Genomic DNA, 239,384 nt, shown 5'->3' on the forward strand with positions numbered 1-239,384 from the left:
ACCGAGCGTCATCTCAGCTGCCACCTGCAGATGGAGCCAGGCGGCACTTTTACAAAGCTCAGAACTTGCTTCCTCTGCTCCCGGATCGCCTTCCAAAGACAACAGCAATAACAAATTTACTGTTGCAATAATATATGTAGCCTGTAGAATTCCCCTCATAGCCTCATGGGGCAGTTTTACTCCCAGAATCAGCTTTCTACCCTGATCCCAGCATCGTCACAATTGCCAGTGTCACACTATACGTGTCTCCATACCATCTCACTGTCTTGAACTCATACAATCCTCTCTGAGAGCAAAACAAACAAACAAACAAACATAAACCCCACCATTTGGAGAGAACAGGATTTTTTTCCCAACACAAACATGAGGCAGAAAGAAAAAGCTCCCAGAAGGACAGTAGGACCACTCTAATCACCAGAGTTTCAAAGCTTTTGTTTGAGCTTAGCCCACTGGATGCCCAAGAAGCAGTTCCATTGAAGAGCTGGCATCCATGACTTGCTCCATCTCTCTACAGCCCTGGCAATATTATGTTTATTTTCCGCATGCCTAGAGATTCATGCTGCTGCCCCAACTCCATGTTTTCCCTGTGTGCACCCTACCTGCAGGGCAAGGCAGTGAATGACCCCTCCTAGAGCAGGATGCCAGTGCTTCTCTGGCTGTGAGTCACTGCGGACTGGAAGTGGCTTCACACTGGCCATTTGCATCTAGCTTGGGGCGCAGGAGCATCCTGGCCTTGTTGGGGAGAAGGCCAGAATCCTCCAGTTTTCTTTGGTATAAGACTGCACCAGAGCATGTGACATGAGACAGTCACCAGTTACCTAGTCCAACCATCCACCTACCATCAATACTGCCCACTAATCACATCCCTCAGCTCCGCATCTCCACAATTCTTGAACATCTCAAGGGACGGTGACTCCACCATGTCCCTGGGCAGCCTGTGCCAGGGTTCAACCACTATTTCTGAGAAGTCGTTTTTCCTTATACCTAGTCTGATCCTTCTTATAGTCTGCATTCTCAGCGCAGCATGACAGATGACCTTCCCTCTCTACAACTACCTGAAAGGAGGGCTGACAGCCGGACCCAATTATCTCAGTGGTCTTTTCCAACCGTAATGATTCTGTGATTCTAATATTTACAGTACTTTGAGGCTAACAAAAGCACTGGGGTGTCCTAGTACTTAATTACCAGAGCTTGTCTTTGTAGAGCTCTTAAACTGCATGGGAACAATGCAGCACAACCTGGCTAACACAGCAGCCTTATCACCTGGTTTGTATGCTCCCAGTAATAAGATGAGTGTGCTCCAGGTTGATTACTTTTATTACTCCATTAGCACAAAGTGGACTGTGCTCCCTGTCAAAGGCAACCTATTACTTTCACATTTCCATTACAGATGTACTTACAGAAAGTGATAGAGATTCCTGCCATCTGTGGGAGCATCATGGCTGGTATTCAGTCATGTGAAGCTGCAGTCCCATGAGCAAAGCACAGTGTGTCCCAGCTTTGCTTCCAGCATGTTCAAGAAACACGGAGATGTGGCACTGAGGGTTAGAAGGCATGGTGGGGATGGACTGACAATTGGACTACATGGACTTCATGGTCTTTTCCAACCTTAATGATTCTATGATTGTATGATACATTTTATTTTACAGCTGCGTAGTAAACCCCACAGCTGAGGAACACACGATCTTAGGGATGTATTACTAACCCCATTCTAGAGCTGGGGAAACTGAGGTAGTGACTAAGCAAGTGACTTAGATCGAGAGCAAGGAGTCATAGCCCCGCTCCACCTGCTGCACAGCGGCTGCACTCTCCACGTGGGAGTGGTGAGATCTTTATCTGCTCAACATGCGTGACCACTCAGGGTTCCTGAAAGCAGCCACCAAGAACACACAGTGCTGTCGCTACATACCAGGCTCACGCAGGCGTGTACGGGCAGAAGAGTGGGGCAGCAGATCAGACACACCTTTTCTTGGCATGTCCTTAGTTCCGCGAATAGCCCTTGTCCCCAGGCACCCCATGGGCTGTTGGTGCCCTGCGGCTTCCCCACACCGTCATACCCATCTGAGCACACATCTCCCAGCATAAGCCTGAATTTTCTTGCATGCTGATGCAAAGGTTTGTGCTGCCAATTGCAGTCATGTTGGAAGGGTACGGGGAGCAGGGTGCAGGTCTGGCTCTTTCCACAGCTTCAGGGAAAAGCAAAGGAAGAGAAGTCACGCGAAGGAAGCTGTTTGTACTTCTCAATAAGCCGGCTCCCTTTTGGTGAGGACGTGTCCCAGTGAGCCAGGTTGTGTCCCTGACCCTGCCATTGTCCCCTGCAGCCCGGTGACTCACCGCACAAGAAGCATCCACTCTGGGATGCCTTGCCTCTCACTCCCATTCAGCTGACTTTCTTATCAGAGTGTGACTAAAGACCCTCCAGGGGTCTCAGCAAGGGGGGATGAAAGGGGCTGCTGAGAAATGCTTAGCGTGGCAGCAAGGTGTTTAATCTGATGTGGAAGGGAGAGTTGAGGTTCAGAGAAAGCCGAGGGCTGACGCACAGTTCACAAGCATGAGGCAGCTTTTGGGGCTGGCTGGGTGATGTGGGTCAGTGCCTGCCCACCTGCCTGGGCACAGTTCCTCACTGCTATCTCCATGTTGGACACATAGATCTGCCCAGAGCAGATGTGGGATTGACCCAGGTCTTCTGTACTCCCTGCATCCTACCTGAAACCAAGATAAATGAGGAGGGGTTCTCACTTTTCTTTCCTAACAGAGGCGAGACAAACTGCCCATTCACTGAGCATCACTCCCATCTTTCCTCCTTCCTCCCAGTGTTGGAGTTCCTCTCACTTATGCATCAACCCTGTCCCTCACCTACACAGGTTCCACTGTGTCTCACACTGTTCCCACCTCGTTTCTTCTCCCACCGCAAGCAGCCACCCAGCCACAATGACAGTCAGTCCTGCAGCCCAGCAGGTTCCCGCTTTCACTGAGTACAAGCAGTTTCTCCATCTGCTTCTACTCATGCTTTGTTGGTGCTTTCATAGGGGTGTGGGCCTGCCAGAGCACTCCCTAGTCACCAAACCTTTTGTGTGCACGGGCTCTGGGAAGGTTTTTCATGACAGAGAGACAAAGCTGTGAGAAAAGCACGTAGAGCCCCTGGCCTGTAGCCAGGTAACTGGGGCTTTCATCTCCCTGAGGCACTGAAATATGACCCTGTGTTGCCAGCGTGCTCTCCCAGCCCTAAAAAAGGAGACAAGGACAACCACGACAACCATGCGTCAGAAAGTCGGGGTGGGGGTGAAGCTCTATCCCTTCTCCTCTGTATTGCACACCTGTGCACACACACACGTACACTGCTTCTCACGCAGGTGAGTATTGCATTTAGAAAAGGATTTTCGATAGTTTCATTTCCAAGTTGACACAATACAATACAATAACTGGCTGCATTTAAAGATTTCTGCAGGTTTGACCCTGCTCCCCACTGGAAAATCCAGCCATGTGTGCCTAAGGAGCAGCTACGGAAATACCTGACTCTGGTTTCAGTGTCTTAAAGGGGACAGAAGCACAATGAATATCAGTTCCTACAATTCCCATCCTAATGCTCTATTCAGTTATGCAGAAATAACTATTTATTATAGGTTGTACAAGCTCAACATAACTATGAGCAATTGTTCATGATTTCCAGCATCTCGTAAGACTTTCTACAGCATAGTAATCTGTGTTCTTTAAATGGTTCCAGTATCCAAGTACATCCCAAATAGAATCATAGAGTCATAAGGTTGGGAAAGACCTCTAAAGTCATCAAGTCCAACCCCAACCCATCCCCACCACACCCACTGACCACATCCCTCAGTGCTACATCTCCAGTGATGGTGACTCCCCCACCTCCCTGGGCAGCCTGTGACAATGCAACATCACTCTTTCTGAGAATAATTTTTTTTCTAATACCCAACCTGAACCTCCCCTGGCACAACTAAAATCCATTCCCTGTCATCCTAACACTGTTACCTGGGGGAAGAAACCTATCCCCACCTCGCCAAATAGGTTCCATGGACCCATCAGACCCACATTTCCCAACAATTTGTGCTATTAGCTGAGTTCAGAACCCCAAATGACCTGAAAACTCGTGTTCCAGGTTCTGCACTGCACGTGAACAGCTAAAACAGCCCTATCTACAACTCCTGCAGCAGTTTATGGCAAAGTCTTTCTAGGAAAGACCATGGATTGCTTTATCTTCTTGGCATCAGTTGTTTGACTTATCATAAGGGCTGAGGAAATGGATAGAGGTTGTGGTTTGGGAACAAAGTGATGAGGCACAGACATACATTGGGATGGGAATCTTTGATCAGTCTCTAAAAGGCTGACTACAGCATGGGCTCTTCCTTGACATGAAGGCTGCCCCAAAACGAGACTCACAGGTACTCTACTAGGTAAGCAGCATGAATGGTGGTAATTCTGGCTTCATGGTGATGACTTTGTCTCTAGTCTCAGCTTAACAGCAGTTCCTGAAGAGGGATTCAGATCTAGTCATTAGCTACCTCCTCCACCACACGTGTCCCACCATCTGACATCAGGATTAGAGTTATACACATTTGCTGATAATATGACATAGAGCTACCTTCTACCAACAGCATACAGAAGCCAGTTTAATAACTCCATGCTTTTCCCACTCTCACCTCTATAGTACTGCAAAGCTCATCACTTCCATGAATTGACTAACTTTTGTTTTCTATCTGACCTCCGGTACAGAATATCCATCCAGAGAACAATCCTAAAACAGAAAAATCCAAAGCAAAACAAATCCTATTCTATGGGTCAGATCTCTTGGCCTCCGTAGGATGGGTTTCTTGCCATAGAGTCTTTATCAGAGCTTCTAGGATTGCTTTGGGAATGAACTCATGAGTGTTGCTGCAAGTAACGACAGACACGATGCAGGTTTATACACACCAGAACCACTTGTTTACAGATGGGAATGATTTCAGTGTTTTGGGGCTTTCTGAGGAATGTTTTCAGTCCTTGTGGTCATTTGTGGGCTGCTGATTCAGAGAGTGGAGAAAAACAGTGGCAACAGGTGAACACCAAGAAGCCAAGAGACAGGATCCCAACCAGAGCCCTCATTGGTTAGTTTGGAGAAGAAGCCAGCCAGCCTTCAGCCCCTGCAACCTCCATATGTTACATATGAGCACATTTTAATTGGAGCCAGAAGAAATCAATAATGTGAAGAGCAGAGTGAAACTACTCCCAGAACTGCACCTTTGTTACAGCCAGTGAGGAAACGTCAATGTTTGAATGGCTGCAAGAAGAGGGTTGATTATTAGCTTGGTTTATCTCCAACAGATTAGGAATTCCAGGTCATGTCTATTGACCAAACACTGAGCGGTTTAAGGTGTTTCTGACACTCGGAATTTGAGAAGGAACAATTCACACAGCCCACTTCGAATCCAGTTTTCACAGTGTATTCCCAGTGGGTAGTCAATATAAAACAAATCCCTCAGAGTGGCTCTTCCTTCATGAACTGCAAAGTTCAGTCCCAGTGAGGAAATCTGAACTTTCCTTCTGGAAATGTAAAAATTCAATCTGGGTGTGCAGGGAAAATCTCCAATTGTTTGTGCTGGTTGCTATCCTATTTTGGGTGGTCCTGTGTGGAGCCAGGAGCTGGACTCAGTGATTCTTCTGAGTCCCAACTGGGGATACTCTAGTTAATAGCCGGGTGCAGGATATTCTATCTTCTTCTTGACTTCTAGCCAATAAGCAACATTTGGAGCTGGTCTTCTCCATGAAGACTTGGTGTTGAATTCACAGTCCTGCAGTGGTGAGCTGCTGATGAAGGGTTAAGCTTTTGTGCTGCCGAGTTCTACAGTCCTGCAGGTTGTGATCTTTGGCTGTTTCAGCTGCTCCCATGGTCAAACACACTGCAGATGGGGAGGATGCATTCTCACACAATCTGACTAATCCCAGGGAATATCTGCAGCAGTCTCTCCTGACATAGGCACAAACAGTACCTGCTCTAGGACACATTCAGCCCACCAGGGTGGGCTGCAGCACGACTTGGAGATGGGTCATTGTGTGTTGTGTATTTGCCCCACCACTGACTGCTACCATAGATCGTGGGATGGGCTGACAGTGTCTGGTCAATCCCATTTTCTGATCCAGATGTGAAGCTCATGTCTTTGCTCTGAAACCTGGTCCACGTGGCTGTGCCTGCTCTGCACACCTGTAAGACATTTGCCAATAAATGTCCTGAATTAAAAAGAAACCAGGCTGCTTGCCTACAAGTCCTGGCAAGTGTTAAAGCTTGTTTTTGCCAGAAAAGGAAACAGGTATCATTAACTACCCACAGATCACAAACCTCTGCTGAGCATAAATGTGAGGCTTCTCCTTTGCCTGACACCGCCCAAGGGAGCAAAACAAACACAGCGTTAAGCATTTGCTCTGCACAGAGCAACAAAGCAACGATACAACAGGAGGGAAATCTTGATGAATAATTAGCATCATGTCTGCTTGCAGACTAAAACTTCACACTTTGATCCCACCGATTATCTACATACATACATTTTAGTATCTTCTTCTCACTTGACCCTGCATTTGTAAAGGATGTAAAAGACTCACACATTTATCTAAGAACAGGCAGTCATGAAAGACTGTCAGTGCAGGAGTACCTCTACCCTAGAGAATGCAGAGGAGATTGCAACATCTTGGACAAAACCAGGTCTTTCAGTTGAGATTAAGGATGTAAAGGAAAGGTATTTCCTCATAAGGCAGGTAGAAAAAGATTTGGCGCTGGTATGTGAGAACTGTTAGGGACTTTCAGTGAAAAAAGAATCCTAGGCAGAGTAGGAAGGACAGTGACTACTGTGTAAGAGAGTGTTTATTTTGCCTGCTGAACCAGTGCAGAAAACCATTTGAAGAGAATAAAGATACCTAATATGCAAAGAAAGGAATAAGCCTAGAAGACCTGATGGTTTTAGCAATGTTGTAAATATCTCAGCAAATTCCAGAGTACTGAGAGCACCGATGAGTGATGAAGGGGAAATGCAGAGTTTCAGTGTTTTATCTTGATCTGTAAATCTTGTGATGTCCACAGGAAGAGGTGCTGGGTTTTGAAATCTTTCATGAAACATGACTAGGAAGTATCAACTTCAAGCTGACCGTGAACAGCAAAATATGAACTGGGGGGGTTGTGAGGCTGGGACTCTGGGCGAGGTGTTTATACTCACTGTTAAGGGTGTTCAATGCTCAAAGAGAAAAGGAAGACACGGGCAAACAAAGACGTGAGCATAGAGCTTTTGCTGTGAAAGTATGAAAGCACAGGGGATGAGCCTGTATTGCAGCCCAGCACATGGATATATTTCAGCATGGCCTTACATCAGCTTTATTTGAACCAACTCTGCCATATATTTATGCAGTAATACTGCTCAGGGCAGTACTCATTGGGGATGGCAGGCAGTGGGACTGCTGCACAGCTCCAAAGGAGCATAGCAGCCATCTCCAGGCTCTAATCCCACACTATCCCCTGCAGAATAAGGCTGTCTTCAATGTAAGCTCTGTGGCCTTCTGGAAGGGGTAGAAACTGAGGATACACGATGTCCTACAGTGTGTCCAAGCAGCCAGACTCACACCCCGGACAGCTTTGGCACAAACTGGTCCAAAGTTGTCATCAAGAGACACTAAGCCCAGCTCTTCCCATGTATGGGGTGAGTGTGGACTGCATCAACTCCCATCACTGACTCCCATCAAGGAGCCAGCAGCATGGTCAGTGCCCCATGACAGTTGGACTAAATGATTTTAAAGATCTTTTCCAACCTTAATGATTCTGTGATCCTATGATTCAATGACTGTGACAGAGTGTGTGCTTCATGCACACTGAATGCATCTCCTCAAGCTCACTCCTGATATCCCTCCTATTGCATCCAGAAGGTTGCCACCCAGGAATCCTCCCCCTGTTCTCCTAGAAGTTCCAATGGAGGGTCTGAGACCTTCCCATGCAGCACTGTCTGTTGCTCCTCCTGGCCACTTAGAGCCTGTAGGCAAAGGTTCTAAACCCTCTGAAAGCATTTCTGGAACTTGCACCCCTGCCCAAAGCTGTTCAGCAAGGAGCTGCCCGCTGTGCCTGGGAGGTGTGGGATGGTCAGGAAAGGGTGAGTCGGTTCAGTGCTCTGAAGCACCCAGGAACTCTGTGCACTCCATTGCAGGTGGACATTATCAGACTGATAGCACTACCCAGACATCAATGTCTAGACACTCCTAGCCCTGCTCTCCCCGGGTGAGTGTGGGTTTCTGCTGTGTCTCTTCATCAGGGACTGCTTCTCCCAGGGATCAGCTGAAGGGCAGCACCACCCTGTTCTCTCTGCTCCCTGTAAGAGAACCTTTGATGAACGCGCAGTGTGATGAATCTACTTTATTATCTCTGCATTGCCAAAGAAAACTTTTCTGCTTTCCTCTTCTTCCCTCCCAAACCTATAAAACTGGACTCCACGAAGACCCAGAAAAACACCATTCCTTCAGCTGCAGATTCATAGCTACCTAATTGCTTTCCCAGCGAAAAACGCCACGACTGGATAGGTTTGCTGCCGAGTGAGGATAGATTTCATCACACCGGTGAGCTGGGCAGCTGCGAGAGCTCGGAGCGAGGCAGCACAGCTTTATCCCTGCCCTCTGTGGTCGGGTTGCAGTTGCTTTTCTCCCCTTTGCCCCCCCTTCCCTTCCCCCCTCTCCCGGCGTTGCGCAGTACCGGTCAGGTAATCACGAGCTTGCTTGTTTGTCTGTGTGCAACCTCAGGAAGCAGCTCCAGCAAAATCCCCTCAGTCATCAGAACGCACTAAAACCACTGTGTCAAAACAATACAGCTCCATCCCCACCTCCAGCAAAGCCTTTATCGGTAGTTATCACCTATTTATCCCAGAGCTGGAATTACGGCAGGCCCAAGCAGACCGTCGGGCAGCACCACCCAGCCCCACCATGCTTCCCCCCCCCCCTCCTCCCGGCCCTGGGAGGGACACAGTGTTCCCTCATTGAGACCGGAACCGTCAATACCCAAACGTTCATGCAGGAGAAAGGGAAACTATAGTCAATAGACAAATACACGCTTGAGAAAGAAGGCACTCCTTCCTGGTCTGTAATCCACTTGCTCAATAAACCTTTTAAAATCACTGCGCTCACTGAAGCGTTCAGAAAGGTACATTTCTCATTTAACAAAGAGGTACAGCGCACGGTCCTTCTTGAAACGGTGGAATCGAAACTTTGGTTGAGCATCCCGGCAGCATTTGAAAGCTCTTTAAAACCAGAAAGAAAATAATAGTTTCTATTGCTTCTCTACTGTTTTTTCCCACAGCCGTGTGCCCGGTGGGAGATGCCCTGTGCCCTCGCCCCGCAGCGGTGGTGCTGGGGGAGCTTGGGGAAGATGTTTCACATGAGTGCAAGCATTGAAACCCCCCACAAATCCCACCCGATGGGCACAGGCGGAGCACCCCCAGAGGTGCGAAGTATCACCCACCGGGTGGGAGCAGCGGAGAAACCCCCGCTGGGCGGGGCGGTGGGGGGGGGGGAGGTGCGGCCGCTAGGAGGCGCACTTTGAGCGGCTTTAAAAGTTACGCGCAGCGCTGCGCAGGTGCCAGTGCGCTGTACGGTGCTGGTTGCATTTGCGCGTTTTTCATCGTAGCCAACCTCCGCAGGTGCGGAGCAGCCCCGCGCAGCCATGGCCAGCGGTGGCTTGCAGCTCCTGGGTTTCGTACTGGCCTTCCTTGGCTGGATGGGCATCATCATCAGCACCGCTATGCCCCAGTGGAAGATGGCATCGTACGCGGGGGACAACATCGTGACGGCCCAGGCACTCTACGAGGGGCTGTGGATGTCGTGCGCCATGCAGAGCACGGGGCAGATCCAGTGCAAGGTGTACGACTCGCTGCTCAAGCTGGAGAGTAAGTCGGGGTGGTTCTGGGGGGCGGCGGGGGGGGGGGAGCATATGGGAGCTGAGGGTGCCTGTCCCATCGAGTCTTTCCCACTGTATGCTGGTCGGTTTTGTTGGAGCTCAGAAGAAGGGCTGGGAGCGGGTGTGCCGCTGTCGTCGGGCGCTCTCTGCATCGCTGATGGGGTGTCGACGATGTAATGAGTTGGGGCTGCTGCCCTATGGATTGTTAGGGTTCAATCTTGCTGAAGTTTTCCGCCTTACTACTGGTCCTTTACGAGGTTACGGTGTAGGGCTCAGGGTGACCCGTCCTGCTGGGTCCCCTTTGCTTCGTTGTTCGTCCCGTCGGGGCTTAGGTGCGTGTCCTCAGCGCGGCAGGAGCCGGCAGGGGGTAGGGACCCGCAGCCCTTCGCCTGTCCCTATAGCAGCACTCGGGGACCGAATATCGGGGTCCCTCTCGTGCGTCCGGAGACGCGCCACGACTACGAGAGAACTGGAAGTGGTTGGAATGGGCAGGGACTGCTTTTGTTGGGCTATGCCTCAGCGGCAAAGTTGTGGAAAACACTGCAGAATTTGGCTTTTCAGGCACTGATACTTTTGTGTTTGACTGTTCTGTTCTTCTTGTTGCACTTCGACGGGATAACTTTGTTCTCTGGGAAATGTTACCTAGGAAAATCACCGCTCCTCCTGCGGGGGTTTTAGGCGGAGAGCTGGCAGGTGAGCTGGCTCCCAGCCCAGGCAGCGCTACTTGAGGCTTCTAGGCAAAGTAGTCCGCTCAGGTAACGCCAGATCCTTTGTCCCATCCTGAGCTGGCTGCGCAGGAACACAGCGCACCCCTTTCGATGGTGGTTGTTACGTTGAGCTGTCCCTGTCTCGGCTGTTTCTGGAGGACTGAGTATTGAGGCAGTTGGTTGGACCTGACTTTACGCTAATATCTAAGGGGGCTTTAAAAAATACTCCTTTTCTTCTAACTCTTCCCCTCACCCCATAGCCGGGACCAGTGAGATCGATTTGTCCTTGGAACATCTTCATCCTTCTCCCTCCCTAATTAATGAAACACTTAACTACCACCTTGGTCGCCTTCTCTTTCCCAAAGAAACAAACACGTCGTTTCATGTAACATCACAGAAAGTCCATTCGGAGTGACCCTGAGTTCGCGTACTGCCTCCCCCATGCCATGCTGTAGTGCTGCCCACCCCGGGCCCCACCTTCACTGCTACCAAACACCAACAGTTCCCTCGGTTCTGTGGGCCCCACAAGTGCAAATTACGCCCTTCGGGAACGCGGTGGATCTGTTCAGCCCCATTGAGGTGCAGGTTAATCAGGGCTGGGTGGGCTAAGCAGGCGATGCAGACTGGGTGCAGTGATAACTCAGATGTAAGTTCAGCTTGAAGCCTTTTATCTCACTTCTCGGGGCGGGGGGGCGGAGATGCCGGTGGGGCTGAACAGTCTCCGGCTGCCCCCTGAATCGGTTGCAAAAGGTAAAACTTGCCTGGGGGGCTTTGGCTGCAGCCCATTTTGCTGTAAATGAGGCTGCCTGCAGAATCAGCCCCGAGCCCTGCCTGCCTCCTGCAAACCTGCCCTGTTAAGCGCTGAGCGCTCAATAGCGGCTGCTCCCTTCACCTTTGTTCTGCGGACAATAGAGGCTCTTCCGAGGCTTCGGGGGAGAGTGAGGTGCCAGAGGCTGAGCCTGAGTAGTTAAGAGTCCTTTATCCCCTTACTGAGCTCCTGGCTCTACAGGGACCTGAAGATTCCCAGAAGGATAAGAAATATGGGAATACCGGGGCATGCGCTCTTGCTTGGCGAGATCAACATAGGCTTTAAATGTCCTTTGCTTTTGGCACCCCAGCTTTCTCAGGTTGTGCCCCTCTCACTTGAAAAGGACATTGTGCCTTTTTCTGCTTTCCTGTCTGTTCTCCCGTCGAGGTCTTTGGGCAGTGACTTGTGCTGTTTTGGCTGGAGATGTGATTGCCAGCTCTTACCCGATTTGGCGACTTCACCCTGGGACAGGTGCAGCTGTGCAGCAGGGCTCTTTTCCCGTGTTCATTTATGTTGTGATACAGCAATGTGGGCTGCAGAATTTCTCCTGGCTCTTGTTTTCCTGCCAGGGCATCGTGCATGTGCCCTGAACCAGGTGTCTCAGCCTCGTGCGCTGATGGGAGAGGCTCTGATCCTGCAATTACTTTGCCCACATAGAAAGGATTGACTCTCATCACCTGCCATAATTCATTCTTGTGGGAGTGGTGAGAAGTTTTGTTAGCAAGTTTGTGGCTACTTGGGAGCTCTTCCCGTTTCTCTACGTATACCTATGGTTGCTTGGGTTGGGTGTCATATGGGGTTGGCAGAACCTTGCCAGGTTCTGTTAGCCAACTGAGGGGCCTTCAGCTTCCCATGTGGTTATGCTGCTGAAGTGCACCATGCTGGCACTCCTCCCACACTGCATTCAGCTGAGGGCTTATGTCAGGCTGGGACATGCTCCCATTCAGGCAATAGAGAAAGGCTGTGTTTTGCTGGCTGAGGTGAAAAGCGTGGCCACATGCAGACATAGAGGCAGAAAAAGCCACCCTTGCAACCAGGCTTTGTTGCACATTGTTCTTGTAGCCCTCCAGCATCGTCCATAGAGCTAGCTCAGCTTTGGGCTCCTCCAGGTCTCAGGGGAATGGGAGCAGGCAGGAGGCTGAGGGATGCCTGGGCTTTGGCTCTGGAACCTGTCAGACCAACAAACTGATCTTGTATTCACAGCAGAGGTCGTTCTGGGTTGTGCTTAGGTTGTTCCAGCTGGAGATACACCATCAACCAAATGATGAGTTGCTTGGAGATGTTCTGTGCTTGAGACAAGCTGAGACTCATCCACAACTTCATCACCAAACCTAGTACATCTGCAATGAGCCTTTGTGCTGTAGCCTGGAAAATAAACAAGGGTTTGGATGCCCTCTGGGTCAAACAGCACGATGGCAACGTGAAATCTTCCCTCCCACATTACCACCCTGGCTGAGTATGTTCCAGGGGCTGGGGAAGGGGAAAATGATGGTGGGGGGAGGAGAAAGGTTCGTCCCCAGGTTTCTGCAGCTCTTGTTAGTGGGGAAGGGAGCTGGCAGACTGGTCTACCAGTTAGCAGGAGGGACAAGGATGTCCTAATCCTTTGTCACCTCTTCATCTGGAGTAAGCAGGTAGAACCTGCAAGTGTGTGCTTTCATGTGGGTTAAGGGTTAATTTGCTCCCGTGTTTCTCAATCCATGTTCCTGCCTCATGAAAAATCGTGATGGAGCGATAAAGTAGCCTCATTTGTGCTGTGCTTTGACAAGGTAGAAGGTTACTTGGAATGCCACCGAGGCTGTTCTTGTTCGGTGCTGTGTTGTGTCTGTAGAGGGGATGGGAGTCTGTTGCAACACAGTGGCTTTATTGCTCCACAAGCAGCTTCTGCTAAGCAGCTTTAGTAGTTAGTGTTAGTCTGCTACTAAATCTGCGGGTATGGGAATTTCCAGGTTTATGGGAAAACAGGCTGCCTGGGTCTCCTGATCAAGGATCGGGAAATGGTGGGACTGGGGTGCTTTGAGTCAGCTTTCCCCTGCTGTTTGAGTGACAGTATGAGAACGTTGAACCTTATTTGCTTTGGGGTAGGCAGAGTACAAGGCCACCGTTGCTTGTTCTTTCCCAGTATTCCCATTCAGCAGGAAGCCTGGCTCTGTTTGAGTCTGCATCCTGCCTGGGTTCCTCTGTGTGGTCTTTCAGACTTGTGAGATCAGATGGGGGAACATCTCATGGCAACGATGAGCATGCTGAGTTTTCAGTGGATTTGAAAGCCTTCAAGCCATCAGCACACTTCTTGGGTCCACCAGCATGGCTACAGCCTAACAGGTCTTTGCTGGCTGCCTCTGAAGCTCTCACTGCTTGCTCAGATCTTCACCCTGCTGCCTGCCTTTGGGGACTGGTGTCTTTATGGGGGTGAGGCAGCTGCAGGACTTCAACCCATCTCCTTTGGTGAGGTGCGTTCTGCTTCAATGAAACCCCAGTAGAAAGGCTCTGAATGCTGCTGGCTTGTTTTTGAGGTGGATGGTATAACACGCTGCTTGCAGTACAGGGCTGTGTGCAAGTCTTCAGGAACTTCTCTTGCAGAGATTAGAAGAGCTGCACAGCATTGCTTCACCTGTTCTGCCGTCACTTTAAACGGATAACATTGGGAAGTGAAGAAGTCCATACAAAGTATGCAAACGGGGCACTCAATGAGCATCCTGTCAGAAAGCAATTTGCACACAGAGCCATAGCAGCAGTTTTGCATTACAAAAAAAAAAATAATCAGATGCCTCTTTCCCAATAGCTTTGTAGTACAGATGATATAAACAGAATAAAGAAGTGTGATGATTGGAAAATAACCCCGATTCAATCTGTTGAAGTTCTCTTTTGTAACCAGGAGATTAGCAGCAATTATTTGTGATAGTAGCAAGAAGGGGAAAATATGAGTTAGGCATCAGGTAAAACTGTATCAAGTAGTTTGTCCAAATGCTACTGTAAGTCAAATCTGTTGGACAGCACATAAATAACGTTGGTTTCAGTGTGTGGGTGGAACAAGTAAGAGCTGTATGGTATCTTAGCATGGCCTGTGGGATTTGTATTGAACATTTCTCAGTAGCTTTAAGACTCTTGACAGTACTTAATGCTTTCTTGCCATGGGCATTTTCAGGCCAGGTCTCAGTTGCTAACCAGCAATAAAAAGGCTTCGCTCTTGAGTTAACAGTAGTTCATACTGATGAAACATGGCCATCTTACAGGTGTTGGTAGTTTCCTGCCAGCCTGGACTGGGGCTGCTCTGTCTCAAGGGCTCCTGGTCTGTGGTGTGGGAGTGCTGGGTGCTGCAGCACTCTGAGGCATCTCGATCACAGGGAAAATCCAGCTTCTCTCCACTATAATACAGCTGGAGTTAAGTTGCTGTAGAGTGCTGCTGTTAACCTGTCCTGTTCAGCAGCTTAAGATAATGCTGCTTAATTATCATTTTTAAAGCACCTGGAAAGGCTCATGCAAACAGCAGAGCTAATACTAAACTAGTGCTCTCATCCGCTGGATGTGCAGCTTTCATTAACTCAGTTGCAAGTGAGTACATAATAACTAATTGCTTGCTTTATCATTAACCACAGTGATGTACTGCACACGCTGCAGAAGTGGTGGGAAGGTAAAAGTGCTGCAAGTGCCAGCCTAGAATCACTCTGTTTTGTTCTTTGATTCCCCAAGTTTCCTAAATGCATTCGCTTCCTGGGTGGATAAAGCCAGGGGTGTGTGTGCTGGGGGTGAGGAGCACCTGGACTGCTGCTGAAAGCAGGCAGCCCCCAGAAGAACTCTTGCAGTCTGTTCCCTTACCTTGAGGAACATGTGGATTTCTTGTGTTCAGCTACTTTCTCAAAGCTGGCATGGCATGCACCCAGGTAACATTCCATAGGGTTTTTTTTAGCTTCACAAAAACTGTACAAGTTTGAAAGAGTTGGATTTGGGGTTGATTTTTCTTTTTGTCTCAGTAAGACCTAAGTCCAGCTTACTGCAAACCTGTGGGAATGATTTAATGTTGCTGTGGAAGTGTCCTTTCCCATGGTCAAGTATGAATGAATGTCTCCATCCAGCTTCTCAACTGAGCCGCAGCTGTTGTGTAATGTTTTGCCCTAAACGTATGGCAGCTGAATTGGTTTTCCACTTGGTAACCTATAAACAGAAAGCTTTATAGTGGCATCGTAGTAAGCAAGAAGCTACTTTTAAATGTACATTGGATTGGAGATTGGATTCTTCAAGAATGTTTTTAGATACCGTTGTTGTGATTTTTATGCTGAAGTGATAAATGGTTTGCAAATTGGCTTCTGCAATCAAAGCAGCAGATGGGTTTTGCCTCGTGCCTGGGCGGTGCAGAGGTGTATCACCTCCCCCTTTGGAGGAGGTGAGATGTCACTTTGCCAAGCTGATGGTGGGATGTTTCCTAAGAAAGCTGTTTCTTAGGAAAGTGTGTCACTTCCTATTGCTCTGTGTATTACCTCACTGTATTGTTTTTAACAGGTTTTATAATCTACTCTGAGAACAGTAAGGTTGCATCGTGTGTGTGGAGGCTGGTCAGCATTTGTTTTAAACTAGAACTAGAGGTCAGCTGCTTATTGGTGTGGGTCAAAAGAATTCTCTTGCAAAGCACAGTGAATAAAGCAGCACCGGGGATTAAGTGTGTGGTTCTGCAGCCCTCTTGGACTGCACTCCTAGCTGCGCAAACTACTTCAGGTTGAACTCAGAGACCTTTGTTGTGTACCAGCTGTGATGGATGCATGGTAGTGGTGCTGTAGGTTTGTGCTGTGCTGACTGATGGATTTTCAGGTGCTCTGTTGTACCACGTAGGCTTAAATCATGCCCTGCAAGTGCTCACAGACCTACAGAATGCATTGGTGTGGGCTGCACACCCGGGGAATTGGTTATAGTGCTAAAAGAGTACATGTCACATATTGCTGCTAAGTAACCTATGTCAGGGACAGCTCTGCCTTAGTCACAGCGTGCTCCTGGGAGCTTGCTCCTGTGATTACCCAGCCCTGTTTGCTCCCAGGTTTGTATATGAAATGGCATGCTGTTCAAACAAGCCCAGTTTGCCAGGCAGTAAAGGCTCTGGCTAATTTTACTGTTGCTTGCTCTTCATTGTTCAGTCACCTCAAAGTCATTAGCAATGACTTAGTTTCTAAAATTGGTTTTATTTCGTTATTTGTAAAATCAGAGTTCTGTAGCAAATACATACATGATTACTGTGCCATCAGATGAGTTAATATGAAGCCAAATCCTAGGTAAGGAAATAAATCTGTCTGCTGAGAGCCCAGGCCAGGATGATCTTTGCCAGTGGGAGGCATCACCCTCTGCTCCAACTCCTCAAAACCAAAAGGGGTTCCTAAAACCTTCTGTATTGAGTCTTAAATAGTTAAGGCCAAAAAGTTGTTCACTTTTCCGGGGAAAATCCTCTTTCTGTGGCAGTAGTGATTTTATTTTAATCTTCTGGGACTCTCTTCCATTTAGAGTCTAAATCAGCATGGAGGTATTTGTACAAAAGACAGGTTTTGAAGGTGTTGAGCAATAAAGGGCCCCCTGCAGCCTGTTGTGGCACTATTTATATGTATGGTACTATTCATATTAAAACACGGCTAAATGCTTTGTCAAGGGAAGGCCCAAATCTGAATACTTCTTTTGATAAACAGATATGTCCTTCCCATTGAGATTCAAATGTTCAGGGAACAAAAGATGTCTGAGGGTAATTCCCAGGTCATTTCCTGCATACCCTGTTAACCCGTGCATGTTAGAGGAGACTGAGAGAGTCCTTTGACTTTCATGCATAACAGTCCTAGAGCTTAAAACTAGAATCTCTCTTCTTTGTTGTGTCCCGGTATACCACAACAAAGTGAATTATAGAATCAGTAGGCTTGGAGAAGACCACTAAGATTATCAGTTCATCTCCCCCATGTCACCATACTACTAAATCATGGCACTCATGACTACCTCTACCCTTTTCTTGAAAACCGCTAGGGATGATGACTCTACCAGCTCCACGATGATTACTGAACCCTAGGAATCTGAGTTTCTGTACTCTTGCTTTGTATCTTGAGTTGTCTTTGTGGTAACAGAAACCCTGATGTCTTGCAGGCAGTCTGCAGGCCACACGAGCCTTGATGGTGGCCTCCATACTCCTGGGCCTGGTTGGTATTTTTGTTGCTGTGATTGGCATGAAATGCATGAAATGCATGGAGGATGACCCAACGAGGAAGATGAGGATGGCGGTCTTTGGTGGGGTGATCTTCATCATTGCAGGTCAGTAACATTACAGTTATTAAATAACAGATTGTTGTTACTCCAAGTGCTAATTCTGCTGCATACTTCTATTGTGACTTTTTTGTTGACTGTTTTGTTCTTAATAGTAAACATGGCATTTTGTTCCTTCCGTGTGCAGGTCTGGCAGCACTGGTGGCCACGTCATGGTATGGCAACAGAGTGGCTCGGGCCTTCTATGACCCTTTCACTCCTGTTAACACCAGGTACTAACCCATTTGATATCACATTATAATGCAGCTTCGCAAATGTTCATTGGGTATAGTTTTGGGTGGTGGCACAGAACACAGAAGGGATTAACAGCTCTTGCTCTTCCTTGTTTCTCCCCAGATTTGAATTTGGATCAGCCCTCTTCATTGGCTGGGCAGCTGCTTCTCTGGCTTTGCTTGGGGGGATCTTCCTCTGCTGCTCCTGCCCACCGAGTGAAACCTCCTACCCACCCAGCCGAGGTTACCCCAAAAATTCCCCCTCCACAGGGAAGGATTACGTATAATGAAATGACGAAGAGGAGCCACCAGCAGTGGTAGTAAAAGCATTTGAAGAGGACACTACAATGCCGCTGTCCTGAGCTGAGTTCAGACTCTTAGGTTTTGCCTTCCTCTTCTCCCAGAAATGTGTATATTTTTATAATCCTCTTTGCTACTGGACGTAACTTCTCCTTTCTCTCCCAGCCCGTGGAGGAAGGCTAGCCTAAGCTTGTAGGTATTGCCACTGGAAAGATTGAAGCCTCCAAGCTTGGGTTAAGTTTAGTATTTGGGAGTTAAAAGGGAAAATGTTTTTAGATGGATGTTGGTGCTTTTTTTTTTTAGTTTTTTTATTAAAAATAGATGGTAACAATTCAGTCCCCATATCCCATTAAGTTAGAGCTCAGCGTGGTGTGTGTAGAAATCAAAGAAACACTATATACAAAAAGAAGACCAATAGCTTAAGGGGAAAACATAATCTGGGGGAAGTGACTTTACAGGTAGGAATGTTTGAAGAGATCTAAACTGTTTTTATACTGTTACTGGTGTCATCTTCAGCACCTTTCTGTGCAAAGGGTCAGATAAAATTAAATTGCTGTGACTTAAACTAAATTCTGTTACTATATGCATGTGCTGTTGGCCAACAGAAGATGTAGTGTAAGACAGCCCAGCTTAACTGTTCCATCTTTTCACAAGATCAGTTAAGATGATTGTGTATTGGCCAAGGGCTGTAACATTACAGCTACAACTGCTAGCAAACTCCCAAGCAACTGCAGGTCTCCCTGGTGCCAGGGAAGAGATAGACAGAAACAATCCCCTGTTCTCACTGTTGTCTCTGGGGCTATTGTGTTGTTCCTTAGATGCTGTTGCTGGTGGTTATTTCTTGATATTCTTAGCCTGACTGAGCTCAAAGCTATATCCCCTTGTCTGTTACAGGTCACCTTTTAACAAGTGTTGCCCTCTTTCCTTGAGTCATTCCAGTTTGGACTTAGTTATAAATTACTGATTTGTTTGCCTTATGTGGCTAAAAAATGTTAAACCAAACAATGCACTGCCACTCCCTGATGTTTCCCCATGGATACCTCTTGTACTGTCATTTGACCCTATCTTTACTCTTGCAAATACTTTCAGTCACGATATGAAGGCAAATTCCAAGGAAACTGACCCAGAGGTTATAGCATTTTCTTTCAATCCAAGCTCACCAAAGAGGGAAGAAACCCAGCATTGTAAAGATAAAGCCATCACTGCATATTAAGTCCTATATGAAAACGCAGCTCATGGGTTTCCCTGAAACCAGTCTGTCACCAGTGTCTGACCAGCACTGGTGAGGCTGGCTGGAGATTAGTCTGGTGTTCCTAAGAGGGTGATACCAGCTTCCCAAGGCACCGCTTTGATTTAACTAAGGATGGAAGTTGGTTGCTTCCAACCAGGCTTTATAATGGTGAATGTGTTCAGAGGCAATCAGGTATCTGGGTTTCTTTTGTAGACAGGGAGAGCTGTGTACAGTCACAGCCTTCGTGCTTTGTATAAGCCTTGTAACTCTGTTTGACCTGACTCTGCAACATAAATCAAAGCTACTAAAGAAACCAACCAAAGCATTTGGCTTCAGGCTTGATCTGATGTTGACCTGTACTTGAGCTGGGTCACATGGCTCTTACTTCTGGATGGGGAGTTGCCCTGTGCACAGTGGGACCTTGCAAGGCCTCGTACCTTGTCTTAAGGGGTGGCAGTTCAGGTCACACTAAAGAGCTGCTGAGGTCTGTGCTTTTATATTTGCATTAACCCTATGCCAGGGAGCAGATGCTTGTATTGGGAACTTGTATAAAGTGTTTAAACAATTTCAATAAATGGATTTTTGTAAGGAACGGCAATCTGCATTGTTTCATTTTTCTTGTATTTTAAACAGTGCTTGGACAGAGTGCTCGGAAGACAGGAGTGGCACTTGTGTTTTTGGGAGCCTGCCTGCAGAGATGGAGCACATAGGTGGGGACAGGTCTTCTGCAATGAGTCAGGCAGTTGTGGCCTCTGGCGCAAACTCACCCAATAATCTGCTACAATTGCAGCCTAGGAACCAGAAGGTCTGCTCCTCGGCAAGGCAGACTGCACCCTGGGTGGAGCAGGAAGGGGCAGGGAGAAGGCAGATAGCTCCCTGTAGGGGAGTGGGAGCTGCAGGAATGGGGAAGGGACAGGGTGTGGAGCCAGTGGTGCTCCCACGAGGGATATTCTGTGTTTCAGCAGTGTGTTTTCTGTGTTTATCTGGGGAAGGAGCTGTGCAGATGTGTCTTCTGTGCAAGATGTTCTTTCCTCCTTGTTTCTGCTTGGTTTGGAAACATTTCCATTTTTCTTGTTGCTCTTGCATTCATCCTTGCCATCATTTCAAGTGCATATGATGAGAGGCAAACTTCATTTAAAGCCTGTTTCTGTACTCGGTCAAGAAGCTGCCTACTGTGTTCCCTCTCCCTCCAGGGGCTATTTGCTTTTGTGATACAAACAAAAGGAATAGAGCTAATTAGGCCTTCTAAAGCTGGCAGAGCAAAACAGACAAGCATGTGGCTGAGTGAGCTTGCAGTGCCTGGAGCAGACTGGTTGCCTGGCATAGTTTGGGATCTATGGTCATTCTTATTCCAACCTGTCAATTAGTCAAGGATTTCCATTGAGATTATTTTTTTCCCATGTTTTTATGCTCTTTTAAGGACTTTACAGGTTCTGTGCTGAGGGTTTCCTTTACAGGAGTAAGGGCCTGGGCAGAACAATTGTGGAAAGCCAGTTATGTCAGCTATGGATGGACAGTGGGATGTCTTGGCTGTTGGCACAGATAGGGCACTGCAGGAGACTCACACCTGTGGAAGATCAGCATAAGATGGTCAGAGGCCAGCTTGTTTGTTAATATACTCAGTTCTATGTGGCTCATGGGTAAACTGTCATTGGGAGGTAGGGTTTGTGGGTGCCATCTAGCAGATTGGAAAGCCAAGGTGAAGTTTGAGGGGAACCATAGCAATGTATGGCTCACAATCCCAGTTGAGGGATGGTGACAAGAGCCATTATCTTTTATCCAAGGATGGAGATGAGCTGAAGGCTGAAGTCCCAAGAGCTGTCCGTGGCCCAAGTGGGATGACACTTGTGTATTTATTGCATATAAGAAGGAGCTTCACACCTTTCTTCCTATGTCATACATTGTGCAGATCTGCTTGGTTGCCTTTCCAGAAGTCTTTCAGTCATGTACATTATTCACAGGGAGCGATGTGTTGGGAGAATTTCCCATTGGGTCTCAGTCTTTGCATGTGGTTCTGACATCCTGCTGCTACAGCCATCTTGTACTGAAACGATGGTGTTTGTAGAGACAATGGGAACTTTACAGAGTGGAAGATACCAAACAACACTTGTTACTCAAACAGTGCTGTAGCTGTGTGTACTGTTCTGGGAGGAGCTGCTGTCAGTGGGGATTATGTGCTCATTTCTACTGATAGAGTATTTCAAAGAACTGCTCAGGAAGTTTTTGGAATAGCATCAGCCTCTTGGTTTTCTTGGCTTCTGCAACTCAACCATTTTAAGAAACCATCTGTCCTAATGGCTTTATCAGGTTCAGCTTCCCAGGTGCCATACTACCATATTCAAGTAGACTTCCTTTCCTCAGCCACTCTGCTAATGGCTGGTGCCAGGGGAATACAACTGCCCTTCACAGAGCTGGGCCAGGGCTGCTCATTTTTCCGTGGACTGTGGTTAAGTGCTCACAACAGCCATGTATCCAATTGGGTGACTGACCTGGATTTTTTTTTAAACTCCCCTTTGACTGCAATGCCAACAGTTTTGCAAGGATTTCCTCATTCTTATTACCTCCTGGGCTGCTCAGCTTACCTGGTTGCTATTTCCTTGCTTACAGTAACCCAGCCTGAGATTGAGAGCTGCAGCACATTGCTTTCCGCCCTGCCTGCAATCCCCACAGAAGCCTTGCACACTTGGCATCAGCATCGCTGAACAGAAAGTGGAAAACACTCCTTTGTTAAGCCTCATGTGCTTGATTGGAATACATCCCAACTCCTACAGCTTTTTCAGAAAAGCCCTGCCTGGATTCCTAGCATGCTGCATCAGGGACTTGGTGTGTTTAGGGCTGATGGTTCCTAAAGAGACTTGCTGGGGATAGCAGGAGCCCCTGGCCATGGGAACCTGTAGGTACTTCTGTGGGGCTGGGTACCAGGCAGCCTGTTGGCTTTGTTTTGAGTAGAACTGCCCTCTGCTCCTGCCTGGTTCATCAGTTAGGCCCAGTTTTGTGTCAGGGACTGGAATTTTGATGTAGCTTCCCGTATAAAGGCTTTTTAAATTTTTTTTTTTTAATTTTTTTTTTTTTCCAGTTTAATTTTGCTTTGCTCCAAACCAGAATCATTCCATTAAAAAAGAATGATTTTCTCTCTCTTTTACTTTTTCATCTGACTAAAAAATTGGGCTCTGTCCTTCAGCCCCTCCATAGCTGTCCATATACCCCTCCCTGGGGAAGGACTATTCCAAAGCCCTCACAACTGATTACAGCTCCTGCCCAGAGCTGCCAGACTGGGCTGTGTCAACTGTGGCATGTTGTGGGGCATTGCACAAGTCATGTTCTTACCCTGATATTTCTGCGCTAACGCCTCAACTATGGGAGGTGCATCATGGGCTTTTGTCCAGGAATCACAGAATTGTTTGAGTTGGAAAGGATCTTTAAAGGCCATCTGTTCTAACTTCCCACAATGAACAGGGACACCTGCAGCTCTATCAGGTGCCCAAAGCCATACTCCCCTGACCTTGGGTGTCTGCAGGATGGGACACCCACCACCCCTGGGCATCATGTTTTAGGAAGTTGGAGGATGTCTCTGCTCTGACAAAGGAGAGCACCTTCACATCAGGCTGAGAGCAAACAGTCTCTTCGCAACTTAGGACCTGCACTAGCAGTCCTAGTAGGGTCTCTCAGGACTGCAGGGCACTTTGGTGCCAGCCTTTGTGTCCTACAGTTTACAGGCAACTTTCCATGGCAAAAGTGCTGAGACCACAGTGCAGGAGGCAGAGAGAGGAGTACAGCTTTTGCTAAGCTTTCTGACTTCCTTGCCTCCTAGGAGAGAAAAGCTGCTGTTATTTTTAATTTGTAAGTGGCACAGAAGGTCCAGCAGGTGGGAGGGTGGGATGCTGCACTCCCAGCCCTGCACTCCTGCCTGCCCTGTATCAGTTCCCCAGCAGCACAGCAGCAGGGAGGCCGTGAAAACAACTTCAGCCAAGAGGAAAAAAAAGCAAGAAATAGCATTCTTATTACAAGGTAAACAGTATTAAGTTAGTCTTGGGGGATTAAAAACAGCACAGCCCTGATAGGTTTCTCTGCCCACAGCCCTAGACAGTCGTTGGAACGTGCTCCACCCTCTGCTTGTGTAACGCTTCCTATGCCATAGCTGTAAATAATCATTTACCTGTGTGTGCTGCTTTCTGGGGGACTTTTCTTAACTTTGGTTGCACAGAGCTGTGTGTGCAGGACTGTGCCTTGGGGCAGTGTGGGAGCCTATGGGTGCGGGTTGTTCCTGTGAGCACACTGCCAGCAAGGGGGATGGGAGAGCGTGGGCTGCTTGGGTTGTTTTTTCCAGAGAAAAGCGCTCAACGGTTCGTTTTAATTATTCTTTTGTTTTTGTTCTTTCCTCCTCCCCTCCATACCTGTGATTGTGTTTCTTCACACTTCAGAGTTCTGTGGAAAAGGCCTAGTAAAATCACATCCACCAAAACAAGTCTGCCAGGCTGCCTGCTTGCTTGTTTACCTGCTTTGGGACTTTCAGCAGGTGCTGTGGGGAATTGTCTGATTGCTTCCTCATTTCATGCTCTCAAAAACTGGGGGATGGTGTGTGGGGATACACATCCTTCACGCATTTAGTTGTGGGCACAAACTAATATGACAAAGGGCAGCTTTCAATGTATGCATGGGATGGAGGAGTTGTCTTCCCCACAGAAACACACCTGTGCTCAAATATTTCCCTACACAAATGCCTGGAGATACACATCCTGTGCCCTGCAGAGCTCCCTGGGTGCTCTCAACACACTGTGATGGGACCAGGACTATGCCTGAGCACATGGCCCCATGCAAGGAGCAGAGGAGCTGCCTTTCTTTAGGGAGGGATGTGCTCCTGGTCTGGCAAGAAGAGCCTGCACAAGAGGGAGTCTAATTTACAGTGCCCTGTAATTTGCTGATGCCATAATATGTTTAGCTTGGGGAAAAGGCTCTGTTGATACTAAACGTGTTTGCTCACATCGGAGCTGCGGTATGTTCTATCAGCATGAAAAACAACAACAGGCTGGGCTGGGTTGGGTCAGACTTGCAAAAATAACGGGGCAGGAGCTGGGCTGGGAGTGAGCCTACCAGGGCTGCCTTAAAGGGGAACACCCTCTGAGCCCCCTAGCTGGGCGCTGTGTGCCTCCCTGGCATCTGCTGCAGGAACACTGGCTCTTCTGTGAGAGCTATTGGCCAGACAGACAGACAGCAAATAGTTACTGTGTTGCAAGTTGGTCCTGTTTTGGGATACAGTATTGTCCTCTCCATTTGCCTACCAGGTTAATAAATCAATTATTACATACACCTATGCTGCACTTGAGCTCACGGGACTGCAGCTCTTGCTGTCTGCTTCTCTTGTCAGGGTAAGCCTGCAGGATTGAGCCCTACAGACTGAGAAAATGCCAACTCTGGAGTAAGTTTACCAAATCATAGCATGGCTTGGGTTGGAAGAGACTTTAAATACCACCCAGCCCAACCCCCTGCCAGGGGCTGACTGCCCCACCAGCTCAGGATGCCCAGGGCCCACCCAACCTGGCCTTGAGCACCTCCAGGGCTGGAGCACCCACAGCTCTCTAGACAGCAGCACCAGGGGCCTCGCTGCACTCTGAGTAAATAATTTCTGCCTAACATGTAACCTGAATTTCCCTTTTAGTTTAAACGTCACCTGTGCTGGTGCTCTAACCTTCAGCTCAGAGGCATAGGAGAAAAATGCTTGTGACGGGTGAGCAGTGCAGGTCAGTGAAAATTCCATGTTTTCTGCTGAATTTCTCATAATCTGGAACAAAACAATAACTGGTGTTTTAGGGGAGAGAAGGGCCAAGGCTGCAGAGAAATGACAAGCCTTTCCTTGTACACACCTAATTCTGCTGAAGGCATGAATTATTCCTGACACAGAGCAGCTCTTATCACCACGCCACCATGCTTTAATAGGAATTTCCTTACAATCTTTCCCAAGAACTAGTTCTGAAATGTGATGACATCATGACCCAAGTTGGGAGCAGACAAAAATTGCTGCGATAGAATCACATTTTGTGTGAACCCTTCCCAAAGAAGATAGGCAAGGTGTATCAGATCAAGTAAAAAACATTAATTACAGCAATAACAGCAATTCACAATGTGGCAGGCCTCTCAGGACTTGTTGGTTACCATAGATCACAGTGTCAATATTGCAAAAGTGTCTTTTGTTTCCATCATAATCAAGCTGTCTAGCACTGAATAATGGACTAGTGGAGGCTGCCTCTTTTTATCTTGGCATGCAGAAAGCTTAGCAGTGTGTGTCAACACAGAGAACACTTGAAAGATTGCATTGCTTTGTCTGCCTGGGCCCAAAAACACAAGGTTTGGAGGGGATTCAAGCTGATTCCTAAAGTACCTGGTCCAAGCCAGCTCACCCCCTCCCAACACTGGCAAGCTTGCTTATCTGTGTTCTGGCTTCCAGAGGTTAGCCCTCCCTTTCCTCCTATTATCCACCTGGATAATGAAATCTGTGCCATGTGAACTGGAAGCGCTTTCCATCAGTGTCCTGCTTACCCTGATTCCTCCAGTACCATACGAACAGCAGTATTGCCCAACCCATTGATCTGTTGCTTTAGTTTAGCTTTTTCAGGAGCTGTGTAAACAACTCAGAGCTGGAAAAATAAGTAATGTATCAAGGGTGGGACAAACCAAATGTCTGCTCTTCAATTAGTTTTCTCATGCATGACTGGAAGCCAGTAACAGCGCTGGTGATGTTTAGTAACCCTGATCACACACCATGAACCTGGACTCCCCTTCAGGAGGCAACTTGGCTGTTCCTACTGATGATAAAGAAATGGTATCTATAGGGATATGAGAGCAAATAAAGCGCAGAGGGGTGAATGGGGTGAGAAGGTGCCTGTGTGCCAGGTATTCAATAATGTCTCAGATGCAAGAAGTTTACTGGTGAAAAGGTAAACGGGCAGAATGGAAGATCAGACCTTTGAGGTTTACTGAAAACACAGTTCAGAGCAGGCTTGGGCAGCGTGGGGGCTGGGGGGTGTCATTTCTCTGGCCATGGTGTGGTCACTCCTGAAGCCCAGCCGGGGGCTATATGACCCCCGATCCCTATCTGCAAACCTTTTGTGGCTCCCAGGAATGTGTCCTGACCGCAGCCCATCCCCAGTTCAGTCGGTGCAGCATTCCTTACAAAATAGCTGCTGATCCCACACGAAGAGCAGGGCATGCACTGATCCCTTCCTGCTAGGGGGGAGATATACAAACAGAGCAGTACTAGTGGTTCCATGAAGACAGTTACAGAAAGGCCTCTACGTTTCTTTCTCCCCTTTGAATGGGCAGTTTTGATTCAAATCTGGACAAATAGGAGCTGGAAGTGGTGATTACAGCATCGATGCCTTCCCATGGGAGATTATTCCAGAACTTCTCACTTTCCACTGTTTTTCAGAAGAAATGCAGATGAAAGCAAAACAATCACTCTTCCTCCCCCCTTGGAATTCATCTGCAAAACAACTTAACAATGCAGCAAACCGAAACCAGAAAGTCTCCTCTTGGGGCAGTGCCTTTTCTACTTGAGAACAGTTGAGGTGAGCCTTCCTATGAAAGGCTGTTTCTTCTCTGCAACTCTGATATGATTTCCTTCTCAGAATGACTGACCGCACACATCTGTAGATGCATCTGCTGATGGATGTGCTTAAGGTGCAGTGGGGAAACTGGGAACAGCATCCCCCTTGGCTCTTCTCCCAGTGTTCCCATCCTTCCCATATCCTTTGGTGCTATGGTCTCCTCAGTATCAGTCATTTATTTTTTCCTGGTGGATGCTTACAGGTGAATTTAGTTCTGGCCAAAAGCAGTGAGCTTGGTGCTGCAGTGGCTGCCACATGCACACTGACCAAAGAATGGGGTGGGGGTAATGCCAGCTGCCCACGCACTTGCTGACCAAGGCAGGTGGAAAGGGAGGCTCTGAGCTCCATCCAGCCACAAACCTGTGAGGTGGTGAAGGGTGGTTACTACAATGACGGTATCTCTTCCAGAGAAGACAGGAAGAATGTGGTAGGTGCAATCTGGGACATGTTCCCACACCCATCTGCGTATACTTGCACTCATTCAGCTCGAAAGTACAACGAAGCTTGATGGTAGCAATTAAAAACAGCACCAGTATCTGCTCTTACTCATCTGTGAAAACCAGTTATTCTGTTACAATCAGTAAAACTTTAAGCTAGACTTTCAGGACAACTCTCTTTTGGAAGAGTGGTGTCTGTGTGTACGGGCAGCCTTCCAGCAGGGTGAGGTGGAGCAATTTGCAGTGGGGAACAGGTTCCTGTTCCAAGCGGGACCTGCAGGGCTACAAATGTATTGGTGCCAGCATGCACATATATGGGGACATAACGCTGGGCTCACTGTGCAAGAGCGGATGCCAGAAGGTTGGAGAGAGTCAGAGCATCTGCCCCAAAAGGGCTTCTAAAAGCACCATAAGGGTATGGAAACTTGGGAGTGCTGCCATTTGTGGGGTGATTTCTGTTATTGTTATGTGGTGTTCTCACTGGGGAAAAGACTAAATCCACTTGTTTGTTATAACAGCACAGGAAGGGAAGAGGCTTTCCTTTTATCCTGCTATTACAGCTACCTTTGTCATCGTATCCCTTTCCTCAACTGCTTGAGGTTTGTATTCAGACAAGCAGTCCTTGTCCGTAGTTACCATCCAGTAAACAGTTATAGGCTACAGCTGCGTTTATCTAGATTGAATTAAGCAAAGCAGCAGATCAAAAACATAGCACATTTACCTTTCCCACATCAGTACAGGAAGGGGTGCATTGGTCCCTCTCAGAAAAGAGTCCCTTTCTTGGTTCTGGCCATAGAACTGGACCAAATGTAGCTGAGGAGCTTCTGGCAGTATTTGTGGTGAGCCCCTGCTCTGTTTGGTGCTCTCATCAGTCCACATCCAGAAAAGATACCGATCTTTCCTGACTGTTACTGTTGGAAACTGCCATCATATTTCCAGATCTGAAGGTGCCCCAGGGCAGTCCATGACTACAGACTCTCACCATCCACCAAAACTTTCAAGTGAGCCCTATCTCTGCTGGATAACCAAGACACCTGATCTCCATCGTGCGTAGCAGTCACTCCCGAAAATGAAAGCAAGCTCATTTACTGATGTCAGCTGCCCATTTCTCAATGCACTCTTTGGAACTGTTGAATCATCCAGGACGGCGCTCCTGTTTTCTGTTAAGGTCAGGATCAGTTTCAGTGGGAGCAGGCAAGGTGCCCATCTGAGCTGGCACAGGGGCTGGAGGAAAGCTGCCCACATCCTCCTCAGCCATATCCCCTCTGCAGTGCTCACACTGGTTATGAGCTCAGTTACATGGCAGCAAGGCAGGGACAACTCCCCTGAACAGCTAAAGGAGCTCAGGTGAACCAGGTGAGCAGCATCTGCCTGAACCTTCTTTTTAACGATGTCTTTCTGATGCAAATAACTCATTTTGGTAAAGGTAGGTGCTGCCCCAGGACTTGTTCTAATTTGGGTCACAAATAAGGGATGGCTGCAAGGCTGGGAGCTTCACCTAACTTTAGAAACAGTTTCATATCTCTCTTCCAGCTAAAACAATGAGGACTTTTCTTTGTGCTCCTGTTCTCAGACAAACTCCCTTTGTTCTGGTGCAGTTTCTCCTCCTCTGGAATTTGCTGTCCCAAGTGCCTCGCTGGGTCATGCTTAGGCTTGCTGCAATGCCAGCATCTCAGAAATCTGATGAAACCTCCACGAGCCCCCACTCCCCTTGTGTGTTTGTACCTAAATAGAAAGTTAGGGAGCCAATTTTGTGCAGTAGAAGTATCAGTTCATGAGCACAGGGCAAGGAGCTGGGAGTGGCGATGGAGAAATCCCACCTGCTGGAGCCAAGCCAGGTGGAGCAGAATGGGGGTGACGTGGTCCAGGTGATGAAGGGGTTTTATACAAACAGGCACACCTGGAGCAGGGGACTCACAGAACTGCCACCAGCCCAAGGTGAGGGCACTCCCTCAGGAACCCATCTGCAGCTTCTGAGCCAGCTGGAGGAGGAACACAGATCTTCCACCTCTCACGTGGACACCAGCCCCTGCACGTGCTCCTCTGTTCAACCCGGTCCTATTTTTGGCTTCAGGCACACCTGTGGGAGAGGCTGGGATTGAGTCTCTGAGACCCTGGGCTGTGCCATAGCTCAATGTGGTGACAGCTCAGGGTACTGCTGGGTGCAGGGACACCCGTACCCACCCACTGCAACCAGTCCTGATGGCTGACTCAGCTCCACTCTGCCATTCACCTGCACCAAGAAGCTCCTTGTACATCATAGTGCTGCTTTCAACCCAGCTGAATCAGTGGATGGAGGCATCACTCTAGGATTTATAGATTTGGGTGCAAGAGTCATGCTGCCCTGTCTGGGGACACTGAAGGGCAATACTCACTGCAGCGTGTAGGGCCAGAAAGAACTGCCCCAGGCTGCCCAGAGAGGTAGTGGGTGTCCTGGAGATGCTCAGGGTCAAGGGGCTGGGCTCTGAGCACCTGATGGAACTGTATGTGTCCTTGTCTCTGCAGGTGGTTGGACTGGGTGGCCTTTAAAGGTCCTTTCCAACTCAAACAGTTCTATGATTCTCTGTTTACTGCAAGAACCCTCTTCAGTGTCATTGTCACATATGGAGACATACAGAATCAGGGCACCTGAAAGGGCACCATTATTGGATGGAATAAAGCTTCACTGCAAGAGGCTGCTTCTATCTATACCTGGAGGCAGAAGGGGGTAGGTAGGTTCAGGGATCCTGCCTTGAACCCACTCTTTTGCTCTTGTCTGGTCTGCCCTCGCTCTCAGGCTTTGTGGGAGCAGAACCGAAGTTTCAGGAAGCATCTCATTAAATTTTCCGTGTTTTGTAACAGCGTGACTCACCCTCACAGCCACTGCTTGCCATCACTGTGTGCCAAATGGAGCACACATCCCTGCTGGCCCCAGAGTCCCAGAGTAGGGGGCAGCACCAAACCCTCAACAACTTCCTCCCTGCCCCCACCCCAAAAATGTCCCTTTGCAGCTTTTGGGCACAAACATGAATGCACATGAAAGGGCAGTGGGTGGATGTGCAGAATAATAAGCAGGTCTGGTAGCAGCGGCCAAACGAGTCGGGCAGGTCTGGGGAGGCAATAGGAGGCGAGCAAGCCAAAACACTCAGTAAGGTGAGATGTAATTACAATCTCTCTGCACTGGGACACTCGGCAGCACCGCAGCAGTGTCACACGATGAGTTAGGCCCCAAGAGTCAACATGTTTACAGCCCTACATCTGTGCTCGATGAGCCAGGAGATGGGCAAGAGGGACATGCGGAGAAGTTTCCTTTCTTTTGTCCAAATCTAAACGTATTTTGGATTTTCCTCATTTTCTATTGTGCATCAGGTGCATCTGTGCTAAAGCAACTGTGAAGCAAAGGTGAAATGAAGGTCCTGAGCACAAGAAAAGCTCTTCTGGCCAGCTGTTGGAGAGCAAAGATGCCAAAGCATCCCTTGGTTTTCACCATTCAATAGCCTTTGGAAGCACCCTGATCACTGACTCAGCCCTTGCTCATTTTCTTTCTTTAGCTCTATGAGGTTTGCAATCTTGGCTGCACGGCCACACAACAGCAAAAGAGATGGATGGAGGGATGGCCATCATGCACTCAGGCAAAGCTAGAAGGAAACCCTATGTTGTCAGAGATGTAGCTTAACCTAACTAGGCATTGCCCCTGGAGTCGAAGAGCAAAAGCAGTTTCATATTGCTTAGCTTCTGCAGGTGAAAATGAAATCAAAGGGAAAAAACAACCAGGGAAATGCTGAAAGCTTGTAGGCTTTGTACATTCATCACAAGCAGATAAAGGAGGGGCACATCTGCCCTTTTATACGCTCTGTTTAAGAGCTGGATCCTTCTTCTTTCTAAGCCAAGGAAAGTTTTGCTTTTGCTTTTAAAAAAAGAAAAAAACGAAACAAAAACCAAACATGATCAGAGCCATGATTTTTAAAAAGCTGAAATCCCAGGCTTGTTTTAGAAACAGATCAAAAAGCATGTGCTTGCTGCAATTATCTACACCGGCACTGTTTTGGGACATGTGGACTTCGGGAAAACAATAGCAAGCCCTGTTATCAGCACAAAGGAGGATCAGTTTGGAATTACCATACCTGTAATGTGGGCAGCTCCGAGGGCTCCCATTTGCTCTGTTATTCAGCCCTGAATTTACTTACAACATTCCTGGGGGAGAAAAAAAAAGGGGGGTGGGAGGTGGGGGGTAGGTGCATTCCAGACTGAAGCGTGAGCAGCTAAACAGTAATCTTAACGCTGCTTTTGCCTCAAACCCAGTGACTGTTCTGCCAGAGGAAATTGATGGCTTCAAAAGTAGGAAAAAACAACAGATGGTGAGGGGTATCTGAGCTCCGGGAACAGTAAAGGGAGCTGCAGCTTGAATGCAAATACTGCATAAGGTGGAGAGATGGTGGATGTGGCCCCGGTGTGATGTTTCCCTGGAAAGGAGCTGAGGCCTCTTCAGAGAATCACAGAATGGTCTGAGTTGGAAGGGACCCTTAAATGCCATCTGGTCTGACTCCCTGCGATCAACAGGGTCACCTACAGCTCCATCAGCTGCTCAGAGCCCCATCCAGCCTGACCGTGGATGTCTCCAGTGATGGGGCATCCGCCATCTCTCTGGGCAACCTGTGCCAGTGTTTCCTTGTCCTTCTTGTAAAAAACTTATTTATATCCACATTTAAAGCATAGGAACACCTCTCTATATGACAAGCTGTGCCAGGCACGTAGCAACATTGCTCAACCAAATTGCCAAAAGTCTTTGAAAACAGTCTCAGGGCCCTTGGGTCCTTAAACCAAGGGCTGTGAACTCATGGTGGCCTGAGCCTGTGTGGTGTGTAACCACAGGGTGACAGGCAAACTGGTGATCCTGTGGCAGATCAGAGCCCGCCACAAATAGCTGAGAGCTCAGCTGCCAGCACAGTAGCACAGGTGTAGGTATCTGTAGCAGCCATCGAGGCTCCTGTCATTATCAATGGGAAGAAATCAGCAGCAAGGTGTGATTCACCCAACCCATCCGATATAGCATCTCCTATTCTGTCCCCTCAACAAACCTTGTCACCTGCATGGGTGATCCCTTGGCATCACTTGGAAGCATCAATGAGCTTGTGTCATCTTATCTGCACTATCTCAGCTGTGCCTGTCCTTTCTCCATCTGGCAGAGGAGGAGCTGGGAGCTGCAGCAGGTGTGGTACATGGGCTCTGCAGCTTGTTGTTCCATTACAGTGGGTAAGCCCCGTGGTGGCTATTAGCAATCACTTATATAAAACACCAGGTCTAAAGGATGTTTAGCAGCTAAGGCAGTTTGTGAGGAGGGTGTTTGTGTGTTCCTCAGTCCTTGGGGATTGCTAGGTTCACCCACTGGGATCTTCCTGTTCAGAGCTTTACTTAAGATGGATGACAGCAAGCTAAGGTAATGTGCCTTGCTGAAGGGCTTTCTCCTTTGTGGGGTGTAGGTTCCTGTGCCTCCTTGGCAGCCTTATCTTGAGAGATTACCAAGATAGCAAGAAAGGAATTGTGATAGAGATAGGGTGTGGGGAGGAGGGTAATCTGGGAAGGGAGATGATGGGCTTTGCTGAAGGTGGAGGGGCAGAGTCTGGTGGTTTGGCTGAAGGGGGTGAGGATGATGAAGGTGTAAGGTGAGAAGGTTAAAGCAGAGTGTGGGGCTGTTGCAGGAACCACCTCTGATGTATTTCCTTCTGTGGTTGGTGGAAGCAAGCTTTTGCATGTGTAGAAGAAAGGGTGCATTCTAGTTAATAGAAACTAGGTAAGGAATAATCCAGTAGGGTCCATGCTGAACTTGGTGAGGTTTGAGAGTGGGACATAGGTGTGCTGCTCCTGTGGGGCTGGACAAAGCCAGGCAGTCAGCTTGTGCCCCAGTCTGTGTTGCTTAAAGTCATCTGTGTTCCTAGCCAAACGAACCCAACTGATAAAATACAGACAGCTGTGTATTTACCTTCCAACCTTGGCCAGTGCAGACATGCTTTACACAGCCAGATCCTGCTCCAGCAAGAGGGGGAGTGCCTGAGAATGCCGTGGTGAGGGCATGGGAGGATTTATAAGTGTTTGTGATAGTGGCTGCCTGGTCATCTGAACTCAAGAGATCTCCCAGGTCCTTTTTCTACCTTGTGAGCGTGGGATGCTGCAGAACAGCCGAGCCCCTGGAGTTAACTGCTGGAGATGCATGAGCCCGCTGTTCCCAGCTGCTGCCGCGATGCTGGGCTCCCGCTGCTCCCAAAGCAGAGCGGACACTGCAGCCATCCGGGCGGCCGCGGAACTGCGTCCAGCGGGAGAGGAGCGGCTGCACCGAGCGGGGCCGGGCTGAATGCTCCGTGCTGCCTGCAGAGGAGCTTGGGAGTTCGTAGGGCTTTTTCTTGTATTTCTTCGCAAAACGTAGTGATTGTTTTTTGTTTCCTCTCACCCTCCCTTTCCTCAAAGCTCACAGAGATTCGTGACAGCAGAAGGGAGTTTTTTTTCTCTCCTTTAAGGGGAAAAAAAATAAGGTTCAGGAAGGGAAGGTTTTCCTGGAAGAGATGGAAATCTGAGGAGAGGGTCTCACCTAGCAGTATCTGTGGTCAGGGTCAGCCTCTCTGGGTTAGTGGGACTGAATATTTAAGCTGGTTGCAAAGCCTGGTGAGGAGAAGCTGCCTCTACAGCTCCGTGCCGTGGCAGCATTGCTCTCTGCTTTAAACTGTGCAGAATGTGTTTTTCCTGAGGTAGTGTGCTAACACGTTTTGTAGCTGTTGTGCTTTTAGCAGGTCACTTTTCCAACTATTTATTGGGCTTTCTTTTCCACATCATTTATAAGATCAGCTACAAAGCATCATCTTAGTTCTCCAAAGGAAACAGTCTCTGCACAGCTGAGCCAAAAGATGTTGGCCAAAATCTGTGGCCAAGGATCACCTCTCCTGCGCCCTGGTGATCCCTAACCCAGTTCCCCCTCCAGGCCTGTGGGTATTGTGGGTGCTCTCTGCATCCGCTGCTCTGCTCATGTAGCTCCATCTGCTGGTGCTGAGCCTGCACAGAGGCAGCACTGGCTCCCCAGTGCGTGGGTTTCTAGCTGGGCTGTTACTCAGCTCAGGGCTTGCACACTCTGTCTGGACGATTCTTCTGGGTCCTTGCCCTTACTGCAATACAGAGGTGCTGTTTCTGACTGTCCCACCATCCCACATAGGGATGCAGGAAGGCAGTCCAAGGAGCATGCAGGAATTCCTATTCCCATCTTGTATTTGGGAGCTGCTGGTTCTGATGTTTAGTCTTGGAGAAATATCACCACCTGTGAGATTTAAGTGGGGAATATTTCTGCTTAAGCATCATCTGCTTGAATCTTTTGTGGAGGTTGACTAGTTAATCCCTGCCAAGTGCTGTAAACATCTGAAACAGAATGATAACTTTACTGTATCCTGTGCAGGCAAATGATATTCACTTTACTTGATAACTTAAAGAAGACATCTCCTATGAGGACTCCAGAAGAGGTTTTGTGCCCTTCTGTGTATGTGATTTGTTGGGGCTGATGGGACCCTGTCTGTTTTCTAGCAGTCAAACATGGCTCTTCCATCAGCTCATGTACCTGACCTAGATCCCTTTGTATAGATTTCTGGCTCCTGGAGTGAGCCTGCTTCTGTTCCTTGGTACACTGAGCTGCTTATAGCTTCATTGTGTGTTCTCTGTTTGGGGCAGGACGATGAGAAGTGCACAAACAGCAGCAATCCACTGATGCTTCACACACAGTGAATCCAAGTGGAGTGATCTGAAGTAGAGCTTTGATTGCTTCAGAACAAAAAGAATGCAGGAATGTGGTTACAAAGGTGTTGTGTTGTGAGAAGGTGAGCCCAAGCCAGCAGGATAAGGAGATGCCTATACAGTGTGGGGATGGGGAGCTGCTCAGAGTCTTGGGCAGAGCTCTAGAAGAAGCTGGGGGGCAGCAGAGGAGCGGGGTTGGAGCCAGGTTGCTGCCACTGCCTACCCTTGTGATCACAAGGCAAGCAGCAGTGATTGCCTAGGTTACATTGGCACAGCCTGTGGCATGTGAGACCCTGCGCTGCCGGAAGCCTGGTGATGTCCTAAATAACCCTGGGCATGCCACTAGCAGCAACTTTTCCTCCCTACTTAATGCTCAGCCTGTAGCCAAGGGGAGATGGAAGGAATTTGTGTAGAGCCTATTGGCTTTGACCTTTCCTCACATTGCTTCTTTCTTCCCCTCTGTCCTTGCATTCTCCTCTTGAATGCAGGGGTGGCTACCTACCCGACTTACAGGGAATGGAAGGCTGATGAGTGAACCAGAAGGGAGCCATTATGCCCTTCTAATCCCTTTAAGCCTACACTTGTCAATAAAAGGCATGACTTTGCTCTCTCTAAAAGTGTATTTTCTGCCTCCTCGGTGCAGCCAGGCTGCTTTGTCCCATATAATGCTGACTGGCTTTTCCAAGGGCTGCCAGCTGGAACTGTGGGCTTTGATGTGGGGCATTCTTGCACAGAGGCCCTTCATCCTGGGTTTTGTCTGCCTTGCACAGCGTTGAGCCTTGTTACATAAGAATGATGCGAACATAATCCCTGTAGTTCCACCAAGTCCATTTTCCTTTCTGCATTTCCCTGTTACAGTGAGATGCTTCAAGAGGGAACAGAGAGGTGAAGGGCTGAGGTATTTTTCCCTACTGTCTCACTGCTTTGGCAGGATGGATCAATGCTTGGTGGGATGTGTGGATGGGGAAAACCAGGGATAAGGTTTTGGCCTTGTGTTGTAGAGCTTTGAACTGCCCCGGGAGCAGAGCCAAGTGTGTACACCTGGGTGTGGGAGGTCTCCCCCATGGCCTGCACCTGCCTGTGATACTCTGGGGTTTTGGTGTCCCCTCAGGTCTGGGGATCTGCCTGCCCCCAGTGAGATCCTCACGCTTTTTTTCTTGGCCCTTCCCTGCTCTGACATTTGTTTTAAGCAATTCTCTCTTACTTCCTCTTTTCCTATGAAATCAGCCCCAGAAGAGGAGCTGGTAGGAAGGCAGTATCATGGGCAGACACAGCTGCAGCAAAAGTTGGGGAAGATAAAGACCAAGGGGCCATTATATCATTTAAATGGTATTCTCTCGCTATCCCCCTACAATCACTGCTATGCAGTGCATCTCAAATTCTTCCTGCAGTACAAACCTTTTTCTTGCTTGCTACCCTGGTCTGTCTCTAGCAGCTCCCCACATACCCTCTATATGCCTCTTGCCCTAGGATCTGTTTGAAGGAAGGGAGGGAAGGCATTGCTGCTTCCTGTGGGATAGGGATACCTGCTGGAGGCGATGGAGGCTGCAGTTCTGTGTGAGGCACCTGTCTCTCCATTCGGAAGGTGCTCTTCATATATGGACCATGCAAAACCAGCATCACCCAAAGGGCCTGATCCAGGAATCTTGTGCTGTGCCTGTAGGGGGAAAAAATCAACACAAAACACTCAGTTCAGCTACAAGCTGGAGCTGAGACTCCCAGGAGAGCCAGGAAAAACAGGCAGAAGTAATGAGACTAATTCATTTATCTTCTTGCACTGGGAACCATCCATATGGCAGTAAACCAGCTAAGAGCTTTTCCTCTTTTTGCTCCAGTGCATGCTGCTCCTCCAGCTCCGCGGCTGCCACTGTTTGTAGCATCAAGCTATACATGTGTAAGATGCTCATAAATTACAAACAAATACTCTGAAGGTGCACTTTGAAGCTGTGTTTGCAAAGTGCCATGACTTTTTTCTCCCTGCACCCATTGTAGCCACAAGGCTGAGGACAAGGTGAGTGGGAAGCATTCAAACTCTGAGCAGTTGTAGAAACTGGAGCACTGAATAATACACTCCTATTTGACCCGAGCTGAGGGTTGCTCATGTGCATGCAGCAAACAAAAGTTAGCCTTAGCTTTCATCACACTTGAGGCCAAACCCTGATTTACTTATGGCAGTTCTCCAATCAACTGGGGAAGACCAGGAATAACACACAATCTCACTAATGTTTCACATAGCCGTACTTCTTATTGCAACACGATGATCTTATTAGCAGTTGGAAGGCCTCAGAAACACGCAGAACACATGCAGGTAATTTGGGGTTTCCAGTCTTGGGAATGTTTGTGCCCATTGATGTCAGTGGGATAGCTACCACTGCTTCCAGCGGGTGCAGGAATGCTTCTGCATCATTTGGCTGATCAAATCCAACTGTCTTAAGTAGTGGAAGGAGGCTTAGGTTTTCTGTGGGTCCCCTTAGAGTGGTGATTTGTTGGGAATCAGGGTGCTGCTTAACTCCAGCCTGGGTCAGACAAGCTGGTACTTCTCTTCTGAGCCAAGGCTTGGAATCATAGAGTTGATAAGGTTGGAAAGGACCTCTAAGATCATCAAATCCAACCATCAACCCACCACAGTGTTCCTAATTATTCAGCAAATGAGTCAAAATCTCCATTCTCCTCTGGGAGAGAGGTGACTTTTTGTTTGCAGTGTCAGCTTCTCAGTCCCAGCTTAGTGAAGTAAATACAATTTTGAGAAGTTTCCTTTCTTCCCTTTTTTTTTAACCCAGGAAAGTTGCTCTTGCAAGGTGTGATGCTGATTTGCTGCCTCCCGTGACACTGAGAGGTGACAAAGAACCATTTCCACTATCAAATCTTTATAACTGCTCCCAGTTATTGTTTTCCCTATAGTGTGTTTTCCTTTCTTTTATTGTGTTATTTCATCACTTTAATATCCTTGCTTGTATTTCTTCAGCTCATAGCTATAGAAAGTAACTTCAGCTGTAGCTGTCCCGCAGCCAAACTGATGTGCTCCATGAAGGAGGCAGTATCCTGTGGGTGACCTTACAGTGACTTCACTTGATGCCTCACAGTAACCTAGAGGTACTGATGCTGTAAAAAAAAAAAAGGTTTAGTGAGAGGTGTAAATACAAATGCCATGAGATCACATATTCCAAACTATAACCGGCTGCAGACACTTGGAAGAAAATCTACTCAAAGTCCTCTTGGAAAAAACTGTCAAGCACTTAATAAATTTTTCCACAACCCCAAATGTGCCATGCATCAAATGGGCTTCTTTTAGAAAGTGGTGCTGTGACCCCATGAAGTCTGGATGTTAGATTGCTTGTAATCCTTCCAGGATGGAGAATGGGAAGGGCTAAATTGAGGCCTCAGGTCTCATGGTGTTCTGAGATGCCTGTCCTCAGGATCCATCAGGTGCCATCAGTTGGTCCGGGGATTCGTATGCGTATCTACCCACTAGTTTAATCTTGCTTTCTTTCCCCTATAGAGACATAGACTCATCAAGGTTGGAAAAGACTTCTGTAGCAGGAATTCTAAGTCATGGCTTGAAACAGTGATTGAGTACCTGGTGGAAGGCAGGGCCAACCTGGGGGAGCTCAGGTGCATCCAATGTACCTGAATGACTGGAAGGGGTGAAGACAGGATCCACCCCTTCCCAGACCTCATTTAAGTGTTGGCAGTGGAAGAAAAGGTATGTCATTTAGAAATCCCTGCCTGCATGAAGCCTTCCAAAGGTAAGCAGATTTTCTTCCTTCATTTCTGGATCCCCAGCTGCTGCATTTGGGCTTGTCTTCATTTGCTGCAGCCAAAGACTTTGCTGCTTTGCTGTTATTGCTGTTATTTCCATCACGTTATAGTGTTACAACCTCTAAGATCATTAGATCCAATCATAAACCCATCATCGCTATGCTCACTAAATAATTGTTGCATCCACTATACCGTCATCCTTTGGATGGAGCCTAAACTGGAGATGCTTGGCCGTTAGGGTGGCATCAGTGCTGTCCCATGTTCTTCTAGCTGAGCCCTTTTATTAGAAGCAATCAAACCAGAGTGAGGACAGTTGAAGCTGGACTCCCAACTGTTGCACACCTCATTCCCCTTGTTCTGGAGTTACCATCCTTCAGTGGAGATAAACCACCCTGGCAGATGCACCTGCTTGCATTCAGAATAGCCAGCATCTTCTGCACAAATGCTTTAGTGTAAGTTAACCTGGCTGTGAAAGGTACACAGCAATGACAATAGCAGGTGTCCATAGGAGTGTTAATGCACTTTACAGCCTATCTCACCACCCCTCCCCCAGGATCTCTTAGGGTTTTGTTAATGTCTGGTGATGATGCAGGCAATCAAAGAGAATTATGAATTTAATTGGAAACCACTGTAACCATTTAACTGAGTGTAACAATGCTATCCAACCTGGAATTTGCACGGCATTTAAATACTCACTGTTTCAAATGAGAAGAATGGTTGGGTGTTTATATTTCAGGGGAAAGCAGCATGTCCAGTTCTTCTCCTTCCAGTATGAAGGACAGGCATCTCCTGCATATATGGGCAGCACCTCCCAGCAGAAGACCTTCCTCTGTATCTCCGTTGAGCACTTTGAGCTAAGGGTTTCCATGTGGGCTGTCTGCCTCAGGCATTTCTGCATTTTTAGGAAGGTTTCAGCTGTAATCACCCTATTTTCTGTGGCTAAGATTTGGGATAGATATGTGGTTTTGAGCATTCTTCTCTCTGATTTGTTGAGAAAACAAAATGTTGCCCAAGCCTGGAGGTTTGGCAGGATGTTCACACCTTCAGGGTGAAATTTGCTGCTTTCACCAACTTTGGCTGAGTTACAGATGCTTGATAACCTTCCAATAGCACTTAAGGAGGGTGGCATTGCCTGTGGGTGCTGAGGGCTCACTGATGCAGCTGGTATTAATAGAACTTATCCTAGATCTGTTAAGTTCACTACATACAGAAGGAAAATGTACCTATATATGTTCTTTTATTTAGCAGCCATCCATACACCATCTTGTTTCAGTCTCGACTGAGAGGCCAGAATGGGGCTCTCCAACTCAGCAACCACCTTTGCATAACATTTAAGCTTATTTTCAAAATATGAGGCTTCTCAGGCATGACTCACAAATTCCTGGTGACAAATGTGCTGAGGTTTGTCTGAGATGAGGTCAGATTTTATGAAGGACAAATGCTGCAGGGGGGAGGGGGGTTAGCTGTTGACTTGGTTTCTGTCCCTTGTGTGCAGGAAGAGGCACAAGTACCAGGTCCAGCACAGGCATGGTGCCCTCTTCAAGGGTTGAGCAATCTGCCATCTTCTCCTTTCACCACCTATCCCTACTGAGTTTATATCTGCAAGCAAAACTATCAGCAGTTCCATGGGATTTGGTCAGTGTTGACAACCAACACTGTGGCACACTAATAGGAAAGGAAGCAGACAGAAAAACAGGGAAAGGCTGCAGGCAGCACTGATGTCAGACTTGCTTTTATTTTAGCTTTCAAGGTGGTTTTCAAATTTTGTTATGTTCAGTAGTTAAAAACCGCATTCATTTCTTCATTACAGCGTATTGGAAGTCCCTGTTCTTGTTTTGATTTCTAGGCATTTGTGAGTTTAATAAGATTTTGTGTTTGTTTAGGCAATTATTGCCCACCCAATTGAAAGATAATGGGATGCTGTAGCCTTGCCAAGAGTTTTTATACTTGAATAAAGTAACGAGCAATTTACACAAGGCAATAAAACAGTACCCTGCATCCCTGGTGAAGAAACACAAAGCAGCATTTGAAATGTCTAGCTAGGAAAATAAATCCACCCTAACTCAATGCACTCCATAAAATTAACTGGGCACAAAATCCCCCTTGCGCTTCCCTTTTCCCAGAAGTTTGGAAAATTAGCACAAGATGCTCTTGAAAGTCCCGTAACACATTGCTGTCTACAGAACAGCAGACTGACTGCTTGTTCAGGCTGCCAAAGGAGCATAGATATGGTCACACACTGTGTTATCACCGATTTCTTCTCTCTTTGGGTCTTCTTATTTTTGGAGAAGTACTCTCCAGGTCTGCTGGTGGTGCCCTTTTTGAACACTATCAATCACAATACACAGGCATGTGTTATTTCAAAAGCCTGGAGTACTTTGTAACAGCACTAGCTATGTTCGCACCCAAAGATCAGCATCCAGCTGTGGTATGGGGCTTTATCTCCTCCCAGATGTTAACTCTTAGAGAATTCCACACACTCTGCTTGGAACTGCTGTGCTGACCTTTCCTTTGGAGCACCCTCTGGACTTGAGCAGCTGCAGCTCAGTTATCCTTCTGGCTGGTCACAACTGTGGCTGTTTAAAGAAATAAATACACAATTCAGCCAGCTGCAGAGCTGGGTTCACAGCCATCTTTCCTGACAAAGGATAAGGTCAGAACCTCCTTAAACAGAAACACACCCTGGCACAAGGATTAAAGCTTTCACATATCTCTTTTGCTGTTAAAACCCCACTTCTCATGAGAAACCTCCCTCCTCCTTCCATAAAGCATCCAGCTCTCTTGAGCCACCCGGTTGTCAGTGGATGATGGATTAGCACAGCAAAAGCTGCTGATGCTTTTTAGCTCTCCTTCTCTGGGCATCTACTTCAAACAGCCTGGCACACTGAGGAAATTTCACTCCTAATCCTGGGGGCTTTGCAGGGGGGATGCCTGTGAGACTAGATCACTGCTCTCTACAGAAATTAGAGGGGTCAAAGAAGTAACCACACTCTAATTTCTGACAGCTGAGATCTTTGATTTGGGGAGCTGATACAAAAGCAGTACTGTCTATAGCTTACTTTTCCTTCACTACATTACAGAAACTGGAAAATGAAGGAAAACAGAGCTCTCGCTACTGTATTCAGAGATCTTCTACCCCCAGCTACCCTCCTCAATCTCTTTTTGGACAAGTCCCAGAAGTAATGCAGTCTAGGAGAGCAGGAGAAAATACACTCTGAGCTCTATTTTTAGTGGTTGCATAAGCCTGAGATGTGCTCCACCCTTGCCACCCATCCATCTCAGCCAAAAAAAAAGCCCTGAAAGAACTCCTGAAGTTGTAGTGAATACCCTGTGCCAGGCAGCCTGGGATGCTGGTGTGCTCTCCTTTGGTGTCTGGCTTGTAAGGGTTTTGCCTTGTGAGGTCCCAGGGAAGAGAGGCAGGACAGCTAGTCCTGCTGTACAATACCCTCAGTGTTGGGAATCTGTTCCCTTGGAGAAATAGTCATTAATCCAGTGACACTGCAGCTGGGAACAGAAGCAATTTCTTTTCCTGTTCTTCAGCACTGTTTCTCTTCTGTAATTTCTGTGATTATAGGAAACCTTTCAGTGAGACAGAATATTTGCTCCTCTCTGCTTCATTATCACCATCTGGATTTGCTGCTCATTCCATATGCTCCCCAGCTGATGTTAACCATCCAATGCAGTGTCACTACCAGTGTGACATTCCTGGCACTGCCAAGGGAAGGAGAGGGTGGCATGGGGAAGGTAAAGGCAGGTTCTGATCTCTCAGATCAGAAGCAAACTGGTGTCATTCTACATCCTTACACCACTGCTCCATCATTCATCAGTCCCACGTTTCAGTACCCAGATTTTCTCTAATTGTCCCCAGACCACATAGTTGGCTTTGGTACCTCATCTCCAGAATTACACTCATGTGAGACCAGGACCCTGGGAGGTCTGTGGCTTACGCCAAATGTTAGCAATTCAACTTCTGCTTCCTTTCCCAGGGATAATTTCCTTTAAGACAGGGTTTTTCTGGGATGTCTTGGGTTGGTTATTCCCTCCTCACATCTGGGTGGGAAGCAGTGGGCCAGCAACCTGCCTGCTGAGCAGCTGCAACGAAGTGAGTTTATGTCTATAACATTAGGAGAGTATTTTAGGATTCCCTAGGATGAAAACTACTGCCATATAAATCTAGCACCTTGCAGTAAAAATGATTCTGTCAAACACACTATGCATTTTATTTAGTTTTAACCAGACCTGGGCCTATTCCTCTCCTTAGTCTGGAGAAGCGGCAGCTCAATGGAGACCTTATCATTCTTTACAGCTCCCTGAAAGGAGGTTGTGGTGAAGTGGGGTGTCAGCCTCTTCTCTCAGATAACTGTAATTGGATGAGAGGTAATGGCTTTAAGTTGTGCCAGGGGAGGTTCAGGTTGGATATTAGGAAACATTTCTTTTCAGAAAGAGTGGTAGTGCACTGGCACAGGCTGCCCAGGGAGATGGTAGAGTCAACCATCCTTGGAAGTGTTCAAGGACTATGCAGATGTTGCACTGAGGGATGTGGTTAGTGGGGATGGATTAATGGTTGGACTAGAAGATCTCGAACAAGTAGTAATTTTCAACCCTGTATATCAGTGATCTGCCCCAAATCACCCTCATTTAGATTTTTCTATTCCTTTTTGAAGAGATCAGGGAGCAGGTACAGAGCTACCCAGGCTTGTACATAAGCACATGCCATTTCTTCCAGCTTATCCTGAGTTGTGGAGAATTGGCCAGCAGATGTTGAGTTATGCCTCTTGCTTGGGTTAGTCAGAGCTGCATCAGTGCACAGGAAAGATGGACTGTAAAAGGGAAGCCACAGGAAACTCGATCCTAGTGAAATAAATGAGCTCAATGTTGTTTATAGCCTCTCACAACATCCTCACATCCCGTTGCCTTCTCACAGAATCATAAAGATGAAAATGAGGAAGGCCTGGCCGCACATGGGCCTCCTGCCCTGCCTGTGCCAAGGGCCACTTGCTGAGCCTGGCAGCGCTCCTGGATGGGCTTCTTCCAGCAAGCTCCTCTGCAGCACCCGCTGACACAGCCAAATTCAGGCTTAATTTCATCCACGGACTTTCACTACTTCTTTGGCTTCCCTCATAGCTCTCTTCCTTCCTCTGATGTTGTGTCTAAGATGTTGGGTTCCTGCTGTTACACTTCTCCGCTCCCTTCTGTAGAGATGCCATCCTCAGATGCCTCTTCTTCAAGCCTGGCATTTCATTCATTCTTCTCACACTATATTGGGCTCTGAATTTTGTGGAAAAGGAAATATTTACCCCTGGCGACCCCCACAGCTGGGCAGCTCAGGGGAAAATCCTGTGGATGAAAACCTGGTGTCAGCAGTTGCAGCTTGGAGTGGGTTGTAGCATCTGCCCAAGCTGGCTTGGCAGCCCCGAGGTGCACTTGTTGGATGGAAATGCAACCTGTGGCTCTGTCTCTCCCAGATGAAATCTTCACACCTTCCTCAAACAGGCCAATAGTCAGTCCCACCTGCATAGTCTGCATGCATGGGACCTCCTAAAGCTATGACTGGGCACCATCTGTGTGTACACGTGTTGTACTTAACCGGTCCTTTAGCAATGCCACTGACATCAGCCCAATTACACCAGCAGTGAATTGGACACTGTTTACACTCTGAAACTGCCATAGCTTACAGCCAAAGTTCAGACTGTTACACAATGAAACCATTCACACGTCTCATTAACTCTGCACTATGCATTGAAAATAACCATGCCCACATGAGTCTGTGATTTTCTCAGTTTATATCATTTATAAGTGCTTTTTCCTCTTCATTACAGCAACTCTCAATACTGGAAGCGTTTTACGCTGTCAGTGTAGCAAAAAATGCTACTTAGAGCAGAAAATAGTAACTTCTTGGTGTTGTACTAATTGTCTTCATCTTAAATAATACAGTCCATGAAGGTATTTTAAACCCAAGCTCAAAGACATAGGCATGTGGCCAAGTTCTCTGAGACACCAGTGCGCCTGTGGTTTTGTATTTTATACTTTTTGAACTTTATTTTTATTGGTTTTTAATTTATAATGGCAGTAAAGTACAGCCCAAGTTTCTGAGTAAGCAAAGCGTACAAGAACTTGGAATTTAACAAGGTTATACTGTTGCCTACACATGGGAAGACACAAGAGTCTTCTGCTCATATGATTTATATTACTGTATTTCTCTGCTGAGTGCCAGCAACAAGCCTTGTGTTGTACATGACTGTGCTCTTGTATAAAGGTTTGTATAACAGATCCAGCACATGAATATCTGGAAATCACAAAGCACTTGCAAAGTAAAGCACATGTTCTTCCCAGCCTTGAGAGGCACAATAGAGGGATTGCTGCAGAGATGGCTCTGGGGGTTTGGTTTTGGTTTGTGCTGCAGGAAAGAAGAAATGGTGGATTCTAGAGCTCAAAACCTATCCCAAAAGAGGCAGAGATATGAAAGGTCCCATGAAACAAAGCAGAGAGATGAGCTGGGCCAGGACAAAGAGACAAACGAGCTGCCAAGACTGGTATTAACAATGGAGTGTAGCACAGAGAGATGTGGACAAGCAAACCTTTCACTGGGTGCTGAAAGGGAGGATAGGAGATGGCCATGAGTGTGTGTGAGGAAGGATACACAAGTGGATGATGCATTTAGAGCAGTGTCAGTGTAAGCAAAGCTTTGTTTGCAATCATTTCATCCATCTGCAAAAGTAATGTGGGAAGTCATAAAAAAGACTGTTGGCAGCTCAGTATGAGAAGACATACATTGAAGTAATGTCAGGTCAGAGGCATGTCAGGGCAGAGTATGTCTCAAGTGCTTGTGATTGATTGTTGGTCATAGAAGAAGAACATATGTTTGATCACAGGTTAGGTATGTTTGGGAGAAAAAAAAACAAAACAGAGAGAGCTGTTCACAGATCCTGAGCCTGGATGAAATGAAAATATTGCTAGAAGTAGGTAAAAGGAGACTGTTTCATATTGCTAGAAGGAAGTAAAAGTGTAAAGGGTTTTAGAGGAAAAATTAAAGACCTCCTGTTCACCTGTGCTGAACTCAAGTCACCGGTGACCCATCCTGAACAATGTGTCAGAGACAGATGGAAAGAAAAAATGGCACAAGAGGCAGGTGGGGAAGCAGATCTGTAAGCTGTCATCAGTGAAACAAGAGGTACAACTCGGAGGAGATGGGGTGGCCATGCACCTTCTATTTTCTCCATCCTTATATTGCTCTGTTGCAATGGGCATTCATTTTGCTATGAATAAGAATAGTAACTTAAAGAGGAAGTCATTCCTTTCATTGCTCATCATTTCATCCCTCCTGAAGATAAACTGTGTTCATTTCCTATCATCCCGTGACATCTACAATCACTCCCACTCCTTGAATAAAGAAAGGAGATGGGCAGGTGGAGATATTCTACATAATTCAGGTCTGTTTTCAGATCTAAATCATGAAGTATTTCAGTAATGGTTTTGATACATTCACTAAAACCTGGACCCATATATATCATGCAAGGATCAAAGCCCTTCAATGAGGCTATGTTGTACTTTTCCATCTGTTTCAAAACTCCCTCACTAAGGTACATGGATGAAGAGGTCACCTGTGTTTGATTTGGGAATTATAAAGTTTGTTCATGAATTAACCAGGAAGGCAAGCCTACAAATGAAACAGAGAGGGCTTGAAACATAGGTCTGCTTGTAAAACGCATGTTGAAAAGCCATTTTGAAAGACATCCTAAAATCTGCTCTTATCTTGTTGCCAAGACATCAGTGGTTTGACCCACATATCAGAACTTTCCTTAAAAAATAATAATTAAAAAAAAAAAAAAAAAAAAAGCTTCAGATGAATCTATTTACGCACGAAAAAGTCTTTCAAAACAACTGCACAGGGGCCAGGATCAACATCTGAACACGGGCTGAGTTGTTACATATTTAGAATTATTCCTTTCATTAGAAGCATGAGGGCTATCTCAGGCATCCTGGGGACTGATTTGGAGTTGAAATGTCCTAAAGCAGTGACTGCCTTGCTGGGTCAAATCCTGCCTTTGTACATGCGAAGCTTCTAATTCCAACTCATCTCCACACTGTTGCTGCCACTGAGGACTCTATGAAGGTGAACCCACCGTTTCCATTGCCACTCTAGTGTGGCTGTAGCAGCTGAATTGGTGTGATTCAGATCTTCTGCAAGGAGGTGAAACCCACTTGGAGGACCACCAAACTGTTTTCCATCTGATGTTTGACTTTCCAGTTATGCAGTGAGTAGACACATGGAAAAAAACAGTGATTGCTCCAATGACTGCATTTGAGTTGCCTGGGGTTGGGTGCCTTGTGTGTGCCAACTCTTGCTGAGCTCTGAGCAATTAGGTAGCAATGAAGCATCAAGGTGAGGAAAAGCACAAACTATTGTGCACAAAGAAAACATGACCTTAAGCAGAAGGATTGCAGAGCAAAGGCAATGGAGACTGGTCCAGAGTGAATGGGAGTCTGCGGAGAAACACTTTGAGAGCGTGCAGTGGAATTGCACTGCAGGATGTCAGAACTAAGAATGTTTCTTTACTGTTTCAAAAAGGATATTTATTTTAATGACAGAAACATCTGGATCAGAAAATGTAGCAGGCTGAAATAAAGCACTTTATTTCATTTTGTTCTCTCTCCACTCATTTATGCACTTTCAGCATTCCTTCCTATGCAAGGCCTCAGTATTATCACTGCATGCACAGAGACGCTGCTGATGTGGAAACAACATGGAATTACATGCAGCACTTCTGCACATAGATCATTTCAGCTGCATCCTTCACATAACACAGCCAAAGAGACATGTGTTTTATCACTGTGTTTAGGGAGACAGATGACCCCAATCTAAACTTGCATGCTCACCAGTGGTTCATCTGTCTTGTATCTAGGCAGCAACTCCTCACGGAGACCCTTGAGAAGGTTGAAATAGTCTTCACCATGAACTCAAGTAAATTTTCAGCCATGCGGGAAGAAAACTTCCCTGATATGAAGCTATTGTGAACAAGGCTCCATAATGTAATGCACTGCCCAAAATAAGAATGCCAAGCTCTGCTTCTGATTCTGGACATAGCAGCATAGAATGGGAACAATGTGATCAAAGCCACAAGAACAGCAGGAAGAAGCTCAGCAGGACCGTCAGGATCACCTGGTACTATGCACTAATGAAATCTGTCCCAGATGGGTTTGAGATATCTCCCATTTGCTGCTATTTCACTCTATGAAGGGATAGCCAGCTGCTATAGAGATCTTCCTGAAATGTCTGCAGTGACTACAGCCACAGTCCCTGGTGAGAGACCCTATGGAGCACAGTGCTGTTTGCACACGTTTCGGAGCATTCAAGCACAGAACAGCTTACACTAAAGCGTCTAATGAGATCAAGGATTTGCCCATTCGCTCTCACTTAGGAAAAGCTGATTTCAGCCCAATTAACCGTGTTAATATTAAAGACATCTTGCTGACAGGTGCTCAACACTGAGCTCATTGGAAATGCCAAGTGAGATGTGTGTGTGTGTGTGTGTGTGTGTGTGACAGGGCCATGTTGCCAAACGTCTCATCGCAAGAATGCCTTAAAATTCATGCAAACATGAGTAACATTTTGGCAGGGCAGGGCTTTCCAGCACTGGGAGAGAGAAACCCTGGAGGAAGCAAGACGTACACGCAGCTGGGAGCTGAAAGAGCTGCAGCAGCCACTCGCTGTGACCATCCCCGATGATATATCTGCAGAATTCCCAGCGGCAGGAGGCTGTCGGGGCAAGAGGGCACGGGGTGGAGACTCCAGCGAGAAACGGCTCCAAGCAGAAGCCTTACAGAAGGGAATCCTGCAAGCAGTGATGCTGGGATGTAGGAGAGGGAGCAAGAATGGTAAAGAGGGGGGAAGAAGTGCTGCACTGTGGGGGGTGGGAGAGGGGACTTATCAATTGAATGAAGAAGGAAAGGACAAAGGAAAGGATAAAAGAAAGGAAAAAAGGAAAGGACAAAGGGAAGGAAAAAAGTAAGAAGGAGAAAGGAAAGGAAAAGAAAGGAGAAAGGAAAGGGGAAAGGAAAGGGGAAAAGAAAGGAAAACATCACGGTGATTCGCAGAGCGCGTTGTAGGGATGCTCTGCGCCGCGGTTGCTCCCTCCTTCGCTGCAGGGGGGGCCGGGGCGGGGCGGACCGGCCGCGCGGGACCCTTTAAGAGGTGCGGGCCGGGGGAGGGCGTGCAGGGAGTTGGGTTGGGATATTGCTGTGGTGTTCTTACCGTCATTGAGCCGGTGCTCGCACTGCGGGCATGGCGCCGGGGAGCCGGTCCTGGGGGGCCGTGCTGTTGCTCGCGGCGGTGCTGCCTGCGGCGTGCGGGAGCTGCGGAGCGGAGGGCGGCCCGCTGGAGCCCTTCGACGAGCTGTACGCCAGCGGTGTGGAAGCGTACTACGGCGGAGACTTCGCTGGCGCTGCGCGGTGCCTGGAACAAGCGCTGCGCAGCCGGAGGGAGCTGCGGGCGGAGCGGCTGCGGTGCCGGCGGCGCTGCCGGGGGCAGGTGCGGCTGGCGGCGCTGGGTGCGGGGCCCGCCGGGGAGCTGCCCTTCTTCTGGGCTCTGCTGCGGCGAGCCGGCTGCCTGCGGAGCTGCGAGGAACCGCGTCTGGGAGCCACATCCCGGCACCGCGCTACCGAGGAGGTGCGCTCTGATTTCCAGCGCAGGGTGCCCTACAGCTACTTGCAGCGCGCCTACATCCAGGTAGGCACCCCCTGCCCGCCCCGAAGGATGACCTCGACTCTGTTCTCCTGTGTCTCGCGTGCGGTTCGCACTCTCAGCTCCACCGAGCCCACGTGTTGTGCCTGTCCCTTCTCGTTTCTGTGTTCAGCTGGGGCTCGCAGCTCAGGCTCAGTCCAGCTTTGCTTTGCGGGTGCTTCTCTTGATTGATTTGTGCTTCATTTATCCATTGGAGGCTGCTTTTGTTTGTATTGTGCATTATAGTTCTGAAAAGGCTGCCTGAGGCTTCCCTCCGCCAAGCAGCCCTCCAGAACTCCACCCCAGCAGCCCGATGCCCCGTGCAGGGGACCTTTCCCTTTGATGTGAAGTGAGTTGATTCCATGCTTGCTTCGGGAATGAGGAGTGTGTGTGGCTGGGTGGTACGCAGGTTCTGCTATCCAATGGTCTTCATCCCACAGTGTGATACAGAATCGTTTGTGTGATGCTGTGCAGTCAGTATTTAGCTGCCTCTGTCATCTTAAGTAGCCTTCCCTAATGCTAGTCGCTCCTGCCGTACTGATGTTACCTTCTGTCATGAAAATGACATTCTTGTCACATTTTTTTTCTTCTGATAAAGAAGAAACATAACTGCTGGGTAATTAAAGGGATTTTTCTTCTAGTTCATAATCTATGCTCCATAAGGCGAGTACCTGCAGTAAGTCTTCCTGTCCACGTGGGAATTTTATTTCATGCCAAGCTGAATGTATAAAACATCTCTGGAACATTTTCTCTTAGATTTCTGCTTTATTTAGGCACATTTGTAACCTTTTTGTTGCTAGAGGCGACTTGAGAGGTGAAAACCTGCACAACTGAGCAGGGCAACAGGGTTCTGCTGAAATCTGCTTCCAGTTGGGGAAGGAAACCTCTGTCTTAAGCAGTGCTAGTGCTGGTGGTGCTGTGACTGACAGCAGTAGAACGAGGAGGTGAATCACCTCCTGCTCTTTAAAACCTTCTGAAATACAGTAACTATGTTGCTTTAGCTGTAGTTCCTTTTCTGTCATTGCCTTGATGTCATTTTTGCAAGTCAGAGGATGGAAATGCCTTGGCTTTAACTCTGGTGTGCGTGTGCAGAGCTCCTGAAAGAAATCCTGGGAGAGAACTGAGACTGTAATTTGGCATGTGCTGAGGCTGGTGAAGCTAGTGGAATTTTCCTGAGGTCCTTACCCTGAGAGATACTCTGGCTGTGCAGTGTCACTGTGTGTGGGATGTGACACTAAATTTGTCATGACAAAAATGATTTATTTTTATGAACTCAAAGCCTTTCCCAGAGTCGCAGAGGTTGGCTCATGCTAAGCTCATCAAACAACTTTCTTTTGATCTAGGCAATGAGATTAGTTAAATGGAAAACAAAATAAGCTAAAGTTGGTATACATAATTCCACATGATTTTGAGTCATGATCTGTCTTCTGGGTCTGAGGTTTTTGTTTTCTCATTTAAAAATGTTTTGTAAACTTATCAAAACAATGTGTTGAGAACAGACTTTTTTTTCCCTTGTGTATAAGTCATCTTAATTTGCTTCTTCAGTGTCTGGAGATGTTATGTTAATTTTAATGCTTTGACCTTCCCCTTCTCTGATGGAGGGTTGTTGTTGCTACCTGTATGGATGCCCAGTTGTAGGGCAGGTACTGTTTGAATAGAGCTGTTCTATTTTAGTACCTCTTCCTTAACCCTTCCTGTACATTAACTGCTCCTGGGGTCCAGGCTGGCTTTGTGAGCAGTGATGGGACCAGCCCTGTCCTGTTGAGGAAGCCATAATGGTTTGTCACACATCATCTGGCTGCTCTTTCTATCTGCCTCAACAGCTCTGTGTGCAGGAGAAAGTGTCCCACAGTGGGTTTGTCTGCACTTGCACATACATGAGGTCTCACGCCCAGCACCTGCACATGCTCCGATGCAAACCATACTCCTGTGCCAAGGCTGAGTGAACACTTCAGCATGTTCCCTGAGGGTTGGGAAGCACCCACAGGGAGACGTTGCTGCAGCATCCACTTGACTTTCTGGCTGTAAGGGCGAGCTGTGACACGGGGCTTGCACAGAGTATGGCTGCTGGTGGTGCCTCTCCCTGGCTTTGGACCCCTATTGTGCTCCTTGAAAACAAAAAGAAAATGAGAGAAGGTTGAATGTCCTTCTCTATGTCCTGTTTAGTCCCATTAGGTTGTATGAGAAGCCCTGGCTGCTGGGCATGGACATGAGGTCTGACTGGTTGAATGGAGGTGATGATATCAATGGGTTTGAGGGGGAGGAGCAGCCTGCAGCATATTTTCCATCTCTCACTGCCCATGACTCTGCATTTGTTTGGTTCTCAGGAGGAGAGAAATGTGTCCCTTTGGGACAGAATGACACAACAAGGAATAGACTTAAAAGTAAAAAAAGTGAAAAATAAATGGGGAGGGGGGGGGAAAAAAAGGTTTGGCACTCATGCAGTGCTTTGAAAAATGCTGCTGAATAAACATGAGCTAATCCTTGTAGCACTCCTGTAGGGTATGAAAAGCAAAGGCTTTGATTCCTGCTGGTCAGTTGCACTGGCCAAGGGCTGGCCTGCAATGTGTGAGCCTGAATGCTTTGGGGCAGTGGAACCGTAGTTATGCTCATGAGTGAATTGGTGGATGACTGATGTTAGGATTTTAGATTTGGGGCTTTGCTGTATCGAGGACCAGTGGCAGCCCCAAGCTGTGCTGCTGAGCAGTACTAGAGGTGCTGCTGCATGGAACACTGTGGAGAAGCAGGGGATGGTGTGGTTAGATCAAATGCTGATAATCTTATTCCTAGGGACATGGGCCATCAGTCACTAAATCTGTGCCGTCCTATCACTTCTCTAAGTTATTTCCTGCAGTGGGCTTCTGTCATGTCCAAAAGGCAAAAGGACAGTTTGCCTGATGCTGGTGATAGTACTCAATGAAGTACCCTCTAGACTTGGCAGATGGGTGTGAGGGAATCTCTCTGCTCTCTGAAATATTTTTATTAATCACATCCTCTTCACTTTGTTGCCTGAGTCATCTTGTTTCTGTTAAAACCAAGCCTGCAGGCTGTGATGTTTCTAGCCATCCCCTTTCTAGGGGTTTTTTAGCTCTGAGAGCAAGCAGAAGAGGAAGCCACACATACCATGAGTGGGGCTGCTGACTCAGCAGCCTGTTGCTCTTCTCTGAGTGATTCCAGGTCACTGGTGGAGCAAAAGGTGCAAGTATCTGACCCTGTCTTGCTTATTCTTTGTGCTGAGTTCCTCTTTGCCATGTCTGACTTGTACTTCAGTTCCTAGACAGTGTTATCATCCGGATTTCACACATTACAAACATAAAAAAAAATATATAACTGATATTGTTTAATGTTGGAGAAGAGACTATTTATTTGTTCTTTAAGCTGCTTGTTTTTTCTGAAAACCTTTCACTGTTCATATGGATTTCATACAAGCAGCTTAATCTTTCCAGTAGCTGTGGGAGTACTGCAAAGTCTTCTCTGCTGGGCTTCCAGTTGTGCAGTTCAGCAATGCTGAAGGCTCTGCCAGGAGTGCGTCCTTGGGCTGTATTATGTTTTCTTGCCTGCTTGTACTGCTGTAAGACTTCCAAAATGCAACACAGACACAGTAATGAAGTAACAGAGAGGGGCAAGGTGAAAAAAGGGAAGGAAGGAGCAGAGCGGCAGACTGAACTCCTGGAAAGCTTTGCAGTACAGGTTATAGCCCTTCTCCAGCTCTGCCTTTGAAAACTCCCTATTTGGGGGCATTTAAACTCAAGGCAATGATCTGTACATGTAAAATTAGGCCTCTAACCACTCCACACTGACCCCTCCGTCTTTTGCCAGTGCTTATGTGAGATTTGCTGTCAGACACACTTGGGCGTCTGTGCACTTTCAGTGAGCCTTTGGTCTCTTTTCAAGACATCTCTTCCTAAATTCTTTCCATCTCAAGTAGCTCCTTGTTGCCTGTCTCTACAGTGCTGTGCTGGGCCAAAGTCTTTTGTCTTGTTGACAGAAATCTGGAGTATTGGCCTAGAAATTGTGGAGTAACTCTGGATTGGCACCAGTGCAGTTACTTTGCTAATTTGGTGTGTTCCACTCAAGCATCGATACTCTCCATGAAATTCTGTTCAGTTTTTCTGTGTGCTGCAATTCCACATGGTATTCAAAGGTCCCGTCTTAGGATGCTCTGCAGCCTTTGGGAGAAGGATGGTGATCTCACTTCTGGCATCTCATGGATAGTGATGTGAAATAAGGTACAAAATCCCACTACGTGCAGGTCTCTGCAGGAGTCTCCTGAAGCTGTTTCTCATCCCAGCCACCACCTGTGTGCAATGCCCCCATTTGGTCAGCCTTGTTGTCATTGGATTTACATGGCACATCTCAGACAAAGACCTATCACAGAGCTCTCAGATAATCATTATTATTAGGATTATTACTGTTGAAGGTATTTATTTATCTTTAATCTTGAACGTTGGTATTACTCAGATAGTGGATAAATAAGAGATCCCAGGAGTAATCTCTCAGAACTTCCTTTTATTTAGTTTCTCTAGTTTCTCTGAAGGAACATTCCTGGTTCTCACTAGAGGGTAAATGTTAGTGCTCAGGCATTTAAGGTTATATGGACAAAAATAAACTCAGTTTATGGGATGGAAAACTCTTAATGGTGGGGTCAGTGCTCTGGGCTCAGGGCATGACTGAATATGCTTGTTCTTGCTGACCTACATCAACCTGCTGTAAAGGGAGCTGCTGACTCCAGTGGGGTTGCCTGTGGTGTGACATACCACATTGCTTTGAATTTGTGGGAGCTGTAAATAAATTCCCTCTTAACTATGGGTTTCACAGTGAAACTAATAAACCTGAGATGCTCTGAAGCAGATTTCTTCACTTTGATGAAATGGTGGGGCCAGCTGGGAATTACGTGGAGCTGCCTCATTGTCTTCACAGGAAAGACACTCTTTCAGATTATTTCTGCTCTAGCTCCAACAAAAACTAATAGCAGCCAGCCTCCAGGTTGGTGCTGTAGTAGAAGCTAGATGAGGTGATTGTGATGGTTTGCTGCTGGTGGTGGAAGGACGCAACCAGTTAGTGCAGCTGGTTTTAGCCCATGAAGCTCACTTTATACAGCCTGGTAATGAGCCATTTGATGGCTGGAGCCACTTTCTTGTCTTGCCAAGTTCCTCTTTCTCACCTCATTGCTATGCAGCAATGCCAGGACTCCAAAACAACTGCTGGCGGGGCCCAGCCTGCAAAACTTATCTGTCTTTTGGAGAGGAAAAAAGGTAAATCTGGATTCCTTCTTATTTCTTGGCGTTCTCGAATGCTGGGCCTTGGATGATGGTGAATACAATGCTGTGACTTGCACAGTTTCACTGGATTGCTTGGAGCCTTGTCCTGAGAGCATCCCAGCACAAGAGCTGGGCTGCCATTCCACCTCAGACAAAGCAGTGCACCAATAGCACTTAAGAACCCTTTGCCTTTAGAGACCAAACTCCTGCTGCTGTGTGAGGCTGTATGTTGTCATCTGCCCTCCCCCTGTTGTTCTGTCTTCATGCTCCCCCAGGTTTCCCATCCCTTGTTCTTCATGTATTTCCTGGGAGCCTCTTGGCAGTGCTTGGCTGCTGTGCTGCCCTGTGCACCCTGGAGCTCATTAAATGCCTTTTTGCACTGCCTGTTAATTCTCATCTGTATGTCCTAGCTAGCTGTGCTCTGGCTTCTGCTGAGCCCTCTTGTTGTCCTTGGCCACAGGAATAACTAATGGCAGCTGATAATGAACTGCATGTGAATGAGCAATGCTATTTAGCCCTGCTAAGCAAATTTGTGCCCAGCACTTACTAGCTGTGCCTGAAGTTTCAACAAGGATTATTCTTGTTTCCTCACATGAGTGGTGATTTCATCATGGATGGCGTGGGCAGTAATGAGAAGCCATCATGTCAGTAACTCAGCTGCCTGCTGCCAATGTGCTGAGCACTGCGGGAGCCCTGCTAGCAGGACCTGGGGCTGTAAGCAGTGCTTGACATCTGGAGCAAGGGATTTGGGACTCATTTATATTTGTTTGATTGTGTTAATTATTTTTTTCTTTGAGGTGATTTCAATTGGTCATGGTGTTTGGGTTTTTCCCCATGGAGTAGAGACCCTTGTGCTTTGCACAAGGCATATTTTTCTGCACATAGTCCAGACCTGAGGTCAGGTAGAGTTTGGTTTCATCGACGTGAACCTGCAGTGACCCAGCTTGTGCCTATGGAGTTTATCTCCATCTACACAGTGGAAACTGAGGTCAGAATTTGGCTCGTTCTTATTAGCAGTAACTGATGGCAGGAATGAGAGTGCAAGGTTCTTTGGATGCTTTCATTTCCAGCCAATGTATTGGCAGTAAGATATTGACATTTTTACTTCTTGGCCACAGAAGGTGATAGCTGATGACGGCAGGGGGTTTGCCTGTGTGTGGGTTCAGGCAGCAAGGAGCTGTTCCTCATCAGCCTGTACCTCTGAGCCAGCCCTCCTCCTTCCCCTGACAACTGGACGGTTAAACAGACCCTCCAGAGCTGACGTCAAGGGTCAGGGATTTGGCCACTGAATAATTACAGCAACAAAAATAGCGTCCCCTCTCCACCCCTTCCTTCCCACACGCTCCTGCTGAATCCCTGTTCATAAATGTCCTTTTTTTTCCCTCCTGCTCTTGGAAGGGAAGCAAAACCCACATGTATTAGCTGGAACATATGGCAGAGTTTGGCTGCAGCCCATCAGTTGCGAAGGCCAAATACTTGCATGTAGCTTCGTGTTCATTAAAAAGGAGAGGAAAAAAAAAAAAAAAAAAGGCAAAAAGCTGAGGAGTGGGAGAAAGAGAGAAAAACACGTTCTTTCAAGATTGGGTGAAAGGCTGAGTCTGTGCTTGTGCTGAGATGGGAAACAGATATGGTGTGGAACAGTATGTTGCCCCTGCTGCCCTGCCAAGGAGCACGTCCACTGCAGCACAGAAGGGACTGGCTTCCCATTGAGGTCAGCTCTGTACTGGCAGCTGCCACTGCCCCACATGGATGCTGGCTCTCTGGTCATGCCTTGTAAAATGTCTGTCTTCAGTGTTCGATTGCATGTTTTGGAGATGTTGGCTGCAGGGACCAGTGCAAGGTGCTGTACTGCTTTGTTCAAAACCATTCTGCATGTGTCTGAGCTTACTTTAGTGTTGTGAGCAGAATTACCACAACGTATTACTGGTATAACTGGGCTTGGGCACAGTATGGCCATGAGGAAGAGTTGCTGCTGTTCCAAGTGGCTCTGCTTCTTCTTTTTCATGGAGTTGCATGCTCCTCTTTGGTGCAAAACCACCTTGGGACTTGCATATCCTTATCACCTGTTCAGATCAGGGAGATCTTGTGATGGAGTAAGGAAAAGATCAGGGAAGTAACAACAAAAACACCAATGTGCTGCTTTTCATCCTGGTTTTCTCAGATCAGTTCTGGTTGTGGCTATGATCTCATACTGTGTCCCCACAGAAACAGGAGCCTGTTAAGATTAGGCAGGGCACTGCTTAAACTCGCAGCACTTTGAGGTTGGGATTGGGCTCTAATGGGAGCAATGAGGACATGTATTGAAGTACATTGCCCAGACCTGCAGCAGGATGGGGTATGCAGTGTCCTTTGAAGATGTAGCCAACCATGTCCCTTCCCAGGAAAGATTAGCGTGGTACAGAGAGAAAGAGGTTGGAAAATATGCTTGAAAATATTTGCTGAAGGTGTTGCTGTGACTGCACAGGGACTAGACTGGAGTCTGTTGATTCCCCTTGCTTAGAAAGCTATGTTTTTAAAGTGGTTTTTGCCAAGGCACTGCCTGTTCTGAGGCATATATATATATTCTGGGGCATCTGTGTCCTGAGTTAATCTGTGACTTTGGAAGCAGATAGGAATCTGTGAAGTTTCAGTGAAAGTCTGAGAGGAAGAGCACTGACTGGCCCTGCATTGCCCTGCAGTGCTGCTGGAGACCAGCCCTGTGCAGGGCTGTTGGTATCATCCAGGGTCTGCAATAAAGCAAATGCTGGATAGATGGGCAGGAAAGAGTCTGCTGTGTTATCTCTGCTTTTTTTCCCCTTATAGAACTGTATAATAAGTGTTTTTTAGTTTTGTTTTTTTTTTCTCCAAATGCTCTGGTGTTCCTGAAATGCCTTAATAAATAGAACATTTCAATTTGTTCTCAGAAGTCTCTCTTGGGACAACAAATGGTGAAAGTACTTTCGGAGTTGTGTAAGTGTGATTAAGGATTGCTTAGAGGAGAATCATGTAGCTTTTGGGAAAGGCTTTTGCTTCTTGGTGGTGTTCCCAAGCCTGTGATCCCTTGTGAGGGCACAGGGCTGGAGCAGGGCTTGCTGCAGCCTGTGCAAGTGATGCTGGGGCATCTCATGCTGTGCCTTGCTGTTAGCCATAAAGCCACCTATATACAAACCATGACCATATCCTGCTTTGGCTGATGTGTTCATGCAGGGTGGGTGTAGGGGTGAGGACTGAGGTGGTTGGGTGTACTCAAGCAGCCCTCTCCTCCCACTGCATGCCCAGGCTTCCAGTGCAGCCAGCACGGAGTTGAATCGCTCTCATGCTTGGCCACTTCTGTTCCCTTCGCTTTAAATACCAACGTCTCTTGGAAGCTGTTTGTTTCCCTTTTTCCTTGGTTGGCAGCCTCACTCAATTTCCTTTAACACAAGCATTGCATCCTGGTGTCTGGATTGTGGTGGCTCTGCTGCTTCTCCAGAGCTGCCATTGTGAGGTCAGCCTGCTTGAGTGTGTCTTTTCCTCCAGCCACCTTGGCTTGCATTGTTCCTATTAATAAAAGCTTTATCTCAGTCTGCATCCTCTTATGAGGAAGGCAAACAGCAAATAAAAGAGCAGCGTGTGGCTGTAGGAAGCAGCATTTGTCAACTGTGCATCCTTTCTGCTTAGTGCCGGCTGTGCTGTGAGCTGCTGGGTGCTTGCTGCTGCGTGCTCGGCGGGTGTCCAGCTGGAAGTGCTCCCTGCAGCTTCTATTTCTGTGCTGGGCTTTTACAGTCGTGCTTCCCACTGCTTGGATTTACAGCCTGCCACTGTGTTTTAATGCTAGACTAGAACCTCATTCCAGTGGCCTGGGTGCAACTAGGACAAAACATGTGGCATCAGCATCCACCTGAGACCGGTGGTTGCTCAGTTGTTCCCCAGTGCTACCCAGTCGAGTCATGGCAATGGTGTGCACTTTGAGTTGCAGAACTGTGGCAGCTCTGGGGGTGGGATGTGCCTGGCTCAGGTTTGAGGGTAGCCCAAGGGAATTCCCCATCATGGGGTCTTGCTCCAGCCTGGCTGCTGTTTAGATCGTTTTCATTCATATCCAAGACCTCTGGAAAATGACTTTTGCACTGCAGTAGAAAGCTTCCCACAAGGGTGTTTGTAGCTCTGCATCACTGTTATTTTAATTAGCATGTTTCTGTTTTATAGATGTATTTTTGGATACCAGCATTGAAATCTTGGTAGGTGATAGAACCACGGATATACCATTTTTAGACTTCAGTGTTTTCTGAATCAAAAGAAACCAGGTAGAGAGACCTGAATAACCAACCTCTTGCCTGGATTTTGTTCTTAGAAAGTTACTGTGCTTAAAGCTGTCACGGCTCTGCCAGCAGTCAGGGATCTTCCAAAGCGCAGCATAGAAACCATCCTGCCCTTCATGTTTCTTTTGAGAAGTATCAGATAGGAAAGGTTTGCATACTTGGGGCATATTGTTTACATTCCTGTTGCTTTGCTGTTACAAATGTTACAGTTCAGTTCCATAGTGGAACAGTCAGCAGTCAGATGATTGTGCTGTCTTTGGTGTTGCAGCCAGCCTGTGCTGAACAGCAAAGTCCCGCAAAGTGGGGTGGACAGTTTTGGATGTGCATCTGTGCGCTCTTTCCATGTGCTCAGACATGCATGGAGCTGGGGTGATGTGCTTTGTAATGGCACAGATACATCTATTCTTTAATCTCAAGGCAATGTGTTGGTAGTTTAAATGGAAGGGAATGTGACTTAGCTTATGAACAAAGATCTAGCTGGTGACCCTTGCAAAAGAGAGTTGGACTGACTACAAAATGAAGGATGCTGAGCTGCTGGTTGCAAGATAAGGGAGGTATGAGTGGCTGATTTCCTTTTAGATGTTGGGTGTGATGTGGTAGCTGAAGAAAGAATAAATGCAGATCAGTCTACAGTGTTTACTCTGTTATATGTGGGAGAAGGTGGCCTAGAGAGCTGCTGCTGTGACCAGGATGGAAATGGCTGGGACTGATTCCATCCAGCTCAGGTTAGTCAGGTGAGAGGCAGTGCTCCATCCCTCACTTACCCATCAAGTGAAATGATGTGCAGGAAATTGTGCGCCATGCTCTTGGCACCGGGAGACATAACCAATGTCACATGTTTGGAGAGCATTGGTTGCACTGCATGATGTCTGTGTGCGCTGTGACTGAGTTCCAAGAGGAACAGTGTGCATAAACAGGAGCAGATGAATTATAAATGTCCTGCCCTTACAGAAACAAGTCTGATTATGGAAGCAGTTTGCTCCAAGTCAGAAGTTCTTCCTGGTTTATTAGGGAAGTGTGACCTGTCCGTTCTGGTAGAAACAGGTGACCATTCACACCTTGCAAAGCAGGAGACCTACATGAACCACAGGCCAGTTTTGGCCACAACCCATTTTGTGGACACCTTACCAAGGAGGTGAACACCTTACAGCCTCTGTGTTTTGGCAGCATATGGCAAACACTAGTTGTTAGGCAGTCCTGATTACCTTTACAGAGAGATCTTTTGGACACTGGCACTTTTATTTTATTCCAAACATTTTGATCTGAGCTGCTGCTGCTCAAAACCTGATGACATTGCTGGGATGGGGGGAAATTGAATATCTCGGATGAGTGGGAACCCTGAGTTACAGCCAGGCTGCATAACAGCGCTGCTTGCTTTGGGTGTTTAAAACCTGATAGGATCACTATAGGCAATGTGGCCCAAGGGGATTTCTTGGTGCAGTTTCTGAGTTACAGATGCTTTCTGGTGGGACCTGGATTGAATCTGGAAAGCCAGGTGGCTTCTCTAGGAGCAGCAGCATTCACAGAGCAGAATGCATCTAGCCTGGGGTGAAAGGTGCAGTGGTGCCTTCAGTGTCCTTAGCCCAACCCTGCTCCCTGCACCATGCCATAAATCCCAACCCACCATCACCCCACTAATTGCCCCAGGAATCTGCTCTGCACGCCTTTGTATTTCTTTTTTGCTGAACCTCATCTACAAAATCCATGCAGTTGGCACAACCTGCTACCAACGGGCAGAGCCATACTCTGATGCAGATTGTCCCATCTGCTTCTGTGCTGTGTGAGCATGGGCACTACAAGGGACTCTCCTTTTGCAGTGAAATGTATCTTATTTTTTCATAAGGAGAAAAGGGGAGGAAAAAAAAAAATCTGCTGGAGAAATACTTATTTCAACATCCAGTGAGAGTTTTTTTGGAAAGTAGATATTCTGCTTCATTTCACATGTGTGGAATAAACTGTAATTTCAGCTGTGGAGCACGTCTCAGTTTGTCTTCCTCCCATGGGAGAGCAAAAAGAGAAATGTGAGAAAAGTGGAGGAGGGTACAAAAACCACAGAGAAATCCATGGGGAGAGGAGCTGCAGAACTGAAAGGAACATATTCCTGAGCCAAACCCAAAAAGGAGATGATGCCTCCCATGGAGGGGCACTCACCTGTAGTGAGGGTTCTGGGGGAAAGTGGTGATGAATGCAGTTTGCTCTGGAAGGAGAAATGTGCTGAAAGGCTGGGTTTGAACATGGTGTAGAGAAACTGTTGTATAAATACCCTTCCTGCTACAAAAGAGGGTTTACATGGGCTTCTGGCCTTTTCTAACCTTTGTGACTCCATATCCCTTTAACTCAAGCAAAGACTGATAAGATCATCTAGTCCAGCCCCAACATATCACCGCCATGCCTGCTAACCCATGACCCTTAGTGCCACATCTACCCTTTTCTTGAATGCCTGCAGGGACAGGGTCTCTTATCACCTCCCTGGGCACTATGTTCTAATAAATGTGACTTAGTGCCCTCACATTGCTTAGCCTGAGGCATACATCTTCCTAGCCAGTTAGAGATCTGTCAGTATAGCAATCTGCTCTGTAAGGGATTTTGCAGAGCTGGGCTGGGAGTCATGTAGATTTGGGAGATCTTGGAGCTTGTTCATATATAGAAATTTACATGCACTCATGGGTAAAGAACTTTAGGAAAGAAAATAACAGTTCTATTCCTTGAATCCTTCGAAGTTCCCCACTGGAGGAAAACTTGGCAAAAAATATGGCAACCTGAATTTGTAAATGTTTGCTTCTTTGTTTGCCTTTGCTTGTATCCCTGGAGGAATGAAGTCATTTATTTGATTTGCCCTGCTGCCTTGCGCTCCTACTCATGAATGGTAGGGAACAAGGCTGTATGAATAGTCTGGCCATGTGTGGTTTTGAAAGACGTGTTCACTTGCACATTACTGTCCGGATAGTGTGGCTGGCTCTGAAATCCCATCAGTAAGGCTTTTGAGTAACTTAAAACCTTTCTAGTAGATGCTTGACATTTCTTCCATTCTGACATTGTGTAAGCCCCTGTTGAAGTCTCATTACCTCAGTAACCACAGAAAAGCAGGCTGCCTTTTTGCTCAGACCTTTACCACAAAGGTCTGGATTCATATTCTTTATTTTTTTTTTCTCTCTTTTTTTTCCTAGAAGGCAGAACACAGCTTATTGTAGTCTAAATACAGGGTAGAAGGCCAAGATCACATATGGATCTGGGTGGAGGACATTCTGAAGACGGAGTATGAATGTGTCTTTTCCTCTGGTTATATCTGGACAAAGCTTGTATAATTTTCAACATAAATAGGATATTCAGTGCTTTTTTTGGGGTGGTTTGTAAGAGCCAGTCCTGAACAGCTGCCGTTTCATGGGTATTTTCCATGCTTTAAATAACTCCAGAGCTTCATCCTGTGCTCCAATGGGAGATTTTCCCCATCTTCTCTCAGATAGTTCTTGCGGACGTTCAGAGAGTCAAGTGTTGCTTTAGGGATTTGTCACGAGGTCTGTGTGGGACTGTGGGTTGAGCAGTCACACAATTTCAATATTGCTCCTTCAGATTTCATGGAATCGTTAAGGTTGGAAAAGACCACTAAAGAACATCTCGTCCTGCTGTCAACCCATCACTACCATGCCCTTCAAACCACGTTTCCCTGCAGAGAGACTTCAGCCCTACCCAGAGCAGCAGTGTCTTTCCTCTTCTTTCTCCACCAAGCCCCAGCCATGTTGTTTCCAACATGATTTATCCTGCTACTGCTACATAGACCAGAAAAGCTACCCAGGAGAAACTCAGCCTTTTGCTTTTGACCATTTCATCCCAGGAGATGACGACAGCGTGTGGCACTGTTACACAGAGAGAATGAAATCTCTTTCTGAAAAGAAACCTCTGGCAGCAGCCAATACACTGAGCTGTTGGGAACCTTTCAGTTGGATACTGAATATATATGTATTTAGTATACATACATATTGGATGCCTTCTAGACAACAGAAATCAGTGGCAAAATGATCAAGTGAAAAGGTTTACACTGAAGCCCTTGAACTCTCACTTTAAATGTAGTCAAGTTCTACTTGCCTATGCTGCAGAGAGGCAAAGAAAAAGCCCTTGTTAGACACCAGACAATGCACTGCATGATATGTGTCTCTGCAGACACTCTCATTTTAGTTGTTTTTTTCTTTTCTTTTTTGATTCAGACACCTATAAAATTAAGGGATTATTATTTTTGGCCCAAAATCATTCCTATTTTCAGAAGCATCCAGAGCTGCCTCCAGCACTGCAGTTACTGCTGCTGGGGGAATCAGTGCCAGGCAGCTGCTCTCTATTTTTAGGGAATTTAAGAAAATCTCACAGTGCTTAGCTGGTGCTTTATGTTTATGAAAGCCTCTGTTTTCTCCCTCGGAGACTCATTAATCACATTATTTGTGGCTTAAGCAGCAAGGTAGCAATCAGATGGAAATGACTGATGTTATTTGATCATGTCTGATAGAAAGTTACTGAAGTGTGAAAAGGAGAGAAGACTGAGAAGGCAAAGGTGCTGCTGCTGTATGTGCTGTAGGGAATACAAGGCTGGAAACTTACCTAAACTGAGCAAACAAGCACGCAAAGCTCATCTAACGGCTTTCCATTTCATGCTGGTGATGGGTATTTTTGGCATGGATTATTATTTTTCCCCCAGCTAATGATTTTTTCATGAGTCACTTGTGCAGAGCCAGTAATGGGCTTACAGAGCTCTGGAGTTGGACTCAGCAGCGCTTGCACAGCTGTAGCAGATAAACTACTGAGAGGTGAAACGAGGAATGGGTCTCACTTTGTGACTGTGTGCACAGCCTGCCTGGCATCAGCCGCTCACCACTCAGTAAAGTGAAAAGGTCTGAAGAAGTTGGAAGTTTGGTCATGTGCTTTGCTATCTATCACACCATGCTTGTTAGAATTATCCCGTTCAGAATAAAAGGCCCTAGGAAACTGCCTTCCATAAAGTATGCAAAGTAGAAATGAGACATAGCAGAGTAGCAATGACAAATGGACCCACGGGGCTGCTCCGTACCCTGATCCAGGCAGAATGGCTCTCTCCAAGGACCTGCAGTTCATCTTTCTTTTTCCACATTTAAACTGATTTCAGTCCTCTTGGTAAAGCTGTTCCAGCTCCTGTGCAGGTGGGAGGTTTTGCGTGATACATTTTCAGTGCAGATAACTGTGTAAAGAAGAAGGCTTTACTGAACCCTGGGGATCAGGCTGCACCATGTGCCGGCACAGTCAGGCAAGAATTATCTCTGAATTAGTTGACTGAGTGTTTGATTTAAACTCATTGTGGGGCAGCAGGTGTGAATTGCCACCAGCGATTTGTGTTCCTTCTGGCTCACCTTCCCACGCTGGCCACTCTTGGGTTAATAATGATTCTGTGATTCTAACAAGTGCAGCCACCTGTTTCCAGCTAGTGCTTCTGGTGTGACTGAACCAAATCCAAATAGGATATAAGAGGGACACAACTCTGGGTCTCTCCTTAATATCTCCAAGGTGGAGGTTTGCCACTTCTTTCAGTGGCACCAGACACAGGAGCTGCTTCCTGTAGGTCAGCTGACATTTCATATTCCCTATGGAGAAAATCTTGCTGTAAGCTACTAGATAGGGAAGGTATTTTCCTTCGCCTTTCTTTTACCTCCTGCTACACTGCTTGTTAAGAATCTGGTTATGCCACAACTGCACATTTTTCTGAGGGGAGGAGGAGGCTCTTGGTGGCCACAGATGTTGTCATAGTCCCTTGATGCTTGCAGAGTCAAACAGATGCAGCCCAGAGATGATGGAGGTTGCATTTCAGACTTGCAGACCTCCCAGTTGGTCATTGTGGTTTCAGCCAGAAATAGCATTTAAGGGCCTTGATTCATCCCCAGGTATTTCCCTTAGGGAAATTGCAGAGGAGGATCATGGATTTTTGTGTATTTTCTACGCAGGAGGCATGCAAAGTGGAGGATCAACAGGGGATTGATCCTGTTACTTAAGAAGCTCATCACTTGAAGCTCTGGCAGGAAGCCCTGTGATGTATGGGTTCTGGGAACTGCTCCCAGCTCTTAGCCCTGTACTGGGTTATGGGCCTTTTTCTTACTGGCACTGTGTCAAGGAGGCAATGCTGAATAATAGGTCAGAGTAGAAATACCAACTTGGCTTTCTCTGGAAATCTGCAGAATGGACCGTACCTTCGCTGAGGGCTATTTTTTCATGTTTTGAAGCCAGAAGCCTGAAGTTTGGCATCTCATCCCATGGGACAGCAACTAGGTATGTTTTCAGAAGCTATGAGCTTTCCATGAACCTTCCATTGGTTTTCCACAGGCAAATACTGGTGATGGTCTCTGCCTTCAGCCTTGGGAAGTAAGGACACTTTCTGGCTGTGATGTTTCTGTCTGTGACACTGGGAAACCTGTCTGACCTGGAACCTACTGCAGTGCTGGAATGGAAGGGTAGATGGGGATCATGGTAGAAGATGCCTATATTGTTTCTGTTGTCCAAAAGAGATTGTTTTCAGGAAAAGAGGAGCTATACTTACACAGCTTCGCTTATAGGGAACCAAACTGGAGTGGAGCCTGGAAAATATAGTCACTGGCTTTTTTGTTTTAGGTTATGTACTACCTCTTCATCTGCTCGTTGGTCCCTTGAGAAAGAGCAGAGCTCTGGTTTATTTTCCATCTCCCAGCCAGGGCAATGGAAACTGGATCCTTACAGAAGAAAAATGTAGAAGGTTGTTTCTTTGCCATTTACTTTGCTGGAGAAGAGGATCCGAAGGGCTGGAAGTGAGGTATATCATCCCTGGATTAATGTGCATTGTCTAGTGTTCTTTGGGATGAATCCCAGATTCTTTTGGCTATTTTTATCCTGAAAGGTGTGAAGTGCTAATCTGAATTTCATCAGGTAACTTGTTGATGCTGCTCAACAATAGACACTACTGTGGATATGTCCCAGCATGATGTGGTGAGGGAACAGATGGGCCCCACAGTAGTTCTGGGGAGTGCAGTGAGTTAGGCTGAAGCTGCAGGTACAAACTGAAGAAGGCTCTTGCAGGCAGCAATGCCTGTGCTGTTGGTTTCAACAAGGTGAGGGACCCAGACTCATAGTTTATAGGTGACCATGTAGAAGTGATGAACCCAGCATGCAGAGATGCTGCTGCACTGGCACTGATCTTGCATTACAGATCAATGTGCTTCTCACTCAGAGATACCCATGGCATCAATTACACAACAACTGTTATTCATCAGCCTCTTTCCCACGCCCATTGCAGTGGCTTCATAAGGTGCACTGCACAGCATAAAATCAGGTCACACACTGCTCAGCCACCTCAGGGCTCCTTTGCCTTCTGGTTTCAGGAGTCAGAGTTGGGAAAGAATCATTTTCCCACCTGGACTTTCCAGTTTGGATGGTGTGAAGCTTCTTAGAGATTCCGATCTTAATTGGGATTTTTCTGTTTCAATTAAAAGCTCTTTCAGATAAACTTGAGCCGCATTCCAGATGTGTTATAAACTCCTCCCCGCTATCCTGCTCCTTTGAAGCTCTTTGCAATAGCAGACTATTACCATGCAATGCAGAAACCACATTTGGATTTTCTGGTGAGAAAACCTTTTTGTCCCAGGACTTTTGTTATTGCTGCTGTTACTCTTAGTAACATTGTGTGCACTAGAAAACAGATGATTAACAGAAGCATGGAGGGGTGGGGGGAGAAGCTTGTTTTTGTTGTCTTGTTTTTAGGCAACTGACAGAGCAGCTGTATCCAGTTAGAGTAAAGGTCCCTATGAGTGTCTGGCAGTAGGCATTCAAGGGACAGGAACTGTGAGATTGCGTGGCTGCTGTTGAACTTCCATAAAGGTTTTGCACTCGTGCCTCCTTTGGGGAGGAATTCCATGTGGGATAATGCTCTGCATGAAGATGTGCCATTGTACTTTTGAAACTGTCACCTCTTCCTGTGTGGTAGTGACTGTAAGTTGTACCAGTGGGGCTGCTGGTACCCCAAGATGCACTGTCTGCTTGAGCAGCCCACGTGGTTAACATTCTTCTTGTGTTTACATTTCTGCAGGAAACAGGTTATTTGTTTGCAGGCGTATTAGCTGTGACTTAAGCTTAAAAACAGGTAGGGCTAAGGAAGAAACATTTCCTGGTGAAGAACGCTTGCGGGAAGGGCTCTTCCTACTGAGAGACCTGCTGCAGATGCAGACCAAGGGCTGATGCTGCCTACTCGTGAGTGCTGACAGTATGTGAATGCACAGATGTTTTGGAGGCCAGAGGACAAAGGCAGCACTTCCTGCTGGAGATACTGATTTGCTGAGGAAGTTGTATCCAGAGCCAAAAAAGCAAGACTCCCGCGGGTGCTTTATTGTGGGCTTTTTTTTGTGTTTTGTTTTCTAGAGATGATGCTGATTTAATGCTTCCTATTGTTCAGTGGTACAGCGGGAATTTCCCATTCCCCTGGTGAGAAAGTTGGTGGTGTTCAGCCACTGTTTAATGGTGCAGTGTTCAATGACCGCTCTGCCAATGGGCACAGGATGTGATGCTGATGCCTGCTCCATCAGGTTGGAAAACAGCAGAATGTTTTCATCAGGTTGGAAAAAAAGCAGAATCCTGCCTTGTTTAGGCCTGGTCTGTGGAGTAGGATGGCAGCACTGAGTGCTGGGCAGAGGGCTGCACAGCACAGATGAGTGCCTTGCTAGTTTGGTGAGTTGACTGTGGTCACCCTGACAAGCAAATTCCCCTCTGCTGGGTAATGAATTATCAGATCCAGACAGAGGAAGTCTCTCATCATTCTCCTCCTCTGAGGTAACTCAGTTACTTTATAAATTAGCTTGTTTTACAAACAAAGAGCACGGCATACAAGAACGGTTGTTAAAAATGTGCTCCAAATAGCACTCAAGTGGATGGAAACTTAATATAGGTCGGATCGCTGTGCCAAATTCCAACTGTCCAGATTGGATAGTTGGCTTTATGCTTTCCTAAATCCCTTCTCAGATGTAAGCATCATTAAGCTGCATCTCTATTTTAATAATCTCTATGGAAAAAGCCACACCGAGTACTTGCTTCTTTAGTTTGAAGCTCTTAGATGAGCTCTCCTTAAAAACAGATGTGTTTTCCACCCTCACTCTGTTATCTGTGACTGCAAGGGGAGCTGATAAACTGTCCTTTCCTTTCTCTCTTTTCTTCTTTTTCCTCTCCTCTCCTTGGCATGATGGGGGAGTTAAAGTTCATTTGTTTATGGCTGAGCACATTTTGTCAGCCTTCCAGGCAGCAAGTAGTGCTTGGCAGGGTGATGCTGAGCCTGCGTAAGCCAAAAATTATAAATGCTTTGAAATTAAGGTTGTATGCTCCCAATTTCAGTTTTTATAGGAGGAAAAAAATGATTGCTTCATATTACAGAAGGAAAGTGGAAGAAGTGGAGAAAATCCAGTGTTTCAAGCAAGGCTTGATCCAAGAAAGGTTTCTAAACGAGTGCTGTCAGCTTGTGGGCTCTGCAGATGGGGTGATCCCATGGGAGGATGTGAGCTCTGCAGCATGCTTTTCTGGCCAGGCTTCAGCTCTGCTGCTGGCATGATAACCTGACTGTGCCATGTCCAAAAGGGGGAAGCCCCCTAATGAAGTCGTGAAGGGCTCTTCACACTGCTTAGACAAAGACTCTGGGAGGAGATGGACGAAAATGGTGTTTTCCATAGATGTCCCCCAGGAGCTGTGACAAGGAGGGTGCTGGAGGTCTAACTAGAAGGTGTTTTTCCTCTAAATTCTGAGTTGCAGTGAAACCTAGGTGTGAAGAGGGCATTTGTGCATGTCACATTTAGCCTGGTGAGTTTTAGGATGCTTAAAGGCCATCTGGTCCAGCCCTTTGCACTGAACAGGGACACCTACAGCTCCATCAGGTGCTCAGAGCCCCATCCGGCCTGACTGTGGGTGTCAGATAAAAACCTGCCTAAAGCTCTGGTTAATAACTGTTCGAAATAAATTGCTGTAAGGGTTGAAGGTTGATTTAGGGGTGAGGTGATAGGGTTTATGGAAGAGCTGACTTTGATACGCTTTGTGAATTGAAAAAAGATCCTGGGAGTGAAAAAATGCCAACACAGTAACTTCCTTTCAGGATCTGGCCACCAACATTCAAATACCAGCTATGGTTTTTACCCTATGGTGTGACACAGCAACCCCATTTAACAGTATGTTGCAATTAAGGTGCCAGTTCCCTCCTCTGAAACAGAGAGATCAAAGATTTTGAGCAAATGCTTCCTTCCCACATGGAGGGCCATTCCTAGTGTTATTTTTGGAACTGGGGTTACCATAAGTTTTCCAGGAAGAAAACTGCAAATCTCAGTGCTCCATAGGCCATCTGCTTCATTTCTTCCCCCTTTCTTTTTTTTCTTCCTTTTTTTCTCTTTTTCTTTTAATTTTTGAGACATTTTGGAGCCTGTGTGTAATCAGACAGTAGTGTTAACTGATTCTGGCATGTTGCAGGACAAACACCTTGTAGCCTGGACCAGATGTGGGGCAGCTAATGAGGTGTCTGCAAGCAGAGTATGAAAACCTGAAGCTGCGGCAAAGGTTTGGAATTTGATACCTCTTGAGGTCATGGAAATTAGTACTTTAGGCAGAAGAGAATGTGCAGATTTGGGGAAAAGTGCTATTAAAGGCAGTACGTGGATTAGAAATGAGAGGTTGCTTTGAAATATTTTATTTGGTTGTTGGTAGGAAGCAAGGCTGTCATTGTGCTGGTGCAAACTGAGAATTGTGAGCTGTGTTGCAGCTGTGACCAAAGTCCCTACCGTGGAACACTGCTGCCAGCAGCCACAGGAGGAAGGCTGACGAGCAAGAGAGTGAGGTCCCCATAGAAGCTCTTATTGTGCTTCTTCACCTTTCTGGTAGCATTGTCCCAGAATAGCGTGCAATGTTTCACTTCCTTTTTGAAGTACCTTAGGATACCTCAGGAGTTGGATTCAATGATCCTTATGGATCCCTTCCAACTGGGGATGCTCTATGATAAGTGGATTTTCCTATATCTTGCTAGCTCGAGGTGTTGAAGTGTTGCCGTAATCTAGACAGATAGATAAACTATTTTAAGTGAACTTTCTCAGTTTAGGGCTTTTGCATTTCTTTGGGACAGTGCCCTTCATCCATCTTCCTTGGGGAAACTCTGTTTGTTTTCCTCTTGCCTGTTTGGCATGTTGAGGCAAAATGATGTGGTTGACCTCCAGGGTTACAGATGAAGCCTATTTTCCGGCCCCAATTAATTTAGGATAGCTGCAGGAAAAGCTCAGAATCACTGTAGATGTAGCAGATAAAAGCAGGAGCTGAATAGCTTGAAGAGGTTTAGCACTTTGGAAATTTGTAAATATTCAGCTGAGAGTGAAGTGGAACATGGATGTGTGACAGATTTACTGCGTGTCTTTGGCAATGTTCACCCTTACTGAAGCAGAGGAGGGGCAGCCACAATGATTTAAAAACAAACAAACAAACATGAAATCTCTTTGAATTTTGCTTATGGTTTCCCTGACTACATAGATCATAGCAAGGCTTGGGTTGGAAGGGACCTTAAAGCCCACCTGCTTCCAACCCCCTGCTGTGGGCTGAATGACCCCCACCAGATCAGGCTGCCCAGGGCTCCATCCAGTCCATTGAACTTCCAGTGGTGGTGTTCCTCTTCTATCATCCAGGCTCTGCTGCAACCACTCTTGCTTCTCCCAGCATCCCTGCTTATCCTGCTGTGAAGAAGCAGAGGCTGTAATGGAGTGAAGCCGCAGCAGTTCATTCAGAAGCGCAGGGTAATTAGTGACCAGGTTGTTTACATATCAAGCTTCCCCTTTCTGACCCAGAGTATTTGGCACTCAACCAGAGCCACCGGTTTCATGCTGAAGCCAGCCTTTTCCCAAGGAACAGCAATCTCAGCTGTGAGAGAAGAGCTTAAAAATTATGTTGCCTAATTGCTATCATTTAATTAGAAGGAAGAGCGTGCCAGCACTGCCTCTTGGCTGTGCTGTGGAAGGGGAAGCGAAGCTGGGTGGTTTTGTGTGGGTCTGCACAATGCTGTTGAACTTCCTCACTAGATGTGAAGTTTTCTTTCTCCTCTGCTGCCTTTTTTTTTTTGTCCCTTGGATAGACTGGAAGGGCTCTCCATGCCAATTTCATAGGACTTTTAAATTTCTTTGTAGCATTTTCCTACCTTGTGCTATTGGACTCTGAAATCCAGATGCAGGAGAGGTTGCATAGCTTTGGGCTTGGCTGTAGGGTCTGCTCCTGGGATCTGGAGGCTGAGCAGCCCTGACTGCAGCCATTGGTGGGAAATGCAAGCAGGGAGGTGTTGGAGTGCAAACTCCGCTGCCACCTACATCCATCCAGTGTGCTGATAGCATGAGCTGTGCTGCGGTGGAGAGGCTGAGTTTGAGCTGAACTCCCACGTGTGCCTCTTGGATGGCTGTGGAGTGAACTGGGGGTGTGAATGAGCAGTGTGCTCTTTGTCTTTCTGGAGACAAACATGTGCAACTACTAACCTTGTGATTTGATTGCAGAAATGCCCTCAGTCTCTGCTGTCGTAAAGCGGCTGTTTAGACTTGGAAGAAAGGGTGAGGATATAAGATCAAAGGTAAATGGATGAATGAGGCTGCAGGTCTCTGCCATCTGCTGAATTCATCACAGGTATTGGGGCTGGCTGCCGTGCAGCTTCGAAATTCCCAGTGTCTCTCATTTGGGAGGAATCCCAGTGCCTGCATTACATCACTGCTGGAGTACGCAGGCTGCACCACAATAGGTTTTATTCTTTTTCCAGATTAGCTTTTAATCCACTCATTTTTCAGTAGGCTGTTTGAACGTAAATGGATGTAATTAAAGATGCATTTCCCAGTTGGACAAAGGCAGGGTGGAAGAAAGCAGCTGGCCTGGGGTGAGCCATGGTAGCTTTGAAACAGGCTGCTGGGAGGTGCTTTGCTTCTCAGCTCGGAGCTGGTGGGCATCAAGCGAGAGAGATGCCAGGGAAAGTGTGGTTTGTCCTCATGTGAATGGCCTTGTTCAGAATCCTCCTGTTCTCTGCAGCAGTGTGTGGGACTCAGCAGAGGAAGTGGTGAGAAAATTACCATCTGAGATCCCTGTTACATCGATTGCATGTGTGTATATGTCAGGCTGTTGCTATAGATATGTTGCAGTTGTGTGATCTGATGACATGCCATGTAAAGAGCTCTTAAGGTCGTTGGGTGTTGGACTCATTCACTGTCTTGCTGGATTAATCCAAATAAGAAGGTTTTTGAGCTGTGTGTATGTTACTGCTTTTGCACCCAAGATTCTGGAATACCAGTTGTTTGTACAACATGGTCACCAAATTCCTAAGGGACACTGCCAGCTCACAGAGATGTAGTGAGGTGAAAATACCTTGTCAAAGTCCAACTTCTTTCCCAGTTGTTTCTGGACCTGAGGTTTTGCAATTCTGGTTAAGGAACATCTGAGCCTGTGAATTACAGGGTTCTGTCAGACTTGTGTTCTTCAAATGGGCTATTTTTAAAATAAAGTCTGCACCACCTTTTGGAAAAGAGCAGGGTGGGACCATGCCTCCTCCTTGCGCTCAGATGTACCCAACAGTCAGAAGATCTGTAGGAAGAGGGAAAATGTGCCTTGGCCAAAAATTCTTCCTCTGTGACCAGCCAGGAGTGGTGTTTGGCTGGCCTTCACTCCATCGCTGCCATTACTCAGACTGAAATCTGGACAGTAGATATACAAAGAATCCACCAAAAACTACCTTCAAAAATGACTAGTGGCAAGGTTATAGATGGTCTCCAGTTTAGCTACTGGAAGATTCAGAGATGAGCAAGCTGTTGATTACTACTAGAGTTGCTGACCACTTCTGGTGTCCACCAGCTGGTTCATGTGTCTTCAGCTCTGCATTTTTTCTCTTCTCCTGCAGCCAACCCTAAAACTTTCATGCATACTGAAGGAGTAGCGTGAGGGTCATGGCTCTGACTGCTGAAAACTGCTTCTGTTGCAACTGTGGGGGCTGACAACATGGGAGATGGGGGGCCCCAGGCTGGAGCAGGGTGAGGTCAGAGCCATCCTGTTCCCATGCTGGGAGCAGCAGGGAAGAGAGGGGAGTCAGTATTTCCAGCCTTGGCTTTTACGCTTTATTACTGCTGCTTTCAGCAGCCTTGTTTGGCAGGAGGAGCAGGAGGGGGGCTGCAAACAATGGCTGCTCACATTTTCCAGCTGTCAGATAGTTAATGACATTAACTCCCCAGCCCCCATTCCCCCCTTTTTGGTAAGATTTTGTCTTTTTCCTCCAGCACAGCCTGCTGAAGCACTGCCAATAGCCAGTGTGACCCAAGTCCTGGCCCTGATAGCTCCCCTTCCCCACCTACGCAGCCAGTGTGGGATGGGGGTCTCTGACCTTTCCCTCCCCTTGAGGAGTTGTAAGTGTACATTAGGAGGATGTGTGGGAGGGAAGTGTCTTCTTGAAAACAAGGAGATAATTTGTTCTCTGTGTGGAAAGGACATCAGATCTATGTATGGACTACTGAAAGCATCAGAAACCATCCAGTCCTGGCATCTGGGTGCACTGGTCCTGGCCCAGTGTCTGAGCATGTTGAGTGAGTAACTGATGGGAGCAGAATCCACAGCAAGTGAATGTACAGCAAATCCACTGCAGTGCTGGGACCTCCTTAGGGGCTGCAGCTGCCTTATTCAGACATTCCTGCAAATTAAGGGACAATTTCAGTTCAGCCTTTCTTGTGGTAAGGATGGTGGTGGAAGAGACAACACAGAGAAGAAAAATGAAAAATACTTAGGACTCTGCTTAGCTCTGAATTCTGGAGCTGAGATGCGTTGTAGGATCAGTCACTGAGGTGAATGCTGCCTACCAATAGTTGAAAGTATGTTTTTGTGGCCCTTGGAGGTTGAAACTGGGGCTGTTCTTCCTCCAGCAGAGAAGACTAGGTGAGAAGCAGCATCTCTGGCTCATGCCTTCAGGGGCTGGTGGTGGCTGGAGGAGAAACCAGTTCACCAGCAGTGTGGAAGTGGAAGCATGGGAGGATTCTCAGGAGCTGGGGGTAGGAGTTGATAGCCTGTGCTTCATGGGCCTCTCCATGGTCGAGTGGAGCCCTGAGGACACTTGGAGAGTGGCGTTCCTGTAGGCAGCACATTATTCCAGCCTGTTTCACTTGGGATTTTTCCTGTTTGCACCATTTTCTGCTTGACTGCCAATGAAAGCAATGTACGGGTTTGATATTATTAACAGGAGAAAGGCCTAATCAGACCTTTTCTTCCTTTGACAGTGTCTACCCTGCCAGCCTGGGAGATGATCCAGCACTTCTGGCCAGTTGTGCAGGGATGGCCCAAGGGCCGTGGTACAACATCTTGCTTCTGTTCCCAGTGCTTGTCCCACTTCTCTGTCCCAGATGGGCTGTGTAAAAAATGACCCTGGCTTGGTGAGCCTCCTTGCCTTGAGCTGACATCACTCCACATTGCTTGGTGGCTATCAGATCTCAGCTGTGGGCTGGAACTTGGCAGACATTTTAGGCATGACTGTGCGGCCAGAATCTACTGTTATGTCCTGTGGGAAGCGTCCTGGACAGGGACATAAACACAGAAGAGGGATCTGGTTTCCTTTTGCTGTAACTGCTCATGAGATATGCATCCTCTGTCAGCTGTGATCTTGACAGCTAAAAGCAGTTGATCCTTGTTAGAGTCATTTGTTATGATGCTTAAAGAGAAATATGGATTTCTACCTGGCACTACATAAGCTGTGGAGTCAGCCTTTACCCCAGAGGACAGACAATGCATAGGAGCAACCCCTGGGAGCATTACCATCTGCTTTCCCATGGTTGTACCTTTAGAGTTAGGAGATCTGTTGCTGTCTGAACTGGTTCTAGGTATTGATGTTTCCTTGCATCAGTATATGGACTCAAGAGCATTCAGCATTATACTGCCATATTGCCTGTCCTTGTGTGAATGCAGTGATGCTCAGCACTGACACCTCCTGCACCCTGCACACCAACCTCCTCTCCCCTGCTCCTCTTTGTTCCAGAGAAAGGTGGGTACCTTCTCACTCATTGTGCAGGAATTTTTCTCATTTTATTTCACCAGCTTTCTAATTTAAGTCTCCTTGTCGCTGACTCGCTCCAGAACTACTACTTTGGCAGGGCCAAGAGGGTGAGTCATGGCCATGGGCTGTGATCCTGCCTCCTGCTTTGGATGCAGCTGCTGGGCTGGGCAACACAACCAGGGAGCTTCAGTGCTTCAGCAGGGACAAGTCCTGGGAGAAGGACAGGTCCCTCAGAGCAGGGGGTAAATGATTATGCTGAGAACAGAGCATCTATTCTGGTATATGAGCCCAGAGTGCTTCCTTCTGCATTGCCTTCCAAGCAGAGGGCTGTGAGCTCGCTGGGTAACCCCAGCAAACTGCTCCCAAAGGAAGGGCCGCTCCTGGAAGCAAAACCCTGTGGAAGACGTATCTGTGCAGAGGCTCTCTCTAACATGAGAAAATACTGGGAAATTAAACCAGATTGTAAACAGAGCTGCTCCTTAGAGATGGGATGGGTTTGGTAGAATTTGTGCTGAATCAGGGCATCCTTTCCATAAATCTTTTAGGTTTTGTTTTTGCTGCTGTTACCAAGTCTTGTACAAAGCCTGATAAGCAGAAACACCCCCTCACCTGTACAGAGTCTCCTTTCTGTGCTCCTGCAATGTATCCTGCCCTGCCCAGGTGGGAGACAACACTGGGTTCTAGGTAGTAGCATCACAGAATAGAATCACTGAATCATTAAGGTTGGAAAATCTTAATGGACCATTCATGGTTCCATTGCTCCTCTCTGGACGTGCTCCAGGGCCTCAGTGTCTTTCTTGTAGTGAGGAGTCCAGAACTGAACACATTACTTGATGTGCTGTGTCACCAGTGCTGAGTACAGAGGGGCAGTCACCTCCTGCTGGCTGCAGACTCTCAGAAGTGCTATAGCTTACAGTCTTGAAGATTTCCAGGCTAGCATCAAGTGTGGCACGTGCTGGACAGACAACAATGTGCCTTTTGAGCACATTTTGGGACGGAATACTGTTTTCATGGAGGGAGAAAGGAAAGGGAAGCTGGTGCTCTGGCCTTGTATCAGCAGCTGTCTGGTGAGCTGGTTCCCTGGGGATGGGGGGCATTGCTCAGCAGGGTGGGTAGCAAGCCCTCTCTCCTCACTGCTGTTTCAAAGAAAGCTTTTCAAGTAACGTGGGAGTCTGAAATTACCCTGCTGCGATGTGTCAGCTGTTGACACAGCAACATGACTGTATGTCATCACTTATTTCCTGCCTGAGGAGTCGTAAAGCCTTTTCACATTATTTGGGCCCATGTGCTTTCCAAAAGCTGAGCTTTATTGTATGTCTCTTGTCCTTGCTGTCCTCCTATTCCCAACTGGTCTCTGGAACTTTCCCTTTTTTGCATTCTTGAGGTCTGCAGCGTGAGGACTTCCTGAAGCCTTCAGTTTGATTTGGCCTGGGAGAAGCCCAGGTTGGGCATTAGGAAAAACTTCTTCTCACAAAGACTGATGGGGGTTTTGCACAGTCTGCTCAAGGAAGTAGTGGAGTCATCACCCCTGGAGGTGTTCAGGAACCATGGAGATGTGATGCTGAGGGACGTGGTTAGTGGGCATAGTGGGGATGGGTTGATGGTTGAACTAGATGATCTTAGTGGTCTTTTCCAAGCTCTTTTCCAGCTTCCATGATTCTAAGCACTGCCTACCTGCTCTCTCTAGGCCACTGTCATCATATAAATAAATAACAACCTTTCCATGGGAGGGTTAGTAAGGACTCCTACTTCCTTTTGCAGCTGATGGACTTGTAAGTCTGACCACTTTCTCTGTGCAGCCTGGGACCAAAAGTGCTTGCAAGCTTGGTTGGCCTGTTGGTCAAAAGAGAAAAGTGAGCAATATGACACATAAGTGAGAGGTGGATGTTGCCTTGAAGCCCTGGTAGTGTGAATATCAAGTTGCAGAAAGCTGCCCGTTGTCCTATCCATGCCCAGGTGATGCCAGGTGTGAAGGCTCAGCTGGAGCCACTGGTCTTTTGTGATCCCTCACATAAAGCATCATTGTTCCTTTTTCTGCCAGAAGGGTCAAAGGCTTCTGCTACTGTTTTTAGTTTGATATAAAATCCAGCCTGGGCTTCCTGAAGGATTGGAGGTGGATGTTTTTCATTCTGACCCATCACAAGACAGCATTTTTGCTGCTATGCTGTCCCATATATCATTGCTTTTTCACCATGCCAGTGTGAGGACAGGTCTCTCTGTGCAACCGGGGATCAGACATATGGATGGTCTCATGCTAAACCTCTTTGGAGAGCTGCTGAAGAAGGAGCTTGGCTCTGGTCTTATGTCAAGTAGGACGAGGGAAGGAAATGTCTCCAGCTTGTTTGTGGTCTGGCAGCTGAGAGCTTTCTGCTGCTGTCACTGGAAACCATATTTTTTTTTAATGCTTGCCTCATTCCTGAGATGCTTCTGCTGTGTGCCAGCACTGGAGCTCAGCAGCATCAGCTGGGTGTGATCTGCGGACACCAGGGGCTCTGACATGGCTCAGCACAGGGCTGGGCAGATGCACAGTGTGACCAGAGAGCCTCCAAAGGGAACCTGTGTGTTAGAGTGGCATGACAGTGCTTGAACATCCACTTCCCATCCACTCTTTATATCGAGGAGCATCCTGCACCCCACAAACATGGCATGAACCCCTGGGGTTGACACTTGCACTGAGCAGTGACAGGGAGAAGGGAGGGATGCTGCCATCACTTCAAGCATCTGCATCTAACAACCCACAGTGCTGAATGCAGAGCTGGTGATAGTTATGCCACTCTGCCCACACATCCATTTGACTGACCAAGTCACTGTTTAGGTCTCGTGGGTTCTGTTCTGTGGCCCAGATTTACTTTGGATGGAAAGCTGAGTGTTTCCAGAATAGTTACACCTGCAATGATTTATGCACTGAGTCAGCCCCAGCAATGACCAAAACACATTTGTCAGTGGTACTCCATATTTATTTTTTCTAAGGCTTTTTCTTTTTTTCTTTTCTTTTTTTTTTCTTTTATGGAGGAAGTACGCTCTGCTTCTTTAACAGTAGTCCAGGCTGAGAACAGATGAATGGTTTTCCATTGGCTTCTGGAAATGAACAGCTGTTGTTCAGCACGTTGAACAAAAAGACCTTGTGACAAGAATGATTCTTAAAACAATACAGAAGCAAAAAGCTAACAACGAGAACAAGGAAACCAGAAATTAAATATAACACTATGGCTAGATGCATATACCAGGGAGTGAGCTCTAGGGTGAGCCCTGTGGGTGCCATTAGCCCCAAGCTGCCCTGCTGTCTGCTGTGTCTTCAGTTCCATTCTCTGTCTGCTTTGGTTGCAGCCATGGGTCATCTTTAAGCAAGTTATAGGAACTTGGTGAACTCAATGATGATTAGGTTCACTGCCTCTTATCAACATAATTAGCATTAGTTTCTTTCAAAATCCCTGCACTGCTGGATCTGCTTCTTTTAAGTTAGGAAAAACTCAGACCTGGTAGCACACAGTGAGAGGCAGTTCCTATGACTTCATTCACGTCATGTGCTGTCACTGGAGCTGGTTGCAATGTTTTCATTACTAAAAAAAATAATTTTTTGAGGGTTTCTGGGTTTGCAAATTTAGTTTTCAACAAATGGAAACATTTGCAGAAAGTGGGGGTGAATCAACATCTGGCAGTTCCCTCAGCCACCAGATTTTTTTCTTTTGCTTTGTGGATAATTGCAAAAAAAAAACTTTAAGCAAAGTATCTGTGCAAATAGAACCCTCACTGTCTGGCCATGATTGATTAGGGATGTTTGAGCTTTTCCTAACTCTCTTACTTCATCCTGGCACCATCCGCCTCTTCTGTCCTGGCTGTTTCCACTGGAGATGGAGCAGCTCTCTGCTAAGGGCAGGAGCCCCCACCCATGTTGGACAGATGGACATAGTAGGTGGAGGGCAGGCAGCCACCCTTTCCTGGCCACAACTCTGGGCAGCAGAACCATAGTGAACCTGACCCTATTTGACTTCTGTGTAGAGCTGTGTCTCTGTAACCAGCCTTTTATGAGATTTGTCTTTCAAAGAGAAACGCGGGTGGGGATGGGAACAGTGACAAAGAGCCACTTATAAGGATTGAGGGAGCTCTTGCAGAAGAGCAGTGCGTAATTTTAAGATCAACAGAAAAATCTTGCAATGTCTTAAGCCCTGAAATGTCATCTGAGGAATTTAAATGCTGTCATCCAGGCTCCCGGCTACTGGGGTCAGGAGGTTTGCACTGTTGTTGGATGGCAAAACTGAAGCATAGAGAAGCTTAGAGACTTTTTGAAGGATTCCCAGCAAGTCAGAAGCCAAGCCAGGAACTAAAAGCAGAAACCCAGACTGCCTGGCCCCAGTGCTGTGTTCAAACACTGACTTCTTGTGGGATCCGGACTGCAATGATGTCCTCAGCTGGGCAGGCAGAGAGCTGCCCCACGGCCTCCTTCTCCTGTGTGGGGAAGGCAGAATGGGGTGAGCAGTGAGAGTGTTCTCTGTGCTACTTCAGGAAGAGCTTTCCTGCTACTGGGCTACTGATTTGCCTGAAAAACTGGGCTCAAGTAGAGGCACTTGGAAGGGCCACAGCCCTGCTTTCCTGGGCAGGTTGGCTGTAGGCTGCTCCTAGCAGGGCAGGCAGCAGCTCACACAGTGAAACCTATGCAGCAGCAGATCTTATGACTCCATTACTGTGCAATTGTAGGGCTTTTTGTACACTAATTAACCAGCAGTTTGATTTGAAGGCGATACGTCATGTTCCATTACAAACAGGCAATTGTAACTCAACATCCTGGCCCTGTGGCACAACGAGAGGCATGAAAGTGCTGCTCTGTGTGCAGGTCACTTGGCAAAGGCTCTCTCATTCCCCTCTTGGATTAAATGTCGTGATGGAGAGATGGAGCCGAGAGGGCTGGTTTCATTCCTTGCAGGAATAGAGATCAGAGCCGGCGACCCTGTGATCTGGTTGTGATTTGAGGGGAGACTTTGGACTCCTTACCTACAAGCTAGGGAAAGTGATACCTCTTCCAGGGGCCCTCCAGGCTCAGCTAGGATTAATAAGGGAGGGAGGGAGATGGAGTAGCTGTGACATTTTGTTTTTATTATTAATGATGTAGAGCAAAGCCAGGGCATCTCTGTGAACGATCACTCTGGTTTGCCTATGGATTTGGCTACATTTCCCCCCTCCTCTACCCTCTGCTAATCAGAGCAAAGTTTGACTTTGCAGAGGAGGGCTCAGAAAGCACCATTTCTCAGTGTCTGAACAAAAACCTGAGCGTTTCCTGGAGTAATTAGGTCCAGGCTCTCAGGAAATGAAGGCCGTCTAGTTGATAAGTGTTCAGCAATGATTACCGAGCTATGGCTGGGGAAAGTGAGCAAAGTGTTTTCATTTCAGAAACAGCAAATCCAGCTGAGACTTGTGGTGTGTGTCATGTATGGAGGCAATTGTCCAAGTGGTATGTGGCCTTGCTGGCTGCAGCATGAGCCAGATATACTCTGAAGCAGTTCCACAAGAGATGACTGCAGGGTTGCACCATGAGGCTGAGCTGTCTGTGCCCCTGGCTGAGGATGGGGATGTCATTCTGGAGGCCGGTGTCATTCTCCTCAAAGCCAGGAATTTCTCTCTCAAATTAATAGGAGTGCTCATCTGTTTGTAGAGCTGGAATAGGGTAAGGGTGACATTTGGAAGAATGGGATTAGGTCATCTCCAAGTGAAATACCTGCTTCTTCAGCAGTGTTGGGTAAGTTGTTGTTGAAAGCACAAATATGGCTTTATCAGTATGGTTTTGTACCTGAGTCAACCTCAGCTGCAATAACCCCATATCTCCTGAAAACTCTCATGGAGCTTAGCAGCAGGTCTTGCTTAGCTGTATATCTGCTCTGCTGGAAATAATACACTGATGTCTTAAAATCTCCCAAATCCCCTCTTTATTGCAGTTTATATAAATGTCTTCCAGAAAGGATTACACAGCTCAGTGGAGGATAGGTCCAAGGATGGCTTTAAGCACAGTGATGCAGAGGCAACTCCCAGTTCAGGAAACCTATGAGCTGCTGTTTGCAGTTGTGATGGTCTGTGTAAAGGTCCCCATTTTTTAGCTCCATCCTGGTGCTCTGGTCACTCCTGGGAGCTTTTAGACTGATCCAGCTTGGCAGTCCATACAGTTGGTGCACTCTGCAAGACCTCTCTTGTCTTTTCCAAAACAACTGAGGTTACACTGCAGAACTGTGGATATATTTTCATTTCTCTCCTTGTACCTTTTCCTATTCTAGGAATGTTATGTCAGGGGAAAAGGTGGTCATCAAAAACATTTCCTTAAAGACTTACAAGGCTTTGGGATGTGGAGATATGTATGTATGCTATGAGTCTGTTTTCTCTTTGGGGTTTAGTTTGTTTTCTTTTTCCTGTGCTGTCTCGCAGTTGCTTGGAGCAGAGGGAGATAAGAAGCTCTTTCTCAGATACTCCAGTGCTGTTTGCAGCCCACCCCCAGGGTTATGCATTCTGCTTTTTAAACAAATGCTCTGGTACTTGTTTATTTAATGGAATAATCTGACCTCAGTCACTGTTGAGAGTGGTTGGTGCCTTCTGTAGAAAACAGCCTTTCTATTGCAAAAGGGAGAAGCAGGGAGAAGCAGACTTCAGGCTCAGCACAGGGTTTCAAGAAGCTGTTTGTCAAAACTCTTGGGCTGCAAGAACGGGCATCATTTTGTCCACCATATCAGCCTGCATTTGAACTGGAAGGCTGCTGATCTGTGGGCCTCAAGGAAGGGAGATAGAGAAAAGCAGGAAAAACACATAATCTGGAGATGGAGAGCCCCTGGTGTTCTGCTCATTTCAGGTCTGATCTCTGAGTTGCATCACTGCGTGCTTGCATATGTGGCAGGGAAGTGCTGTTGGTGCTATGCAGGCAGAAGTAGCTGCTGTTGTGCTTTCTTCTTAGCACATGGATGGCATCAGCCTGTCAGGCACAGGCACACACTCATGGAATAAACACTTCAAGATTGTTTCCATGCAGATGCAGATCCATGTGTTGTGGATGACACTTGTGTTTAGTCCTAGGCGCTGTGAGGCTGTCTGCAAAAGCACCATCCTGATCCTTTTCCAAGTGTCTCCTGCCTTATCTCTGTGTCATCACATCTCTTCAGCTCTCTCATCACAGATGTGTTGGCTTTGTTTCTGGTCCACATCAAATGCCTTTGGGTTGCTAAGGCTGGAAGGCTTCATGGAAAGGAAAAAGAATATGATGTTCTCAGTGCATTCCTACCATGGGGTGAGTGCCCTGTTAGCCTCCCCATCTGCCTCGTGCTCCCACAACATCTCTCAGCCTTTCAGTTGCCCACCTCAACACTTGGAGGAAGGCTGTGCATGGGAAATCCTCTGCCCTGGAAAGCCTGGCTGGTTTTATAGCTCCCTTGTAGTATCTTGCTGCCGTTACTCTGTAAGTGTATTGCTTCTCACGTGCCACTAATCTACACAGGACATCTCTGGTTACCTGACTGAATAATCAAGAGTATGGGAATCTCATGGATAAAAACCTGCAGAGATTCCTGGGAACTGAATGCATCTCATCTGCTCCAATGAAAATGACAAGGAAAGCCTTTAGAAATTGAGAAGGAGCCCATTTCCAGCCAGGTACAGCTGCTGGAGGAGCCCTCCCATGGCCCTGTGCCTATGGGTTGTTGGTGGTGGAATGTGTTGTTTGCTGCTCATATGTTTTACAGGAGGCTGGAAAGGAAACATGGGGTTTTGTGCCCAATATTGAAAACCCTGTTGTAGGGATTTTGATATTTTTCTTCTTCTTGCCAGGAGTGTCCGCACTGTGTATTCTAGGAATTTTTCCTCATTAAAAATGCTATTTCACACACAGCACAGCCGTCATCATAGTACATTAAATGCAGCCAAGTGTTTATGTAGGACAGAATTTGCTTGGGAGTGTTTTTCACAGTGGGTTAGGTCAAAGTTCAGTAAACACAAACACATTTCCCACTGCTTGCTCCATGGATGAGTTCTGCAGTGTGTTGTTGTGCTTGGGATTTATGTGGGAAGGGGCTTTCCTGCTGGGAAAAGGCTTAGCAAGAAGTCACTTGGTGTGAGTGATGACATGTTTGCACGTGAGGTGTTGGTTGTACCATGGCTGCATCTAAGGTGTTCTCTGTCTCTGAGCTTCAAAATGAGTTTTTCTCACTATAACTTAAGAGCACCCTGATGTTGATCTTAACCAGGATCTGTGGCAGAGAAGAGTACTTGTGTTGCACAATGCACTCCCAGCACCTGGGGGATGCAATTTACCCGCTCTGCACACCCACGTGAAGGCTTATATAAGACAGCACCAGTGTGGCTTTAGTAGGAGATCTGTTAGAATGTCTGCTTTCTTTCTTGGTTAATTGAAAGAAAAAAATTGTTCCATGAAGCATGTTGAAGTGGTTTGCTCAGTTCAGTTTTAAGTTTCCAAGTATCTGCCACTTGCTTTAGACTAATCCAGTGTCTAGTCAGCTCTTTTGACCATGCGCTACCAATCCACATGTTTGTGTGCTGAAAAACTGTCTGCTGGAATAACAAAGAAACCCAAACACTTCCTAGGTTTCCTTTCTCATGAGAAGCTCCCCCTGTGCCAGCTCTCCAGATGGGGTCTGCAGGCAGCTCAGGCACCTTTCTGCCAGCATGCACATCCATCAGCAGACGGAAAGTTTCCTGATCAGCTCCTCCTCCTCCATTTGCAGTAATAAAACAGTTGAGACAAGGTCACACGCTATTTATAGCCATCTCATGCTACTTGCTTCTACGCACCCAGGCAGTAATCTTTGCACAGACACAGCAAGATTAATCCTTCACGACACCGAGTCCTTTATTCCCCTTGTTATCTGTGCTTACCCGCTCCTGAAAGCAGAGCCCTGTGTGCTAAGCCTTTGATAAAACACAGCAGCAGTGGGACTGTGGAAAAGTTTCTTGAAAAAACAAGATCTGTTCAATAAACCAGGGGCTGGATGGAAGGTTTGAGACCTTTCTGGGTCAGGTGAATGGTTTGAAATTTGTTCTCTGCAGTTCCATACCAAACTCACGCACGGAGCTGTTCCCCAAGGTGTTATAAAGGTGGATGCATGCACAGAACTGCAGGGTCTGGGGGGATCTGCCACATTTTCTGGTGTGTAAAGCTTCTTCACCCCCAGTAAAGAAGTTTAAATTCCAAGTGTCTTGCATGCTGAAGATACCTTAATGTTGGAACAGGCTGAGTTATGACTGTAGTCTATTAAAAACTGCCTGAATGTGGTGCTCAGGGATATGATGTAGAGGTGGGTTGTTAGAGTTAGAGTAGTATGGTTAAGGTTGAGGTTGGACTTGATGATCTCGAAGGTCTTTTCCAACCTGAGCAATTCTATGATTCTGTGATTGTAGCTTTAGATGTCCTTGTTTGCTGCAGGGGAGTTGGGCCAGTGACCTTTAATGGCCCCTTCCAACCCAAACAATTCTGTGATTCTAATTGCCATTGTCTGCTAATTTGTTCAGTGGAATTTCAGTGTTGAAATTTGTTTGAGGTCTTGGTTATACCCTGTGTCACTACCCTTTTCTCAAGTAGGCAGTATCAACTGTGCGGTGGCATTGAGGTACACCTGAGACACAGACTGTGCTGCATGGTGAGTCCAGGCCAGTGATGTCCCCGATGGGAATGGAATAAGCAACTGCAATTTGATCAGTTTCTTTGATCTTAAGTTTTGTTTCTTAAAATCATTTTCCATTTTTTCCATGGGAAAAAAAAAAATAAAAAATCAGTATCAAAACCCAGAAACACTTAAGAAATATGTTTTCCCCTTCTTGGTTCTGTCTGTTGTCATGGCAAAGTCAACACGGACAGGGTGCTCCAGGGTCTGCCTAGTTGCTGATGTTCCGACCTGGTGTGTCTCTTTGGCTGATGTACCCAGAGCTTGGTGCAGAGCTGCAGCAGCATTCCAGAGATCTCATCCCAATAATGTGAACCAAGAGTCCTTAGAGTACATACCAAGGTTGTTCTTCCACAGTTGTCATTTTTTCCTTGCTGATTTTCCTTCAGTGTTGGTTGTTATGTTATGTTTTACATTTACATTCTGTCCTGAGAGCCCTACAAAGATCAAAATCCACTTGTGTAACGTGCTGTTCTTACAGTCCCTGAGTTACTTGGCATCTAAATAAACAATATGATTCCCCTGTAGGATAAATACTTTTATTATTATTATTATTGTTACTCATTTAAAACAATGGAAAAACAGGCACAGGGAAAACAAAGTGATTTTTCCAATGACTGCACAATGAGATTGCAACAGGGCCAGGAACTGAGTCCAGGTGCCCTGAGTCCCAGCCCAGGCCTTTAGACACCAAAATATCCTTCAGTGCCTAGTGAATTTGGCAAAGGTTTCCTTGAAGTGTTTCATAATTAATGTCAGTGCAACTCTCTGAACGTGTCTTACTTACTAGTTAGGAATTTGCTTTTATATACAGACATCCACTTAGTAACTCCCCCAAACTTAGCAGCTGTTGGCTTCTTTGTGTTACTCGAGTCTTTCTAAGGCAAGTGTGGGCCATGATAAATTGCAAAGTGTTGAGTTGGAATGCTCTGCTTTGAGTCCACTTAGCAAAATCAAAAGGTCATCTCTGCTGTGAGGAGTCAGCAGGACAAAGCATGGGGTGAGCCTTGTTTTGAGGGAAAGGGAGTTCAGCTGTGTCTAGAAATCAGACTTCGACTATATCGTGGGAGTGAGTTTTATCCAGGAAAGGCTAAGCCTGTCCTATGATTTGGGACAATTTGCAGCAGCTTTCTGGATAGGACAGTCTATCCCATGACCAGCTGACACAGCTTGCCTCTCATGGGAGCCCCCCCTTGCTGAGATGCGTCTGCTTTCTTAAGTCTGTGTTTGCAGGATGCTGCCAGAAAATAAGAGACATCTGTGGTGTGAAAGGATGTAATTTCTCTGAGCAGCTCAAATAGAGGCTCAAATAATAGTAACCTCTGGATCAGGTCAAAAAGGTCTGTCCAACAATCCTCTTGCCCCGTTACAGCCTCTCTGATTGCAGGCTGCAGCAGCGCTCCTGCATACACTCAGTGTGACCTGAAAATTCCCACTGTGAGATGCTCTGATCAGTGCTTTGTATGTACCAGACACTGTCCAGCTGAGATGTGCTTTTTCCAGGATGGGATTATGTTGAAATGAGTTTTTAGAGGATGGGATATGCATTTCTGAATAAGAATTTCTCTCCCTCCTTTTTTAATATATTTTTTTATTTCTACATGGAAAGTGTTGGGGTTTTTTTTGTGCTGTCTCTGCAGTGATCTTGCTCACCTGCTGGCAAACCAAGGGCTTATTCTGCAGAGTGGGATCCTGGCAGAACTTTCTTAGGCAAAATCAGATCTGGAACTAAATGCAGGTGTTTTGCAGTCTGCAATTAGAAGAAACCCCAAAGTCAGAATCTGCATTGAAAGGAGTTTCTTAGCATTGGGAAGTCAGAGAATCAAGAGCTTGAGAGAAATTTGGAGCTGAGTCTCAGAATTTGGTTCTCATCGTTGCTCCAATTTCTGCTTTGACATTGGGGAAATCACTTAAGGTATCTGTGAGACAGAAGAAACAGAATTGCCAGTGGGAAACGCCAAGGGATAAACTGTTACAGATCCTTTCCTGGCAGTTAAAGCTTCTCTGTACCCGCTGTCAGCGCGGAGCTAATCCTGGAAATCTTCTAAAGTTTGCACAGGGGAAATTTTCTGCATTTGGTTGGACATCTGCATGCCTCAAGCAGGATAGGCTTGGGAGAGCCTGCTCATCATGTAAATGTTCCCTGGTGCTGTCTCTGCACCTTGTTGTTGGGCAGAGGCATTGCTTTCCTTCAGGAGAAAGTGTCTCAGCTGTGCAGGGGGCATCTGTCATTATGGGTCATGCAGATGTTCACCTGAACATCTGGCCTGCTCCCTGCATCCTGCAGCTGTGGATGTGTGGAGCATTCTGTCTGTGTTTGTTTAGGAGGCTTTCTCTGGATTGACACTAGTGTCTGGTCTCAGTCATGAACTTAAAAACCCAAAATAATTTGACACTTTAAGGTAAACTCCTTATCTCTCTGTCATTATCAGCAGAGTCCAGTCTTTTGCAACAGTGCACATCTGAGCAAAATAAATGGTCAAAAGTCCCCAGCCATTTTCTGTACACTCTGCATTCAGGTTTACCTTGCTTGTCCTGTCACTGCCCAGCCCAGTGGTGTCTAAAAGGTGTCCAGCTACATCTCTCAGCAGATAGAATCATAGATTCCAAAAATGGCTTGGGTTGGGAGGGACCTCAAAGGTCATCTAGTTCCAACTCTCATAAACAGCTGTACGTCACCAACTTGGATGGTCTTTCTTACCTTGTTACAGCTGAACAAGCTGGAGGAGGCAGCAAATGCAGCTCACACCTTCTTCATGGCAAACCCTGAGCACATGGAGATACAGCAGGACATTGAGAACTACAAAACCACAGCAGGGAAAGTCAGCTTGATCGACCTGGAGGCCAAGCCACACATGGTGAGTCTGAGCTGAAGAGATGCTTGGGTTAAGTGTCAGACAGTCTGGACTAAAGAGATTTGGGAGGCCAAGAGAGCATCATCTATGAATGGAAAGGTTCTTGCCAAAGTCCATGTTATAATACAGCAAAACAAACTTTCCCTTTCAGAGCTCTCCTTTAAGCCAAGTCAGCTCCTGTTTTCACAGCACTGCTTACTGTTTTTGTGATGGCTGTGTCCCCATCTCAGTCCCTCCCTTCAGGGAGCTCCTAGGTCATTTGTGTCAATTACATACCAGATGCTCTGATGGTTACCCACCTTTGCACTAATGGGCAGATCCTGGCTTGTATTTGTTTCAGACAGACTGGGTTCTCCCACTTGGGCAGGGGACAGCTGTGTTGGTGACAGTGTGTAGTGGCAGTCAAGGGACAGCTTTTTACATTTCTCTAAGGTGAAAGGCTGACATGAATGCCAGAGCCATCCCCACATTCTGATTTCACAAGATCCACTGACAGCTTAAGTGTGGTTTGGTGCAAGTGCTTACACCTGGTATATGAGTAGGGAGACTGTTCTGTCCTTGCCCACTTGTATTTCTTCCAAAAAGCACCCATGGTACAGAGGTCTGTACCTGCTTACTGTCTCCTGCTGGCTTCTCAGGAGGATTACAGTGCTGGTGTCAGGCACTATGACAAAGAGGAGTACAGGTTGGCCATCACCTTCTTGGAGCGTGCACTGGAAGGGTACTACGCTGAGGATGAGGATTGCCAGATCATGTGCGAGGGACCACAGAGGTTTGAGGAACATGAATACCTGGAATATAAAGCTGGCCTCTACGAAGCTATTGCAGGTGAGATCTTTTTGCATCTTACTGGTTCTCATCCAATGGACTGTCAATGTTTTTAACTGTTGAGTTTGGGCTGTGTAGCAGAAACATTGACTCATGGCTTGAACTGTTAATTGAGCACCTGGTGGGAAGGCAGGACCAACCCAGGGGAGCTCAGATGCATGCAATTGACTGAGGGTGTGGAGCAAGGATCCACCCCTTCCCAGACCTCACTTAAGGGTTGGCAGTGGTGGTGAGGGTATCTCTGTGGTGATATCTGCCTACTTGAGGTCTTCTAAAGGTAAGCAAATTTTCTTCCTTTGTTTTTGCATACATGGCTGCTGTATCTGGGCTTGTTCCTATTCACTGCAGCCTAGAACTTTGATGTCTCACTATTATTGCTGTACTTTCTATCACATTTTTACATTACAGCATTGCGTGTTGTTGGCTGAGCTTAGTGAAATGTCTTTTCTCCCCTCAGTGCTGTTAGTGAGTAATGCTGCAGGATTAAGACCAGCAAGAGCAAATACAGCGGACATGGAACCAGGGCATCTCATTCTGGTCCTGAGTAGAAGGAACTGAACTGGAAGAATTACACTCCCAGATGTATGGGACATCAGCAGCATTCAGTTAGAGCTGGATTAAAGGCACTTTAGCATGAACTGCCTTGGTTTCTCCCAGCAATCTCACAGGAATTAATAAGTAGACTTTACTGGTTATATTTTCTCTGATTTTTTCAGTGCACATGAAGAGAACAGCTGAGTTGGCTTGGCCCTGCTCCAGATGGACAGGAAAGTTGCCAAAAAGGCTGAGGATGTAGGTTTCCTTCCCATCCAAAGGGATGGATTTGTCATTAGTGAAGGCCCACCTAAGTATGGTCTTGTCTAAAGCCTCTGGACAGAACTGAATGTGGCTATGCAATTTTTGGATTTGCATGTGAGTGAGCCAGAGGGCATTAAAACTGTTTATTCTCACTGGGAATAAGATTACATATAATTTATTGTAAGGGGTAAAAGAGTAATAAATTAAGAATTGTTCGCTAGCAGAACTCATTTATCTGCTCTTGGTCTTGGAGTTGCATCATACAGTAGAGTTTAGCTTCTTTCATGGGAAGTATTTCACTCAGATGCAGATTGTTTTTGGTTTTGCATAGTTCTGCTTGCCTAGCAACAAGAAGTTTAACGAAACCTACCAAGATGAGAAACCACTAACATATGAATGTGCCCCCTCCTTGTGTTCAGGACAGGTAGTATGGGGCTTTGGGCAGCCTGATATATTGGGAGAAAGACTTAGTTGGACCAGATGGTCCTTTAGAAGGTCCCTTTCAACCTAAATCTATATATTATTGCTCTAGTACAGGATGAGTATTTATGTTTCTCCAAAGCCCCATTCTTTTTTCAGTTCCAAGCTAATTTGCTGTGCCATTGCAAGGGGTAGAAGCATTCACACCTCTTCACCCAGGGACAGTTGCATTTCAGTGCGCTGAGTCCAGTATATACAGCCTGTTTCCTGGGTACCCTGACAACTGACTGAAAGCAGTTCATGTCATTGATGGATTTTTTCCAAGTCTGGGATGTTTAAAGAGGTCTAAATGACAACAAAATTATTTATGTCCTTTCTCTTCTTGCTCTCCTTAATACAGTACCCTGGATGTATGTTGTAAATCAGACAGCTGCTCAGGCTACCTGCTTGGAGAAAATGGGGGCTGTTTTGTGTTTCCAGTTAATTTCAGCACAAATTCCTCCGGCTGTTTTCTTGGCAGCTCCAACAAGTGCTTTGGTAGCTGAGCACATGTTTTTTCTCAAGCCTGTGTTTGTTTCTGAAAGTTTTTAATGGTGTACAGAAACAGAGCAAGCAAAGTAGATTTGTACTTACACTGCAGCAAAGACTCCAAACGGGAATCAGATGTCAGCTTTGGCTTCGGCATCATCCAGCTGATACAATGCCTGAATTGTGTACTCCTACTGATCAGAAAACGTGCTGATGGCAGATGTTTACTGCATGCTTTCATTACCCCAGGAGATATCACTGAGAAACAATGATTGCAGGGATTTTGCTGCCAACATGAGCTGATTGGTGCTATGAAAGTGGCTGCAGTGTCCTCACACCTCTCTGGCTTTGTGGTTGTCTTTGAGGTTGGCTCTTGGGGTTGAGCCCCTACCTGTCACCAACCCTGCACTTTCCTGGGCAGTGTTGGCATCTCCTGGGGAGCAAAAGAGATGCTCAGGCTCCCTCTACAGTTGGCAGAAGAACAGCACTTCTCTGGGATGGGCAAAACATGACTGTGGACCTCCATCGGCTTTGGAAAGGAGGCTGAGCTTGTTCCTCTAGGTGTTTAGTCACTGCTGGGCTGGGAGCTGCACATCCTCCAGTTGGGAAAGCATGATTGCTGTCTGTCTTGGTGTCAGTATCATCATTTCCCTCTTCTCCTATCAGATCACTACATGCAAGTCCTGGCCTGCAAACACGACTGTATTCGAGAGCTTGCCACACGCTCGGGCCGCATCTCACCCATTGAAAACTTCCTTCCCCTCCACTACGATTACCTGCAGTTTGCCTATTACAGAGGTAAGGCCCATCTTCCTGCTCCTTACAGCTCCTGCTGTGTGTTGCTGGGCTTTGTTCAGGTATGATTTGTTTCATGGGACATCAGGATGCTTCCCCAAAACTACTACAAAGAGCACAGTAAATGCTATTTGATAGAGCAGATTCCCAGCTGTGAAACCCCACTATTCAACACAGTCAACTCCATTAGCTGTGGCTTTTCATCAGTTTTGTGGTCCTGTATGGTATTTTGTTACATTCTGTTCTAAAAAAGAATACCTAGGCAGAATTCTGATTATCTCAAGTAGTAGATGCCCTCCTGAAAAGGGCAGAATGAGTGAGGGCCAACATTTATGTTCAAATCAGATGCTTCTTCATTCATCAGTGCAGTGGGAAGAGAGCTGGAGGAGTCAGCAGTGTTTCATACATAGTGTGCGGTCCTTTTAAAAAGCTTTATTCTCTAAAATGAGAGGTTTAATGTGTTGGTGGAGAACACCCAGAGAGCAACTGTGCATGGAAGAGGCTGTGCCCCTAATACCTGCTGTGTTACCTCCCAGTTGGTGACTACGTGAAAGCCCTGGAGTGTGCCAGGACCTACCTCCTCTTCCACCCAGATGATGAAGATGTCTTGGAGAATGCGGCTTATTATGAGGACCTCTTGAAAGGTACCCTGGATCTAGCCACTATCAAGCCCAGAAAGGTGAGATTGTACATCCCATACAAGCCCTTGGTGTAGGTTTTAACAGAAGCATCTGGCTCAGAATTGGAGCAGCTTGGCAGCTTTCCCACACAGGCATTGCTTTGAAAGCAAATGTGGAGCTGCTGGGCCAGATATGCTGATTGTAATGGTGCAAATTGAGAACACGGGGGGAGAAGCTGGAGATCAAAATCTTCTGTAAATGGAGCCTTCAGCTTAATAAGGCCTGAGGAAGGGTGGTGAGGGCAATGTCCACGTGCCTCAAGCAGGAGCCCTCCCTTCCCTCTGTGCTCTGGAGGAGATGTGGAGGAGGAATGCAACGAGACCCTGAGCAGAGGGCAACCTCTGTTAAGAGAGGGATGGAAAATATTTTCCCAAGGGAAATTTGGGATGTCAGTGTTAATACTCGAGTCAGTGCCCTGGAGTTGAGTGCTCAGCCTGTCCTGTGGGGAGCAGGGTGAGGCTGGGTCAGGCAAGCAGGCAGTGTTTGTTCAGTCATCCAGAGGGATGGGCTTCAGGGCATTCTCATTCTCAGGCTTAGGGCTGCTGTTCTCACACTGCAGAAGAGCAGTTCCTCCCATCACAACCCTGCAGAGGCTCATTCCCATTGGAGAGGTGGGCAGGAATTGGGTATTCCATTCCTTAGGGAAATTGGTGATGTGCTTGAAAAGAGAAAAGCTAAAGAAGGAAACAAAAATAATGATTCTCTCTCCTGAGAAAGTGGATCCAGGAAAAAATAACAGATGCTGAGAAAAGCATTTCAATGTTATCCTTTGGTTTGAAGTTTTCTGTGACAAAACAACTGTATTTTATTTTATTTTTTTTACTTTGCGAAGCCCGGTATTTTTTTAATATATATTTTATTAAAAAAGAAACCCTTAGATGGATGATTTCTACCTTTATGATGCCCATTCAGTATCCCAGGCTGCAATGCTGCTGCCCATGGGAAAAGGATGGGGAAACTGAAGCACAGCCCAGCCAAGGCCCTTGCTCCAGCATCCCAGGCCTGCCTCCTGCTCTGGGTCACCATCTTACCCAGCTATTCAGAGGCTTTCCATGATGCTACTCATGTGAATGTGGGGACTTCAGGCTTCCTGAGGTTGCTCTAAAGCATGACTGAAGCATCCCCGAGTTTAGAATCAAAGAATATCTCTCATATCCTCTCTTCTCTTGTTCCTTTCAGGAAGCAAAAGCATTACTGCGTCGGCACAAGCTGGAGTCTCATCTCCTGCGGGTGGCTTCAATTGGCCTGGGGTTCACCTATACAGAGCCGGTAAGACCTGGGTTTCCTTTTGTGGGGTGTTCAGAGGTTCACAGCCATAGGACTGCTTTACATCTTTTCTTATTGTAAAGCGAGTCCCATGTGGATGACTCAGGACCTGAGTCTTGGGCTGGCATGTCTGTTACTGGGAAATGGTGCCGGCAGAGATGGGAGACAGCCAGGAGTGGACGCTGTGTGGGGATATCAAGTTGAAACTGACCTTCTTTCTTCCCTCAGAACTACTGGAAGAGGTACGGTGCCCGTCAAGATGAGCACAGGTGAGTCAGCACCTCATTCAGGCCCCTGTGACATGGCTGTGGCAGGGATACCCATCCACAGCCACCACAGCACGCTGCTGTGGCCATGACAGGTATTCCCATAGCTGAGTGCCTCCAAAACAAATAGTGGAGCAGAGGGAAGTTGGTGGATGAAGCCGGGCTGCTCTGAAGGGTTTGTTGTGTGCCCTGCTTTGCTGGTGGAAACTGTTACTCCTGTTACTGACAAAACCCTTCAGTTTTCCATTGGGTTTCTCCTTGTGAAATCTGTATGAAATATTAATTTGCTCATATTTTTTTTTTAAAACATATTGGCTTGCAATATATGCAAAGCGACATAACTCCCAGACATGGAGACCTGTGACCGAAGTCACAATGTTCCTCTTCTCTCTTGCTTTTCAGTGTCCCATCAAGTATCAGCAGTGAGCCAGAGGATGGGCCCCGGCTGTCGCTAACAAAGAAACCCACACCAAAACCAGATCGAGAGCTGAAGGAGGGTAAGTCCAATGAAAATTTGTCAGTAAAAAACAGAATGTTTTTTCTATGGCAGCTGAGCAATGGTGCTCAATCCTACTTGAGCAGTAACCTTCAGGTGCTTTCCAAGGATGTTCCCTATTGTCTGGGCTGCAGGAGGATGCTGTAAGCCTCAGGTCTGGGGAACACTGGCTTGGCTAAATGATCTGGATCACACCACATTAACAACCATTTATGTTTGCAGACTGGCTTGTTACATCATACTTTGGCTTCCCTCAAATGACTTTGTTTTAAAGCCCATCGGCAGGGATTTCAACTGATTTCAGCACATTCTCAGCTGCCACAGAAAATACCATAATGTCTTCTACTAACAGATGAGGTTTCCCTCGTAACAATTTAGGAAAACTAGGTTGCGGCCAAATACCAATGCGTGCTCCTCACTGCAAAACAACACGATCTCAGTCCAGGAGGTGTTTTGTGGGCCAGCTCCACAGCAGCTGGCAGTTCAGCCTCTCTGTAATCCAATGGATGGAGGAAATTCACAGCTTTTTGCAGCCCAAGTTGCCTCTTGCTGCTCGGTATCTTGTTCAGAGTTGCTTTCCCTTCTTTAGCCATGCACGTAAAGTAGGAGGATGTTGAAGAGCTGCTTAAGCCAAGAGCTTGCTGATTTATAGTTGTTAGTTTGTTTGCCTTTGCAACCAAATAATTTCACTGTGTCTTTCTCTGTGCTGTGCTTTTATTCTTTCTGGTTTAGATTACAAAGAAAACTGAAATGTTTCAAAGAAAGGAAAGGATTTTTGTCCACCCTGCTGCTTTATGTTTCCCTTTCTTTTCTCTTGGAAAGAGAAAAGGTCAGAAGAGAAAAGGAAAGGTTTGCTTTAATGTTGTGCTCCACTTCTATATAGAACTTTTTCACTTCTTCCCCTTTTCTGTCTGTTCCTTCACTTGCAAAAGCCCAAAGAATTCCTCAGTATCTTTGGGTTGTTTCTTTTCACAGAGCATACATGCGGATCCTTTGATCTCAGCCCTGGATCTGTGGCTCTCTTCCAAAATAAACTCACCCCATTGCAATTTTATCTTTAGGAAATGTAAGAGCCCACCAGCTCATGATGCACTACAGATCCTGGAGTGTGCTCTGGCTTCTTGAAGAGCAGCCCAGGGTTTAAATAATCCCCATCCATTTCTCCCGTTTTAAATGAACAGTGAGAACGTGGTTGCCAAGGGCTGATCCATGGGTTAATGTGTTGTGTGCTCTGAACCAAGGCAGACCAGAATGGAATGTGACTGCAGGAGGGTAAAGGAGCTCTGGTGTTGGGCCTGTGGCTTGTTTGGTTCAGGGCAGTCAAGGTTAGGAAATGTTATCATGAAATGTTATCATGAAATGTTATGGTTATGTTGTTTTTAAAACTCAAGGGTTAAGTGACATGACACTGAACAATACAATTTCACTATAGTATGGGGAAGAGATATCTATATAAAAGCCAGAACACCTGGATCCCATTTCCAAGGCTTTATTTGGAGAGCAATTGAGTAAGAGGAATGATGCTACATGTTGGACAAGATGATCTTAGTGGTTTTTTCCAACCTTAATGATCCCATGATCCAGACAAGAGTGAGGGATTGTTGCAGCAAAGGGGTGACTGTGGCAGTTCTGTGGCCACTACAGGGGATAATGATTGTCCTAAGGGTCCCCTGGCTGTTACATTCCCCAGTGGGAACAAGCACAAGAGATGTTGGCTGCAAACCACCCATGAATTGGGTTTTCTACATGGATAAAAGGCAAAAATACCCACTGAGGATGAGGGCAGAGAGTGGCTTTGAGTGCCAAGCCAGCAGGAGTCACACAAGGAAATGCAATGGCTGGACAGGAGAGCTAGCTTAGCCAATGTCTCTCATTGTGTCCTGCTGGGTTCTGGCATTTTCAGGATGCATTTGCAAGGTTCTGATGCTCTTGCAGCAAATTGATTTCACCTCTGGGTGTTTCTATTGCTTCTGTTTCTTTTCTTGTTGATGTGAGGCCAAGCTCTGCTCTCTGCTGTAAAGCTGCTTCCCTGGAAGCACACCCGGGTGACTTCAGCTGGCCCTCAGCCACGGTACAAGATGTCAGCAAGGCCAGGTCATGTTCAGCAGGGTTGTTTTGTGTCTCTCTTTCCATCAGGGGGTCCGCTTCTCTACAGCGATGTGAAGTTTGTCTACAACTCACAGCAGTTGAATGGCACCCAACGAGTGCTACTGGACAATGTCATCTCGGAGGAGCAGTGCCGGGAGCTTCACAGGGTGGCCAGTGTGAGTGGATTGTCTTTGGGGGATGTGGCTGCCTTGTGTGTTTAATATCTGATGCTCTCCCAAATGTTTGACTTATCAGAACTGAGTTCTGTCTGCCTACAGGTAGGTTCAGGGCTTGATCCTGAGCACTGCAAATGGTGTGATGCTGATGGAGAGAGCAGTTAGATGCTTATCCCAATAATATACCCTTAGCTCTAGCACAGAAGGTGCTGGTCCTCCTTGGGCTGATCCTGGAGGCTTAGGGAAAAGGGAGCCAGTTGATTGCATTGCAGATTTCTCCCTCACCTCTCCTGAGGAACTACTTCACAATCACCCATGTTTGTGTCTGTCCTGGCAGGGGATCATGTTGGCTGGAGACGGCTATCGGGGCAAAACCTCTCCCCATACTCCAAATGAGAGATTTGAAGGAGCCACTGTCCTCAAAGCCCTAAAGGTAGAGTTCCCATTTCTCCCCTTCTTGTCCCTTTGCCTGGCATGGCATTAACTCCTCACCCTTTGTCCCTACCCCCAGTATGGCTATGAGGGTCGTGTCCCACTGAAGAGCGCCCGGCTCTTCTACGACATCAGTGAGAAGGCCCGCAGGATCGTCGAGTCCTACTTCATGCTCAACTCCACACTCTACTTCTCCTACACGCACCTGGTGTGTCGCACTGCTCTCTCTGGTGAGCCCTGGGGGTGGCATTGGGCTGGTGTTGAGTCCCCCATGGGGAGTGACAGCATGGCAAGTGGGGACATGAGTCTGGGAGTCTCTCTCTTTTGTCTGGTGCTTGAAGGGATGGCCAAGAGCTGGGCAAAGTCACTCATCTGTAATGTGGGCACTACAGCTCAAAGCTCATTTTTGGGGTTTCTCTTGCTCTTTGTGTCTCCAACCTTTTCCTCTTCCTTCTCTTTCCTGTCTCGCTGTCCCTTTTCCTTTCTTTCCTCCCAGCTCTCCATCTCTCTTCCCATCAATAACAAGCAAAGCTGTGCAAACCTGACTACTCAAGTTTGCCTTTTCTCCCCTACATTTTCTTTGTTCCTCTTGCTTGTCAACACCACCTGGAGTGGAGCCAGGGCAGGCTGCCCCCATGATAGACACCACAGAACGTGGCATTTCCACTTTATCCGCCCCTTCTTCCCCCTTCCCCATGGCCCTGCCTAGGCCAGCAGGAGAGGAGGAATGACCTGAGCCACCCCATCCATGCTGACAACTGCCTCCTGGACCCTGAGGCCAACGAGTGCTGGAAGGAGCCTCCTGCCTACACCTTTCGGGATTACAGGTAGGAAGGACAGGGCTGCCCCCAGGTTTCTCCCCGTGTCTGAGCATGCTGCTGCAAGTCTTTAAACCCTAAAGCTGGTGTGTTCTGGTGCTGGCAGAAGTGACAGCCAACAGCAGGAAGCATCATGGCTAAGCTGCAAGCTGGAGTTAATAGCTCTGCAGTATTTTAGGATGAGGCCCTCAGGGCTGTATGTCTTTAAGGTTTTTTTGGTGCACAAATGAAGGGTGGAAGCTGGTGTGACTTGGGACATTCTTAGAATTGTCCCCTGGTCAAGGAGTGACCTGCTGGTTCTCAGCTGTGGCTCCAAACCTGCAGTATTTGGGCAAGATTGCTCTGGCTGATGTGAGAGGAAGCAGGGATGGCTGTCTCCTGCTATCAGGATGATAGACCCAGAGCGGTCATCTCCACAGGGCTCTCCTGCTTCTTCCCCCAGTGCCCTCCTCTATATGAATGCAGATTTTGAAGGCGGCGAATTCATTTTCACTGAGATGGATGCCAAAACAGTGACGGTGAGTCAGTGCCCTTTCCTGGTCAGCTCAGAGACTGCACCGTGCAGGAGCCCTATGTGGTCCTGGAGCCAGACACCCAGCAGGACCCTGGGACACAGGGATCCCAGACATGGCCAGTGTGTGCCACCCTCATTGCCTGTTTTCCTGCAGGCATCTATCAAGCCCAAGTGTGGACGAATGGTCAGCTTCTCATCGGGTGGTGAGAACCCACATGGAGTGAAGGCAGTTACCAAAGGCCAGCGGTGCGCTGTGGCTCTGTGGTTTACCTTGGACCCGCTTTACAGGGAACTGGTGAGTCTCTCCATCACAGTGTGAGGAGGAGATAGCAGGCAGCCAGCATTCTGCAGGGATCCAGAGCATCCTTAGTCTCCAGTCCCACTGTGTCTGTTTCCACTCCCACCAAGGACATGAGGACAAAAAGATGGGGGGCTCTTAGGAGACCACCAAAGCAGTTTTCTCTGATGGGTACTGTCCATGCTGGGCTGGGATGTTGCATGGGATGCTGCGTGCAGGAGGGTTGTGTGCAAGGCTGGGGCTGTCCGTTCCTGACACCTAGTGGCCAATAGCCTGATGAACGGGAGCAGCGTGGGTGATAGAGGGAGCTTATAAGCAGGAGGGAAGACAACTTTTTACATGGGTAGCTACTGATAAGACAAGGGGGAAGCACTTTAAACTAAAAGAGGGGAGAGCTAGATTCGATGTTAGGTGGAAATTTTTGACCAAGATGGATGGTGATAAGGGACCTGCAGTATGTCAGCTCTGCCCCATCCACAACAGCACCAGGAGGGAGGAGCAGATTAGGTACTGAGGTGAACAGGGACTTGGTTTCATTCTGTCCAGCAAATCCTCAGCACGTGTCCAAGCTGCCTTCCTTGCACACTGCAGGTCCTCAGGAGACGTGTGCTGTGCTGGGTGAGCGCTGAAGCTCTGCTTTGTGTTTTCTCCCCTTCCCTTCTTGCAGGAGCGAATCCAGGCAGATGAAGTGATCGCCATGTTGGACCAGGAGCACTTAGGACCCAGTGAAATGAACATCAACCCAAAGGATGAGCTATGAACTAGGCCAAAGACTTTTTCTATTAAATATTTATTTAATATTGTTAATCTTATTAGAACCTTTCTATTTTTGTACAGAGATGCTGTATAAATTAACAGGTTAATATGATTGTGGAGTTTTCAGGAGTGCCTCTTCTGTATTTAGCACAGCTCTCGCTGGGACCCCTCATCCCTGTGCCAGCATCTTCTGCTCAAACTCTTTGCTGCTGGGGTTCCCTGTCCTTCCTGAGCGTTGCTCAGGACCCACTCAGCCCTGCTGTACCTCCTTGGAGGACCCCCTTTTATCTTCCTCAGCCAGAAGTAGCTGCTTCTCTTTAGCCTCTGCTAGAGAAATGTCTCAGGTGGGCTGATGGATCTCACCCTTTCCCTGCCAATCTGTGGCTGGAGACCTTAGCAGTGCTGCCCTGGAAAGCACTGCTAGGGTCTTGGTTGGAGTTTTGCTCACTTCTGCTTTGTCTCAGGGCTTTCTCAGTGCCTTTCTGCTACCCTCAGCCAGCACTGCTATTTTTAGGGATTAAAACCGGCGGTGGGGATTTGGCTTTGCTTTTCTCACAGTTTGTGTCTACCCAAACCCTTCAGCCCCAGGTGCAGCCTTGTCCCCTCTTCTCAGTGCCTACAAGGCCATGGGCAAGGCTGGTCTTATGGAGAAACCTCAGAAGCAAGAGAAGGGGAACCAAGGACTTAGCATCAGTGAATGGCTTAGGTTGGAAGGGACCCTGAAGATCATCATGCTCCAACCCCCTGTTGTGCCCTTCACAGCCGAGGCAACTGTTTATCCTGAGGAGACACCATTACTGCATGGAAGATGGTGGAAGGTTGATTTGTTCCATCTCTTCAACTGCTGCACCTGTGGGAGAGAACACTGTGAGTGCCCCCAAGCCACTGGTGTGCTCTTGGTCCTGGGCGTCACCTCCCCTCCTTAATAGGTTTTTGAAGCGCTTTAACAGGTTGGCTTCCCAAGAAAAGACTCCTGCTAATTGCTTACCCACCCTCTGTTGAACGCAGCCCCAGGAGAAGCTGGGGAGAAGTGGTTGGCAGCTGGAGAACAGAACTAGGGGGTCTGTTATCCCCTATATGCCTTGGCTCTTGTGCTGCACCCTTGGCCCTGGTCTGTGCTGCTCCCAGGGGCTTGTTTGCTGCTGTGGAGATAACTGGAGCTGTGTTTAAATCCAGGGGAAATAAAACAAATGAGACACCACATTTGGGCTTGACTATCTTTATTCAAGTATGCGAAGGGGAGAGTGGGGTCTGCTGGGGGTGGCTGCTCCTGGGCCTGCTTCCTTTGGGGTTCCTGCCCTGGACACTCAGGGTGCTGCTGGAGAAGCATAAGTGGCTGCAAACACAGGATTCCTCAGCCCTGTAGCAAGACTTGGGGCAGCCCTCACTCTGCTCTGTGCTGCTAGAACAGCCTGCCAGGCACTTGTGAATCAGAGGCATTTTTCCAGCACTCTCTTCCAGCGAAGTCTCTCTTGGAGAACTTTTACTTCTGCAGCAATAGCAGAGGTGGAGACCAGGCTTGTTAGCACAAGGCAGCAGCAAGGCTAACACATGCACCAAAATAGAGTGTGTAGGCTTTTGGGTCTCTTTTGCAACAATGCAATCTGGCACCTGAGAGGTTTTTAACTCCCAGAGTGGAGGGAGAGACCTGGAGGCTCCAAGGGCTGCCACATATGTGGAAAATGCAAGATAGATAGCAGAAAAACCCAGAATATGCATATATTACTCCTTGAGGTGCTCATTCCCCTGGCAGGCTGCTACCAGCTGCTTCCCAAAGCCCCTACAATAAGCAGCTCCCCACCAGGGCCCTGCAAATGGGGCTGATGTGCACTTGAGAGCTTTTAGTTCCTCCAGCCCTGGCTGCACCCCTGAAGCTGCAACCTCAGCTCCATTGCCCACAGCACTGCTCCTCTTTAATAGAGGTGTGCCCCTCCTGGCCTTAATCATCAGTGCAGGCTGGATGAGCAGGGCTGATGAGTGACAGCTGAGAAAGGAAAAATTAAAATTAATAAAGGAATTAAATAACATAAGAGAATTTAAAAGTATTTTTGAAAACAAGTGGTTCTGCGTGTGGGCGGCTGTTGCTCTGTAAGGTGCTGCTCATTGCAGACTCACTTTGGGGTTGGTTTTAGCATCTACTTGCCCAAGTCTGAGCAGTCACCCCACAGCAAGGGCTGTGGCAGCAGAAGGCGGAATGGATGCCTCCAAGTGCTGACCAATTCTCCAATTGACAGATGAAGATAAAGCACTGAGGGCTGTCTGGTAACCTAGGGCATGATAAGTTATAAAGCAGGATGTAGTTAGACCTTTTGCATGTCCCCTTTATTTCCCAGGAGCCAAAGGAGAGCAGCAGCTTCACTGGCTCCTGGAGATTCAGGGCTGAGCTTTGGCCAGGAGATGTGGAGGAGCTGGAATGAGTGCTGTCCATCCATACTGGTTGCACCTGGGCAGAGCCAGCCCTAGCACTCAACAGCCCCACCTCTTCCTATGAAAAACCATCATTAAGAGAAAAATAAAAGGCTGTTGCCACCTACGCACACCTTTGTCCAACCTGGAGGAAAAGAAAGCAAAACAAAACAGCTGGCTCTGCTAACACTGGCAGGGAGATGAAAATGGACTCATCCTGCTTTGCAGAAGAACTTATTAGTAAATAGGGAAAGAAGAACACCTAACTTTAGTTTCCACAACTGGAAGCCCACACCTCACCACCTACTTGAAAGTGCTGCACTGTGGGTATGGCCCACACAGATCCACTCCATCACAGTTGAACCCTGGTGGGAGTTAATGCCCATCATCATTTCTGCATAACCCCAGTGTCCTGGAGCCCAAGGCTGGTACACAGGGACAGCTGCCTGCTCCTGGGGAGGCCACAACAGGGGAAAGCACAAAACCCACCAGCACCTTGCAGGCACCTGGGGCTGTTTGTTCAGCTCTTTCGTTTCGACACCTCAGAGCTGGCCATGTGCTGTAGCAGTGCTGCCAGCACTGAGATTGCTGCATGTGAACTGCCAGCCAACTGGGGTGGATGGGTGGAGACTGAATTTCTCCTTTATTTTTGTTTTCAGAAATCCCTTCTGGCTCTGGGTGAGGTAGCAGGAGCTGCGTGTTTTCACGTCTGTCACCTGGTGACAGTTACCTGCCTACAGCTCCTCTGAGAAAGGTTGTCATTCCAAATGTGTGAAATGACAGGAAGCCTTTCCTCATGGGATGGGGCAGGCTGAGGTCTGCTGGCCATAAACCCCAGCTTGGGCCCTTTGCTTGAGCAGAAGTGCTTTACACTCACCCGTCTTCATTCAGCATTGGTGCTTTCTGCCTTGGGCTCTCCTTGCTGCCTTCAACTTTGACATGCAGATCCCTGCCAGCACTGCTGCTTTCTTATCAAATACTTCCTGTTCTGGGAAAAAAAAAATCCATCAGGGCTCCTTGCTTTGTCCTCTAGGCAGCCATTCACCAGTCACTATGCTGCTGGGACACAGCACAATGAACTAGCTTAGAGTCATAGAACATCCTGAGTTGTAAAAGACCCATAAGGATCATTGAGTCCAACCCTTGGCTCCATACAAGACCACTCAAAACCCAAACCTTGTGTCCTCAGTGCCATGACCACCATCCTAGGGAGGCTGTTCCAGCACCTGACCACTCTCTTGGGAGCAAGAGGCCATTGTGGGTGGATGTAGGGCCCTCCACCACTACCTACAAAGCTGCCCAGCCCTTTTCCCAGCCCCACCTGGCTTTCCAGTCAGCACTACTCTTCTTCAAATGCAACAGGGATGCTCACACCCTTCCAGAGCGGCACAGATGGGTGCTCCCTGTACAGCAGGAGGACACAGCTTACACAGGACACAACATACCCACCAATCCTCCTTGATTTCCTGCTCATGTCCCCATCAGGGATCTCGGACACAGACAGTTCCCCCCCCCCCCTCCCCCCCGCTTCTCCCCCAGGTGCCTCTTTAACAATCCCAGACAGCCACTGCCTGGGGCCAGACCACGCAGTTCCTGCCTCAACAGTTGCCTGCTGACAGCTTCCCCTTCCCCTGGGGGCAGTGAGGGCAGGTGGGGCACATCCAGCCACCCCTCTAACTGAGTCACCACTGTTACAGTTGAGCAAATCCAATGCACGCATGTGGTTTGGGCACTGCGCTTTTACCATAAGCCCTCAGCCGTCCATGCACAGCACAGCAGCTGGAAGTTCCCAAACACTGCCCTCCTTCCCATCTTTTAGCACTTAATCCCATGCTGGATGTGACCCTCAAGCTCTCATCACCCCCATACCAACACCAGTGGCACTTGGCTGCCTCTTTGGCACACCATATCCATGCGTTTATCTCGCATTTCGCCATGACGCATGGGTAATTAGATGCAATTGTGCACCCACCCACACCTTTTAATTAATCAGATTTCTGTGCAATATTTTGTTTCCTAACTGCAGAGTGCTGGGATCTGTTGTAACATTTCTTACCCAATTCCAATGCCGAGGGCTATGCAGCTCAGAAGTTGGATCGCATGTGTAGAAATCTTCAGCACCGGTTCCAGAGGCGATTTCCAAGGAATCAGAAGCCGAATTAATCAGACGCTTTGCTGAGGGATTGGGGGGAAACAAAAACACCCAACCAACACAAAACAACCATAAACAAAACCCAACAGCCCTGCCAACAAACACAGGCAACTTCAGGAGGAAAACAGGAAGAAAGCAGCAAAATCCCTAAAGGTGCCATTTAGGAAAAAACTGGAAGAAAACAGAGACCAGCACTTATACTGCCAGCATTACCCACCTCCCAGCACAGTGTGTGCCATCCTCATCCTATCCCCATCTCTCCTCCTTGTAAAACATCTCCATTCCTGCACTACAGTGGGCACCTGTCCACTGCTAGGGGCATCTCTCCCCTTTGCTCCTATCCCACCCCAAAACCACACTACAGCCATGCTGAGCTCTGAAAGCACACAGCTGGCAGGGAGCCCCGGGGTGGCAGCACCCTGCAGGTGCACAATACAGAGCTGCAGGCGGGTGGGCCCTGGCAGGGTGCCTGGCTCCCCCACCCAGACTGGCTCAGCTGGGTGCTGCCGTGGGAGCCCCACATTGAGCTGCAGCCAAGTGCTGCTGTGGGAGTTCCTGGCCGGGAAGGTAGAGCGGATTTCAGCCCGGCTGCTGCGGGGTGATGCTACATGGGGGAACCGTGTAGGGCTGTAGCATTCAGGGTGGGGGCGTCCCCGGCTACTACGGGAGGAACGGCCCCGGGAGCCCCAAGCGCTGCCCCGGCAGAGGGCAGTGGTGCCCCAACCGCAGCAGCACCGAACCCGTGCAAAGGAACGGTGCAAGCACAACCGGGACAGGGCAGAACCTATTTATTTCTTTTTAACTCAAAGAAAAGAAGAAGAAGAAGGAGAAAAAAAAAAGGAAGGAAAAAAAGGCCTGAATGGAAGCCCCTCATCTCCAGCTGCAGGCTGTTGGAAGAGACAATGTAAGCATCTCCCTCATGCTGTCATAGTTGGTAGCAGCCCAGGTGCCTGTAATAAGTGCTAAGCACGCCAGGAGGCACCCACCTGGTGCCAGAGCATTCAGCCCTAGTGATGGGGGATGTGGCACAGCCTAAAGAGCCACGGGCTGCAGAGGTTATGGTAGTAAAGGAAAAAAAGACAACAAAACTTCATACCTGTGAAGGAATTATCTTATTAACCAAAGGCAAGAATCCAGCAGGTCCATATGGATGGTGAAAAGCAGCAATGATAAACATAAACCCTTGCCCTAACATAAGAAAAAGTTATTAATCCAGCAATGGTTCACAGCAGACAGCTACTGCAATCAATAGCAAACACATTTCAAGCTTACCTGATTCACAAAAATCCTCTTTTACCCGATTCAGGTAGCTCATCTGGAGCCATGGAGCTGAAACAGCAAGTTCCTGCACCTCCCAGCAGCACCTCTCTCCTTGTGGGAAGCTTATGAGCTTTTATGCCACATTAATGCATCCCCTGGCCGTCAGAGCAGAACCCAGAGTGGAACGATGCTTCCAGGCTGCAATACCCAAAGGCAGGAGCTTCTCTGACCCTTTGATCAAAAGAAAGAGCAGCAGCGACCAGAAATGAAGGAAATCAGAGAGGTGGTCGCTGCCAAATGGTTAATGTGGAATAACTCCCATAGGGAGGGGAATGGAGTTTTCCTCCTGAGAGATCTTTATAGGGGATGGTTGTGTTCTGTTTTTAAATGGACCTTTTGTTGCCCCCCTGAGCCCTTTCACAACCTCAGGAAAGCTGAGGGAGGCAGATATGGTGCTCTATGCAGAAGCCACTGGATGGAGCCAGGCTGTTATTGTGAAGCTCCATCTGACTCAAGACTCCAAAACTTGCAAGCTGAAGCACTAAATTCAGACATACAGACATACCCACTTACACTGGAAAAGGGGAAGTCAGCTCAAGGGAAGTAGGCACAGAGGGAATTTTCCCTCTCTGGAGTCTCTGCAGGGAGGCAGATGCCTTCCTGGTGCAACTTAATGAGCGTAATAGGAGAGAGCACCAAACCACTTCCTCAGCCCCTGCACTGGGCCAAGTGAAGACTGCAGAAGCAGCCACCAATAAGTGCCTATGGGGATTAAAGGGTACGCACACAGAGGTGACACTGTCACAGTCCCAGCTGCCCATCTGGATAAGCAGCAAAGGCTCCTGCTCATTTCCAAGGAGGCGCACAGGCAAGAAAAGAAGCTGCTTGGGAATGGGGTGTCATTTTCAGTTTGGCTTTTATTTTCATTGACTTCAACAACAAGGCGTTCCAAAACAGACACAAGACCTGATAGAGGAAACACTGTCATTACTAGAAGCATCAGTAGATTCTCAGCTCAATTAACCCATAGGCTTTGATGTATCAAAACAACAATAACAACAACAACAAAAGAACAACCAACAACAACAACAATCACAGCTCTACAGGGGAGGGTAAAAGCTGCAGCTGTTCAGACTCGCTTGAAGATTCCAGTTACACAGAAGTGCGCTCCATAGTGGTACAAAGAAAGGTTTTCACAGCATATATTTTAATCTCTAGCGATGCAGCTGCAAAGCTCCATCTCACCACTGAACTGAAAAGCAGATAGTGACAATTTTGTGCCCAGACTTTGGGCAAAGCATTAACCTTTATAGTAGTCAGAAGCTTGTTCCTAGAACGAAGGTGTTTTTTGCATCAATATTTTACAATACTGAAGCAGCTCAGAAGGATTACACCAACAGAGATGCAAAACCACAGAGGGCACAAAAACCTGGTTCTCCCCCTCCTCTAGAACTTGCAAAGTACCCGCACTAACACTGCCCTGCCTAACACTGCCCCGCTGAATTAATTCTTGCCTGGAGTCAGGAGGAGGCTGACTCACTTTTGTAGCATACTAGAAGAAAAAGAGACATAGTAAGAAGTTTTCACACTGAGCACGTGAAATACTTTGAAATCTAGGACGCTGCTCTTTGAAGTGTTACAAAACAAAGTGATAAAACAGGCTCTCAGTACCTGCCCCTTCCCCTCAACTGCGAAGTAACACAGGAATCTCAGTATGAAAAAATACAAATATATTTGTCCAGGGACAAGTCATTTGTTACAAGGCGTACTGTAAGCATTCCGGCATCAAAATAATAATTAAAAACAGAACAAAAAAAAAAACCAAACAAACAAAAAAACACGTTTTATTGTGGTTCTGTCACACCCGGTAGCCCAAGAAGAAATAATAATAATAAAAAAAAGGCATGTTATGCTGTAGGAAACAAATTACACGTACAAAAAAATATCTATGTACACACTTTACAGGGTAACCATCTTGCATTACCGTTCAGAGCTATCCAAAAATAGGCTTGCACAGTTAACAAAAGGCAGTCTTTGAATGCAACTTGGCACAAGGGAGAGATGGGGGAGGATGCTAACCATGCTACATCCACATAGAAGCACACAGCAGGGCCCAGGAAAAAGCCACTGCACTGCAACCAGATTGGTTGGTTGTAACAAGGTAAGAGGACAAGTTATTTAAAAGCTGCTTATTCTATCTCTTTCTCCTGTAAAGAACCAAACAACAAACAACTGCCAGACTTACTGTTAGCAGTAAAAGCCAACTTGAAAGCAGCCGTGCTTAACTGAGCCTCTTTAGATTTGTTTCCATACGTCAGCCTCTCTACCTTAGCCAATATAAATGTGAAAATACGTAACTCTGTTCAGTTGCTTGTCCACAGTATCACTGGCAGTCATAGAGGAAATGCCTCAGAGCACAGCTGCTGTTTAACCAATGAAGAAAAACAGAAAAAATCATTTCAGTTCATGTAAACAGGACTTTTTGCAGTAGCGGTACCAAAGAACTGGTGCTTGTTCCAAGGCTGTTGGAAAAGATACAAATATTTATTTATTCTCCACTTCCACTTGCTGATCATGTAGTCACCAGCAACAGAACAGACTCCAGTCTATTGCAGGCATTGCTAAGGACAGCTCTGCCTTTAACTGGCAGGAAATCAACCTCATGTGGTCTACATAAAGGACTGCCTGGGTTTAAAGCAGCCAAAGCCCTGCGATCAGCATGTAGCTCCTGTTTTGTCCTCTGTTCAACTGGAGGACAGGCAGGCAAATCCTTCTGCTAAACTAACCATCCTGCTAAACTAACCAGGCAGCGTATATTGCAAAGCCTAATTCTCTAGCTTAAATGTCAGTAGTAGTACAGAATGGTGAACACTGGGTGGGGGACATGGCTGAATTGCCGATGGCTGCATTTGTATTTATAACCTGAAATAAGCAAACCAGGAAATGCAAGGAAGTCTACATTCAAGATGAGAAGACAGCAGGTTGTTTTTTTTTTTAACCTGTAGAACACAAAGCAATGGGAAAAAGTGGGTTGCAGGTGGTCGTAAGCGCTGGCCTGTCCAGCAAAGTGCACGTGCTGTCTCCGCTGGAGAATATTACACATAAACAGAGCACTGAGCTCTGTGGGAAGAGGCTGTTTAAGTGCAATGTTCAGCAGACCAATTCCCATTTGATTTTTGGGATGAACTGTCAGTTTGGGGTTTAGCAACTTTGGTCTTTTCTTTCTTGAACTTTTGGGTATTTTGGTTTGTTTTTTTTTTTTTGGTGGGGCTTTTTAAATCTTATTCTAACCATCCTGCTTTTCAAAATGGGATTGCTGGATGAGAGAGACAGCTTGCAGGTCAGGACACTCACAAGGTGTACGAGGGTTGGAAAAAAAATTCAAGGAAAGAAGCCCTCTTCCCCCCCAAAAAAAGGAAACCATGAAACAAGAACGACACCTTCTTACAAAGGCCGACATCTTTGGAGGAAACACCACCCGCCGTCCCCCTTCGCTCAGCTCCTTCTGTTGCAAGAGAGCTGGGGTGAAGGTCGCGGTCCAGGAACATGACCTAGACAGCATCAAGGGCATAAGTAGCGTGAGCAAGCAAGGAGGCTCCCGCCGCCCTCCATCTAGGGACGCAGTAGCAGAAGTAAGACAAATGAAGGGCTGAGCAGTTCGTGTCCGAGGCGGGGTGGAGTGGTGATGGTGGGGCTCACTCCCCTTCCTCCTTGATGCGTTGCTGTTTGTTGCGCCGGGCATCCATGTCGAAGTTGAAGTCATTCCACTCATCGCGGGGTGGGAAGGAAATGGTCTGGCGGAGAGTGAAGCGGACCGCATCGATGACTCGCTCCCCACGGGTCTCACTGGAGCCCACGCTGACAGTGGAGGCCCCGCTGGGGGTACGCAGGAGGTGGGGAGGAGAGGAGAAGTCATGAAGCTGCCGGTGGTCCAGGATGCCCTTCCAGATGGCATGGCGGAACTGCTCCGGGATCTTGAGGCTCACCAGATCCTGCAAGGCAAGGAGCAGGGCTTAACGGGGCAGTCCCTGGGCAATCCGGAGGGTCTGGACTCCGGTAGAAGCAGCCTCTGGGCCACTCTGAAAATGCTTATGGTTAACCCGTGGTAGCTGTGATGCACTACAGAAGCCACTAATCCTGAAGGTGGTTGTTTGCTGGCTCACCACTTCTGAACAAGCACATGGAGCTGAGAGGCAGCAAGGACTGATGACCCAAGGTCCATTCTGAAGTGACACATTCACGCACAAGGTATGATGACCTAAAGCTACAAGTTTAACTGGACTGTAGGCCTCCAAAACACTGTGGAGAGTTCTGCTGGTTGTCTGTGGTGGGGGGATGCTGGACTGCAGAAGTTCAACAGCTTTGAAAACTTCAGTGTTTATTTCAAAGCCTGCAAAAGGATTTTACAATTAAAGTTTGGGCTCCGGTATTCAAAGCTCTGGGTCTGACTCTATCGAAACTGCCTTCATTACTTGAACAAACCCAAAATTTAAGACAGAAGCCTAAACTTGAAGAGATATTTGGACTCTGAGGCCTTGTATTCTCTATTGGGTACATTACCTGAGGGCAGCATTACCTAATTCCAGGAAATAGGATATTGGCTTTTGAAAAAAAAAAATAATTAGCAACCAGCTTTGGTTAATTTGGGTCAGCTTTTCTAATTAGTGCACCAGCAGAAGGCAGGCAGCCCAGTCTAGGAAGCATCATAGCCTTGCAAAGTCTTGGGGCAGAAATGGGAAGGCCAGCTCTCCAGAGAGCTGTGGCGCAGGAGAGGAGGAAGCAAACCCGCAGCAAGAGCCATGCAAGAGAAAGGAGAGCTGGGCTGAGATGCCAGCAGGAAGGGAAGATTGTTAAGGCAAGGCCAGAGAACAGGAGCAGGGAAGAGAACAGACCACTTTTGGACAGCCTACTTGTCTGCAGGCGAGTGAGGTGTTTCATGGTGGTGTAAACTGAAACCAAGCCTTGCAGAATTAACAGGCGTGTGGGCTGGGGCCGCTCTGAGGGCTAAAAAGGACAGCAGTGGGGAGGAAGATGTATTCTCTTTGTGCTAGGCAAGGCAGTTACAGCACTAGTGCTGGCATTGTGTCCAGCCTCTTTTTACCTGCCAGTAAGTCCTCCCTGGTGTGCAACAGCCTTAAATCCAACAAATCACCAAAAATAAAATACTAAGTCTGGATTTCTGACTTGTTCTTACATCAGGGCCAAGAGTGCAAACAAAGGAAATGGTGAGGAGTTACTTACATCCATGGAGTAATGCTCAATCTGATAGATGGTGGTCAGCCCTTGGGTCGTGAAATAATCCACACAGGATGAGCAGCCCAACCTCGCTAAGAAGCTGCAGAGGAGGAAGGAAGGAAGGAGAGAGAAAAAAGGATCACCCTGGCTGCAACAGCCCAAACCACAGAAAAACCAAACACACAGCCAACCTGCAGCAACAGGAGATGAAGCTTTTACCCTTTCTTGACCTTCTCCAAGACATTCCAGGCCAGCAAGCCACATCACTGCCATATCAAATGAATGAGGGAGTCCTCTAAGCTTGCTGCCTAGCAGACAACCCTCGTGACAGCACCTCGCAGTAGTCAAAAGCTAATGCGGCAACCCAGATCTTGGGGCAGGAAGGCTTGTAAGATCCTTTCTGCCAGCTCACTTCACCCAGAAGGTGGCTGAGCCCATGGCAGCACATCACATAGATAGAGGTTGTCACCAAAGCAGTTGTTTTGGCACTCAGACACATCACACATCCAAAGTAATTCACATCAGCATATTTCTCTCTGAGCAGAAAGGACCATGGGGAGCACCTTTCAACCTGTTCAGCTTAAGGGAGGGCAAAGGGGCCACATCAATAGAGAGGTTGGATGTATTTCCGACCCCAGTCAGAGCTTACTGCAAGTACACAGGAGAAAAAAAATACTAATGTCAATAAAAACATCTGCAAGATCCCCTGTTTTAGTGCAGGATGCCCTCAGCTCCACCAGTCCAGCAGATGCTGCATCCCTTGGCTTTCATGCAGTCCTTCTGTCCCTGTTTCTCTCAGTTGCTCAGAAGCGAGGGTTTGAGGCTTGGGTGCCCAGACAGTGCCAGCCTCAGGACTGCCAAACCCACCAGATCCAGTGCTCCAGGAGAATGGGGTGAGGAACCCAGCAGGGTCCTTCAGGTTCCCAGCATGAGGCCTCTGCTCCCCAAAGGTAGGAAATGTGCAGCCTGCTTCTGCTCACCTGACAATGCTGCAGTCTGTGGGGTATGGAGGAGGGGGAGTGCAGTGGGACGTCGAAGGCATGGAGAGGGGAGGAGGCAGCGCCTGCGTGGGGCTGAGGCCATTCATGTCGCCAGTCATGGACATATGGGTGCCCATCATGGGAACTAGAGGAGAGAAGGAGGAAGCACATTGTTATTGAAACATCCCTGCACACCCTGCTTCACTTCCAGCACAATCACAGCCCAAGTCTTGAACCCTTGCAGAGCATGCTCCTGAGAAATTTAAGGCCTCAATGATGGCACAAAGACCAGATGACATACAGTTCTTCTGCTGCTCTCCCCTTACTGAACCTACTGCTGACAGCATTGCTTCTGCATCACCTTCCCTTGCAAACAGGCTCAGTAACAAACCTCAGTGAGCTGTGGGCATCTCATCTTACTCTGCTGCAGGAAAGGAGCGGAACTGAGCCAGCGAAGTAACCCAATACAGAAGCCAAACAGCTTTGTTTCCAGAGACACTGAGCACCCAAAGGGGATCAGCAACAGGTGTGGGCGAGAGCCCAGCGCTTTCGAAATACGAAAAAAAAGAAGCATCTCTTAGACCCCAGAACCATGTCTGTCATCCTGGATTTACAGGCCTGCTGAGAGCCCTTCAGCAGCCAAAAAGAAGCAGGTTACAGAGCTGCAAGCTGCAGGTATTTCCTCTGAAACTAAGAAGTGCCTTAACTGAAGTGAGGGAAAAAAAGTTGGCCAACATTTCCAACTCCTCTGCTGGGAAAGAAAGATGAAACAAGCCCTGAAAGACAGATTGCAGCACAGCCAGACAGATCTACATTGAGATGGGGCTCTGTCATACTTGTGAGACTCAAAGCAGGATGCTGGGGGCCTAGAAAAGGCAGATATTTGCCATGTGGCACAACAGCACCTCAGAGATACTGAGTCTCCTTCCCTACATTAGCAGAGAATGTGCAGAGAACAGGAAGGGTCTCTTACTGTTTGTTCCCATGCCGTCAGGGATGGTGGTTGGGGTCAGTGCGTTGCGCTGCTGGGGGTTTATGAGCTGGCTGACCGAGGGCAGCTTGTTCATGCTGTTCATCTTGCTGAGCGGTGGAGAGTTGGAGCCGTAGGATGACTGTGACTGAATGGAGGTCCTGCAAAACAAGTAGAGAAGTATTACAATACGAATCACAGCATTTGATCAAGAGTACACATCCAAGGGAACACGTTTTTCTGTTTGAGGCAATGCTGAGCTACTGCTAGTGAAATTACCAACAGCATGGGAGAGCTGTAGCTAAATATCACCAGAGGGAGAATCAACAAGAACTAAGAATTCTGGGGATATAAAGTACAAAATAGTGAAACGCTGAAGAAAAGAGCAGCTTTGCTTTAGGTTCTGATATTTTCTTTAAGCAAAACATTTCCACACAGCTTTTACTGTTGAAGAGAACATACGCAAAGCCAGATAATAGTTGCCAGAACTTGGAAAAAAAAAATATTTCCACGCTAAGCTCTCTATGGTCAAATGATTTTTCAAATGAAAAAGAACTGAGAAGGCCATCTCATGCCATCCTATCCCTAAAATCTGACTTCAGATACAATTTTCAGGGCAGGAAGCGTTTAATCACCTTTTTCTCCCTCCAAAATTCATAGTCATTCACACAATCAAGCTATTACCGTGCATGTATATTAAAAGCAGAGGCTCTTTGCTCAGGACAGACTCCCCACACCTCAAGGGTACAAGAAGCTGAGATGCAGCTTTTGTCTGTGTTAAAGAGAACTTGGCATCCAGACCCCTCAGGCTGTTTGCAGAGAGTATCAGATTCCTGCAACCATTCAACAACAGCGCTGACCTCCCTCAAGCCCAGACAGCCCCAGACTCCATCCAGCAAAACCCTGAACAGGGCCAGAAGCTCGCTGGCAAGCTCCTCCCTCCCCAGCCCCAACAGGGCTGCAATCCCACCCCGTAAGCAATCCCTGAGGCTGCTTAAGTACAGCAGTCCAACTTCCAGCTTGGGTTACGGCTGTGGCAGTCGATCCTGAGTGGGCTCTTAGCTGGAATATGCAGAACATGATCATTAAAGTGGGCCCACCAGCACACTTGGCAGAGGGCTGCCATGCCGTAAGAGCAGGTTCTCTCTCTGCACACCAAGGGCATTCGCAAGACTGGGCAAAGACACTCAGGAAGCGGGCAGACTTCCCAAACATGACATACCCTCTCAATCCTGCTGGAGATCGGTGCTCATTCAGCCACAGTGCATGTGAAAGGGTACATTCCCTCTTATTTCCCATCGGGAAACTTGTTTGTCTGGGTATAACTGGCTACACACCAATTCCCGGGAACTGGCTTTCCTTCTATGCAAAGGGAATAGTTACTGCTTACAATAAGTAAAGCGTAAAGGAAAGGTTTACTCCTGAGTAATTTATTAAAGCCTTCAGGACTCCAGGTCAAGTCTCATACAATTACACTGTCTCCAGCTTCCTGCACTTTTAAAGCTTGTGATGTTGGGTGGAGAAACATCTATGCTAACAGGCTAGAATATCTAAGGCCATGAAAAAACGTTAGCTAATTACACAATTACAGGAGGTACTGAAGGGTGTGAACTGTCCTTCGGCAGTGAAGATACAGGACAAGATCCAGCAAACTTCATAGACTCAAGGAAGTAGAAAGCACAAGAAGCTTCACAAATTAATATTAATGATGGCATCAACTCCCAGAGGGAAGTGAAACCAAGCCATGAAGTTCAGGCCCAACTTCTGAGAGTGAAGAGAACAATTCAGATCAGAGATTCCAGCTCGCCAGTTATGAAGTTGAGGCTAGCCATAAAATTTAAGTTAGATGGACACCATCCTTAACTCAAAAGGCCTCTGGATTTAGGACTAGAATTAATGTTTCTATTTTACAAGTTCAGGAACTCAGCCTGAGCTTCAGCTGAAGTTAACATAGCCAAGTATTGCCTTAGGGCAATGACTCAGGGTTCTATACCCTTTTACAGTCTGTTGGTACAAAACAAGATTCTCCAAGGAGGTCAGTAACGGGCCTAATTGTGCTCTCTATGCCACCAGCAGTGATCTCACTAAAATTAGTCTGGCTCCTTACAGAAGACCGGTAAAAAAAACAAACAGAAGCCAACTCAAAGCACACTATGCTACATGAAGCAAATGCATACTTCACCTATACCTCACAGACTCCATTCTTAACTCATTTGTACTTGTAAGAATCAAGATTAGTTCTATGAAGACAATCAAACCCAAGCAAATAAAACAGGAGAGAAACAAAAGCATGGCATTCTTTTGTACCCATAATCATTTTCAGTTAGATGATTCAGTCCCATAAGCAGACACGTGAAAGTTCTAAGGAAAGCCATCTAGCCAAAGAAGAGTCCCAAGATAAACCAAGATGCAAAATTTTATTCAAAATTAATGTCACACATCAATATAACAACAGCCTTAAAAACACAAGAAAATGTTTTTGGTATTAAACACACAGTCTACATGGTGTCCGTGGCTTCATTTAAAATATATTGCTTTTTTTCTTTTTTTAAAAATAGATATTATAAGAATGTCATGCACAGTGATTTTCATTAAAATCACACTTACTACATCTCGAGAAAGATTAGAAGTCGGAGCATTAACATTTCTTTGATATCAATGCCAATGAAATGCATTTTAATATCAAGGTATAAGGACTTCAATTAAGAGACTATTATACTTCTTGGAACAGCCTGATACAAAAGGCACTGAGTCACATTCTGCAACTGATTTTTCTGTCTTCAAGTGGCAAGGTAATTATTTATCCAGTAAGATTTGTAGTTATGCAAGCTTATATGAGGGCAATCAACTCTCATGCTTCAAGGCACATACTGATCATCTCAAGAGGTCAGGAAGGAACTTACTCTCCCACATATTAAGCACAGTTCAGTTCACAGGTTACCTTATATAATTCTGCGCTTTCTCAGCTCAACGGGTATCAGCCCTTTACCAGAGGTAGGAAACTGCTTGGATAGACCAATTATCTGATTCAGTAGGAGTCCTCATTAACTTTAGATAAGCACACCATAATGTAAGCAGCATTAATGTAAATGATGAAGTTTCACTAAGTGCAAGAGTAGGACAGCACAGAGTTGGAGAGTAAGAATTCACCCCAGCCCCATTGCCTACAGTTTGCTGTCCCTGAAGACCCAAAGCTATTCACAGAGACCCAAGTGGAGTCAAGGTTGCCCAGTCCTGGGCCTGCTATTCCTTATGATGGCCACAGCAAGGACAGAAGGATTACACCCTAAGTTCACATACAGTTTGTATGCCCAGGAACAACATTTTTTTTTCAAGGAGAGATGCCCACTGGGTTGCATAACCTTGGGATGTCAACATGTCTAATAACAACACAAATAATACAGATGCTAAGTTGCACTCACCCATTTATAAGGCTCATGAAACAGGACACTAAGAAGCAGAGATACCCTTGTTCTTCATATCTCAGAAAGCTGCAGTTTTAAGCAACCAATAGTGCATCTTTTCAACCACGAAAGTGTTTTGCATGTTTAGTACCCAACTGAGAGCATTGGAAAGGAGACGCTCTGACTGTCACAAAGCAGACAGCAGCTACAGCACAGGGATAAGGGTGGAACTAATAATTCCCACTAGATATCAGGTTTGGGAATTTCCCAACATAAGCAGTGGATGCAATATGCTCTTCAGGGATCACAGCTGTATGTGGATATACATTAACTAGTTGACAAAGACTGACACAACCTGACTGACAAGGCCCAGTATTAACTGGTTATTCCTTGAAAGGCTATTGCTTGTTTGAAATAAAAGGAGAAAAATCAAAAAGACAGCTGGCTGGGAAAAGGGTTTTGTTCTTTCGTTCAGCTGCAGAGGACAGATGGAAAAAGCAATTTCAACTACTTCCAGTTTGAGGTTATTTGATGGAAAAAGCTGCACTTTCTAAGATAATCACTTTCTAGCTGGAGAGCAAACAGTCACCGTTAAGACCATCTTCACAGTCATCTACTTCTAAATACGGAGTACAAACAGGAAAACCTTTCCAGTGGGATCCAACTAATTCACTTGCTTGTTTTGTGCAAGTCCCAGGTGCTGTATTTGCACTGCCCACAGTGGTGCAAGAGTTCTCCCCACAGGCAGACTAAACAATGAACCGAAGCATCAGCTGGGATCTCCTGATGGTGGGCTGTGGCTGACACCTTCTGATAGTTTGCCTCCTCAAACTCACTACCAGGCAGGCCTTGAAGCAAAGCTCTTGTTATTCATTATATACCCTTATCCTTGTATTTACTTCATCCCAGCATTTCCACATTACCATCCATAAGCAGACAGAACCAATGTAATGAACTTGACTTGGAAGGACAGACCAACGTTGCCAAGCATATTCCCACATTCGGGCTGTATTTGCAGTTCAGATTCTATGTGTGAATACTGAGAATAAGCAGTGCCTTTCTTGTTCCAAATAAAAAAGCACAGAGAGAAAATTATCTTTTCTGTGATCTTGAAGTACTCCCTGCAGTTCTCAGACAAAGTGAAGAGGTACTTGATTTGAATGATTTTATATAAAGAACAATGGTTGAAGTGCAACTGTATGAATAGTAAACTGCTGGTGTTTAGTTATTAATCACTTTTTTGGGGCTCTTCTACACCAGCTCTCCCCCACACTCTTATGGTATAAGTCATCTCATTAAGCCAACAAAGGACATATCCAGAGATAGAATACAGCTCTCAAAAGAGATTTTGGAGCGAGTCATCGCCTGCTTAGATCACAGCTCTGCTGCCTGGAAGCAGATGATGAGATGTTCACAGATAAGAGATCTCCCACTGCATCAGGCCTCCTCTTTCTTTGTGGGTGGCCAGGAGCCCCGCTCTGCATTTGAAAGGCATCTTTTCTTCAGGCTGTGCCTAACCAGAAGTGTATCAGTGGTGGGTACACACCTGCCTCAAGTAAATCCAGTGCAGAGCTACAGATACACAGCTCCCCATTAGTACTGATCCAGCCCCCAATTCACAGTTCTTCCCACGAGCAACTGATCCCTGATGTGCATCCAAGCTCTGCTCTGTGACCGCCACTGATGTGGACAAACACCAGCACACAGGAAGCTCCTTTCCCAGAGCACCCCTCAGTAAGCTTTTTACACTTCTGCTTTCCACAGCCATGAACACTGGACGGTTCCCCAGATGAGATGCTACTGACTGAGAACATGAAGGACACTTTTCTATCAGCATTAGGCATTATTCTTTGTGAAGATAAGCCACAGCAGGCATCTCCTCACCTCCCTTCTCATCTCCAGTATCTGCTCCCAGAGCCATAATCAACAATACCAGTTTAATTCCATGCCATGCTTTACTTGCCTGTTCATCATTCTTCCTTTGTGCTGATCTGGGTTTGGCACTTAGACATTAACCTTCTAAAGAACACAAATCTTGTCAAGCCCCATTCAAACACCTTTCAGAGGTAGATTTGACACAAGCAATGTGAAAGTTTAGAAGTCTTTGTTGATAAAGGGTCTCCTATGCAGAAACTGCTAGTTCAGTCCACTTTATGGACCCACTAAGAAAAAGCAATGGTTGCAAGATTACTGGGCAAAGCAGGCATGGCTTAAGGCCATCAGGGTGAGCTATCTCTAACAGATGCTGGCACTCTTCTCCTTTGAGATGCGGACTGTAGTGAAGGCTGCAATGTAGTAAGCTTAATGAAAGAACATCTAACAACCGCTGAAAGTCTGCATGGAAAGGGGCGAGCTCTGAACTTTGGGCAAGCTTTACACAGGTTGAGCAATGATCAGATTTGGACAGACTGCCCGTTACACCCTCAAACACAAGGGGACAGGGACACTGGGTACATGTGGATGTCATTACACAGCAAGACTCCAACTTCATCTTCACCGTGTGCACTTGGACTGAGCTTATGAGAGCCAGGAAGGAGCTTTCTAAGTTCAGCACATCTAGACAAAGCCCAGAAGTTTCATTGCAAAGTCTGACAGCGTCATCCAGCCTTCCCTGTATTTTTTTAATCTAGTTTAAATCAGACCTTTTATGATTAGAAATAGAAGGAAACAATTCATAACACCAAACTAGAGGGCATTTCTACAGGGGAAAAATGACTTAATCAGTATCAACATAGTTACTACCTCCCTCTGTCCAGCAGTACAGATACTCCAGATAATTGCACTATTACTGCATAAATGGCATTAAAACAGGCCTAATAGAGTAGCACAGACTTCAAAACATCCCGCCCTCCTCCTATTCCCACCCAGCCCCATGAATACTTTCTTAAATTTATACAAGACAAGGCATTTTAAAATTGAGACCTGCTCAGAGAAACCCCACTGTGTTTCACAAATACAGAAGTTAACAGGAAAGAGGTTACAAAAACAAGAAGGAAAAAGTTACACCAAGACAGACAACATCGTGGTTCCAGACCTCCCAGTGCCACCAGCTACAGCTAAGAGATCTGTAGAAGCGTCTGTTGTTTTGGCAAAGTTTGAGTCCCTTCAGGAGATTACTCTCACTATGTACTGTTGCTATCAGGCTGTATATTTGTCCCAATGCTCCTAGTCCCATGAGCCGGGCAAAGCCAACCTGCCAGCTCCATTTATGGATATACTGATGGTTTTGGGAGGCTGGAATGTTTTAGGATGGTATCGGTCTGTTTGGGAGAGTCTCTCCTTGAGTCCACGAGTTCACTCCTGAAGCAGGCCGAAAGGAGACTGCAGAGAAGGAACCAGAGAAAAGAAGAGATGAATGTACAGGGCCATCAGACAGCAAGAGAGAAACAGCCATTTTCCACCTTCATGATCACAGTATGGACTCAACAGAGAGGATAAATTGATGTCATAGCCCCAGCAGTGAGGGTATGCAACAGGCAAATTTAGGAAGTTAGAAAACCCCAGGTGTGAGTGCTTGGCAAGAAAAAACAGCTATTTGATCTGGCAATCTGATTTCTGCATCCCAGTCACATGGATGCAAATGGTACCTGATACTGTTCCCAGCAGATCTCAAATGAGCTGAAGAAATATGAGAAGAAAAAAGTACTCAGCCAAATGCATGAGAGAAGCAGCTTCCATATAGTTCATTTCAAACCTCAGTTACTTAAAAACCAGAAGCTTGTGCTAGGGAGAGGATGGTGCCTACTGTGAATGGGTTGTATCTCAGGATTTCCCCCTTTGGAAGACAGAGGGCCCTCTGCACTGAAGCTGAGGGGTCCCTGGAGCTGCCCCCTGATGCAAATGCAGCAACCCTTTGCGACAGCAAAGTGAGCACAGCATATCTTCACATACCTAATCCCACACCTATTCTTGCTTACTTTCACCTTGGTAACGCTCTAGTTGAAAACACTGTCCAAATGCCTGGAGCTCACAACACATGCAAGCACAACACTACAAAACCAAACCATGCAGAAATCCACTAAACTTTCCACAGCAGAAATGAGAATATCAAGGTGGGGGGTATATAGAATAGAATACCTTTCCCACCAGCCTCCTGCCTGCCATGGTGAGCAACAGTTCTTGTCTCAGCTGCAACACACCAGACACTGGATAGCTGTGCTCCGTCACACCTCACTTGCAAGGTTAATCCCCTCCCATTTGGGTAATGAGCTGGGCTGCTCACTAGGATGAAAGGCTACCACTGGGTTCGGTGGCTGCAGCCTTGTTAATATGAAAGAAACATTTGCTGGAATATAGAAGCCACCTCCTTGGTAGGCAATGGAAGACTTTGCAAACTCCCTTCTAACATGCTCTGACCAATTAAAATAGACTGTTCTTAAAGCAGCAGGGTGAAAAGCCACTAGAGGAAGTCTCACTGAATATGAAAAAGTGATTTCCAGCATTCCTTGAGAACACTGACAGTAAATGCATTTTGCAGGAGGAAACTGAAGAAACTTTCCTTCCCTGTAAGAAATGGGGGCTCTAGTATCTTTGGAAGCAAAAATTTTCTGGTCAACCTTTGACAGAAAGATTTTAAATATAAGGGGCAAACCATGAAATGGAAGCCTTCTATAGAAACACACGTGCTGCTCTTCACAGGATTTGGCAGTGGAAAATGAAGAACAGCAGCTTCAGAAAACAAACCAAAAAGAGCCCTTCCCCCACCTGTGATCATGAAGGTATTTGGCGTAACAGTAAATAAGAATAAAAAAGAGAAAACCATGCACAAAGGAGCAAACAGAGAGAGGAGATGAGACAGAGAAAGATACAGTCTGGCACAGAGTGAAACAGCACAGTATTTTTTATCATCTTGTGGGACAGGAAGCCGATTGTCACCAGGTTTGTCCTCCTTTTCTGTTACAGAGTTGTAAGACAGCACTGCTGGCCTGTGAAATGCATTGCTAGTCTGTATTATACGGTGTTTCCAAAAATCAGATATATATATATTTTTTTTTTAATTACATTTTACCACAATAAGCTCATTGCTGCTCTTCCTAACCTTGAAAAATAAAACGAAAATGTACAACATATGGTTAAGCTGAACCCATTCGCATGCAATACTGCTCTTATCCAAGCCAACCCCTACAAAGTGCCTTCCCTCCTTATTCTTACATCAAGATCTGGAACCCTGTGGATTTTTTTTGGGAGTGGGGAGGAAGGGGTACAATCATATCTTTGAGTCTCGCCAGCCTAAATTTCCCTTTGCCTTCAACACGTTCCTTCAGAAATTAATACACACCCTAGATTATCAAGGCCAAAGTGCTAGGAACCCAACTGCACCTAATGTTTGAAAGTGTATTTCAGTGAGGAGGACCCTATTTCATGGCAAGCTGTCAGCAGAGATCACTTCGGTAGCTCTGGACAAACACTGAAAGCTAATTCCCCCCAAGTTCTCGGCATCCTTAAAAGTTGTTAATCTGTCTCCCCAATATCCCAGCACACTCAGCAGCTGAGAAAAATGAGTCTATAACTGGACGAATGCCAGGAGACATGCCAAAAGTTGCTTCATTAAATTAAATGGCGAGACTCACACATGCTATTCTTAAAGGTAACAAATACCAACTTCAGTTGCCAGGAACCCATCCTATTGATAGAAGAATGAAAACAGTAATTATGGCCATGCAACTGTCAGCACCAAATGAAAGCTGTCATCTGCTGCCATCCATTTCTGCTTACACAACCATTTCTCAACTGTAGTTCAGGTGGAGCTTTGAAGAGATGCAACTGAGTGCACAAAGGCCACAATGCCTAGCAGCTAGTAAACACAAGTTATAGTGTACACAAACAGCTCAGATGACTGAATTTTATTTTTAATAAAAAGTGTCTCAAATTGCCCAGCGCCCCTGGATGCTCCAGCCATTTCAGCACAGGGCTATAACATCTCTTCAAGACTCCAGCTGACACTAAAAACACACAGGTCGAAATGCGAACATATGCAGAGATCTGGCACAAAGCCGTGCTATTGCAGAAGCCCTGAGACAAGGCCAAGGCATTGTAATGAATCCCTACAGGCTCAAATGAGACTTATGTGGTGCCTTGGCCTTGTGCTAACCTCTACAAGGGAATGAGATATACCCACAGCCTCCTGACGCGTGAGTTTACCAGGAGGAACGCACGAGATGCTAAGCACTACCGCTGGCGGCCACCTACAGCCTGGCCGGCTACGTGCTGCCACCCGATACGGCAGGTGAAGCAAGGCCTGTGAATGACACCACTTGGGGTCTGTCTGCAAACTCATTCCCTCACCCAGTCTCTGTAACTGTAAAGCATTAGGAGCAGAGGGGAAGACAGAAACCAGACACTTGGCCCTACTTCTCCCTATCCTCCTGCCACTTACACCACTCGAAGTAATCCTAGTAGAGCCTTGCTAGCAGACAGCGGCTGTGTCTGCCCAGATGGAAAGTTTCTCTTGCACGACATGGAGAGCCAATCACAAAGTACTTTTTTTGTTGTTGTTGTTGTTTAAAAATGCTTTAAAAGTGCCAACAAAGTACCCTTTTTGGAAGTACCCATTGGTCAGAGAGCAGTTCTTAACCATCAAACCCTTAGTCACAATCTTCTGCTTCCAGTGTTACAGCTCAGGAGATCGCAATATCTACATCCCACCAAGAGACAGTTGCCAGTGCTTCAACAACATCAGTTAAGTACAGCAGCAGTATTTAAGCACATGGGCAGGCCGGAGCTCACAGTCCCAGCTCTGTTTGCTCTTTGCAAAATGGGTCTCCAGAGAAGGGGTGGAGGGCTCCATGTTCACTGCCATTATCACAAAGCTGGGAAAACAGCACAGCCCACCCTATGCTTCTAACCTTGGTCACATGCACGTAGTGTGTAGAAAGGGACCTGCAAGCCATCAGGACCTGTATTTAAGAAAGGAGGACTGCTTTGTCCCATTGCAAAATCCAGATCTCAAACTCACCCTCACAAGTTCTGGTACTGAAGTTTTCCTTCCTGGTATTTACTTCTACCAGCTCTAAGGAGGAGTTCAACAAGCAATTTCATACTCTTGGTTAAACACTATGTCCCTATAAACACCTGTCCAGAAGCCTTCTATGTCTCTCTCCTCTCTCTCCCTTCCCCACCATGTCACTGCAAGCACATCCATACTCACTGCTTCTGGAGCAAGTGCTGGTGCTGCTGTTGCTGCTGCTGCCGGTAAGTCTCAATTGTGTGCTGGGGAAGGTACTGCATAAGTTCCAGGGACTCTTTGATCTTCAGTAGCATTTCATATGTTTCTCGTCCCCTCACCTAAATCATAGGAAGAGGGTGAAAATCCTTAAGGAACTGCATCTAAAGTGACAGCTGTAGATACAGTCAAGTAACCAGAGCAAGATGCAAACACTGCCTATACTTAACATCTAAGCAGTAAAACCGCTAAGCCTTGTGTTAGATGTACATCAGATAAATGTTGAAGAGCTGACAATCTGACATTCCAGGCTAGTGAACATCTTGGGATTGTCATCTACCTTGACATAAATCTATACCAACCAAAAGCAATGTTCTGGTCTAAATGAAATCTGGTGATTAACTTTGACTTTTGCTTAAGAGAAAAGGATTACTAGATCTGGATGTCAAGTTTAGATCTCCCTTCTCCCCTAAGAATGCTGCCATTTGTGATTTACCCAGCTAAACGTGGCTTACAGTGAAAGCAGTTCAGTGGTCAATTACCTTCTTGCCTTTTCTGATTCTACACTTAGTACTGAGTATTTTACCTCTATCTTTCCACTGTAATGGTAGTACACAAAAGCCACAGAAGCAACCAACCTTATCAGCAAGAACACAGAATTCAGTATATAATCCCTATAGAAAATTCAAGTGCTACAGACTCAAAAATGTCCCAGTTAGGCCTCCATGATGATGATTCTACCCCTGGGATATTCTCACATGCTCAGCTCAAACCAGTCTCAATTAACAGCCAATGAGATTTATTGGTTAGAAATTTTGTTTGGAACACTCATTTAAAATAGATGCATCTCTAGGGAAAGTATTCCACATCCCAATTCTAGCCATTGAACACAGTTGTCTGTCATGCCTGGGTGAGCAGCTGATTTGTCTCAATGCACTAAGGAGGATACTAAACACTAAGCAAAGATAGAGAGAACTCACCGGCAAGTACAAGAGCTCATCATCTGGAGAACGTCTTTTTTTGATAGATGTCATCTGTATGCCATGAGTTCCTTGTCGAAAAGCTAGAAGAAAACCAAGAAGCATTCCATTAAACTAATGCCAAACACAAACAGTGAAAGAAGTAAAAAAGGAGAGAGAAAGAGAGATATCAAGCATAAGGCTGGTGTTAACATGCAGTGCTTTGAAAGGGTCTCTGCCTGAACCACTCCAAAACTGTGTGCATAAATCCTGGCTTCATAAAGCAGACAACTTGCGAAGAGCCACTGGTAGATCAGTAATCCACAGTGGCATGTCAAAATGAGCATACAGAACCCACTGTGGTAATGAAAATCTCCAATTAGTCTCTCATTAAAATTTGCCTCTTTGCTACGCAACCCAGAGTTATCACTGAGCACGTATGGGAAACTAAAACTGAGTTTACATCTTTTGCACTTCTGATGAGTGTGTCTGTGCTTCACAGAGTACAACAAAGGCCACTTGCCATGGGACCTCAGACACACAGCACAGTTTATGTGAAGTCTTCATCCATATTCCTGTTCCTGGAAGACACTTGCTTGAAGGATCAGGGAACAACAGCACAGTTCCAAACAAGCAGTTTGGAAGTGGTTACAGTCCCATCATCCAAGTAACTTGCAGGTGTTAGACAGAGTCACCCACTACAGTCAGAACAAACAGAACTGCTTGTAACACTACTAGGGATTGTCAAACATTTTGTAAACACCAGCTCATTTTGCAGACTGATTCACCCAGTGAAGACACACATCTAATGCCCTCCTGCTTCCAAGCCCATGCACAGGACCGCTCCATCCCCACAGCACGAGTGCCAGGGTTGCACCTGTTGATGGCGTGATCTGCAATCTGCCCAGCTCTGCCAGCTACTTACGGCGTTTCGTACCATCACCATTCTTTGTGCTGTCAGAGACTTGCTGCTTGCGGATGCTGTCCTCATCTGCTTTGCGATCTCTGCCTGGGCAAGCACAAATGCGAGCTTCAAAACATCGGCGGCCCAAGACTTGCCCACTGTGAAGAAAAGCAAGAGAGGACATCAGCTGGTGGCTTAGAGAGTCACCATCAGCATCCCTCACACCTTCAAGCTTACAACCAGACAAAATCTGAAGCTAGTATCTACTCCTGCTTTACTCCCTCTAGGCCAGTATTAATGAGTCCCATCTGGTAGCTCATCTTAGGTGTGGTTAGTAAATAATACACAGAATCAACACAAATTACAGGAGTGAACAGATTCAGGTTATTTATCTGCACCAATCCAAGTGTTCGCTTGATCTTCCTAAATGGAACCTATGCAGAAGGGATGACACATCAGTCAGACTTGAAGGTATCACAGAATCATTTAGGTTGGAAAAGATTTTCAAGATCAAAGTCAACCTTCAACATGACTTAAACCAAATGTGATAAGTTAGAATAGTTACTATATGCTTTGTTTTTGTTAAGTCCAACCACTGGCCTCCACCTTCTCCCTGGCAGTTTCAGAGAGATTTGCTGTATTAGTGAGAGGACATGAAATCACCCTGCTCAATGGACCCAGAGCAAGGTATCCAGCTATCCCATAGGAGGATTAAGTGAGATAGACACAATGATGAGACTTCTTCCATGTATTGAAACTTATTATCTGTATCAAAAACACCCTTAGCTACTTCACAAAAGAGCATGGTAAGTGCAGAGCCTGAATGGTTCACGCTAGACTACGCACAGAAAACCCAAACATCACAAGTGTCAGTCAATATCCAGTTATTGGGCAACTCCTACCTGCCAAGATTTAAAAATGTTCCATAACTCCTAAAATCAAATATCCCTAAGGACCTTGCAATGCTGCCCTGAGCAAAAGAAGAGCCAGAAGGCCATCTCACAAGCTACATTTGTGATGCACTACTTACTCTCTGGTTTCCAGCGTGACAATGATGAGAATTGGGCGACGGTTCATCCCTCCTACGCAGCTACTGTTACACATGAAGTTGTACAAGACTGTTGTGAACTCGGTACCAACCTGGATGAGATGGGACAAGACAAGCCAAAGAGATGGTGAGTGGAAAGCTCTGCTTTTTCTAGCTATCCCTCTGAAGATCCCTCCCACTCTCACAGCTGTGCAATAACTGGGCTACCACCAAGTCTTCCCCACCATAAGGCTTCCTTAAAGTAAAAAAAAAGAAATAAAGAACTCATCCTCTCAAGGGATGACAAGAGTGTTTAAAACCCCATTTCTGATGAAGAGGGATTAACTGTGATGAGGACAGAGCATGTACAAGATCTTGTCTCCTTTGGCTACTGTTTGAACTCCAACCTTTTTGCACGCTGAGATCACAACGTACCTGGGGTGGCTCATATGGGACCAACACACTCTGTCTCCCAGTGATGGGGTCTTCCACATACTGGGCATGGCTGTTTCCTTCCACTCTGATCAAGTGGCTAGGAGGTGCAATCTGCCCTGCAAGGGCAAGGAGACAAAAACATTACTGAGTGACAAGTTGAAGTGCAGGGCAGCAAGGAAGTGCCCCTTCTAGGCCCCTTTCCAATATTATAAAAAAAGATTCCCCTCCTTCCTGCAAATTGTCCTTAGTGTTTCTACAACATAGTTAAGTTCTGAAGAAAGAAGCCTGTTTCAGGTTCACCTAAAGAATTCAAAGAATCATAGAATGGTTTGCATTAAGAAGGGACCCTTATAAGAAGGGACCCTTAATACCATCTAGTTTCAATCCCCCTCCTATGGGCAGGGATATCTCCCTCTAGATAGGTTGCTCAAAGCCACATCCAGCCTGGCCTTGAATACTTCCAGGGTAGGGGCATTCACAACCTCACTGAGCAGCCTGTTCCAGTACCTCACCACCCTCACAGTAAAGGATTTCTTGCTGATATCCAGTCCAAATCTACTTTCTTCTAGTTTAAAACCATTACCCCCTCCTCCTGTTGCTGCATGCCCTCATGAAAAGCCCCTTCCAACTCATTTTAAATCTCAATTCATGTTTGAACTGTTAATTTCTTACTCAAAATACAGCGTATTTTGAGAAAAAATAATTTCAAAACACAAATTCAGCATTTAAATTGCATTCCTCCTTAAAAGTATGCCATCCAATCAAGTATAAACTCTCAAAATAACATTCAAATTCTGTCAAAAGCATTTTAACACAAGAGCCTTTTACGAAGGGCTGTCTCACTTCATGCTGACTTTCATATCCCAAGTCCCTGCTTGTTTTTATGCTTGTCTAGCTGACCACGCTGTACCCAGCCAAGGGATCCAGGCTCCTGAAACATCCTGTTAACTGACACCACTTTCTTTTTACAGTAGGAGGTGAATAACGCACGTAGAATAAAACAGATGCTCAGCTGAACTTAGGTGAACTTAAGCAGCCACAGAAAAATGGAGTCTAGCTCATGAGATTGCAGAAAGCCTCGTGACATTTTTAAAACAGCTACTACTTCACTCATATGAGAAGAATCAAGATTAAAATGTGATTACTGAACTGATAATGTTAAGCATACGGGAAGGCTGCCTGCAGTTGATGCTGGCACTTAGTGTTATTCTGCTAGAGATAAACAGCCCCTCTGTCTTTGAGGCGTGGATTAAGGACTGGAGATGATATTGCACCCTGTTACTAGATCCCTGCCCCAACAACATGGAAGCTCATTCCTGAGCACAAAAACAGCTGCTTCTCATCGAGGGAGCACAAGCAGAGTGGGGAAAGGCAGCCAGAAGGGCACTGCCTGCCACAGGGACAGACATCCATCCAACCTGGGCAGGCATGAGGTTTATTTCTGTACTTTCTTCTCAAGGACATGCTTGCACAGGAATAACTGAAGCACAGGACCAAGCATCCTGCTAAGCACAGGGAGAAAAAAAGCTATACAAACCACTGCAAGGAGATCTGCTTCCAAAGGCTTGCAGTAGAACTGCTGCAAAATCCTAAGCCTAGTAGCTTTGGAAAGGGCCTGTGAACAAAAGCACTGCCCTCTTACCTTCGTTGAATTCCCGGCTCAGTTCATGGTTTGGGCAGCGCTTGACCACTTCAGTGACATGCTCTGCTTTCTTGTAGACTGGCATAGCCCGGATGACGGCTCCCTGGGGTGGTGGGGTCATCACTTTGATCTGAATGGGGCATGTCTTGGCAATCTGGCAGTACAGCTTCTTCAGTTCAGTGGAATACTGAATGAGGGGAAAAAAGGGAAAAAGAGCAAGAAAGTCAGGATGGTCAGAAAGAGAGATGGAGGCATACCAGAAGAATGGGGATAGATTTATACACAAGCCAAATGCACTAGATACTGCACATGCACTGCATTTGTTCAGAGAACCATAGAGTCTCAGGATCATAGAACAGCTTGAGTTGGATGAGACCTCAAGGATCATCAAGCTCCAATCCCCTGCCACACTTCCAAACAAGTGACAAACTCTAAACCTTTACTTGTTTTAGCAAAGTGGAACATAAGACTAACACTTAATTTTTCCAAAGACAAAAGTGTTCAAAAAGAACTGTGCTGTTATATGGTCAAATACAATCCTTATTGCACTGGAAACAACACATGTAAAGTGATTTATCCTGTTTTGCTAGAAGCCCTCCTGGTTTTGAAATCAGAATAAAAACCATGAAGCCTGGAACTGAATGGTATTTGAAAGCAAAACCCTGACCAACCTGAGGGTTATGCCAATCTGACCTCTCAGTTATCTTTTGAAAGTATCTCATTACTATGCTGAGTAACCTGTATCAGTCTCCTCACTTCTGATCTTGAGTACCGTATTCACCAAGGCAGAGAAGAAGTGGTGAAATAACACACACACAGACCTCAAAGCTCTGAGGAGTGAAAACATCTCAAAAGATCCAGCCCATGCTGGGACCTGGAGCATAACTCAGGAGCTGGTTCCAAAAGAGAGGCAGTCACCATCCTGGGGGTATGTAATGAACACCCAGAGCTGAGACACTCCTACTCACTGTGCTAGTTCACAGCATATTAGATTCCCTTTTACGACACTCTTGCACTGACGTGCTGGCGCAGCACATCCCCAAACTGTGTTCGCATCTGGAAACCTTTACTCAGCAAAATGTGTGACTTCAACATGGGTTGAAGTCACTGGTTTCTGTTTAGAAGCTCTAGCTGAGTTAAGTACACACATTTAGCAGGAACAGTCACAAGGAAACTCTTGCACGGTTCACTACACTGCCACCCTAAACCATTTTTCTAGATGCCCCCTGTGCAATAGACTCTCCACCCTTCTCTGCTTTTCCAAAGCAAGGCAGTTTGCACTGATACCCAACTTTGGAGCCATTCAGTTTCCTCTTGGTGTTCAAACATCTGTGAATGCCAAGCTCTTCAATAACTCTAACCACGTAACCCACAGGAATTGCTGGCATTTCCCCACTTCCATCTCTTTGCTTCTTGCAAAAAGAGAAGTAAAATCCCCAAGGTAGTTGTTTTCTTGATAAATGTCTCTAGCAGCCAAGGTTGATACAGCCCAAGTCCCAACCATTCAAAGATGGCACTAACAGGTTCATACAGGTCGGGAGCACGAGTTGGCCATCCACCCTGCTAGGATGGGAAGAACTGGCACACGAACGGGTGGGTGGTGGGTGACGTAGCAACAAGAGAATTAGCTAATGATATCCAGAGATTATTTGCATTTCAAAGTGTGTGCAGTGCTAACAGGAAAACCAAAGCTGGGGAAACAGCAAGGAGGAGAAGGGGGATTAAAATTAAGACAAAGTGATCTCTTCCCTCCTCACTTGACACCACCCTGCCATACAGCAGAGGAGATGCTACAGGTATTCAAGTCAAGGAAGAAGATTCTCTGAAATGCAAAGGCCAAATTGTGCAATGCATTTTATGTGCCTGCAGGCTAGAGATTAATCCCACAAAGGATTTACTCAGCCTGCGGAAATGGGGAACATGCCAAACAATTACAAAAAAATAGTTGTGAAACAGATTTAGATGGTGATTTATATCAGACATCTTTTAAAACCTGAAATTCCTTATTGTTTTTTAATTAAAAAGCAATTCCTTACTAAAGGTAAGAGTGAGCTCACTCTGTTGTCTTTACACCTCAGAAGCAGGAAAAGATTCATATTTGAAAGAGGAAGAAAATTTAGAAAGCATACACAGAAAGCCTGGAAAAGCCACCTAATTGTCTGGATGTCCTCACATCAATGAATTGTGAAGGAACCATGCACCCAAATGCAGAGGGCAAAAATAAAAGCATAAATACAGCAGCACACACCAGGAGCAAACTTGTCTGGCATCTGCAAGCATTTAGAGAACTGAACGAATGGAAGGAGATGCACTCCCCTAGTGGTGCTGACTATAATTTTACGTCTAATATTTTCACTGGGGTTGCAGAGAAGCAGAAAATCACTGCTTCCAGAAGGAAGGAGAGGTCGGTGCCCAACCCCAGAACAAACACAGAGGCTCCACATCACATAGTGTGGGCCCCTTTGCCAGCAAAGGAGGTGATCTCTCCATCTGCCCTTCAGCAGCTCAACTGCCTGAGCCCTTCAGCTACAATCAGAAGGGAAGAACGAGACCTGCAGCTTACATCTACAGAAACAACAGCCAAGAGCTCATGAGTTACAACGAAAAGACCTCCCCAGTAAAGATGTATCTCCCCAAAACATAGGTTTTGTCAGCCCTTAGACCCAGGAGCTCCAGGCCCTGGACAACACCAGAGAACAGGATGACCAGAAGTTCACCAAAGGGTGTGATGCTCATCTCCACTTTGGGAGGCAGCTGGGCACAGGGAGGCAAGCAGCAACAACCCATACATAAAACAGTCAAGACAGGATGGCTGTGGCACTTTTCTATCACTACCTGCAAGAGTTCAAGCCTCCTGGCTATTGCAAAGAGTTCAGGGCCATGGCACACCACAGCTTGGCAGGAACTTCACATTCACCTCAGCACAACAGCCCACGAGCCTGTAGTTGTCAAGAGGCCGGTCATTTAATGCTGGTGTAAATCTGTCCGTGGGGTATCTGCTGTCAGACAGCAAAGGGCTTGAGCTTCCCATCCTGCCAACTTTGCTGTGACCATAGGTAAACTGATGCCCAGTCATCTACTGGCATAAATAGACGTGAACAACTAGGTCACAGAAACTTCATATTGGATCAGCGATAATCACTATATCCACAGAGTAAGACAGGATATAGTATATAGATTTCAAAGCAAATATGCATGCGAAAACAGTCGAGGCAGAAGCTGTCTCTGTGCATTCAGGGAATGCCTGCAAGCATTCTCCACAGCGGTCCCCAAATCACCCCACCTTGCAGGAGGTGACAGGCACCCTACCCACTATTTTGCTACAGAAGATGACTGCATGAGGAATGAGACCAGGAGATCAGTCACTCCCAATCATGGAGACCCAAGACAGATCCAGTACCCCTATGCTACAACCTGAGACGGAAGGACAAGATAGTTGTTTGAAAAACAGTGATGCCACAAATCAAAACAGCCAACATTTAGCACTAGTCCAGACTGAATACTTCTTCCCTAAGTACTCCTCAACTGCGTTCATTTCAAGTATTTAACAAGTCTAAAGCATCACGATTAACCAATATACTTCTGTTACTTGCCCGAGTATGAAAATTAACCTAATCAGGAACAAAAAAAGTACTAAAAGCGAACCAGATCTATATCAGCAAGCCTGTCATTTAGTGACAGTCATTTCCTAGCATGAGGAATAAAAGCCGTGCCAACAGCCTGAGGAGCGGGAACACAGCTTTTACCAGACACACAGCAAAAAGTTCTTTGAAACAAAAGAAGGAAGCCTGGCAACAGGTTATCTACTCAGGAGAGAGGGGAAAGGCTTGGCTCGGATTTTTCTTTGGGGTTCAATTGCTGCACGTCATGCCCAAATAAGCAGACTTCAAGAGACTGCTAAAGACAACAGTGAATTTAGCTTTTTGCTTAATAATATGTTTTAAACGGAAAGAAGAAAACATTCCAGCACCCGCAGCCCTGCCCTCCCCACCTGCCTGTGCAGACATACTGTATTACCCACTCTTGGCACCCTGGCTGGTAATTCAGTATCACAATGCGCACGCCAGCCACCATCAGGCAACACCTGTCTGATTTTTCAGCAAGCCCCTTCTCCAGAAGGTGTGTCAACAAAGGGCTTAAGGGAGAAAACAAAACACTTTTTCACTTCTCAAATGGAAAATTTTCACTAGGAAGGAAAGAAGTCTCCTGGAAGTGCTTTGTGCAACACAAGCTGCAATGGCTGTTCAGCGAGCATTCAAATCCCCTCACAGAACTCTGATGCGGTAAATTGCCCCAAACACTACTTTGGAAATCTCCCTCTAATATCTGCCTTACCCTCTGATCTAGCCAAGGGATTACAGCCCTTACATCTTTAAAAGGAGTGGGGTTCAGCCAGCTCTGCAAATCCTGATGAATGTCAACTTGAAGGTGATTCCAGAAGTCAGCCTTACAGCGTGACAGCACTGAGCCCCTTCTGCCCAGATCAACAGGTCTTTCAAACCTGCAAACTTCTTTCAAGAAGTCACGTTTTAGCTCAGCTCAGTTAAACACCGGATTCATTTCATTTGGCGCTTTCAAAGCCATCATTCAGCTGCAGTTTTCCCCTAATAACCTAACTCTGAGAAAGAAAAAAAAAAAAAAAGAATGGGTAAGAAGAATGGAAAAACAACATTTAGTTGTGCTGGTGTGCACAGATGAGAACAAGGAGTTATGAAACAAGCAGAAAACCTGTGTAAAAAGGGACAAGGTTTACTCATTTAGAACAAAAACAAGTGGGGAGAAAGGAATTTACATTTCTAAAATAAAGAGTAATATTTATGGGTACACCTTAAGTAGTTTGACTTTGCCAAACAGCAGTCGAACTCTGAATTCACATTTGACGGGGGCGAGGGCAGGTGTATATGGCTGCAAAGCCACTCATGTAGGAACTGATCTGCATCCACAACAGGTTCAGTTAACTCGCTGCCTCTCATGGCCAAGGTCTTCCACTTCATCAGAGCACAGAGCGTACAGCTTGCTTCTAGCAGACGTGCAAACCATAGACACAATAGATGAGTTCAACAGCCGTCGGCGCCATGCCAGATCCACCACATTTAGGTTCACGCTGGGCCAGCAAGAAGCACCTGTGAGCAACCCCCAGCGGAGGGAAGCCCCACCATGCAACAACTGGGAGGACTGGAGCAGGAGGGGATGCTGACAGCGCCAGGAGCGCTATGAAGATTTTTACCAAATTCCTGTGCCCCGGGCAAAGGAAATAACAAGTCACCCTCTTCCACCCACCCCCCTTGGGGAGGGGCAGTGCCTCACCCACAGGAATCCGCCTGTGCAGAGACTTCAGCTTCATCTTCCCCTTAAGCTCCCCTGCCCCTTCCCTGGCCCTGCTGCCGCACGGCCCGCGCACACGAATGGTGCTCACGAGCTATTAAAATCTTCCCTCCAAGCGCTTTTCCTCAGGAGCCGCAGCCAAAGGCCGCCTGTTGCCACCTGTCAGTCGTGGGGATTAATTACCTGCGCCGGGTTGGGAGCGGCACATTCCTCCCCAGCCTCACCCTTAAGATGTTGACATCAGGCAGGTGGGCCCCGCGTCCCCCGGCTGGCAGCACGGAGGGGACAAGGGGGGGAAACATGACCCACACGCTCAACAGGGACAGACAAAAAAAATACACAACAGAAAAAAATGGAAAAAGAAGTGGCAAGGAGCGTGTTGGTGCAGCTCCGCACTGCCTCAGGGCATACCGCGTGCCCAACGCCAGGCTGGACGCTGACGGCAGCTTGGAAACTGTGGTGAAATAAAGATATATGTGTCTGTGTTGACCTGCTTAGGTAAATGGGAGCAAGGGAGGAGGATGGAGAAACATAGCCTCCAGCCTAGGATTCAGCAGGCTGGGGCCTGGCTGCCCTCCTGCTGCACAGCCCTGCAGGCAGTAGGGAAGAAGAGCTGGGCAAGTGGCAAAGCCTGCCAGGAGGCTATATTACGCTTAGCTCCAGTCTATTTGCATCACACCAATACCCTTCCCCAGCAACACACTGCTCCTCCATGAGAGTGCTGAAGGAGCTGAGAAACTGACAGACGTGGGGACATGCACCAGGAACCATGCTGAAATCCCCCCCGTAACACTGGGTTTGGAGCATCAGCTGAATTCTCTCGCCTTTAGGAGAACTAGACCATTCATTCATATGAACACTTCAATATCTCCCCAGAGATTTTTATGTAAAGTGATGCTGATCAGGAAGCATTTGCAACATTAGGAAGAATTCTACCTAATATCAGCAGTAAAATCAGAACAACAAGTAACACTGATATTTTCCCCTACCACTTCTCAAACTGTGAAACAGCTGTAGATTTACAAACTCCACATTTAAGGGCTTTTGCATATCATCTTTTCATTTACAGACTTGATTCATCAATAAGCAAAGGCCTTTCAAGGTTTGGCTTAAAAACTTCTCTTTTTAAACACTGAATTTCTCTACCCGTTTCCAAACTGAAACTTCAGCTGTACCAAGTAAGTTTCAGATGCTAATAATGTCTACTATTTGCATTTCTGATAGGCTACTTGGCAAAGGAAGTTTTGCAAATAAGGTGAAATTATGAAATGACTGAATTAGTAGCAAGCGTGCTGAAAAAAACACCAATGCAAGCCAATGCTGAACATCCTTCCCTACATCCAGTAAGCACCCAATGACTGTGGGATTTCACATTTAAAAATGCATAGGTATTTTCGCACTGAATGAAGTAGCTTCCACAGGGGAAACTTATTTAATATTGCCTAAAATCTGAGGGACGTTTCCAGACATCTGCTCGTAAATGCAAGCTTATGCAGACAAAACACCCCAAAACTATCCAAACTGTAGTATCGTTCCCTCAGATGGAACAGGACAAAGCAACCGAGCTTTGCAAACTTACCTGGCTTTGAACACTGCATCAACTCCCAGAGGATCAGAATGCGTCTCATAGAGTGACTTTGCACATCCCTGTGATGTTATTTTCACAGACTCTACCAATTAACTGACATTAACACTGTCAATTTACAAGCCATCACTAAAACATCAAGTCTATCACACTTCCGTCCTTGAAGAAGGTTTCTTTAGGCATCATTTTGCAAATAAGGCCTCTAATGGGGTCTCAAGATGCATTGTTTTGCTTTTTCCTTCTCTTTTGCCCTCCCCACTTCAAGAGGTGGGGCTGGACACCGGCTCTTCTTATAGTGTTTAACTCTCAGCCTCTTAAGCTGACATCTGCACATCTCCTGGTGGCTTTTGTATTATAGATTACCGGACAAAACTACTGCACTAAGTGATTTTTGCCGAGTCAGACCCAGAGATATCAGGCACTGTGCCTGACTCTTACCAACCACTGAACACCCTAGAAAGCAGGACACTTTGCTAGAACGATGACAGATTTCCACCCAAATTCTGGCTCATACCAAAGGGCTGACCTGCTTGCAAAATGCTACAGGGTCAGCATGTTGCACATTCACATGTCAAACACAGACTCATCATTCCAGCTGGGTCACTGACAGCCTCAGGAACGATTTGCAGAACTGCAAGCCTGTCATCTTTGCACACTTTCCTTCTGATGAGCAGCTACAGGAGAGAAAATTCAGATGAGTCAAAGCGAAAGGCGAGTTTAGTGTCTTCTGTGCTCTCGTACTTAACATCGCTTTCCAGATACATATTCTTTCCTGTACCCTTTTGCTTGATTTAGGCTCTACTGTTCTGCTTGGAGGACAAGCAACACCTGAAATTCACACAAGTACAATTTATGTTTTCCTTGCCTCTTTAAGTGCCACTTACAACACAATTGGACTTATCTTACCTATGAAGTCTTGTTTGCACTTCTATGATGGATTCTTCCTTTCTCCTTCTCCTATAATCCACATGGGGGATCTGATATTCATCTTAAAACACTTCCATGAAACATGGGTTTCATTACCCATAGAAGAACCCACAAGAACCCTTCAAAAAGGCACATTATCATCTTCCTAAGCACAGAGCAAGACACTCTGCCTCTGAAACAGTGAGCAGCCAGAGCAAGTCAATGACCGTGCAGATATTTTCTTGATTGGGATGGACATAACCTGCTTCAGAGTTGTGCTATGACCACCTGCAGAACTGCTCCCTCACTGGTCCTTGAACTGGCTACTGCAACCCACAAGAGCAGGGCTGGTAGCCAACCAGGATGCTGAGGGTTTCAGCTGTGAACTCTGATGCTCTGGTGTAAAAGGAGCTACAACAGAAGTCTAAGAGCCCTTTCATATTTGCGCTCTTAAGACAAACTGAACAGCTCAGATGTAAAAAAGGTCACCCCCTCCCTTCCCTTTTTACTGTCCCTTCTCCCTCCATTTATTCCACCTGGGGGAATGCCTCTCTACTTCATCCTTCTAATAAACCAAGGTATTAATCACACCTATGGGAGGCGATCGAGGAAAGACAGAAAGTATTAAAAACTGAAAGGATCTCAAAGCAGCAATGCCAGTGAAATGCATCATTAAGGTGAGTAATTTTCCTGTTTACTTCACAGGCTCCCCCCTATTCCCCCCCCCCCCTTTTTTTTTCCTCCCCGCCTAAGATGTGGGCAGGACTCATCAAGGCAAAGCTTGGAAGCAAGAAGCAGCGTCCCCAGTTTCTACATAAATGCTGCAGGCCAAAGAGCAAAGGCAAGTTCCAACTGAGCCCTTGACAATAATCAAGCTCCGCGGCGCCTCTGGTCTTGTCTTGTGCATACCTTGCAAGTAGCATCATGTCTTCCTGCTGAGATTTCACTGGCAGTGCACACAAGCACCTTGTTCCTTGGCTTCTATTTCAGAAAAAGAAAGTCCTGAACACACACACACGCCCCTGCTTTTCTGCTTTGAGAAAGACCATTTGCTTCTAAATCCTCAGCATCCTTTCAGAACAGATTTAGGAATTTACAGGTCTTTTCTGTTCTCCTGCAGAAAGATTAGCGTCTCTTGCCAAAAGGGCATTGAGTTTTTTCTACTTACGTCCAGGAAACTTTTCTGAGTCAGATCTTATTACTTTTGAAACAACGTACAGGTACCAACAAGTCTCTTCCATGATAACAGCCAGGGCCTGTCCCATTTCCTGATCACATTACGCTCAATTTCCAGAATTACATCTATGCAAATATTGTTCTCCTGCTTGCAGAGCATTTCATTGATAATTAAAGCAAAGAGCCAGCAAAGCTTTTCTGGCCAGGACAGACAAGGTGGTGAGCGATGCAACAAACCAGCGCGCAGATAACAAGCAGGCCTCAGTTTTCTTCCTCTGTACAAAAACTGTTTAAGATGCTCTGCTTTTCCTAAAGGCCAGGAAATCCAAACAGAACCAAGTAATTTCTGTAAGCATCTTACTGTTTTCAGGATTTGCCAATCTTATGAGGCCATATTCTAGGTCTGAGTCACAGCAAAAAACATAAGGATTAGGAAAGAAAAAGCAGAAAACCAACATGTCTAACAAAGCAAGCTAGGTTTATGCGGTAACTGCCTCAGATTTTAGTTAGATCAATCAAGCACAACAGCAGCTCCACCAAACTAAGGATGAATAGTGACTAAGTCACAGCTTTACATCTTATGCACACAGTTAAGTTTTGGGGATGAACAGTAAAAAAAAAAGTGAGAAGAATACAGTCAGTAGCTATTAACCACCATTTTCAAGGTTCTGGGATCTGTATTTTATCCAGATCCTCCTCTCTCCCAGCCCTCCCCCCTTCCATCCTCAATGACCCAGCTAAGCACAGTCCTCAAGTCAACTGATGTGGTTTCTCCTGAGCTTACTTTCAAAGTCAAGGCATGATTCAGCAAGGTGTTTAAGCAGATGCCTACCTTTAAGGATGGGAGCAGCCTTGCTGACTCCAACAGAACACTACAGATTTCACAGGGAATATTCACGTGCTAGAGGTTATGCACTCCCTCAAGTGTCTTACTGAACACAGACCCTGATTTTCCTCTGTACCATGGGAAACAGTTTGTCGAGATCACGCTGAGGAACACGGTGTCACTGCTGCAGCCATGAGGCCACCAAAACATTCCCAGCTCCAGAACACTGTGCCTCAGCCCCAGGCAGCTGGTGAGGTCAATGCTGTGGCATCTTCTCTGCTAGGAAGATCAACAAGCCCATCCCAGGCTCCGGGTATTCCTTCAGCTTACTCTTGCCAGCAGCCCTGAAGCTACGCAACTGCAGCAGCTAAGAGAAGACAACCATTCTGCAGAGCAATGTGCAAAGAAAAAGCAGCTTGCAATGCTACCAGCTGCCCTAGAACTCCTCAAAAAGAAAAGGAAAATCAAAACCTTAGTTTTTCATCTCCTAACCCAAAAGAAGGGTGAAAAATAGCTTCACATCCTACCTGACACACAAGCCAAAGGAAGACATGCAGTAACAGTTCACATGAGAAGGCTTGAACACAGAACATACAACATATATTCCAGTTGATTCTATGGCTGCTTTATAACTCCAGCAAGAATGCACAACTGCATAAAGATGCATGGATCTGGATGTACTCTAAAGGCAAATCTGCAGGTCTGAGAGATAAACTCAGCAAGAATAAACTTCCAAATGCTTCATGACTATTTCAGGTCTATAAATTATTGGAAACAGATTACAGTAATTAATACCCAAGCGATTGGTTTCACTTAGTAACTGAAGGATTATCCTGCCATCCACATGACCTAACTGGAAACATAACAGGAGTAAGTGCTGATTTAGATGCAAATCCTCATTACTGAGTCTTGAAGGTGCTTTTCAAGAAAATACCAGACAACTCCTTGGCTTCACTATCCCTGCAGTGCTCCGTTAGAAAGCAGCAAGATCTGAAGACCCTGAGCCACAGATGCTTTGTGAGAAGATCTCTCATTTAAAGGGACACCGCTCTCCCAAACAAAAAGCATCTCTGTTTCTAGATTACAACGAGGACAGGAATAGTTCCCTGGGAACCATCATTTTAAAGTCAGATTTCCCAACTAACCACACCCAATTAATAAGTGATGCCATATATTTTAAAATCATTATTAATTTTTGAACACCAGCAGATTTTTTACTAGTGGAAGTTTTGGGATTTCCTCTATCTCCCCACTCTCAGTGTGCAAACAAACCCAGCACCCTCACAGTCTTGAATGGGTGGAAGACGAATACAGATAAATGCCTTCCCTCTTTAAAAAAGAAGAAAATGAAGCAAAACAAGACAGAGTTTCAACATCAGGACAAGTTATTGGCTCACACTGTCTGGCACTCCTGTTTTCCTTATGCATCATATATGAGCTGTAAGAGAAAGGTGCAAAGCTTCTACGGACAGAACATGCTGTTGTTCTGCAGAATGCCATACAGATGAATTAAAACCCTTGCAGGAAGTCAGCTCTGAGATAGCTCTATAGTCAGTCTCTTGAGCTGGCCACATGGCAAATGCTATTAAGGGCAAGGCCACACAGAAGACACTATTAAACTACCACCCAGAAGACACTTTCCATCCAAACACAAACAAACAAAACTGGCAAGGGAAGAGAAGCTCTAGTCACAGCACAACAGCTACTTGACCCCAGAGGACAGCAAGTGACAGAAGCCCAGGTAGACTGTAACTAACTGTTGCCACACACTCCTTATTTAAATGCAATTTGTTTAATCTCAAATCAGATTCAACCATCAAAGGCTCTCTTCTGTAGCGTACTGACAGTTCACTTGAAATCTCTGCACCTTTAATCCTTTAATTAGCTAACAAAAATGCTATCTCGACTCTTTCACCAACTTAAGCTAATTTTCTGCATGGAGCTTCCAACTCCTACAGGTAACAGGTTTTTGCTTCTCAGGTAGCCAAGGGGAAGAAACAAAGCAAATCCCCACTCCATTCTTACACAAGTTTCTCTGTATACCGCATCTCCAAAGAAAATGCTTCTGGAAGACTCCTTTACAAAAGCAAGATGGACTTATTCTCACATTGCTCTGCTGAGCTGGGAGGCATAATTAGATTGTGCAATTCAGTGAGAGTGAGCAGGGATCTTCATGTGTTGGTACACAGGCGGCTGGAGGAACCTGAGGAATGGGCAATGCTTACATAGGAGCAGGATGAAAACAAGAGCTAAGACAACATCATCAAGGCAAGTGGCCAAAGTACACGACAAGAATGATTTTGGGATGAGATCCCTGAAGGAAGAAAAGCAACTCCTGAATAGCCAGCTATTCTGGAGGCTGCCTCCAAAAGAAGACTGCTTCAGAGATGAGCTCTGCTATTACTCAAGACTACCAGGGCAACACAGCTCCAGAAGCAGAAAATGAAGAGGGCATGAATCATCAGCACATCAGGAAAGAGATCCATTCAAAGCAGATCATATTATACATCAGACATTTCCTTCAGTTCAGCAGAGCTAACAACTCTGCCCATTCTGCAGGGCAAGAGGGCCACCTAAAGTCTCCTTATCAGAAACTCTGAATAACATGAGGAGTGAGGTACATCATGCACCTGAACACAGCCCTGGGGCCTCCCGAGGTCATGATGCTCCCTGCAGGGCAAGACAAAAGCAACCAGCACTTGCTTGAGGCTTACAAAGAAGGCACACCCATAGCACAGCTGCACGGACTGCTGGCTCAACACAAGCTAATCCAGCACATGACATGCTGGAGAGAGGGCATCACACACTGCAGAGCCATCACTGCACATCCCCCAGATTGCCATGCTCAAACTGCAACATGCCAGACCTACTGAACTCTGCCTACTGCTGCAGCACACTATGCATATACAGCCTTGCAAATCCACACAGAGCAGATGAAGTCTAAGGCTTGCCCTAGCACGGCTGTCCACCTGCTAAGCCTGGCCAAGCCTAATTCCCTAATTTGCTTGTGCTCTGGGTCCTTGAAGAACAGTAAGCAAGCTTTGGTCTTGTGCTAATCAAGCACTCATGGCACGATTTAGTGCTAGGCAAGGGAGAAAAAAAAAAAATAATAAAAATACTACCCAGGTAGTATTACAAATCATAGCATGCATAACAGAGTACTCTGAATGCACTTCTCCTTTGGCAGGATTTTAGAAGCGCTGCATTCACATTCTGCACCTTATTCGGTCCAGATGAGTAAACCCAGCTCCCTAGCTGGAAATCCAGCCTACACAACCAGGAGAAAGATCTGAGCAAGCTGCTACTCCTCGCTGACAGCAGATCTCACAGTCATACACAGCCTACACATCCAAAACTGACATTAGTTGTAAGTCCAAACTAGAAATACGGCTGTGCGTGCATCTCAGGGGCACGCCAAGAAAGAAAGAAAAGTAATGTAGAACTTACTGTTAAGCAGAATAAGATAACCTCTCCTACCTGCCTCACCATTTCTGCTGCTCCCAAGTCATATAAATGTTCTATACTGCTACAGGCCTTAAAATGAGGCATTTCAAGTGCACATTTAAAGGCAAGCAAATACGTTCCGCTAAGTGCAGCTGCTAAAGTCTCATCCTACATTCAGTTCTTACAGAACACATAGGACAGGAGCAGCTGGCAAGGACAAACTGCTTGGGAAGGTATATTGTGGTGTCAGGACAGTCTGCCTGGTAACTGGATCTCCACACTCTTTGATCAACGTATTACCAAACAGCCTTCTGCTGACAGTCCACAGAGTAGGTACGCAAAAAGTTGTCAACAGTTACCAGATTTGCTCCAGGCCAGAAATCAAGCTCATTTTGCAGTGCCAAGATGAGCAGGATTCTTTATTCTTTACTTAAAAAAAAAAAGTTCTACAGCACTCTGAAAGCAGCTAATCAAATTATTAAAGTGCTTAAAAGTTTAATGAAGAAATCAAAGCTATTAAGCAAACATTCAGCTTGATGCCTCTTTCCCTTCTTACCCACCCTTCCTCAATGCATTCAAAACCTCTTTTTGCTGTGCTTCAACATGTTTAAACAGGTATTGAGATACAAACAAGTCTTGGCCCCATCTCATACAGAATGGATTGGTTGCAGATGTTCTCCTGCAAGCTACATCTTGCCTCCTGCAAGAGCATTCATCTCCAAAACACATCATTTCACCTACTTTGCCCGAAGCCAAAACTCAAAGGTTATTTAATTTTATTTTTTTTATTAACTCTAACATACCTACAGCTGTGCAAGCAAAACCTCAGCTAGTTTTTCAAAGCACAAAGAGGTGAGTGACTGAGTTTAGATAAACGTGACCAAGTCAGAGCAGACATCTTTCTGTTCACCTATGCAGCAGCCAACAGTAATGTCAGGGATGCAATAAAACAAAAAAAAAAATTGCTGTATTTCAGAGAAGCCTGACATATTTCACTATCTCCCTGGGACAAGTCAGACATGAGCTCATACAGTGGCAGGTGAGTCAGTGACGAGTCAGACAAGAGCTCCTTAATTAAGCTTTAGGGGGTGGATGATCCCTCGAAGGTGTAATCAGATTGGTATGGCCAGTGGGAAAAATAAAACAACCAAAAAATCACTGCTACCCCCAGCACACAGCAGCAACTACCTTACACCACTCCCCAAAAGCCTGCATGCTAAACCCTACTTCTCCTGGGCACTGGGAAGCGTGCGCTTCCCCATAGCAAGCAGGTCATGCTGGAGTCACGCCACAGACATGGTCTGATCCAGGGGTGTAGGGTAAGGTGCACCCCAGCAGTTTGGGCTTCAGAGCCAAGCAGCCAAATAGTAGCAACTCCAGCCTGTGGGGTGGAGAGAAGAAGTCACAAGTTAGTCATTCCCAGTAACTAAGCAGCAGTTAATGTTAACCGTATGCTTCATCAACAATAAAACACTACCAAGCAAACCCACTCAAGAAGAAGACCCTTTAAGTTCTACGCCATCCCTAAAACATATTTCAAAACACATCAGGACAGCAGTGTATTAAAACCAAAACAGCCCCATTAAGCAGATTGAGATCAGTGGTGTGACTAACAGCATCGGAGCGTTTTGTGCTCACAATGTTCGACATGCAGCGTGGAAATGGTTTTCTTCCAGCACGTGTCCCTGCAAATACAGCCTGGAACCAGTGTGTCCATGGAGCTGCTCTTCCCAGCAGCATTCCCATATACACCAGCAACACCAATGCAACCCAGTTCAACTGAGTATTGCACAGAGCAGCTGGAAAACAAGCCCAGAAACAGAATCCCACCTCTGTAGATCTTAAGAGAGGCACAGCAAAGGAAACCAGCAGAAGTGACTCACCAGAGAAGTCAGCACATTAAGGGGCTAACAAATAAAGATTAAATTTAATTAAGCATGTATTAATTATTTATAGGACCAGTATTTTAAAGCAGTCGGTCCGTGTGCTCTGAGAACCTTTAATCTTTACAGAACTAACGATTGCTCTTCTGAAGCTTTTCCTAGGGGTGGTCACTGTTTTCTTGGTGAGTGTCAGCACTGTGAAAAGCTTTAGCAAGAGATATAGAACTACAGAGTGATTTTTGGAGTCTCCTTTGCTCACCAAGGACTGGTCAAGAAAATGACTAAGAATGAATAAGATGAGCAGCGTACAGCAGAAGGGATAGGAGACAAAGAACTCGTCATAAAACCAGTCACCACCTCACTGATTAATGAACAGATGTCATTTAGTGCTCAGCCACCTGACAAACATCTCGTGAGAATACTCTGCCACCCATGGTGATGCTGATGCTTAGAATGCAAACAGAGAGGGCATGCTGCTGGACAGCAAGCCCAAGAGCTCTGTTCCCATCCCTTTGCCTTAGGAGAGGCTGGGGGGGGACACGTCTGACAGCAGATCTGTGCTCAGCTCCATTCCCCTCCCAAGGAGGCCAGGAGCAGGGCAGCTCCCTGGCAGAAGCTCCCAGCTGCAGCTCCCACAGGTGAACTGATGAGCCCCGACAGCAGCAGGGCGTGTTCAGCCCAGCTCAGCATTGCAGCTAATACAGCACAGCTCACATTGCAGCTCACATACTGTCACTGTCCAGATACATGAAGAGGAAGAAGCTTTCCTTTGTGCCTCCACACGGCCTCTGCATCGGCACATCCCATACCTGATGGGCCTGATGCTGGTAAATAGCGATCTCTCAAGAAGGGAAGCAATTAACCCATCCAGGACTTCGTCAGTTCTGAGCTTCAGCCTGAAGATATACTTAGGTTTGCAAGACAAATCTTTTTACAAATAAGCTTTTGGGCCTCTTGATTTAGTCGAGGGATATAGGCTGCAAGCAATCAGCAGCCCCCAGCCATTCCCCCAAGTGTTTAACATTGGGGATCTAAATGCTTTGCAAAACAGGAACGTAGTGGCACAGTCCTGACTTCGAGGGTGTGCACGTAGAAGTGCAGGGGAAGAAATGGAGGCATAGGGAACGCCTTGCACAATGCTACCCAGATCAAATCTAAATCACAGGGCTGGAGCAGTACAGAGGCTGGACTCAGGGTCAAACCCATAGTTCATCTGTACTGAGCTCTACCCGAGCAGCTCAGGGTGATGCTGCTTCCCTCCCCAGGAAGGAAGCACTGTGAGCCTCCAGGCTCCAGAAGATCCACACAGCTCTTTAAGGGGAGGGAGATTCCCTCTCCCCCAGCCTTGCAGGGAAGCATGATCATTACTGCTAAAGCAGGAAAAGCCAGAAAATAGACCCTATTTTCCTTATTTCAGCAACTGATGTGCATCAGCAGAACACGAAGCACCCATCCTCCTCAAAGAATCAAGTATCTTGCTCTCTTTTAAACAACAAACAAACAACTGTCATAGGATACATCTGATAAGAAGATGGAGAAGTAGCAGTTTCCTGCTGCGGATGCACCAAGTTTTGCTCCAGTATTTAAGTTTTACTTGTAACAACTGGAAATGTAAATTTTGTCTAACACAAAGATGCAATTTCTCCACCCTGGTCTATTTGTCAGAGGATCTAAGCTCTTAGTTGAGTAGCTTATTCTACTCTGTTTACCATAACAAATCTGACACACCTGCACATGAACAGATTTCCATTGCATAATAAAGTTCACGCTCTTTCTGTACAGAAGTCATCCCTGCTCAGGACACTTAAATAAAAAACAACAAAGTAGGACATTGCTTCATAGCACACAGTCTGCCAAGCACTGGAGCTAAACCCTCAGTATACAGAGCACCACCAATGCAACACAAAATCCATCACATCTGCCTCAGCACAGCACCGACTGTTGCTTGTCCTGTATCAAGTTGCCAAGGAAATAAGATGCACATGACTGAAAGGAACCATCTCCTCCAAGGCCAGTCTTTGTCTGCAAGGCAAGCAATACTTCTTATATCAGCCTGTCAGAAAACCCTTAACAAAAGTAATTGAACACCACTCATTTTCTGTGCCCAACTTTTTATTTTAAGCAGTTTGGTTTAAATATCTTCAAGCCCTGTTCATTCAAGGCAACCTTTTCAGAAACTCTCCATGCCCCAGAGCATGCTGCCTCCCTCCTGGCCCAGCTGGCTATAACCTGCAGGAAGGGAAGGAGGCAGCTCTTGGGGATGCCACATACAGCAGTGCAGGCTGCTTTGCAGTTTGCATGCTTCATGCTTATCAAATCCAGGAGAGCTCAGCAGCTTTTAGGAGCTAGCCTAGAGGCAGTCCCCATGCTGAACAGTACTAAAAACACCCCGAAGCATCCCGAAACACCACTCCAATAATCCAACAATGAAAAAAGAAATCCCACGCCACTCTAGAGGAGAGCTAGTATGGAAGCACTGGGACTTCTGGCACCTTGGTTTCCCTCTTCTAAAGTGGCAACTACATACCTGATTTTCCTACCAAGAAAAGGTGTTTGCTGATTAGGGAAATAATGTTTGCGAATCACTTTGAAGGTTTAAAGTACTACATTAATCCGACATGTTGTTCTTTGCAGAAGCCAATTTTTAACTAAGTACAGGAGAGGAAAAAAAAAAAGAAAGGTGATTTAAATAGTGACCCTCCCCTACTTCAAGATATTCACTCATCTCCCAACATCAGCTATTCTTATCTCTACATGTTTTTTTAACCCTTCCTTCTCATACTTCTCAGAAACCGCAAGGCTCATTCAGCTTTTATTTGAAAGATGGCTTCTTTCCAGGCTGTGGCTGCTTCTTGTAAAGTTAATTCCTTTGGTAATGCTGCTGGAGGCACATCGGTATGTTTGGTGTGTATGTGTATATACATATTTTCCCCCTTTTCACATGGTGTTGTTTTTATATACTACGTGTAGTGAAAGATACCTAATCCAGGATTATGAGTCTCTTTATTCCTTTCTCATGAAAGTAGGTGGGGCTTTTTTGTGCCAGTTGTGTTGATGAAAATTATGTTTAATTAACGCTTTTCCTCTCCGCATAGATGGAAAAAGTTCTCATTATGAGCCCAAGACATTTCTTACGCTTAATTCTCTCCCTCTGTATTTTCTTTTCAGAAGTAACTAAAACTTGAAGATAATTTTGCCAGCTTTCTGAGGAACAAAAAAAGTGGGCAAAAATAATGGAACAGCCTGATGCCAATACAGCTAACAGTCAGTTGAGCAACACAGCACACAAATCTTCCCCTGAGGGTGCCAAGAGAAGACACCCCTCTCCCCACAATTACTTTCTCCATCCTTAACACCTCAGCGTTTTGCACTTGCAGACCCTGCAGCAAACTCTCTCTGGTCTCTTGTTTTGTCAGGAAAGAGAAAGCACAAGCACAGCAACCAGGAAACTAAATCCTAGCTGAAAGAGAAGGACATTCACACCATCAATTTAAATTCCTTCCTCTTGTCCAAATACCTGCAAAGGAGACACTCCTATGCTTCCCAGCACAGAGATGCAAAGGGTCCCAATTCAATCTCCTGAAGTCAGTTGACTGAAGCCCTCAAGCACTACAGTGCAGTTTGGCATCATGGAGGACACTTGGCTAATGAAGAGCACCTACCAAAACTTAGCACTGAAACAGCTGCAGCTCAGAGATGTCCACCACACTGCCCTGGCATGACTTACAAAACAATGAAGGATGCAAAAGGAGAGAGAGGCAGAGAAAAGGAGAGACAGCTCACAACAAGATATCTAGAAATTATTACAAAGAGCTGTGGAGATGCTTGTAAGGAGTCAGAGAAAAAGATAACTGGTAATAAAAACAGAATATACATGACAATGAGCTTAGAGGGGGAAAAAGCACAATTACACTTTAATAGGAGGCTAATGAACTTGGATCTCCTTTCACTCAAAGGAAAAAAAAAAAAACCAACAAAAAACCAGAAGAGAATCCAGCAGGCCCCTCCTGGACTGGTTCTCACAGGGGAACTGGTTCTTCCCAGCTCTGCTCACTTGAAACACGTCCCTGCCGTGAGAACGGCACCTCCTGCACAGACAGCAAGCTGCTGCCCTCCTTCCAGGCAGATGACCCAGGACAAGTTCTATATGCACCAACAGCCTTAACATCAGGCCCTGTGGCACCGTACAAAGGGAAAAACTTCAAGTCATTCAAACAGGAAGGCACTATCATGACCTCTCCGTGCATGGGAGCTGTCACACCACCCAAAGCCCATCCCTCTCCCTGACAGCTCTGAGCAGACAGCAGGGCACATGTACTGGAGCAGCATCTTCATATAGGTAAAGCTGCAAAGAGCCTCAGAAAGCCACTTCCCACCACTTCTCACCTAGACAAGTGCCCAAATAAGGCAATGCTCCTGCTTTGCTGAGATCTTTGCAGAGCCAAACCCTGAGCTCACACCATTGCGTCAGTTCTTCCAGTCTGCGCATCAGCAATCAGTTGGGCTGAAGAGGAAAACCTACGTTTAAAGTCACGAAAGGATTAACAACATGTCCAGAAGGGGACCAACATCGCTGCTTGGAGACAAATGCAGAACCCCTGTGCTCACTTTCACAGGGAACCTTAGCTCTACGCCAACAGCCAAAGCCCACAACATTGCTGATGAGGAACCTCCAAAGCAGACACATTCAAAATCCCATTACTCTCCTCCTAACAGCTTTAAGGAGGGTAGAAATCACGAAAGCTCAAACTGCTCTTCCTGGAAGACAACCAGCTGATGAAAGTGGCGTGTCACTGGGGAGTAACAAAGCTGAACCTTACAAAGCCCTTACAAAGTTGTCACATACAATGCAGAAAAATGATCAGCAGTAGAAGCATTACCAGAGCATTGTTCCAGTCGCACTATTTGAACATCTTATGTAAGAGAACAGGCAATGAGAGTCAAGGCAATGCATGCATCAGATTGCCATCTTGCTGCTATGCTATCTCCATGGACCACCATCCTCCAATGCGTTTTACATAGGGGAAATGAAGTTTCTCATTTTATACCAGGTGATTCAGGATAAACTATTTTTTTAAAGCAGAAGTGGAATTAATCAAATTGAACTAAGAAGACTGAGATAGACCAGCCAAGGAATTTGTACTCTCAACCACAGAAACCTGTTACTCCTAGCAGGGACTAATTTAAGCACATTCCTTTTGTCTTAAAAATATAACCCTTCCAAATCTATGAACCCCAGACAGCACAATGCATTTGTGTGCTTTCTTGTATGTTGCACAGGTTGTCATCTAGCCCTGCCAGCTAAGAGTCTGAAATCAAAACGCTTTAATAGGACTTCAAGTTTACTGAGCACAGGAGAACCAATGTGCCTGACTGGAACACAGATTGCAACTTTGCAGAGCTCTGTGTTTCATAACGAAGCTCTGCAAGGACCAACCCTGCTCAGCTCCAACCTACTGCAGGGCATGAGAAAAAACTGCTACACTCAGCTATTGCCAACACTGCCATTATGCAAGTCTTGCAGGGCTGTCTTTCTTCAACAAAATCAAAAAAAATCGCAAATAAACATTGGCTTTCATGCAAAAACTCCAAGCTACTTCTGCCTTCTTTTTCCTTACCCCTCGTGACTACCCAGAAATGCTTTAAAAGATTTAATAGATGCACCCTAAAGGCTCAAAAACCTGGGGGAACATCCGAAGAACCTGTTTGTCTTTAATAAAGTCTCATGACTTATAAGGTGGTATCTTGCTTATGGGGATAGGAGGATCTGATTTGTTTCTTGATAGCTCGACTTTGGCAGCAACGTTAACTTTTACTAACCTTGACATAATTATTTCTTTTACATTATTTTCATTTTTTAATCTTCCCTACTGCAACCATGTTCTTCTCCAGACAAGCAGTCATGTAGCAAGCTCTGTGCTAGCAACAGGTGATTGCTAAATCTTTTTTTAGTGGGAAAAGCCAGTGCAGTTATTTATTTACTTGCACTTGGAGTGGGTGGGAACATCTGCACACAAAGTTACTTCCAGAAAGAAAAAAAACAAAAACAAGAAGTCTGAGGTGGCACGCTTTTGAAATGCCTTGTTTGCTTCTGCTGCAGAAATGGGAGGAGATCTCACAAGCCCAGGTATATGAGAATTCTTGCAGAGGAAGTATCCCACAATAAATGACGCACAGTTCTGGATAAGCTTCCACCTAATTTCACCAAATTCATAGGGCTTCTCTCTCAGACTTCACAACCCTCTGTCTCAGCACCACCAAGTGATACCCGCTTGATCCTCTGGCCTTCAGCAAGTCTTTACTGCAGCATGAGCTGCTGGACCCCTGCACGGATGTGAAAAGCTTTGCTCGGTTTAGACTACTAAGGCTTTTGTTTCTAAAGACTCAAAGAGAGCTGCAATCATTAAAGATTCTCCTTCTGAAAAGACTGATTAACTTGCTTATATTCTTGTGTTCTCAGGTCATTAATTACAACAAAAATCATCAAGGATGCTTATAAAGTCCTCTGCAATCCAATCTCAATTTGTCATCATTAATTAGTTCAACATTGCATACAAATGAACAGCTAACCTGATTAGACAGCATGTTTTACTGGAATTCCTACTTAAGGTCATGAAAGACTTCAGAGAGAAAATCTGCAATATTCTCAAAGCAAACTGCTCATGCATATGTAATCACTCTCACCTAACAGCAACCGGTGTTTTTCGGCAGCTTTTGTCCAGCTCCTTCTCCCCTTGAGTTAGGAGCAAACCTGAGCAGAGAAGCAGCCCTCCCAGTGTTACATCTTCAGACATCTCTAACCCTCCCAAGGCACCTTTGCTTTTCCAGGGGAAATAACCAAAGTCCTCTCCCCAGGCCCACAGCCTTTGCTCTCCCATGACCTCATCTAATGCAACTCAGCCCCAAGTAAACTCAGATGAGCCTACAGCAAAGTGTGCTGTCAGACAGGACATGAGACCCACTGCTTGCCTCCACTGAGCCCTTCTAGCAGGGCAAGGTGGGTCAGCTTCACTCATCCACTCCCAAAGTGGGGAAAGTGTGATATAAGTTTCCTTAATACTATCACCCTGGGGAACACAAGGGGAAAAAGCCCTAAGAAACACAGCTTTCAAGTTTTGGACTCTTAATAAGGGTGGGGCCATCTAGTAATTAAATGTTTAATAGGTCACTGCTGTGGAAGAAACTCTTCCAGTTGGGTAGGTTCCTAATCCATCATTAAAAAAAAAAAGATGACGACAGGCATTAATCAAAGCACATGAAGTCACATTGGGGGGGGGGAAGTTAGTGAGCAACTCAGAGAACTTGCTCCTGCTGTGAGGATGGGGCAATCCTTCTTTCAACAAGGTTTCACACGTGTTTCCACATTTCTCAGGACAGCAGCAGCAGAGAGCCTCCACAGCCCTCCACACCCACCCCGCTGATAAAGCTGTCGAACACATTACCAACTGCTCAACAGCCCATGTGAAATGAGTTGGTGGATTAATTAGCAGAAGGGCAGAGCTCTGAAGATGGAAAGATGCTTGAGTGTGAAACACTGATTGAAGGTCCCCGGCAGCCACCACAAGACTGTCATCAGCCACTGCATACATACAGCCCCTGCACAAGCAGCTCCAGGCTCAGTACAGGGACACCAGGAAGCTCCTCCGCAAACAGAGCACTGTTTAGGAGGCAGCTCCTTGACTAAAACACACAGGCTTGTCCCTGTGCCACAGACTGCAACAGCTACAGGCAACAGATCACCTGACTGTAGCATGGTCCATGTCATAGATAAAGAAAATTAAGAGAGGCTAAATGTGTCTGCCCCCAAGGGAGAAAAAATAAAAGATGACCATTATGCAATCTGATCTGACTACTACCTAGATCCACATTGAATCTCAGCCTCACTTCTACCCCGAGAGCTGCTGTCATTACAGTGAACCCCCCCAAGTGCTTGCTCAACTTCACATTTGCAAGTAGCTCATCTTCAACTCTGCCAGAACAGCCTACCAGAGAAACTCAAAACTCATTTCAAAAGACCACTTTTCATAGTTGAAAGGATAGCATCAAACATTCCTGTTCCCTGCCGCTGCGTTAGATAATTCTTTGTACTATATTTATCAAAAGAAAATGTCTTTTCATATCTCTCTCTCAAAGGACCCTCTCCACAGCAGCCTGCAAAAAAAAATCCAAGGGCAGCATTTTCTTGCCCTGAGAAATGGAAAGTAGACCTGACAATTTCCTTACTTAAAAGGGGAATGAAAATAAATAGCATAGTGCAAGTGGAGAAACCTGGACACAAAAAGCATGAACTATAACAAGTCATCACAGACAGCGCAGATAAAGAAGAAAATGCATTTCAACCTCATTTAGACTTCCATCTATTCATCCATAGGAAAATAAATAAATTGCCCTTGACCAGACAAAACATTTTAACTCCATGAAACATTCCCTCTAAACAAAGTTATTGTTACCAGGTTTAGACAGAAGTTTACTTTAAAAGAACTTCTATGTACGAAAGATGCAATTTTATACTGATTTATTATTCAGCATCTCTTCGTATCTGTCCAATAAGGAGCATATGGATTACACAGTTTCCCTACCTGCAGTGGCTAGCTGCAATTTCCACATTGTGTCTGAAATCAAAGGAGTTCCTTGGATTAAATATGGAAAAGAAGAAAAGCTGATATACTTACTTTTTGGTATAAAATAAACACACACACACAAAAAAAAGCACTTTAAATTAGAAATCACTGCAACTCACTGCTTTTGTTCATGTTGTTTTAAAGATAGAAGTGTTGGATAATCTGATGTCATTAAACAAAGTCACCATAAAGTGAAATACTCTAAACAGCTTTGAGCGAAGAAAAGTTAGACAAATCATAATACGCTCAAAGCTGAGATCTGACCTGAAACTAGAAGAATCAGTACATATATTTAAAGGAAAAAAATAAATTTGTTCCCTCCACTGGGGATTCAAATCTGGTTTACTTAATTACCAAGCACAGCAGGGGTTACTGGTAATACCTGATTTAGGCATCTAACTCTAGTGTTATTCAGAGGACTAAGGTTCAATTTACCTAATTCTCCTCACTCACCACGCAGGGAAACTTCCATAGGGGATTATTTACTACACTGACTAGTTGTGCTTGAAGCAGTGAAAGACAACTACTCAATATCATAGCAGTAGAGAATATTGCTCTCTTGAAGATCTCTACTCTAGAGCCCTAAATCACACCAGGACACACAGCTAAGGAAAATTTTTTAAGGCTAGAAAAATATTAATAATAGATCAGGACAAACCATCTCCATCCTGTACCTCTGTTCTGCTGGCACAGCCCTGCACATCAGCCCTAATACAAAGCCACAGATGAAGAGCACCAAGGGAAATGATGAAGCCATCCTTATGCCCACCCCAAGTTTTAACAGTATGTTATACTTAAACAGAGAGCTGCTGTTTCATCACACAGTGTTGAAGTGACTGTCTTTTTGCAAGGCATTTTATTCACCAGGGATTTAGTAATATTACTGAGGGTTCAATTCCCACCACACCCTCCCAGAGCAGCCAAGATAAATCTCTCCTTTCTGTGTGACATGTCGTGCACTTAAGGGGACACGGGTCACTCTGTTCTTGCACACGCCTGAACGTGTGTCAGATCAGTAGTGTCACTATTGGCCACAGGACTGAAGCCAATGAAGGAGCGAGGCTGTGCTGCATCCTTACCGTCCATGTTGCAGACTTTGCTGTGCTGGATTGTTGAAATGATACATCGAAGCTGTGAGGTCCTGGGTAGTCTGTGTTGGAAGGGATGGCTGGGGAGGGCGAGAGGGCATCAAAAGTGGAGCTGGGCTGGGCGTAAGGCGAGGGGGCCGTGACACTGTTCTGTGCATGCTCCGTGTTGTAGGGGCTGGTGGAGGAAGAGCCATTCTGAATCTGCTGGTCCATGCTGTTTAGGAGCCCCAGGTTCGTGTACTGTGGCTAGAGGCAAAGAAACACACAGAAGTGTTACAGAAGCAATGTTAGCAGGGACCTGATTGACACAGCGTGACCATCGTGATGGAGAATGTACAGCATGATCTCAGCACCACCCTATGCGTGTCATTCAATAAGGAAGGATATTTGCAAAGATGTCCCATTTTCCATCAGTGACTGAAAAACAAAGAGGTAACGCTTCATGCAGCCACACAGTAGATCAACAGTGTGGAACAGAGCTGGGAAAAGACACCACACACACAATAAGGAGGTGATTCACATGCAGGAAACCATCATGGGGAGGCAAGGCTCCCTACGACCAGATGCCACCAGACAGACCTTTTGGAGGGACTGCTAGTACCTGATACAAATCACCCCTTTTATTACAATGAAACCAGCTCTACCATGTACAAGGTTACATTGTCTCATGGTCTTGTCTACCTAAATAACGCTCCTTGTCGATCAGATCCTACAACGCGTGCTGATATTTAGGATACCTATACCAAGTGGTGACTACACTGCTATGTCATTGTCAAAGGTACACAGCCTTCAAACCACGCTGTGTACCTCCTCAAGCATGGAGGAACTGAAGGCATCACATCAAGCAGGAGAAGCTCACTGCATGCAACATCTCCCTGCATGCCTACAGCATCAGCAGCTGCATACCACATAGCACCTAAACAAGCAGACACCGCTGAGACCCGAAAGTATCCTCCAGCTACAAATGACAAATAAAACAACTTAATACATCAAAAGAAGGCTACGGGGCAAAGTACAGAAACAGAGGTTGGATCAGAGAGAGTTTAGAAGAGATTGGTGTTCTTGGATCTTCAATGAAGCACACAGGACCTACTATGAGCAGCACTGAGAAGGAAGATCTGGTAGGGAACAACATAGGAAACTCGTTAAGGGATGGTCTGCAGAGACACCAAGCAAAGGAAGGATAGCTGGATCTCTGCCTTACCCTGCCAGCAGCACAGTGTCCTTGGACAAGTCGCTTTGCCTCCCCCTCCACCCATGGCCTACTTCAGGCTGCAAGGTCTGCAGGGCAAGGATTGCTCCTCACTATGTAAAAAGCACTCCACATAATGGGCCTCCACTTTGACTAAGGCCTTCAGGCAGCAGAGTAATAAAAGCAATTACATATTGAGCCCTAATCCTGAGTGAAGCAGCAACTGTGTTGCCTCAGGTTAGTCATTTACCCTTGCTGCCTCAGTTTCCCCATCTACAGCAGCAGAGAAGACACTGGCTGACCCAGTACTTCTGTTAGATGGGTGAGCCCACAACTGGGCTCAAAGCATGCCACATAGCTATCACAGGAGGCAACAAACCAGACTGGATCTTCCTCTCAAAGAGAAGACTACAGCTTCAGCAATGCAGATGACCGTTACAACTCACCTTCTGCAGGTGATCCAACAACCAAGGCCTATTTAACAGACTGTGTTTTTGCTGGAGCCAGGATACTGATATACAGTGCCAAGAATATGCTTCTTGTTGGTCAACATTTTCGCATTCAGTTAAAAAAATAACAACACAAAATAAAGAACACACAAAAAACCCAACCTCTCCATCGTTCTATGGCATCATATAAATAAACAACAAAACAGATTTGGGGATCATTCAACCTAAATTAGTCTCACACCCATGATCATAACAACACCTAAAGACACCTCAGAAAAAACAAAACAAAACAAAAAAAAAACCAACAAAAAACAAAACCCCCGACCAACAGCAAGAATTCTGCTCAGTTGTTTTATTTTTCTCATGGAGATTAGCATCAGACACACCCCCTAACCAGCCAAATGATGAAAAGGCGACTGTGATGAAAACAGTCTCCTACAGCAGCTCAGACAGCAAAACAACAGTGCATTAGCTTTCGCTTAAAGACTGGTCCTTCTTATCCCAGGCTACTCAGAACTGTGGGGAAGGATGACCAAACAGCCAGCTGGCGTTAACAAGACAGCGCCATCAGGAAATGCTGAGGTTGCTGCCTGGACATCAATAAAAAATAAATAAATAAGTACCCCATTAAAATTTAAGATATCCTTATGAGAATCAAAGATCCTTTTCATTCCACTCAGTCCAGGAACCATCTGTCTAAACGTTACCAGCGGAGCAGCCATTCCACCACATTTATATGCTCACATGCCACAGCCAAATGCCATGTCCCCATTTGCTCTTTAAATAACTATTAATCTCCTCGCATTTATCCCAGCGCTGACACAAGCAGCTGTTGGCCTTCCCTTCTCCCCTCCAAGTCCCACCAGCTTTTCACCTTCCCCGGCCCCTCGTCCCCTCCCCAGACAGGTGCTCCTGCCCCAGTGACAAAGCAAGCTTGCAGGCTTTGCGCTAAACCTCCCAGCTATGCCCTGAGGCGGGCGGTGTGAGCTGTGTGTGCTCAAGGGGTCAACATCTGAATTACTTGCAAGGCCTCTGGAAGAATCAGATAAGGCTTTTGGAGGCACACGCCTTCTGACAACACAACAATTAGAGGGGCAGCAGGCCCAGGAAGGCGCACGCTGGAATCCACTCGTGCAGCAGCTCCTGCTGCAATAAAACTACTTTGGCCCAGCAAGGCTGAGGCCGGTGAGCACTGGTGAGAACAAAGACATCAAGGGTGATGGGCACGGCATCACCCTCCAGGAGAGTCTGCTGCTGGGCATGTAATGCAACCCCCTTACCATACAGAAAGAAGGACAACTGCATTTAATTCAGAAATAGACCCTTGCCAATGCTGGTGGCCCAGCATTTATACCATATTCTGGTTTTGGTGTAGGGTTGTTTGAAATGACTGCAGGATCCAGTCCCTACAACGTCTGGCAAACCAAGAGCGCTAGCTAGTTGGAAAAGGCAAGCATGCTGAGCTAAAAGCACAGATCATCCAGTTCTTAAGCCTTTGTTCTCTATTTTGTTCCCCCCCACCAAGTTTCTGGAATCATTAATAATCAGTGAAGCACTGCAAAACCTTCAGGCAAGTTTAACTGCAAATAATTAGAGAGATGAAATTATATCCCAGATTACGTCTTTTGGAACATCATTTCAATAACATATCTTGAGCTATCAGTTTCACTTCTCAACATCCCATTAGCTCTGCTTTCAGTTTTTCATGCTAACTCACACTTCAGGATAAGCGAAGCCACAGTTTCATTGGAGATGCTGTTTAACTGAAAAAAACAAACTGAGAACTGCAAAATTCTTTAATTCCAAGCCCAGCTGCAACAGGGCACCTGCCACAAGAGGGCAATGCAAATGCTGCACTGCACGAGGCAGAGCTGGTGTGCCCAGAAAGGTTCCCCAGCTCACCTGAACTGAGAACCTTCTCTACAGGGTGAGCTCTCCCAGTTCTCTTGGTTGTACCTCACTTTAAAATCCAATATGTTAAAAGATAAAGCTATAGACGCATCTGCAAAGAGATCCTCCCAAAAAAATAAAAAGGCACAACCAAAAACACATTTCCAGCTATTAACTACTCAGTTATCAGTATCTCACAGTTTTAGTATTTTTCCACTTGATACAAAGGAAAAGTCACCAGCTTCATATGCAGAAAACATTGATGGCTGCATCCCTACCTGTCAAAACCCCTCTCCATAAGAACTCGCATCTACGCTTAGTTTTTAGCCACCGAGTCTAGATGGCTCAAAAACATTATCCAGCTACTGAGAAAGCCTTGCAAGACACCACCACTGGGTCTTATTCTCCAAAGATACAAGATTACAAAATCAAAATAGCAAACTTCCACAGATATTAGCAACAAGATTTTGCAAGGCGTTTTGCTACTCCAGTACTTTGTCCTTTACTGCACCGCAACTGATGCACGGGGGCTTCCAGTTGCAGGTTACAGTGCTATTTCAGATTCAGATTCCTGGTGCAGAACAGATCTCCTAGAAGCAGCAGGATAAACATTTTCCAGAGCGCTTGATGCCTATCCAAAAAAAGAAGACAGACACCTTAAGCTTATCAAGATAGATTTACATCAAGTTAGTTTTTCAGACCGTCCCAAAGAAAGGCTTAGTAGGTGGAAATAAAGCACTTAAGCTCAACAGAAGTGTTTCTATCATAATTATTAATCAAGATACTGCTGAGTGCAGAACTGTGCAGCTTTGTCAGTTTCTCAGAAGGCAGCTGATACAACACCCGATGTAGACAAAGTGCTTGTGCCATTACAAAGAAGTGCCAAGAAATTAAGGGTTCCACCCATGCCCCTCAGCTAAGATCAGGGCTGGAGCTGAAAGAGATATCTAACTCATCACAGGGAGATGTATGATTTGGTTTTGAATCCCCAGCCTCTTTTCTCATGAAGGAAGACTGAGGGGAAAAAAAAAAAAAAAAAAAGCACAAAAAACCCACCTTCTGAACCACTGGAAGGCCTGATTCAAAAAGATCTGTGAAATAGAGCTCAGGACTGCATATCTTTGGGGAGGAACATACTCAGTTTGGACACAGTCCCCTCCTGGCCATAAAGAAGGAGTAGCATATAGTCACTGCAACAGCAGCTCAGGCCCAGATGCCTGCTGTGAGCCATGGTGCAGGCAGGAGGTCACACAGCCTCCGTGCTCCTTCTGCTCCACTTCTGAAGTGGAAACAAATCCACAGCAGTTCAGTTTTGAAGAGGTTTCCTTCCAGACTAACAGCACAGCTAAATACATCAAACATTTGGAAGCACTCAGATAAAATGATAGCATGCATCTTGTACTCAGTGTGAAGAGTGAGCAAGCAAATACCTTTGGTTCAACCAAAGGTATCAACGCTTAACCAAGATATGAGCTTTAATGCCTGGGAACCTATGATCTATTTACCACGGGTCACAGCCTTTAGCTCCACAACAAATCAAATCAACTTAGACTTTACTGCTTACTCCAGTAAAAGAGACTGCTTCGCATCCTAGCAGCATTACTGGACTCCAGCACGATGGTATTCACTGAACTAGAACAGTCCCTGCAGTCAAGGCCCATCTTGGCTGTTTGACCAGCCACAGCACAACCAGAGGTTTAACATCTCCTCAGCTCAATCCCACCTGTAAAGCAGAGAGCACAAGAATTCCTGTATCCTGTTTCCCATTTTACTTAGAAGGGGGTTTATTTGGGATTCACTGAGCTACCTGCAGAGGAAAAGTCCAGCACTGGCTATTCCATTGTGCATGTCATCCAACATCTGTACTCCTTAGGTTAACACATGGCTATAGGGCTATAGCCCGCAAACTGCAACCAGCATATGTTTCTATTCAGACAGTTAATAGCAGCAGAACTTCTCATATGAGTCGAAATAAAACAAAAAATCCAACCAGGTATTTCTAAGCTTAGAAAATAACTTGGGTCAATGAAATGCAACATAAGGGCAAGTTTCTGAGTGCCCAGAGGGCTGCAAGCTTTGGAGTCCTCTTGTTCCCCCCCAGCTGTAATTGTTTTCCTTTTTAACTAAACTCTGAGTTTTGCCCCTTGGTTAATTCATTTACTTTAGCTCAGTAAGAAACATTTTTCAGCCAGAAGCAGGGTGCCTTTTAAAACAAGCACAGCCCAAAGCAGGAATGCCTGTAATTCCTGGCTCCTACCACCTGCCACAGGTTCAGGTAGGAGAGCTACTCAACTCAAGGATTATCAGAGTGACAGTGCATCCCACTTCACACAAACATTAAATCTGGATATCCTGTACTGTCTAAGTATTTGAACTATTTTCCAAAGCATGTAAAAATACTAGTACTGAATTCCTAAAAGCTTTATTTTCGGTTTTTAATTGAGGGAAAAAAAGACTCCAAACTGAAGTCTTTAAAAAATACCTACCTCCTTGCACTGAAATAGATTTAATCACAGAACACCAAACCATTTCATGAAGATTTTCACTAGAGCATCTAGGCAATGCTTAGTTATTTTGAAAACATAGCTAGATCAAAATAGAAAAAAGCCCCAAATCCATCCCCTTGCACACATACACAGTCGTTTCTTTACTCTATGTGTGCTCAGCAATCTACCTGGCATATACTAGCAAGTACATTAAGCAGAGGAAGAAGAGACATCATATCATCTCTGTGAGATGCCAGACATAATGGGACATGAGAACTCCATGATCTTAAAGCAAACTGATTTATAAACCCAGAACACTTAGCTTCCTAAGGCTAAAAGAGAGACCAAGAGCTTCCCTACATTCTCCTATTACCAGCTGGACAGCATAATGTCAACAAAGATCTGAAGAGCCAGAAAGTACAGCCTGTTTGGAAAGGCACCCCTCATGCTCCCAAGAGATGTAAACATAACTGAAGACAAAAGACCTACAACAGGAAAAACAGAAAAAACAAGGTGTTTTTTTGTTGGCTTTGGGTTTTGTTTTTTTTTTTGCCTTATTTCAGTGACTGAGTGATTGCAGGACCACATAGCTCAGCATAAATGCCATGCGTTGGGTTTGTAAGTAAAGTCTAAAGTCGGATCAAAGGAAAAAAAGGTGAGCTTTAAATATCAGGCAAACAGATTAAAATCCTAAATTGGGGGTGGGTGAGCTGGAGAGGAAGACTTCAGTAGCTGATTAAAGCTGCCTTGTTTCTTGAACTCTTAACTGGGCGGTAATCATTGATGGTTATCAGTCATTTCAGACATGCAGCATTTTATTGCGCTGAGAGGGCAGCGTTAGGCTGGACAGGATATCTGTGTGTCATCCACACTGAATGGTAGCGGACACTAACCAAAGTATGGCCATAGGGCACAAGGGCAATGAGTAAGCGGGGTCAGAGTAGCGCCAGGGATTGAAGTTAGCTCCCAGATTTGTTGTATTGCTAAAGAAAACCAGAACACACCAGCTTGCAGCCAGCAAGGTAGAACACTTCAGCTAGGTAACATTTTAGTCAGAATGAGAAATTCTGATCATCTGCAAGTTAAATAAATCAAACAGTTAAAAAAAGCCAAAGAAACCACACAAACCCCCACACCCACTCTTTGAAGCGCAGTGCAGCTACAGAATATAAGAATTCAGTAAGAGTTATAGGAGGGCAAAGGCCAAATTAAAACAAGTTAAAGCAAGCATGGAAAAAGGGTTATACTGTGGCACGAGAGTCCCCATAGATTAAAAGAAACATCAACTGGATTTTCTATGTTATTTGGCCACTTCATCTCTCCAGAACAGAACACGTGAATGGTATTCTCAAAAAGCCAGAGACAACGAATAATGCAAGCAGCACCACAGAATGAGAAGCTTTTAATATTGAGTGGGGTATTGAGAGGACTGGCTGCCAAATCCCAATTATGCTCCAAGTGCAAAGAACAAAAGGAGGCAGAGCTTCACCTTCCAACACATGGCTTTATCTGGTACATTAAAGCAGTTCCTGCCCTGTACCAAGCTGGGATTGCCTGTACCTAAGGATCTGCTGGGGTTCAGTATAATGGCACACAAAACTTGAACACTCCTGAAGGCAGCCTCTGAGAATGTGGTGAGTGTGCACACATGTACATACGAAGTGCATGCAAAGGCTGGGCTTCTTTCACACCACCTTCACTCCATCAGCCTTGCAACCCTTAAGAATATTTTCCCAACCATTTAAATGGCATTACCACAATGCATTCATAGAATTTACATAAAGCTCTCTGCTATGGACCCTCCAGCGTCTAATAACACAATGAAAATGACTCTCCAGTATTACCCTCTCTGTATAGTACTGCTAACGTCAACACACACTAAAACAAATGGTGCCACAAGCACTCAGGGCAAGGCACAGGTTTGAAGATCTACCTTTGAGACTCTGAACTAAGAAGCTGATAGACTTGCTGTTCAGTACAGAATCACTCACATGAGCAAGACAACGAGAACTTTTTTGGACCAGCTTCCATTATTATAGTGAATGCTTCTGCAACAAGCAAGTTGCTAACTGCAAGGTATTTCTAGTTATTTGAGGTCATCACAGCTGCATGCAGTTTCAGTAGCAAAATAGAGAAAGGGGTTCCAGATTTCTGAGTGACAACATGCCCATCAGTTTCCATTCATATTTAACTCATTACTCCTCCAAACTGAATATTCAGTTACTTTCAGACATAAAGCACAGTGACCCAACAAAGGCAGTTTTCTCAGTTTAATACTCAACTAGTAGTTTCCTGCTTGCAAAATGACTAATATTTTTAGATCGAGCACAGCCAGTGTATTTTCTAGTTTCCTCTTCAAGAACTTCTTACATGCTTATCTGCTGCTGAAAGGAGGTTAAAGGAAATTCACACACTGATGGAACCCACTCAGTCATCACCAGTGCTCCCTAAGGAGCATCAAGAAAATGCAGAGTAAAACTGTGGTGTAAGAAACCAAAGTAAAGGCTTGCAGAGGATATTACAGATTTCAGAAACAAATTTGTAGAATCTGATCTCTGCAGAGCAGTCTGTCAGAATTTTAGTCTTTACTTTGAGCAACTGTACCCCCAAAAGGTGTTTTCTGATGTACCACCGAGATGAGGCTACCTAAAAATTAGTAGAGATTCACTGGCTGACTTGACATTTATTGACAGCACATTTATACGCAGGTTGAGAGTTCCTATAGTTCTGGTCACACCAGTTCCTGAGGCACCACATCGGTCCTACACATCAGGTCCCTCACGTAGCTGGACTTCAGTTCTGCACTGAAGGATCTCCCCTTAAGCAGCATGCCCAAGAAGCCTAGCACGGCACATCCCCCCTCTCCCTGTTCCCAGAAGTCGGCAAGAGTCTTTGTATTTACTTCCTAGATGTGGATTAAAACTAAAAGATTCATATCTGCCAAGACACAATCCATCCCTTTCATTCCCAGACACTACCCCACCATCAAATATTTCTCCCTAAACTGGGTGTTTCCTCCCACTCTCTTGCCCTTGGTAAAAACATTCATCTTCTTGCCATCTTGAGGAAGTTGGACTCATCCCAAATTTCACCAGGCCCCCTTGTATACCACTTCCCAAAGTCCTTGGGGGGAAGTTTAATCCGGATCCAAACTCTGGAATCAATCCCAGGAGACTGCCAGGCTCCAATCAATGCATTAATTTTCAAGCATGCTCAGCCTTGCCGCTTGGGTCCACTTCCAAACAGAGCGGACGACTGGGCACAGCCTCAGAAACACATCTCACCTCAAGCCATCTGTTCTAGATATTAACATGAACATCCTGGTTAAAACACTACTCCTTTAGTTGTACCATTAAGGCTCCAGGTGAAACAACGGTGGCAGGGGATTTGCAAAAAAAATACCAGATATCAGTGAGTATCCTTGGCTCAATTCCCAAATCACTCAAACGTGATACAGTTAAAAAAGAACAAAATCATCTCATGTTTTTGTTACTGCTTGTGCCCTATGAAAAAGGGAGCTTTTCAACAACAAAGTTTAGACTCAAGCTCCCAAAAATGATTCAATGTCACTTTGCCAACACCAGAGAACCAAAGCGTGCCATGTACACGTCGAAGCCTTCTTGAACAATATTTCTTATGGTTTTCTCCTCTTTGTGTTATAAGCTTTAAGTAAGACTGTAGTAGGTTTAATCCCATGCTGCTCTATTTTCTCTGTGCACAAGGCAATGGCAGACTGTTAAGCTAAACCTGGAACATAAAGTTTCTCATCAGCTTTACTTAAGAAGAAAATCAGGACTTCTGTAGGAGTCAGCCTGGTTAAAAGAAACAAGGTCAACCCTAAATTTCACTGCACTTCCTTCTCAGTAGCTTTCTGCCAAGTAACAGCCTGCATATTTTGCCTATTAAAGCTTCATCCTATAGGATACCCCTATTGAAAAGCTGCTATCTATTCCCTCTGACAGGTACGTTTTCTAAAAGCAAAGCGAAGCTCTGCTGGAAGCTCCACATGGGAAAGTAAGGACTGGAATATTGCTCAGAAGCTACTAAATAATACAAGAAAACAACACAGATTAGGCCATTTTTTGAAGAATGGAAAGTTGACTCACTTGGAGAGACCCACTCAAATCTTTAACTATGGAAGGATTCCACCGCCACTAAAGATCACAGCCTCATTTAGTTGTTAAGGCACTGCCAGCGGATGGCAGAGAATCTAGATAATATGTGCAACAAAGAAAAAAGCTGAACTTTGACACTCTTGGAAAATGTTTTTCCTCTTAATTCCATTTGATACCAAAAGTGACTTGACACTAATCCTAATCCAGGCCAAGCCACACAAAGTTTGAGCTCATTTCTCCACTAGAGAGGCTGAAGTGGAGCGTTACTGCTGGTATACGAGAAGCTACTCTCCTTTCAGATGATTTATGCAACCTTGCTTTAAAAGAGTTGCGCTCATTTTATTGCCTACTCTGCACATTCTCAAGAAGCGTTGGAGGCAGTGCCAGAAAAATAACAGGGCTTAATAGTGTCTAGCACAAATCCATCGGTGCAAGAGTTCCTTTCTGAAGCGTTTCCAGATTTTTCAGTGGGAACATTTTGTAAATAGAACTTAAAATTTGCCTTGAGCCAGGCAACACCCGCTTTTATTCAGCCCTTCACGATAATGAAATAAGAAGTTTCTCCACTACCCATAGCCAACATCTTCCCAAGGAAGGAAAGCACAAAGCACATGGTTTACAGGAGTCACCCTCTCACATCCTACATCCATGGCTTTCCTGCTGTGGATGCAGTGCCTTCCCTATGGAACTTGCAGTGCTTCTGAAACATGTAAAACAGGGCCATGATTGGAAAAACTCTTCTGCTAGGCATAACTTGGCAGATGCAATCCAAAAGGCTGACACCAGATGGGCAGGAACACATTTGAGAGGCAGACAAAGATTCCTTTTGTTGTTTCTCCATGATTTTCTTCTTTCTCCTGTCCCTGAGCAATTTCACTTGACATAAAACCATTACTTAATAATTTTAAGAAGACAAAGTAAAAAAGAAAGAAGAAACACTCCTAAGGAAGCCATGCAAAGGGACAGTAAAATAGCTGTGCTTGTGCTAGAAGAAATTCAGAGAACCCAGTTGTTGGTGACAAAACAAAACAAACAAACCCAACAAGAAAACACGCAACAAAAGTAATAAAAGGACCATCACTTATAATCACTAATTCAAGAAGAAAACCAACCTTACTTCAATGGCTGCTCCATTACATTGATTCTTTTTACTGTAGAAAGTATTCACTATTAGTTTCTTACCAAGTGAAGAAAACTAATAATTTGCCAACTACAAAAAGATCTTGCCCCAATACTCATCCTCATTTTAAGTAGAGGATTAGAAATTGCATCTCCATTATACAATCTGATGTCCAGTATAACTGCATTACTGTGCAAACCACAGTATGTTACTGAGCACTAATTTTGCACAGACAACCCTAATTTCTGCAGATGTATCATACAGCACACTCAGAAGTTGAAGCTGTGCAGACAGAACATCATCAAGTTTCATTTCTGTCTATTAACAAACAATCTTATTCAATTATTCCACCCACGTGCAATTTACAATCTATTTCTGAGCTATACTCACAGTCTGTGACTGTGGAGGGCCCGTCCAGACCCTCTGCCTAAAGCTATGAGGATTTTTTTCAAGTAATAGACCCAATTCACTACCCTACAAAGGATCATGTCAGTTCCACTATCAGTGCTGCTATCACCCAAGCTTTTATGTATCATGTTACAAAACAGAAGACCACCCATGACAAGACAAACCTGCTCTGATAGCAAACAATTAGACCCCTGCATGACACAGATTCAGCTCTTGCCCTTCCCTGTGTTTCCTCTGTCAAGTGGTCCCCCTGTTTCAGCTGGCAGGGGGATGGGTGCATGGGGCAAGACAAGCATCTCAGCTTCCTGAGACCTCTAGACTGCTTCAGTTTCTTCACTGGAAAAGCAACTGCTTCAACTAACTCTCCAAAAAGATAAGGCATGTACAAGTCTACTTCAGCTTTCCTATTGTAGGGCAAAGCTCTGCAACTGAGGTTTTAAAACCTCTCAAAGAAAAAGGTAGGCTATACACCGCCTCTACATCCCCACATCTCTGCAGTCTAAGGATAAGCCGCACATCTCACAAGCTTGCACAGAAGGCGTCGTATGACAAAAACTTTGTTCTTTAAGTACAATTACAGCAAAAAACGAGGGGAGAAGAGACAAAAAGCATCTTTGTCAGTATCCAGCTGACAAGAATGTAATCCTCAGTGCACCTCCTTATTGCTTGCTCATAATGAGGGCCTGCACCCAAACACGCAAGGTGTTAATATCATTTCAATATTCAGAAGCCACTGAAGGGCATGGTGCTCCTACTGGAACCCTCCACTGCTCAGACAGAAGTTCCCTCCCAGGCACCGGGATTTAACAACTCCCTAATCAGAGGCGGCTGAACTCCAAGACATCTTCACAAATAGGAGGAGAAAAAAGACAGGTCCCCAGCCTGCAGGAAGAGAGGACGGTGGCTCCCTTGGAGTGACCAGGTGGCCTTCTCCCTAAATTCCTTCCTTTACCCTTAGGTTTGGCTGAGGGCCACAGAGCAGAGTAAGACAGAGCAGCGGTGACCAATGCCACATCTGACAATCAGTCAAGGAAAGTAACACCAGAAGGGCCACAGCTTTGTCCTCTCAGGTGGTTTACATCCAAGTTCAGACAATAAGGGTGGTGAAACTCCAACCACACTCTTACCGCACACTGAAGCGGCTAATAGTGAAAAGCCAGCTAGATCTCAATTCCTTAACCTAAAACTTAACCTGAAACCTAGCAACGTCCCACACTGGTGAATGATCCCCAGGCCTTAGAGAGGTGGCCCAGTTTCTTTGGGACATCCTTTCAGGTACCACCCCACAGACCCACCTGGCTGCTCCTACAGAAGGAATACTCACACTCAGGGCTCTACAGATCAAACACATACATTTCAACTATTCGGTCAAGTTTTTATTTATATATACACAGACTATATGAGAACCATCCTTTTTGAACAGGTTATCCTAACCCTGAATCAAAGATATTTGCAGCAATCCAACTACAGCCTTTTAGACTTCTAGTATGAAGGAACGTTGCCAAAAAGCCATAACAGGAGAACACTAGAGGTTTTAAAGGTTTTGTGTAAAACTCATTTCCCCATTCCCCTCCCAAAACTATGATAAAAATCTTAAGGGAAAGAGATCCTTTAATTTGCCTCTCTCCCACAAAGAGCAGGAAGATCTTGGGGAAGAAGGAGATGATCAAAATTCACAGCACACTTCTTATCAGTGTTAGAAAAAATTATGTTTATTATTTTGGCAATGCCTTAATTTGACTTCAGCAAACACATTAAGCTCCCTACATTATTATCTCAGTCATACTCCAGAAGAATCAGTCCCCAACGGGATCTCTCTATTGCTCTCATCCTCTCCTTTCAGCACCCAGGAAAGGCAGATAAGATTGGACAGATTGACACATAGAATCCTTAAGGTTGGAAAAGGCCTCTAGGATTATCTAGTCAAACTTCCTAACTATCACCAATATTGCCCACTAAGCCACGTCCTTAAGTACCAAACCTAAACATTTCTTGAACACCTCCAAGGACCATCCCCACAGAACACAACCACTTCCTAAGTGCATCCCATCTGGGGCATGTTTCCTTGCAGAAGTTTCTGCACAATACCCAGAACTGCTAGATGAAGAAACAAGAAAGAAGAGCCACCCAAGACCCCAAGATTCCTGTTAACCACATGCTTATCATCCTGTTACATCCCAGCCATGCTACATATCCCTCCTGTTCACATCATCTACTCCAATATGAGCCCCTCCAGAGCCACAAAGTCCACCACTCCCCCAACCAAGAGCTCAATTGCTCTTACAGTCAACCCAGATCAAATGCTGGATTGCATTAAAAAAGCCTGGGGCAGGTTCCACCGCCAGCCTTTTAGCCTGCAACTGACTCCTCAAACCTCGCTCTCAACTTCCCTTAACCAAATTTTGCCTGCTTAGCAGTAACTTCTCATCTCACTGTGGCATCTGACACCATGCTCCTGGGCACAGACCTCACAGGGCCGCGGGCCACAGTGCAAGCTTGCTGCCTTGACCATGCAGGCCTTGCCAGGCTTTGTGCAAGGCTCAAGCTGCAGGGCAGAGTAGGCAGAGAATGGCACCCATAAGGAGACAACGCTGGAAGGCAGCAAGCGTCCCAGGCACAGCAGTGTGGAAGAGGGCAAAGAAGACTGTTTCAGTGGGAAGGAAGCCAATTGTTCCCCATTTTTAAGTCTGATTTCAACAAACTCAAGCTCCTACATCCACACTGCTAGCTAAAGGGAGTTTGAGTTTTTTCATTTTAATTTTTGCAAAAGCCTACTTTTTTTATTTTTTCCAAGCCTAGGATGATCAAGGCTCATCAGGACACATTCTCACACAGTTCACAAGTCTCCATCTCACTCACAAAGGGTTGCTATAAAGGCTGCTATATCAGTAATAAAGCCAAGTCAGCGCTAATCACATTCTCCTTTCACGGTGTTCAACGCTTCACTGAATGAACAAAGCCAGCGCATCAAGTTCAAATGTAAGTAAGGGGAGAAAAAAGAAAATACAAGAAGAGAGCTCAAGCCTTTTACAAGCCTCCCCTGCTGCTACAGCAAGCAGCATTTAAGCAGAGCACAAACGCTCCCGAGCGCATCGCTTCTGACAGATGAGCCCAGCAAGTCAACCATGGGGACTCCACAGCCCCACCGCTGCTATTCAGCGAAAGTTGATCAGATAGCAGGAGACAAATAATGCCAGGCAAACACGCCAAGAAGTGCTCTGTCCCCATTTAAGAGTTTATAATTAACCTGAGTGAAAAAAAATAGTCACCACATTAGTGTCTTCTGGGCACGAGAGCATACCGTGTGTTTGCACACCCTGAAATGCAGGAGACCAAGAAAACACACAGGTTTCACTTTATCTGAGTTGCAAACCACCGTCCCAGGTGTGCAAGCCCCAAGTGCACATTTAAAAGGCTTTTCCTCGCCAGCTATTGCATCCCCTATCTGCGCTCTCCACCGTGCAATTCCTATTTTGTTTTCTTTTCCAAGTGGCTGAGCTTCTGTCTGCTGCAGGTCCCACACCCCATGCCCTCTGCTTGAAGCATTTTCACCAGCAATACACACACGCGCGCACACATACACAGAGAAGATTTTGCTGCATCGCCATTCTGACGAGTGTCAACACAGCTGCTGTCTCCACTGGAATGTAAACCAATATTGTTGTTAGATCTGCCTCAACCCCAGGTAACTTCCTCAAAGATTTGCACAGTATGCGGCAATTCACTCAGCTTCCACCTTACAAAAACACCGACCTAATGGGCTAAAAAGCAAACAAAAAAGCCTGTACCTGAAGTTTGCGTTCCACTTGCACCCATACAGCGCAACAGGTCGCATCCATTGTGTGAGAATTTATCCCCACACAGTGTTTATGGATAACCTGTATAAAGTATCTTGCTGCTGCTTCAAGACACAAAGCATTAACAGCACGGCGTAAAGGAGTCATTGGGGTGGACGCTAACGCAACTCCTGCGGCAGGGAACCTCTTCACATATTACTTAAAAATGTAACCAAAGAACGGAATCGGTGAATTTTCTGTTTACTTCCTAAATGTTATCCATTCTTAACAACGAGCAGCAATTTTGGCAATAAAAAGGCTAGTTAATGAGTTATAACGTACTCAACACAGATACTGCTTATACTACTGCAGGAACGCAAACTCCATGCATTGTGAACAGAAAACAACTACTTTACCTTGCTTTACCAATGCAAAAAGCTATATATATGTGTATATATATATATATATATTTATTTTTTTTTTTTAAATATATATATTTGGTTGATCAAGGCTCCCAAAAGAAATTTGCCGTCCCAAATGGGAAGCCCAAAAGGCTTCAGGTTCATTCTCATTTCAATATCTAGCTCAGCGAACTCTACTTGCCATGTGGAAGGCTCAAAGTTTCAGAAAAAATAAATACATCTTGTATGTCTAACATCAGGACTACAGGGGTGAAAAACACTGCACAATTTCACTGAAAATAAAATATATTAAAAGGTATCACAGCTCAAACCCAGGATCCTTACCTCGCTATACTGGGACTGGGCATTGTTTTCCAGGTACAACATGTTAGCAGTCAAATTGATCAATGCTGCTGTTCTTTCTTCTGGCTCCAGGATTTTGACAAACACCTCCCACCCCCTAGAAGACCCTGAAAAGGTATGTGATGCTACTTGGAAGATAACAGGACTCGGAGTGCGCCTCTCTGCATAATTTAAGTTTCCCTTATATACCTAACTATAGGCAAGGAGGAGGAGGTGGGGCTCTCCTGCCTTACCTGTCCAATCTGTCAAAGTGCCACCTGGAGTCCTCCACTCCAATGGAGAGAGGCCTCTCCCAGCTCATTAAGTAGTTAGAATTCCTTATCACCAATCTCTAAAAAGCGAAGGGAAGGAGGGGGAATGACAGAGGGGGGGAAAAAAAGGAAGAAAAGAAACTGCAACTTTCTCCTGTCACTTTTCTATGAGTTCAGAAACTCAAAATGCAGAGCTGCTCCCAAGCAGCTGCCCCAAAGAGCCTCTATTTATTTATTTTCTTAGAAGACTTTGGAGTTTTCTCGAGGCACAGCCTTGGCTGTTACCAATGCCCAAACAGCTCAGGAAGGCAATGAGATGCATCGCTTGAGACCGGCAGGGCAGCAGCACAGCCAAACCTCCGGCTGCTGCAGCTTCTGGACAAAGCACTCAAGGGGCTTTCTGAGAAGCAATCCTTGCTCTATGCGCCATAATCCAGCTATATATTCCATCATCTACATGCTTTCATCCACACTCACGGGACATAGCTGCTCTCCAGCTACATCTCTCTCCCCTCAGCAATCGCATTTAGTTCTGCACTAAGCTTTCCAATCACATCACTTACGAACGAAACGGTTACAAATCAGAAAAGCAGCTCATCTAAGTGGGAATCATGATTTTGAGTTAACACAGAGAAAACAAGCTGGGTAATCCTCAGCAAAAACCAGCCGAACGCTGCACCCACAGCAACCGGAGGTTTCAGAAAGACACGTCGGAGTGGGGAAAGCGATCTGCCCGTCTGCTTTACTCTGCAGCAGCATATAATCCCCAACCCGCCCCAGGATCCCACGCCGGCAACCGTGCATGGAACTGCCGGACCGCCCCGAGCCGCGCGTGGGGTGCATGGAGAGAACAAAAGGCAGCTCCTCTCCGGTGCTTAGGGAAGAGCGGGGCGAGCTCCAGCCAAGGAGGGGGAAACAAAACACCTTTTTAAAGGGGCGGGGAAGGGGGAGAGAGAGGAAACTGAACATCCAGATCAGAGAGCGGCCGCCTGCCCTCCCAGCCTAATGACGGTGCTCCAGACTTTGAGGACCTGCTGTGAAGCCGACCAGTGGCTAATTGCTAACTACCCGCACTGCCGCAGCCATTCACAACGAAAACTGAGCCTCAATGAGCAAGTGACCCATGGGAGCTGCGTAGAGGGAAGGAAAGCGACGTCCCTAGCAGAGCTGCAACCCAAGCCCAACCAACGCTTCCTGCCAGGGAGCCGCTTCTGTTCTCTGTCACAACTCCTTTGCCTTCAGGCATCCTTTAACCCCAACATCTTCAGGCACACGAGGAGGGGACGCAAGCTGTGCTGCTGAGAGCCTCAGATGCCCACACCAGCACAGGACAGTAAAAGACACCCCTGGCTCCCTGCCACACTGAATTAGAGGACACTGAAAGCTCCACCAGCTTCTTTCCAGCACTGATAAGACCATAGCCAGAAAGGAACCAACACCAGAGCAAACAGCAGAGGATCACACCATCCACCATGCAGCAGCTCCTCACCGTGTAAAGTGGTGCAGCTGTCTTATTCAGCTCTAACCCTGCGAGTATTGGCCAATGGCTGCTGGCCACCTCAGCAACAGATTGCAAACATTTACCATGCATGTTACCCATTCCTTTTTGGGGGAGCACAGCACAAGGAACTGCTCCCAGGAACAGGGATTAGCATGAAACCTCCCCCAGCATCAAAAAGCCCGCACAGCTGGAGCCCCACACATCCTCACTGCTCCTGAACCACCAGCAAAAGCCTGCTGAGCACAGAGCAAGTTTCCTACATCGCAGGGACAGCTCAAGACACAGGCACAGCTCCTTCACTTTTTCTGCTCACCCTTCCCAGCACTACAACAGGCTGCACTCAATGCATTTACGTGATCTCACCTGAGATGGGTACAAGCCAGAAAGCCACACATGCTAATCTGAAGATATAGGCGAGGTTTGCAGGGAACAGCCACAGCACCGTTAGCCAGGCTGGTCACTTTGCAACACCACTGCAAAGTTTGCAGAACTGGACACAAAGCTGCAAGTCACCTGTGGAGTTACAGATGTCTAGTGGTGGGGAAGTGGACTGGCTCGGATGATGAGCAATTCTGACTCCTAAACAGTCAGCATTTGGTTTTGATACTGATGTGAAGTTGAAAAGCTATGAAGGGGAAGCACAGAAGAAGGCAATACATACACACATCTCCCAGCTCCAGCAAGCCACTGCAAAAATCCCATTTTCTAGTTGTGCTATGAAACTTAGAACCTCCTTTTCCTCCTGTTCCAAGTCATTAACACAGCACTGTTGTGTTAAGTATCTGCTATCTTCTGTCCCACAGGTGGCTGGAGGTGGTTGTGGGTGAAGCAACACCCAGATGAACTACACAGAGATATGTGGAAGTTTATCCAAGGAGATCTGCATGTCAAACACGAGGAGAAATGTATATAGCATGAATAAATTGACATGTCAGCACAAATCCCTGCCCTCTGTACACACAGCCCCGACCTAGCTCTGTGTTTCAGAAGCATCAGCCTGTAAAATCATCTTGAAGCGGATGCTGGACAATTGGCCTTTTGCAGATCAGTCATCTCCAGGTGCCACAAAGGAGGTCACTGTCACCCTGGCATGGGTGGCAGGAGGTGACAGCACCCACCAGGGCTCCCAGGCTGTTTGCAGGAGACAGTAACCCCCAAAAAAACAAACCAAAAAGCTCCTCGTATGCATTTGATTCTCTCCTCCTTTCCACATGCTGTAACATGGTCCATATCAGCATCTCTGCCTGGTACCATGTGCAAGTCATCAATAAGCCTTCCTGAATGCAAGGTAACCGTACGAAATGATGACAATTTAAAATACCATTGCCACAAGTCTTTCATTGTAGCATTAATTGAAGATTGTGTAAGTACTTGGAGGGGAGGGGGGGGATACACACACCTGCCTGCTTGTTAGGTGGCTCACGCAGAATTTCCTGCACATCAAAGGGAATAACTCTGCTCAGACCTCTCTGCTCTGTTGTAAAAATAGCAGCTGGATCAACCGCGTCACCACGGACTGTGACATCCACTCAGTTCAGAAATGTTTACAAATTAAGACTGAGATAACAGAAGGAGGAGGAAAAAATAGAATGTGTTCCCCCCCACCCTTAACCGAATAACTGCTGAATGCTCAAAACTGAGCCTCATGCCAATTAGCTTTGGGAGCTTTTCCAGGGAAGACTTTGGGGGGGTGGGGAGGTACATGTGACAAATCAAAGCAGCAGGCAAAAAACAAAAATCACCCAAATACAAAGGCAGAGCTATCAGCTGGTCTTCACCTCTACTCAAACCAAGAGAAGAGGTGAGGAAGGAAAAAAGAAGTGCAGATCGCAACAGGGACTTTCCCCTTTAAGAACTGTTATGGCAAGGCAAAATTCAGAAGAAAAAACACCCAAGAGATGCTGCTGATCCTGCCCACCACCAACCAAAGCAACTGGACATGGCCTCATGCACAGCCATCAAGCTACAAACATACCCTTATCACGCTCACTACTCAAGAATCCTCTATTCCAAGGAGTTCCAACTGCATTTTTCCCCATTTTGCAATGCAGGGAAAAGACACCAACTTGCTGCGGGCAGGAGGGGAGCCCTGCTCCTGGTCTGCCTATAGCACAGATCAGCTTCTCCCTTCCCAAAGGAGCGTGCCCTCCCCAAGGCAATCGGCTGTCACAACAGGTCTGCCCTCCGACCCTGGGTAAACATCTGCGCACGCTGCTTATTTGAGCTCCTATAGCCTCGTTATCTCTCCAGAACACCCCCAGGGCTAATTAGAGAGTTAATGGCATCATGTCAGGAGATAACGCTATGTGAAGGGAGCAGGGAGAGGGAAGGTGGAAAGGAATTGTGAAACAAAACCAGTTCTCTTCACAACCGCGGTGCAATATTGGTTTAGGAAGGACACACGCAGCCCCCAGGGACTCTGCCCCAGGGCTGCCGAGCTCCATTTAATAAGGCAGCAAAGACACTCCTCTGGAAAGATTCAGCTTTCCAGCCAAGATGATGCAAGGTCCCCACATCTTCCCCTACCAGCTACACAATCCAACCCCTCCAATCCTGTCTCCTTCTCCTGTGGATGGAAGATGTTCCCACCAAAGCCAGCAGACTTGAATCCCAAAGATGGAGTGCAATGCAAGATGGAAATCAAGGAGCTAGGTAATTAATTAATCAAAAAGCTTTCTGTTTCATTCCTGGTTCTCCTTTTATCCAGTTTTTCCTCGCATTTTTGTACCTTGGAAATGCTTTAAAGACAAGTTGCTTTTTGCTAAAAGCAAAAAAAATGCTCAGGGATGAAAGTTAACAACCTCCCACAGACAGAAACATTTGTAGGGCAGCTGATAAGCCTGAAGACCCACTGGTCAGAACGGACACTTGTTCATTCACAGGTACAAACTATGGGTCAGCAGACACTTGATGACCTGGTCATGGCTTCATGAAGCACTTTTGCCTGAGCGACAGCAATCAGTATTGAAGCTGCATTTTTGCTTGACCTTTGTGCATTCCCCTTCCCATCAAAGAAAATTACGCAAAAATTAAGTTACTCAAGAAAATTCAATGGAGTTACTGTCAGATACTTAAGTCTCAAGCAGCAAAACCAGCCCCATCCTTCCAGCTGAAGGAAGGTGTGGGCACAGCACAAACCTGCATCTCAGTGCAGGAAAGAGTGATCTGGTTGGGGACAGGGAAAACATAGGAGATAGTGACAGATTAGGGAGTCTTTGTTTTTAGTTAGGAGAGAAGCAACTGTTGACAGATCAGGTTTGTTCTTGCTCAAGCAGTTGAGGGGAAAGTGTTGTTCTTCCCTTATCTTGTATAAACTACAGATCACATGCTGGAAATGCACAACTGTTAACAAACACACAACCACAGCAGTTCTTTACAGCCAGTCCTCACGCCTTGCCTGTTTTCTCCCCCTATTCCTTGTACAATAACCTAATGCTTAAGGAGCCATCAGGCTGTGATAATTAGAAATCAGTCTCCAAACCCCCTGCTTAAGCCCTGGCACTGCAGCTGTCAGCCACCGATGCTCCCCACAGGAATGCATCACCCCATGTTTGGGCCAACCAGCTCTTAGCTCCTATTGCAGGACACCTGAGCACTGCTACAGCCCTCCCAGCCAGGGAGGCTGCTTGTTCCTTATGTTTCCTATGTAGAAGTGTTCAATTTTACAGTCTCAGTCGATGCCCAAGTACCCCCTGCATGCTTTCACATGCTACATCTGCCACTGGTACAGGAACAGTTATAGTGTATGGCCATAGTTATCTGGCCAGCAAGGTTTCCCAGAAGAATTATTACTCTCTTTCCAGACTTGTTTAACCCAGCCTGGAACTACTGTGAAGTCCACCTTTCCTGCAGAGAAAAAGACTGGCACTTTGGGGTTACCATTCCCTTCTGTTTAAACAGGCTGGAGACACATTCATGTTTTAGAGACGACAGTTACATTCATTACCAAAAACTCCTTTGATCTTTCATTAACCTCTGCAAATTCAGATGCTGATTAGCAAAGAGTCTGTTCAGCTGTGAGTGAACTTAACCCAGGCCAAAAGGCACTCCTTAATCTATGCTTCACAGACACTGATTTAATTTTCCGTGACTGCCTGACAATTCACTCATTAATTTAAATGCTATCACATCAGTGACAGTGAGGTGGAAAACAAGCAGCAAAGGTGCTTGGAGGAAAACATTACCCAGCTCACAAGTCTCATCACAGAGTATGGGAGGAAAAATAATAGCCATTAACAGAACTGCATGAAGAATCTGTTGAACCACAAAGCAACACATAGCAAAACATTGGATGTATGAGCTTCCTTCAAAGCAGGAATCCTAATTAATACAAGAGAAGTCTTTAAAACCAGAAGTTACACCCCACAGCATCACTGTCACTTTGGGAAGAGAAGCAATGCTCCAGAGGAACATCCCATGAACCTCCAGCCCGCTCACAGCACCAAATTGGCATGGGCAGTGCTGCAGCTTCGCTACAGGATTGTAATGCACTTTCCATCCATCCATCCATCCATCCATCCATCCAACCTCACAAGAAGGGGTTCCACAAAGCTCTGCAAGCTCTTTCATTTGGCTGGAGGCAAACAGCTCAGTTCACCACCCTGTTTTCAGGTAACAAGACAGAAGTGCCTTATTTTCCTCCTTCCATCTGTTTGATGGAAAAAAAAAAACAACCCAGTCCAGATGAACATGAATTTTGGGGGTGGCCACTCCACCTCCGTTGGTATTCAGCTACTTTTCATGGATTGATGGAATGGCAGCTGTCCACAGCTACCTAAGTGACTGGCTGTTTCTGGGCTCTAACCCAATCAAAATACTCACAATACATAAAATTGGAAGTACATTTATAGTTTAAAAACAAAAAAGAGGGATCCTATCAACTAGATAGAGTCTTGTACTGTGAAGTTCCCAGCTCGGTAGCATAAACTTAAGCTTGCTCTGGAGGCAAGAAGCGCCTGAGGTCTGTTGTTCCAAGATCAAGATCCTTTTTAATTAAGCATTTCTGCAGAGCTTTTAAAGATGTAAAGCAAGCACTAGCGCGTCACTGCTCCATACCTACGCAAGGGGCACGTGCAGCACCATGGAAACCTCTGGAGGCAGGCCTAGCTGCTCGGGAAAGACATCTTCTGAAGCGACTGCTTCTTTTATTCTGTGGTATTTGCACGTAGACAGATGACAGGATTTGCAGTTGCAACACTCTTCCACCTCAACCACTGCCTGCAAGGGGAGCTGGGGATCTAAAGCCAGCCCTGTTGAGGAGCCATTGCAGTCCTGACCTCACACTATGGCACACTGCAGAGCACCCCACCTCACATGGCTCACTCCCAGCAGAGAAGGCTTGTGCTTTTTAAGCTTAAAATGAGTTCATTCCCTCCCAAACTGAACACAAAGCAATGTAGAGGGTAGAAATATTTAAAGGAATTGCAAATATGCTTCCAAGATGGTCTGTATCAGAGCAGGCATCACTCTGTGTTCTCCAATACCATGAAGAATTGAGGGAAGTGGCATTAAATATATATATATATATATATATATATGCTTAGTGTCACTGTGCTCATTAACTGGTTGCACTCCTACAAAAAGAAATGCAGCCAGTTAGTGATGTTAGCTCCCTTACAGTGGGAGCTTAAGGGAGTTAGCTCCCTTACAGTGCAGGTAAGGGAGCCATTAAAAAATTATTGTAAAGAAATGGAAATATTTCAGAGCGCTACAACACAAAGAATGGGAGAAGTCATCAGGCCTTGTTTTGCCCAAATTGAATGCACAGGTGCATTCTCTAGATGCAACCATGAATTGGTCTCTGGATTTAGTTCCACTGCCTTCAATGTGATGATTGATCATTTGGAGGGACCCCATGCTGCACAGGATTAAACATTCAGCAGTGTCACAAAACCAAGACTAAATTAGGAGAGTCTGGGAGTTCAACTGCAAACGAGATGTGCTAGAGGGAAACTTCCAACAGCATAATGCATTTGCTCATTATGGAAATGCCTCTGCATAATCTCAGCTTTCTTCGCACAGCTATGGAACAAATAAATACCCACACAGAAGAGAAACTTGGCACACCTCAGACTCTCTCAAGCACAAACCAAGATTGTAATAAAAGCTTTGATCACGAATCTGTGCTGTACAGAAGTTCTTCCGTCCATGGTCAACCTGGGAACACTTAGGTATGGAAACAGACAGCCACACGACACACTTTGCTTCATCTACTTATCAAATCAGCCCTATCAACCAGGTGCAAAACCATTTCCCAACAAAATTCTGGGCTGCAACACCTGCCAGACCCCTGGGAACATAACATGCTGCCAGACAAATTCTTCCTGCACGACTCAGCCATACCGTGCCTGCTACCTGCCTGCCACTGGGACACAGAGACATCCTCCTCATCTCATAGACTCACCACCCTGTCACCACCTTCCATTATCTTCCACAGCACCTTGCAGCAAGCAGAGCTCACTTCTCCTGATCAAGCCAACCACTTTGAAGTAAGTAATTAAACCAACAGAGATCAGAGCTTGTTCTTTAATATTAAAGCACTGGATAGGATGTAACAGACACTACAAATTCTTCTGGATAGAGGGTCAGTTTCGCCTGTCTGTTGCATGTTTGTTTGTAAGAACCAGATCCTGACCTATCCTAAGCAGCTGATAGGCTCCTAGGTAGCCAGGAATTTTAGTGTCTGGCCACCAAATATAAATTACTGAATTATTGTATACAATGGTGAAAGTTATGAATGTGCCAAAGAGAGACACCAGCTACCCAAAGGCCTCAGCCCCATTGCTCTCCAGCTGCCCTGCACAAGTTGATTAGGGTGGCTCCTCCAAGAGCCTACAGCAGGTTGAAGATCCCTATAAAAAGGTCTCCTGTTTCCCATCAAATACCAACACAGATCTGCACTGTGGGGACTGAGGCTGAGAGCACCGACACATGTACATTCTACACAGACTGCATCCTGCCTCTCCCACAGCCCATTTTTTCCTCCATCTAGGCCTGGGGAGCAATGTTACAGAACTGAATGTGTCACTTAAAAAACACATTGCACTTCCAAAACTTCTCAAGCCACCAGGCCTGGGACACCCAGTGTCTGAGCTGCAGACTCAAACACAAAACACCTCCCTGACTGAAGCACGCACACCACCAACCCTGCAGTGGGAGCTCAGCAGTGCCTAAGCAAGGCAAAGCAGACACCCATGACAGCAGGTGAGGAAGGACATAAGGAAATAAAAGCAAGGAATTCTCTCCCCCCTTTTGCAGGGAGGGACAGATAGATACAAGCTAAGAAAACTCTGACCAAAGCAACTGTCTGCAAAAAAGCATTCCACTGAACTGGTTAGGCAAGGGGCTGAGGAGGACGGCTCGCTCAGGGGCACGAAAGGAAAGTATGTACCTGGGGGAGGGGGCCAAGCTGCTCCATCACTCAGGACAGCACGCCTGCTCCCATCAGCAAGAGCCCTCAGGGTCCCTAGAACCATCCCTCTGCAACTCAGGGAGCTGACAATCACCCTACCATAGGCCCCAGAGTTGCCAGCTTCATCCTAGGCCATGAAGGAGGACAGAGAGCAGCAGCATCTTGCATGAAGTGCAACAGTGGCCCATAGGATGCACATACCACTTACCTTCTTGGATGCCTGCAGCTCCATGCCACACCAGGGCCATGGCAGATTCTAAATGCTCTCTGTGTCTACAAGGTACCACCAGACTTTCTGCTCTGCTACATGGGAAGGTATATTTCTGCTGGGGCTTCCCAGCCTGCCTGTGGTTAAGGCTATGGGAGAGAAAGAGGCACAGCCAGCAGCCTCACAGACAGGCACCCAGAAACCAGCTGCACAGGACATTGTGAAAGAGCTGGTCACAAGGCATGAGACCAGGGGAAGGCTGCTGACTGTTTAATTTCACACCAGACCCACAAATTCTCTTCCTGTCCCCTCCAGCTCTTTTCACCCCAAGGTAACACTGATCGCCAGTTTCTCCCACTCCTTTCTTCCACAGAATGCAGGAAGAATATTTCTTCCTTAAAAAAGAGCATCATGAGAACTGTAAGATTACAGTTCAGCACCAGACAGGGTCATAGCTCAGACATAAGGGGGTCTTTTGTCACCATTTACTCCTCTATTTCTCCCCAGAGAGTTGCTCTTACAAAGGAATGGACACAACTGGTGGCTGTTCAGAAAGGAAAGTCCCATGCTCATTTAGCAGCCCATCAGTGGGACAGTTTCTTGTGGCATGGTTTTGAACACTGATGCCCATTCTCCCCTACCAGCTCTGTTGCTAGCAGGCAACCGTACCACAAACAAAATAAAATCACAGCTCTTGCCAGCAAAACTCTTAGGATCAAGGATAAACATCTTCTAAGGCTGGAAGTTTCATCCTTCAGCCATAAGTTGCATGATAGCACAAAGCTTATTTTAAACCTCAACTGGGATCACCTTAAAGTCCACTGAAGGACAATTGCTTTCAATAAACCAGTCTCATTCACCATAGACCTATTTAAATCTCATACGGTGGTATATATCAGAGAAAAGCTGGCCTCGCTCTTTTCCCGAGACAAATCTAATAATGAAAAGCACTCTGCCTTGATCTCACTGTTCATCTCTCAGGGCCCCTCTGTTTCTGCTGCATTCCTTTGTGTTTATCTGCCCTCTTCAACTCTTTGCTGCAATCAGCTGCGTGCGGCACCTCGTGTCTAGGAGTGACATGGGTTGAGGTTACAGAGAGACAGGTGCAAGGGGAGCTCCTGCCCCGAAGCTATCCAAAGGAAAAGAGAAGCTGGAGGGGAAGAGGGTTGTAAGGTATTTCAGATTAAAGCCGACAAACAGCAAACACCTTGCCCGAGGCTACACATTCTCTGCCAGTGCAAGCTGCAAGACCCAGAAACAGCAAAGCAAACACAGACTTCTCTGCAAGGGGGAGTTGTCACCTGTCAGGGATGTTTGCAAATTTATAGGGAGGTGGTGGTGGTGCTATGGGGAGTAAAAAGAGCTTTCCTCCTTTTAAAAGACAGGCTGTTTGCACAGGTTTGCAATGCATATTTCGCTTTGTGAAGTCTTTTGTGCAGCACTCAACTAAGCGAAGGCTCTGCCTTCCAGTGAAGGCAAACTAGAACATTTATTAATGAACATGGGGACACCCAGACTCAAGCAGTGTCTGAGCTATTGCCTTACAGTAAAGGCAGGGATGGGATGGAATTTCCCCGCTCCCCCTTTGGCTGGTCACTGGGGGGAAAAAACACTTAAAGAACCACACATCTCAGACTCCTCAGAGACGCCTCCTGGAAGGCTGGCATCATAAGCAAGAAATAATTTTACAGCTAAAGCTGCCTGCCCTGCTCTCCCAGCCCCAGAACTGACTCTCACAGTGGTCAGAGAGGACAAAAAGGGGTTTTCCACTGATGTTTCACTGCACCATAAACAGGAGAGGGAGACTCTGAACAACAGCTCCAAGATAGCCTGGCAGCTGCTGCTGTGCACTGCTGACAGCTCAGAGGAGCCAAAGATATAAAGGCTTTGCTAGCACTCCACACAGCAAGCCCAGGTGTAGACATGGAAGAAGCAAAGCTACTTTAAAGTACCAGGGATTGTTTTAAAAGAGGGCATGACTGGTTCAAATAAAGCACTATGAGACCAATTCAAAAAAGCAGATATCCCCTCTTAAACACAGAGAGCCACTTGGACAAGCTGAAGAGATGCCATTTTACTGGAGCTTTGGTAGGGCAACAAGGAAATTTGAGAAGTACCCTTCCAGACTCACATTGCAGGCTTGCAAGCTCAGTGCTGCCCCTCTGAGCCCACCCTGAATCAAGAGATAACCAGACAGAAATAAGCCATCTCTCTGCAGAGTGGCTGGAGTAGCTGCTTCACATTAGCTATGCAGACAACCAACCTCCGAGTGGCTTTTTCACCCCTTGCAATGAAAGTTCTGCAAGGAAAGTGGAATGCACTACCCTGTTCTGTTTCAGCAGTCACATCAGGCAGGCAGAAACAGATCAAACCTTCTGCATTCCTGGGTACCAATCAGTGGGACATGGGAGCTCTTTCCCTGCAGATGCAAACCTCTGGGTTTAGGTCTCACCAACACCAGTGCTGCAAACATACCACGGTTGAACACAAAAGACATCTCTTGATTAGCTAGGAAATTAAACTGCAGTTTCTCAGGACAAAAGTACAGAGGAACAAGAACATTTAGAAAGCAACTAACTCCAAATCACACGGGTTTTTTGCCCTGAAGTATGTAAGACCCAGGAAAGTGTACACAAACAGCTCCAACTCCTGACACACCTCCTGCTCCTGCCTGCAAGAGCAGCACCTGGCTTCTTCACCAGAGCTATTGATAAGAAGGAATTGGACACTTTGTGCCAATCGTACCCTCCAGGGTTTGATGTGCATTCCAGTCTCAAAGGATACTGGCAAGAAACCCACAGCTACAACTCGTTACAAACACTAGCTTTGCCCCTCTAGAAAAACAGATGGAGAGGAAAAAAAAACAAACAAAACCAACCACACAAAAAAACAACCATGATTTGAAAACAAGCTTTCATTTATATCTGGTCTTCAAGCCAGTCAAGAACATTCTCAAGCTTTAGCACTTATAACTATTTTAACCTTTGGGTCATAAAACCAAGGAAGGAGAGAGCAGGGACAACTATGCATCTGGCCAAGCACAAGCTCTTCCACATGCTCATCTGCCTCATCCCTTTGCTGCCCTTGCTTTAGCAGAAGAGGAGCAGGTGAAGAGCCAACTTGCTCCCTCTTGCAGCCCCAAAGGCAAAAAAGGACTCTCTCAACATCTCAGTTAGCCACAAGCACCAGCACCACAGCTTGGCACCACCACAGTCATCTGGCAGAGCCACACTCCCAGACAGCTTCCACAGGCAGAAGACAACGGAAAGCGAGAAGAACTTCCTCAAACACAGAGGGCAGCCACAGCTCCACCAGGAAGGGGAAAAGAATCTCAGGGCAACACAGCAGGAAAGGCTTCTGCACAGAATCATCTTCCTCTAGGGGTTAAAGAAATCCTTCTTGCTACTCACCCACATTGGGTCACTCAGCTCCGTATCCTGCAGACGGACACAATCCATGCTGATCTCTATCTTGTTTGTAGGGCCATTTTCAGATGGGTCATCAATAAAGTTCAAATCAATTGGCTGAACTGAGCATATTGGCCTACATGGAACAAAGCAGTGTGGTTAAAATGGGTCAAACCCCATTCCCCTCAAATCCTTATGTGCCAGTGTGTTCCCCAAGACTTGGGTGTCATCATTAAACCAATCTCAGGATCAATTAAGCAATTCCCAGTGAGCACCACTTCACCACGTTAGCAACAGCCCCTGAGCAGGGCTGGGCCTGGAGGTACCAAAGACTGAAATCCCAACTCCAGCCCCCAGACAACAAAACTACAGGGGCATCCTGTGCCTAAACACCTTCTTCCATAGATCCCACTGAAGGGCTACTTACTGTTCCAGGAAGTCCCAGATATGCTGGATCACCTCTGGGCTGAGAAACTCCCTGGGTTGGGAGCTCTGGGACATGGCTGAGCGGTAGTAACTCTCCTTCCAGGAGAAGTGGCTCGGAGTTTCTACAAACCTTACAAAAGAAAAGCAGGAAATAAAAAAAAAAAAAAGAAAGAAAAAAGAAAACACACAAAGATATGTTGAATGCAAGAGTCCAACTTGATGAAAACCCATAAATAGAAGCTATTGTGTGAAAAAGGAGACACGCTGAATGCCTGTAACATTCACAGCTGTACAACGCACATTCCTCACTGCTGCAGATGCTGTATTTAGACAGCAGAGAATTCAACCACACTTCTCAATAAGTTAAATACATCTCAGTGTCTGTTGGGATGATGCATCATAAGGAATTCCAGAGGCAGAAGAAACCTCTCCATTTTGCTCTTGGAACATAAACTTCTCATATAGAGCCTGGGAACGTTGTGCAGCAGGTATAGAGTACCTAAATAGAGCACAACTACCCTCTCTGCATTGCACAGCCTAACGTGATTATGTGATCTCATCTATATCTGGAGCCCAAGTCTTGGACTAAAAGATACTAAAAAAAAAAAAAAAAAGATAAATATTTTTCCTTTTAATCAAGGAGTTCAATTATATCACATCCGGATATGTTTGCTTCTCAACCACCTTTCACAGCCACAATAATTTCTGAACCACCCCAGCTGCTTGATGCCAGATCCGCTAATTACCTCGGCCATTTTTATCCCCTTAAGCTCCCACAAGCCTCACAGAAATAGGTGGGCCCAAGAGGAGTGGTGACGAAGCTGGAGCACTCGCGCCTTCCACAGCTGCACATTCTCATCCCACTGCCCCATTGCTAAATTCAAACGCAGCAGTTCTTACGCCCTGGTCAAAATACTCCACGGCTGCAGGGATGCGTGGGGGAATTTCTCAAGTATATCTGCACTTGAGAAAAACCTCTCAGTACAACTTTTAAATCAACCACGGGTCAGGTGACTGCTTTTCCTCCTGCAAGGATAAGGGCACCCCACAGTATTGTTATAGAAGAGTCTTTTGGGCATAACACAAGCAAACAACAGCAGTCCCTGCCCAAGGAGCAGCTGTGATGGCAGCCAGGACTATAACTGGATTCCACAGAGAATCGGACTAACATTTGCTTTGGTGCTGTTTAACACAACATTCAGAACAAGGTGTATGGAAAAGCCTGATTTATTAAGCAGCAAAAATTAATAAAAAGCGTCAGAGAGGGAAGACTGCACTACAGCTGTTCTTTTTCCTCCACTTATTCCTGAAGCATCTATTATTGACTGCTGCTAGAGGGGGAATCCAGCTCTATACACTGAATTTATAAGGCCTCTCATGCTTTCAGAATGACTCGAGGCTGAAAAAATCAGGGATTTCCTCAGTTCTGCTCACAAACTGTTCAAAAAAGGCAGATAAGTTTTCCCAAGCGAAGAGAAATCAAGCAGCTTCATCCTCCAGAGCCACAGCCAAGCACATGTCAAAAGCATCACAGAATCATATGAGTTGGAAGGGCCCCTTAAATGGCACCTGGTCCAACTCCCTGCAATGAACAGGGACACCCACAGCTCCATCAGAGCCCCATCCAGCCTGATCTTGGCTGTCTCCATGGATGGGGCAGCCACCACCTCCCTGGGCAACTTGTGCCAGTGCCTCACCACCCTCAGTGTAGAAAACTTCAGTATCACTTCAGTTACTCATCTATTTTTTCCTGTGATTAAGATTTAAAAAACCTTTTAAAAGACCCAAGCGCTATAGCTAATAATGCTCTCACCAACATGACAGCATGCCCACACTGAACATAAATAATCACAAGTCCTCTGAGAACAGCAGTTATCCCACAAAGTACCAGAAATTACTCCTTTCAGGCTTTCAGTCTCGTAAGGTGCTTTCAGGAGTGCCAAATTGAAACCCAGACCAGCAGACCTGCCCCGAAGCTGCTATTTAAGCTGAGTATCATTGACACAAGCAGCTCTGGGGCAGAACATCAACACAGTCAGCCTCTAAGGTGAAGGCCCCCAGCTGCACTGCCACTGATTGCATTTGGACTTAACACTTATTAAGAATTAAGTCCCAAGGCAGCGACAGCAGAGAGCTACATACATCACTGCTGCTTCCAGAGGAACACAGTCCACAGCTGGGCAGTCCAAGGTCACAAGAGTTACAGCAGATTTTACCTGACAAAAAGGCACATTTCCCTATACTAAATGAGAAGTTCCCTGGTTAACAGCCTTAAACACAGCAGAGCGGCCTCTGTCTACTAAAGAGCCCACCAAATTAAGCAAATTTGCTCCTCCACTAGAAAATAACAACTGAAGCAAAATCTATCTCTGCATGAATTTCACCCCTCCAGCTATTTGTCCTATTCCACATCAGCAAACCCTCCTCTCCAGTAAAATAATCCCTGAGTGCCTGAAGCTAATCACAAGAGGGCAGGACTTTGCATTGTTCAAATTGCTCCTACCAGCTGCCCTTTTATTAAGGGATGCTCAAACAACACCTCTTTCACCAGCACTCATCCCAAAGCACATCACAGGAGACACTGCAGTTGATCACAGCCTCCTGTACCAAACCACTGACTAGAAAGAGACAAAGCATGGTGGTAAGCCCTGCCTAGCCCACCTTCTGCTTTAAGCCTACACACCAGACTCTTAATTCACTGCACTAACTGCTGAAGGAGCCTGCAGGCAGCTTGCCACAAGCTGTAAGTGCACCAAGGTAGAACTGCAGAAGGATTTATGGCCCCATCAAGCTGTGAGCTGAATAGGACATTGCGCCCCTGAGTCCCCTCCTTTAAAAGCCACAAAGGGATCTTTAATTAACAGAAATAGTGGTTTAAATCTTCTCCGAGATGCATAACCTTACCCAGAGCACAGGGTCTACAGGCACTGCTCTTCAACCACTGACTCCCAGGATGGGTTTCAGCCAGCAATGCACTCCTACTCCCATCGAGATCCACCCCAGTCCCACTCTGCTTATTTTAAAGGAGTAAAGCCACAAGACATACAACAGGTGAAAACACTCTCCAAGATTACTTTTCAAGGCCTTTGAAGCCTCCTGCTTCAAAACTGTTTTGCTCTCAGCTGATCACCTTGACTACAGTGCTTTGATAAACCACCAGAGTGGGGCTGCATCCCAGCTGATGCATTTTGCCATCATGCAGATGAGTGAGAGCTCCACAAACTGCCAACGAAAGCAGCAACTTTCAGCTGTGCCTGAAAGTTAAAAGCCTCCCCAGGAACACGAAGCTTCACAGTAAAGAAGTTAATTAATAAAAAAAAACAAAACAAAACCCTGTCCGCCTCCCCAGAAAAAATAAGCCAAAATAAAACCAGCAAATAAAACCAGATGGCAAAGCATTTGCCTTTCACAAGCTTTAGTCGACCTGCTCTGCAGCTGTCCTTCCCTAGAGCTAAGGGCTCCAGCCCTGATTGCTCAGAGCAACACCTCAAGAACCAGGGGTAAAGCCAAAGGAAAACAAGGCATTTAAACTCATTCCAACCACATTCTTCCCCTTCCCACCTTCGTGTGACAAAGACCAGGGGGAGGAAAAAAAAAAAAAAAAGCAACGCCACAAAATGAAACAAAAAAGTTACCTTCCACACCAAAAAGCGACAACAGAAAACAATTAAGTTCAACTACTGCAGCACACAATGTTTCCCACCCTAAAAAGTGGGTTCCATCACACACAACCTTTCACAGAAAGGAATTAAAACCAAAAGAGCAAGACTCAACTCACCAGTGGGACAAGCCAGGAGCTGCTGTAGGAAGCAGGACCTGGGCTTTATACAGAGCATGCTCAGACCCTTCTCTGTAGCCTCAACCTTAAAGGCAGATGCCTCCCACTTTCATAGGGTGGGTACCTGATGTATGATACAGCTTGGCATTACTGTAGCATGTGCTCAAGACCTCCTTAGAAAATAAGAATAATTGTCATAGCCAGGGGATAGTATAGTTTTCCTTGGTTTCCCCTCCAAAACACACTTGTAGCTTCAACACTCTCAAGTGCCCCAAGGTTAATATGGGGAAATAAAAAATGAATAAAGAATCTTGGTGAAGCTCCTGGGTTGGCTTCCAAGAGATCTGAGCCCCTCCACTATTCCTTAGCTTCCCTGGAGCTCAGCACCCCTGGCACTGCTTTTATGAGGGTTTGCATTTCCCCCCATACAGCTCAGAAGCTGTCAGCGTGGTTTATAGGCATGGAGCTTCACGGCTTCACATCGGTTCTATGCATCATAAATCCTCAGTGCAAAATATGGGAAGAAATCATTCATGGTGTGGATGAGCAGAATGATTTGGAGCTCTTTTCTGTTTGCTGCTCAAGTTAATGAATGTCACTTTCTGCTCCTTCCCTCCAAACTGCTCTCATTGGTGAACAGTTTTCTGTCACTGTATAGTCAGTCTGTGGACATGCAGACGGGGCCAGAGAGGTCCCTCCTTTTAAGGCACTGTGTTTTTTTCACAATATATATTCTTCTAAAGAAGCTGGTGACAGACAAGTTTAAGAAACCCTGATGCAAAGAGAACATCTGCTCGTATGAAGAAAGCAATTCCACATCACACAAACGAACCGAATGCAAAATTAATGATGTCTAAATAGTGTTATCTACTATGTCTCGTTTTATTCATATCTCTCAACTTGCCCTACAAAGGAAGACAGAGTCATTATTCCCATTTCACCTGTGGGAAAACTAAGTCACCAGGAGGTCATAGGATTATTCATGGTTACTCAGCAAGCCAGAAATACTGCCTTGGTCACCTAACTCCTGGGTTGGTGCTGCACAAAAGAGAACTGGCATATCAGTAAAGACATTCAAAAAAGGCCCTGAATTCTTTGAGAAGAACAGGAAATGTACTTCCTAGAGTAACAAACCCTCAATGTCACTTATCTTAAGGCACCAAAATGCTGATGGTCAGGAATGAAAATCACAGCTGCCAGAATGATGTGAGCCACGCTTAGAACTCAGGATGGAAGCAGGACTCAGACATCTAGGCTAACACCTAACCTTTCTTCCTGGGTGCCACCAGTAGATAACTGTACTAACAGTTAATATCCCCTCATTCATGCATGCCTTCATATAACAGCCCTCTGCTGTCACAGTATGCAGGCTTGGTATGGAAATGAGCCACAGAACAGAGAAGTCAGCAGCCTCCAATCTGGCTGCAGCAATCCCAATCCATGTGCTTGGTGCTGCCTTCTCCGGTTACATGTTGAAGGGCATCAAAAGAAACGACAAACAAATGGTTTTAAGATGATGAACACACCGTTTAATCGCCCAAATCTTGCCATGAGTTGCATTTCAGTCCTTGAGAGAGGAGGGGGCTCCTCCTCTGACCCCATTGCTGACACACAGGAACTTGGCAGTGCTAGTCCTGCTGGAATTCCCCCCACTCTGCATTCTGATGCTACCATGATTTGCAGACCTCGCTCCCTAATGAAGCACACAGCTGTGCAAGGGGAGAAGGAAGCGGGCTCTGGCAGCACGGGACAGGCGTGTGCCTGGCAGGCGGCATTTGCTAGAATTCCCCACAGTGAGACCACATTCACCCCAGCCTGTGTGGCCAAGTGCACCCTGGAAGAGCCCAGTGGAGACCCTGCCCCAAATGCATGCCCATGTGTAGACTGTGTGCAGTAGCAGCACAGGATCACAGCAGAACCATGAATTTGGAAGGGACATTTAAAGCCACACAGTTCAACTCCCTGCAATGAATAGGGATACTGGCAGCTTGACCGGGTGCTCAGAGCTCCATCCAACCTGACCCTGTGTGTCTTCAGGATTAAGGCATCTACTACCTCCCTTGGCAACTTGTTCCATGATTATGGGAAGGGTAGCTGGGAGAAAAGAGAATGACAGAGATGTGCAATAGAAATCTGAGGAGACTGACTGCCCAAAGGGCGAGCCCCAGCCTCAGAAGCCAGCAGCCAAAGGCACATGGGAGGCATGAGAGGGGAGCTGGGAGTGACAGGCAGCAAAAGGAGCCTGTGACACTGCTGAGGCCCTACTGCATCCATCAAGAACTGGAGCTTCTTCCTGCTCCATAAGCAAATGAAGCCTGTATTGTATTTGCTCTGCTTCAGCTGTAAGATGTATGATGTTTCATATGATTCTGTCTCAGAGGAATGCTGAATGCGTTGCCTTAAAAACCTCAGTGTTCTGACAGTCTGTTGTACATGCATTCTAGTCTCCCTGTGACTTAAATTTCTCTTTTGGGTTCATCTGTGTATGAGTGGAGGGGACAGGTAGAGAAAAGATGGCTCAGCTTTCTGACTGCTCTTTGCTCAAGCCTTCAGGACAAAACTGGCCCATAGCAAAGAAAGTGAAACTGCCTGCACAGAACGGTTCACCGTGCTGAAAAACATATGGGGGATTTTCTGCCATTCATCACCTTCTTTCAGTTAGAGTCAGCTCGCATTTGATGATGCCCGCAGTGAATGCAGCATTTTCAGACCTGCAGCATCCCTTCAGAGCACATTACATCACCGCGGCCCCACACCAGCACCTTGTTCTAGTGTAGGCAAAACTCCATGGGGAGAAAAGCCATGAACTTGCACTGCCCTGCCAAGGGGCTCCTGGCCTGGGCACTGCACAGCTCACTGCAAACCACTGCTGGAAGCCAGACAGATTCAGAATGTCAGCAACCCAGGAACTGCATCGCATTGTTCTCAGCCTAACAAGAGGGTCCACTTCTATGTTTCGGAAGCATTTCTTTGTCCTCAGGACTTCAGGAAGCAAATGGCCCCGCCAGGACTAGAGATATCATTATCATCCCCTAATTGTTAGAGGAAAGTCACCCCTGATTTTTTTTCCTTCTATCCGTCAGCATTCTATGAACTTTCCCAGACCTCTCTCATCACCCACTGAGCTCTGGACACCCCCTTCTCCACCCTCAGCTTCTCACCCATCCTTGGAAACCACCTTCTCACCCAGCGACAGACATCCCCTGCCCTCCCTCACGTCCCAAACACTTACTCCCTTTCTCAGCAAAGGTAGAGAAGGACAAAGCTCTGACCAAGGTGTCAGCCCTTGCTACAGCACGTCCTGCACCCTGTCAGACGTTCTTCTGCCTGTGACTTGCTTGTATGGACTACACGGCCCTTGCAGCCACCAGAAAACCACTCAGGAACCTGAGCAACCCCCTTTGGGAAGCCTGGGGCTGGAGCACAACATTGGGGTTCAGCATACACCAGCCACCCCTTTAGCACAGCTGCTGACTGACCCCTGCCCAAGCTTATTGGGGGTGCTCGCAGAGAGGGAGTGGTGGGAGCTGTCAGGCAGAGGGCAGAGCCTTGCTGCTGCGAGGAAGGCTTCTTGCAAGCAGCAGGAATACAAAAATCCAGGTATTTTTAAGGCACACTTGAAAATGAGCATTGCGAAGTAGACTTGACAGGTAAAGCGTTCAGAAGCCATAAAACATATTCAAGCACATTACGACAAAAGGAATAGAGAGAAATCCCTTTGGTCTAAACAACAACAACAACAAAAAAGACTTATCTTGCTCAATTTTAGATAATGCTGCATGGTAATAAAAGGAAACCCTGGTTTCATGGGGCAGCTCTTTTCCAGAAGGGCAAGAGGACAAAAGCAGGTGTTAAAAGCAGCCTAAACCACAGCCCAAAGCAGTTCATTGTGTCGCTTCCCAGTTATCCAATTCCCTGCAGCACCAGGGAATAGCAACAGAAAATAAAGCAAAACAACCTCAGAAGAACGTTCATTTTTAAGTGACTACAAAGCATAGCTATGATAGGCCTTCATCACTGCACTGGAGCGATTTGAGGTACATATAAAGGAAAGTCAAGCTGGAAACCTGACCTTCCTAAGGCTTTCTGAATTAAACCTCCCATTTTCAGCTTTGCTTATCAATGTATTTCCACAAGCTCAGTATTTACCCATAACAACTTCAGCAGTTCACTACTGTCCGTTGTTAACAAGGATCTTGTTTGCAGTATTTCCCACAGGAAACAAGGAGGTTTGGGTTTTCCCTCTTCTAACTATTGTCTGTTGAAACGTTGCAGTGCTGAGCACAGCCAGTATCTCTCAGGTTTCACTAGTCTACCTCCACCATGCCAGGACAGAGACCACAACACAGAATGAGAAATTGCTGTATTGATTACAGGTGGTAAAATAACTCAGCTGAGCACATCAGAGCTTCAGGAAGGCAGTAGGGTTTCATGCATGGGCTCTCACATGAGATGCCATGTGGCTCTGGGAGGGGGCAGAACTAGGAAAGCGCTGGGCAACACGGCACACTGAGCAGCCAGTGTCAAGATCATTGAATCTTTATGGTTAGAACTACGGCCTGTAAAATAATCTAATCCAACCATCACACCATGCCCACTGATCATGTCCCTCAGTGTCACATCAACACAGTTCTTGAACACCTCCAAGGATGGTGACTACCACCTCCCTGGGGCAGTCTGTGCCAGTGCATCACCACTTCTTCTGGGATAAAACTTTTCCTAATATTCAACCTGAACCTCAAGCACAACTTGAGGCCATTCCCCCTCGTCCTGTTGCTGTTACCTAGGAGCAGAGTCCAATCCCCCACCTCACCATCATCACATCAGGGGATGCACGAGGTCCCTCTCTCAAACTCTCAGGAAGGTTGAATTTTACAAGAAATATAAATTAAATCATCACGATAATGCAGAAAGTCCCCCAAACTCTTTAGAAGCAGGAAACTGTAAAGAGCAACATCCTGTGTTTCAGTAAATAATTAAAATGCAAAAGAGAAACACAGGCAAAACAGATGTTAGGGGCAGCCCTGAAATCTGAATTTAGCTGAAGATCCTCCATAACCAACCTGCTAAGTCCAGTCCTGCTTTGGATGATTAAATAAAACACCCAGTTTCCTACCCTACCACCAGCGATGCTCCTACAGGACAAGGAGGTCTTCTGCTAAATACAGAGCTTTCAACATTGAGCAATTCTGTGGCAGGCCTGCTATTGCTAAGCCCAAGGGCAGAAAATCCTCTCCAAAATAACAGCGCTTACAAAAACCTTTCACTAATGTCACAAAATAGCTGCTAGACAGAGCAGATGAAGGACAAAGGATTAAGAGCAGATTACAATCCTGGAAGACAAGGACAAGAGAACTGCTTATCAGAAACACCATGAGTGTGCAGGGAAACAACAACTGCCCTGCTCACAGAATCTCTCCTTGTGCAACTGCGCTTGGCCTTAAGAAATTACAGGGTAGGCTCCCTATAATTTCATCAATACGCAACCACACCTAAAGCGATCTATGGTTTTTGCTTGTGATTATCTCAGAGCACAGAGCTCCTGGAGAGCTATGAACACACCAGAGTCTCCAATTTTATTCCAATTACGAATCACATTGCCAGCCTGTGTATTTAAAGAAGAAAATCCTCAAATGAACAAACATGGAAAAAAAGTAATTGCATTTTTCATTTAAGTTTTCAGTTCCATTGTATTTGACCACCTAAACCCATGGCTTTACCCCCACTAGCTCTTCAAGTTCAGGCAGCCACCCTGATTCAGGGCTGCACACACAGCTGCTGCTTGTAGGGCCCAGCAGCACAGAGCAAGCTTCTTTCTATGCATTTTTTTTCAGCACACACCAACTCAGAGGCAGACCAATGTTGCCCAGTAGGCACTGAATCTCCCTAAGGCAATATTCTGTAAGCAGACTTCTTTTGGTGTTGCTAAGAGCCTGAACCCCCCCCCCCCCCCCAGTAACTTACCTCAGGGTTTCCCCCCTGCTCACTCTTTATAGCTCCATGTGCTAAGTGAATTCCCCTGCCTGCATCAGTATTTATCACATCAGGCCACCTGTGGCATTCAAACACCTGATAGGAGATGACTCAGCAGCAAATCCCACCAGGAGATGGTCTGTTATACCATTGTAAGGCACTAAAATCATATAGGTAAGTACTAAGAACAGGTACAAATGTTTTCCCAAAGCCATGCAAGCAGTCAAGGCAATATCAGCAGATCTAATCAAACAAATCTCAGAAATCTATTAGTACTAAGCATTTTTCTTCTAATTATTTTCATTTTAACCATAGGTTACAGCTTCTCAAAAATTAAATTAAACAGAAGTCAACATTTCTACAACAAAATTAACTGTTGGTTCCCACCACTACACCTGAGCTCCTAGGAAGGTTTTCAGAGAAACACAAAACTAACTTAGAGCTCAGTTCCTTGGGAAGACACCAAATAGATACCCAGGTTTCCCTAATTTCTTCCTTAACCAGGACCTTCCTTCCTCACCCTTGCCTTGAATGTTTTCCCAAAGGGGCTCAGTACCAGTTGGTCAATTGGACTTTTGCTCTATCTCAGGCCAGAAATCCCTGTTTGTTGAGAAGAGCCAAGGCAAATCAGCTTGTAGCAGGGTGGTACCACACAAATCAGCAGGGGATTATATTTATAACATGTACCACAAATACCCTAAACATATCTAAGTAGATGAGCCTTTGAGAACTCAATTCTTTCATCTTTTCAGGGCTTTTTTGGAAGTTAAGCAAGATCCTACGAATTAGGTATTCTCTCTTCAGAGGAAAAAGGACCACATGAAAGACTTTGCATATTCTCCTTCCAGTCCTTTGGGACTTGGAAAGAAAAAAACAACAGAAAACGGTCGATTCAGTTCCACCTTAATCCTTTAAGCAGCACTAAAAGGGCCTCCAAGCAGTTAAGAATCTTTTTTTGACACTGAAGAGCCAATACTGTACTTTGAAGAGGGAAAGAAAAAAGTGATGTCTTTGGCAGTGACTGGGATGGGTCCCAGCATCCTCAGCACTATGAGGTCTCTGTCATAGAGAGGAGGTCTGGTAGGGAACAGAGGAGGGAGGTGAGGGAAGAGCAGAGCTTATGGGAAAGGAAGAAGAACCAAATGCTGTGCCTTTCCTCACTTGGCTTCAGGTCTTTCTGCTAGAAGGGCAGATTTGGGCTCCCCTCTCAAAGGCAATGGCAGATTAGACTTTCCAGCTCCATCAAAGCAAGAGTTAGGTTATTTTATTTAGCACCGTGTAGCACAAAAGAAAGAAAGAAAAAAAAACCCATGCAGTTACTCAAATTCAAGTATTATACAGAGTTATGCACATGGGATGACACCCTCCTGCAGGGTTCTGCCTTGTAACATCTTAGGCACTGCTCTGCTCCATCATCCCCAGCTAAATTAGCATTGATAAGGCTTCTAACTTGATAATTGCCATCTGGTTGCTAGCCCCATTTGGTAGGTGTGGGAACTGAAAGAGAGAGGTGAAGCCACACTTGCAATGCTCCTGATGGAAGATCCCTGCTCATCAAAATTTTTATGGCTACAGAACCCAGCAGAAGATGCTGTCATATCCTGAGCCCTTTCCTTCTTCCAGGCTCCAACTCATTTCTCATAGTTTCCTCCATTCTCTATTACCAACAGGTTTTCTGCATAACTGGCCGGTTTTTGTTTATTTGTTTTCCCCATTTGCTTGGTGGCTTGTTCTTTCATTTATCTTTAGCAATTCCTCAATCAAAACCCAAGGCCATGTTTCCCCATGTGCTGAGAACGCAAAGATGTAAATGAAAGAGGAAGGAAGAGCAGGATGCAGGATGCCTCCAAAGAAAGAAAGAGTGGTGATGCTCTGGCACAGGCTGCCCAGGGAGGTGGCAAAGTCACTGTCCATGGAGGTGTTCAAGAACTGCAGAGATGTGGCAGTGAGGGATGTGATCAGTGGGCATGGAGGTGATGAGTCAACAGATGGGCCTGATGATCTTAGAGGTCTTTTCCAACCTTAGCAATTATATGAAAACCTCAGTGACACAAAATGCCGGGGCACCAATTAGCAGGGCACAGGGTGAGCAGGGCAGGATCCAGCACAGGCAGGTGCAGCCCAAACAACAGGCAGCTCCTGGGTGAAGCACAGCCTAATGACCATTATTTCTAAGTTACAAGTAACTTATCTGTAAGCAGCACTCCCCTAATCAGGCATTAGCTGAAAAAAAAGGCAGCTTTGGAGAGTGAAGCTAATTACATAGCTCTGAACAGCTGGACTTTGATCATAATTATAGTGTCATCCTCCTTCTGCATTAGCAGCTTCCAGCTGCAGCTAGGTGGGCATTTAGAGAAGGTGGAGATCCTCCCCCATGCCAGAGGAGGAGGGTCCTGTCCTGTGTCCCAGCAGATCTGGCTGTCAGCATGAAACACCCCCCCTCCTATTTTAACAGCATTTATAACACTTAGCACAACTGTTCTGCCAGCATGCCTCAGCTCAATGAGCTCAATGTTATCAGTTTGCTCTTTAGATTATTATTTACATATAATTTTAAGGAAAGATATTAACGCAGCCCAAGTTGCAGAGAAGCACACTGGTGTTGCCTAAATAACGCGCTTTGACCACATCAAAGCAAAAATGTTTCAAAGTGTGTAAAATACATGCAATTATGAAAGTGCTCAGTTTTGTTAAATCAGTCAGAAGAATGTCACCCGGCACATCCTGAAAGGCATCCCATGGGCAGAGCCTCAAGCTGAGCACCATAATGCCTTCCCACCAAGAGAAGTATTTCAGGGACCAGCTCCCAGCTGATTTTGACCACGCAGAGAACAGCCACTAATAACTGGACAAATGCCACTCTCTGTTCGTATAAACAGACATGTGGAACAGCTGAGACGTGTTGTTACACTAAGCTACATCTCGATCAGGTTTTACAACCGAGGGGTGTCACAAACTTTATCTGTCCCAAGCTGTCCTGAAGCTTCCCACAGCACAGTGGCCACTCACAGAACCTCGTTGTGCTGCTAAAGCATGCGGCTGGGAGCAGTGATTTGTTGGAGGACACAGACTTAATGGTGAGGAAGACCCACTCCAATGGGTCTACAAAGTACACTAAGGGAGTTTTATTCCCTGATTCCTGCTCCAGCTGGGTTTGTTGCCTGAGTCACAGTGCCAATTCTGCAGCTCTGTTCTCTGACACGGGATGGGACAAACTGGCAGAGTTCACAGGCTCTGGGAGGAAGCTCCACAGCTCAGGTACTATTGCTGGAGCATCTTTGGACTTTCCAATATATTAAAAAATATTGTTTTCAATTTTCTATTTGGGAATTTGCTTAGCTGTAGCTTCTAAACACTGAAAGTTGGACTTGAAAGGAACAGGATTTGGTGATTTGAAAGGAACAGGATTTGGTGATCCTCAATGGTCCTTTCCAACTTAGGACAGTCTGTGATTCTACGATCCTTCAACATGCTAAGACCCCACTGCTCCAACATCCAGTGCAGCTTCCCCAGTGGGTGCTGCTCCTGTATTGCTTCTCCTAATCCCACAAAGCTCCCCATTGGGGTCGGTGGGTTTTTGGGACAGCAGAGCATGACCGCATGTAGCCGACAGCCTCGTGCTGGTGCTTTGGAAAAGAAATCAACCCCCCCCTCCCTGCTTCATTCCACATTCCTGCACTGTGGCAGCATGGCCAAGTACCGCTCGCTATTTCCCAGCTCCCCTCCTCTCCTTTCCCAGCACAGGGAGCACCGAAAGCACAGTGGCACTGAGCACATTAAGGGGGAAAACAGTAATGCTGCAACAAATCCTGGCAGTGGAGGGGAAAGAAAAAGAGATCGAAGTGGCCAAGACTTCAGCTATGCAACACATGCACCGTGAAAAGGATGGGTTAAGAGTTAACCCTTCTGCAGACAGAATGCCACGGTGAGACAGCAGCCAGGGCTTTTTCCAAGCACGGCCAGAAAGAAGCCTTAAAGCAGCTCAGCAAGAGACTGCGCTCTGAGGATTTCACCTCTCCGAACTTTACGACTGGAAAAATACCATCTACATGTCATTTACATGCTTAAATATAGTATCTGCTATTGGGAGAAACAAACAGACCGACAATGTGACACCGTGATACCTCGTGCGGACACACTCTTTTATCTGCTGGAAAGTTCTAAAACTCAGCTTAACAACAAAGCTAAAATAAGAGTGGCTGTCAGGCTCTATGCTGGCTGTTAAATAGAATGAAAACATATTCTTTGTGACATGCTTTCCCTTCGAAGGGGATCCTCTCTGAATCTTTTAAATGATTTATTTATCTTTTAAATTCCCAAATCTCAGAGCTTAATTATTAAGTTTCTATTCTTCCCAGGAGTTTTTTCACTTAAAGACACAAATAAACATACGCTGCTATAGAAGGTAACAGCAATCCGTGCACTTCCCACAGCACTGCATAACCTTCACCTCCAAAACGCTATCGGCTTTCACGTTATTTATCTTATATTTTTCCTCTAACGCCAAAGAGGAAGAGGCCGATATCTTAAGCGGATGCCTATAATTAAACAGTAACCTGTTAGAAAGCCAAAAATAATAGTAAGCTCCACTGAGCATGAAGAGAGCGGCACATTTTTTCCGCATGCAGCCCAGCTGCCCCCGGCCGATAGCAGCAAGTTAACAATTACACGAGTCACCGAGATCAGAGCCGCGATAGGAGAGGGCTACGTCACGCCTGGGACTCACCGCGGGATGCAGGGCTCTGGGTAGTACTGCAAGGTGCTGAACGGCGCTGCTTCAAAATTCATTTCCTTCCAGCCCCTCTCAGGGTACGGGCAAAAAAATAAATAAATAGATACAAAGCCAGCCAGCCAAAAGCAATAAGGTCAAGTGGTACGCGAGATACAACTTTAGAGATTTATTTTACACTTGCAGATGGGTGGGATCTCCCAGGGGCTTGGCCAATGGGATTCATCAAGTGACCTGAGTATCACCACCCGTCCCCCCTCACCAGCTGGGCATCTTCTGCGCCAATATTTCCCCTCCTCTCAACATCCTTAATAAACTCCGGTGTACGTCGGCCGCACTTGTTGTTGGGAGCTCATGTTGGGCATCTCTGAACTTCTGATCTCGTCGGCCATTGGTTGCCTTCCCGCCTGACTTCACAGTTTAATTTTGGCAGCTCTTGTGATTTTGCAAACTGCCACAGCCGCCGGTCATCCTCAGCTCCAGCTGGCTGGAGCTTCCCCTGCCTGCACTTCATTTCGTCGCGCTCTAAAAAGCTTCCCTGGGGCCAATACCTGCATGACACAGCCTGGGGAAATTTTCTTTTTCAGCCTCTCTCTTGACACAGTTCAAACTGTCTGTTGTGGTTGTAGTTTCAAAAGCAGAATGACAAAATATGGGGAAATTCCTCATTTAAAATTAGCTCTGAACTTCTGTGCCTCTGTCCCCCCTTCGTTTCTCCCCCCTCTCCAAAAAGCATCAGAGGTAATTTTTAATGTTTCACTCCCTATCTTTTCTTGTTATTTTTTTTTTCCCAAAGAAAACTGAGATATTTGTGTTAGTGTTCTGAAAATATTACATGTTTTCCATGTGAAAAACTACAATACTTTCAAATATCCTGAGAAGTAACAAGAAAGAAAATAGGGATGATGTGTTTTTCAAACCACTGAAGCCTGAAGAAATAAGAGCAAAATTAAGTCCACCATTACTTAAGGTGAGAGGAAGATAATAAATAAACTGAAAACCAAGAAGGGCACCTCAAATCCCTTCCCCTTGCCTTTTCTTACTTTTTTTCCTTCCTTTCAGACCATCATTTCAGAAGGCAACCTGCTTTATTCCCCTGTTTATTCCCCCTCCATAACTCATCCAAATAGTACAGGCTGTAAACCTATCCTGGTTTTGTGGTTTTGGAGAATGAATGAAATATGAATCAGGAGCTAAATTAAAATGGATTCCAGCAGGAAAAAATAGCATCCATGTATCTATGACCCAATGGGATTGCATCTTCCAGCAGACATGTATGTTTGTGTACACAGAGGGTGCTGCTCCATTGCTCACCTACTGAGCATCTCTCATGCTTATGTCAGCACGGATGCCAAAGTTCTGAGCAAAAAGCTGAAGCCCTCTGAGAAGGCAGCGACTGACTCTTATTTTTCCCTCTGCTCTTCCCTTGTAGGAAATTTTGGTTCAAAGAATGTCATGTGGAAACATTTTCTTTGCTGCCTGTGCCAGGGGAGCTATTTCAGACTTGACATTCTCCACCCACACTCAGCCTGATAGTTCCTAACATCTGTGAATTGTGAGTCCTGTAAACTCGTAGGGCTGATCCCTGCCCAAGCCCAAGCAACTTTCTCTACAATAAGTGGTGTTGGCCTCGGAAGAGAGGCTGGACACAAACAATGCGTTTATTAACTGAAGCTAAGGCTTTCCTTGCTGCTAGACACTGCATCTGCCTGGGGTAAAACATCAAACCTGCGCCATGCAGAAGTGTAGGAACTGCCAAAGCAAGATGCCAGGACCAGAAAGCTGGAAGCAGGGGAAGGCTGGACAACTCCCACACCATGATCCAGACCTGCCCCACTGCTCGCAGCCCTTCTCCTCACCTGGCACTGCCCAGTTAACACCATGAGGTTAGCCAAGATGTCCCAAGAGCTGCTCCTGGGCTGGAAGATGCTGGGCTGCCTCTGCTGCCAAAGATGAACTCCAGCTCTGCTCTTACACCTCGTTAACACAACACAGCAGCAATGGCGCAGAAAGCCCCACTTTGCAACACCTAAAGAAATTTTGCCGGGATCATCCAGCATCCATGTGCCCTTCCATGTGTTCCTTGGTTCCTCAGTTACATTAAGTCCAATTTTGTTAAAGCCCAAACCACCGAGCCTGTGATTCCTGCTTTGAGAGCCAAACGTGTCTAGCAGCACCCCAGTCAAGAAGAGGCAGCCAGTCTCCAGCTTGTAATTCACACCAAAAGAATATCTGCTCCTGAAAAAAAACTAATTAATTTTAAAAAGAAGCACCACATAATTGTAATGAGCTCAGAGAAGGGCTGTCTTCTCACTCGCACGATGGGAGGGGATGTCTAGCAAGGATATTTCCATAAAAACTTCAAAAAGGGCCACCAACTGCCCCAAGTCCTTACCAGTCCTCATGCCTGGGGTTGGGCAAATGCAAATGGTTCACAGTTTGGCTCACACTGGCAGCACACGCAGAACCTGGCTGCCTTTTCCCAGAGATTTGGACATTTTCAGCTTCCCTCAGAGATCTAGATATTCTTTGAAATGGTTGAAAAGGTCTATTGCTTGCTTTTCTCATCAAAAAGTGGAGCCAGGGGAAGCCACGGGTGACATCCAGGCAACAACCACCTGCAACAGCCCAACCCCATCTTCCTTCCTGCCCCTTGCTTGCAGCCATTGCTGAGCTAAGGGCTCCCAATGATGAAATTCAGTATGAATTTGGGTTGATATCTGCATGTGCAGCTAGACTGTTAACCTCCCCTCAGCTACAGGGCGCTCCTTGCATAGCACAGCCTGCAGTGGAAACACAAGCCCAACAGCGGGTGTGTGCTTATTGCCAGTGCTCTGTGCATAGCTGAGAGGCTCTCCCATTATTTGACCAACCCCATCCACATTGCCTTAAAGAAAACCTGCTGTGAAACGGACCTCATGTGGTAGTAACCCTCAAAGGTGGGCAACTCAAGAGGAAAACAGGCTTATGACATCCCCAGCATTCCTTGCCCACTCTGGGATGCCTGCAGGCTGCTCTGAGAGCAATGCTAACCCAGCAGCAGCAGGAGCATGCCCTGCAAGAGAATGATGGAAGCCAGGCTGTCGGGGATCTGTCTGGCCAGTGGATTTCCAGCCCAGCCCACAGTGCTTGCGGTGAGCTGGCGGTATGGGGATATGCGGATGAAGCATGTGTGTAGGTGGGTAAGAATGCGGGACATCGCTCTGTCGCTGCTGCTTCCACGTCTGGGAAAGCCCACAGCTGTTTCCTGCCTGTTTTTCTATTTTCTCATTACCCCCTCCGTGCACCCTCTCCATGTGGTTCTCATGTGTATGTGTCTGAGCAGAGGGGACTGCTACAGATTTATTTGCCACCACCACCCAAACTCAGTGCCAAGATGCATGCCAACCTTTGTCCTGAACAAGGGTGAAAAGGAGAGCAGCACTGTCACCCTGTCACCCCTATGGCTCCAGAGCTGTGGGTCTGGGGCCATCTGAGCAGCTCAGAGCTTAGGAAGATGGAGAAAGGCAGGTTCCAGCTTCGCTCTCATCCACCTTCCCAACTACTGGCTGCAGGACTTGCTTGGAATCAGCCCCACCCTCTAGACTAAGGGGCTGAAACATTTCCTTCATAGTTTGGGATTTCCAGGGGAGTGGTTGTGGGTTGTATTTTTTTTTTTTATTTTTCAATGAATTTCTTTCCAAAACGAGAACTCCATGGAATATTTGGGGATTCTTTTTGTTCAAGATACTTGGGAGGGGGAAATAATTTCCCCCCAGGCAATAAGAAACCTTTCTTGTGGCTATCTGAGGGAAAACAATCACACCATGTCAGCATCCTTTCTGAAAGCATTTTCCAACTGCAACTAAATTTTTACTAATATTTAAAGGTTTCAGAGATGATAAGGCTTTAGGAACTCCAGCAACAGAACTAAGCTCAGAGGAAAGACACCTTACCAACAACTCCACTGAAAGGGGAAGGGTTGTGTGACCTCACAGGCTTCAGAGGACCAACCCAAACACCACAGTGATGGGAGAAACCTCCAGGAAACAGCAATCTCTGGTCCAATTGCTCCACAAATGTCAGACTTCTGGCTTTGGGCTCATGCAAACCTTTGCCCCTGCTCTGCTTGCACTGAGAGAAGGAGACTTAATAGAATAACAAACTGAAGGGGGGAAAATAAAAAAGCCATTTTATTTCATACTTTCCCCTAGCACCTTCTGTCTGCAGCACATGCAAACACTGGTATTCTGCAATATGCTCATGTTGACTGCTAAGTGTTACCTAGATCTAGGAAGAAATGAAAGAGGGCACCCTTCAAACCCTCCTGAAAGCATCAAAAACCACTTTCAGAACTGACTTTTTGCCTTTGTTGACATGTATGTCACACCTGCATGGTCAGAGCACCATCCACTTGCAGGAAGCAGTATAGGCTGGTGTTACTCTCAGAAGGAATAACGAACAGTGTAATGAAACACAAACTGCTTTTGGAACATTTGTCCCCAGGACTCTACCACAGGAGATGACAAGAAGGCAGGCTTGAAGCTGACCATGGATTTTGGATTAATGCATTTAGCTGGAAGGGAAATGAATACTGCAGGAGATTCTCTTGGCTTTTCCTAAACACCAGGGCCCTTGTCTCTATTCAGACAGAGCAGAAGGAAGCAGCCCAAAAAGCAGCACCATCAAACTGCAACTGCTGTTCCCTGGCCTGCCATAGGACAGTAAAACCCAGTCCTTATGGTGTGGGGAAGCATGTGAGACTGAGATAAACCAGAAACATGGACAAAAAGCAGACTTCCCCACTGCAGTCAGCTCCCCAACAATACTCCGGTCCCTGCCCTGTCCTCAAGAGCTGGCAGGACACTGTGTGACTCCAATGGGAATCTCCCATTGCTCTAAAGGCGAAGAGGGAATGACAGACCTGCTGGGCAGAGGGAATTTCCCTCCCGGAGGTCCCTGCAGCTGTGCCACCATCTCAGGGCGTTCCTGAGACACAGCGGGGCCCCAGGCTCGGCTAAAGCTGGGCTGGAGGCTGAGCAGGGCTGGGACAGGTGGCAACACCCCGCCATGGGGTCTGGTCTGGGTTGCATATCAAAGCAGAGGCAGGAGCTGTGTAGGTGGAAGGCTTGGCCTCCCTGTACAGCTGCCACATGACATGTCAAGCATTCTGGCCAGAACCGTGCTGCAAATACACACGGCGGCGGCAAGCCCTGTGGGGTCAAGCCCAGGTTGGGACCAACAACCCTGGGAGCTGCATCCTGCAGGGTGTTTGGTTGGGCCAGCAGCTCCCTGCTGCTTCTCTTCACTCCCCCAGCACCGGTTTATCCTCAGCCTCTCACCCCAAGGTCCATCCCAGAGTTTTCTTCAGCTTTACTCCCACCTGCAAGCTTTCATATCACATGCCACAGAGATAAGTGCATAGGTGTTAGGGCTGTTCCTATCTGCTTCTGAAGGTCAGTGGCAGATAGCAGCACTGCACTGTGAGATGAGGGAGAAGTCTGTTTATGTAATGAAAAAAAGGCTTCCAACAAGTTGCTGACATGGAGAGACTCCCTCTGAGCAAAAGTCACTCACAAGGATGGCATTTACCTCAACGGAGGAAAAGAGGAACGCTGCAGACTGAATACTGCTGCATCACTCCTCATTCACTCCCTCCAACTTTTCCTTGTGAGTCAGAGCTGAGCTAAATCTCAGCAATGTCTCATTATTGCTGCTATTGTCCCCTGGTGTTTCCCCATCTCTGCATAATCTTCACGCAAGCAGAAGCCTCTCTGTCCTTTTGCCAAATCCTCCATGCAAAAGCACAGAGCTCAATAGATAGAATGTTCTCGCTTCCAAACAGGATACAACATAAACTCACTGCTTGCCTGGCAGAACTCCACTTCCCAGCACTGGGAAAGCAATGTTCCTCTATTGCATTCCGAGGTGTGAGCACAGCTCCTGCAGGCATATACCCAAACGGATGGGATGAAAGCCCAGCCTGAGAACCAAGTAGCAATTAAAGCAAAAAAATCCCCAAAGCATTAACCAGCAGCAATGGAAGCTCACCTGGACCAACACTGCCATGAGTGCTTTCACAAAGCAGTAATCACCCTATAGGCCATATAGAGCCTCTTAGAAACCCAGTCCCTCCTCCCCCAGCACCCACCTACCTATTGAGGTGCTCAGAGTCCCGCAGTGCCTGGGAGGGCTCCTCATACAATCTCTAACCCATGACCCATTGACCTCTCCGATGGAGCCACGCGTTCGGGACAACGCACGTATCGCCCCAGGGCTGAGCCGGCGGCGGTGCCTTATAACGCCACCTGCCGGTGTCACCCATCCCGGCCGTGCTCCGAGATGGCTTCTATACGTAGAGTCACTGCCGAGAGCAGTGTCCTGTCTCCTAGTAAATGAGCAGCTTTAGCCACTTGCTTCCACTTCTAATGTCTAATGAACCATGCTTGAAAGTGGTGTTAAATATGCATTAAATTATTATTACTGATAATACCCTGTTAAAGCAGCTTTAGAAAGAAAATGTATTCTTAAGAACGTTTAATTAACACCTTGCCAAATAACTTATCCTAAAGCATTAGCAATCAATTATTAGGGAGACAGGCTTTAAAAGGCTCTGCTATTATAGATTGCAAAATGCAGATTCTGTGCTGTTTAAACAATTCACATGCCTTTTTCACATACAATTTCGAGTTACTAAGGTAAATAAGACCACACAATATAACTTAATACGTAGCAATCAAAAGTTTCCACACAGTCCTTTAATATAGAGCCACGTCCCTATGTAAGAAGTGATGCAACAAACTTTCCCCGAAGTCCCAATTCCTGCAATTGAAGCTTAAGCCCAAGCAAAGAAAGAATTAAAATTCTTTGGTTGCCGCTGAATCACTGGCTGCATTGGGCTATTTCACTGTGCATTATGCTTTAATTATAACTAAGCTCTTGCCATCTGTTCTACTCCCTAATTATAGATGCAACAAATATTTCACAACTCCTACCGTTAAAGAGCGCTAAGAGAGCTCAGCCTATGGTGCATGAGGTTGGCTTCAATAGGATCCTTGTGTAAAGTGCTCAGGAAGAGGAAAGCATGCTCTGCACATGTGGCCTGCTGTTGTTATTAATCCCAGAGGGCCTTTGCTAGGTCAGCTTTCACGGAAGGACTGCAGGCTTCACTCACCAAGGCACAGAGAGCCCGGTCAGTGCTACCTGCTGGTGGCCTCCAGCCCAGGTGTTGTTGGGACCATGGGAGCTCTAGATGAAGAAGAATAATTCAGGTCACCTGCTGAAGGCTTATGCCCTGGATCCTGCTTAGTCACAGAGAACACCTCCACCAACCAGATACACTGTGCTGCACTACTTGCTTAGAACCAGCTGGCCACCCTCATCCTTGAGCAGCACGGTGGTCTGCCCAGGAGGAGAAAGCTGCTCTCCCAGCAGCTCTGTCCACTTGCACTGCAAACATGCTTAGAGCTATGGGGTGTGCAGGTGCCTACACACCACCCAGGCAACTGCCCAGTGTTTTAGAATTACTCACACCACCACTGACCTAGGCAACTCCTTGACTAGCAATAAATGGTCAGATGCCCAGCAAGTTCCACAGCAATTATTCATCACAAAAAGATTTTGTTCCACAGCAGCAGCCTGCCACTGTGTTCATACCCAGATGTGGGGAGGAAAGTATCTGCTTTTCAGCTACGCCAAATGGGAGTTGGGCTGCTTTTGTGCCTGGAGAGAACATGAGAAAAAAAAGTGGACAAGGAGAAGAAAGTATTGGATTCATGGCAGCTACAATTTGAATGCATACCAAAGAAATGGAGCTTTGTAGGGAAAAGAGAACTAAGAAGGAGAAGAATAACCCAAAAGAGAGCACAGTTTTCATGGTGGGATTTCACATAGCTGCAGGCATCTTAAACTATCTTCTCCTTGGTGTCCCCAGTTAAGTTCTCAAGTGAAATCCAGTGGTTTCTCACCACAACCATATGCAAGGCCTTCTTTGCGTTTCTGTCCGCTTAGGTATATGGCCAGACTTTCACTCTGAATGTAATGCTAAAATGAATTAAGAAATAAATAAATGCTCAGCCAACGCCATTCTGCTGTGCTTTGACAAAGACCCAAAACCACCACGTTTCTTGTGGTTTCCTTCTAAAATCATTATGACAGGGTTGAGTGGAATCACGAGGCAGGCTTGCTGAGTGGTTTGGTTCTGAGAACATAACAGAAGTCCAGAGTCAAAGCATTTATCCCTGGCATCAGGGCAAGGGATCACAGTGTGGATACACATAACCATGTGCTCACACGTCCTGGGCTCCAGCTGACTGTAAATCACACAAGGTGACAACATGAACACTGAGAATAGCTCTGCAGGAAGCATCAGGGATGGAAAGAAGCACTTTTCCATGATTTCCTTGAAGTTTGAAACAGAACTAAAGCCAGAAAGTCCTGCTCCGTAATTCTAGCTCAACTTTTACCCACAAACAAATCAGCAGCAAAATAATAGGAGCTGCTTTGACCTCAAGGAGAAGTAGATCAAAGCTTAGCATTTTCCAAAGATCTCCCAACGCTTTCCACAGCCATGTGCTGAGCTCCCTTTGACCTCACACAAACCACAGTCTTACTTATCTGTGCAAATCTCCTGCAGACTGGTGGCTTCTCTTTTCTCACAGGTGACTGCTTGGTTTAGGCTTTGATGGTAACCATCAGAGAGGTGACCAGGGCCGGCTCTTATAAAGGCGGTCTGTGAATAAGAGTGCAAAACCCAACTATAAGCAAAATCAAAGCTCCACAGGAACAAAACCAGAACACATGGCACATAAACTTGGGATGAAACTTTGTCCTTATTCATGTCACAGCAGAATTCTTACTGATTTAAGGCTTTTGCTGCTGGGATAGCCTCTTCATTTTAATTAATGGGCTATAGCTGTATCATTCCCCTGCTGGTACATTCCCATTTCTCATGCCCTGGGGCATACTCAGCAAGCAAGCAGCCTGGGGAAAAGGTATTCAGAAATCCCTCTTAGAGCAGGAGCTGACATTGTGAGCAGGTTTTTTTTGTGCTTAGAGAGTGGCACAGACACTGAGCAAATGCCTGCCAGGGAGCCAGATGAGGGGATCTGCTTAAGGAGATGAAAGAATTCACCGTGGTGTTTTTCAAGAGCTAAGCTAAAAGGGAAACAATCTCTTAATCTGAATGATTCTTCCCCCCCTTGCATGAAAGATTAAAGACTGCTGACTTCCCACCAATGAGCAGCTTTATTCAGTAGAATTTTGTACCTGATCTGCCCTTTTCCACCCAGTCTGCATCCACCTGGAACTGGCCAGATCAATAACTGCAGAGAGAAGAGGAAAGCAAAGCATTACGGTGAGAGACAGCAGCCCGGATGGGAGTAGTGTGCTTTGAGTCAGCACATCAGATGTGTGTTTTTACTCACAGCTGTAGTACAAATTCTGAATCAAAAGCCAGGATTTTCCCCACCCACCACTGCTCTATATTCACTGAATGTCGCCAAGCAATAAATTCAACACATCGTGCTGGGAGATTAAGTTATGCTCCCTGCATAGCAAGGACAGCTGCACCGCACTAAGGATACACTAACAATGTAGATTTTTATTGATTTTGGCTGATCTCAACACTGTTGACCTCAAGACGTGTGATGCTAGCTGGAGATGAAGATTAATGGTGAGGAATCTGGATGGGATCGATTACTGGCTTCTACAGACACGCATTTGGCATATCTATGGGATAAGTATGCTGAGCTGCTTTGCCCTGCTCTTTGAGCAGACACAGTGAGCTCTGCTCTGACCAGGACCAAAGCCCATGTAAGTTACATGAGCCTGGCTGAAAGTCCTGGCCAGTATAGCCTTATCCTCAGTAATCCCAGCACTGGAATAGCCACAGCCACACAGCTCAGACTGGCTTTTGTCCAGACATCTGCCTACATATACTACATCACCATCTTCTCCCTCAGGTGAGGTGTGACCCTGCAAGGCTCCATGCTGAGGGCATACATCAATCCTCGTGATACATCCAGCATCACCTCAGGTGAGACCATCAGTAAACTGTAGGCGAACTACTTGCACATTTCAAGATGGTTAGAAAACATGCAAACTGGGCTGGAGACGGTATTCAGTAAGTTCAGGCTGCCCTTGGATGCTGTAGCTGACCTAAAGAAATGATTTGCAGGTGAGTGGATAGCAGTAAAACAAGTCATCCCGCCTGCAGGGACAGAAAGCATCATAAATAAGCGAATTACAGTAACTTTCCAGAAAAGAAGAGAGAGGAATAAGTGGAGACCTGCTCGGAGATGAGTAACTGGATGGAGTCATCTGCCCTAACCGCAGTGCACCTGCTCTCTCAGGCTCTCTTGCTCCAACCCTCGGCACCCTCACCTCGCCTTTCCTGTGCCACCACATCAAGGCAAGCATGAGGCACCTCGTTGTGCCCGAGGCAGCTCAAGAGTTCCCAGCAGTGCAGGAAAGGGGCAGAGCTGGGACACAGAAGCTGGGAAGGGTAAGAGAAAGGGCAAAGAGCCCTGGGGCTGCTGCTCCTGTTGCCACATGGAAAGATGAGGGAGCAATAGCTCCACCTAGATCTATGGGTCATATAATCCACCAAGAGCTATGGGTCAAGCTTGCTCCAGCAGGAACACAACTACTGCAGCCATCAGCATGACTTTCCAGGGCTCCAGTCACAAAGACACAGGGAATGCATTTTGCCTGGTCTACTTTGCAGCTGCCTAACAGGGAGCCCTAGAGGTGAGAATGTCAAGATGGCTTTTGATAGGAATTTCTGAGGAAAATCAAAGGGGTTTGTACCATCTGAAAGTTGTAAAGAGATGTGTAAAAGTAGGGGAAGAAATAACTTTCAGTGAGTAGAAAAGCAGCCCCAGAACACTGCTGAAGTTGGCAGAAATGGATCAGCAGCTCATCCTGTTTGTGCAGCTGATTTGAGGCATCTGCTACTCTACAACAGCCCTCTAAAGGGCATCTTTTGCTGTCATCCTAGAAGGGCACTGAAATAGGAGGGGATCTCCAAAGGTATGGATAAGGGCAAAAATCAGTCTACAGATATGGCAGATTTTAGCCTGGCTTCTATCAGTTGTCAGCATAAGCTGTTCCTTTTTTTTTCACTGAGGGTGGGTTGCATAAGGAGTTACCATTACTGTTCTCTTGGCTTGATGGGACGAGCTGAGGTCAGGCAGGCACTGCTGTGTTTGATACAGAATGTGTACCAAAACTTAAATGTCTTGACTTGGTCATACCAAGTTCATACCTTCATCTTCAATGAAGGAGCTTTTGCAGCAGAGAGCTCAGGCATATGGTCAATGACTCCTGCAAGCATCACGTTTTCCTTGCTGGCTCATGCTACCTGTGTGCGGTGCTGCATCAAATGCCCAGCGAAGGAGCAAACAGAGCCCACAAAAGCATGCAAAGCGAGGGAAGAAAAAAAAATCATGGAGAAAGTTCTCTGTTTCACACTAACTCAAGTGCCAGCAACTATGAAGCTCTTTGTTCTTGATGAATCCTTTCTATTTGTGAAGCTCTATACATTCTAAGAAAGCTGGGCTCAAACATGTGCTTTCTAATGGAAATGACCTACCGGGTATTGAACCTTGTGGGTGAATTGCTGGTGCCAAGGAAGAACGATTCACACACCATTCTAGAAACATGAAAACTCAAAATATTAATCTATGGCTTGCAAATGAATGTCACTTCAATTACTGAGATGTTAACATACATTCACAAACCTCGGAATCCTCAGGGCTTCTGTGTGTGCGGGGAACAAGACAGCCAGGCTGTTCTGATCCAGTGCATGGCAGCACCACTACAAGTAAAACAGTTACAGTCCTCCTCCTGTCAGAGACAGGCAGCTGAGCACTGTGGTGCATCGTTCAGCTCTGGCAGAACAGAAGATGAGGATAAGCCACGTGAAATTTAGCTTGGGAAACCGACTGAAGATGGCATTGTGAAACACCATCACCTGCCCTCCGCAGCACCTCCTGCTTGGCCGCTCTGTCCCTGACCTGAAGCAGCTTGAGCTCAGAGCACTTCGGAGACAGCTCATCATCTCTGCGTAACTCGTCCTCCGTTTTGCAACCTCAAGAGTGGTTCTGCTCAGCGTGCTCTGGGAGACAAAGCCCTGGGTCCTAGACAAACACTGCCTTTCTAAAGCAAGATAATTATACCCAGCATCAGCAGCAACAAAACAATTAATTCCTAATTCCAAAGTGCTCATACAAATAAGATGGAGATAAGAAAAAGAACAAACCCTTTGCAAATGCAGCAGAGCACAGGGTGCCCGCGTGTGCCTCGCTTAATTATCTATTCAAAAGGAACAAAGCATCTTCCGTACTGTGACTCTGAAAATTAATTAGGCTCAGATCTCATTAAATAATGATCCAGTTCAGCTCTAATTAAATTAGGCTGCTTCTGACAATCAGTTTGTGACTGAGTGGCTTCTCTCCCTGTGTCTCTTCCAGGTGTAGGCAGCGGCAGCCCTGGCTGTGCAGGGCTGAGTTTAACACAATTCCCACCTGCACAGAGGTTTGGGGATAGTAGGGAGTGCGGTGTGCTCAGGGTGGAGGGATCTCAAATATATCCTGCAGAACTGGTGCCTTGCAAGACTCATCAACCTGCAGGTAAAACGTGACAATTCACACACCATGTTCTCTGCTCTTCCTTCCAGCTCTGAATATAGGGACCAAGACTGGTCTGCAGCAGGGTCTGAAGAGCTGTCACAGTAGACCAGGCTCAACAGGTCCCTGCCTGGAGCACATCTCCAAGCTTCAACATCATCCAGCTTTGGATGATTAACATTAACAAAGCTGTGTACGCTCCATGAGTCTGTCTACTTCAAAACTGGAATAAACTTGAATCCACAGCTAAGCTGTTCCTTTAAAAAATCCACTTCAATAAAATCAATAAGAATCAATGGATGATCAAAGATGAAGTTTGACTGGATGACCAGAGATCCAAACACCTCCCTGAAATCACTGGAAAGTAAAAGGGTGAGAAACATCCTCACGGAAGAGCGTTTCCCCTGTAACACTTCACAAAACACAGAAGGAAGAGATATGGAGGCAGGGAGATTAGAACTGTTTATAGATCATCATCAGCAAACCACAGATAAGCATTTCAGTAAGTTTGCATAATAATCTGTGTTAACGTGCTGCCAGTAAAACAAGGCTTAATGGTAACCTTGTAAAACAAAGTCCAACTGTCCAGCAAAAAGCTTCTTCACTATTCACTCTGATCTGCAAATAAGCACATGCCCATCTCCCTGGCACTCTGGCACCTTTATTTCTCCAAGCAATAACAATATTTGTTCAGTTAATGCCTGCTCCAGAAGAAGGGCAGATAGACCTGCTGCCTCCCCAGCCCCTCATTTCCCTAAACCCACCAGACCTCCATGCTCAGATCTGTGGAAACTTGTAGTGTCCCAGCAAGTTAAAATTACCCTGAACTCCCTGAAATCTGAGAGCTCCCAAAGTGCCCCCACATTAAGGAGATTACACAAAAATGTGAAATGCTCGAGTCATTTGAAATTGCCATGTGATCAGCACAGGGTAAAGGGACATTACTGGACTGCTTAGAATGATTCTGTAAAGCTTCATAGCTTAGGATTCTACCAGCTCTAGGAGACGTCCACACATCCCTTAAGAGGTATCAGACGGATGGAAATGGGCAAAGTGCTGTGGCAGGGAGAGGCTCCTTGATTCAGGTGAGGTGTGTACAGCTAACTGCATCCTGAAGGTACCTCCTATGGGGGAGTCCATTCCTCCACCAGGGAATCTCTCTGATGTGGATTTCTAGTGCACTGCAGTCCCAATAAAACACATTGGTGAAAGAAAAAGACTTGAGGAAAAATAAACCACCACCAGCAAAAAAAAAAACCAAAGCCATGGGAAATCTGGCTTCACTGCCTTGGCCAATCACAGAAGCACTTGCCTGCAATTAAAGCTGAAGTGATCCATCTTAGCAGGGGAGGAAGAGAGCCTGGGAATTAATTCATTTTACAAGCCTTTCTTTCCCACTGGTATGAGTGGGAAACGGTGCTGGTGAGTTTGCTGCAGAAGGAAGCAACACTGAGCTCACAACCTGCAAAGGAAGAGCTGCCCAGCAGCACGTGGGTTAGCAAAGCTTCCCCAGCACACAGGTGCTGGCTTCAGCTGCAGTGCAGCACTGATTGCAAACACTTCAGAAGCACTGCAGTGAAACTTACCAGCAGTGCTTTTGGAGGGAGGGACATCTGAACGAGAGCTGAACTCCAGGGAACAGATACACACCTTGTACCCCAGCCCCAGAGATACCCCTGCACTGCTACTGAAAAGTCATCAGTGGGCTGCAGAATTAGTTGCTCTGGAGATGTAAAGTTGGATGAAGTACAGCATGGGTGTGTTAGTTTGGATGCCAAGTATCTTTTCAACTCAGTATGGTTGGTTGCATTAAGGGAAGAGCAGGCAGGGAAAGGAGGAGGCTGAATTCCTCTGCTGAAGCAGAAATACAGCTTCTCAAGCCACAAAATTAGTGAGTGTGCAGAGCACAGCCCCAGCTGGGGGGGGGGAGAGAAAGGACAGAACTTGTCATTGAAGGTGCCTATTTAAATAGGGCGAGAGATGCACAGCAGACTTTGGGTTGACCCATCAATCAGAAAAAGGCCACCCTGTTGCCCTAGTAAACCAGCGGTGCAGAAGCTGTCCTGCCTCATGTGCCCCAGAAGCTGAACTGGATCTAAAGCTTTTTCAAAGAAGTACCCAGAGCTCAAATTTATGCAGCGATGACAAGCTGGAAGAGAAGGATTCCACTTCTTACACTGCACATATGAGGATTTCAAGGGCTTTTGACTTCGTCTAATCAAAAGCCATTTTCACCACAACACTCAAAGCCTTTGTGTGAAATCAAGAGAGTTTCTATTCCAAATTTTCTCTGGGTAAACTACTACTTCTTACGTGCCAAGTTGAGTAAAAAGAGAGTAACAAGTTTTAACATTTTTCTCTGCTATTAGTCAGAGAGGAGAGCTAAACCACCGAGGCTTCAGCTTTCCACAAATATTCAACCTAATTAAAAAGGAAAAAATGCATAGGAAATTTTACCAGGGTTGCTGGTAACAGGAACAAGAGGATAGAAAAGTGAAGATAATTTGAGGCAAATCAGGGCCCTCTGCTCCCCTGCAATAAAGTTACGTCTCTGCAGTGGATGAGTGCATTTTGCAGTTCACCCTGAGGTTCTGCTGCCCAGAATTCAGACTTCCCACACCACAGGAACAAAAGCAAGGATCTCTCACGCTCTTATGAACGTTTCTGCAAGGCTGTGCCTCACCCAGCTCTTAACAGGAAACTTCCCATTAACAAAAAAGAGAAGGATGATGAATTAGTGCTTAAACGCTCTCCAAACACATTCATTTCTAATTGTTTTATGATACAAACCAAGCTAAGTCACACAAACGTTTCAGGGAACTTATGGTGCGCATTTGAAGTGAAATAAAACAGTTCTGTGTCACAGACCACCACCACACCATAGAACAGATCACACGAGCTTCCCTGCAGCTGATCATGAGATGATGCTCTTATACAGCGTACACACTGTGAAAACCTAAGAACAGATCTGCATCCTATAGCTCCACATTTCACACAGCTTTGCCTGCGCATTGATAGAAATGGGGGGGGGGGGGATAGTAAATCAGCCTTCAGTTCCATAGAGATGAACGCAAAGTCACATCTGATCTGCTGTGACTAGCCCCCAAGAGCAACCCCACACAAAGGAGCTTGCAGGAATTTCCCACTGACCACCTGCTCTTGAAACTGCAGGGGGGAAAATCCCAGCGTCTCTGGGATGAAGGGTGCTCAGTTAAAAACAGCCCTTAACAATTACAGCTGCAGGTTATTTTTAATTGAATTCAGATGATGAATGTGAAATAGATGATTTCGAGTGAGATAAGCAGGGAGATTCTTGCTCTTGTCAAGAAGGTTCAGAGCACTCCCTCTCCCCAGCTGGCCCAGAGAGTAACCTTTTCATCACTGAAAGAGAAATGATCTGTTCAAACTATCAAGGTTTTAGTCAAAATAAGCTTAGGGTGAGTCAGCAGGAGGTGATGGCTCCCATCTTTGGACAGACTCAGAGGATCCAAGAAGCCTTTTCTGGGGCTGCTGCACAGCCCTCCTTCCCACACAACATTGAGCTGTCCTCAGCTCTGGAGGAGGGTGAGGAGGGATGCTCTCGCATTTACAGCTGCACTGGCTGCAGTCTCCAACACAGCTTCAGAAGCGTTACTGAAAATGTACTATAGGTCCTTATCAGAAAAATAAGGTCGAGGTTTTCTTTGTCCCATTCTTTGCCTTGTCCATCTATGTTAAGCCCAAGAGATGCAGTGAATCACTGAGGCTGACAGTTTTTGATAACCGTGGAATCATAAAGGTTTGAAAAACACCACTAAGTTAATCTAGTCCAATCAATAACGTATGGATTCCAAAACCTGAACTTTGGCTTTGTCCCCCCAGTGCTGCTTTTCACTTATTACTGCATTCCAATGGGTAATTGGACAATGAAACAGATGCTTTATGGGTACAATGGATGCCCCTGGCATTGACAGAGAATATGAATAGGCTTGACAAGTTTAGGATATTTTCCACAGAAGCTGACAAAAACATTCATTAGATGAGAGCCATTTCATGCCAACCTAAATGCCAACAGAGCATGAACGTGTGCGCAGACTGCTAAGGTGGACATCTTCCCATATCCTGACATCTTCTATTTGTATTCTGACCTCATTTTATCTATATACACAATAAAACTGAAAAAAACGAGTACATAAATAAAAATCTATTCTATTGTTACAAGGAGATACAAGTAAATTAACTCCAGCAGAGCTTAATCAACACTCATTTCTAACGTAATGAAGAGCACTCATGCAGCTCCTCCAACCCTAGGGCAGACCTCTGTGGGACATTATTTCCTTTAGAAAAAAAATGGACTGTAAATCTCATCTGTTCAAAAGAAGGGGATTAGTAAAGCTGGGAAACAAGACAAAACAGAAAACAACACACTTGTGCCTAAAAGCATAGACAGTGTTTTACAGGATAACTGAAGAACGAATGAAAAAGCAAAGGAGAGGTAGATAAATACAGACAGGCTGTGCTAAATTCTCATGACCATCTCAAGAGTATTTTAAGTTAGAGGTAAATGGAGAGGATGGATTTCTACTAAACCACTTCCTGTATTTCAAAGATGTTTAAATGAGTGTACTAGCACTACTGAGCTGGCACAGGTCTCCCATAGACTGTACACATTCAGACTCAATATCTGTTTGTTTGGAGCAAGACAAAGCTCAGCACAAGATGGATCCTAAAGGCACTCCACAGCTACCACATAACAAAAGGATTTCAATTATGAACTCTATAGGTTGGATTTGGGCTTAGAAGTCCCCTGCAAACACCTTGACAAACCTACACAAAGCCTGCCCTGCTGCTCTCACTGCATTAGATGTGAGTTAGAGGGACAAGTTTAATAATATCATATTAGGAAGAGGAAAGGAAATCCAGCAGCTACCCACCACAGATTAAATGGTGGGTAAATTTCAGGAAATTGATGCCCAAAGAACTAGAGGAAGACTCCAAATAGAGCATCCCCCACCAGCCCAGCTTGTTTGCTGGGCAGCTGGAGGCCCTGCCCAAAGGGAGCATATCAGTGCTCTGCCCTGGCTTAGCCCTGGGCTCCAGGCAGCTTGCACTGTTAGCTTCCCAGAAGTAACAGGCACCACACTTCTACCTGGAATGTAAGCTGATGTGTTAACTAGCTATTGAAATTAGTAATCCTCAGTTGAGTCAACAGCCAGGCAATTGCTTATATCACCTTACATGGAAAAAATATTGACACTTTTATAGTGTAAACAGATTTGGAAGTAGGCAAATATAGACAGAGATAGTGTATTCAGATAACCTGCCAACCCCTGTCATTTTCAAGCAAAAACATAAACAGAAGGCCCTCTGTTTTACAAAGATGTGCAACAGGGTATCAACTGCATGAAAAATCCTAGAAGTATCTTCTGAGCTGAGATTTAGGCCAGAGGAGTATTGCTGCATTATCTGATTTCCAGCCCAGAAAAACTGCTGATGCTATTAGCTTGAACAGTTAGAAAGTGATACCCTTGCTCCCCTTTGTAGAGGCAACAGGAGTCTACAGACTCAGCTGCAGTTTCTGGATAACCCAACCAGCTGGAACACCCTAGATTTTGAACTACCTTAAACCAAAATCCCTACTACCCATATTGATGTCATCCTGTGGTTGACAGGAAAAAATGGATACAGATATCTCCAGTCTAAAGGCCACCTCATATTTCAGGGTTGTAGTACATATCCTTGCTCTTCACCCCTCAGTTTCTTTTTAATACAAAAGAGATAAGTATCAGAAAACATTATGCCAGAAAATATGTTGAATTATTCTGCCTCTTTTTCTTCGTCTAAGCCTTCTTTCAATTCTCTTGTAACTATTCCTTCCCTATCTAACATAGATGTCCTTCAGCTACTTCTCCAGTGGGACTCCTTGAGCATAGCTTTTTATACAGGTGGGTCAACATATGCTTCCCATGCCATGGAACACATCTTAGGAGGTCAAGTCCTTCCATAAAAGGTCAAACATCCTTTTACAAAGTCAGGCTAATTGTTTTTCTTCCCTAGAGCAGCTGGCATGAGGGCTGGGTGAATGCCTGGTCACCCTTTCAGCACTGAGTTGTGGCTAATACAACTGGAAATGTTAGAGATACCTTACTCTGCAAAGATCAGTTGTCTACAGAGCTATAATTACCAAGATTGCCTTAAGGTTAAAAATCAACCACTCCAACTCTCTCCACTCAGGTCCCCAGTCTAATTTTTTTTAAGTCAACTCAGAGGAAGACCATTCAATTGCTTTCCTCCTAAAAACCACGAAGACTCTCCAGAAATGACAAGTGGCTGCTTAGGCTAACCACATGCCTCCCCACAGCCCCTACTTCCTAACACACTCTTAGCAAAGCCAAAGGGATGCATTGGTTTGTGGCCCTGTGGGGAGCAATGCTCCAGTGGAGGCCTGAAGCCCACACCAGTCCAAGATTAACATGCATGGAGTAAATACTGGCTGATGTTCAAACAATTAACCTCAAGGGAGGGTAGAGGTGCAGACATGCAAGGGAAAGATTTTAAGATATCAGCCATACTTTTCACATCATCTATGAAAGTTCAGTTCTGAGGACAGGCATGTGCCAGGCTTGAGTTTGTGAGGTGGAAGAAGATACCATTCATGCTGAGCCTATCAAGAAGTGGGCAAAGGTTCAGTACAAGCTGCAATTTTTTCTACCTGAACCAGTTTGCCCAACCCTGGAGATGCTACTCAAGATATTAGGTTTGCTGAGGTTCCCACCTGACATCTTTCAAAGAGGGCAGAAGGGCTCAGGGAACTTCAGCTCCACCTTGGCTTATAAACTTGCCAAACATGTTTCTTGGCAAGGTAGCAGAGTCATTTCCCCAAAGGCATGGCGGTTTTCTTTTCTTTTACCAGGTTCTAGCTCTGTGGTGCTAGCAGTTGTCACTGGGAGACAACCCTAAACCAAGAAAGCAAAGCAAAAGAGAATAAGTAAATAAATAAAAAGCAACAAAAATGTTAAGACCACAACTGTACACAAAAAGGACACTTTGTTGCGCAGACAAAAGCCAAGATGGATGAAAAATAAAATGACTCACTTCTTTTCAGAAAATTTTTCACTTGTTCCAAAGCAGAAACAAATGATGGAATAAGTCATTTCCATTGTGTTTAACTGCACTCTGTGGTTTTTACCAGTAGCCACAATTGTCTGTGTTGACTTAAGTATTATTTATAAGGTACAAGGAACGAGTTGTAGAAAAGCCAGTCAGGGATTTGACAAACTGTAAGAGAAGACCTTGGAAGCTCTCTTGCTCTTCACCATGCCTGACACTTATCACTACCAGCCTTTCCTGTTCCTGGTAGGAGAGTTTTGTTGTTTCTTCCTTTTCCATATGCAGCCTTGCATAACAGAAAAAACGGCACACTCTTTCAGCAACAACAATAAGAAAATAGAGGATCCTTATTCTGATTAATTGATGCCCTAGAAGGAGACCTGTAGCCATCCAGGCTTGACTGAGACTGCAGTTCCCCCAAAACACTGAGACACAGAGACTCCTGAGAAGGCCATGCACATGGCAGCCTTGGATTATCACTATTGATGAGGGCAGCTCAGATACTTCTGTGCTGATGGCGCACGGAACAGCTCTGATTCAGAAACCATGAGGCCACATTTCCAGGCACTGTGGTGCACACCCAGTCACTTCATTTCTGGGCAGGAGTAACATGCTGAAGTGGCACGTTTCTTGCCTATAGCTCTCTTGCCTGTTGACAGATCCCTATTTTATGCCCTACGGTGGCAATGCCACCTGGTTCCTCCCATGGCAAAACCACCTGGTTCCACTCTTCTCTCTCCTTCCCTTGCCTTTCTTAGCTCAAACATAACTGAAGATAAATTTCCAAGCCAACCACAAATTTTCATTTTAAACCTACTTTCTAAACATATTGTAGAGTTACCCAACTGATTCAAATGTTCTTTCCTCCCCAGTTCTACTTTGCTAGCCATGTGAATGTATTGGCTACATATCAGGACCTGGAGCTGACTATTCGGAGGAAAACTGGGCATGGAAACACTCTTCTTAAAAGATGTTTTCCAGTAGAAATGGTAGCAAGACAACCTAAGTTGATAATGGAGGAATTTGGTCAATGCCATAGAAAGACAAATGCTCTGAACCTGACTATTATAACATCACAGGCTCTAAGAGATCATGTCAACATTTCCTGGCTTGATTATCACAAACTGTCTCACCTGCTTCCCTTGCCTCACCTCTGGACATATCAATTTTTGTCTGAAATCAGCACACCGTGATTCACGTGCCTCCCACCTCAATCCACCCTCTCCTTCTTGGAAAGTGATCATCATTCACTCTGAAGTTATATTTCTCTCAAGTTAATTTGTAGGAACTATATAACCTGTTATCTGAGTTGTTTGGGCATAAACTGATCTGTTAGAGAGGCAATCTTACTGCAGAATGTATCAGGACAGTGACAAAAAGAGCTTTCCTGCAGCAGGACCATGTGGTCCTTGTGCTTTCTGCTCACTTAAGTCTGTCTTACACAAACCACAGCAACTCTACCAGCACACAAGCAGAATCAAAACAGAACACAAACAAAAATAGCCTTTATCTGCTGATTCTGGATAGCTAAAATCAAGGCCAAGGGCAATGCAAACTTGAATTAATTCAGTGCAATCCTTACTCCATGTAAGAAATATAACTAATTTAATCTGATGTCAGTTAAATCAAAGCTGAGAATAAGAGGTCCAGTTCTAAAAGCGAGGAAATCTGACACAGTACACACAGCAGCTTCATTTTCTTTGCAACTTGTTGTGCTTATGCTGATGTCTCCTAAGTTTTCTTGGCAACACTTCTTGCAGGTCAATTTTAAGTACGTCCTTCACTAACCACTCTAAAGCAAGATATCCCACCCCAAGCTATCAGCCTCTTATTTGTACTGGTCCCTCATGAGAGTGCAGTGAACTGCCATCATGCTCCCTGGAGCCAACCCTTGATGCTATAAATCTCAGATTCTTTGAACGTGCATATGAAAACTTCGTAGGCACAGCCATTCTTAAGTCATGATTAATAATCAAAATAATAAAATGTAAAAAAGAAAAGTTAATTACACCCATGCTGGTAACTAAAGCGAATAGATCTCTTGCACACAAAACAAATCCCTGTACATTGACTTCCTCTGAGTCACGCCCCAATACACCCAAGCCTCGCCTCACAGAGGTATTTCTCATGTCATCGTAGCCTAAAGCAAACACCTACACTCTCTTAGAGCGTGCAGAAGAGAAAACCCAACCTTGCACCATGGAGATCAAAGGTGCAAATGCCACCATCTTCCCCAGGATGTCCTGCAATTAGCTGGCGATAACACGGAGATGATGCCTTGGCCTGAGGTCATTTTTCTCAAGGGAAAGGGTGTGTGATGGCTTCTACTGCAGTAATAGGCTCCAGACAGTGTGCCAGCTGCCAGGGAGGAGCCAGCACCCCTGGCCTTATTCAACCTGACCCCTCTGAAGGCCACAGATCAGATGGAATGAAATGGGATTCTTGCACAACCAGCCTAATTTCACAGTGGGGCTCATAGAGATACTTGGACAATGAGAGAAATGGCAATGATACAAGACCAAAAACAGAAGAAAAAAGAAAAAAAAAAAGAAAAAAAAAAAAAGGAGGAAAGCTGGAACACTGGAAATGCTTTCAAGAAAAGAGTCTTTTGCTCACCTCTGGTCCATTTTGTTGAGTTAGTGTCTGTGAGCACATCCCCATCTGATAACTCCAGCTGTGGTGCCACAAACCACTTCAGGCAAACACCTTTTTTCAACACCCATGGGCAGGGTGTTTCATAAACGAATCCTTTTTGTGCAATGGCCATCCACAAAGCAACCTTGCACAAGCTCTAGCCCCTGAAGAACAGTGTTTTCCACCAGACCTAGAAAATTTAATAAGGATTCAGTCTCTTGGGTTAAGAAGGGCAGGTCATGTTACGGTCATGTACTGCCCTTAGCTTGTTCCAAACCAGCCTTATGTGAAAGCCTCAGTAAATCTTGGTCTCCACAAAATGACCTCAGGTGCCTCTGGGCTGCAGCTGCTTCTCCTCACTGCTGTGTCATGCAGCCTCAGCTCCTTAGCTAGCCTCCTGCCTGCTCTGGTTGGCCTGCCAATGCTGCAGTGTGGCTGGACACCAGTTCCCAAAGCTGACATTTGGAGCCATGGTTGGGCCCACTACCATTATGTAGTTATCACCCAACATGCTGCACTTGCCCTATGCAAGCCTTCACTCTCATCCTGTCTTCTAAATGCCTGCTGGTAACAGGGCACAGGACTGTGACTACATTCTCCCTGGGAACACTAGGCTTTTTGAAGATGGCTTTGGTGGTTCACTAGCAAATTCTCACCATCCCCTTTGAGCCACTGCAGAGCTCTCAGCTGCAGCTGGAGCTGACTCCTCAGTTTAGAGATACATAACCCAGCAACTCAGTGCTCTGCGTTAGATGGTGCTTGTCCTGGCTATTCTCCATCACTATTTATTTAGGGTAAGATTTGTACTTGCAACACTCAAGCCTGAAGCAATAGTATTCATGCCAGCAGGATGACCTGTGTAACCAAGACCAGAACCGCAGGGACATTAGATGTAGAAAAGACATTGAATGATCACTCTTCATGGTCTACATATTATCTGCAAGGCTTTCCAGCCTCAACAATTAGGAGGAAAAGTTTAAAATGTGATCAACAAAGTGAGTGAAGCAGAAATGTCACACACAGCTGTGTATGGCAAGAAACCATCCTGCAGTTCTGTGGCTGGGTCCACTGAAGTGGATTTTCAGCCATAGTGCTCTTGAGACAGACATGGAGTTGTGAGGACCCTCACCTTCTTCTCAGTTCACACAGACATGGACTGCATCTCTGGATTTACAACTGCTGAAAATCCCAGAGGGAGCAATTAGACCCATGTCAGTAACTGTTTTCATACCTGTCCATGCCAGCAGTGTCTCTGCCTTTCCTAATGGTATGGAAAAGGATCATCATTAGCAGCATGCAGCACACTGATGTGTTTCAAAATCTTGGCTGGAATACCAACACCCAACCTAAGCAAACAGAGCAAGGCATGCTGCAATGAATATCTGCCCCATCTACAAATAAGGGCTCTCCTGATTTCAGTATTAGTAACCTGCAGTGAAGAATTCTACCCACGGAGCTTCCAGGTGTGTGCCAGGCAGACATACATCAGGATTTCTTTGCAGCAACCAAGCACACAGAGACCCATGGAAAGGTGATAGTGATGGCACAGTTGGATAGTCCCGAAATACCAGTTTCCCCATAAATACGCAAATCAATTAAAGGTTACGAAATGTAGTAATTTTGTATGGGTGTAGCTACATGCTTCAGAATTTAATGAGCAAGTAAATGAAGTCAGGAGAGGGAAAGCAAAAACACACTTTGGAGCTTCTATTGTTCTGTTCCTCAAAACCTACAAAACTTCACAAGTCTTTGGTCACAACTGGTGACCCTTGTAGGACCTTCAAATTAGTGTCATCTTGCAGCAGTCACTTCTGCCCACCATCCCTCTAAATTAGATGACCCGTAGCAGGAGAGAGATGTGGAATTGCCTGTCAGGCACAGAAAGTCTGGGCTATAATGTATAGTTCAACCAGTTTTACAGTGAGACTAAAACACAGAGAAAAGAAACAGGCAAGAAAACATCACAACAAAACAGAGACTTGTAGAAAATGTTTTGGACTGAAAGTAGAACTCTCTAACATTGCTCCCATTTTCTTTCTTTTGATAAATACTGTAACAGCTTTCCACTTCCAAAGCCAGGTTTCACATCACCTGCAAGAGGATGCTCCCTATTCCTTATGTAAAGGACAGGCATCTGTGGGTGCTCCACTCTGTAAAAGTGAGATCATTTCCCAGATGAACTTCAGGTTAACTCTTCAAGATGCCCCAGCTTTGCTTCTTGGCTTACTGCTTGATCTCTCCAGTATCCTACCTTTAAAACAAAACATATTTTTGGTACTTTAAGACAGACATTCACCTACATGTATGAATCTTTCAGTTCTTTTGCCTTGTTCACTTTACACAGTGAAACTTCTGCTAATCCAGAGTCGTGACTGAGAACTTTGCCCTCATTTCATCCTCTGCTTAAATTCGTATTGTGGTCATCCCGTTTCTTAAGTAGAGGTGATATAGTGAGTCATTTTGCTGGCTTTTCAAGGCAGGGGGAACAATGAAGACTACTCCATGCACAGACAATAATAGGTTTTGAATCATTCTGCAGCAATTTCTTGGCATTGCACTCGGGAGATGAGATACACCTCCAGATTTCTCCATTCCTCAAAATAGAAGATACTGCTACTTGAGCACATTTATTAAATGAAAAAGCGTGATTAGAGTTGCTTTGCTATTCCAGCTATTCCAGCTGTTCATAGAATTTCATTATTTCATTTCTCAGTGCTCAGTCCCATATCTGGTTACATTTTGCTGCTTACAAACACACTGCTGGGACCAGATTTGTCAAGTTATATGCTCTAGTCCTAAATGCTCCAGTCATGTTGAAATGTTCCTCCAAGTTGCAGACTGAGGAACTGATGCTTGTAGACCTACCCAGAGCTCTGGCATTCCTTCCAGGAGAGGGCAGCAGCTTTCACTCAGCATGATCCAGAACTGCTGAAACCACGGCTTTCTGGACACCAGCAATTTTTACAGTCTGTAAAAGAATATTATTATTTTCATATATATTATTATTATATATTACTTTAAGAGATTTCAGCCTTTCTAGGATGCAGAAAGTTAGAGTGCTTTCATTGAACAGAAGATGTGGAAAGCAAACACATTGCTTCTGATTGAAATGTTTTGGTTAACCAGCTAGAGATTGATTAAAGGAATCCAGAAATTCAAACAGTAAAGCGTAAACTTAAATGAGCAGAAAATTCTTAGATATTCTTCTAGTCTAATCTACCCCATGTCAACCTTAATCCCCTTATTTAGATCCACTCCAAGTTCACTAATAATTCTGTGGAATTGGATATCACAAAATGTTTAGGAACCAAATAATCTATTTTTTTTTCCCCACTAGGAAATGGCAAATATTTTTCCTGGCCCCTCAAACACTGACAAGATTCTACTGCCAGCACCAGAATACCTGAACAAAGTGTTTAGTTAACATGTATGTATCAGTAGAATCCATATGGCAGTATTCACATCCCAGCATAATTTCCATTTCCTTTCAGTTAAAGAAGGGAGATTGTGAATGTAACTGTTAACATAAGATTGCTTATATTATCACCTTACCAACACTGTGCTTCCCCAAACCACATCTCAGCTTTACATATACACTGAACTCCTCCTGGGGTCAGTTCACTGATGTTCCACTCTCTATGCAATGCAGCACAGGGAATTCATATTACTTCTAATAAGAACCAGTCCACAACCCTTATTTAAAATTTGCATTACACAGAAACCTTTAAAAAGAAGGTGTCGTTAGGCCAGAGGAGCTGGCTCTGCAACATGCTTCTAAGGTAATAATATCTTTCACGTTCTGTAACTTCTGAAATATAGGTATGACATAAACCCCATGGGGGCTCATATCACCAAGATACTGCTAGCTTGAGCCCTGCAGCCCATCTCATTGGGTATAGGGGCAAAATGCTGCAACCAATCATGCTTCCAGAGGGAGTAAAGATGCTAGGATACTTTGCCCTGGAGGCATGTCCTGCCTTCAGGAGTAACCCTAGAAAGACTATCTTTTCAGTTTGGTCATTACATAATTTACAAAAATATCCCAGGCTGTGATCCCAGCACAAAGGGCACATGAGAGCATAGGTGGAGGTCTGTCTCATTTTGAGAGGATGCTACATTAAAACCAATGGGGAGGGCACCAAGGACAACACTTCGACTTCTGACTTTCTGGAGAGGTGGCCTGGTGCTTGGAGAATGTTTGTAATTGCTCCGCTCCCTGCCTTGAGATAGGCTGCTTTTCAAACCAGAGGCGCTTAAGATTGGACTTACCATTTTTCTGCTAGAACGAAGTTTTGAGGAAAAATACCTTCAGGAAGGTTTTTTCAGCTATTGTGATGATACAATCATACAAGCATGACAGGAAGTTAGATGGTCTTCTTCCCGTATTTCTCCCACACTGGTCAGGACATGATGCTCAGGTACATGATAACAGTGCTATTATGCAATAAGCTATTGCGCATCACCCGACATGGAGCAAGAGATCATATCCTGGTCCTAGTCAAATGCAGTTTGGCTTTTCTTCCTCTCATGCTAAAAGTAATTTAGTACATGGAAGATTTCCATGTACATGCTGTTAAGATACAGCAATGACTATTATTAAAATTCTGTAACATGAACAGTGACTATTATCTTTCTGGCACACAAAAAAAGGCAGGCTTGACCTCACCAAGTCCATAAGAACACACTTGCTAACTCAAGCAGCTCAACTGACATCAATATAACTGCTTTCATGGACATGTGCAGCTTTTACGTGTCAAGGACATGAACGTGAAGAGTGCTTGTACCACATTTCACTGGGCCAGGGAAGATTTCTGAGAAATAACATCCCCAAAAATCAACCCACTGTAAAGCACAAGTCTGTCTGTGTAGTTTGTAAATAACTTCTGCATCTAGAGGTAGGATGGCTTGCTCTTAGACTGTCTTCTATTTGTATTAGATAGAGAGGTGAACTGGTTGAAAAACAGTTCTTGTTTTCCTAGGTAGCTACATTTAACACAGTAAGCAGGAAATCAATGCTCTTGGATAAATACTTTTTCATGGAACATTTTTGCTTCAAGCACATTCACTCTACGTCTATTGAAGAGCATCCCTCCTTACAAAAAATAAATGAATAAAATGACCTCATTTTTGTTTTCATTTGTGAAAGTCCCTGGAGAAACATAAGGGGAGGTCACAAACACTCTTCAGAGAGGCACAGTCACCCTGAAAGTGTTTGTGTGGGTATCATGAAAATGTTGTGGGATTCAGCTCGCTGGGGAACAGAAGCTGTGCTCTTCGAACAAATGACCAAGGAGACACTCCTGGGAGCAGCTGATGAGTGGTGGAGTCAGAACCATAGCTGTGGTGAAGAGCATCTGATCCGCCATCAGGGTGGGAACGTGGCCAACAAACTGTAGGTGAATAATTTCACACAAAATGAATTTGTCAAACTTTGCGAAGCATGACTTCATATTCACGGAGGAAATTTGGTGGTAAATTTTGAGGCGAGAATAGATGAATGGACTCGATTTCAGAGACAAAAGGAGATGTTTTATGAGAGTTGCTTTTCCATTTGAGAGCTTCCTTTTCCTCTGTTAGCCTTGGCCTCACATACCTTGACCCCAGCACAGTTCAGAATGCTGTTTGGATGGGAAGAGCCATGGCGTGTCAAGGAAAGAGCTGTATTTCCAGCATTTTCAGGGGTATGCTGTCTGCAGTGTGTTGCAGGGGGGACTACCTGAGTGTCACAGGAGGACAAAACACACTTTGTATAGCCTAAGCAACATATGGAGAATTCCTCCTAGCTAGATGCAGTCAACTGTGAGCTTCATGAAGTTTTGCAGTTTTTGATCCAAAGATCACCCTTCATTTCTATCTCAGAAGGACTGTAGACATACACGATGCAAACTTGGCTGCTAGATTTAGATCATCAGTTGTTCTAGAAACACTGACTACATTAGGCAGTAAATAACAAGAGGAAAAACGACAACTACTTATGAACTCTACCAAGATGCTAAAGAAGCAGTAAGTGGCCAGCAGGGAGAAGAGGCAGACAACACTAAATTTTGCACATAGATGTGAATGTCTTCATGCCAGTTACAGCACTTTTAAAGCACATTTTTCCTCCTTATCTTGTACTCTGTGAACACCTAAGAGGTAGATGTTATTCCTTTCCAGTGATGGGAGATGTCCTGTAAGTTTCTTAAAAATTGCCTGCCAGTAAGTTATTAGTAGGATTTTTCATTGCAAATATGAAAAGAACTCATCTTCACCTTAGAAAATAACCTTCTTGACCAAGCACCCTCTGCCCAGAAAACAAAGAGCTTCACAGAAAATAATATATATATGTATATATATGCTTATATATATACATATATGCACACACAAGCAAAAGAAATACAATCTAAACTTGTAAAGCAAGGATAGTGGCACATGTTACTGGCACATCATAGTTGGCCCTCTGCTATGTCAGGGTTTGCCAACCTTGCAAGGTACGGTATTTTTAATGCGGTGAATTGGGAACCTTGAAGATCACCTCTCCTTGCATCTCAATTAGTGCAGAGCTTGACTTCATACAAGCATAGAAGGGGACGGGCTACAAATCCATATGCAGGAAAAACTTGCTAATCTTCCCAACAGCCCACCTGCAGGGAACCTGAAAACGTATGGCTGCTGAGGAGCAGCTAGATGAACACCATACCAAGAACATCAGTGCACTTTTCTACTGATCAATCTCGCAGATCCCTTAATGACATTGTAAAAAGCAAACAAATAAACAAACAAAAAACAACCGAGCAAATAAGCGTGAACTGCAAGGGTGACAGGCCTCTGAGGGCCAGCAGGTCTGTTAACACCCCAAAGGACTGCAAGTGCCTGCACTAGCTTTTTGCCAAGGCTGCTTCTGCAAAGGGTCATCCAGGGAGCACAGGGAATGACAGCACGAGCTGAAAGATGAGAGGGAAGTAGCAGGATACGTGGAGGTGCCTGGGCAGCAACGCCATCCGTCCGTCAAAGCAAGCAGCTGCTGGATCCCTGAGAGCAAAGGCAAAGGGACGTGTGTATCCCATTTGTTTTGCTTTCACCATGTTCCCCATGCAGGCTGTCACGGGTCCGCACTGCTGCGTCCCCTTGTCTGCACTGAGCCTGTTCCTGCATGATGTGTTCTTCTCCCTCTGTGCTCAGAGTGGCTGATCTCAGGACCTTACCAGGGCAATGCAGGCACAAGGGTCCCCCTGCATCTGCCTAGCAAAATCTGAGGAGGCAGGAGCTGGCAAGGCCCAGCAGGAGAAAATCTCATTACCCTGCAGAGTCCCTGACCCGTGCAGAGCTGGCCAGCTTCCATAGGGCATGAAGGATCCCTCAAAGTGAGGGTCTGACACTCCTGGTGTGTAGGTACAGAAAATATCATATAACTATCCTCAAGCTGCCTTGGAAAGCTCCCAAGTAGCATGGGCAGGCTTGGGGATCACCACACATTTACTCCCTTGTCTAGCAAGCCTGTACAGATGTGCATTAAAATCCCACATAATACATATGAGCCTCCTCATTCACAATGGCAGGTACATAAATCCTTCACTTAGACATGGACAAGGACTGTCCCCATCTCATTCACATAAAAGCACTGGGTTTCCTAATTACAGCTACGAGTGGTGGTAAGCCCACAGCATTCGTCATGGCTGCATTCAACAGTCTCTTGACTTCTGCCATGGAACAGGAGCCAGAAACTCAGCAGTGTACCAGGGCACCTTGCTGGGGCAGAACAGAGCAGGTTTGTTCTGTAAGATATTCCAGCATATCAGCATTTTCCACTAAACTACATTCAATTTCTCTGAAAGTTCCTTTGAGTTGGACAAGTTTCTAACATCCAAAGGTGGATTTGTGATGACTGATGGAAGGAGAAAAAGAAAAAAGCAAGCAAGTTCCTGCTGCACAATGACACTGTGATCACATGGAAAGCTAGAAACCAAAGGCCAGAATCAGCTCAAGGAAAGAGTAGCTAAGTTACTAGCAGCTTACATGGGTGGGAAAGGTGACCAAACACATTCAGGGAATTTGCAGCTATCAAGTATCAAGAAAACACCAAAATACTCTGCAAAAAGCATCACTACTTGTCCTGTATTCAAACATACTCCAAACCACAAATGATTGGGGAACATCCAGAGGCAGGATCTGGGATACACACATCCTCGGTTGAAGTCAGTTTGAACGTTTCTTACCATCATGTACTTGACTTGGTGGGTTCCTCCTGGAGTTCTGTTGGAACTGCTTCACCTCTTTATAAACGCCTTAATTTTTTGTATGAGCACTGGATGTTACAGTTTGTTGGCCAGAGGTAGCATCTGGAACAGAAAGCTTTGACATAAGTTCCCTGATTCTCTCTCAGCATATGAAAGCTCCTGCTGTCATTGAAGTGAGACCCCACAGTATAATCTTGAGAACTTCCCTCAAATGTTTCTCCCTAAAACAAACAAACAAACAAATAAATCCCCAAATATGCTACAATATTACAAGCTGTTGGTATCTCCCAGGATGCTCAAAGGTGCTCAAAGGTCCCAACCTCTGCTGGCTGGTAACCATGGCACTGCAAATTTTGTTTGCTAAATACTAGCCCTGAAAGGGAAGGCAAAGGTGAGAAGCTCACAGGCTACGGTGCATGTTGCTAAGCCACTAAGCAATAACATGCCATGTGTCTTATGGGTGTGATGGCATCAGTCAGAACAGGCATGTGACTCAACCCTACCAACATGGAACTGAACACTGTAAAGCATGTGGCCAGATTTCATTTTCACCACTTTGCATGCATAGGTGATACTAGAAGAATATTCCTCGAATGCTGTCCTTTGGCCAAACATTTTCATGCCCCTGCTGGGGTCAAGCACCTTTGAAAATATTACCTTTCCATCTATGCAGAGACAGGGGAAAGAGGGAGGAAAGAAAGCAAACAGCCACTCAGCATGGCAGAGGAGGTGCAGTTAGCAGCCGACCTGCTGAGTCACTCCTCTCCTGTACACTGGGTTTTTAGGGCAGGACAAGGCTCTTGCCATTCACCTTTCCTGGCCACCCTATGCAGGTGTTTCTTGCAAGGATGAGTGTTGAAGAGCCTCAAGTGTTTCTGCAGACACTAACTGAATGTGGTTAGGTCAAGTCATAATTTACCAATACCAGCTGGCTCTCGGGATGAGCAGAAACATGCTGGGGTCAGGATGTGTACAGTAACTCTAATAAATTATATTTCACTGGCTGCCTGCACTCATGCTTATTAACGCAGTTTGTGCATAGCTCAGGAAAGGAGCTGCGGTAAGAACAGGTGAAGGAAAGGACGAGGTTCATGCTCCCTGTGTCTGCACCATGGCAAGTCCTTGCTTTGGGTTCAGCTCCAGCACCAATGCTCAAATTAGAGAAAACTGATGTCAGGGATCTGCTCAGATGTTCTCTATCTTATAACAGGCAACATCCCAAAAGAGGGGGCATTAATGATTAGTGAGTAAACTGGGATGGAACAGAAGCACACTATTGCTTTCTTCACCTCCTGCTGCACCAGAAACTCTGTGCTTTGGAGAAGTCTAACTTTCTCTGGTTCTTTTGATTCCTACATGTGCCAGCTCTGTCCTGCAGCTCTGCAGCATGCCCTTTAGAACGCTAAAGGTTGGGTTTTTGTTTTGTTTTCTTCAGAAATTCTGCTCCCACAGCATTTTCAACTCAGTTTAGGGCACCAACACAACCGGCTCCTCTACTTGCACCCAAAACTACTAACCAGCAAGATTTCTACCCCACATCTGTGACAGTTTCAGGGATAGGTCAGCACCAAACCTCTGGCTTGGCAACTGGCTATTTTCATAGCACATAGCTCAGACTCAAAGGCCTGCATACAGGATCAAAGCAAAACATGGCCCCATTATGTCAGTGGCAGTATTCTCATGCTTCATAAAGGATCCCCAAATGCAAGCGTACCACCTAATGCATGAAAGCCTCCCACAGAAGCACAGTACACCCCTATATTACACACCAGCTGTCTGAGAGACAGTTCCAACCTATTCCATTGGCCATTGTTAGTTAGGTGAATATCGCAGCACGTTTTGAGGTTATTCACAGCGTTGTGGCATCTCCATTTCAGTCTCTACCTCACAAGAGAAGTAGCCTTTGAATCAACGAGAGATGCAAAACCTCTGTATGGGCAAGAGATGCCTCTTTGGATAGAGCAGAATATGCTATACCAAAGCTGAGTTATGGAAAGAGAACATCAGTAATATATAAGAAGATAAGCTAGGAGCTAGCTCTTCTCAGCATCTGACAGAAAGAGGGATTAGCGGGTCCTTCAGCTCCCTGTCCCACCAGCAGCATTATCTACGATGGGACTATCACGTGCTTACACAGACCCGGTCCAGCTGGAGAAGAGGCTGTTTGTAAAGGGAAGGATAGTGCACAAAGGAAGTTCAGAGTGTTCCCTCTTCATTTCTCTCCAGGACCCAGTTCAGCCATATTGACTGTTACATTGCCCTTAGGGAGAAAAGTATTCTTGGAACAAGCTGCATTCTTTTCCATCCCTGGACCTCCTCCACCCTCCTTCAGATCCCACCCAACATCTGCATCTGTACACTCTTTGGGGCAAGGGCTCATTTTTCACATATATACGGCAACTAGCAAACACCATTCCCCTAACACGGCACTGTCAGCAAAAACACAGCAACAGTTTCAAACAAAGAACCCATTACAAACCTGCCCCGTTTTGCTGTGAGGGTTTTAACTGCATTAGGATCGCAAGAGCCATGGCACATAGAGAGTATTTTTCGCTAACCTCACTAAGCTCTTTTAAAGAACAGCTTATATGTGACAAAAGGCCTGAGTTAAGCACACAGCCGCCGGGGCAAGATCGTTGTATTACCTTGTTGAAGGCACACTCAGCTAATCCTTGCGGAAAGTCCCCTCCAGTCCCCTGAAGTCATTGTAACATACGCACAAGTGTGCGTGTATGGGTATAAATAAAAAAATGCATCATGGACTTTGGTCACCAAATCTGGCCTTGTTTGTAAGCGTTCTGCTAGCCACAGCCTTTTCTAGCCTTGACGTGATGGGGAGGAAGAAGGTGTCACCTGTTGGTGTCCTTGACAGATGTAAGTGTGGGAATGCAAGGGGAGGTATTTTAGAAACAGGGAAGGAGGCAACACTGCTCTCAGTGGCAATGAAAGGTCCAACAGGGGTTCATGATGAAAGGTTCAACGCTGAGAAAGGAAATCTACTGGGAGTAAAAGAGAACTAGGGGTAAAGAAAACGCAGGGCAATGCTTTTTGATTCTGGAAGAGATGGAGAGCACTAGTAATGACAAATTGCAACAGCACACAAAAGCTGCCATCATGCAACCTGCTCAGCCTAGAGGTCACTAAGAAGTTTCAGAGAAAGTATATGGAAAATACACCTTTTGGAACACATTCATGGTACAGCTATCACACAGTCATCCCCCTTCTCCATGCAATGTTTTTCTCATATAAGCTGGAAGACACAAGCAAACTGTTGGTAGAACTTTAAGATTTTATGGCAGTTTTCATTTGTATTCTTAATTGGGTTTTCCAAGAAGACTAAAAACAACTGTTTAGATTTAGGGATTTTCCCTGAAAATTTGAAACAGAAATGAGAAGTTGTTTCCTTGTTATGCTTTCTCATGTGCTTGAAATTACTGAGAACATTTTCATATCATTTTACAGATGCTCCTTCTCCTCCATCACCCATTTCACCCTCTTTCATCATCTTATGTTCTCAGGCTTGCATATGTGTGAAAACTTCACTGCACAAAGCAGAAAGCAAGGTCAGACCATCTTACATTCTGTGCGCTGTAGTAATGCAGCCACTAATAGCACTGTGCAGTTTAGTATCTGCTGTACAGAACATTAGAGTAAAGGAATGGCTCCATAAGGATATATATTAGTTATTTATCTTTGACTTCTGCTTCTTCAATCAGGAAGAAATTTATCCTTGAATCATGGTGAAAGGAAATTGATTTACAGGCTGTCTTTATGCATACATATAAACACACGCATACAGAGCCTCGTGCAGATTGCAGTGAGGATGCACACAAACCCCGTTCTCCTGTGTGTTAGCAATGCCAGAAGGCCACAGGGAAAGAAAAGCAATCCTCACTTAGCTGAGCACTGAAAACCTGTATTTCAAGTCATTTCTGTTTGCAGAACTAAGCTAAACTCCCCTGCATCCCAAGTGGGAGGCAGAGCAAGCCTCAGTTACAGAGCTCCCCATTGCCTGTCTGCATGGAGGGCTGCTCACATCTGAGATGGCAGCTCTGCTAATCCTCAGTGAGCTGACAGGCAGGGAAAGAGCTAAGCTGCTGCTTAGCCACCAGTGGCTGGTCCTTCAACCTCCAGTGCCATGGGGCATAAAAAATGCCCAGTGCCTCATTGCTATTTCAGCATTTAGGCAGCCAGGATGTTCCAGCTTGGAGCATGTTTGGACAGGAGATTGCTAGTATTCCCAACATGAGGGATGCCCCATTTTCTATACAACCACACAGCTTCCATTCCAGAACTGGGCAGAACTGGAAAATTATACCATATACTAACGCAGCATGTGAGAGGGTTACGGTTTACCTTTTGTTCTTACTTAATGAGAGGGCGGGAGAGAAGGGGGTTAAGGGAGGGGTGAGATTATGATAGATGAAGAGAACTTGCTTGGCTAACTCTCCATAGCCTGTAGCTACTGCAATATTTATGAAAGGGAAGGTGCACCTTGGCAAGTTAACCTGCCTGAAATTGGAAGGCTTCAGATGAAAGGGAAACCCTGTAAGGTAAAACTGAGCTGTGCTTGAGAGGAGTACAATGGCAGAAGGAAAAAAGCTTTGAGAGCTCTATCTCCTCACTGAGAGTTTCCATCCTGAATACAAAAAGAAAGCAAGGTGCTCCCCAAGCACAAGAACCCAAGCACCTACAGCATCAGACTCGCTCTTCTCCATTCAACAGAAGCCCTATGGCCTGTGTTAGCACTGCAAACATGAAAAGACATTGTCTGATTTTTGCCAAGTTTTGAGATTATCTGCACAGAAAGGGCAGGGCCTTTGGGTGCCCATTACAGGACTGCTTTTTCAAGAGGAAAACCTTGAGGATGCTATCATTGAAGATGTTTCCTGCTTCCTGTATCATTCTTATTGACTCTTAAAAACAACAAAAGAAGAATTTTCTTTCAGTGCTAGCAAGCTTTCTGAATAACCAGACACCACATCTGAGCAGAGCTTGGACTTTTTAAAAGAGTAAAAATATATCACTTAGATGAAAAAAGCATGAACGTCAGGATCCCACAAAATTTACTCCTGATTTCTTTTTAAACACAAGACCTGGAAACAACTTTGAAAACGTTTAGAAATAAAAATATTTAAAAAAAAAAATCGTTGATATAATAGAGATAAACTTTAATTAAGATCTTGCCTTTGGGCAGATCCACAGCCCTGGCATCTCAGCTCTTATCTACCAGCACGAGGCACTCCCAGTATCCAGCGCTCCTTTGGGAAGAGCAAGCTCTGTGCATGCAGGGATGGGTTTCTTTATTTGTTTAACTGTTTCCTCCAGCGAGACAGCTCCTAAGCATGGCGACATGATGCTGTTGGAACCAGAGAAGGGTTCATTTTCAAATGTGGATGAAAAAATAATCTAGATCTTTCTCATTTTCCCCTCCCACCAAAAATAAGTGTTTCAGCCAAACTGGATGAGTAGCTGTATTTTCTGTTGCTTTCTTTCTTTCTTTTTTAATTATTTTCCTAATTTTGATCTCAACATATCAGTAAGTACAAGACAGCGGTTTCATAGCTTCAAAGGAGGGTGCAGCTTTTCCAGTAGTTTTTCCTTATTGTCCCTCCCTTCCCACGCCAGCCCCAGCAAACGGGGGCCGGGAGGGGAGCACATGGCAGTCTGGAGGTTCTCACACCCCTCTCCTGTCTAGACCAGGGCTACGTCTGATTTTCTACTGCCCCGAGGCTACAATTTCCAAGGAAGAAAATACTAAACTCAAAACATTCTGCCCATCTCGGCTCCTTCCAAGAAGTCAAAGCTTGTCAAAAGCCAAATTCCCACGTCTGGCTTCAGAAACCATCCTGCCCAGTTTGCAGCTTTAATGCCTTGGTTGTTAAGCCAGCGCTGCTGCATTTTGGGCACAGATGGGCATTCACACAAAACAAGAATTTCATAGGGACAGCAACAAAAGCATGGAGTAACAGTCCTGGGAGCTGGAGAGGCTTTAACCAATTTACATCTCCTCCTGAATGCTTGGTCTGACTCACACTACTGGTCCTCCGACCTTTCCATTCAGGGACCTTTGGCTCACCTGCTGCAGGCTGGGCCAGGGTTCTACTTGCAGCATTAATCACAGCCAGCCCTCCTGACATCTCTGCAGCAAGCTGGGGTCAGCAATGGTGTGCTGGGAAGGGGGAGGAAAGCTATGAGTCAATCAATCTGCTGCCTGGTGTCACCAGTGATCTACGGCCTGCTTCAAACACAGCTATTGATCTGCTCTGCTTTCCCCAGCACACTTGTCAGCGTGTAATAAAGCCAATGGGAATTCCTGTGCGTTGACTCAAAGAACTGAAGTATGCTCAGGTTTGCTTATTTAAAAAAAAAAAATAAAACAACACACCTGAAGTCTCCTCATTTGGGAAGCAGCTCAAGATTTACAATCCTGTAGAAATTTGCAAGGGTAAGAACAAGAAATACAACCCCAACCAGCCCTTCAGGCAGCTGGCCAATTAATCTTTCCTTTGCTGTCTGCTGCCTGTTTGCCTTTCTGCCTTTAGCAGTTTTGGAAGATCTAAGCGAGGCAGTAGCGGTAACTTCCTCCCTGCCTGGCCTGCAGTGAACCCCAAGAGCCGTCCCAGAGGTGAACCCGCACAGAACCCTGGGCCGAGTCTCCCATGAGGGCTGCTCTGGAAACCTCCTGCCCCTTTGGGGGTCTGTAGCCATGCAGTGTTGAAGGAGAACAAGACCTGCAGAGCAAGCAAAGTGCTTTGTCCAACAGAGAATCATAAAAGTTGGAAAAGACCTCTAGGATTATCTAGTCTGACCACCAACCTGCCACCAATATTCCCCACTAAACCATGTCCTTCCAATTGTAGCACAGGGTCACTTCCACTACCCAGTGATATGAAGACATCACTCTACTGCTTGGTACAGGTTATACACTGAATACACTGGAAGGGTAACACTTGTTTGGTACAAACAGTGAGGGAGGGGACTAACTCTCATGCTTTGCACTTACAAAATACAAAACCCACATGCAAAACCAATCACATTTCTCAGACAATGTGTAGAATATCCTAACTCTGATCAGAACACTTTCAAGAAAAGACAACAGCGAACTCCTGAAAATTCTCTTGTCAAAAAGACCTTTCCTAAATGTAGCATTGCATGGACTGGATGGAGCTAGTCAAAAAGAAGCTGATAAGCCCAACCATTTTTATTCCAACAAAACATCCACTTAGTCTGCAAGGAAAAGTGCCATTAACAATTACCATGCAATAGAATAAATCGTTCTGCAGAGCAGAACTTCTCCACAGACCTCATTAGAGCTGCTAACCTAGGAGTACAGCTTTCTCTATTTCAGAGCACTCGCAAGTACTCAGCAAATACTCGCCCAGAAAGGCAGGGGTGAACCATTTACATCATGTACCTCAAAAACCACCAAATTCCCAATCAGTGGCCATTAAGATGTTGGCCCCAGTTCAATGAATTTTAAATCTCAGCTACCTCACATGTCATAACAATCAAAGCGCATGAAAAGAGGCACAGACAGCAGCAGGTTCCTAAGAAATATTAGCGCCAAGTTTTATTGAGTAATGAAGGAAAACTCTCACCTATGGGACTTTCCACAATTCTTATCAGTTATCAAAAACCCCCCAAGAGACACACATTCTCCAGTCTTGCTTTTTTCTGGGGTGAACTTCCCAGCACCCTGGAGAAGGGGGGTGAGGAGCGGGAAGAACAGAAAAAAACCTTCTCAAACAAAACATCAACATTTAAATGGCATTTACTTTAACGTTTAAAACACCTACTCTCATTTGGACAGCCTGAGAAGGATGCTGAGGACAGCCCACAGTAGTGCTGGATTCCCCATTCCAACATATAAAGCAGCCTCTGGTTTTTCCCAGCCAAGTGCTGTTTCCAATCAAGCCTATCCTCATGATTGTATCTTCCCACCCTGACACACAGTGGGACTGGGAGACTGGGTGAACCCATGAGAAAAGTAGCTGTTTCATCACCAAAATCATAACTGCTAGGATAGAAATAGGGATTTCTTGCCTTCTGTACTTTGGTTTTATAACAGAACTCCCACTTCAAGGAGGACAGAGACATCAAACAGCCTTGCACTGCTGGCACTTCTTGTGTTGAGCTCACTACTGAATTCTTCTCTCTAGAGCAGCTTTTGTGGCTTTTCTTGTCCATAAGGAAGCCTCAGGGTAATAAAGTTTGTCTTAGCAGCAAAACAGATGCTGCCTCATCTCTATAGCAAAGGGAAGCTTTTCCCCAACAGACCCTGCCTGGCTAAATCCTACTGTAGCAACCAGCTGGAGTCTGCATGTAAACAGCACACACATCCAGAAGCAGCTGGGCAGCTTGTGTAAATGCTGGCATCTGCAGTCGGGCATTTGGATCCCAGCTCAAATCTGCAGCACAGTCCTTGCAGTAGGGGTCTCTTAGTTTCACAAGTGAGCTCAGGAGTGCTTTCCCTAAGAGTCCTAAGACCAACACAGATTAAAATGTCTGCAGGGGAAAGACTGCTGCTATGCTTTAGCCTCTGATTTCAGTGTTATCACCTCCCAGGCAACAGTCAAGAAATAAATAGCATCTTATTGGTGAAAATTAATCAATCAAGATCAGATGTGTGGGACTGGGGGACATGAAAACGGAGTCCTAAATATCTCCTAAAGCATGGCAGAAACCTGTGCATAACACTGCTAAGAGAGGTGCTCTATCCCAGCGTTCTACAGAAAAGACAAAAGCAAATTATAAGTGGTGAAGTAGTGACTTCCACTGGATCACCCAGTGGAGGTCCAGCAAAAAAAGCATTGAGTACCACGCCAAACAGTCCCTCACATTTTCCCACATAAAGAGAGAAGCAGTTGTTCTACCTCCCAGATAAAGCCTTGAGCAAGGCAGTTAATTTGAGGAGGGCAATTTGATGAGGCTCAAAATTGGAGTAAAAAACATCCATCAATGAACACAAGTTAACTGGATGGCACTTTGGTACTACAGGCATGAACTCCAGTGGATTTGTCAGAGCAAACGATGATAAACTGATATTTAACATAAGGCACTGAAAACTTCAGATAGGAAACAAATCCAAGAATCAGTGAGGCTGGAAAAGGCCACTAAGATCATCTAGTCTAACTGTACGATGCTCAGCTCTTCACAACACAGAAAGCAGGAAAAGGGACACGGGAAAATAATGCACAGACACCTGCCTGTGCACAGCCTGGATACCACTGCAGAACAGGGACAGCCCCACCAGCAAAGATCAAGTCACCTTTAAAAACCAGCAGCACTAAGGCATTGGTGAAAGGTGGGAGATAATACCCACAGATCCCACTTCCCCAAGGTAAGGAATGAGAGCACAGCCACAACCATTTTACTCTATCAGTTTGAATGTAGCTATTACTTTGCCAAGCCTACCCAAATGCCAGATGACAGCCCTTCTGACAGGAGGCAGAGCTACAGAACCACTCGATGCAGATGCAGATTGATTGCTGCTCTGGTGCTGTGTTTGCACTCAGTCTATGATGTTGGAATGAGTTCTGCTCAGCTACACATAAACTGTCTCACTCTGTGACTATGCATGCATGTCCACCCACTCATCCAGGCTCATTCACCACCCTGCAGTATTTTCTAGGCACAATCTGATGAGCAGCCCACGTTGTCACAGCCTGAGGTATACAGCCACTAAGCTCATCTGTCTGCATTTGATCTTACAGCAGAAGCAGCACTCTCTTGGGACACTCAGTACAGCTAAGGGGAAAACCAGCTACTCTAATCACACAGATGTCTTTGAGAATATTTGTGGGTACTGCTGTAACACGGTATCTGCTTTTTGTGCACAAGCAGGTTTGCTTAGCATGAAACAAGTAACATTTTTACTACCTCTGGTTGCTTGGGCCAAGGGGTAGAACGCACTTAAGACATTACTACCCCACAGTCCTTTTGGGCCTGAGTTTATGGCAGCACAACTGAAAAACTTGGGAATAACTGTTTATTGTGTAGATTTTAACAATAGCCTTTGTGCCCTGCCTGTGTGGTAACAGAGTGTGCTTCAGCCATTGACAACACTCAGTTCCTTGAAGTCGCTAATGGGTTAAAGCTGGGACATCTGGTGAAACACTAGCCTCAGCTGTTCCTCAAATGACATCTTCTTGGGTCAAATTTATCTCTTCTTGCCAGTCCATCTGCTCGCAGCATGTCAATGGTAAACACTTGAGAGTCACAGAGCGAGCGAGGCGGCAGACAGCAGTGAAGGACAGCATCTTGGAGTCTAACTAGATAGTGATATGGGAGCAAAAATAGCGCCTGCCTCCACCCACCCGTCATCTTCCTCCCACACTGCTCCAGGGTCAGGGTCAGGCCAGGGAAGTGGTGTGCCACCCAGAAGACACGGCCCAGACCACCCGAGGGCTAACGAGGGACTTATTTGTCCCCTAAGGCAACAAGGAAAAAGCCAGCACGTGCAACTCAACCCACTACTGTCCTTGCTCATGTTTCCAATGCACCACAGGAGCAGTTCACACCCATGCTGCCAGCTGGGGAACAGTCCTTTCATTTTAGCAAGACACTCCAAAGCCTCCTGGTTTTTGCTTCCAATCTCTGCCCACAGAACACTGGCCCAGAGCAACGCAGATGGAAACAGGGGGCTGCCAGCAATGTACTTCCCACTTTCCAAGGAGTTAAAAACATCAGGGTCAGCATTTTCCCCTCATTCCCACCCTCCATTTCAGAAATCCTAGCACTTGTTTCTGGTTGATGAGCAACCCCAACAACAAGGGTTGTCAGGTAGGCATCCATATCTGAACTAGCACTGAATCATGCTGCTAAGTGCAGCACAGTGACATTGAATGGACTTTACTAGCTAAAAACTAAGAGACAGGACAGTGGTCTGAAACCAGTCTAAAAGATGGAACACTGAGGATTTCTAGAGGTCATCTGGCATGTGAGAATGGGCAAGGAGCCACCCCATGGCTTTGGTAGCCTGAGAAAAGCAGTTAAAACTGCCATCAGTGCTGGCCAGCCAACAAGAACCCTTCCAGGTACATTAAGCTGATGTGTTGGTGATCTGGTGAATAAATCTTTTGGTTTAAAATAGGAAGGCATGGGACAAAGGCTAGAGTTTGGCCCTTGGGTTACAAGGACATATTCCTGGTTAAATAAGCCCTCCGTGCTGTTGCATCTTACTGCCATCATGGTTATGTCCCGCAATTAGCAAGGATCTGTTTCAAGCTGGCCCTCTCCTATGTGCTGAGAAATTTCTACCTTAGTCACACAGATATTTCCACAACAGAGTCAGAACACAGCACTGTGCTATTGCAGGCACCTGCTCATAGCCAGATGCTGCCCAAGACATGGCAAGGGAAAATCATCACAAACCCCATGAAGCAACAAGACTTCTTAGCATGTTATGAATACTCTTGAAGAAATCAGTTATTTCACCCTGCCAGTGCTATGCATTAGCCCTGAGCCACACAACTATAAGAAAAGCATTTGTTTTCTCCTTCTTAGACTTTTCCATATCTGCAGTTAACTACGTTAACATGGTAACTAACCCCCTGTCCCTGGTGTGTGCTGGCAACTGGCAAAGCCCATGTTTCAAGACATGCCTGGTGCATTACTGCACAGCAGATCAGACATTTAAGCGTGCGTCAGACACTGTATTTCTCCATTCTCGAAACTGATCCTGCCAGAGTGTGCTCACTGCAGAGCCAGGACTTTAACCCGAGAGCGCAGCTGCATTTTTAGGTATCATGTTAATACAGTGCTGTGGTGGGGATTTTGTTCAAGGGAGGGTGGCTCCAATCTGACCTTTGGCTCCAGAGGCATGCATTAAAATTGAAACCTCACTACTTGAGTGATCCAGCACTTATTTCTCTCCATTCATACAGTACCGTGGTTTTAAAACTTGGATGCATTCTCACTTGCCAGCATACATGGCACTTTGCATTGGCAAACATGCCAGCAGAGGCCAAGAGAAGAGCAGTACATTCTCTAGTATTTCTAACCTAAGAAGTTATTTACAGATTCATTAACTCAGAAATCAGACAGATCTTGATATTGTCCATTTGGCCTGGTGTTATCCCAGCTCCGAGCTTGGATTCACTGCCACAGATCAAGAAGTGACATTACAGCCAACAGTAGAGCCAAGCCAGAGGCTGCTGTGGGATCTCGCACCCTGAGAAGGAAGGAGCAAGGAGGATGATGGCCAGAGGAGGCAGAAGCAGCACTGGGAGACTTGCTCAGCCTCTGCTGCCACATGTTCCTGCTTTGCCTTGAGAATCCCAACATCTACCAACAGAGAATCCCAAACATCTGTTCCCATGCTGCCCTGTCCATGGGTAAGGGAGCCTGGAGGTACCATGAGGTTTGTAGTGGGCTTGGCATCCCCTTCCTGAATCACCCAGCACAGCCAGCTTGACTTCATGAAATGTGACTTCCTTATATTTTTAATTGTGCTACCCTCTAGTGGTCAGTCCCATCTCCTTGAAGCTCAGATCTTTGCTCCTGGCAGAGTTGAAGCCAGACAGCAAACCACGAAGACCAGAAACCAGCCAGGTGCCGGACAAGAATGACTTTCACATTTGAAAGGAGAGAGAAACATGGAGAGGTCAAGTGCTAGCC

At 46.0% G+C, this 239,384-nt stretch overlaps 3 protein-coding genes and 1 long non-coding RNA gene across 27 annotated transcripts; 2 read left to right on the plus strand and 2 right to left on the minus strand.

The window, feature by feature from the left end:
• Positions 1-9,594: 9,594 nt before the first annotated feature.
• Positions 9,595-20,042, plus strand: CLDN1 (claudin 1). Its single transcript, XM_015871889.3, has 4 exons — positions 9,595-9,902; positions 17,531-17,695; positions 17,835-17,919; positions 18,044-20,042. The coding sequence occupies exons 1-4, from the start codon at positions 9,680-9,682 to the stop codon at positions 18,204-18,206; spliced, it is 636 nt and encodes a 211-aa protein (XP_015727375.1). The 5' UTR covers positions 9,595-9,679; the 3' UTR covers positions 18,207-20,042.
• A 28,611-nt stretch (positions 20,043-48,653) lies between these two features.
• Positions 48,654-100,143, plus strand: P3H2 (prolyl 3-hydroxylase 2). 6 transcript variants are annotated; one of them, XR_014933576.1, is made up of 15 exons: positions 48,654-48,869; positions 87,640-87,786; positions 88,422-88,611; positions 91,024-91,155; positions 91,689-91,831; positions 93,012-93,101; positions 93,327-93,367; positions 93,767-93,861; positions 95,997-96,124; positions 96,462-96,557; positions 96,636-96,786; positions 97,266-97,383; positions 97,794-97,892; positions 98,043-98,183; positions 98,854-100,143. XR_014933576.1 is itself a non-coding variant. In XM_032446574.2 (15 exons), the coding sequence occupies exons 1-15, from the start codon at positions 48,867-48,869 to the stop codon at positions 98,944-98,946; spliced, it is 1,644 nt and encodes a 547-aa protein (XP_032302465.1). In that variant the 5' UTR covers positions 48,660-48,866; the 3' UTR covers positions 98,947-100,143. The 6 variants fall into 6 exon arrangements, 3 of the variants coding, with proteins under 3 accessions (XP_032302465.1, XP_015727395.1, XP_015727396.1); XM_032446574.2 differs by having other exon boundaries at positions 48,660-48,869; positions 97,817-97,892; XR_001557252.3 differs by lacking the exon at positions 48,654-48,869 and adding an exon at positions 49,174-49,719.
• LOC146758859 (uncharacterized) lies at positions 99,812-103,537 on the minus strand. Its single transcript, XR_014933577.1, has 2 exons — positions 103,405-103,537; positions 99,812-102,336 (listed from the first exon to the last, which is right to left on the minus strand). It is a non-coding gene; the product is annotated as an uncharacterized LOC146758859 (long non-coding RNA).
• Positions 103,538-105,659: 2,122 nt separating this feature from the next.
• TP63 (tumor protein p63) lies at positions 105,660-218,708 on the minus strand. 19 transcript variants are annotated; one of them, XM_085513611.1, is made up of 16 exons: positions 218,530-218,699; positions 205,463-205,518; positions 204,808-204,926; positions 181,738-181,866; positions 181,314-181,446; positions 152,324-152,578; positions 127,479-127,665; positions 125,837-125,952; positions 125,405-125,514; positions 124,396-124,532; positions 123,492-123,574; positions 122,497-122,633; positions 111,949-112,106; positions 110,976-111,120; positions 110,002-110,095; positions 105,660-108,752 (listed from the first exon to the last, which is right to left on the minus strand). In XM_085513611.1, the coding sequence occupies exons 1-16, from the start codon at positions 218,678-218,680 to the stop codon at positions 108,456-108,458; spliced, it is 2,307 nt and encodes a 768-aa protein (XP_085369737.1). In that variant the 5' UTR covers positions 218,681-218,699; the 3' UTR covers positions 105,660-108,455. The 19 variants fall into 19 exon arrangements, with proteins under 19 accessions (XP_085369737.1, XP_085369738.1, XP_085369739.1 ...); XM_085513612.1 differs by having other exon boundaries at positions 124,408-124,532; positions 218,530-218,698; XM_085513614.1 differs by lacking the exon at positions 105,660-108,752 and adding an exon at positions 108,784-109,150 and having other exon boundaries at positions 218,530-218,695.
• Positions 218,709-239,384: the final 20,676 nt, after the last annotated feature.

The sequence above is a fragment of the Coturnix japonica genome, chromosome 12 (genome assembly GCF_054131305.1).
Source record: "Coturnix japonica strain WE chromosome 12, WE-NBRP24, whole genome shotgun sequence".
NCBI classification, from domain to species: domain Eukaryota; kingdom Metazoa; phylum Chordata; class Aves; order Galliformes; family Phasianidae; genus Coturnix; species Coturnix japonica.

Bases quoted from the DNA above. Each gene is read 5' to 3' on its own strand.
- CLDN1 (XM_015871889.3), top strand. From the start codon at position 9,680: ATGGCCAGCGGTGGCTTGCAGCTCCTGGGTTTCGTACTGGCCTTCCTT. The intron at 9,903-17,530 runs GTAAGTCGGGGT...GATGTCTTGCAG, and splicing joins CTCGCTGCTCAAGCTGGAGA to GCAGTCTGCAGGCCACACGA. The intron at 17,920-18,043 runs GTACTAACCCAT...GTTTCTCCCCAG, and splicing joins TTCACTCCTGTTAACACCAG to ATTTGAATTTGGATCAGCCC.
- P3H2 (XM_015871909.3), top strand. From the start codon at position 49,276: ATGGCGCCGGGGAGCCGGTCCTGGGGGGCCGTGCTGTTGCTCGCGGCG. The intron at 49,720-87,639 runs GTAGGCACCCCC...ACCTTGTTACAG, and splicing joins TGCAGCGCGCCTACATCCAG to CTGAACAAGCTGGAGGAGGC. The intron at 97,893-98,042 runs GTGAGTCAGTGC...GTTTTCCTGCAG, and splicing joins TGGATGCCAAAACAGTGACG to GCATCTATCAAGCCCAAGTG.
- TP63 (XM_085513611.1), bottom strand. From the start codon at position 218,680: ATGGCCATTGCACAAAAAGGATTCGTTTATGAAACACCCTGCCCATGG. The intron at 181,867-204,807 runs GTAAGACTGTGG...TTCTTTTGTAAG, and splicing joins CAGGAGATTTGCACAGATAA to GTTTGTAGAAACTCCGAGCC. The intron at 125,515-125,836 runs GTACGTTGTGAT...CATCTCATCCAG, and splicing joins TCCCATATGAGCCACCCCAG to GTTGGTACCGAGTTCACAAC.